Below are 288,358 nucleotides of genomic sequence, written 5' to 3' on the forward strand. Positions count from 1 at the left end.
GGTTGGTCAAACTCCTAGTCAGTCGAACTCCCAGTTGGTCGAACTCCCGGTCGGTTGAACTCCTGAGGGGACAATTTGCATATTAGCCTTTTATTATATAAGATAGATAGCTGACAGCATTCTAATTTATTTCAGGATAATAGAATCTTATCTCAGCCTGGGGTTCTGTGACCTAGATCTAGATAAGGAAGTGAAATGAGTTTGCCAAAGAAGGCTGATATTCCAAATAAAAAGACAAAGTCTCACAGGGATGGTCTTTGCCCCTTCCTCTTTATTCTGCTCTGAATATTGGATGTGATGTCTGGGGCTGTAACAGCCAACTGGTAATAACAAGGATATACGCAATTTGTGATTGATGGCAGAGCAGAAAGAGAAAGAGCCCAAGCCACTGGTGGTATCACTGAGAAGCTGAACAAAAGGCAGCTATCACTAGTTAATAGGCTTTTTGTTATATAAGTTAAATAAATTCCCATTTTCTACTGCAAACAAATGCAGTCCTAACTGTGAGTCCTAAGTGTGAAACAGTATGTAATCATCCTAGTACTTGGCAATAGTGAAAGGCAGTAAATGCCAAGACCTTTTTCCCTTCCCTCCTCTCTTCTGGTTTGGTATAAGTTTTGCTTTTCCAGTGTCATTTCCCAAGGACCCCATTTTTTTCTTTTATACATCTCTTCATTACACTTTTGATTTTATCAAATAACATCTTATTTGACCGAAAGTCACCTATCAAAAAAACCTACCTTTTTCAACGTAGTTGAGAATCTAGGAAAAACAACAATTAATGGCAATTGTGCAGAAAATTAGATGCAGGAACATAATATTCTATAAGTAGTATAAATCTGAAAGTAAATAGAATTTAATCAGAGCACCTCTCAGTTTTTATCATAGACTAGAGGCTCGGTGCACATGCCTGGGTAGGTCCCTAGGCCTGACAGGCAATCAGGGCCGATCAGGTTCCCCACCTCCCTGCCTCCCCTTCCTCCTCCCTCCTCCTTCCCTCACTCCCTCAGCGCTCCGCCACCACTGGGCACCATGTTCTGGGATGCCCCCTGGTGGTCAGCGCACGTCATAGCGAGCAATCAAACTCCCATTCTCCCGGTCGAACACCTGAAGGGACACTTTGCATATTAGCCTTTTATATATATAGACTAGAGGCCCAATGCATGAAATTTGTGCAAGAGTAGGCCTTTCTTCCCCCAGCTGCTGGCACTGGCTTCCCTCTGGTAACCAGGACCTGAGCTTCCCTCGCAGCCTTGGCTTCCCTCACAGCCCCAGCTTCGTCCGGAAGGTTGTTCAGAAGGACGTCTGGTCTAATTAGCATATTATGCTTTTATTACTATAGATTATATACTCTTACTTTGAATACAATTTTTATCAAAACTTGGCTAAATGGTTGGAATCCTGCTCAAAGCAAGAAAGTGATGACAACATAGGAGGAGACAAAACAACACACGATTAAAAGCAAAAAGATGAAGTGAGCATTGTAGTAGCTCTCATTTAGTATAGCTGCAGGCACCCGTACACTTGAAAATCCTAAGGGGATCCCTATATCACAACACAGTGTCAAAGTTGACATTCCTACCTATCTAGAGATATATAGAAAAGGTTAATCTATGCTCCACATATTCTGCCTAAGGCAGGGAAATGTTTCAGCTTCTTTTAAAAAATTTCCATTTTTTTTAAAGCTTTTCCTTGAAAACAGCTTCCCATTTCTGCAGCATTCCTCCTTAAATATTTGGATTAACAGATTATCTTGTTGCCTAGACATTTCATATGTTTAAAGATTATCATCATAAATTCTTCTTACTCTGTATCTCTGCTAAGACCTCCTACAGAGCTAAACCATTACAGAGGTCAAATAAAAGCTTATTGATTTGACTTACCTTTACTTGTAGAAGCTGTTGGATGTTATAACTTCATTCATTTAATCTTTCAGTTTAGAAGGAATTCAAGTGCCAGCAGTTGTTGTGGTTGGCTGGGTGATCTCAGGAGCCTTTGGAATGCCTTGTCGGTGAAGGAAATCAGTACATTTTCAGAGCCCCACATTACAGAGTGTGAATTGGATAGATAATGACCCCCGGGGGCTAATGCTGTGCTAGCCTTGGCAGTTGGAAGGAGGTGATGGGTTTCCAGTTTGGAACTCAACCATCGGTATCCTTCAGGTAGAGGGAGAAACATAGAGCCTCCTTCACTCCCTTTGAGAGAATAAGATGGGGAGAAAACAGAACAGGCAGAATGGATACAGATGTAGGACAAAATTCAGGTGAGAAAGGTAAAACATCACTCAGCCTGGATAAAAAAGTAGAGACTCAGTATGGGCCTCAGTTTGAGGAACCTCAAACTCAGGAAAATCAGACTAGAACAGTGTATAGCATGTTTCTTTATTTCTTTTGGCCATCCTGGTTAAGTTGAATTCACCTATTCCTTTGGGAGGATAGGCAGTCAGATCAAGAAGTCTGTCTATACTTCCTAGTAAGATGTTCCTAACGATGGAGGATAGATGAAGTATTTCTCATGACAGAACTTGGAACCATTCATTGTCAAAACATGCTTGTCATCTTAATAAAACACTAAGTTTAACAACTCCACCTCTTGTTCATTATACACTAGAGGCCCGATGCACAAAATTTGTGCACGGGGCGGGGGTGTGGGTAGGTATCCCTCAGCCAAGCCTGCACCCTCTCCAATCTGGGACATCCCTCTCACAATCCAGACTGCTGGCTCCCCACCACTCACCTGCCTGCCTGCCTTATTGCCCCTAACCACTTCTGCCTGCCAGCCTGATCGACGCCTAACTGCTCCCCTGCCAGCCCGACTGCCCCTAACTGCCCTCCCCTGCTGGCCTGGTCACCCCTAACTGCCCTCCCCTTCCAGCCTGGTTGCCCCCAACTGCCCTCCCCTGCTGGCCCGGTCATCCCCAACTGCCCTCCCCTATCGGCCTGGTCCCCCCTCAACTGCCCTCCCCTGCTGGCCTGGTCACCCCTAACTGCTCTCCCCTGCAGGCCTGGTCACCCTCACTGTACTCCCCTGCAGGCCTGGGTCCCCCACAACTGTCCTCCCCTGCTGGCCTGGGTCCTCCCCAACTGCCCTCCCCTGCAGGCTTGATTGCCCACAACTGCCCTTCCCTGCTGGCCATCTTGTGGCAGCCATCTTGTGTCCACATGGGGGCAGCCATCTTGTGTGTTGGAGTGATGGTCAATTTGCACATTGCTCTTTTATTAGATAGGATACTTGGACTGAATGGTTATGATATCCAGAATAGACAGAAATTGGGTGTACAGTACTTCTATGTCCAGGGTTTTTATCTAGATGTCCATGGGTTTATATTTAAGAGAAATGAGAAGTCACTGAAAATCCATACAAAATTCTGTGTCTAGCTGTAAAAGTGCATTGTCAAGGCCAGCCAATCAATAGCTTTCAATATATCCTCAGAGATTTGTGACCCTAATGGGGCTTAAACAACACAACCTGTTAGGATACTCTTTTAAAATTTTATTCTTTTCTAATACATAAATAATACATGGTTGAAGATTTTGAAACTGCATATGAAAAAACACACACCAAAGACTAATTATTTAGCTATTCCTCAAGTTTTTTTTAAAAATATATTTTGTTGATTTTTTACAGTGAAGAAGGAAGAGGGATAGAGAGTTAGAAACATTGATGGGAGAGAAGCATCGATCAGCTGCCTCCTGCACACCCCCTACTGGGGATGTGCCCGCAACCAAGTTACGTGCCCTTGACCGGAATCGAACCCAGGACCTTTCAGTCCGCAAGCTGACTCTCTATCCACTGAGCCAAACCGGTTTTGGCTATTCCTCAAGTTTTAGATATTAAAAATTATATATGTTAACAAATATGAACACACAATTAAGATATACACATATAAATATTAGTTATAAAATAATTGGAAGTAACCAAATGTTTTTAAATTGTTTCTTCACTTTTTTAAAAAAATTATATTTTTATTAATTTCAGAGAAGAAGGGAGAGGGGGAGAGAGAGATAGAAATATCAACGATGAGAGAGAACCATTGATTGGCTGCCTCCTGCACTCCCCACACTGGGGATCGAGCCTGCAACCTAGGCATGTGCCCTTGACTGCAATTGAACCTGGGACCCTTCAGTCCGCAGTCTGACATTCCATCCACTGAGTCAAACTAGCTAGGGCTGTTTCTTCACTTTTTATGTGCATGTCTTTTCTTATAAATATATATTTACATAATCAGCCTTAATGGTTGTATAGTATTCTATTGTATAGGTGTATCATAATTTACTTAACCACTTAAGATATTTAGAGATATTTTCCTATTAGAAATGGCACTGAGCTGTATATACATTTTTGCCCATTTGTCCAATATTTTTAAAGATAAATTCCAGACAGTAGACTTTTTGAGTCACTTTTAAGTCTGCTAATATTTTGCCCAATTGCTTTCCAAAAAATTTACACTTTAAAGATCAGCACAGAAGAGTGACTCTTTCCCTATTCCTTTCCCAACACTGGGTATGATCATACATTTTATCTCTGCTAATAAGATAGTTAAGAAGGAAATCTCAATATTTTTTAGCACTTATTTGGTAATTCATGAGGTCAAATATATTTTAACAGTTGTTCTTATTTAAATCCTTTCTTTTGAGAATTGACTTTAATTAATACCCTTGGCTCCTTAGAACATGAATCCTTTTTTCACATGTAAGAACTTTATATGTATGAATCCTTTGACAGACACGTTGCACATAAAATTCCCAGTTTTTTTATTGGCTGAGTATTTTGTACAAAAGAAATTTTATTTTTTTATATTTTTTTAATTTAATAAATCTTCATTGTTCAGATTTTTACAATTGTTCCTCTTTTTTCCCACCATAGCTCCCCTCCACCCGGTTCCTACCCCACCCTCTGCCCTTACCTACCCTGCACTGTCCTCATCCATAGGTGTATGATTTCTGTCCAGTCTCTTCCTGCACTCCCCACACCCCTTTCCCCCTGAGAATTGTCAGTCTACTCCCTTTCTATGCCCGATTCTATTATATTCACCAGTTTATTCTGTTCATCAGATTTTTTATTCACTTGATTTTTAGATTCACTTGTTGATAGACATGTATTTGTTGTTCATATTTTTTATCTTTGCCTTTTTCTTCTTCTTCCTCTTCTTAAAGAATACCTTTCAGCATTTCATATAATACTGGTTTGGCGGTGATGAACTCCTTTAGCTTTTTCTTATCTGTGAAGCTCTTTATCTGACCTTCAATTCTGAATGATAGCTTTGCTGGGTAGAGTAATCTTGGTTGTAGGTTCTTGCTATTCATCACTTGGAATATTTCTTGCCACTCCCATTTGGCCTGCATAGTTTCTGTTGAGAAATCAGCTGACAATCGTATGGGTGCTCCCTTGTAGGTAAATAACTGTTTTTCTCTTGCTGCTTTTAATATTCTCTCTTTGTCTTTTGCTCTTGGCATTTTAATTATGATGTGTCTTGGTTGGTCCTCTTTGGATTCCTTTTGTTTGGGGTTCTCGGCGCTTCCTGGACTTGTAAGTCTATTTCTTTCACCAGGTGGGAAAAGTTTTCGGTCATTATTTCTTCAAATAGGTTTTCAGTATCTTGCTCTCTCTCTTCTTCTGGCACCCCCATAATTCTGATGTTGGTACGCTTGAAGTTGTCTCAGAGGCTCCTTACACTATCTTCATATTTTTGGATTCTCTTTTCTTTTTGTTTTTCTGGTTGAGTGTTTTTTGCTTCTTTGTAATTCAGATATTTGACTTGATTCTTGATCCTCCAGTCTGGTGTTGGATCTCTGTAAATTATTCTTTATTTCAGTCAGTGTATGCTTAATTTCTAGTTGGTCCTTTTTCATATCCTCGAGGGTCTCGCTAAATTTATCGGCCTTTTCTAGGAAATTCTTGAAAAACCTTATAACTGTGGTTTTGAACTCTATATCCAGTCATTTGCTTTCCTCCATTTCTTTCATTTGTGATCTTTTTCATTGTTTCCACATTTTGGCTGCTTCCCTGAGTTGATAGAGTAGCTTTGTGTGCTAGGTATCCTATATGGCCCAGTGGCTCAGCCTCTCCAGTTACCTGAGGTGGACACTTTTGGTGCACCCCTTTGTGGACTGTGTGCACAGCCTTGTTGTAGTTAAGTCTTGATTGTTGTTGGTATCACTGGGAGGAATTGACCTCCAGGCCAGTTGGCTGTGAGGATCAGCTGTGTCTATGCTGGGAGAACTTCTGTGCTGGAGACACCCTTATGGGAGAAGACTTGCAAAAGCCTCTGTGCTCAGCTTGGATGGGGCAAAGTCACAGGGCGGAGCAGAGAGCCTTGGCTTCCCATCAGCCCTGCCCTATGAGGCCTCTGGGTCTCAGTGTCCCACGGTAATCGCTGTAAGCACCTCTGAGAGAAAGCCACCCTCGAGTTTCGCCTGCTGCCAGACAGTCCAGTTTCTCCCTGAATGAGTCTGGTTTCCTAGAAACTCACCCGGAACTGGAGTTCAGCGCAATCGGGAGCTTCTGTCTCCCTCCCGCTTTAGAAAGCCAGCCGCGCACTCAGCCGCCCATACAGTCAGCCGCCTGTCCTCTGTGCACTTGTCTCCGTACCTCAGCCATTTGCAGCTCCTCTGAGTCTCAATGTGCTTTCCTCTTTCCTTCTAGTTGTAGAATTTCCACTCAGCCAGCTTTCCTGTGGTTCTGGATGGTGTCCGTTTTGTCTTTTAGTTGTAGTTTTGAAATTGTTGTGCGAGGCAGCAGTTTAGGTGTTTACCTATGCCACCATCTTGGTTTCTCCCTTGTACAAAAGAAATTTTAGCTTTAAATGTAGCAAAAGCTTTAAATTGTTTATTTAAATGTTGTTCCTCCATGTTATATTTACCTAGACATAAGATTATATAAACATTCATCAGTATTTTCCTCTAGAGACATCATGGTTTCTTTTTTACACTTCATCTTTCTATTTCTGTATCATCCAACTTTTCTTTAGGTTGTTCATGGTAACAACTGAACCCAAGATTTCAGTGGCTTAAAATAATGCATATTTATTTCTCACTCACTTTCCATATTGGCTGCAGGCTAGTTTTGGTGCTATTCCAGGTACACCTCATTCTGGGACGCAGCCTCAAGGAGCAGCCTCTATCCCTGTCACCTGCCAGAGGAATAAAGAATGATGATGGAACCATGCAATGGCACATTGAGTTCTAGGATTCACTTCTTTTCACATTCATTGGCCAAATCAAGTCACATGGCTAAGTCAGCATCAGTGGGGCACGGAAGTATAATCTCATAGGAAGAACAGTGGATAATTCAGAACTACTAGTAAGTACCATTTACCATATGTTTGGATAGGGTCTAACTTTATATTTTCCAAGTACTTCACCAATTGTTTCAACACCATTTATTAATAGTCTTATTCTCCATGCTGCTCTGTGATGCCATGTTCTTATACATCCTTCTTATAGTTCCTGGATATTCTACTGGGTTTCCTTGATCTATTTTTCTAGTCCTGTACCAGGACTGGTTGTATTTTTAAATTCAGCTAGGGAAAGACCCACTTTATTTCCCTTCATTTAAAAAATATCTGTGTTTATTATTCCAGCTGAATTTTGGAAAATCTGTATTTATTTCCCAAAAGCAGTCCTATTGAGATATTGGTTGGATTGCATTATATGTTTGGATTAATTTTGGGGGACTGATTTGTTTGTAATAGTAAGTCATCCATGAACACAGTTACTTTAATTGTCCAAACTATTTTTATTTTTCTTAGAGTGTTGTAGATTTTTAAAAAGTGTCTTAAACTTAAATTTATTTCAAAAAATTTCAGAGTGTTTGATAATTCTGTGAAATAATTTCCCCCATAATATTTTGTTAATGATTATAATTAGTATATGGGAAAGCCATTGTTGTTTCATATTTATTTTTAAATAAAATTAGAACTATGATCTCATTTATTTATTTAATAATTTTTAGTAGCTTCTCTTTGCTTTAGGCCAAATAGTTATATATCCTTCTGTAATTTACATATCATTTGTTCTAACTTGTTGCACTGATCAAAAATTCCAAGACAATACTGAATAATAGTGATTTGTGTTTTTTTTTAGGTATTTTCTTACTCCTATTTTTTAGAAGAGGAAGTCTTACTTGATGTTTATGAGCAATTCTTCTAATCCTAGTGTAATAGGATTTTTAACCTGGCATATAGTTGAACCTTATTAAAGTATTTTCTTTTTATTCTTCAAGATCTTCACAAAGTTTCTCTTTTGATCTATTACCATGGTGAATTAGATGGGTGATTTAATCATATTGAACTATCCTTGCATATCTAGAAATAATGCTAACTGAACACACTGTGATATTATTTGAATATATGGTTTTATTTAACATGATATAATTTTTAAAATGACTTCTGAATCCATATCTAATATTTTAATTTGCTTTTAAATTTCCTTTTTTGTGGGGACTTGCTAGATTTTTAATGGTATCAGAGTTATACTAATTTTACAAAATTAGAGAGTCACCTTCTTTTTATACATTTTGGAACAATTTCAAGAGTATAGGAATGAATCCCCCCCATTTTTTTAAGGAATCCCTTTCTTAAAAGTACTCACTGCCTGGTCCTAAAACATGTTGGGTAAAACTTAAATTTTTTTTTCTTTTTACTACTTGCATGGTGCCATGTGTCTTAAATCAGTGTTAGCTTTTTATAATTTTTTAAAAAATATATTTCTTTATTGATTTCAGAGAGGAAGGGAGAAGGAGAGAGAGATAGAAATATCAATGATGAGAGAGAATCACCGATAGGCTGCCTCTTGCACACCCCGCACTGGGGATCAAGTCCGCAACCCAGCCATGTGCCCCTGGCCGGAATGGAACCTGGGACCCTTCAGTCTGCAGGCTGATGCTCCATCCACTGAGCCAAGCTGGCCAGGGCGCTTTTTATAATTTTTAACACATTTTTACATTTAATCAAATTTTTAAATTAACTGACATAACATCTAAAGTATCTTGTATCATTTAAAATACTTTAGAAGTTGTAAGTTTAAAACAATTTTGAAATTTTAATTTCAATTTATAAGATTTAGGAAATATGAACAAAACCAGAGCAGAGATGTCAGTTCTGTCTGCCACCAACAGGTGGCGATAGCAGTCACTTTATTTATTTATTTTTAAATTTATCTTTATTGTTGAAAGTATTACAGATGTCCTCTTTTTTATTTGTTTTTTTTCCCATTGACCCCTTCATCCCACATTAGCCCCTCTCAGGCCTTCACCACTCTATTGTCTGTGTCCATGGGCTATGCATATCTATATATATAAACGCCTAAGCGACTGTGCTACTGTTCTACAGGTAGAATGCACTGACCACCAGGTGGCAGATGCTCAATGCACTGGCATGGAAAAATGGAACAGAATGATGAATTTCAGAGGGAAAGGAAGAGGGCAAAAAGAGATTAACCAAAGATCTTATATGCATACTAGAGGCCTGGTGCACAGATTTGTGCATCAGTGGGGTCCCTCAGCCTCGCCTGCGGGGACCAGGCTGAAATTGGCAGTCTGACATCCCCTGAGGGGTCCTGGATTGTGAGAGGGCACAAGCCAGGCCGAGGGATCCCACCGGTGCACAGGGCCTCTAGTATGTATATAAGTTCCTTGGTTAATCACTCCCCACCCCTACCTTCCCTCTCAAATCCATCAGTCTGTTCCTTGCTTCTATGTCTCTGGATCTATTTTGTTCATCAATTTTTTTGTTGTTCATTAGATTTCACATCTGAGTGAAATAATGTGATACTTATCTTTCCAGGTCCATTCATGCTGTTGCAAATGATAAGAGTTCTTTCTTTTTTACAGCTGCATAGTATTCTAGTGTGTAAATGTACTACAGCTTTTTTATCCACTCATCTCCTGATGGGCACTTGGGCTGTTTCCAAAACTTAGCTATAGTAAATTGTGCTGCTATGAATATAGGGGTGCATATATTCTTTCTGATTGGTGTTTCTTGTTTCTTTTTTTATTTTATTTTATTTATTTTTTTAATATATTTTATTGATTTTTTACAGAGAGGAAGGAAGAGGGATAGAGAGTTAGAAATATCGATGAGAGAGAAACATCGATCAGCTGCCTCCTGCACACCTCCTACTGGGGATGTGCCCGCAACCAAGGTACGTGCCCTTGACCGGAATCGAACCTGGGACCTTTCAGTCTGCAGGCTGACGCTCTATCCACTGAGCCAAACCGGTTTTGGCTCTTTTTTTTATTTTTTTATTTAAAAATTTTTTTATTAAGGTATTATATGTGTACATATCTTACCATTGCCCCCTCCACCCCACTCCCATACATGCCCTCACCCCCCAATATTTTGCATCCATTGGTTACTCTTATATGCATGCATATAAGTCCTTCAGTTGATCTCTTATTTCCCCCACCTCTCCCTAACCTTCCCGCTGTAATTTGACAGTCTGTTTGATGCTTTACTGCCTCTGTGTCTATCTTTTTGTTCATCAGTTTATAATGTTTTTCATTATTCCCAAATGAGTGAGATCATGTGGTATTTTTCTTTCATTGACTGGCTTATTTCACTTAGCATAATGTTCTCTAATTCCATCCAGGTGCCTACCAATGGTAATAATTCCTTCTTTTTTATGGCAGCATAGTATTCCATTGTGTAGATGTATCATAGTTTTCTGATCCAGTCATCTGCTGATGGGCATTTAGGCTGTTTCCAAATCTTAGCTATTGTAAATTGTGCTGCTATGAACATAGGGGTGCATATATCCTTTCTGATTCGTGTTTCTAGTTTCTTAGGATATATTCCTAGGAGTGGGATTACTGGGTCAAATGGGAGTTCCATTTTCAGTTTTTTGAGGAAACTCCATACTGTTCTCCACAGTGGCTGCACCAGTCTGCATTCCCACCAGCAGTGCACGAGGGTTCCTTTTTCTCCGCATCTTTGCCAACACTTGTCGTTTGTTGATTTGTTGATGATAGCCATTCTGACAGGTGTGAGATGGTATCGCATTGTTGTTTTGATTTGCATCTCTCAGATAATTAGTGACTTTGAGCATGTTTTCATGTGTCTCTTGGCCTTCCTTCTGTCTTATTTCAAAAAGATTCTATTTAGGTCCATTGCCCATTTTTTTATTGGATCATTTATCTTCCTTTTATTAGGTGTATAAGCTGCCTGTAGATGTTGGAGATTAAACCTTTATCAGTGATAACATTTGCAAATATGTTCTCCCATACAGTGGGGTTTCTTGTTGTTTTGTTGATGGTTTCTTTTGCTGTGCAAAAGCTTTTTATTTTGATGTAGTCCCATTTGTTTATTTTCTCTTTGCTTCTGTTGCCCTAGGGGCAGTATCAGTGAAAAAGTTCTTTTGGCATATGTCTGAGATTTTGCTGCCTGTGAATTCCTCTAGTATTTTTATGGTTTCCCGTCTTATATTTAAGTCCTGTATCCATTTTGAGTTTATTTTTGTGTATGGTGTAAATTGGTGATCTAGTTTCATTTTTTTGCATGTATCTGTCCAATATTCCCAACACCATTTATTGAAGAGACTGTCTTGACTCCATTGTATGCTCATGCCTCCTTTGTCAAATATTAATTGTGTATAGTGGTTTGGGTCGATATCTGGATTCTCTATTCTATTCCATTGATCTATATGTCTGTTCTTGTGCCAGTACCAGGCTGTTCTGAGGACAGTGGCTTTGTAATACAGCTTGAAATCTGGTATTGAGATCCCTCCTACTTTATTCTTCTTTCTCAGGATTGCTGTGGCTATTCGGGGTCTTTTTTTATTCCAGATGAATTTTTGGAGAGTTCTTTCTAGGTCTGTGAAATATGCCGTTAGTATTTTAATGGGGAGTGCATTGAATCTATAGATTGCTTTGGGTAGTGTGGACATTTTAATGATGTTGATTCTACCAATCCATGAACATGGTATGTTCTTCCATCTGTTTACATCTTCCTCTATCTCTTTTTTCAGTGTCCTGTAGTTTTCCGCATATAGGTCTTTTACCTCCTTGGTTAGGTTTATTCCTAAGTATCTTAATATTTTTGGTGCGATGGTAAATGGGATTGCTTTTTTAGTCTCTCTTTCTGTAAGTTCACTATTGGTGTATAGAAATGCCATAGATTTCTTGGCGTTAATTTTGTATCCTGCTACATTGCCGAATTCATTTATTAAGTCTGTTAGTTTTTTGATGGAGTCTTTCGGGTTTTTTATGTACAATATCATGTCATTTGCAAATAAGGACAGCTTTACTTCTTCTTTTCCAATTTGGATGCCTTTTATTTCTTCTTCTTGTCTAATTGCAATGGCTAATACTTCCAGTACTATGTCAAACAGGAGTGGTGAGAGTGGGCATCCCTGTCTTGTTCCTGTTCTTAGGGGAAATGGTTTTAGTTTTTGCCCATTGGGTATGATGTTAGCTGTGGGTTTATCATATATAGTTTTTATTATGTTGAGGTATGATCCTTCTATTCCCACCTTGTTGAGAGTTTTTATCAAGAAAGGGTGTTGGATTTTGTCAGATGCTTTTTCTGCATCAGTTGATATGACTATGTGATTTTTATCTCTCAATTTGTTTATGTGATGTATCACATTTATTGATTTGTGGATATTGTACCATCCTTGCATTCCTGGGATAAACCCTACTTGGTCATAGTGTATGATCTTTCTGATGTACTGCTGGATCCGATTTGCTAGAATTTTGTTGAGGATTTTGGCATCTACGTTCATGAGGGATATTGGCCTGTAATTTTCCTTCATTGTGTTGTCTTTATCTGGTTTTGGTATTAGGGTGATGCTGGCTTCATAGAAGGAGCTTGGAAGTGTTCCTTCCTCTTGAATTTTTTGGAACAGTCTGAGGAGGATAGTTTTTAGTTCTTCCTTGAATGTTTGGTAAAACTCTCCTGTGAAGCCGTCTGGCCCCGGGCTTTTGTTTGCCAGAAACTTTTTGATGACTGCTTCAATTTCTTCCATAGTTACTGGCATATTGAGCTGTTTAGATTCTTCCTGATTGAGTTTTGGAAGGTTATATTTTTCTAGGAATATATCCATTTCCTCCAGGTTGTCCAGTTTGTTGGAATAGAGTTGTTCGTAGTATTTTTTAACAATCCTTTGTATTTCGGTGGGATCTGTTGTTATTTCACGTCTTTCATTTCTGATTTTGTTTATTTGGGTCCTCTCTCTTTGCTTCTTGGTGAGCCTAGCTAGAGGTTCATCAATCTTGTTTATCCTTTCAAAGAACCAGCTCTTGGTTTTGTTGATCTTTTGTATTATTTCTTTGGTCTCTATGTCGTTTATCTCCTATCTGATCTTTATTTCCTTCCTTCTGCTTACACTGGGCTTTTCTTGTTGCTCTTTTTCTAACTCTTTGAGTTGTAGGGTTAGGTAATTTATTACCATTGTTTCTTGTTTTTTTGCAGTATGTTTGTAGAGCTATGAACTTCCCTCTTAAGACTGCTTTCGCTGTGTCCCATAGATTTTGGATTGTTGTGTTTTCATTGTCATTTGTTGCCATGATGTTTTTTATTTCTTCCTTGATCTCTCTGGTAACCCAATCATTGTTTAATAGCAGGCTGTTTAGTCTCCATGTGTTTGATTTCTTTGGGTTGTTTTTATTGTAGTTGATTTGCAGTTTTATGCCACTGTGGTCTGAGAAGATGCTTGATATGATTTCTATCTTCTTGAATTTGAAGAGACTTCGCCTATGTCCCAACATATGGTCTATCTTTGAAAATGATCCATGTGCACTTGAGAAGAATGTATATTCTGTGGTTTTGGGGTGAAATGTTCTGAAGATGTCAATTAATTCCATCTGGTCTAGTGAGTCATTTAGGATTGATGTTTCTTTGCTGATTTTTTGTTTAGAGGATTTGTCCAGTGGTGATAGTGGGGTATTAAAGTCTCCTACTATGATTGTACTGCTGTCAATCTCTCCCTTGATATCCTCCAGGAGTTTTTTCATGTATTTGGGTGCTCCTGTATTGGGTGCATATATGTTTACCAGAGTTATTTCTTCTTGTTGGATTGCTCCCTTTAGTATTATGAAGTGGCCTTCCTTATCTCTTGTAATGTCCTTCACTTTGAGATCTAATTTGTCAGATATAAGTATTGCTACCCCAGCTTTTTTTCAGTTCCATTTGCCTGGAAAACCTTTTTCCATCCCTTCACCCTCAGTCTGTGTGCGTCTTTTTTTCTGAGGTGGGTTTCTTGTAGACAGCAGATATATGTGTCTTGTTTTCTTATCCAATCTGTTACCCTATGTCTTTTGATTGGGGCATTTAATCCATTTACATTTAAAGTTATTATTGATAAGTACTTATTTGTCGCCATTTTTATTCTTTACCCCTGTGTTCCTTCTTCGCTTCCTATTTCTTTTTCTTCTTTTTTTTTTTTACAGCAGACCCTTTAGCATTTCTTGCATTGCTGGTTTGGTGGTAATAAATTCCCTTAGTCCTTTTTTGTCTGTGAAGCTCCTGATTTCACCTTCAATTTTGATTGCTAGCCTTGCTGGTTACAGTATTCTTGGTTTCAGACCCTTGCTTTGCATGACTTTGTATATTTCATTCCATTCCCTTCTGGCCTGATGAGTTTCTGTTGAGAAATCAGTTGCTAGTCTGATGGGGGTTCCTTTGTATGTAACTTTCTGTCTCTCTCTTGCTGCTTTTAAGATTCTTACTTTGTTGTTGGTGTTTGCCAATTTAATTATGATGTCCCTTGGCGTTGGTCTTTTGGGGTTCATTTTGCTTGGGACTCTGTGAGCTTCTTGGATTTGTGTGGGTTTTTTCTTCCCTATATCAGGAAAGTTTTCTGTCATTATTTCTTCAAACAGGTTTTCTATTCCTTGCTCAGCTTCCTTTCCTTCTGTAACCCCTATTATGCAGATGTTGTTTTGTTTCGTGTTGTCCCAAAGTTCCCTTAGGCTCTCCTCCTGCCTTTTAATTTTTTTCTAGAAGTTGCTCTACTTGGGTATTTTTCCCCATCTTGTCTTCTAGCTCACTGATGCGGTCCTCTGCTTCTTCTAGTCTACACTTGATGCTTTCTATTGAGTTCTTTATAGCAGCAATGTCATTTTTTATTTCTTCTTGGTTCTTCTTTATTTCCTCTTGGTTCTTGCTCATATTGTTAAATTTGTCTTCCATTCTTTTCAGCCACCTTATGACCATTTCTCGGAATTCTTTTTCTGGAAGGTTGCTTGCCTCAATTTCGTTTACTTCCTTTTCTGGTGATGCCTGCTTTTCTTTCATATGCGGGCTGTTTCTTTGTCTCCCCATGGTCTCTCTTCTCTGGATGTCTGGTTATGTAGTTCTCTCCTGCGCTGATTTAAAGGCACAAAATACAGCACTACCAGGTACCACACACACAGCACTGAATAGAAATGTATTCATGATATTAATAACCTCCAATAAAGGTTACCAGAAGAGAAAGGCAAATAAGGGATAGGAGAGAAAGAAGAAGAGGAAAAAGAAAGAAAGGGAAAAAAAAGGAGTGTCAAAATGAAATTTGGAAAAGGAAAAAACAAAAGTAAGAGAGACAAGAAAGAGACTAAGAGAGAAAGGGGAACAAACTATATATATGGGCATAAAACTCCAATAGAACAATCACTAATCCCAGCAAATGCCAGCAACAAGTACCTGGGGATTAATACAAACTACAGCACCAACTAATATTGAGTGAGGCAAGGAAAAACAGAAGCACAAAACGAACAAAAAAATAAACAAACAAAAGAAGAATAAGCAAAACAATCTCACAAAAAAGCATAAAAATCCGATATAATCAACATTCAAGCGAACAACAACCAAAGGACAGAGAGAAAAACAATTTTTTGGATAGTTCAGACAGCGAAGAGAGAGGTGTGTATGGACTTGGAGCAGGGGATTGGAGATTAGATATGTAAGTAGGGTGAAATTTTAACAAGGGGTAAACAGAAAGAATAGGGAAAATCTAAAGCAGGAAAGGGGTAAGATAAACAGGACACCGAAAAGGGGAAGGTTAGGAAGAGAGTGATTGCATAAAGGTAGAGTTGAGATAAAGTAAAACGATGCTAAAGGAAAGATGAAAATAGAATGTAGAACACTAATCCCAAAACAAAATGAAGAGAAAATAAAATGACACTTAAAAAAAAAAAGATAAAATAGCAGAAGTAATAATACTGATTGAAAATAAAAATGTAATAATTAAAAAGATAAAATCAAGTGAGGAAAAAAGAAAAAAATTAGTTTCTTGAGTAAAAGATGCAAAAAATGAAAATAAAAAAATAAAAAATAAAAATAAAATGTGGAGTAGTGAAGGTCATTCACTTCCTCTGTTTTTCTGTTTGGCACGCCTGTTTCTCAGTCCGGACAGTATTGCAGTTCCCTGCGTTCCACTGCTCTTCAGTGTTGTAAGCCAGTCCTGATTTTAAGCAGGCGGTGTGTCTTAATTTCTTGTATTCCTTTATTTTTGATTACACAAGAGTCAATTTGTGATTCAGCCCCTGGGTGGCAGTATTTCTGGATTGACTTCTGGGTCTATCTATGGCCTCTCTAGCCTGTATTTACATCCTTCTTTCCCTGTGGCACTCACTACTGGTTTGTGGGAGTGGGCTGCGTCAGAGCTGGCTCTCCTATGGTCACTCCCTGCTCCGATCCCCAGGTTCCAGAAAAACACTTTCCCCTGTAGTCTCCCAGGGTGTCCCCAACTGGGTGATTCTATGTATTGGGCTTAGTAATCAGAAGCAAGGATTTGAAGATGAAAAAGCCCAAGTGTGCGAACTCCGGGCTGCGCGCAATTCTAGGTAGCTGGCACCCCTTTCAAACTCTTGGGGTGTCCCTGCACGTCAGATCAAAATGGGTTGCTTTTTAGAGAGCCCTTCTGTTAGCAGCTTTGAGGACCCCCTTCCACATTCACAGATCACGCCAGCCCCAACAGCCACGGATTTTTCTCGGCACAGACTTCCCTGGTCCTCCAGCTCCTGCAAAATGTGCGTTCCTCTCTCCTGCCAGGACCAGAGACCTCACCTTATCCCAGGTGAAATCTGACCTTTCCGTGGTGGAGTGCAGAGCTCCTCTGAATCCGTGTGTTTGTGCCAATTGGGGAGCGTTGTTCTGGGGCTCGCAGCTGTTCCATGGGTGCCACAGTTGTGGATTCTCAGGCTTCTGATAAGCTCCACTTTCCCGTTCAAGATGGCGCAAACTCCTCGTAGGAGCCCGTAGCTTCGGGAGAGGACCCAGCCGCAGTGGGGGCTGCCAGGTCAGGGGAACCCCGTCTAGCAGTCCCCCACCTTCTTCTGGAGTTTAGCTGTTCCTCAACTCTCCAACAAACACTCCTCGTGCGACCCTCAGCTGTTCTTTCTTTCCTCTCCGGGACAAGGCTCGGAACACGTCTGTCTATTCCACCGCCACTTTTCCTCCTCCTGTTTCTTGTTTCTTATGATATATTCCTAGAAGTGGGCTTACTGGGTCAAATGGGATAAAGGCAATCTCTTCAATAAATGGTGTCGGGAAAATTGGACAGGTACATGCAAAAAAAAAAAAATGAAACTAGACCATCAACTTACACCATACACAAGAATAAACTAAAAATGAATAAAAGACTTAAATGTAAGTCGTGAAACCACAAATCTTAAAAGAAGATTTTAGGCAGCAAAATCTTAGTCATCTTTTATAGCAATATGTTTACTGATACATCTCTTAGGGCAAAGGAAACTAAGGAGAAAATAGCAACCACTTTATATTGTTACCTTAGTTATAGAAGCATATGGACTTTTATAGATTTTCAGAACTGGATCTGTTCAAAGTAAGACCTTTTACCATTCCTAACATTATATGATTCTTCCCTTTCCTCTCTCCTTCCCTCATTTCCTTCTTTCTCATGTTATTACTCCCATCTCTCTCTCTCTCTCTCTCTCTCTCTCTCTCTCTCTCTCTCTCTCTCTCTCTCTCCCTTCCTCCCTCTTTCCATACTTTCCTTCCTTCTTTGTCTTGACTAGCCTTGGAATGTGTTGGTGTTTTCAAGGAATCAGAGTTCAGATTTATGTTTCGACTGTCATTTATATCTGTGTTAATTCCATATTTTAAAATTTCATACCTTTTTTAAGTTTTTTAAAAGTTAAGTGCTTAGTTTATTTATTTTCAGTATTGTTTAATCATGAAAGCATTTAACTCCATAAATTTCCCGCTGATAAACAACTTGACTGTATTCCATTAATTTTGATATTATCTATTTTTTTGTTGTGTGTAACTTCTAAATAATGTCACTGCAGTTTTAATATTTTCTTATACATAATTTGGTAGGACAGTGTTGTACATTTCATGAAGGGGAGATTTCATTATCTAACTCCCACAGTTGTGAAGTTGTAGACGGTTCCAAGATTCTCATAACGTGAAATGTTTCCTGATGAATTAACCCCCTATGAAATAAATCTCATATGAAAGGTCCCTTTGGTGGTAAAACCAGCTGTTTTTTTTTAATTTTATTGATTTCAGAGAGGAAGGGAGAGGGAGAGAGAGATAGAAATATCAATGATGAGAGAGAATCATTGATCGGCTGCCTCCTACACCCCCCACATGGGATCAAGCCCGTAACCCAGGCACGTGCCCTGACTGAGAATGAACTGTGACCTCCTGGTTCATAGGTTGATGCTCAATCACTGAGCCATGCCGGCCGAGTGTAAAACCAGGGTCTTTTTTTTTTGTAATTATCAATATGATTTATTTGAAGAAAAATTGGTGCTATGTGCTATAGGTGAACTACTGTGGAGAATTCACCCAAAAATGCAATGTATGTACCCTGCCTTTAAGAAACTCACTATCTGGTCCATTTCACAGTTCAACAATCACCTACTATTGGTAAAAATTTAATGCTGACATATTTTTTTTAATTGTTTGAAGTATTACAAATAGTAGTACATATATCTCCTTTTTTTTTTTTCCTTCCCCATTGACCTTCCCCCCGGCTTCCCCTTCCCCCCAGTACATGCCTTTACCTGCCCCCTCCCCCCAGTGTTTTTATCCATTGGTTATGCTTATATGCATGTGTACAAGTCCTTCGGTTGATCTCTTATAGCGCCCCACCCCCTGCCGCAACCTCCTCTGCCTTCCCACTGTAGTTTGACAGTCTGTTCAATGCTTCTTTGCCTCTGTATCTATTTTTCCCCCCATTTCATTCCTTTAAAAAATCTTGCCTCTGCAGACTAGAAATAAACATATAATAACAAAAAATGTTTGAGTCACAATTTCCATGTCCAACAGTTCTGAGTCCCCGTTTCAATGTCAAACAGTTCCTTAAGTGTACATGTCAGCAATGATATCTGGATGGTGGGCACATGGTGGCAATGCAGGTCCGACCCTCTCTGGTTTGGTCCTAGGCAACCTGCTGCGTCGCACAGCTGCTGACTGCTAGCATGGCAAGGCGTCGTCAGCGTCTTCCATTTCTGGACTGTTTCTCCTCTTGTCTTCGTGGTTGGAGCAGACCTGTCAATTCCTCTCTGTTGCAGGAATCCACATGGTCTTGGAGTTGTTTTCGGAAAATATACAAACATATTCTCGACCAAAAGTTAATAAAGGAATCTTTTCTATATAATTGATTTGGGATCCTTTTTATTTTTGCCCAAACGATTTTCCTTTGACACCATGTGTGTTTTTCATGGGTGTCTTGCTGTTAGCATTACAAATGAAAACTAATTTTGTAAAGTAAAAGTTTTCTAGATGTAATTTACTTATAGGATATTTTTCCTTACATGATATTACCCTTCTATCCCCCCTTTTTTGATTAATGGAGGCTTTTGTAACTTTTATAATGCAGTCTTGATGACTTTAAATTTTAATTTTTTGACAAAAATATGACTGCTTTAGTTTCATTGCATGTTCAGGAATTTTACCATGAAGTGAACTACCAATAGAAATTTTAATTACCACATTAGGAACAGCTTTTTGTCCAGTACAATTACATTTCCTTGAATATTCACTTATTTCAATTAGCCTATTTAAATTAATCTGAAAACTTGATTATTATTTTACTGTCAAATTTAATACTCTACCAACAATCTTAGTTTACCCTGTAAATATTAGTGGAAAAGATTATTTGCATTCTTGAGTAGGCCCTGAGCATTCCTGGTGCTAGGCTGGATTTAGATATAGGGCAGCTGCTGTCGGCCAAGTCTCTGTCTGTTACCTGGGTCCCAGTCTGAGCTGGGCCAAGTCACTGTCTGTCACCTGTGTCCCGATCTGAGCTGGGCATGGAAAGCAAAGCAGCCATGGGGGCAGGAGACCTCACTCAGACGGGGTGAGGGTTCAGGCCCCTGCAAGGTTGGGGGTTGAGGGTCTGTGCCCCACTTCTGTTGATCCCCAAGTTCTCTCCTGATGGCCCCTCTGAGACTGTGCCTGTCTTAGGTTGTTCCTTCCCTGAGGAATCTTACCTGTCTCTGGCTAACCAGTCATCCTCCAGGGCCAAGCAGGGTGATGTGAGGTTCAGTTCTGTCTCCTTGGTGGCCTATGCCCCCGTGGCCTCCACGCCCAGTACCTGCCTTGGGAATCCCCTGGCCTGCTGGCGGGGCCCCAGAACTGATCACATATCTCGGGGAACTCAGGTTTCTTCTCCAGGGAGGGCCCAGCTCACACGATTGGGCGAGAGACAGATCCATGGTACCAGCAAGAAAGCTCAGGCAACAGCTGAGGGCAATTGGATTGTGAGAAGAGGGTCCCTCTTGGCACAAAAGGCAAGAGGGGCCAATATAGAATGCTCAAGTGCCTTCCCAGCGCCTTAATTCCTTCTGAAAGGGATTATATCCTTTCATGTCCTTTTTTTTTTTTAAATTGCTGCCAAACATTCCAAGAATTAGTTTGTAAGTTTATTTGGGATAATTGTACAATATGCTGTTGTAAAATATCTAAAATTTTAATAACATTGTAGAATAATATCATGTAAGGATATTCTTTGCTCTAGGCCATGGCTATTAAATTTCAAACTGGCTCTCAATTTCTTTTTGTAACCTTATATAAATTTTGTCAGGGAGGCAAAAACACAAATTATCCCCCCATAACCCCCCACCCCCTACTTATGTCCCACCCCCTTGTTGTCTGTGTTCATTGATTAGGCTCATATGCATGCACACAAGTCCCTTGGTTGATCTCTCCCCCTTACCCCCACCCTCCCCTACCTTCCCTGTGGTATGACGTGCTGTTTGACGTTTCTCAGTCTCTGGATTTGTTCTTGTTCATCAGTTTATGCCGTTCATTATATTCCACAAATGAGTGAGATCATGTGATACTTATCTTCCTCTGCCTGGCTTATTTCACTTAACATAATACTCTCCATCTCCATCCATGTTGTTGCAAATGGTAGGAACTCCTTCTTTTTTACTGCAGTGTAGTATTCCATTGTGTAGATGTACCACAGTGTTTTAATCCACTCATCTGCTGATGGGCATTTAGGCTGTTTCCAAATCTTAGCTATTGTAAATTGTGCTGCTATGAACATAGGGGTGCATATATCCTTTCTGATTCGTGTTTCTAGTTTCTTGGGATATATTCCTAGAAGTGGGATCACTGGGTCAAATGGGAGTTCCATTTTTAGTTTTTTGAGGAAACTCCATACTGTTCTCCACAGTGGCTGCACCAGTCTGCATTCCCACCAGCAGTGCACGAGGGTTCCTTTTTCTCCACATCCTCACCAGCACTTGTCATTTGTTGATTTGTTGATAATAGCTATTCTGACAGGTGTGAGATGGTACTGCATTGTTGTTTTGATTTGCATCTCTCTGATGATTAGCGACTGTGAGCAGGTTTTCATATGTCTCTTGGCCTTCCTTCTGTCTTCTTTCGAAAAGTGTCTATTTAGATCAGTTGCCCATTTTTTGATTGGGTTGTGTATCTTCTTTTTGTTGAAACCAGGGTCTAAAACTAAAGTACATTTTCTGAGTTCTTGTTCATGTGAGAATGTTATTGCATTGCCTTTGCATATAAACTACTGCTTTGTATAAAATTGTTAACATTCTAAATTTTTATAAAGTAGTAAGACTTTAGCTCATCGCTGTTTTCTTCTATATTTTCAGATTTTGTTTTATTTTTTCTCTTCTTCAGTTGTACTTTTTAAAAATCACATCCTTGTTCCTCATCCTTCATCTCCCATGATTGTTATATTTTCTCTCTTTAACTTAATATTGTTGTCCTTTTATTTTAAATTCTGGGAGGTATTCTTACATTAGCTGTTCACATCACATACTGTCATTTATTCTCTTTAATGTTGACTTTAATTCTGCTACTTCATTTTAAGTTTTCTGTCACTCATCTTCCCTTTTACCTCTTTTGCCTATTTAACTCTATCTTTAAAAAAATTATTTTTTTTATTGATTTCAGAGAGGAATGGAGGAGAGATAGAAACATCAATGATGAGAGAGAATTATTGATCAGCTGCCTTCTGCATGTCCACACTGGGGTTGACTCTATAACCTGGCTATGTGCCCTGACGGGGAATCAAACTATGACATCCTGGTTCATAGGTGGATGCTCAACCACTGAGCCTTGCTGGCGGGCTACCTCTATTTTTTCTTATGGCACTTTTATCATTATTTATGTAATCTATTATTTTTTGTCCTTTTTTTGAGAATCCCAACCAGGTTTTGAAAAATTTCTTCTGCATTTTGGAGTAGCTCACCTTCAGAGGCAGGTTTTTCCCTAGATTCTTCCTGTTTCCAGGCTTCTTATTGTTTTGGTCTGCCCTTTTCTCAGATAAATTCAGTTATCACTTTTACTTTGTGAAATTATAGTTGACATCTATACCTTCAGAAAAAAAGTACCATTTTACCCTTCTATTAATGAAGAGAAAAAAAATTCTTCTTCTTTATGTGGATCTTTAGCCATGCTGTTTTGGAATCAATACAATAATTTTCTCTAGGAAAAAACATACACCTTGCCTTTAGGTTATCTCCTACCTATCCTGTAGAGATAATGTCTGAGAATGTCTAAACTGTCAAATTTCCTTCCACAAAAGACAGCATTAACATAGCTCCTGACCAAGATTGTATATGTGCTATTTTCTTTACATCTTTAGCAATACTAGATATTGGGATAATTTTTAAAAATCATCACCCTAGCCACTTTGACTCAGTGGTTAGAGCATTGACTCATGGACTGAAGGGTCTTGGGTTCAATTCCTGGTCACGGGCACATACCTCTGTTGCAGGCTCTATCCCTGGCTCCAGTCGGGGCATGTGCCAGAGGCAACCAATTGATGAATCTCACATGGATGTTTTTCTCTCTCTGTCTCTCCCCCTCCCTTCCACTATCTCTAGAAAAATCAATGGAAAAAATATCCTCTGGTGAGGATTAACTAAAAGAAAATAATAATAAATAAATAAATCATCAATTAATTAATTAAAATGACAGCTTGCTATTGTTTTACATTGGATTTAAAAAATTATTTATTTATTATTTATTTTGCATTGGATTTCTCTTATTACAAGTGTGTTTGAATACTCTTTTTATAAGTTCATTGCTCATTCATATTTTTTCATTTCTATATTGCCTATGAATGTCCTTGCCCATTTTTGTTTATCTTAATATAACATTTTAATTTCACAATAAACACATACTCAATATGGAAAAAATTTTAAAACAATGAGAAAAATTACTCATGACTTCATAACTTGTTCTGATTTCATTGCTATCATTTTCATTTTGATGTGTCTATTTACACACCATAAATAAATATTTTACATTGTATATATGGTTAATTAGAAAAATGAACTCCTTGTTTTGAAGCCTGCTTATTAATCACTTAATTTTATATCAATAATATTCCTCAGCCAACACACAACAGTCCTTTTCTACTTAAACAGAAAGACCTCTTGAGAATAAGTGTCTATGCATCTATGCCTCTTTTCTGTGGCCTTTCTTCATCAGGGAGTCTGACTCCACTCAACAAGTTGATAAGGAACCGAATTTGGACCATCTCTTAGTTCCATGGCACCATTCTCTGTGCCATAAGAATTTCTACAGGCTTAGTGTTCACCCATTCTCTGGAACTGTGAGCCACTACCTTCTCTTGAGCTGCTGCTGCTGCCGCTCTCTGAGCCTTGGGGGCAGGGCATAAGGAAGGACAACTACTCTGTGCTTTATCGCTGCATTCCAATCATATATACAGGCTTGTCTCTGAATTTTCCCATTGGACAACTGAGATGCCGCTGTCATGTTTTACAAAACTTGTCTAAAGAACTTGAGATAAAATAAGAGAAATTGAGCATAGAGAATGTTAAAACAAATTACTGGATTGTTCTCTGAGTCCCCAAGTCCACGTGCCAGGGCCACTTCCTAGACTGGGTAATTCTGGGGAGGTCCACTTCATTCGCCTGTATTCTCCAATGGCTTCATCTACCACCTTTCTCTTTCATGGAGACTCAGGTTCCCTCCTTAAGTAAGTACCCTCTGTTATCTCCATATTGGTTTCCTGCCATGATGATTGACAGTTTCAGCGACCACTCCCCTCAGAAATAAAAGTAACGCTAGTGCTTTACCCACAGGGGTGGGGCTTGCTTTTGAACACCCTGTCTTCTAGCAGATTGTAATGATCAGTACATTTTCTGAAGTCCAATTATTCAGCATAAAATTGAAATCCTCCTATAGGCTAGCATAAATTCAAAGAGACAAAGCTAATCATTGCGGTACTATTTGTAACTGCAAACGGTTGTCCATCAACAGGATGAATAAACTATGATACTGCTATATCATGGAGCATTATGCAGCTATAAGAAGAATAATTCTAAATAATGCTAAATTATTTCCAGGGAATGTTTAGTGACAAAAAAAGTGTACATAATATACTTACATTTACCTAAAAAAGGGAGTATGTATATATTTGTTTATATTAAAAATGCAATTATAAACCATGAATTAAAATGGTTGTCTACAAGGGGAGAGAGGGAACCGAGTGGAAGAAAAATTATAGAAGCTAGACCTACCTATATATACCCCATCTGTAGATTAAACTTTGGAAACATGTAAATATTTACACAATTAAAAAACTAAATAAAAATAAAAATGCAATCCCTAAAAATCAAATTCAAAATGAAAACAAATGAATCTAAATGTGTAGTGAGTTGGTGATTTAACCAGTCAGAGAAAACCTATTTCAAGCGACTTTAAAGCAAAGGAATGTGACTGGACATCCCTTGTGAGATACTCTAAGAACTAAATGCCTACAAAACATTTCTAGCTTTGTCCAGCCTAGAAATAATGACCAACATATAGCCACCAGCTGGTGTTCATTTTATGGTATCTTAATGCCATTTCTCAGTAAAAAAACAAACACAGGGATCTTTGGTGAAATGATGGATAGTAGGTCTGGTACAGGAAGCAGTCAAGATGTCCAAGCATCTTCTCATAACAGAAAGCAAGGATGCATTCAAAGACTCAAGAACCAACTGGAAGAGGCTCTGCTGACCAAAACAGGAGCTATTTGAAGCCGTAAGAAGAGGAACAATGGTAATGGGATGAAACATATTAAATAGATTAACATTCATGAGTTTATAATGCCACTAAAACGAATACCTCATGATCTTTTGGAGATGTTAGAGAACCAACTCATGATTTAAAAAACTTATAAATAAAAGGAAAGAAAGAAACATTTAGCCAGCTTTTTTTTTTTTTTTTTTGTACAAATATATCTTAGGGCAACCAAAGAGTTGCACAGGGAAGATTTCATAGAAGTATCCAGCTGATAAATAAGGAAGGAATGACAGTCACCACTTTACAACCCCAGTGAAATGTATCTAGGCAAAAATCATCATTTGCTACTAAAATCACAAAAAGAAAAACAAGCAGACACGTGCCTTATGGTGGAAGTGTACCTAGTACCAACTATGAAATATTTTTGCCCCCAAATAAGTCCTAATCTAGACCTAGCTACCAACACATAGAAAATACTGGGTACAGAAGCACATGCTAGATGACGTTGATGACAAATGATCTAATTTCTCTAGCTAATAAATTGCAAGAAAAACAAAACAGGAAGAGTGTGGGAGGAGGGAGATACCTAAAGATTTAAGGGAGATTGCAAACAAATGCAAGGTGTGGATGTTTGGATCCTGACTTATACAAACCAAATGTCAAAAAGTATTTATGAGACAACTGGGGAAATTTGGACATCAATTGAGTATTTGATGACATCATGGAATTAATATTAATTTGTGTGATGGTGGTGTTGTGGTTGCATTTAAGAGAGCAGTACTTATATTATAGAGATCCATACTGACATGTTTCAGATGAAATGGTGTGATGTTTGAGACTTGCGCCAAAATAATCTAGTTTGTGGGGTGATGAAAGGAGGTAGTAGAGGTGAAATAAGAATGGCGTTGGACTGGTGAGTTTTGTAACTGGGTAATGGGCACATGCAGGCTCACTGCATTTTTCTCTCTACTTTTGCATAGGTTTGGAATTTTTCAAAAAGGTTAAATGAAAGAAGGAGAAGGAGAAAGAATAGGATGATGAGGTGGAGGAGAATCCCCCCTGTAGGGTTTCACCAGTACATTTAGCTGTGTTCCTTTGAGGTTCCTCCAGAAGTTTGTGGTAAAGAAGGATGTGCTTAGGTCCCGTGTAGGGAACTCTGGGCCTCTATTCCCCGCTCCTTTGGGGGAACCTGCATGAATGAGAACATGCACTCACCTCCCAAGATATAAGAACAATGCAGTCTAAGTCTACTTAGAAAAGAAACATTTTCATGTAACCATCAAAGATGCAATTTTAGGCACAACAAAGACAGCCTTTTACATGATTCTGTGGAGCTGCAATTTTCAGAGTGGTTCAGGCAACCTCATGGCCCCTGAAACCAATTCAGGGATCTACACAGACAATTTTCATAATAATGCTGAGATGTTTTTGCTTTTTTCACTCTCATTCTTTCACCAATGTGCAAAGGACTTTTCCAGAAGTTACATGACTCCAGATAACTTTATCTTTCTGGTAACTAATGGAGTGTGTGTTTGTGTGCTATTTTCATGTGCATAAATTCCATGTTTAAAATTCTTTCAAATACACTGACTATCAATAGATACACCCCACATAAACCAAACTCTTTGTAGTTACTATTTATCATGAGTGTCAGTGGGTCCTGAGATAAAAGGAAAATGAGAACCTCTGGTACACAGGGCAGTGTAGTCATTTGAAACCACACTGATAGGTACATAGGTTTCACAATAATGTCACTGATTTTGTATGTAGAAATAAAAATTGTATTTGATCTTTCTAGACAAAGGAGTGTTGGGCCAAAAAAATTAAGTTCCTTCTTCTTACAACACACACACACACACACACACACACACACACACACACACACACACACCCTTAAAAAAAGATAGTTTGCTTCCCAGAATCCACCCTTCTCCTACCCTGAGATTTCAAAGTCACGGGATCAATTCTTAGTCAAAGTTCAAGGCCAAACACTTGGTTTTTCTTTCTCCCCTGGTGGTCTCTGCAAGAAATCATTTTTTGCCAAGCACATAGGCCAGAGGGAGTCTGGGCCAACTTAACATAACAGAAGCTCTACCTGCCACTTCAAAAGTATATGCTAGGTGCCATGGCCTTTTCTTCTTACATCTGTAAAATGAAGCCAATGGTTCTTACCTTGTTGAAAGGATACAATGATACAACATGCATATAATAATTGAGTTCTGCCTACAATGCCAAAAAGGAATGGCAGGTTCACTCCATTGAAAATCATTGGAGCCCATAAACATCTCAACACATTTCATTAGTTTTCCTTCAGATGAGGTCATTCAAAGAATATTTCTGTTGGGTTTCCAGGAGGTCCTTCCTTTTTGCTCTCCTGTTCTTACTTAGCAGCCCCTCTTCCAGCTCCAATATCTAGTTTTTTTTTTCCATTCCTCAGTCTTCACCTCAAATTCACCCTCCATTCTTAACATCTTCAAGGTTCTGAACATTGATCCTGCCTTTCCTGCTGGGACAATGGCAGGTCCTTGCAGTGCCAGTAGGGTAAGCAACAAGGAGTTGAAGGATACAAAAATAATCACATGTGCAAAGCATGGAGCCCAAGGTAGTTGCTACTGAGTAGGGGCATCTTACTAACTGCATCATTTCAAGAGTCCTTCTTACTCTAATAATCTTTGCTCCAATTCATTGATCAACAATTTTGCTTGTATTACCTCTACCCCAGTCCCCATGTCATCATACTTCGCTTTAGTTTACATTGAGCAACCATCATGCTATCATTATAATCACTTCCTTACATATATTCCTAACTCCCTTTTCCCTCTTCTTCCATTGAACTGATACAGCAAATCCTGCCCTGGGCTAAACCCAGTGCTCAGCTTGTTCTCTGAACAACTGTATGTAATTGGATCAATCACAACCATGCTTACTGGTCTGACTGGTCTGATTAACTTATGACCACACATTTCCAGTGGGCTTTCAGTACCTCCCAGCAAGGCCATTATATTTTTCTAGTCAATCCACTCTTCTCTGAGTTGACTTTTCTTATTTTTAAATCTGTTCTCAAACATCTATAAACTTGAAAAATCATACATTTAATGTCTAAATCTAGATATCCTTGGGAGTGAAAGGGGCTGCTATTAATAGATTTTGGGGACAACAGGCTAAACCAGTATTGCTTCAGGCAAATCATATTCCCCTATCTGATACCTTTCCTTTCTCCTCACTTTCACCTGATGATTTCATGGCTTATTTCACAGAAAATATAGAAATAATAGAAGAGATTTCCAAATCTGCCAACGACTTCATCTGCAGCCTTGTACTTGGCCTTCCTTATTCTTCCAGTGGATGGTTTATTAGTTTTCTGTGCCACAATAGTTTACTATAAACGTGTTGGCTTAAAAATAACGAAAATGTATTCTCTCACGTTCTGGAGGCTAGAAGTCTGAAATCAAGGTGTTGGCAAGGCCACACTCCCTCCGATGGCTGTGGGAAAGATTCTTCCATCCTAGTTCCCGGTGGTTGCTGACAATCCTTGGCATTACTTGGCTTGTAGACACATTGCTCCAATCTCTGTTTCCATCATCACATGAAATTCTCCCTTTGTATGTCCGCCTCTATTTTCTCTCCTTATGAGGACATCAGTTACTATATTAGGGCCAGCCTTAATACTATGATCTCATTTTAACTAATCACATCTGCAAATAAAGTCACATTCCAGTTCTACATGGACATGGATTTTAAGGATACACCATTCAACCCAGTATAGGTAGACTCTGTGCTCCTAACTCCACTTTGGCCTTCTTTGTCCCCTCCCCCTCGGGAGAGAGAACTGTTTCTGCAGTTCTTTCTCCTCTGTACTCCATGGCCATTTCCTCCTCTTTATTGTGTTATTCTTATAATTCTATAGCCATGCTGTCATATCATCTATTTAAAAAACCCTTCCTGCATCCAACGCCCCCTCCACCTACTGACCCATTTCTCTGCTCTTTATAGCAAAAGGCCTGGAATGAGTCACCTGCACTCGCCATCTGCACTTCCTCTCTGCCCAAACTCCCTTTAACTCCCTTCAGTCTAGCTTCCAACTTTACTGCTCCACTGAAACTGGTCCTGTCAAAGATTTCCACCTTGCCAAATCCCGTGGGCAATCCGTCTTTTTCTTACTCAACCCTCCACTGGTATTTTTCAGTCCTCTGTCTCTCACTTGGATTTGGGATACAACACTCTCTTGTTTTCCTCGAATTTCAATCACCTCTTCTCAGACTCCTCTGCTGCCTCCTCACTCTCCTTCTGACCTTTAAATGCTCAACTGCCTTAGGGCTCCATCCTAGGTCCTCTTCTTTTTTAGGTCTGTGCCCACTCCATCGGTAATCATAACTGGTCCCTTTCCTTACTATTAATGTGCTGATCCTTCCCAGTATGTCCAGTTTGAGTTCCTGATTTGCATATTGAATACCCCCTCATCTTTACTTGAATGTCTAACACACATCTCAAAATTAGCATGTCCTAAAACTGTATTATTGATTTGCCCTCACCCAGACCTAATACCACCTGCCGAATATGCTGCTCCCCCCAGCCCCATTTTCCTACCTGAGTAGATGGCAACTCCATTCATCCAGACATTCAGACCAAAATTTTAGGATTCTTCTAGTTTCCTTATATCCTACATACCCTCCCATATACCCCCAATCTAACCACTCCTCTTTTTCTTGACACCTTCTTCCTTAGACCACAACACTAGGGTCTTACACCTGGATTCTGTTATGGCGTTCAGTATTCCTCTTGTCCGTTTTCATTCCATTCTCTACCCAGGAGCCAAGTAATCCAATCATCTTATTCCCCCGTTCAATGTTATTCCAATGACCGCTCATATCACTTAAAGTCCCAATTCTTTGCCCTCTCATATCACTACAAGTTCCTACAAATACCTGGCCTTTGCATAGCTTTTGATTTACCTTTTCCCATGCACTCTCATGCTCAGTTCAACCCCACCTGCTTAATTGCTGGACCTTGAACATACCAAGCTCCTTCAGCCTCAGGGTGTTCCCCTTGCTATTTTCCTGACATTCTCTGCCTTCTGATTTAATTTGTGCTCTCCATCACTTTGTTTAGGTTTCAGCACAAATGTTACCAACTTGGTGACATCTTGCCTAAACACCTTATTTAAATTAGTACCTGGCCCAGGCATAGGTACTGTGTCTTTTTACTTAGTTGATTTTTTGTTCTTATCAATACCTAAAATAATTCTCTCTCTCTCTCTCTCTCTCTCTCTCTCTCTCTCTCTCTCTCTCTCTCCCTTCCTCCCTCCCTCCCTCCCTCCCTCTCTTTCTCTCTTTCCTCTTTCCTTGTTGTATCCTGTCTCCTCCACTGTATTATAAGCCCCATGAAGGCAGGGCATTCTTTGTTTTGTTCAATGAGAATAATATCTAGCATTTTATAGACACTGAATAAGTACAACTTCTATTACTTTTATAAAATAAAGTTAATTAGTAATAAAAGTTTCTATGTGGCTTGAGAGCAATATTCATTTTGAAGGTTTTATTTGATTTAATGCATTTCAATATTAATCTTAACTATTCAAGGTTATTAGTGACACATATCAAGTTTGAAACTGGTAATAGTAGTAGTTGGTATAGTAATTATAGCAGTTGCAATTATTCAGCTGTTATTAGTGGCAGTTGTTGCCTTGCATGGATTATCCTATCTAATTCATAAATGATGCTATGGGCTATCTATCATCTCAATTTACAGATGTGGTGTGATGGTTTTAAAATATGTCCACAATCGCCTGGCTGGTGTGGCTCAGTGGTTGAGTGTCGACCTATGAACCAGGAGGTCATGGTTTGATTCCAGGTCAGGGCACATGCTCAGGTTATGGGCTCGATCCCCAGTGGGAGGTGTGTAGGAAGCAGCTGATCAATGATTCTCTCTCATCATTGATGTTTCCATCTCTCTCTCCCTCTCCCTTCCTCTCTGAAATCAATAAAAATATATTAAAAAAATAAAGTATGTCCACAATTTCTTTGACAGCCCTCCCTTTAAAAGGTGGGAACTAATTTACCTCCCTTTGAGTGTGATGTAGGCTTAGAGGCTCAGTTCTAAAGAATAGAATATAGTAGAAGTGACAGTGGTTGGCTTCCAAGCTTAGATGGTCAAAGGCATTGTGACTTCCTCCTTGCTCTCTCTCTCCTGGTTCACCCAATCTGAGTTTTAGTTTTTTCTTTTTTAAAGTGAGGGATATGGATCAGATGGCATCTCCAGTCATTCAGTCTGACATGCTGCAGTTCACCTCTGTATCAAATAGCCTTCTTAGTATGGACTAAGACATCAGATTAATTAAAGAGCTGAAGCTTTGACAGTTTTGCTTTATTTAGGGGGACCAGATGAGAATGACAAGAGGACACTCAAGTAACCCTGTAAAGAGGCTCACATGGCTAGGAGCTGAAGCCTCCTGCTAACAGCCATGTGTGGGCACTATCTTGGAGGTAGATCCTATAGTCTCAGTTAACTCTTCAAATAACTGCAGTCCTAGCCAACATTTTGCCTGAAATCCCATAAAAAACTGTAATCCAGAACCACTCAGTTAAGCTGCTCCTGATTCCCTAACCCACAGAAACTGTGAGATAAGAAATACCTTTGGAAAAAACCAAGATGGCGGCATAGGTAAACACCTAAACTGCTGCCTCTCACAACAATTTCAAAACTACAACTAAAAGACAGAACGGACACCATCCAGAACCACAGGAAAGCTGGCTGAGTGAAAATTCTACAACTAGAAGGAAAGAGAAAAGCTCACAGAGAATTGGAGGTACGGCAAAGGGTCTTTGTGCGCGCAGAGAGGAAGGGCGGCTGAGAGCCTGGCTGACTTTCTCTGGCGGAAGGGGGAAGGAAGCCCCCGACCGCACTGAACCCCAGTTCTGACTGCACTGAACCCCAGTTCCGGGCGAGCCCCTGTGGACCCACGCTCTTGTGGGGGGAGTCTGGACTCTCGGGCGGAGACTCAGGAGCTGGGAAAGGCAGAAGTCTGAAGGCGCGCGCGTGCCAGTGCGCACAAAGGCTGCGGAGGTTGCCACAGGCTTTCCCTAGTGGAAGGGAGTCAGAGGCTCCTGACTGCACTGAGCCCCAGTTCTGACTGCAGTGAACCCCAGTTCCAGGCGAGCCCCTGGGCACCCACGCTCTTGTGGGGGGAGTCTGGACTCTGGGGCGGAGACTCGGGAGCCAGGGAATGCAGAGGTCTGAAGGCGCGCATATGCGTGCAAGGGCAAGGCTGATGGGAAGCCAAGACTGAGACTCCACCCCATCCAAGCTGAGCACAGAGGCTATTGCAATTTGGCAAGTCTAATCCTATAAGGCTGTCTCCAGCACCGAACTTCTCCCAGCATAGACACAGCTGATCCTTACAGCCAACTGGCCTGGAGGTCAATTCTTCCCAGTGATACCAACAATAATAAAGACTTAATTACAACAGGGCTGTACACACAGTCCACAAAGGGGTGCACCAAGAGTGTCCACCTCAGGTTAACTGGGGAGGCAGACCCACTGGGCCATATTGGAAACCTAGCACACAAATCTACCTTACCCACTCAGGGAAGCAGTGAAAATGCGGCGTCAAAGAATCAGATCACAAACAAAAGAAATGGAGGAAAACAAATGACTGGATATAGAATTCAAAACCACGGTTATAAGGCTTTTTAAGAATATCCTAGAAAAGGCCGATAAATATAACGAGACCCTCGAAGATATGAAAAAGGACCAACTAGAAATTAAACATACACTGACTGAAATAAAAAATATTATACAGAGACCCAAAAACAGACAAGAGGAACACAAAAATCAAGTCAAAGAATTGAAATACAAAGAAGCAAAAAACACTCAACCGAAAAAGCAAAAAGCAAAAAAAAAAATCCAAAAAGTTGAAGATAGTGTAAGAAGACTCTGGGACAACTTCAAGCGTACCAACATCAGAATTATGGGGGTGCCAGAAGAAGAGAGAGAGCAGGATACTGAAAACCTATTTGAAGAAATAATGACTGAAAACTTCCCCCACCTGGTGAAAGAAATAGACTTACAAGTCCAGGAAGCGCATAGAACCCCAAACAAAAGGAATCCAAAGAGGACCAGAACAAGATACATCATAATTAAAATGCCAAGAGCAAAAGACAAAGAGAGAATATTAAAAGCAGCAAGAGACAAACAGTTAGTTACCTACAAGGGAGCACCCATACGACTGTCAGCTGACTTCTCAACAGAAACTATGCAGACCAGATGGGAGTGGCAAGAAATTTTCAATGTGATGAATAACAAGAACCTACAACCAAGATTACTCTACCCAGCAAAGCTATCATTCAGAATTGAAGGGCAGATAAAGAGCTTCACAGATAAGAAAAAGCTGAAGGAGTTCATCACCACCAAACCAGTATTATATGAAATGCTGAAAGGTATTCTTAAAGAAGAGGAAGAAGAAAAAAGTAAAGAGAAAAATTATGAACAACAAATACATATCTATCAACAAGTGAACCTAAAAATCAAGTGAATTAAAAACCTGAGGAACAGAATAATCTGGTGAATATAATAGAATCAGGGGCATAGGAAGGGAGTGGACTGATAATTCTCAGGGGGAAAGGGGTATGGGGGGGTTCAGGAAGAGACTGGACAAAAATCATACACCTATGGATGAGGACAGTGGGGGGGAGGTAAGGGCAGAAGGTGGGGTGGGAACTGGGTGGAGGGGAGCTATGGGGGGAAAAAGGAGAAATAATTGTAATAATCTGAATAAACATTTATTTTTTTAAAAAAGAAATACCTTTTATTTTACATCACAAAGTTTTATAGATAGCTTATTGTGCAGCAAAAAGAAAAAAAAAATTGGAAATGGAAAGATAGGTTAAGCCAAGAACCCCATAGCATATAGCAATGATAATGCAAGAATTGGCTCAGGCAATCTGACTCTAGAGTCCATATATTCAACCACCACATTATACAGGAGGTCAAGATCATGTCTCAAGTAATACTAGAAGGAGAATATTGTCACATTCTAATGCCACCGTCAGGGCAGAGGATACAACCTTTCCTTGGATATTAAGCTAGCACCATTGCAAGGTCTAGGCAGCCACTGCCCTTGCTTCTAAGTTTCCTATCTGCCCCAGGCTTGATCCAGGATATAGTGGATGCTTACCTTACCAGTATCCCTTCACCCATTCCTTTGGGCTTGTGCTCATCCCCACTTGCAATGATGTAATTCTGCTAAAGCTGCCAGTCATTGTGCTCTTCCTGTCCTATAGGTGGGTGTATGACAAGTTAGATAATCATAGAGTACTATCAGTGATTGACTACAGTAATTGGTTCAAAACCAGTGCACATGAGGTACATCAGCCAAGAAGAGCCCTTCTCTGGGATTTAGAAATACTGTATGAGGTCTCTAAACCAGATGATTTGAGATGCATGGAGGAAGCTGGTTTTCAACAGGAAAGATGTCAGCAAGCAGAAAAAGGCAGAGTGAGAGAGGCCACTTTATATCCTTTGAGAACTTGAATACAGCCAACCCTGAGAGCAATTCCATCCTTCCTAGTCTCTGTGAGTCAATAAATTCTCTTTGTTTTAAATTAGTTTGAGTTGAGTTTCTATTGCTTGCCCTTGTATTATGAGTGTATGAAGAGTCTATTCTAGTTTGTGGAACGTTTGTAGGAACCTTTCATTCTCCATGAGCAACAGTGGTCCTATGTCATCAGAAGAACCTGGAGAACAGTCCACTGATTGGGCTGACCTTCCCACAGAGGGTGAAGACCCTTCCCTTCATCCTTCAGGAAGCATCTGGCTTTTCTGGAAGCCAGTAATGGTCTGAGGGTAAGCAAAATAAAACAGTGTAATGATGGATGGGTAGCTCAGTCATTTCGTTTAAAACCTTAGTCATTTCTCTATCCTTTCTTTCCTTAGTTGCTCACCCCAGTTCTTAGCATACACACAGACATCCTGTTAGTCACTGAGTCCTGTTGATTTGGATCAAACGCTTTATGGAAGTGGGTGGAGTAACTATAATGAAAGTTGGTGGCCAGCAGACTCTTCCTCTGGACGTCTTGCCAATCCAGTTTTTCTTCTTCATTTCTACGGCCACCACCGTGGACCATTGCAATTGGTCTCCTTGCCTCTAACCTCACCCTCTGTAGTCCATTTCTCATATTTCTTCTAGAATTTGTTTTCTAATGCACACTTTTGATGGCCACATGCTTTTGATAAAGTAAAAAGTCTTCAGTTTTCCACTGCTGACACACTAAAAATTTCTTAACTTGGTGTTTACAACTCTTCATGAACTGACCCGCATTTGCTATACAGTGATCGGTGACATCCACAAATCAACTTTCCAATCTTCTCACACCCTCCCATTGCAGCACGGCTTACCATCTACCCTTATCTCTTTCCTCAAATTAAAACACTCATTTTCTACGAGTCTTCAAGATCCATTTCAATCCATTATTCCATAAAATACTTCCTTAGTGTGCCAATCCACAGTGAACACCCCTTTCTGTGAACTCTGTAGACAACTATTGTCTAGACTAGAGTTTTACAAACTGTGCTCACATTTCTAGGGAGTATTTGGCCAGCACAAGTCAAGCCCTTGGTGTTTTTGTAAAACTACTGATTATATATTCAAATTTGGCTGAGCATATTATTTCCAAACCCAGTTTCTTTCTTGTCTTCTACTTCCAAATGATATCCTCATGCTATGGTGGTGCATGTATTCCCAAGTACAAATTAAAGATCAAATTAAAATTTGTTTTGCAACGTACAGATAGAGAACTGATTATTAATGTTATTATTTAAAACCATGACCATTGGGAAAATAGTATGAGAAAGAGAACTGCTATAATAATTTCCATAGTTTCTAAAACAAATACACTTTGTTATTTATAGTTTTCCACACCTCACCTTTGTTCCCACTCTCACCATTTTAATATGGGATTTTAAACTAGAAATTGGTATAAACTTTGTTGTGTTGGAATAGTTGGACCAACATTTACTGTGTATCTACTCTCTGGCAGGAATAGTGATAGATGCTTGTGATACAAAGATAAGCCCGTGCCAGAAGATGAAGAGTTTTCCAGATGGATTCAATGTACAAAGACATTCTAGGCAGAGGGAACAGCATATACAAACTCCTGGATCCTAGAATGAGCCAGACATGAAAACTTTGTGGTCCAGATTCTGTGGAATTTTTAAATTGAAAATTTGGTGACTTTTAAGTTTGACATCCTCTGGATTGAATTAAGCCCTTTCCCTTTGTCAGACATACCCCTTTGCCATCTTGCTCTTCACAAGGTCAGTTCAGGGACTAGATCCAGACACAAATAATCTTTATTGAGATCTGCTGGTATAGTTCATTTCATATATACATAGATCCTCTAATTTTCACACCATTTTAGGTGTTTACACTATCCCCAGTTTATACATGAGGGAATCAAGGTTCAGATGGATAAAATGACTTGTTCAAGGTGTTACAAGTGTGAAATAATGGAGGGATGATGGAGAAACTAACCAGCGGGACATTTTTGGGACTGGGATGAGGAGGATCGTTCCTCCCATTTCAGAACACCTTGCCTTCTCGGGTTCTGAGTTAACTATATCTTTTATAGAGAGAAGCCTTTAAATAGAAGGGTGACCAGATATCCATGATATTAGTAGAAAGAGGTGACTTTAGGAGTTTGGATTTTAGGAAGCCTTTCCAGTCCCTCCCGCTCTGGCGCTGGCACATAGTAGGAACTCCTTTTTGTTGAAGGATTGAATCCTCACGTGCTGTGGTTAGTCTCTCCTTTTGGATTCAAAGTCCCTTGTGGGCAGGGTCCCAATTGTGTCTTTCCAGGAACACTGTGCAGTTTGGGTAGACTTTGGAAACCATTTGTTGAATAATGGATGAGTGAATTTTGAGGTGGTGGTGGTGGTGTTGAGGGAAGGCCAAGCCAGGCTCTAAAGAGTTTCTAGGGTTTATGGGACGCTGTCCTAGCTCTCCCTGGCGCCTCTGGATGAGCCATTTCTTCCCTCCTCCCTGTGGCCGCCACACCTTACAAACCAGCCTGGAGGAAGGGGTTATGCAGCCAAGGTCCGGCGGTGCAGCCCCAAGGAGCCAGGTCTTCTAGGGCGGCGCCCACTCCCTTGCTGGGGTGGGGGGAAGAGGTGAGGACCTGGGACTCGCTGAGCCCCCCTGGGGCCCCTGCCCTGCGACCTGTCACCCATAGCCCTCTACCTGTCTCCCGGCCGCCCCTTCGCAGCCTGGGCCCAGGTTCGAAGTGCGAGCACCTGGCCCGTCACTCCCGGGGGGCTCCACCGGCCTCCTCGAGAGGCGGCCCGGGGCGGCGGGGCGGCCCCTAGCGTTCCCCTACACCGGACCGGTCCCCCGGGGCGCGGCCCCGCAATCGCCCCCGCCCCCCTCCCGCCCCGGGGGCCGGGCCGGGTTCCCGGGGGGCGGGGACTCGCCCAGTGGCAGCAGCGTCCGGGCCGGCGGCGGGCGCGGGGCGGCTTCCTGCAGGCGGCGCCGGGGCGAGCCGTTGCCCGCTGCAGCCACCGCCGCCGGGTCGGGGGGCCGCGGCGCTCGGGCCGCGTCGGTGCCACCCGGGCGTGCTGCGCGGCCGTCGCTGCTGCCCGCGCTAGTGCCGCCGCCACCGCCGCCGCCGCCGCCGCTGCCGGTTACGCCAGCTCCGCCGCCGCCCGCTCTGATTCTGCGCATAGGCAGCCCCCAAGCCTGTCATTCTGCAAAAACACAGTTTACTCAACACACCACACACACACTCGCACACACACGCGCGCACACACGCGCACCCTAGCCCCCCGCGCACACGCACGGAGGGCGCGAGCGAGGAGCCGACGCGCACACCCGGCGAGCCAAGTTCCGCAGCCTGGCATGGCTTCTGGGGACCTTTACGAGGTACGGGGACGCGGGGGCTCGGGCGGCCCCAGCCCGTGGGCGGCGGCGGGCGGCGGGGACCGGGCCGGAGCCGGGGCCGGGCGCGAGCCGGAGTTGCCGAGCTCGCGGCAGCGGCGGCCGGAGGGCGGCAGGGGCCGGGCGCGCCTCCCTCCCGCCCGCCCTCCCGCGGCGCCCGCGCCCGCTCCCTCTTTCTCTTTCTCTCGCACACACACTCTTACTCCATCTACTTTGCGGCCTTGGAGGGGAAGGAGGAAGCCGGGCGGAGCCGGGGCGGGGGAGGTAGCGGTCCCGGGGAGGTGTTTCTCGCCCGACGAGCCGCCTCGAGTACAGAAAGTACAGGTAAAAGTCAGAGCCGGACGTGCCGGGAATGCGGGGGGCCGTATCGCGGCCAGAGCGGGTGCAGGGCGGGAGGTGCGTGGCCCGGGGTGGGCCGGGGGCGCGGGAGGGGGGGGGGGCGGGCGGTGGGAGCGGAGCCCAGCCCGGGCGAAGCGCGGTCCTGGTGGGGGAGGTGCGGAGGAGGCGGCAGGGTGGGGGTTCGGGAGACGCCCCGTCAAACCGCTCTCCCGGGCCACCAGGCCAGTGCCCCCTCCCCCCACCTGCTGCCCCAGACAGGGTGAGAAGCCCTCCAGGCCGGGGCGTGGGGGGCGGTCCTTGCAGGTGTGTTGCTCACTGGGGGCGGAAGGGGGCGCTGCAGATGGCCCTCGGTGGAAGGTGAACGTGGAAGGTGGGTGCTAACACGTTGCTAGAAGACATGGGATGTGAGCAGTGCTCCCAACACTCTGTCATCTTGAGTGGATACCTGTCTCCAGGTACACATGGGTAGTGACCCGCATCTGATACTTCGAAAGCGTCTCAAAAGTGGTCAAGATATACATTAATCTGTCATCTTTGAAACAGTAAACAGCCATGGCCTATGGGAAGCTAGGTTCTAGCTAGCTCTGGACACAACTGTTCATGCATTTGGATTCCCCACAAGTGGACAAAATAAGAACAACTTCTACTCCTTGGGGAGAGTGCCCCCGAAGAGGTATTGGTCCCCAAGAGAAGGTTCAGGATGAGGAAGCTAAGAGACCAGCCATCTTCAGCCCAAAGGTCCTCCAAGAAACAAGCGTCATCAGTTAGCTTGGACCTTGACTCCATTAACACTCACCCTGGTTCTCGAGGCTTTTGGTAAAAGTTTTTGGTAAAATTCTGAAAAGGTAGAATTAGCCTCGTGGGTAAGAGACTGCAGGGGTGATTCACCCAGAAGAGAATGCAGGGGTGATTCACCTTCAATGAGCTTTTTTCTCTGGCCCTCTGAACAGCTGAAGTTTTTTCAAAATGGTGGATTTACTGGCTGGCGTGAGAAGAATGGAGAACAAGAAAGTTAGCATCTTGGCTTCCTGTGCCACTAGGCTAGGTCTTTTAATGATTCTGGACTTGGTGAGGCCTAGTCATGGACCACTAGCAGGTGGGCTCTGGTGGGATGGATGGGTGATCTTAGCACTCACTGAGAGAATGATGCAAGTTGACCTCTTCTCTATTGCATTCCTCATCCCTATGCTAATAAGGAAGATGAAGTTGGGTAGAAACTTGGTGAAAAATTCTGTCAGGTTATGGCCAATGGGTCACCCAGGAAGCACTTTGGTCTGGGTTAAGATGGCAGAGCAATTTCTGAAATCAAAAGTTGAAGCACAGTAAAGTGGGAGGTTTGATTGAGCTTTTTGAAGTATAACTAGTCCTATTTGTGCATTGGACAAAAGTAGATATTGTTCAGGGGCAAAACTCATCTCATTGGGAGTGTGGATTTTTCTACCCATTGTTATTGAGTCATTTTAGAGCTGCTGACCATGCCTGACTAAAAAGTTACATCATGAAGGCGTTAAGAGAACATATTAGGAACTGTCAGTACTTACCCATGTAAAGTTTGGAACTTATGAATCTTCAGGGGATAATTTCTTGTTTAATGTTCATCTGAAACTGCCCTCCTTAACATTGGTAATTATAGTTGCCAGATGAGTCTGTTAAAAGGGGAGTTTTCACACTGTCCTTGGAACTACCTTAGCACCTCAAGAGTTTTTATTGAAATTCAATAAACAGGACAATAATAATAATTACTTCTGTGATAGTAGGTAATTATACTAGATGTAAAATAATTTTCCTGTGGCTGTTCTTTTTTGCATAGACATTACTTAAAAGGCTAAATTGAATTATGAGACTATAACCAATGTCAACATTTTTATAGCTTGTGTCTACACCACTTAACATATACTGAAGAATTTAAATTGTTGTCCAAATTGAGCTTTAAAAACAATTAAGAAGTGCTAATTGTACATTAACATATGTAGCTTTAACTGTAAATTTGTTGTGTGTGTAAAAAATAGGATGTTTACTTGAGGATAACACTTGGATTTAGTACTTTGATTGACCTTGAAAGAAAAAAGAGAAGGAAACTGATCTAATGCTCAATATTGGTATTACATTAAATATATATTTGAGTATTTATAAAATGGCTTCTTGTAACCTCTAACCAAGAAACCACATTTTGGATGGGCTAAGAACTATTACATTTGTAATTGATATATTTCACTTGTGTATCTACTGACATTATTCTTGACCCTTTCTGGTGAAGATGTGATTTGAGTTATAGAGATTCTTCATCTTCTCTTTGGTATTTCAGATAACTAAATTGTAAAGCGTAAACCTCCCCCACATAGTAGATTTTAGGTCAGAAAATTAAAACTTTGATTATGTAATAGCACTCTTCAGTCATAATGAAGAAATATGGACTCAAGCTCAGTTTTCAAAATTTTGGATCTTGGTAGATTGTTATACTTTGTTTTTCCTATAGTAGAGTTCTCATCATTTGTTGTATTATAGCCATCACTTACAGAAAAATGATCTTAAATATTGGTTGATTTTAGCATCAGGTATCTGTCTGGATACTAGCTAACACAGGTTATCTCTTATCCAGGTGCTCTGGTCTACATTCTGCTAAACATAAGGGTCATAAAGTGGTAGTCTATGAACCAGGTCTAGGCTACCTATGTATGTTGCTTTACCTCAAAGGCAAATCAGAAAAATGGATTTAAGTAACTTTAGAGGGAGCATGTGATCTCTAGTTTGTCCTTGTCCCACACTCCCTATTACCATGTGCCTATTCTCCTTCACTCTTACATTGTTTATCCGGCTTCAGGAAGCATTAGAGCTTGCAATACCAGGATTCTAGCCAATCATTTGTTAAGATGTTTGGGTATCAGGAACCCAGTTCTCTTGTCTTGTCCATCTCTTTGTCCCTAACTCCTGGCACATTCAGATACTTGTTGACCTAATCAGTGAACAGAAGACTGAATTAAGTATATATAAAGTACATTGGGTGACCTTTGTTATCCTTGTGGTGTTACTCTTTGTTCTCTTTTCTTCCCTGGCTCATGGTCTCTTAGTGGTGTTAACACCATGTGTAGGGGTGGCTGTCAGTTCCTTCTGGAAGGAAGTGAGTGAATTCCTTTCCAGAGAACTACACTGTTATTCATTAGAAGGATTGAATGCATCTAAGCTTCAACCATGTGGCTTTTCATGTGGATTTTGGGCAGTATTTTACACTCCCTCCCTTGTGTTAGCTAGTATTGTGGAGGAGGTCTGCACTTGGCAAAAATGTTCAAAGGGAATGCTGTATTTCTATAGAGTAAGTCAGCAGTGGCCAATTTATAGAGATGGGCTTGACAGTGATAGTTCCTTGTGTATTTGTCAACATTCAGTTTATTTATACTTCCCAAAGTCTATTTTAAAAGGATGAAATGTACCATATGTCTTTTTGGGGAGTGATGCATGCGTTGATATTTATTTAACGTATATGTGCATGTGATTATGTGTGTGTGTGTGTGTGTGTGTGTGTGTGTGTGTATGAAAATACTGCTTTAATTTCATTCCAAAAACACACAAAACAAATAACAATAATAGGATAATTTTAGTTTTGTTGAAAGAAATTTAGTTAAAAATTGACTTTGCTGCTGGGATGAACATAGCGATTTCTGCTATAGTGATATATGTACACCTTGTGTTTTGAAAAATCATGCACTAAAAAATAGCAGGGCTTATTCGCAAAAATGGATTGAGGCAGACTGTTGAAATCTAATGAACTTTATAACTAGAATCAAACCCCAAAACAAATCTAATGAAAATACAGTTTGCTTGAATCTCCTCCTGGCTAGTGTTTGCCCTTAACAGGTCAGTCCATCCCTTACAGCTTTGTGCTTAGGCATTGTTACTATTGAAAATCATATGTATTGGAGACATACATTTAGATTCTAAAGATATGGATTATTCTGCATCTTTTGGATGGTGAGGAGAGGTATAGATGTGGTTGAATTCATAGCACCATCACAATTTATTTCACATTAATAGAACACCAAATATATGCCAAGCACTAGAGGGATGATGACATTATGCTCTCAATGAGCCTATGGTTTGGTGGGAGATAGAGTCAAAGCAGTTTACATCCTGGCCAGTGGGGCTCAGTTGTCTGGGTGTGGTCCCATGGACTGAAAGGCTGTTTCTTTGATTTCCAGAAATGGACAATGGATTAGTTTGAAAGAAGACTAGAAGCAGGGTGACCAGTTAATATGCTGTTTCAGTAATTGAAACAAGCAGTGTTGGTGGATTGAACTAAGGGAGTGGTAGTGGAGATGGAGATACCTGGATGGAATTGAAAGATTTAAAAAGAACACAATTTCTATATCAGTCAGTATATGCTTGAAAGCGTGTAATAGAAAATATACAGTAACTTAAACAAGATTTTTTTTTTCTAATGTGAATTGAAATAAGCATGGAGTTCCAGCTTGGTATTATGCTCTATGAAGTTCTCAGGGTACCAGGCTCCCTCTGTCTCTTTCATCTTCAGCTGTGGCCTCTGTCCTCAAGGTCACTACTTGTTCCAGGATGGTCATGGAGCCCTAGCCATCTTTTTCATAAAGGGAAGGAAGAAGCAAGAAGGAGGGAAGGGAAAAAGTTGAGTCATCCTCTATAAACAGCTGTTTAGAAGTTCCATACAATCCTGCTTTCAGCTCATTGGCTGGAACCTAATTATATGGTCATCTAGCTACAAAGGAGGCTAGAAAGTGTGATTTTCAGCTGCATTCTCCCCTCTCCCTTTCAAATAAAACCTTATTGACAGTATGTAGGGATTGATTTCTATTTTAGTCCATTAGGTGTCTTGTGAGACCAGTCATGGAGATAGAGAACCTAGGAAGACACATTGATTGAAGGCAGCGGAAAGAACAATGAATTCAGAGTGTTTGTGGGACATGCAGATACAGATGTCCATAGTGGCAGATCATGTGAGTCTGAAGCTCAGACGCATTATTTACCATGAAGGTAGAGATTGGGAATCATTTATGTATAGATTATAATAAAAGCCAATGACAGTGTATAAACATGAGGAAGGTCCAATGATGGAGTACTGGAGAAAATGGACATTTAAAGAATGGAAGTAGAGAAAGATCAGATATACAAAGACTAGCAGGAGAGGAAGAGGAAAAACAAGAGGCTTTGTTGTTATGGAAGGCAGTGAAAAATTACATTTCAAGAAAGAAGATATGGTCAACAACCAGTGTCCTTTGGATTTCATAACCAGTAAGTCATTGGTCACCTGGGGGAACATCTGTTCCATACAGTGTATTGGCAGCTGGGGGAGGACTTGATTGCAGTGTGATGATGAGTGGGGGTGTGTGAGAAATGTGCATGTAAAGACTTCTTATTTGGGTGACACTTAAGAATCTTGGGTGTGATAGCGAGGAGTGAGTGAATGTGCTATCCAAGGATGGAGTTGGAGAATGGATCAGCCATCTCCGTTCTCCTACTTCTACACATGCTCTGCTATTTTGTATGACTTGGATAATAAAATGTTGTAGTGTATATAGAGTTTTGGTTATTGGATCCTACATGCTTAGAAGAAGTAATTTTTCATAAACCTTACAAATTCTTCTCTCGCTGACCTATAACAGTCTGGTGCAGGGGTCCTCAAACTTTTCAAACAGGGGGCCAGTTCACTGTCCCTCAGACCGTTGGAGGGCCGGACTATAGTTTAAAAAAAAAACTATGAACAAATTCCTATGCGCACTGCGGGCCCGGGACGAGTCGGCTGCTAAGCAGGACAGGCAGTGGCACCCAGCGGGCCAGATAAATGTCCTCGGCGGGCCGCATGTGGCCCGCAGGCCGTAGTTTGAGGACGCCTGGTCTGGTGTGTTCAGTGGCTTTACATGGAGAAAAATAGTAGGACATGTATAATGTAGTCATAAGGAACCTTGCTAAGTAAAATTTGTTCAAGAAAGAGATCTTGCAAGTTGAGAACAAGAGGATAAAGTTCTTCCTTAAGGTTTTGCCACACTAGCATTCTTGTGAGAGGAGAGGTAGACTGGATGGAACACTACTGATGAATGTGATGGTCAGTTTTATGTGTCACCTTGGTTAGCTCCAGTCCTCAGCTATTCATTCAAACACTAATCCAGGTGTTGTAAAGGTATTGTGTAGATATGATTAAAGTCCATAATCAGTTGACTTTACCAGGGGAGGTTGTCCTAGATTATCTTGGTGGACCTGATTCAAACAGTTGGAAGGTCTTAAGACTAGAACTGAGGCTTCCCTGAAGAAGAAATTCCATCTGTGGACACCAGCTTCAGCCTGGAAGAGTTCCATCTTGTCCTTCCTAATGGCCTGCCCTATGTACTTCAGACTTGCCCAGCCAGCATCACAACCATGTAAGCCAATTCCTTGTAATAAATTAATACATATATTCTAGTGGTACTGCTTCTCTGGATGAATCCTGATTGAAACAGCCAGTGTTCCCATTCACACGACACCATTTGATAACATTGTGTGACCAGATAATTCTTTTTAAAAAAATACATTTTTATTCATTTCAGAGAGGAAGGGAGAGGGAGAGAGAGATAGAAACATCAATGATGAGAATCACTGATCGGCTGCCTCCTGCACGCTCCCTACTGGGGATTGAGGCCGCAACCCAGGCATGTGCCCTTGACTGGAATCGAACCCAGGATCCTTCAGTCCATAGACCGACACTCTATCCATTGAGCCAAACCAGCTATGGCCAGATAATTCTTTTAATCCTTTTGAACCTTGGTGGCCTCTGCTGTAAAATGAGATCTCTTCTGTTTTTGAAAACTCTCCTGTTTGAGTCTGTTACTTCTTCAATAAACACCTTATTTGTTAGTAGCTGTCATCTTATTTGTATACATGTGTGAAGAGGGGTAAGCCTAGAGTTCCAAGAACCCTGCTCAGCCTTGGTATCAACTAGAGTTGTTCCAGTGGAGCCATGTTTGGGATGGCAGGCATAGATAGGTGCTAGACCTCTAGGGTAGCCCTCTCCTGGTTCTGCCTTGAGTCAGCCTTTGGCTCTGGTGGTTGAGTGAATGATGAAGAGTAGCTCCTCTTGTCCCAACCCACCCCTTATTGCCCCTTCTTTTAGTGCATCATCTCCTTCTGACATTGCCCAGTTAGCCTTAGACAGTGGATAGAAGCTGCAGCTTCCAAAGGTCACATCACTCCAGTGAAAGCCCCACCAGTTGACCAGGACTGATAAAGTAACTGGTTCCTGAGAAGACTTGGAGGGCCATTAGTTTGTCATTGTATACCCTGCTTTCTCTTACTATAAAGGATGCTGTTCCCAGTTACTCCCTCTTGACCCCATCTCTCTCAGAATCCCCAGCATTGACCCACCACTACATTGCTTTGTAAATGACTCAGAGGATTGTCAGCCTGGAAACTTTAAGGACACATCTGTGGGACTGGGGCTCTGGGCCACACTCTGCCACGCCAGGAATTCCCCTGCCAAAGATCACCACCATATTCTCAGATTCTCAATGAAGGAATTTTCCTCTTTGATTTTCATTTCTTTGTCTTCTAGTCCAGTGCTTTAAAAATTATGTCTCAGTACTAACAAACCGTGAATTTTATACAAATGCTGGATTTTATTTTATTTAAAAATAGTCTTGTTCAATAATCCATCAACCAAATATTTATTGTTTGTCAACTATGTGCCTAGAACTATGGTAAGTGCTGAGGCTGCAGCCATGAATGTCTTTTAAACTGTTGTTCAGATTGTGATCATTAAAAAACCTAACACCCACATGTAGTTATAGACCATATTTTTAACACATTGGAGTGTCCAGTGTGTTAAAATGACAGCCAGGTCAACTCTTTTTTTTTTCTTTTCTTTTTTTGGTGAGCAGACCTCAGAATACAGCTTTTCACCCTTTTTTTTGATAAAAACTCTCAGCAAAGTGAGAATAAAGGGATCATACTTCAATATAATAAAAGCCTTCGATGACAAACCTCTACAGCCAACATCATACTCAGTGGGCAAAAACTAAAACCATTTCCCCTAAGAACAGGAACAAGACAGGGATGCCCACTTTCACCACTCCTGTTCAACATAGTACTGGAAGTGCTAGACATAGTGATCAGACAAGAAGAAGAAATAAAAGGAATCCAAATTGGAAAAGAAGTAAAACTGTCATTTTTCTCAGATGATGTGATACTGTACATTGAAAACCCTAAAGACTCCATCAATAAACTACTAGATTTAATAAATGAATTCAGCAACGTAGCAGGATAAAAAATTAACACTCAGAAATCGATGGCATTTTTACACACCAATAATCAACTTACAGAAAGAGAAACTAAACAAACATTCCTATTTACCTTTGAAACAAAAAAAATTAAGATACTTAGGAATAAACTTAACCAAGGAGGCAAAAGATCTGTACTCAGAAAACTATAGGACATTGAAAAAAAGAGATAGAGGAAGTTATAAACAAGTGGAAGAATATACCGTGTTCATGGATTGGTAGAATCAACATCATTAAAATGTCCATACTACCCAAAGCAATCTATAGATTCAATGCAATCCCCATTAAAATACCAATGGCATATTTCACAGACGTAGAACAAACTGTCCAAAATTTTATACAGAATAATAAAAACCCCCAAATAGCCACAGCAACCCTGAGAAAGAAGAAAAAAGTTGTAAGGATCACAATACCAGATATCAAACTATATTACAAAGCCACTGTTTTCAAAACTGCCTGGTACTGGCACAAGAACAGACATATAGATCAATGGAACAGAATAGAGAACCCAGAAATCGATCCAAGCAATTATGCTCAATTAATATTTGACAAAGGAGGCAAGGGCATACAATGGAGTCAAGACAGTCTCTTCAATAAATGGTGTTGGGAAAATTGGACAGATACATGCAAAAAGAAAAAAAATGAAACCAGACCAGCAACTTGACACCATACACAAAAATAAACTCAAAATGGATAAAGATAGGAAACTGTAAAAATCTTTAAAAAATCCAAAGGCAACAAAATATCAGACATAACTCATACCAATATCTTTACTGACACATCTCCTAGGATAATGGAAACTAAGGAGAAAATAAACAAATGGGACTACATCAAAGTAAAAAGCTTCTGTACCACAAAAGAAACCAACAAAACAATAAGAAAGCCCACTGTATGGGAGAGCATATTTACCAATGTTACATCTGATAAGGGTTTAATCTCCAAAATTTATAGGGAACTCCTACAACTCAACAAAGGAAGATAATCCAATAAAAAAATGGGCAAAAGACCTAAATAGACACTTTTCGAAAGTGGGCATACAGAAAGCCAAGAGACATATGAAAAAAAATGCTCAAAGTCACTAATCATCTGAGAGATGCAAATCAAAACGACAGTGAGGTACCATCTCACACCTGTCAGAATGGCTACCATCAACATATCAACAAATGACAAGTGCTGGAGAGGATGTGGAGAAAAAGGAACTGCTGGTGGGGATGCAGACTGGTGCAGCCACTGTGGAAAATTATCGAGTTTCCTCAAAAAATTAAAAATTGAACTCCCATTTGACCTAGTCATCCCACTTTTAGGAATATATCCAAAGAAATCGGAAACACCAATCAGAAAGAATATATGCACCCCTATGTGTATAGCAGCACAATTCACCATAGCTAAGATTTGGAAACAGCCTAAGTGCCCATCAGCAGATGAGTGGATTAAAAAACTGTGGTACATCTACACAATAGAATACTATGCTGCTGTGAAAAAGAAAGAACTCTTACCATTTGCAGCAGCATGGATGGACCTGGTGAACGTTATGCTGAGTGAAATAAGTCAGTCAGAGAAAGACAAATATCAGATCTCACTAATTTGTGGAATATAATGAACAACATAAACTGATGGACAAAAATAAAGACATAGAAGCATTGAACCGACTGTTAAACCTCAGAGGGAAGGCAGGAGTGGGTGGGGAGTGGGGGGTAAGAGATTAACCAAAGGACTTGTATGCATACATATAAGCATAACCAGTGGACACAGTAGGGGGTGAGAGCATGTGCTGGGGGTGGGAGTGGGCAGGGAGAAGTCAATGGGGGAAAAAGAAGACATATATAATAATTTCAACAAAAATTTAAAAAAAGAATACAGCTTTTCCTGCCATGTCTGGACATATATTTGAACTTCTGGTATATACATTGTTTTAGCAATGTTGTATGTCTGCAATGGTCTTAAAAAATTCAGGCCTGTTCATATCACCTTACACAAAATGTACAAGCAAACATGTTTTATATGCATTTAATTGGTCGTTTCTAATTAAAAATGACTCGAAGTTCAGGTTGTGGTGGTTGGTGAATGTTCTAGATGTGGTGTAATAGTGTGTGATAATGACTAAATGTCTAACACCTTGTATTCTTATATGCTATAAAAATGTAATGTTGCGCTTACTGAGAGTTCTAGGTCCTTCTGCCCTGACTTTCAAATTTGAGAGAAGGAATGTGAGCAGTTATTCTATGTTAGAGGTTCAACCATGGAACAGACATTTCCTTCATCTCTTCTTTTAGACTTCAGGATCAGTTAGAATGCTAAATGCTCTGAGATTGCAAAACAGGATGATCAAACCAAACCAAACCTGCTGCCTCTTATAACCACGTTTCAGAGAAAATCAAGATCATTTTCTTATTGGAAAACTAACCAAATGCAGATATACATTTCCCAGGCTGTTCTAGGAAGACAGCTAACATCCTCGGACCTCATTTAAAAATGGTGCTAGTAATGAAAATAGTTTTTACTGAGCTCCTGAGTTAACTCAGTGATAAAAAAAGTGTCATAAGTTACATTTACAAACTACATCTGCACTAAGAAATTACCACATGCTTCTGATTTTATGTTAGGTTTCCTAGAAACATTTTGATTGGGGAAAGGCTTGCATTGCTGAGCTCCAGCATTTTCTGCTAGACTCTAAGCTTTGTAAGGGTAGGGACCATGTCTGCAATATATTTTTTTAATTTCTTTATTGATTAAGGTATTACATATGTATCCTTATTCCCCCAATACCCCCCACCTCCCATTCATGACCCCACCCCCCTGTTGTCTGTGTCCATTGATTAGGCTTATATGCATGCATGTAAGTCCTTTGGCTGATCTCTCCCCCTTACCTCCACCCTTCCCTACATTCCCTGAGGTTTGACTTTCTGATTGATGTTTCTCTGTCTCTGCATCTATTTTTGTTCATCAGTCTATGCCGTTCATTATATTCCACAAATGAGTGAGATCATGTGATATTTATCTTTCTCTGCCTGGCTTATTTCACTTACCATAATGCTCTCCATCTCCATTCATGTTGTTGCAAATGGTAAGAACTCCTTTTTTACCACAGCGTAGTATTCCATTGTGTAGATGTACCACAGTTTTTTAATCCACTCATCTGCTGATGGGCACTTAGGCTGTTTCCAAATCTTAGCTATGGTGAATTGTGCTGCTATGAACATAGGGGTGCATATATCCTTTCTGATTCATGTTTCTAGTTTCTTTGGATATATTCCTAGAAGTGGGATCACTGGGTCAAATGGGAGCTCCATTTTTAGTTTTTTGAGGAAACTCCATACTGTTCTCCACAGTGGCTGCACCAGTCTGCATTCCCACCAGCAGTGCACGAGGGTTCCTTTTTCTCCGCATCCTCGCCAGCACTTGTCGTTGGTTGATTTGTTGATGGTAGCCATTCTGACAGGTGTGAGATGGTACCGCATTGTTGTTTTGATTTGCATGTCTCTGATGATTAGTGACTTTGAGCATGTTTTCATATGTCTCTTGGCCTTCCTTCTGTCTTCTTTTGAAAAGTGTCTATTTAGATCAGTTGCCCATTTTTTGATTGGGTTGTTTATCTTCTTTTTGTTAAGCTGCATGAGTTCCCTGTAAATGTTGGAGATTAAACCCTTATCGTTGATATCATTGGCAAATATGTTCTCCCATGCAGTGGGCTTTCTTGTTGTTTTATTGATGGTCTCCTTTACTGTGCAAAAGCTTTTTATTTTGATGTAATCCCATTTGTTTATTTTTTCTTTAATTTCCATTGCCCAAGGAGCAGTATCAGTGAAGAAATTGCTTCGGCATATGTCAGAGATTTTTCTGGCGGTGGATTCCTCTAGTATTTTTAGGGTTTCTTGTCGTATGTTTAAGTCCTTGATCTGTTTTGAGTTTATTTTTGTGTATGGTGTAAGTTGATGGTCTAGTTTCATGTTTTTGCATGTATCTGTCCAATTTTCCCAACACCATTTATTGAAGAGACTGTCTTGACTCCATTGTATGTTCATGCCTCCTTTGTCAAATATTAATTGAGCATAGTGATTTGGGTCGATTTCTGGGTTCTCTATTCTATTCTATTGTTCTATATGTTTGTTCTTATGCCAGTACCAGGCAGTTTTGAGAACAGTGGTTTTGTAATACAGCTTGAAATCTGGTATTGAGATCCCACCTACTTTGTTCTTCTTTCTCAGGATTGCTATGGCTATTCGGGGTCTTTTTTTATTCCAGATGAATTTTTGGAGAGTTCTTTCTAGGTCTGTGAAATATGCCGTTGGTATTTTAATGGGGAGTGCATTGAATCTATAGATTGCTTTGGGTAGTATGGACATTTTAATGTTGATTCTTCCAATCCATGAACATGGTATGTTCTTCCATCTGTTTACGTCTTCCTCTATCTCTTTTTTTCAGTTCCTGTAGTTTTCCGCATATAGGTCTTTTACCTCCTTAGTTAAGTTTATTCCTAGGTATCTCAATTTTTTTGGTGCGATGGTAAATGGGATTGCTTTTTTAGTCTCTCTTTCTATAAGTTCACTATTGGTGTATAGAAATGCCATAGATTTCTTGGCGTTAATTTTGTATCCTGCTACATTGCCGAATTCATTTATTAAGTCTATTAGTTTTTTGATGGAGTCTTTCTGTTTTTTTATGTACAATATCATGTCATCTGCAAAAAAGGACAGCTTTACTTCTTCTTTTCCAATTTGGAAGCCTTTTATTTCTTCTTCTTGTCTAATTGCAATGGCTAATACTTCCAGTACTATGTCGAACATGAGTGGTGAGAGTGGGCATCCCTGTCTTGTTCCTGTTCTTAGGGGAAATGGTTTTTGTTTTTGCCCATTGAGTATGATGTTAGCTGTGGGTTTATCATATATAGTTTTATTATGTTGAGGTATGATCCTTCTATTCCCACCTTGTTGAGAGTTTTTATCAAGAAAGGGTGTTGGATTTTGTCAGATGCTTTTTCTGCATCAATTGATATGACTATGTGATTTTTTTCTCTCAATTTGTTTATGTGATGTATCACGTTTATTGATTGCGGATATTGCACCATCCTTGCATTCCTGGGATAAATCCTACTTGGTCATGGTGTATGATCTTTCTGATGTAGTGCTGGATCCGATTTGCTAGAATTTTGTTGAGGATTTTGGCATCTATGTTCATGAGGGATATTGGCCTGTAATTCTCTTTCATTGTGTTATCTTTATCTGGTTTTGGTATTAGGGTGATGCTGGCTTCATAGAAGGAGCTGGGAGGTGTTCCTTCCTCTTGAATTTTTGGAACAGTCTGAGGAGGATAGTTTTTAGTTCTTCCTTGAATATTTGGTAAAACTCCCCTGTGAAGCCGTCTGGCCCGGGCTTTTGTTTGCCAGAAGCTTTTTGATGACTGCTTCAATTTCTTCCATAGTTATTGGCCTATTGAGCTGTTTAGATTCTTCCTGATTGAGTTTTGGAAGGTTATATTTTTCTAGGAATATGTCCATTTCCTCCAGGTTGTCCAGTTTGTTGGAATAGAGTTGTTCGTAGTATTTTTTTTAACAATCCTTTGTATTTCGGTGGGGTCTATTGTTATTTCACCTCTTTCATTTCTGATTTTGTTTATTTGGGTCCTCTCTCTTTGCTTCTTGGTGAGTCTGGCTAGAGGTTCATCAATCTTGTTTATCCTTTCAAAGAACCAGCTCTTGGTTTTGTTGATCTTTTGTATTGTTTTTTTGGTCTCTATGTCATTTATCTCCACTCTGATCTTTATTATTTCCTTCCTTCTGCTTACACTGGGATTTTCTTGTTGCTGTCTTTCTAACTCTTTGAGTTTTAGGGTTAGGTAATTTATTACCATTGTTTCTTGTTTTTTTTTGCAGTAGGCTTGTAGAGCTATGAACTTCCCTCTCAACACTGCTTTCGCTGTGTCCCATAGATTTTGGATTGTTGTGTTTTCATTGTCATTTGTTGCCATGATGTTTTTTATTTCTTCCTTGATCTCTCTGGTAACCCAGTCATTGTTTGATAGCATGCTGTTTAGTCTCCATGTGTTTGATTTCTTTGGGTTGTTTTTTATTGTAGTTGATTTCCAGTTTTATGCCACTGTGATCTGAGAAGATGCTTGATATGATTTCTATCTTCTTGAATTTGAAGAGACTTTGCCTATGTCCCAACATATGGTCTGTCTTTGAAAATGACCCATGTGCACTTTAGAAGAATGTATATTCTGTGGCTTTGGGGTGAAATGTTCTGAAGATGTCAATTAATTCCATCTGGTCTATTGAGTCATTTAGGATTGATGTTTCTTTGCTGATTTTTTTGTTTAGAGGATTTGTCCAGTGGTGATAGTGGGGTATTAAAGTCTCCTACTATGATTGTATTGCTGTCAATCTCTCCTTTGTTATCCTCAAAGAGTTTTTTGTATGTATTTGGGTGCTCCTGTATTGGGTGTGTATATATTTACCAGAGTTATTTCTTCTTGTTGGATTGCTCCCTTTAGTATTATGAAGTGGCCTTCCTTATCTCTTGTTATGTCCTTCACTTTGAGATCTAATTTGTCAGATATAAGTATTGCTACCCCAGCTTTTTTTTCAGTTCCATTTGCCTGGAAAACCTTTTTCCATCCCTTCACCCTCAGTCTGTGTGCGTCTTTTTTTCTGAGGTGGGTTTCTTGTAGACAGCAGATATATGTGTCTTGTTTTCTTATCCAATCTGTTACCCTATGTATTTTGATTGGGGCATTTAATCCATTTACATTTAAAGTTATTATTGATAAGTACTTATTTGTCGCCATTTTTATTCTTTACCCCTGTGTTCCTTCTTCGCTTCCTATTTCTTTTTCTTCTTTTTTTTTTTTTTTTTACAGCAGACCCTTTAGCATTTCTTGCATTGCTGGTTTGGTGGTAATAAATTCCCTTAGTCCTTTTTTGTCTGTGAAGCTCCTGATTTCACCTTCAATTTTGATTGATAGCCTTGCTGGGTACAGTATTCTTGGATTCAGACCCTTGCTTTGCATGACTTCGTATATTTCATTCCATTCCCTTCTGGCCTGATGAGTTTCTGTTGAGAAATCAGTTGCTGGTCTGATGGGGGTTCCTTTGTATGTAACTTTCTGTCTCTCTCTTGCCGCTTTTAAGATTCTTACTTTGTCGTTGGTGTTTGCCAATTTAATTATGATGTGCCTTGGCGTCGGTCTTTTGGGGTTCATTTTGCTTGGGACTCTGTGAGCTTCTTGGATTTGTGTGGGTTTTTTTCTTCCCTATATCAGGGAAGTTTTCTGTCATTATTTCTTCAAACAGGTTTTCTTTTCCTTGCTCAGATTCCTCTCCTTCTGGAACCCCTATTATGTGGATGTTGTTTTGTTTCGTGTTGTCCCAAAGTTCCCTTAGGCTCTCCTCCTGCTTTTTAATTTTTTTTCTAGAAGCTGCTCTTCTTGAGTATTTTTTCCTACCTTATTGTCTTGCTCACTGATGTGGTCCTCTGCTTCTTCTAGTCTACTCTTGATGCTTTCTATTGAGTTCTTTACAGCAGCAATGTGATTTTTCATTTCTTCTTGGTTCTTCATTTCCTCTTGGTTCTTACTCATATTGTCAAATTTGTCTTCCATTCTTTTCAGCCACCTTATGACCATTTCTCTGAATTCTTTCTCTGACAGGTTGCTTGCCTCCATTTCGTTTACTTCCTTTTCTGGTGATGCCTGCTTTTCTTTCATATGCAGGCTGTTTCTTTGTCTCCCTTTGGTCTCTCTTCTCTGGGTGTCTGGTTATGTAGTTCTCTCTCTCCTGCATTGATTTAAAGGCACAAAATATAACACAACCAGGTACAACACAGAAGGCACTGAACAGAAATGTATTCATGATATTAATAACCCCAAATAAACGTGACCACCAGAGAAAGGCAAATTGGGGGATAGGAGAGAAAGAAAAGGAGGGGGGGAAAAAAAAAGAAAGGAGTGCCAAAATGAAATTGGGAAAAGGAAAAAAAAAAGAAAAATAGAGAAAAGAAAGAGAATAAGAAAGGAAAGGGGAACAAACTCTATATATGGGGAGAAAACTCCAATAGAACAGCCACTAATTCTAGCAAATGCCAGCAACAAGTACCTGGAGATGAATACAAACTACAAACAACAACTAATACCAAGCGAGGTGAGGGAAAACAAGCAAAAAACAAACAAAAACAAACCAAACAAAAAAACAAAACAGAAAAAAAATAAGCAAAACAATCTCACAAACAAGCATAAAAATGGATATAATCAGCATTCAAGCAAACCACAACAAAAGGACAGAGAGAAAAACAATTTTTTGGATAGTGAAGACAGAAGAGAGAGGTGTGTATGAACTTGGAGCAGGGGATTGGAAATCAGATATATAAATAGGGTGAAATTTTAACAGGGGGTAAAAAAAAGAATAGGGAGAATCTAAAGCAGGAGAAGGGTAAGAGAAACGGGACAACAAAAGGGGAAAGGTTTGCAAAAGAGTGATGGCATAAAGGTAGAGTTGAGATAGAGTAGAATGATGCTAAAGGAAAGATGAAAATAGAATGTAGAACACTAATCTCAAAGTCAAAGAGAAAATAAAATGACCCTTTTTTTTGAAAAAAAGGTAAAATAGTAGTAGTAATAATACTGATTGAAAATAAAAATGTAATAATTAAAAAGGTAAAATCAAGTGAGGAAAAAAGAAAAAAATTAGTGTCTTAAGTAAAAGATGAAAAAAAATAAAAAATAAAAACATAAAAACAAAATGTGCAGTAGTGAAGGTCATTCACTTCCTCTATTGTTCTGTTTGGCATGCCTGTTTCTCAGTCAGGACAGTATTGCAGTTCCCTGCATTCCACTGCTCCTCAGTGTTGTAAGCCAGTCCTGATTTTTAAGCAGGCAGTGTGTCTTACTCTCTTGTATTCCTTTATTTGTGATTATACAAGAGTCAATTTGTGATTCATCCTTTGGGTGCCAGTGTTTCTGGATTGAACTCCGGGTCTATAGGTCCTCTCTAGCTGTGCTTAGATCCTGCTTTCCCTGTTTTCCCTGTGGCACTCAGTATCGATTTGTGGGAGTGGGCTGCCCAAGAGCTGGTTCTCTGACGGTCACTCTCCACTCCGATCCCCAGGTTCCAGAAAAACAACTTTCCCCTGCAGTCTCCTAGGGTGTCCCCAACTGGGTGATCCCATGCACTGGGCTCAGCAATCAGAAGGAAGGATTTAAAGAGGAGAAAGTGCAAGTGTGCGCAGTCCTTCCTTCCCCCCGTGTCCAAGCAGCCAGCACATTTTTAAAATTCTTAGGCTGTCCTTCTGCGTCAGATCAAAATGGATTGCTTTTTAGAAATCCCTTCTGTTAGCAGCTCTTAGGACCCCCTTCCACATTCACGGATCACGCCAGTCCCAACAGCCACAGATTTTTCTAGGCGCAGACTTCCCCTGGTCCTCCAGCTCCCGCAGTGAGCGCGTTTCTCTGTCCTGCCGGGACCAGAGACCTCACCTTATCCCAGGCGAAATCTGACCTTTCTGTGGTGGAGTGTAGAGCTCCTCTGAATCCGCGTGTTTGTGCCAATTGGGGACTGGTTTTCTGGGGTTCTCAGCTGTTCGGTGGGTGCCGTAGTTGCAGATTTTCAGGCTTCCAATAACATCCACTTTCCCCTTCAAGATGGCGTGGTCTCCGTGTCCGAGCTGGTGGCTCCGGGAGGGAACCCAGCAGCAGTGGGGGCTGCCCGGTCAGGGGAGCCCCGTCCAGTAGTCCCCCACCTTCTCCTGGAGTATAGCTGTCCCTTAACTCACCAACACACACTCCCTGTGTGACCCTCAGCTCATCTTTCTATCTGCTCTGGGACAAGGCTTGGGACACGTCTGTCTATTCTGCCACCATTTTTTCCCCATGTCCGCATTATTCATGATGGTATTCCCATCTCGTGGCACTTGGCTGGGCACATCGTAGCATTTTAACAAATACTTGTTGAATGACTCATTGAAAATGATCAAGCCTATGCTTCCAGAACACCTTGGCCTTCTCTTGAGTGAACTTCCTTTAAGGCAGTGGTCGGCAAACTGCGGCTCGTGAGCCACATGTGGCTCGTGAGCCGCGGTTTGCCGCTCTGTTGACTAATGAGTTTGCCGACCACTGCTTTTAGGCTTCCTGTTTGGTGTTACTCTCTCCCTTTTCTAAGAGGATTCCTTCAGATTGTCCTTGAACTTCAAGTTTTCATTTTGCCTTCTAGCAGATCTTGTATAGATTTATTAGGTAATAACAGTCCCATAAAATGAATGGAAACATTCAAGCCATTGTCCCTCATCACAGTTGATGACTAGATGGAGAGTAACCCATCTCTGTGAAGTCCTGCATGTGACAGAGTCCCTTTCATGCTGACATACACAAAGACTGCTGCGAGGTTTACAGCTGCCTCTGCATTGGCAACTCTGCCTCTTTTATTTTAGCCTCTGTGGCTTGGCCCAGTTTGATGTACACCATTCATTTTACATTGGGTTGCCTGGAAATGGACTCTGAAATGAAGAATTGTATTTAGAGAATGCTCTCTAGAGATACACCTGTAAGGAAGTGAGGAAAGTAGGATTGGACAGATGGTGAAACTGACCTGCAGTGAGGTTACTGCTAACGTCTCATCTGATCCTATGGGCAGCTCTGAAGCTAGGATGGCCCTTCAGAAATGTCGCAGATCAAGGCAAGGGAACTGGGTCCTCCAATCCCTGCATCAGCCAGTCACTGCTGGGAGGCAGCCTATGGGAGGGAGTATGTTCTTGAGCAGGGATGGTTCCTGGGGTGGAGGACATTTCCCTTTGAGGGACATATCTGTGAACCTTGAGCAGCAGAATATTTCTAGAAGCTGAGGGGATGGGCACATCGACCCTGAAGGGGACCTGGGTGGAATATCACATGATCTTGGGTGGAATATCACCATCAATTGTTGCCATTCACTCATTGGTGAGTCTCTCTGCCCTGGATCCTCCAGAATACACATATGTCACCTTGGTTATATTTTAGGTTATCAGTGCCTACTTTGAAGACACACATTTGTCATTTGACAGCCTCTTTGGTCATCTTGGGTCTTGAGTACTGACAGACAAGCATGTGTTGGGTGATGGTGGTGGTTGTCCAGTGTTTTAAAAATTATGTTTCAACAGATCTAGAACTATGGTAGGTACTCACAAGGATCTTTCTAACTCCCCCATTTTATCATGTCTCTCTTATGATTCTCTTGTTTCTCCATATATCATGTAGCACAAGACCACCTGTAGGAGCATATTTCAGAGGTTGTTGGGTCCCTGACCCTTATTCTTTAAAAAATTTTCTTTCATTAATTTTTCAGTTACACTTGATATTCAATCAATATTAGTTTCAGGTGTATAGCATAGTGGCTAGACATTTATATAACTTACAAAGTGGTCACCAGGTAAGTCTTGCACCCACCTGACCAGCCCCTTATTATCGAGACATTTTCCCCAAATGTTTCTTCTGCTCATCAGTTGCCTTTGTGTATTCATCTTCTGTTGCCTGTTCCTTACATTTTGGAGGTTCTTACAGTTTTGACCCAGGGCTCTTCTGTTCTCTTCTTGTGCTACAGTGACTGTATGGATGATTTCCTAGACTCTGACACTTGTCTGGATTTTTCTCCTGAGCTCCAGAGCTATCTATCCAACTCCACTTGGTCTCTCATAAAACTCAAAATATCCAAAGTTTTACCTAGGATCTTCCTATGTAAAATGTGCTTTTCCTTCTGGGTTCCTAGATCAGCCATCCACCTGTTCCTTAGCTAGAAGTATGGCCTCCTTTTTGACCCAGAAACAGTGTATGTTCTGTTGAATCAGCATCCTGCATATTTAATCATCTTTTTTCTTCATGTTCACTCTCACCACTTTAATTTAAGAGACAACTCCCATTGTTTTGGTCACTCCAGCACCGCTCAGGTGATATCTCTGCATGTAGTCCAGTTTTTCTCCATAACAAGGATCCTGCTAAACCCACCATGTTGTTATGTCTCTCTCTTGATGAAATATCTTTAAGTGATTTAGGTGCTTTGTGATTTGACATCTTCTCACATCCTACTAAGTTCTCCACTTAGCATATAGTTTATCCGGGGAGACCTGTCCTCTGTTCCTTGTGTGCCAGGTGCTCTACTTTAATCCCCTTCTAAGTGAGTGGAGCACTCTCTGTTATCAGCCCTGCCACATTTTTGCTTGATTAATTGCTATTTATCCTTTGAATCTCAGCTTTAATCTCTTGGCAAAAATTCCCTGACTCATCAAGGGTTTTCTTTGGGCTCCAGTGGAACCGTGTTCTTCTCTCATTATAACACTCAGATATGTTGTAATTTATTATCTTATTTTCTAAATCTCCCACCAGATTGTAAGTTTTCTGAGGGCAGTGAATCTTTGTGTCTTGTTCCAACTTTAGCTTAGCATATTGCAAGACTCAAAAAACAGTCTGTTGAATGAAAGAATTCACATAGGTTGAAATTGTCTTCGATATCACTAAAAACTGTTTTGTATGAAACTTGAAGGCATTTTCAACATTTCAGTTTTCTTACAGGCTTATAACTCTTTGAGTCTACTTTCTATGTTTTTATTGGTGAATTAATCAGTGGAATTGATTTCTTATAAGCAAAACTCACTGACAGCATCCAGCTTTGTATTATCAATAAAGCTAATGCAGTCTTGTATTCAGAGGGTTGCTGAAACTTGGAGTTGGATGGGAGTTTTGAAGTCATCTTTTTAGTCTTCACTAACATATCCAGCAAGTGATTAAAAGTGTTGGCCTCGCCCTGGCCTATGTGGCTTAGTTGGTTGAGTGACATCCTGTGTACCTCAAGGTTGCTGGTTCGATTCCTGGTCAGAACATATGCCCAGGTTATGGGCTCGTTTTCTCTCTTTCTCTCTCTCTCTCTCAAATAAAAAAAAACACCCACATGTATTTTTTAAAAAAATGTTGGCCTCTTCTCCACACCAAAAAGCAAACAATCCTGAATAGACACTTCTCCAGAGATGACATACAGATGGCCCATAGATAGATGAAAAGATGCTCAACGTCACTAATAATTAGAGAAATGCAAATTAAAACCACAATAAACTATCACCTCACACCTGTCAGAATGGCTATTATCAATAAATCAACAAACAACAAGTGTTGGTGAGGAAGTGAAGAAAAGGGAACCCTTGTGCCCTGTATGGGAATGCATATTGGTACAACTACTATGGAAAGCAGTATGGAGTTACCTCAAAAAATTAAAAATGTAACTGCTTTATGACCCAGCAATTCCACTTCTTGGAATATATCCAAAGAAACCTGAAACACCATTTCAAGAATATATGTACCCCTATGTTCATTGCAGTGTTACTTACACTAGCCCAAATTTGGAAGCAGCCCAAGTGGGTAAAAAAGCTGTGGTACATTTACACAATGGAATACTATGCAGCTGTAAAAAAGAAAGATCTCTTACCCTTTACAAGAGAATGGATGGAACAGGAGAGCATTATGTTACATGAAATAAACCAGTCAGAGAAAGACAAGTACCATATGATCTCACTTATATGTGGAATCCAATGAACAAATTTAACTAACAAGCAAAATAGTGACTGACAGACTCATGGATAGAGAGCAAGCTGACAGCTGTTGTTGGTTGGGGGATGGGACTGGAGGGAGTGGAGGGATTGAGAAAAAATAGAAAAAATTCATGGGCAGGGACAACAGTGTGGTGACTGCTGTGGGAGTGGATGGGGGAGGCGAGGAGGGTATAGGGGGGATAAATGGTGATGGACAGAGACTTGACTTGGGGTGGTGAACACACAGTACAGTGTATAGATGATGTGGAATTGTGCACATGAAACCTGTATATTTTTGTTAACCAGAGTCACCCCAATACATTCAATAACAAGGAAAAAAATAAAGGTAAAAAAGTGTTGGCATCTTTTTAAAAAATATTTTTATTGACTTTAAAGAGAGAGGGAGAGAGAGGGAGAGAGAGATAGAAGTATTGATTGGAGAGAAACATTGATTGACTGCCTCCTGCATGCCCCCTACTGGGGATTGAGCCTGCAATCTGGGCATGTGCCCTGACCTGGAATCAAACCAGTGACTTTCTTGGTGCATGGAATGATGCTCAGTTAACTGAGGCACACCAACTAGGGCAAGTGTTGGCTTCTTTTACTCTATTAAAGGATATAAATGCTCACTATTTGCCTTTACTAAAATCATTCATGAGACAGAGACAATATTTTCCTGGACTATTCTGTAGAGTCGCCTTGAAAATCTTGACGTCATTATTGCTTTCTTATGCAAGACTTAGTAAAGGAGGCCAGTGAAGCTCAGCACAGCCTTGAATCTTATTTAATTCTCTTGTTGATGGACAGTGGGGTCAGGACCTGCCTCGACTGACTGACATCACAGGCCTTGCCATTATGGGGATCACTCCATATCTTAACTTTTCTTGGAAATCCAAACTCATTTACGAACTGTTGGATGTCAGATCAAGTAATGAAATCCAAAGCACCTGCTGTAGTAAAAAATGAAGGGGTAAAACTTTTTGTGTCTTGATATTTACATTGCTAGATTTGCTTGTCTGTGTGGCCACCTAAAACCACATTCACGTTGAAGAATATGGTACACACGGAGCCCTGTGAAACAACTTAGTTAAGGGTCTTTAACAGAAAGAGGAAGGGAACTACACAATGGCTGCCTTTGGGATGCAAGGACTTTCTTCAACTATAGACCTAATTTTATCTCTGAATTGATATATGGTTTGGTACTATGTAGAAATTCGTGGATTGTTTTCTTACCTTGGTCATCAAGCATGGCAAAGATGGCAAAGTGTTTGATATGTTGAGGCACTTCTGTGTTTTATTATTTGCCCAGTCTTGCGTGGCCATGTCTACAGTATTGACTTTTGGGGGAAGCTGATGCAAATCCCATTAGTTTTTGACTTAATGAATTGGTATGCCTTTTGAAGAAATCCACTCTCTGATTCTGGTTGTTGAATAAAGAGGTTATTGAAGTACAACTTGCTATGATTCTTGTATAACATAATCTTAACAATAATAGGAAAAACAGTAATAATAACATTTAATGAGTGTTTATTGAGTGCCAGACATTGTCTAAATTCTTCATGTACATGATCTCATTTAGTTCTTCCTGCAAGATGGGTACTAGTAGCATCCCCATTTTATGATTTAGAAGCTGTTGGTCGAGCCAAGATTTAAACTGTGACACCACTACTCATCTTTCCCTTCTAACTTTCCTCCTCTTGTTGGTAGGTGGCACTTCTACCTTCACACTCTCTTGCCTCTGTTTTACACTGAATCCCAGGTATAAGTCAGTGAGGGCTGCACTAAGAAGAAAAGGAACAAGGAAATCTTGCTTCTCTATGCTTATAGCATGAACACACAGTTGTGTATGTCATATCATTAATTGAAGAGAGGGATTGCCATAGGCCATTCTGTGTGTTGGTATGTGGAGTGCCTGTGAAATGAATTATTGGAATGGGAAAGCCCCTCTTTGAGTCTGTCTGAGTAGATATTTGTCAACTATGCTTTAACACATATTGTTTTAGTAATTACCAAGAAGTGCTTGTGGAGGAACCAGTTTCAGGGTCTTGGTGTTGGTTGACCTTTTTTATGTTTTTATTGATTTTAAAGAGAGAGGAAGCGAGAGAGAGAGAGAGAGAGAGAGAGAGAGAGAGAGAGAGAGAGAGAGAGAGAGAGAGAAACATTGAGTTAGAAAGACATATTGATTGGTTGCCTCCCGCTTGTGCTGGGGCTGGGGATCAAACCTGTGACCCTTTGGTCCAAGGGCCTATGCTCTAACCAGTTAGCAACACCAGTCAGGTCTGTGTTGTTTCACCTTCACTCAGACTTTAGTATTGAGGAGAACACTGGCTTTGAAGGCAGTAACATTTTTTAGTCTCATTGTTTCAGTATATTTCTGAGCCTGGTACATTTTTCCATGTGCTTCCTACCCTCCCACCCCCCTTTTGGTTAGCATGGTGTTTGTATCCCTTTGTGGTTGGAAATGGCAGGATAGTGTGTTTGAAACTCTTTCTTTACTACCATATACTGTACTTACAGTTTGGTGCCTGGTGGACAACAGTGCCTTATATGGATTTGTGCTCAAAACAACTTGGCTTCCTGTTGGTGAAGCAAATAATCTCAGATTCTATCGAATGGATCTGCTCACTTGGCAGAGCATACACATTATTGATATTTACTAAAATTAAGATAAAATGCACAAATGAGTAGAAACATATATACAAATACATAAAGAAATACAAGGAACCAGCAAGAGCTATACTAATATAATACTATTTGTTCACCATCTGCGTGATAAGCGGTAAAGTACTGATGGTAGTTTATCAGTGTATTTTTCTGTACAAAACTAAGCTTGAATAGAGAGGAAAACAGAAATATAAGATAATTCATATACATACATAAACAGACATGATTTATTTCTTTCCTAGGTGTTTTACATTGAGTTGTCCAGATGGCCTGACATTTATATTGATTTTAGCAAAGAGTCTTAGAGGTTGGAATATCTTAGATGTCATCTAGTTTTAATTCTTCACCCAGCACATACATCCTTCACATATGATCACCTACCTTCCTGGGAAACTTTCCAAGAATATAGGGTGCTCTGTCTTTAAGGGCAGAATCTTTTATTTTGGCATAGGGTGTTAGCTGTTGGAAAATGCTTTGTGAACCAAAGTCTGCCTTCTTGAGCAATTTCTACCTGTTGGTAAGCATGATAAATTCAGTCACCAAAAACTATCAGTTTCGTTTCCTAGGTAGCGCCATTTCCCCTCCTGCCATCCAAGTCCATGCTACCCCTTTCTCCCTCTGGAAGAAACAATAACCTTCTTAACTGGACTCCCCAACATTTCCTCTTTGCCACCCTATGTTCTCCTACCATATCTAAAGTGATTGATTGAAAAGGTAATTCTGAACATGTCACTCTCTTTCCAAAGTCTTCATTGGCCTTCCATCACTCTTGGGCAAATGTCCCAAATACTTAACAAGATATAACACCTGCCTGCCTTTCCAGGCTCAGCTAACACCATGCTCCCTTTGCTTCCCAGTGTACCACACTCTGCCTCTTCTCAGGTCATTCAAACCTCCTTTGCCTCAGGACGTTTCCGCATGCTGTTTCTCCTGTCTGAAGGCCCCTGACTCTGCCTGGTCTGCTCGTCCCTCACTTTTCAGCTCTGAAGTGGATTCATTGAGGGTGCCTTCTCTGACCCCAGATCAGGGTAGACCTCCCTGTTATGTATTCTCTGAGAACCCTGTGCTTATCCTTCACAACATTGGTGCTTGTAATCAGTCCATTATTTTTGTACTTATTTAAGGACTGTCTTCTTGAAGGCAGGGTCACCTCTGCTTCAGTGATTTATCTACAGCACCTAGAGCCTAACAGGTGCTTGTGGAAGTTTTTCAAGTATTCCAGAAAGTTCTGGGCTACTAGAAACTAGGACTCCTTTCTCCTCCGGAGTAAGTATCCCTATCTTTTTTTTCTTCCTGCTTTTATCAGCTATGTTTCCTAGTCCTTCACCCTCCTGGTTGTTCTCTCATGGATATCTCTAATCTGTTTAATGCCCTACTTTAAATGTATTACCTAGAATAGTTCTTGCTTTATCAGCAAAGTTCACTTCTTGTAATTTGGACTTTTTAAAAATTAATTTAATCTCAGGAAAAACCAGAACCTGAATTTCAGAATAAATATTTAAAAAATAACATGAATGAAACAATAGTCTTGGAACTTCTGTGCGATTGGTAAATTGGTGGTTTGAGGAACATTTATAACACATTGGAATAAAAACAAAAAGGAATAAACTAATTGTTCATCTCAAAAAGTTATAAAAAGAATAACAAATGAAAGGAAGGAATAAATATAAATAAAAGCAAAAAAGGTTAATAAAGTATAAAAGATAAAAATAGTAGAATAAGTGTAGTAAAAGTTGTATTAGCTTTTTATGACAAAGTTTTACATACATATGTATACTGTTTTTTTTTTATTGTGGTAAAATATAACATAAAATTTGCCATGTTAAACATTTTTAAGTGTACAGTTCAGTGGCATTTAAATTTTTACAATGTTGTGCAACCATCACCACTATCTTATTCCAAAACATTTTTTTTATCACACCAGGAGGAAACCTCATGCCCATTAAGTACTCATTCTCCATTTCTCCCTCTCATGGCAACCACTACTCTACTCTCTGTCTTTATGGATTTACCTATTTTGGATATTCTATCTAATAAAAGAGTAATATGCAAATTGACCATCACTCCAACATACAAGATGGCTTCCCCCATGTGGTCAAAGATGGCTGCCCCCATGTGGACACAAGATGGCCACCATAAGATGGCCAGCAAGGGAGGGCAGTTGGGAGGGACCAGGCCTGCAAGGGAGAGCAGTTGTGGGTGATCAGGCCTGCAGGGGAGGGCAGTTAGGGGTGACCAGGCTGGCAGAGGAGGGAAGTTGGAAGTGACCGGGCCTGCACGGAAGGGCAGTTGAGGGGGGACCCAGGCCTTCAGATGAGAGCAGTTGGAGGGGACCAGGCCTGCAGGGGAGGGCAGTTGGGGGGGACCAGGCCTGCAGGGGAGGGCAGTTAGGGGTGACCAGGCCTGCAGGGGAAGGCAGTTAGGGGCAATCAGGCTGGCAGGGGAGCAGTTAGGCATCAATCAGGCTGGCAGGGGAGTGGTTAGGGGTGATCAGGCTGGTAGGCAGAAGCGGTTAGGGGCAATCAGGAAGCTAGGCAGGCGAGCAGTTGGGAGCCAGCAGTCCTGGATTGTGAGAGGGATGTCCGACTGCCCATTTAGGCCCGATCCTACCGGTAGGATTGGGCCTAAACGGGCAGTCAGACATCCCTCGAGGGGTCCCAGATTGGAGAGGGTGCAGGCTGGGCTGAGGGACACACCCTCCATGCACGAATTTCGTGCACCGGGCCTCTAGTTTCATATAAATAGGATCATGCAATATATGGCCTTTTGTATCTGGATTTGTTTGACTTACCATAGTGTTTTTAAGGTTTATGCATGTTGTGGCATGCAATCAGAATTTCCTTTTTATGACTGATTAATATACCCTAGTATATATGTATACCACATTTTGTTTATCTGTTCATCTGTTGATGGGCACTTGGGTTTTTTACTTTTTGGCTATTGTGAACAATGCTGCTATGAACTTGGCTTGCAAGTATCTGTTTGAGAACCCATTTTCTATTCTTTTGGATATACAGTATACCCAAAAAGTGGAATTGTTGGGTTATATTGTAATTCTATCTTTAACTTTTTGAAAAAACTGGCTGTTAACCACATCTGCAGCATCTTACATTCTCACCAGCAATGCACTGAGGGTTCCAATTTATGCACATCTTCACTAATACTTGTTACTTTTTATTTACCAATGAAGCCATCTGATCCTGGCCTTTAATATATATATATATATATATATATATATATATATATATATATATATATATATATATATATATATTGATTTCAGAGAGGAAGGGAGAGGGAGAGAGAAAGAGAGAGAAAAAAACATCAAGGATCAGAGAGAATCATTGATTGGCTGCCTCCTGCATAACCCGCACTGAGGGATTGAGTCCACAATCCAGGCATGTACCCTGACAAGGAATCGAATTGTGACCCCTGGTTCATAGGTTGGTGCTCAACCACTGAGTCACGCTGGCTGGGTGTGGCCATTTTTGTTAGGAAGTTTTGATTACTGATTCAATCTCCTTGTTGTCGGTCTGATTATTTATGTATTTATTCTTGAGTCAATTTTGGTAGCTTAATTAAAAAAATATTGTAGCCATATTGATAGTTAAGAAATAGTATCTCATGGTTTTGACTTATATTTCCTTAATTGACTAATGATGTTGAACATGTTTTCATGTGAACAGTTCTTCAAAGAAGATACAAATTATTGACATTTGTATCTTCTTTGAAGAAATGTCTATTCATGTGCTTTGTCCATTTTTAAATTGGGTTGTTTTTCTATTGTTGAGTTGTAGGAGTTCTTTACATATTATGGATATTAAATTCTTATCAGATATATGATTTGAAAATATATCCTCGAATTCTACGGGTTGTCTTTTCACTCTCTTGACAATGTTCTTTGATGTACAAAAGTTGTGATTTTAATTCATTATCTATTTTTTATTTCATTGCCCTTGGTTTTGGTGTTAGATTTGGAGTAGAAATTCAGTTTGAATAGAAGGGGAGAAAGCAGACATTGCAGTCTTGTTCTTGAGGTTAGGAGAAAAACTTTCATCCTTTTACCATTGAGTATGATGTTGGCTGTGGATTTTCCATAAATGCTCTTTATCATGTTGAGAAAGTTTCCTTATGTATCTAGTTTTCTGGATGTTTTTTATTATGAAAGGATGTTGAATATTGTCAAATGCCTTTTCTGTGTCACTTGAAATAGTCATGTGTTTCTTCATTCTATTAATGTAGTGTATTACATCTATTGGTTTTTATATGTTGAACCACCCTTGCATTCCTGGTATAAATTCCACTTGGTCATATTTTATGATCCTTTTAATATGCTGCTGGATTTGATTTGCTAGTATTTTGATGAGAATTTTTACAGCTGTATTCTTAAGAGATATTGGCCTACTTTTTTTGCTATGTCTTGTTTGGCTTTGGTATCAGGGTAATGTTGGCATCATAAAATGAATTAGGAAGTATTTCCTCCTCTTTAAATTTTTGGAAGATTTTGAGAAGGATTGTGTTTATTCTTCTTTAAATATTTGGTAGAATTTACCAGTGAAGTCATCTGGACCTGGCCCTTTTTTTTTTTTTTTTTTTTTTGCAAGTTTTGATTACTGATTCAATCTCCTTGTTATAGGTCTATATAGATTTTCTATTTATTTTTTTTTCAAAGAACAATATTTTAATTTATGTTTCAGATTAGTACAAAAATGCACTCATCAGACAGTTTGGAAGAAAATACATGTAAACAACTTTAGAGAGTAAATGATAACTATGTAAATGTGGTAGTTCAGGATTATATGTACCTTTGAAAGTACACTAATAAAGATTATTGTTAAAAAATTACCTTGTGCCCAGCTGGTGTGGCTTAGGGGTTGAGTGAAAGTGGGCAAAACGGGGTGGGGGGATAGGGATATATGTATTATATCAGCAGGAGGTCATGGTTCGATGCCCAGTCAGGGCACATGCCTGGGTCATGGGCTTGATCCCCAGTGTGGTGGCGTACAGGAGGCAGCCTATTAATGGTTCTCTCTCATCATTGATGTTTCTGTCTCTCTCTCCCTCTCGCAAATCAATAAAATATATATATATTTTAAAAATCACATTGTTATATTCCATTTTTATTATTCATTAATTAAATATATATATTTATTGTTGACTAGAGGCCCGGTGCATGAAATTCATGCATGGGGGGTGTGTCCCTCAGCCCAGCCTGCACCCTCTCCAATTTGGGACCCCTCGAGGGATGTCCGACTGCCTGTTTAGGGATGTCCTACTGGGATCGGGCCTAAACGGGCAGTCGGACATTCCTCTCACAATCCAGGACTGCTGGCTCCCAACTGCTCCCCTGCCTGCCTTCCTGATTGCCCCTAACTGCTTCTGCCTGCCAGCCTGATCACCCCTAACCACTCCCCTGCCAGCCTGATTGATGCCTAACTGCTCCCCTGCCAGTCTGATTGCCCCTAACTGCCCTCCCCTGCAGGCCTGATCACCCCTAACTGCCCTCCCCTGAAGGCCTGGTCACCCCTAACTGCCCTCCCCTGCAGGCCTGGTCTCCCCAACTGCCCTTCCCTACTGTTCGTCCCCAACTTCCCTCCTCTGTCGGCCTGGTCACCCCTAACTGCTCTCCCCTGCAGGCTTGATTGCCCCCAACTGCCCTCCCTTGCAGGCTTGGTCCCTCCTAACTTCCCTTCCCTGCTGGCCATCTTGTGGCGGCCATCTTGTGTCCACGTGGGGGCAGCCATCTTTGACGACATGGGGGCAGCCATCTTGTATGTTGGAGTGATGGTCAATTTGCATATTACTCTTTTATTAGATAGGATAGAGGCCTGGTGTACCGGTGGGGGTCGACTGGTTTGCCCTGAAGGGTGTCCTGGATCAGGGTGGGGTGGCCTGGGCGAGGGTCCTGTGGTGGTTTGCAGGCAGGCCACAACCCCCGGCAACCCAAGCGGGAGGCCCTGGCATCTGGGATTTATTTATCTTCTACAATTGAAACTTTGTAGCCTTGAGCGGAGGCCAGGGCCAGCCAGGAAACTTGGCTTCCTCCATCACCAGGGGCAACCCAGACCTCCTGCTTGCTTCAGCTCCATGGCCACCACCATTTTTGTTGGGATTTATTTATCTTCTATAATTGAAACTTTGTAGCCTTGAGTGGAGGCCAGGGCCGGCCAGGAAGCTTGGCTTCCTCCATCACCGGGGAAACCCAAGCCTCCTGCTCACTCCATGGCTGCAGCCATCTTGGTTGGGTTAGTTCGCATACTCACTCCTGATTGGCTTGTGGGCGTGGCTTGTGGGTGTAGTGGAGGTATGGTCAATTTGCATGTTTCTCTTTTATTAGTGTAGATAGTATTACAGATGTCTCCCATTTCCCCCCAGATACCCCTCTACTCCCAGCCCCTACCCACCCCTCCAGGTCTTCACCACCCTGTTGCCCATGACCATGGGCTATGCATATAACTATATACATTCTTTGGTTTAGCTTCTCTCGTCCCCCCATTGCCACATTAAGGTATGTCAGTCTGTTCTATACCTCCATGCTCTGGGTCTTATTTTGTTGGTTAATTCATTTTGTTCATTAAGTTCCACAAATTAGTGAGATCATGTGATATTTGTCTTTCTCAGATTGGCTTATTTCACTTAGCATAATATTCTCCAGGTCCATCCATGCTGTTCCAAAGGGTAAGAGATCTCTCTCTCTCTCTTTTTTTATACAGTTGCATAGTATTCCATTGTATAAATGTCCCAAGCTTTTTTATCCATTCATCTACTGATGGGCACTTGGGCTGTTTCCAAATCTTAGCTATTGTAAATAACACTGCTATGAACACAGGAGTGCATATATTCTTTCTGATTGGTGTTACGGAGTTTTTAGGATATGTTCCCAGAAGTGGGATTACTGGGTCAAATGGAAGTTCCATTTTTAATTTTTTGAGGAAACTCCATGCTGTTTTCCATAGTGGCTGCACCAGTCTGCATTCCCACCAGCAGTGAACTATTGTTCCCTTTTCTTCACATCCTTGCCAGCACTTGTTTGTTGATTTTTTTGATGATAGCCATTCTGACAGGTATGAGATATCTCATTGTGATTTTAATTTGCATTTCTCTGTTGATTAGAGGCTTTGAGCATTTTTTCATATGTCCCTTGGCCATTTATATGTCCTCTTTGGAGAAATGTCTATTCAGGTCTTCTGCCCACTTAAAAAAATAAATATTTTTATTGATTTCAGAGAGGTAGGGAGAGGGAGAGAGAGAAATATCAATGATGAGAGAGTCATTGATCAGCTGCCTCCTGCACACCCCACACTGGGAATTGAGCCCACAACCCCGGACATGTGCCCCAACCAGGAATCGAACCGTGACCTCCTGGTTCATAGGTAGACGCTCAGCCACTGAGTCACTCTGGCTGGGCTTCTGTCCATTTTTAAATTGGATTGTTGGTCTTTTGTTTAGTTGCATGAGTACTTTATATATTTTGGATATTAACCCTTATCAGATGTATCATTGGCAAATATGTTCTCCCATACAGTGGGTTTCCTTTTAATTTTTATGGTGGTTTCTTTTGCTGTGCAGAAGTTTTTTATTTTGATGTAGTCCCATTTGTCTCCTTAGTTTCTTTTGCCCTAGGAGATGTATTGGCAAAAATTCTGCTACGTGAGATATCAGACAAAATAGACTTCAAAACAAAGGCCATAACAAGAGACAAAGAAGGCCACTATATAGTATTAAAAGGAATGATTCAGTAAGAAAATATAACCCTTGTAAACATATATGCCCCACTATAGGACACCCTAAGAACATAAAAAAAATCTTTATGGACTTTAAGGGAGAGATTGACAGCAATACAGTCAAGTAGGGGATTTTAACACCCCACTAACATCACTGGGTAGATCTTCCAGACAAAAAATCAACAAGGAAACAGAGGCCATAAATGACACACTAGATCAGATGGATCTAACTGATATTTACAGAACATTTCACCCCAAAGCAACAGAATATACATTCTTCTCAAGTGCACATGGAACATTCTCAGAGATAGATTACATGTTAGGACACAAAACAAGTCTATACAAATTTTAAGAATACCAAGTATCTTCTCAGATCACAATGGCATGAAGTTAGAAATAAAAACTATAATAAAAAAATTAAAAAACACTCAAATACATGGTGTCTGTTTATTCTTGAGTCAGTATGGATAGTTTCTAGGAATTTTTCCATTTCATGTAGGTTATTCAATTTTTTCATGTAAGTAGGTATCCAACAAATAGTATAACATACATGAACAATGCTATTTTCTTTATAGCATTCATTCATAATTCTCTCTTTATTTCTGTAAGGTCTGTAGTAATGTCATGTAATTTCTGATTTTAGCAATTTAAATCTCTTTTTTTCTTAGTCTAGGTAAAGGTTTGGCAATTTTTTTGATATTTTCAAAGAACCAACTTTTGGTTTTGTTAATTTTTCCTATTTTTTTTATTCAAATCTTTAGCCTTTCTTTATTTAAATTTGTTTTTTGTACTTTTCTTTTTGTTGTTGTTGACACTATTACATATATCCCTATCCCCCCACCCCGTTTTGCCCACTTGCACCCAGCTCCTGCCCCCCTTCCTACTGGCCATTACCATACTGTTGTCTGTGTTTATGGGTTATGCCTATATGTTCTTTGGCTAATCCCTTCACCTTCTTTCATCTAGTCCCCACCACCCTCCTCCCCTCTGAAAGCTGTCAGTCTGTTCCATGTATCCATGCCTCTGTTTCTATTTTGTTTGTCAATTTATTTTGTTCATTAGATTCCACATATAAGTGAGATCATATGATATTTATCTTTTTTTATTCTCTATTTTGTTTGTTTTCACTCTCATCTTTATTATTTCCTTCCTTCTGCTTTGGACTTCCTTTGCTCTTTTTCCCCCCTACTTCCTTAAGGTAAATAGTTAGGTTATTGATTTGTAATCTTTATTATTTTTCATGTAGGTGTTTATAGCTATAAATTTCCCTCTGAGTCCTATTTTCATTGCATCTCATAAGTTTTGATATGTTTTGTTTTTGCTATAAAATATTTTCTAATTTTCCCTTTAATTTTTTTTCTTCGACTGATTAGTTGTTTGAGTGCTGTTTAATTTTCATGTATTGTGAGTTTTCCAATTTCCCTATTATTGATTCCTAAGTTTATTCCATTGTGGTCAGAAAAGAGACATTGTGTCATTTAAATCTTTTAAAATTTATTAAAACTTGTTTTGTGGCCTAACAATTGGTCTGTTTTGGAGAATGTACCATGTGCACTTGAGAAGAATGTACTGTATATTCAGCTGTTGAGAATTCTGTTATGTGTATGTCTGGTATAACTGGTTTATAGTGTTCTTCAAATCGTCTGTTCCATTATTGATCTCTGTGTTCTATTCCTTATTAAGTGTGGGTTATTGAAGTCTTCAGCTATTGTAGAACTGTGCACTTCTCTCTTCCATTCTGTCGTTTTGCTTCATATACATATTTTGGGGCTGTGTTGTTAGGTGTACATATATATATAATCATTATATCTTCTTGATGGATTGAACAGAATGGGCATTTTTAAAATGCCATTTTGTTACTTGATTGTGTGATATGAATCTTGAGGTCATTGAAAACCTTCTAAATTTCTTTTAACACAAACAGTTCCCAGTAATGGATCTAGAGCAGCCGTGGGCAAACTACGGCCCGCGGGCCGGATCCGGCTGTTCTATCCTGTTCTCTTGCTCTCCCCTCCGCTCCTTTACTTTGAATTTATATTAGTTCACACAAACACTCCATCCATGCTTTTGTTCCGGCCCTCCGGTCCAGTCTAAGAACCCATTGTGGCCCTCGAGTCAAAAAGTTTGCCCACCCCTGATCTAGAGCCTGTTCTTCTCTTTTGGTTCTCTAACCTAAGTATGTATATTACAATTATATCTGTTAAGTGAGCACCTTGCCACTTTACTGCTTTTTGAAATTATTTTGAAAATTGATTGGATGTTATCTCCTGTTTGTATTATTATTATTATTATTTTTTTTAATTTCTGGGCTTTAACACAGATAAAATAGAGAAGTGTTTTGGACAAGTGAGTACCAGGCATGAAATAGGGCAAGTTAAAACATCACAGAGCTTTTCTTACTGAAATTAAGATATGTTTCTTGAATAAATACTCCTAGGATTGCTGCAAGCCTTTGGTTAATTTCCAGGGATCTGAAAAAGTTGGTTCTGATAATTTTTGCAAGTTTTCTTATTGCTTTTATGGAGGAGAGAATTTTTGGAGGTCCTTAGTTTACTATTTTTTTACTGACACTACCTTTGTGTTAGTAACATTTTTCAGTCTTAATCTAAATGATACTGAAAATTTTGTCACATGCTTTGTTGCTTTTAAGATATCACACATCTGCATCATTTTCCTCCTGTCAACTATGTGAATCCTATTAAAGGAGGAAATGAGATTGGTATGAGGGTCTTGCTTGTTATAGTGGCTCAATGTTGTTATCTAATAAGGAGGGAATATGCTAATTGACCCTCACGCCATCGCAAAATGATGGCACCCACAGCCAATAAGGAGGGAATATGCTAATTGACTGCCCCACCCTCAAAAATGGCAGCGCCCACAGCCAATAAGGAGGGAAAATGCTAATTGACTGCCCTGCCCTCAAAGATGGCGGAGCCCACAGCCAATAAGGAGGGAATATGCTAATTGACTGCCCCACCCTCAAAGATGGTGGTGCTCACAGCCAATGAGGAGAGAAAATGCTAATTGACTGCCCTTCCCTCAAAGATGGCAGAGCCCACAGCCAATAAGGAGGAAATATGCTAATTGACTGCCCCGCCCTCAAATATGGCGGTGCCCACAGCCAATAAGGAGGGAATATGCTAATTGACTGTCACACACTCAAAGATGGCGGCGCCCAGTCCCCTCAGCCCTGCTGGCACGCCTGCCTTCAGAGTCCCCCAGTCCCCTCAGCCCCCCAGCCTCCCAGGGCCTGCCTGAGGCACAGGCAAGCCTCGGATGGCAGCTTCCCAGCGGCCCAGGGCTGGCCTGAGGCGCAGCTAACCAGGCTGGCTGAGGCTTGCGCTGTTGGCAGTGGCAGCAGCAGAGGTGTGATGGGGCGTCGCCTTCCCCTGATCGCTGGGTCGCCTCCTGCCCCTGAGGGCTCCTGGACTGTGAGAGGGGGCAGGCCGGGGTGAGGGACCCCCCCCTCCAGTGCATGAATTTTCATGCACCAGGCCTCTAGTTGATAAATAATTCCATACTTTCATATAGACCTATAAACTGACTTTTCAAAAATGCATTTTAGGATTTTTACCAAGAATTTACACAAAGTTACTGAGTTAGCAGTTTGTAGAATAGGAAAAGCAGGGTGTGTAACTCTTCTCCATGCAATTCTTATTTTTCAGGATTAAAAAATATTGCCAGTCATTGTTCTAAAACTTTCTTTACAGATTGTTGTCAGGTCCTCAGATTATAGTAAATTTGGGTCTGTAGGGTTGAAATTGGCTACAGTAATAGGTATTCAGATGTCTTCTTCTCAACTATTTTAACTCAGTTCCTTTTCCCTATTTCATGTTTTCTAAATACATTTGAAAAATCAGATTATAAAGCAAATACTTATTTCCTGTCAAAATTTTTAAAAATAGAAAAAAAAGAAAAGAAAAAAACCCCAGTTCTCTTATTTAATAGTATACATCTGTTAACATAGATGTATATCCATCTAATCTCTTTTTCTACTTACATAAGGGATATCTAAATGCATATGTAATAGCTATATAATACAAAATTATGACTATACTATGCAAAATATCTTTTAACTCTTTTTAGTGATATTTTATGTTTTCCTTACTTTATTTAGTAGTGCCTATGACATAATTTCAATGTGTTATACCAGTGGTCAGCAAACTCATTAGTCAACAGAGCCAAATATCAACAGTACAACGATTGAAATTTCTTTTGAGAGCCACATTTTTTAAACTTAAACTATATAGGTAGGTACATTGTTATTAACTTAATTAGGGTACTCCTAAGCTGGCCTTTGCTAAAAACTCAAGGGGCCAAAGAGCCGCATGTGGCTTGTGAGCCGCAGTTTGCCGACCACTGTGCTATACCATATATTTTATCACCTTGTTGTAGTATATTAAATTATTTACTTAGTTTGTTTTGAAATTTTCATTACATATTTTAAATGGCAGTGTAACAATTTTTTTTTAGAAATCTTGGTACATGTTGCTTTTATTTCCTTAGGATCAGTTTCTAGATGTGAAAGATCAATGAGTATGCCCTTTATAAAGACTTTTGCTAATGCCAAATTGTTCTCCAGAAGGGATTTGCTTGCCATCCAGAACAGATATTGCCAGTGGTGACTGGTATGTTTATTTCACTAGGCTCTCAACACTACTGGTAGTAACTTGAGAGGTATTTTCATTTCTTATTGATATGTAAAGACTCAAAAAACTATTAATGAGTTTAATCCTTGTCTATAGCATACATTAACACAAATATTTTTTTCTGAGTAGTTGTGAATTTTGCCTATTGGGTTTTTTAAATATGGAAAGTAACTTAAATTTTATACCAGATTAAATATATGCGTATTTATGATTACTTCTCATTTGTCCTCCCTCCCTCCCTCCCTCCTCTCCCTTCTTTCCTCCCTCCCTCCATTCCTCTCTTTATTCTTTTCTTCCTAATTTCTTTCCTTGAAGTAGGGAGAAAGTCTTCCTTATGCCAAAGTACCTAACCATTCATCTTTAATCTTTTATTTCTTTTATGGCACAATTTTTATACATTAAAGTGCACATTTAATATAGCTGTAATTTGTTTTGCTTGTATGGTGTGAAGTAGGGATACGGTCACTGCCATTGTTAATCTATTGTTTTAGCCTATTTATTGAATAATTATTTTCTTCTGATTTTAAATATCATATCTAGTATTGATGGGATTATTTCATATATTACTATGATTTTGTTCATGGACATTCCACTGTCTTTCACAGTTTGAATTATTGTTCTTTTAAAAATATTTTATTTGGTAATTCAAGTTTACTTTCATAATTCTTTTCTCAAAGTACTTTTGATTATTTCTGTTGATAAAGTTTCAAAATAAAATTCTAGTGAGATTCTTCTTTTAATTGCACTAGAGTTACAGATCACTTTGGGGAAAGTTGACATCATTGTGATTTGAGTCTTCTCATTCAATAAAACATTTCTCCCTGGTAAAACTCCTTTTAAGTGTGTTAGTAAAGTTTTTGAGATTCAGATCCTAAGGTTATTACTAGGTAGTTTAAAAACGTGTTGCTCGTGTGAGTACGTTTTTATGTATAATTCATTATTGTTTATACCGTAGTCCCCTCTTAGCCACAGGGTCTACATTCCAGAACCCCCCAATGGATGCCTGAAACCACAAGTAATATCGGACCCTATATATAATGTTTTTTTTTTTTCTAAATATGCAGGGTGGGGCAAAAGTAGGTTTACAGTTGTGAGTACGTGAAACACAGAGTTTATCCTTGTATAATTATTTATTAATTATTGTATTATTTTCCATACAAACAACCAAACCTACTTTTGTCTTACCCTGTACATACCTATGATAAAGTTTAATTTACAAATTAGCACAGTAACATATTAACAACAAACCTATCTAATAAAAGAGTAATCTGCAGATTGACCATCACTCCAGCACACAAGATGGCTGCCCCCATGTGGTCAAAGATCCTGCCCCCATGTGGACACAACATGGCCACCACAAGATGGCCAGCAGGGGAGGGCAGTTGGGAGGGACCAGGCCTGCAAGGGAGGGCAGTTGTGGGTGATCAGGCCAGCAGGGGAGGGCAGTTGGGAGGGACCAGGACTGCAGGGAAGGGCAGTTGGGAGGACCCAGGCCTGCGGGGGAGGGCAGTTAGGGGTGACCAGGCTGGCAGGGGAGGGCAGTTGGGAGGGACCAGGACTGCAGGGAAGGGCAGTTGGGAGGACCCAGGCCTGCGGGGGAGGGCAGTTAGGGGGAAAACAGGCTGGCAGGGGAGCAGTTAGGCATCAATCAGGCTGGCAGGGGAGTGGTTAGGGGGTGATCAGGTTGGCAGGCAGAAGTGGTTAGGGGCATCAGGAAGGCATGCAGGCGAGCAGTTGAGAGCCAGCAGTCCTGGATTGTGAGAGGAATGTCTGACTGCCCGTTTAGGCCTGATCCTACTGGGATCGGGCCTAAACAGGCCGTCGGACATCCCTCGAGGGGTCTCAGATTGGAGAGGGTGCAGGCTGGGCTGAGGGACAACCCCCCCCCCCCCCGTGCATGAATTTCGTGCACCGGGCCTCTAGTAACTAATAATAAAATAGAACAACTCTAACAATATACTGTAATAAAACTTATGTGAATGTGGTCTCTCTTAAAATATCTTATTCTCGTGATGATGTGAGATGATATAGTACAGCCGTGTGCAAACTATGGCCCGCGGGCCAGATCCGGCTGTACTATCCGGTTCTCTTGCTCTCCCCTCCGCTCTTTTACTTTGAATTTATATTAGTTCACACAAACACTCCATCCATGCTTTTGTTCCGGCCCTCCGGTCCAGTTTAAGAACCCATTGTGGCCCTCGAGTCAAAAAGTTTGCCCACCCCTGATATATAGTACCCATGTGATGAGATGAAGTGAGGGAGAATTTTCCATTTAATATTTTCAGACCTCAGTTGACTGTGGGTAATTGAAACCACAGAAAGCAAAACCTTGGATACAGAGAGACTACTGTATATTAGAAGAGTACATTTTTTTGGCTATTTTTATTTAACTATTCACCTTCTGAATTCTTATCAATCTAATATATTTCATTCAGTTCTTTTGGAATTTTACGTGGTCACATCATCCTCAGATTATATTACCTCACCCATCTTTATACACTTGTATATTTTTCTACTCTTATTTTATTAGCCATAATTTTCAGAATGCACTATATAGTAGTGTGATAGCCAGCATTTGTGTCTTATACCTTGTTCCTGATTTAATAAAACTGCCTTTTATTTCATCATTAATTAAGGCAGTGGTTACTGATAAAAGGCAGATATATTTTCTGTTAAAGTTCCTATACCTCATTTACTATTTTTCTTTTTAACAAGTGTTACATATTTTTTCATACTGGGGTGATCATATAATCTTCCTCCTTATCCCTTTATATAATTTAGTAACCAACTTTCTAAGGCTAACTTTCCTTATTTTGAAATAAGTACATGTGGTGATAATGCAGTTTTTATTTTAGTACTAGAGGCCCGGTGCACGATATTTGTGCACTGGGGGAGAGGGAGGTCCCTCAGCCTGGCCTGTGCCCTCTCGCAGTCTGGGACCCCTTGGGGGATGTCTACCTTGCGGCTTAGGCCCGATCCCCTAGGGGAGTCAGACATCCCTCTCACAGACCAGGGCTCTCACAGTCTGGGACCCCTCGCTCCTTATCGCCTGCCTGCAGCAGAGGCAGGAAAGGCTCCCGCCACCACCGCTGTGCTTGCCAGCCATGAGCCCAGCTCTGGCTGAGCGGTGCTCCCCCTGTGGGAGCGCACTGACCACCAGGGGGCAGCTCCTGCATTGAGCTTCTGCCCCTTGGTGGTCAGTGTGCATCATAGCGACTGGTCATTGTGCAGTTCAGTCGATTTGCATATTAGGCTTTTATTATATAGGATTGTTAAGTTCAGCTAGCTGCTGTGTGTTTAGAATTTTTGTATTGATACTGAGAAATGTGTGTGTGCTAATTTAGTCAAATTGTTAATGTCAGGATAATGTTGGTTTTAGGAAAGGAATTGATTAACCTTTTGTTTTTATTTGTTTTTAGAAATAATTTATACAACATGTCAATTAAGCTTTCTTTTGAATGTATTTGGAAACAAATAAGTTGGTTATATTTTCTGTCTAGATTATTTTTCTGTGACAATTTTTGAAAGCATTTTCAATGGCTGTTGAGTTTTTCATATTTCTCCTTGAGTAATTTTTGGTAATTTATATTTAGTCAGAGCACCATCTTATTCTTATTTTAACATTTTGTGGAAGAGGTGCAAATAGTTTAAATCCTCACCCAAGGATATGTTTGTTGGTTTATTGGTTTTAACGCTTGTTTATTGGTTTTATGACAGGCTTATTCATTTTAGAAAGAGGGGGATAGGAGGGAGGGGAAGGAGAGAGAGAAAGAGAAAGATCAATTGGTTGCCTTCCCATATGCACCCCGACAGGGGATCAAACCCCAAACCTAGGCATGTCCTGACTGGGAATAAAAGCCACACTCTTTGGTATACTGGCCGATACTCCAACCTGAGCTATACCGGCTAGGGCTGTTTTTTTTTTTTTTTTTTTTTTTTTTAAGTTCTATTTCCGAAGGGAAATAATCATAATAATAATGTGGACAATTCCTTGTTACCAGACTGATGCTTTGCCCTTTTGCTTATCCTCTGGAGTAAGATAAAAACAGGAGAACATTAAGGAATAATTTATGCAACATTTATTTATGGTGTATAATTTGTATGGAATTAATTCAGGCATATTGTACGAGGAGCTAAATTCAACCCATTCCATGTTACTAACCAATTGTCCCAGGTCTATTTATTTACTAAACTCCTTTCCCACAGATGGAGATGACTCCTACAGTATATATCCAAGACCATTTATCTCACTGGTGTCTCACTACAGTGCATGAATGCTCACTAGCAAGCTTTCAATCTCTATTATTTTCCGTAGTTCTGTCTGTTCTTGTCTCAGCAACATACCCTTTTATTCATTATAAATATTTTGGTATTGATAATACTTGTCTCTTTTAATTATTCTTATAGGAAAATATTTTTTCTATTTTCCCATTGGAATGAGGATTGGAATTGCATCATTCTTAAAATGTAATTTGGGGAGATTTTGATCCTTTTTTCTCTTTAGTCTTCCTCTTGGGAATAAGACACCTAACTCCATTGTTCTAAATCTCTTTTTACATCTCTCAGAACAGTTTTGCAGTTGTCTTTATATAGGTCATGGGTATTTCTTAAGGCCAGTCTTAGGTTGTATATAGCTTTTGAAGCTACTGAGTAGAGAATGTTTTAAAATTGTGTTTTATAGAGGCTACTAGAGGCCCAGTGCATGAAATTCGTGCACGGGTAGGGTACATAGCGACTGCTGGCTGCCTGACCAGGGCCTTCCTTCGTTCTGTGCTGCCTCCTGGTGGTCAGCGCATGTCCTAGCGAGCGATCAAACTCCCGGTTGTTCGAACTCCCGAGAGGATGCTTTGCATATTAGGCTTTTATACATATAGAATGTTGGAATATGAGAAAGTAAGTGATTTTTATATGTAGCAGGTCCTCAAATAATGTCGTTTTGTTCAACATCATTTCCTTATAATGTTGATGAGATTACATAGGAACTTAATTCTTGTTTGTATCAACTAGCCTGTGGTGAAATTTGTTTCCTTATGCATTGTTTTGCTTAAAGTTGCAGAACCGACTGACGACATTGAGGACTTACTATATTATATACAATAAATGCTTGTTTTTATAAGATGCTTATATTTCACACACTTTTTAACATATTAAATCATACCACATTAAAGACTACTTTTTGTCTTGTCCTTTTCAATATTTATGAGTCGTTTCTTTTACATCTCTTATTTCTCTCTGCTTTTCCTGGGTACCCTATTTCATTTTCAACACTCCTTTCTCACTTGATACCCCTTCTCTATTTTTCCCCTTCTCCTAGTTTTTAACACTCTTTGAAATACCATATATTTTCTTTAACCTTATTTAAAAAGTAAGTTTTTAAATAGTGTAATGTAAGCTTCCCAAGGATAGTGATTTCTGTTCCTCTTCACCACTTTATCCCTTCATATGGCACCTGCCTTTATGTCTCAGTAAATATTGGTTGAATTGAAGAATCTGCATTATTTTGGAACTCGAGAATGTAATTAATCTGAGCTCAGAGGTCTGAAACTTTTAAAGTGGATTGGTGCTCCCTTACTCTGACTTTGTTTTACTCAGGGTCCTAGTCTTTGTTGGAGATGATGGAAGCAAATCAGGTTTTGAGTGGCTACAGTTGGTTTTCAATATTTGCAGTGCTTCTTAGTCATAGTCAGGTTCTTTATAAAGTCACTGCGAACATGCAATTAGCCGATACTGAATCATTTCCCTGGAGGAAATACATGGTTTTGTTCTTACAAGTCTCTGGGCATATTTTTGTCAACTGATCAATACATAACCTCGTTTTATCTGTGTTTCTGTTCAAGGACACCTTATTTAATACACATATGTGATTCATTACCATTGAATTCGTGCCTGAAGAAAGCTCATCTAACTCATGTATTTTCATAGTCTTGCTCTTGCAGACGCTAGATAGCACTTCAACACTGCACCTGGGGGCTTTTTTAAACAGTGAAATTACCAACAAAAAGCACAAAAATGCAAAGAACATGGCACTAAATAGAAGAAGGACACTTGTTTACAGTATGAGAGCTGAACTGTGAAGGCAGATGTTGCCTAATTCAACCTCCGCTGGAAACACGTGCATGTTGGACGACTCAAAAATTTTCCTGCTCTTTGCACATCCTTGAATGTCCACAAAATCCCTTGGGTATTGATTTGGGGGGTGAGAAATAAATTTTATCTAGTAAACAAATTTACAAATACAGAGTCTGAGAATAATAGTTTCATTTGGTGTGACTAGTGTCTTTTCCAAGTAGTGGAGGGGCCTTCCCTGTATTACCCTGTGGTCTGAAATGACTTGATACTAACAGGCTGACAGTTGTCAGCTCCTTTTGGGTCTTAGCGTTGCCTACTGTTTTTGACCGTAGTTATACTCAGCTTCTTCTGCCTTTGGTTCATGTCCCTTTGGAGCCAAAGCTCACCTCCTTGCGCAGACACATTCTTCCTCAGGTAACTTTTCTTCCCTTTTCTTTCTTGGGATCATCTGCACTTGCATCGTCAGAATTTCACTCTGGGGGCTCTTCTGAAGTTCATTTGAATCATCTTTCTTCTTAGCATCCCTGGACAATGGACATAGCCTTTGAATCTTAAAGTGTTTTGAGTCTGCTTTCCTAAAGTTTGGGTTCTCAAATGGAGGTGCACATCTAAATCACCTGTGGGGTTTTTAAAACACAGTGGCATTAGCCTAGCCTAGCCCCAAACCAACCTAGTCAACAATTGCAAGGGGTGTAGTTTATGTATACATGTGTTTAAAAACTTTCCACAGGTGATTCTGATCTGTGGGTGGGGAGGGGCTTGTTAGCCAGTTGTATTGAGAGCTGTGGTAAGGTTGACAATGATTAAATAATAACCATCAAAACTACCACCATCAACGTTTATGGTACCTTTACCAGGTGTCAGGTTCCTTATTAAGCTGTTTGTGTATTTAATACAACCCCTGGGCATAGATATATGCTTTGATGTACCCAAATTTACAGATGAGGAAACAAGAGCTCACAGTGGCTAAGTAACTTTTCCAAAGTCACATAGCCTTAGGAGATGGATTGGAATTAAGATTTCTACAGTTTCGTATTCAATGATTTCGAGAATACAGCCCTGGATAACTGGTTACCTCTGAGTCTTCTTGCTCTCATTTCATTCTTCCTGCATTAAATACTCACTGTTGTAGTTAGTGATGTATTTACTTTTATAAGTTTTTTATCCTCTCACCAATAATAGAGGCCTAGGTGAGAAGATGCTTGCAAGGAATTCAACTATTTTGACAGTGTTTTTAATATACCAGAGGCAGTGGACTTTTTTGGATATATAGCAGGATGCTTTTTTAGGGGCAGTTGCTATTGACATTAAGTTCTCGCCTACCCCAGGTGCCTGGACAATAGATGAATGCATCACCAATTTGCATAATATTGTAATTGCAGGAGGGCAGCCTGCTATCTTTAAACCACCTTTATATAGTGAATAGTAACATTCAATTTGTAAATGTAGATTTTCACCTTTTCCTTAAAATGAAAGCACTAATCTCTAAATAGAATCTTTGTGCCTCTACAGTTAATTTACCCTAAAACAGTAATTTCTAGTAATTGTAATAACTCTATTAATTTCAAAACAGTCTGAGTCCATTTTCTTAGAATTTAGGACAGGACCTCATAGGAAAGAAATATAGTTCAAGGCTTTCCACATGTTTCAGGGAATCTTAGAATCCCCCGTGAGTTTCCTGGTCTTAGAGGGAAACTTGTGCAAGTGTGGTTAGACTTGAAGTGGTTTGTGCAATCCCTGAATTTGTTATTACTATTAGTTTTTTTTTTTTCAGTGCAGTTTTACCTATGCAACTGTGTCTTTATATTATGCATTTACTTCCAGGTATCGTCTTACACTCTTAAGTGGGGTCTGTTTTGCTACCTTCAAGGCGTGGGGAGGTTGTAACGCCCCCTTCTTATCCACATAAGCAGTAAACACTATCCAAAGCCTAAAAGGCCCTGGCTGGTGTGGCTCAATTGGTTGAGCATCATCCCATGAACTAAAAGGTCGCCAATCTGTTTGCCATTCACGGCACATGCCTGGGTTGTGTGTTGGATCCCTAGTCAGAGTGCCTGCAAGAGGCAACAGATTGATGTTTCTCTCTCTTTCTCTCCCTCTCCCTTCTGTCTCTTAAATCAATAAAAAAGAATGACTTGATTGCTGTGCTCATAGCCATCATCACAAAAGTACTCCAATATTAAAAATGATTATAATTTATTATTTTTGCCTCATTATTCTTTTAGCAAGGTATTTATTCTTTTAGCATGTTATTTTTAAATGAGATAATATTCCGTTGGTATATAGGTCATGACTCTAATCAGTAGTTAGAATCATTCAGTTACCTGAGAGAACACATGAGAGGCCAGCTCATATTGAAGGGCTTGCCAAAAATAAATAAATAAATAAATAAATAAATAAATAAATAAATAAATCATACTACTTAGGACTAAACTTTCTATTTAACATATATAACAATTTTATTCTTGTACTTCAAAATTTTATTGCCAAGTTATATTCCATATGGATTTGTGGAATCAATTTCAAGTAAAATAAAATCTTAGTAGCTGAGATTGGAATGGTGTTTAATTTATTGTTAAACTTGGGAAAAACTGACATATTTATAATAGACCAATTGGCTTTTCTCTCTAATTTGCCCAGGTCTCATTTATATCCTTCAATAATTTTTTTTTATTTCCTCATTGGATTTTACATATTTCTTGTTATATTCCCTCCCCCAGGCATATTGTTCTGTTCAGTTTTGTTTTTATTACTGAGAATACATCTTTCCCTATTATATTTTTGAAAATTAATTTTATAGGGCAAATTGCTGGTTATTGAATACTTATTTTTATAACCTGCAGTGTTTTGACTCTCTTATTAATTATTATAGTCTTCTGCTTAATTCTCCAGTTTTATCTTAAGCAAATAATGGTTTCCCTGCCATTCCTGACAATGGGAGCTCATGTCTTTTACTTGATTTGTTTACCAGTGTTAAATACTTTCAGGTTTATTTATCAGTATTAAATGCTAGTTGTGATAGGATCCTGACCCATGATTTTAATGGAAATGCTTGTATTATATCAGCTTAAGTTTGATGCTGACTATTAGTTTAAGGCTAAGAATGTTCTTCTGGCCCTGGTTTGCTATTTTTAAAAAATGGGGAATGGTATTAGATGCCTTTTAAAAATTATTGAAGTCGTGATTTTTTTAAACTAATGGATATGATGATTATATTAATTTATTATATTTTTCTAGGACAAATTCTTGCTAATAGATGTTTATTTCCTTTTATTAATACTAGTGGATTTCAAAAAAAAATTATTTAGAGTTCTTTTCATGTATATTTATAAGTGATACTGGGCTGTGGTTTTACTGCGTGTGTGAGATTTTTCTGTCAAGGTCACTAAATGTCATAAAATGAATGGGGAAACGTTCCTTTTTTACTCTGCTGGGAACATTTTATGAAGCTTCAGAGAGCATTCTTTAGCAACCTTTTTAAATTCATCTATAGCTTTTGCTTAATTTGATGTTCTTATTTCTTATTAAGTAAATTGTGTTCTTTTGTATTTATCCAGAAAATCTTACATTTTATTGAGCATTTTCAAATTTATTAAATTTTAAATAATTTCCCCTCATTTGTGAGTTGCTGTCATATTTTTTTTTTGTTAAATACTATTTTTTCATTCTTTACTGTGCCTATTTGTGTGTTTTTCATTATGGTTTTCATTAGACGAGATAGAAGTTTGCCTGTTGGTGGTAGTTTTTGTTTATAGTAGTGTTTTTCAGAGAACCAGCTCTTGAATTCTGCTTTTTAGTTTTTAATGAATCCATTCCTGCTTTTAACCTTAATAATACCTTGATTATGTTTTTCTTAGGTTTTATTTTGTTGTTCTCTTTCTAACTCCTTGAATTGGATTATTGCTGCATTAATTTTTTACTTTCTTTTTAAATAATAAAATTACTTAATAATTCTCTTAGGATTATAGTTTTTGCCATATCTCTCTCCTAGATTATTACATGCTATAGTATCACTATTGCTATTTTCTAATTAATTTGTAATTTTGTTTCTTTATCCATTGGCCCAATAATTATTTAAGAGAGTCTTTCCTACATGGTGGAGGCTTTTGTTTATATGTTTGGAATTTCTGTATAGCTCTGTGATGAATATTCTGCATTTTTCTGTGTCTAAAATTATTCTCTTAGGATAGGTTTCCAGAAGCAGGATTAGCAGGTCAGAGGGTAAGAATATTTTCCAGGCTTCTGCTTTCTATGGCCAGATCCTTTATTGGCCCTTTGGGTCATCAAGGACAGCTATGCCTTTTCTTGATCTAGGTATTAAAAGCCATTTCCCACAGATGCCAGTTCTCCGTAGACAAAGGGTGAAGTGCTGAGCATGGGCTCTGGTTCCTCACAGCTTTCCCCTCTTCCTGAGGAGGGCTCTGGGGTGAGGGGGTTGGGAAGCCTTCCTATTTATTCATCCTCACATAGATCTGAGATACCTAGACTCCTTGGTAGATTAAGGGGAAGAATTCACAGTTATCTTTGCTCTCCAATTGCAAGCAGTGTCCACACATTCCTGCTGACACACAGAAGTGTACTGACACTTGCTGAGCAAACAGGATATCTCAGGCATTTAACATATTTTGCCATCTTAAAAAAACACACATTAAGTAGAATGTGGATGAGAAGACAGACTCTAGAATGGAAGTGAGGGAGGCAGCCAGTAAGAGAGCCCCTTACCAACCAACCTCTTTTCTTCCCACTCATGAAGTGCAGGTTGTGTTGGTGGGCCACTGCCCAAGTGCAGGAGTGAAGTTCTGAGGCTGCCTCCCTACCGCCCCCGCCCCCACCACCGCCAATCAGCAGGTCATTAATCTTTGGAAGGACAGAGGCTAAATCCCATCACACTCCCAAATGAACGTTAAAACCCCAACATAGTAATTTATTGAGCTCCTACTGTATGCCAGGGCTCCATGTGGCTTCCCCTGCTGAGTCCTCTCTGATGGAGGGCTGTTATCTTCTCCATTGTACAGATAAGGGAAGTAAGGCTTAGAATGACAAATTGACTTGTCCAGAGTCACACCACAGACAGGCCATGGAGACACCTGGGCTGACATTGGACTGCCCTTCCCACAGTATTACTCTTGGCCACATGAGGCCACCTTTTATGGATCATGAGGGATGTGACAGCTCTCAGATTCTGGCATATTTTCCAAGCCACGTGAAGTTCCTTTGCAGAACATCCTTTTCACTAATGGCAGTGTCTTCTAATATCTGATATTGGGGTGGCCTTAGCTCCTGGCTTAATCTCCATTTGTCCTGAATCCCAGACTCTTGTCTACACAGCCCTCAGAAAGCCATATAGTCTAAATTTAATATAGTCTACCCATATATTGGTTGCAGCCCCTCTGCCCAGGTGGACCTGTGATATAGTCACCTCCTTCCTAGTATATTACAGATTGGCAAGGATTGGTTACAGTTTGTGTCTAGCCAAGCATCTCAGTGGTGGTTGCTCTTGGGTGCATTTTGGAGACTAGGATTGTGCCAGGCCTATAAAACGGATAAAAAAATGCGCTTACCTCAAAGGATTATTGTGAAGATTAAATATGGTGATGTATAAGACATGCCTTTATCATCATTATCTCACTATAACCCCCTCTCCTGTGACTGTTCTTCTCAAAACCCTGGCCTTTGATCAAGTGGATTATATATTTTGGAAACAAATCCTTTGTCAGAAATATGTGTTCTGCATATCTTTGCGTGATCTATGGATTACCTTTTTATTCTCTTAATTGTGCTTTTTGATAAGTACAAGTTCTTGGTTTTAATGAAATTCAGTTGATCAACCTTTTTGTTTATATTGTTCCTTTATGCTTTTTGGGTCCTAATTTAAGATTTTTTCTACCTGAAGGTTATGAAGATGTTCTCCTATGTTATCTTCTAGAATTTTTATTGTTTTACCGATTGCATTTAGGTAGGTGATGGATTTGGATTGATGTTTTTGTATATGGTGTGAGGTAGGGCCAAAAAAAATTTTAAAATTGGGAATCTACTATTTCTTGAAAAGGCCATTCTTTCCCTATTGCAGTGTTCCCTTTATAATAAACTAGTGGCCCGGTGCACAAAAATTCGTGCACATTAAAAGGGAATTAATTAAAGGAAATATTTTAATATTGCTATTTGCCCTTTCTCTATAATAGTAGTGTCAGAGATGAAAGAAAATTAGTAAAATGTATATGAAAATCTTCCTCCTGTCAGAGTCTGGGGCTCACCACAGGACCCAGAGTCAAGTCCCCGCCCACCTGCTCGCACCTCGAAATCATGTGAGACCCAGACCTGGCCAGCCCCACCCTCATTGGGCTCAATCCAGACCCAGTCGGCCCCAACCCTGTCAAGCCCCGCCAGGTGCGGTGCACAGCCTCAGGCCCCCTGGCCTGGCGGTGGGCACAGCCTCAGGTCCCCCGTCAAGCCCCGCCAGGTGGGGGGCACAGCCTCAGCCTCAGGTCCCCCGGCACTAGGGTGGGGGGGCGCAGCCTAAAGTCCCCCAGCCCGGGGCGAAGGGGGCAGCCTGGGGTCCCCCGTCAAGCCCTGCTGTGCGGGGAGCGCGGCCTGAGGTCCCCCGGCCTGGTGCAGAGGGCGTGGCCTGTGGTCCCCTGGACCAGCACCAGGGGTAGGGGGTGCGCCTTGAGGTCCCCCATCAAGCCCCGCTGGGTGGGGGGCACAGCCTGAGGTACCCTGTCAAGCCCCGCTGGGCAGGGGGCATGGCCTGAGGTCGCCCAGTCTGGCGCTGGGGAGGTGGGCATGGCCTGAGGTCCCCCAGCCCAGCACCGGGACAGGGGGCGTGGCCAGAGGCCCACCAGCCCAGCGCTGGGGCTGAGGGCGTGGCCTGAGGTCCTCTGGCCCAGCACCGGGGCAGGGGGCATGCCTTGAGGTCCCCCGTCAAGCCCTACTGGGCAGGGGGTGTGGCCTGAGGTACCCCATCAAGCCCCGTCAGGCAGGGGGCACGGCATGAGGTCCCCCGTCAAGCCCCGCTTGGCGAGGGGCACGGCCTGAGGTCCCTCAGCCCAGTGCTGGAGCTGAGGGCACGGCCTGAGGTCCCCCGGCCTGGTGCCGGGGCAGGGGGTGCAGCCTGAGGTCCGCCAGCCTGGCGCCAGGGTGGGGAGCGCGGCCTGAGGTCCCCTATCAAGCCCTTCTAGGTGAGGGGGGCGCAGCCTGAGGTCCCCCGTCAAGCCCCGCTGGGCGGGGGTCATTGCCTCAGGTCCCCCGCCCTGGCCTGGCGCCACGCAGCCTCAGGTCCCTGCTGATTGCTTGTTATGGGAACCCCACTTTTGCTGTGGGCGCAGCCATCTTGTGTTACGGGAACCCCCACCTCTGCTGTGGGCGCAGCCATCTTGTGATGGTGTGAGGGTTAATTTGCATATTACCCTTTATTATATAGGATTATTATATAGGATTGATTGACCTTTGACTTATTAAATGTAAATGAGAATTTTACCACTACCTAGACCTTAGAAAACATTGATTCTTTTTACCCCATTTCTTCTTCTTTTGTTAATGTTGTCATGCTTTTAATTCCACAGTTATTTTAAAGACCACGTGCCATTCTTGTTTTATATAATGAATATTAATTTATATTTACTCCCAATATTTATTTTTTTCTGTTGATTTTCATTATTTCTTACATTTCCAAATTTCAGAAATTTTCTTCTTTCTTAATAACTTTTTCAAATTCTGTTTGTAACGATGGTGTGCTCCTGAGAGCTGATTGTGCACATCTCTTTCCAACTCTACATTCAGTGATGTCACATTGGCAGCTTAAAATCAGTGATGGTGGGTGTATTTATGTCACAGAAATTGGAAACTGAAAATCAGTGCTTTCTTTTTTGAACCATTTCTACCTGTCTTTGCTCTCTGTTCCCATATGAATATTTTCTTCTAATATATTTACTCATTCAATCTGTGTTTTATATGCTCTTAAACTCATTTATTGAATTATTATTGTTTTTGAATTATTATTTTTTAAATCGTCATCTGAGGACACATTAAAAGTGACGAAGGGGGAGAGAGAAGAAGGGAGGGAGCGAGGAAGGGAGGAAGGGAGAAGGAGAGAGAGAAATGTTGATGTGATAGAGAAACATTGATCAGTTGCCTTCCACGTGCACCCTGAGCAGGGATCGAACTGCAACCCAGGCATGTGTTCTGACCAGGAATCAAACTGGCAACCCTTTGGTGCACAGGATGATGCCCAATAAACTGAGCCACTCCGGCCGGGCTGAATTCTTAATTTCATTTATTGTTTCTTAGTTTTAGATTAATTCTGCTCTGGTTAAATTCTCCACATGCTTATTTTTGGGGGCCGATATTTTAAAGGCTGTGTTTGATAACTCTAGTATTTGTATCCCCTGTGGCTCTACTTTGGGTCCTACTTCTTTTTTTTTTTCTTTTATATATATTTTTATTAAGGTATTATATGTGTACATATCTTACCATTGCCCCCCCGGCCCCACTCCCATACATGCCCTCACCCCCCAATGTTTTGCATCTGTTGGTTACTCTTATATGCATGCATATAAGTCCTTTGGTTGATCTCTTATTTCCCCCACCTCTCCCTAACCTTCCCGCTGTAATTTGACAGTCTGTTTGATGCTTCACTGCCTCTGTATCTATCTTTTTGTTCATCAGTTTACAATGTTTTTTATTATCCCCAAATGAGTGAGATCATGTGGTATTTTTCTTTCATTGATTGGCTTATTTCACTTAGCATAATGTTCTCTAATTCCATCCAGGTGCCTACAAAAGGTAATAATTCATTCTTTTTTATGGCAGCATAGTATTCCATTGTGTAGATGTACCATAGTTTTCTGATCCAGTCATCTGCTGACGGGCACCTAGGCTGTTTCCAAATCTTAGCTATTGTAAATTGTGCTGCTATGAACATAGGGGTGCATATATCCTTTCTGATAGGTGTTTCTAGTTTCTTAGAATATATTCCTAGGAGTGGGATTACTGGGTCAAATGGGAGTTCCATTTTCAGTTTTTTGAGGAAACTTCATACTGTTCTCCACAGTGGCTGCACCAGTCTGCATTCCCACCAGCAGTGCACGAGGGTTCCTTTTTCTCCGCATCCTCGCCAACACTTGTCGTTTGTTGATTTGTTGATGATAGCCATTATGACAGGTGTGAGATGGTATCGCATTGTTGTTTTGATTTGCATCTCTCGGATAATTAGTGACTTTGAGCATGTTTTCATGTGTCTCTTGGCCTTCCTTCTGTCTTCTTTCGAAAAGATTCTATTTAGGTCCGTTGCCCATTTTTTTATTGGATCATTTATCTTCTTTTTATTAAGTTGTATAAGCTACCTGTAGATGTTGGAGATTAAACCTTTATCAGTGATAACATTTGCAAATATGTTCTCCCATACAGTGGGGTTTCTTGTTGTTTTGTTGATAGTTTCTTTTGCTGTGCAAAAGCTTTTTATTTTGATGTAGTCCCATTTGTTTATTTTCTATTTGGCTTCCATTGCCCTAGGGGCAGTATCAGTGAAGAAGTTCTTTCGGCATATGTCTGAGATTTTGCTGCCTGTGGATTCCTCTAGTATTTTTATGGTTTCCCGTCTTATGTTTAAGTCTGTATCCATTTTAAGTTTATTTTTGTGTATGGTGTAAGTTGGTGATCTAGTTTCATTTTTTTGCATGTATCTGTCCAATTTTCCCAACACCATTTATTGAAGAGACTGTTTTGACTCCATTGTATGTTCATGCCTCCTTTGTCAAATATTAATTGTGTATAGTGGTTTGGGTCAATATCTGGATTCTCTATTCTATTCCATTGGTCTATATACCTGTTTTTGTGCCAGTACCAGGCTGTTTTAAGAACAGTGGCTTTGTAATACAGCTTGAAATTTGGCATTGAGATCCCACCTACTTTGTTCTTCTTTCTCAGAATTGCTGTGGCTATTCGGGGTCTTTTTTTATTCCAGATGAATTTTTGGAGAGTTCTTTCTAGGTCTGTGAAATATGCCGTTGGTATTTTAATGGGAAGTGCATTGAATCTATAGATTGCTTTGGGTGGTATGGACATTTTAATGATGTTGATTCTACCAATTCATGAACATGGTATATTCTTTCATCTGTTTATGTCTTCCTCTATCTCTTTTTTCAGTGTCCTGTAGTTTTCCACGTATAGGGTCTTTTACCTCAGTTAAGTTTATTCCTAGGTATCTTAATTTTTTTGGTGCGATGGTAAATGGGATTGCTTTTTTAGTCTCTCTTTCTGTAAGTTCACTATTGGTGTATAGAAATGCCATAGATTTCTTGGCATTAATTTTGTATCCTGCTACATTGCCGAATTCATTTATTAAGTCTGTTAGTTTTTTGATGGAGTCTTTTGGGTTTTTTTATGTACAATATCATGTCATCTGCAAATAAGGACAGCTTTACTTCTTCTTTTCCAATTTGGATGCCTTTTATTTCTTCTTCTTGTCTAATTGCAATGGCTAATACTTCCAGTACTGTGTCAAACAGGAGTGGTGAGAGTGGGCATCCCTGTCTTGTCCTGTTCTTAGGGGAAATGGTTTTAGTTTTTGCCCATTGAGTATGATGTTAGCTGTGGGTTTATCATATATAGCTTTTATTATGTTGGGGTATGATCCTTCTATTCCCACCTTGTTGAGAGTTTTTATCAAGAAAGGGTGTTGGATTTTGTCAAATGCTTTTTCTGCATCAATTGATATGACTATGTGATTTTTATCTCTCAATTTGTTTATGTGATGTATCATGTTAATTGATTTGCGGATATTGTACAATCCTTGCATTCCTGGGATAAATCCTACGTGGTCATGGTGTACGATCTTTGTGATGTAGTGCTGGATCCGATTTGCTAAAATTTTGTTGAGGATTTTGGCATCTATGTTCATGAGGGATATTGGCCTGTAATTCTCTCTCAGTGTGTTGTCTTTATCTGGTTTTGGTATTAGGGCAGCCGTGGGCAAACCACGGCCTGCGGGCCGGATCCGGCCCGTTTGGCTGTTCTATCCGGCCCGCGGAGCCGAAAGAGCGGACGGTTCTCTTGCTCTCCCCTCCGCTCCTTTACTTTGAATTTATATTAGTTCACACAAACACTCCATCCATGCTTTTGTTCTGGCCCTCTGGTCCAGTTTAAGTACCCATTGTGGCCCTCGAGTCAAAAAGTTTGCCCACCCCTGTATTAGGGTGATGCTGGCTTCATAGAAGGAGCTTGGAAGTGTTCCTTCCTCTTGAATTTTTTGGAAAAGTCTGAGGAGGATAGGTTTTAGTTCTTCCTTGAATGTTTGGTAAAACTCTCCTGTGAAGCTGTCTGGCCCCGGGCTTTTGTTTGCCGGAAGCTTTTTGATGACTGCTTCAATTTCTTCCATAGTTACTGGCATATTGAGCTGTTTAGATTCTTCCTGATTGAGTTTTGGAAGGTTATATTTTTCTAGGAATATGTCCATTTCCTCCAGGTTGTCCAGTTTGTTGGAATAGAGTTGTTCGTAGTATTTATGAACAATCCTTTGTATTTCGGCGGGATCTGTTGTTATTTCACCTCTTTCATTTCTGATTTTGTTTATTTGGGTCCTCTCTCTTTGCTTCTTGGTGAGCCTGGCTAGAGGTTCATCAATCTTGTTTATTCTTTCAAAGAACCAGCTCTTGGTTTTGTTGATCTTTTGTATTGTTTTTTTGGTCTCTATGTCGTTTATCTCTGCTCTGATCTTTATTATTTCCTTCCTTCTGCTTACACTGGACTTTTCTTGTTGCTCTTTTTCTAACTCTTTGAGTTGTTGGGTTAGGTAATTTATTACCATTGTTTCTTGTTTTTTTGCAGTATGCTTGTAGAGCTATGAACTTCCCTTTCAAGACTGCTTTCGCGGTGTCCCATAGATTTTGGATTGTTGTGTTTTCATTGTCATTTGTTGCCATGATGTTTTTTATTTCTTCCTTGATCTCTCTGGTAACCCAGTCATTGTTTAATAACATGCTGTTTAGTCTCCATGTGTTTAATTTCTTTGGGTTGTTTTTATTGTAGTTGATTTGCAGTTTTATGCCGCTGTGGTCTGAGAAGATGCTTGATATGATTTCTATCTTCTTGAATTTGAAGAGATTTTGCCTATGTCCCAGCATATGGTCTATCTTTGAAAATGACCCATGTGCACTTGAGAAGAATGTATATTCTGTGGCTTTGGGGTGAAATGTTCTGAAGATGTCAATTAATTCCATCTGGTCTAGTGAGTCATTTAGGATTGATGTTTCTTTGCTGATTTTTTGTTTAGAGGATTTGTCCAGTGGTGATAGTGGGTTATTAAAGTCTCCTACTATGATTTTATTGCTGTCAATCTCTACCTTGATATCCTCCAGGAGTTTTTTTTATGTATTTGGGTGCTCCTGTATTGGGTGTGTATATGTTTACCAGAGTTATTTCTTCTTGTTGGATTGCTCCTTTTTGTATTATGAAGTGGCCTTCCTTATATCTTGTTATTTCTTTCACTTTGAGATCTAATTTGTCAGATACAAGTATTGCTACCCCAGCTTTTTTTTCAGTTCCATTTGCCTGGAAAACCTTTTTCCATCCCTTCACCCTCAGTCTGTGTGCGTCTTTTTTTCTGAGGTGGGTTTCTTGTAGACAGCAGATATATGGGTCTTGTTTTCTTATCCAATCCGTTACCCTATGTATTTTGATTGGGGCATTTAATCTGTTTACATTTAAAGTTATTGATAGGTACTTATTTGTCGCCATTTTTATTCTTTACCCCTGTGTTCCTTCTTCGCTTCCTATTTTTACAGCAAACCCTTTGGGTCCTACTTCTTGGTGTGCCGGAATGATGGACTGCTATTCAGGGCCCGGATGATGTGCCCTTCTTGCAAAGAGGATTCACCCAGCCTGTCTTCTGAGAGGATTTACCCTGTCCTCCATCAAGCAGAGAAGCATCAGATAACCTCACTTTGATCAGAAACTGAGGCTGGTTTGCAGTCTTTGTGAGGCTTGGCTACTTCTGATTACCCCCCTCTCCCTGAGAGCCTTGGTGTTTATGTCTGCCTTAGTATATCCTGAACTCCAAAGAGAATTTCCCCAGCACCACAAGCCTTCTGAAAGTTAAGCTCAGCTATTCAGCTTCTTTTTGCTCAGCACTTTAGCCTCTCATTTTTTAAAAATTTTTATTAGGAATCATCAACTGCTTTGAAAGGAAAGCAGGTACAGAGTATAGGCATGCTTCTTTCTGCCTCCCTTCTATCCCATCTTTTGGACCTGCAAGTCTTGATTGCCCTCTCAAGCCCTTGCTAGGTGCTAATAACCATATTTTTTGGTCTTCCTAGCCCTGTTAGACTGTGGGAAGCTCCCTTTAGCTTCCATGTGTTTTTCTGTATTTTGTGTGTGTGTTTCCGCCAAGCTTTGCAGCATCTAACCCCACCTGTTAAAGACTGGCAAATAACCCAAGGGGGCGGCAGGAATGCAGAATGTCAGGCACACCTCCATGAATTTTTTCTCTGAGGTTGTGGTGCTTCAAATCCTGGCTGCCTTGGCAGCACTTGAATGTCTCAGGTGATGTATCTTAGCAGCTTTCCTAGTTGTTCTTGGCAGAGACGTTGGTTTCCAAAAAGTTGCTCTGTGTTGGCTGGAATTGGAGTTTAAAGTCTTTTTGTGTTTTGTTTTGTTTTTCTTGCATTGTCTATGTTATTTTGGAACCAGAATTATGATTCCAAAATACATTGGGGGTTCCCATATTTTTCTGTAATCTAGATTCTATCGACCAGCTTTTACGTTATCCTTGGGAAGTCTGAGTTTATTAACACGGTCACTTGGTCATGGCTCAACCAACCCAGCCCCACTTGTTCATTGGCACCTTTTCCTGATGTCTTTCTTGGTTATTAGTTTAGTCAGGTCTTTTGAAAATTGATCTTTTAAAAAATATATAATCATTACTTTCTTCTGTTTTTCCCATTTTATTGGTTGCAGAGGAAATATAATAGTTTAGAATCTCTCTGTGTTTATAACCTATTTCTCATAAGTAGTGTTTTGGGTTTTGAGTTTCTCTTGTTTGGTTTGCTAGAGGTTTATATTTTTTACCAGCCCCTTTAAAAGGCACTAATAGTTAAATTTTTTGACCCAGTTTATCCTTTTTACTGTTTATTTCTCTTAATTATTTTGTACTTAAAAATTAATCCCTTTCTCTTGCTTTGATTAGGATCTTTTTTTGTTGTTGTTTTCAGCTTTTTGTACTAAGTACATCCCAAATTTTCATTCATTCTTGTTTTATTAAACAAATTCATGTAAAGCTAATTTTTTCCCCTCTGAGATCAGCTTTGGCGAAATCCTGTACATTTTGGTGTATGTTGGAGCTGTTACCATCATTTGTTTGGATTACCTTCCTTAGCCAAAGCTTAATTATCGGGGTGTTCTAAGGTTTGCTTATTTTTTAGCTATTGATTTTGCTTTTTTATTGCTTTGTGGACAGAATTTAATTTCTGGGTTTTGGTATTTATTGAGTATTTCTGGTGGACTAATACTTGGTCAATATTTTTTGTAAATGTTCCATGGACATTTATTTGAAAAGACTATGTTTTGCATTTATTATTGTGAATGGTCTAAGACTACTAGAGACAGATCACCAATTGCTTTATATATTTTTAATAATTTACTTTTTCAACAATTGATTAATCAATTACTTGCTCTACTTAAAACACTGCTAGGAATTTGATAGTTTTAACTTTTTAATCATAAAATAAAATGTGATTACTAGAGAAAATTTGGAAAACAAAAGTATAAATAATAAATACTAGGGACCCATAATCATTCTCCACTTTCAACATTTGGGCAAGTTTCTTTGGATCTGTTTTGCTTTACATATTTTACACAATTGGGACCACATTGTGCATACAGCTTTGCATGCACTTTATATCTGAAGCCCATATCTTAAATGTTCTTTATGTACAGAGAGAACATACAATTAGCTCCCTTCTGTGACATTCCCCTCTTTGATGGATATCTTTACGTCAGGGTGGGCTTATATGGAACCCATGGCCACATTATGTTCCTCAGAGCTCTCAGTGCAGAGGTGGAGGTTAGGAGAGTGAGAGACGGAACAGTTCAAGTTCAGGGATCACAAGTTAAGTTGGGGATGGGGAAGGGAGGGATTTGTTCTTGGTGGTTGTGGTGCTGGATCTGATAGTGGTTGGTGGTTGCTGATAATAATGCGCTGTGTTGTTTTGCTAATGTTATCTGTTCTTCACAAAGATCCTTCATGTTAACCCAGCCTTCCATTTGTGCAAACCAGGACTCTGAGGATTAAGTGGACTGGCTCAGGGTTACCCTGAGTTTAAATGGCAGAGCCAGGAGACAGCTCTCGCTCCCGAACCCGCATCTTTCCTTTATACTCGGCTGTCTTTCCAGAATCACCTAGTGGTGTGAACAGCTCTGTAGCTGAGCTTGGGTGCTGTGTACACTCTGTGCTGGGCACTGGCCTGGGGATGGGGTCACAGAGCTGACTCTGCCCTGCTTTTAAAGGTCTCATGGTCTAGGTGGGGAGATGAACAGATATAAAATAGGATTTGGGATTCAGGAATCTTGACTGAGAATTCAAGAAAGGCTTTTAGGTGCTGATGTCTGACCAGAGTCTAAATGTGAGTAAGGGCCTGCAGAGTTGGGAAGGGTGTTCCTTTCAGACGGAGCAGGAGAGGCCAGATAAAAGGTGTACATGCAGGAAACACAGATGAAGCTGCAAGGCAAAGAACCTGGGGATATGCTCAGTGGTCAAGAGCAGTGGTCGGCAAACTGCGATTCATGAGCCACATACGGCTCGCGAGCCGCGGTTTGCCGCTCTGTTGATTAATGAGTTTGCTGACCACTGGTCTAGAGGAGTCTGTGTGGGCAGCCCGGGGGTGTGGCCATGATTCTTTTGAGTGGCACATGCTTCTCCAGCCTTAAAAGTTAGGAGGGGGCAAGCCCATGCCTGATGGAAGAAGGGACTCCACGGGAAAACTTCCACCTGCTCCCACCAGCTCCCACGCCACCTCATTGCTGCTTCTGACAACATCAATAACAAGGACTGCCAGCGTTTACTGAGCACTTACTGGGTCCCAGGCCCCGTGTCTAGCACTTCGTATGCATTATCTTTTTAAATCCTTTCCCAAGCCCTGTGGAGCCTAGGTACTTTAATACGGAGGAACCCAAGGTTTGGAGAGAGAAGCACATACCCACGGTCCCACCACTGAGAAGTTGCCTAGGCAGGATTTGGTCCCAGGCCCCTCTGACAGGAGATGCTATGCTCTTCCCCAGGGGGTCCAGGCTGGCAGTACAAATGAGGAAAATGCCCTGTGGTGGACCGTTCCCCAGTCTTCTTAAAATGTGGCCTTTTTGTCTGCCTTTTGTTTCATTAGTATTTTTTTGGTGCCATAAATATTTCGATGCCATAAATATATTGCCAAGTCCACATTTGATAATAGACAGTGACTGACCCTCAGCTTTGGGACACAATGCTTTCCCAGAACTTGTTTCCGTCACCTGCACAAGTATCTCAAGAGCCAGGTGTTGCTAGCAATCCTGCCCATTCAACAAAACAGCCGAGGTAAGAAGTTCAAGGAGTCAGCAGTAGGGATTGTGGCACACCCAGGAAGGGTAATGGTTGTTAAAATCCAGCCAGTTGTCGGAATGTAGACATGGGCTGCCAGTTCTTTCTTTCTCCTATTATTATTTTTATTTTAAAAGAGAAGCTGGGAATCTGGACTTTAAGAGAAGTCAACCAGTTTTTAAATGTTCAGTGTTAAGATGACCCCAAGTCGACAGTGATACGGTTGTGAAGAAAAGCCTGTCTCCCAGCTGTGCCCTTCTGCAGAGACCCTCCTGCAACCGCACAGGCCTCCTCCCCACCCTGGGGAGGGGACCTGCTCACCGCGAGGTGTGGTTCTTCCCTGGCAGGTCTGGTGCCATGTGAAGATCCTGTCTGGACCGAGCCAGGCATAGTTCTCAGTCTGTCTTGGGCACTTCATTTCCTGTGCCCTACATTCTTGGGGTTACTTTTCCTGTCTTCAGCACCAATTCTGAACAGTCAGAAGATTCCAGAACACTTGAGAGGATGCAAGGAAAATTGCTTAGAATCCGCACTTTAAAAATCTGGCTTTGAGAAGAAAACAAGTGGCCACTATTGGAGTCAGTGCCAAATGGAACGTTTTGAGCACGTTTCAAGAAGCCCTTTTCTTCCTGGAGCACAATTCACTGCTGAGTTCAGAGAACTCGGGATCAAGTCAGATCTGCCTGGTCAGCGGAGTAGCATAATTTTGTGTCAATTTGTTACACTCTCAGCCCATGCCTCCACGCAGACAGGCAGGGTGCAATTTCAGTCTCCCGCCATTTGCAGTCTTCATGATGGTGGGAGTGATAATTGCCCTTCATTTTCACCCAGGTGCAGCCTAACACCCTGCGTGGTACCTGCTGGAGAGGTGCCGCATCCCCAGAGCCAAAGGTAGAAGGGAGGCCTTGGGAACAGGCTTAGTCTTGTGTATTTCATCCCCTTTCCCCTCTACTCTTCAGATTCCAAGGAATGGGGTGGGGGTAGAGCTGACTCAGCTCAGTGGCAGGCATGCTGCTCAACAGTAGGAAGGGTATCCTCACACCCAAAGGGCTATATAACCAGGTGGAGGCAACATGTGAGTTGTTCTGGGGAAGCCAGTGGTGTCATTGGTCCTCCCTGCCCTCCCCTGTCCTCTGAGGCAAGAGGGCAGCATGAATGAAAGGTCAGTGCAGAAATCTTTCCAAGCAAATAAGGACACCTCAGTGTTTGGTATGGGGTTGATTTTTATTTTTTTTTTAATCCTCACCCGAGGATATTTTTCCTTTTTTTTTTTTAGACAGAGAATGGAGGACAGGGAAGGAAAAAGAGAGAAATGTCGACATGAGAGATACACATCAATTGGTTGCCTTCTGCCCAGGCAGGCCAGGGATTGAGCCTGCAACCCAGGTATATGCCCTTGACTGGGAATTGAACCCATGACCCTTCAGTCCTTGGGCTGATGCTCTAACCACTGAGCAAAACCAGTCAGGGCTGGGGTTGATTTCAAATTCCCCACAGGCGCCCTAGCTGGTGTGGCTCAGTGGATGGTGTCGGCCTGTGTACTAAAGAGTCCCAGGTTCAATTCTGGTCAAGGGTGTGTACTTTGGTTGCAGGCTCCATCCCAGGCCCTGGTTGTGGTGTGTGTGTGTGGGGGGGGATGGAGGGGGGAAGCGGGGAGGAGCAACCAATTGATGTGTCTTTCTTACATCCATGTTTCGCTCTCTATCTCTCCCACTCCCTTCTACTGTCTTTAAAAATCAGTGGAAGAATATCCTCCGGTGAAGATTAATAACAAAAAATCCCCCACAGACATCACTGAGTAATGTTACAGTTGTGTTGTTTTGCTCCCGAAAGTCAAATCTACAGCAATATTACCTCCTGTTATAAGCTGGTAACTTGCGCACTGTCATCGGTTTGTAACAATAGTAATAATTATAGTTGCTAACATATATTGATTTACTGAGTGTTTATAGTAACAGACATTATTTGAAGTGTATTGTAGGTGTTAGCTCATTTAATCTTCAGACCAACTTAATAGGTGGTTGCTGTTATTATTCTCCTTTTATGGGTGAGAAACTCAAAGCCCGGAGAGGCAAAGTGGTGTTTCCAAGGTCACACAGCTAGTTAGTGATTGGCTGGGATTATGCACCCCAGGCACTCCTGATTCCACTGCCAACTGCCTTTCACTTTGGGGGTTTTGAGTATTTGAGACAGGGTTTCCTCTGACTCCTGGCTGCAGAGTCCCTAATGTCATAAGGAGTGGACATCTGGCTTTCAGATGCTCAGTTCATATGAAAGAGGTTCCCTGGTGTCATGCACAAACCATGGGACTTGGAATTAGAGGGTCTTGGGTAAAAATCCCAGACCCCTACATTGAAGCCGCGGGCCCTGGGCCAGGTTGCTTGAACTTCTTACCTTGGTTGTTTTGTTGAATGGGCAGGATTGCTAGCAACACCTGGCTCTTGAGATTCTTGTGCAGGTGAAGGAAACAAGTTCTGGGAAAGCATGTCATCAGCTGGAGGGCTTCTAGCAGTGGTGTTTTTAGTATTCCATGTCCATCGCCCACCCTGTAGGGCTTTGCATGTGCATGGCACCAGAGGGCCTCTGGGTGCCTGCCTGCAGAGCTTTCCTGAGGGGAGAGGGGCAGGTGGCTCAGTGCCACTGCTTCCTTCTGTTGGGATTTTATAACTTACTAGAGGCCCGGTGCACGAAATTCGTGCATGGGGGGCGGGTTGACCCACAGCCCAGCCTGCACCCTCTCCAATCTGGGACCCCTTGAGGGATGTCCGACTGCCCGTTTAGGCTTAGGCCCGATCCCACTGGGATCAGGCCTAAATGGGCAGTCGGACATCCCTCTCACAATCTAGGACTGCTGGCTCCTAACTGCTCGCCTGCCTGCCCTCCTGATTGCCCCTAACCGCTTCTGCCTGCTAGCCTGATCACCTCCTAACCACTCCCCTGCCAGCCTGATTGATGCCTAACTGCTCCCCTGCCAGCCTGTTTTCCCCTAACTGCCCTCCCCTGCAGGCCTGGTCACCCCTAACTGCCCTCCCTTGCAGGCCTGGGTCCCTCCCAACTGCCCTCCCCTGCTGGCCTGATTGCCCACAACTACCCTCCCTTGCAGGCCTCGTCCCTCCCAACTGCCCTCCCCTGCTGGCCATCTTGTGGTGGCCATCTTGTGTCCACATGGGGGCAGGATCTTTGACCACATGGGGGCAGCCATCTTGTGTGTTGGAGTGATTGTCAATCTGCATATTACTCTTTTATTAGATAGGATAGCAGGAGGGTGAGTAGTGGTCCAAGGTTGTCACCTTTCTGATTATGAGTGAGTGTGCTGCTGGTGGTCACAGGACAAGGTCACTGCTTCTTCACCCTGTCAACTGGGAGAGAGCCTGTGGAGCTCACTTAACTAGAAAGTCCCTTGCTGTGTTGACACATGCTGTCAAAACCTTAGTTCGGTTGAGACCCCCATGTGGCCTTTCACTGCAGGTCTTGGTAAGCTGCTGTGATACCTATCACTTGGGCAAGTGGCTCAGCCTCCCAGAGGCTCAGTTTCTTCACCTGTCAGTTGGGGACTGTGACATTTTCTTGAAAGGCTGTTGGGAGGATTAAATAAAATGATGGATGTGAAGTACTTAGTGTAGGGTGCTCCTACATGGTAATTTCTTTCTCCTTTTTGGTCATTACCTTGTTGCCTTCTAAGATCAGGACTACAGAATTGGGGCTCCTGTGGGAAAGATATTTTCATGGTGTCCTCTGTGAAGTGGGCGTTAAAGGATTCAGCATGTAGAGGGGAGGAAGAGTCCTGGACAACTGTCTGCAGCTCTGTTGTGGTTTACTAGAGTTGCTCAGGGAATGGTGATGTGGAGACATCAGGCAGGAAAGGGAAGCATGGAGACAGGGTAACATCTGCCCACATGTGCTAACCACTTCCTGGAGCGAGTTTCCCAGGACACTGGCCTTTTCTGCATCTCTGGACTTAGAAGCATGCTGGTTTGATTTGAATCTCTTGTTGCCTTAAGGTGTGACTTTGATAAGTTGCTTTAATTTCCCTATGCCTCAGTTTCTTTATTTTTCAAATGGGAATAATAATACCTAACTTCCGGGTTTGAAGTATTAAATGAGTTATTAAGTGAGTCAGTGGGTGTGAAGTATTTACATGACTCACTCAAGTAGAATATTCCCTGTTCCCTTAGAACCATGGTCGGCAAACTGCGGCTCGTGAGCCACATGCGGCTCTTTGATCCCTTGAGTGTGGCTCTTCCACAAAATACCACAGCCTGGGCAAGTATATTTTGAAGAAGTGGCGTTAGAAGAAGTTTAAGTTTAAAAAATTTGGCTCTCAAAGAAATTTCAATCGTTGTACTGTTGATATTTGACTCTGTTGACTAAGGAGTTTGCCGACCACTGCCTTAGAGGTATCAGGGAAGCCAGTATGAAAAGCATAGTCCCACCACCGCTCCAACCACTAACTGATTTATTGAGCACTTAGTAGGTTGAGGCACTTTATATTTCTTTTGGTTTCTTCTGGGCACCAGGATGTTGCCTTCAGTTGCCTGTGTTCATACTTAATTGTATTTGAAGGGATTAAATGTTTTAAAAAATAAATATTAAAAAGTTTCAACCTAATACAATTTTTTGTTATAGAAAATCATCTTCCCTGTATTTAGATAACAACAAATAATGTGCATAGAGCTCACAATGCCATACGGTTTTGGGGGTTAATGCTGCTCCTCCTCACTGGGGCGTAGGTGAGACCTGGGGGAGAGCAGGATGTAGGGCACATCTCTCTTGGTTTGATCCGAATCCTCTTATCTTGTCCTCACTTTTACAGCGTCCTTGGAACTCTTCTGTATCCCACACACTCCGTCCTCACCAGGGTGCTGCCTCCTTCTATCAGCCCTATTGTATCAATGTAGACAATTGTTGGGATCTCAGTCTGGTTTTTTTTTTGAGACCCGGACTTTAAATAAAGACTTTCACAGTTTGTGACTTTCTTTGAACTCTCCCTATTTTATGAAACAGAGTTTTTAAGAACTTTGGAAAGAACACCTTCTGGTCCCAGGTCTTCCTCACAATGTCTGTACCCTCCCTTTACTCCTAGGAGCAGAAGCCTTGGGTTTTACTGTTTGTCTCTTGCCTGTTTTGGTTAGGGTTAAAATGATACCTGAAACTTGCCTGCCATGAAGTTAATGTTCAATATATAGAAATGGCAATAAAAATAAGGACAGATTTCTAAACAAATGTTTTGTGATTTGGGCCATCCATTCATCGATCCATCCATCCTATTATGTGCACATGCCAGAATATATTTAATCACTCCCCTATTGTTTGACATTAGGTAATGTAAAATTTTGCTATTGATATTGATGCGTTCCCAATGATGTCTTAGTGTTTAAGAGTCTGGGGTTAGGCAGTCACACTGCCTGGGTTTGAATATCGGCTTTACTAGTACCAGATAGTAGTTTTGTGACCTTGGATATTTTTCTTCATCTCTCTATCCTTCAGCTTCCTCATCTGTAAAAATGAAGATGACATCAGGATCTAGATATTATTTTCTTAAGATTAAATTACTCAATCCATTTAGAGCATAGAACTGTGCCTAATAAGTAAGTGCACATGGTGCCCATAACATGTGATGATGATGTTGAAACTTTGCACATAGTTCTGCTATTTCCTTAGGCTATTTTCTAAAAGTGGAATTACTGATCAGAAGATGTGACTATTTCAAAGGGATATTTTTATGGGTATTGCAAAAAAAAAAAAAAAAAAAAAATTGCCCTTCGGGAATGTTGTAAATTAACCTTCCCAATAAATGTAAGGGTGCCCATTGAGGCAAATAACTGCCAGTGCTGGTCAGTTATTTTAACTTTTGCCAATTTTGCAGGGAAAAAAAGCCAATTCATTGTTTTGTTTTTCAAACTTTTATTACTGGTGAATTTAAATATCTTTTGTTTGTTTCCTGGTCATTTCACATTTCTTTACCTTCCCACATTCCTTTTTTCTTTTCCATAAATGTGTTCATCTGTGTTTTACTGAATCATAAGATTCATTTCAATATTAGAAATAAATGTTTATTTACAATTTATGTTATACATCTTTGCTTTAGAATGTTTTTCAAATTTAGATTATGACACTGATATATAAAAATTTAAAATCTTTATGTAATAAATGCTTTTAAGCTTAGAAAGACCTTTCTCTATCTCATATATGTGTATATATTTTTTACATTTAATTCTTTAATTAAACTGTACTTATGTTGATTGATAATATGACTTAGGCATCTCACAGTTTTTCTTTAAATAGTTAACCAGTTATCCAGACCACTTTTTTTTTTGCTGAATCTAGAATCTAAAATGCCATTTTTATTATATTCAAAATTCGAATCATGTAAATGCATATACATCAGTCCATTTCTGGGCTTTTTGTGCAATTTCATTTTTTTGTGCTTATACTAGTTACTACTTTATTGTAGCTTTATGTCTTAATAAATAGTGATGCAAGTTCTGAATTCATTTTTCTATTTGTTTAAAAAATTTCTGGGCTATTACTGTTTCTTATTTACTTAAAATAAATTTGTCAGGTTTAAAATATCCAGATGGGATTCTGATGGAAATTGCTTTAAATGTAAAGTTAATTTTAAGAAAATTAACATGTTTATAGTAATGAAACTTCCCATCCACAAATATAGAAGTGTCTCTACTTGGTGAAGTCATTTCTTTATGTATCACAGTTGTTTTATGGATTTCTTCATTTAATCTTGCACATTTTTTGTTAAATTTATTTCTAGGCATTTTATTTTTTTGTTGCCTCCATAAATAGAATTTTTTGCCTACTATATTTTCTAACTAGTTATTGCTGAATGTTGATTTTATCTTTATTTTGTAACTAGATGTCTTTTGAATTTTCTTATACATTTAAAATTTTTTCAATTAGTTTCTCTTGAGCTATTTAGATTTATGATGATGTATGAAAATAATATTTTTAGATTATTTCCTATAGATTACCTCTATATTTTTGTTTTCTGCCTTATTGCATTGGCTAGAGTTTCTAAAATAATACTTAAAATAATGGTTTTGGACATCAGTGCTGCATTTTTAATGGTGGAGTTTCATGCATTATAGAACTTGAAATGGTGGGTGTCATAGTGTACCTCTGGATTAGGCCTTCCAAGTACTTCCCAGATACATATGTCCATGCTTATGTCTGGCTGTTTTTGTACTCCCTTCTTCCCTCCCCCAACCTCTACCACTTTAGAAGATAAAGGTAAAAAATGAGGATATATATATATATATATATATATATATATATATATATATATAATCTTGGGCCTTTAAGTGATGGAGGTTGCAGTAGGGAACATAGAGCCAAATTTCAGGCACCTGTTGTTTTTTTTTTCCTGCATCTTCCTGGACATGCTTATTCTTCAGGCTATGCCAGAGTGACAAGGCACACTAAAGGGACAAACTGGGACTGTGGTTGCCATTTCTGCCTAATTTAGTCAGTCTCTTTTTTTCTGAGTTAGAATCCTATAAACAACTCTCTTGTCTTCTGTAATTTCTCCCCAGCACCCTCCTGTACCCACACCTGGCACAGCCACATGGGGGCAAATCTAACAAAGGAAAACCATGAATAATGCCAAAGCCTTATCTTCCTGAACATTCTGTGACTCGACTTCACTCTCAGCAGATTTGAGCTGTTCTGTTGGGATTATCCAGATCAACATTTCTGGATCATTGGACTTGTAGGGCCTGTGTGTGGCTAGGATGCCCCAGGTGTGGGGCTTCTGTTTCTGGGGAGTGTCCTTGACTGGCAGGGAGTCAGTCTATCTGACAACAGAGCTCTAGTGACTCACTCCTGCTCCCATGCCCCCAAGCTCTCAGCTGGTACTTCGTGCTCTGTGGCCTGGTGCTAGGTGGCAGAGTGGGAGGAAGGCAGAGCACTTGGAAGGCAGCACCCGGGTCCGTCTGGTGTGCTGGCTCTGTCCTGGGACTGCTGGCACTGAGGAGCTCCGTCAGTCTGCTTTGCTTTGTGTCCTATGAAGCCTTCTCCACGGTCCTCCCTCCACACCACAATGATCCCTTTCTGCAGCTCTTATATCACCCCACTTTCTACATTTTAAAAAATTGTGGTAAAATACATATAACATAAAATTTACCATCTTAGCCTTTTTTAAGTGTACAGTTCGGTGGTATTGCATTCATTCACATGGTTGCATGACCATCAACACTCTCCATCTCCAGAGGTCTTACCATTTTGCAAAACTAAATTGTGTTCTCATTTAAACTCTAACTTCCCATTTCCCCTCCCTCAGCCCTTGGTAACCACCTTCAACTTTCTGTCCCTATGAATTTGACTGCTCTAAGCACCTCATGTAAGTGGAATCATACAGTATTTGTCTTTTTGTGACTGGCTTATTTCAGTGAGCACAATGTCCTCAAGTTTCATCCATGATGTAGCATATTGTAAGATTTCCTTCCTTTTTAAGGCAGAATAATTTTTGATTATATGTAGATACCTTACTTTATCCATTTATCCCTTGATGGACATTGGGTAGCTTCCACCTTTTGCGTATTATGAATAATCCCCTGATCTTTCAAAGCTGATAATAATAGTGGTTAAAGCAGGGAGTAATTTTAATGAAGTTATCCAACTCTGACTTTTCAAAATAATTAAAAACTTGCCACTATCATTATCTCCATTTTACAGATGAAGAAACTGAGGCTTGGAGAAGTTAATATATTTTCCCAAAGTCACTTTATTTAAAAAATACCTTTATTGAGATATAATTCACCCACCACAAAGTATATACAGACTTGCACAACCATAATCAGAGTAAATTTTAGAACATTTTTATCACCTCCAAAAGGAACTCATACCCATTAGTAGTCACCCCCCTTTTCCCTTTTACCCCCAGCCCCTGGCAACTACAAATCTACTTTCTGTCTCTAGGGATTTTGCTTATTCTGGACTTTTCATATAGATGGAATCATATAAAACATGGTCTTTTGTTTCTTACTTCTTTCACTTGCCAGAATGTAGCAAGTATCAGTACTTTTTCCTTTTTAGGGCCCCAGGTTACTTTTTGAGTGCATGAAATCTGAACCCTGTCCCAGCTTTCAGCCCACTGCTACTCTGCCTCCCCTCAACACACAAGTTCATGCTGGCTATGTTGTCCAGCTGTATCTTCCCAGCTCCTCCTCAGAGCACTAGATGGGGATTCAGTTTGTACTTCTGTTTTCCACTGATGTTGTGGCACATAGTAAGCATTTAGTAAAGTAACAGTGTGTGCTTAATTTGTTGAATGCTGTGTTTTGGAGAGTTTTGCAAACTAAACTCACTCAAGGGGTTATTTGTATTTGTATTCTGTGCGTGACCGTTAAGTGTCATATTTTGCCATTAGAAACAAGAACAGACAAATGAGAAAATGTTCATTAAGAGCCTGGAAACAATGTGAGTTATAAGCATATTGATGATGGGGATGTGTCACCATTTGCAATCAGATTTAGGAGCCACCAAATGGCCCAAAAGTTTACACACATTGCCCCGGGCCTGTGGCCAGCAGTCACAGCTGGGTGTTCCACAGTCTCAAGGTCACTGTTCTGTGCCATAAAGGGCTGGCGACTGAGAGCAGGCTGGGAAGGAGACCTTTAGTCCAGAGGCCAGAGCTGGCTGAGGTTGGGAGTGGTTATTGACCTGCCAAGGCTCCTGAGCTGGTATATACAGACCCAGGCTTGGTGATTCCAAAGTTCCCGCTTTTTCACTACTTTCTCTAGACTCTGTTGTGGACAGGCAGTGTTGGAGGCAGTGAGAGACAAATATCTTGTCCAAAAGTAGGAGCTGATCAAAGCTCCCTGACTGGCTTAGGTTTTTTTTGGAGACTGTTCAGATGGAAGGAGCCGACGGAAAGCAGTGCACTTGCAGAGAGCACTCTGTAGAGTCCCATGATCATTTCTGTGAGGCCCCTGAGGAAAATTATTTCTGTGATGTCTATGAGCAAAAATTATGGGTTGCTCCTTCAGACCAAGTCCCCAGAGCTGTGGTTGGAATCTGCGGCAATGGGGTCTGTGCTGCCTTTGAGAATTCCTGTCAGCCCTTCCCACCCCCCTCGGGCCTCTGGAACCTTATGATATTAGCCATGGTGATAATGGTAATCACCCCCATTCACTGAGGGTGTATACTGTGCCAGGCACAGAGCTAAGTGGTTATATGAATTAGGCCAGTTAGTTCTGACAGTGAAGAGGTCATTCTTAACCCCATTGTACAGATGAGGAAACTGATGCTTAGAGTCGGGGGAAACTTGCTGAAGTCTGTAAGGACTACATTTTGTTTAGAATTGCCCTATGCAACACCATTTCATCTCAGATATTTTAATGATTTATGTACACACCTGTTACAATGCAGAAGAGTACAATCAATGTAATTTTCTTCATGGCTTATTGGCAAGTTCAGTAGCTTGGGCACCATTATCTCTTTGGCTGCTGGGATCTAGCATATTCCTCACTTTTTTTCCTGATATCATTTCATGCTCTTTTGAAGAGTTCTTGCCCTTGATGGCAGAGAGAGGGCAAACAAGTGGTATGACTAGAGGAACCAACCAAGTACCAAGAAAGAGGCTCTAGCTTGGAGAGAAATGCAAGTTTTGTGGTGCTGGCAGCAGGTGCACTTAGGCAAGATGGGTGGAGGAGACAGGATGAGCTCAGCACCTGGGGATTGCTGGAAAGCCTCTGAATGGAAGGACATGCGCAGTATCACAGCCTTAGATGTCCAATGATTATCAGTAGCTGGAACATACTATGGTGGAAGATCTATCATGACTTCCTGCACCTTAAATTGAAGAAACTAGTGCTGGGTTACAAAACTGGGGACCAGCTCTGGAGGGCATGTGCATGTGGCAATGAGTCATGCAGTACCTGTTTCCTGGAATTTATGTCCATATCCTCAAGGCCCAGCACAGCGTCTTTCATATAGTAGGTACTAATGAAATAAACCTTGTTGAAGGAATGAGTCCAAACCCCATACCTCTAATTGACAAACAGATTGACTTCCTCTTATCCCATTTCCCTTATCCCATTTCCCAAGCCGACTTCCCTTTCCGAGTTTCTGTCCAGTTGCTTTCTTCCTAGTTGTCCTGTCTGTTCACACTATGTCTGGTTTCCAACTGTGACTTCACCCCCAGTACCTCTGGCATTCTCTTGTCTTCTTGGCCTACATTCCAACCATTATAACCTCGTGCCCAGGTAAAATGTTCCCCCAAAACTACGTGGTACAAACATGTAAGTGGTTTTGACCCAAAGTTCTACTCTGTGTAGCCTGGCTACCGTGGTTCTACCTTGAAAGTTCCCCCAGCCCCACCATTAGATTCAACAAGACATACACATTGGCTAAATAAAGTCTCAAAGCAATACTCTTGAAATACCACATCTTGCATGATGGCATTTCCTAATATAGTCTATGAGAAGATAACTTATGAAACGTCCACCCAGGTAGCTAAATAAATTATGATGGTTTGGTATTAAGTTCACTGAATATACCTTTTTTTATATGCTAATTTATCTGTTGTCTTTATTTCTGGCCATAATTACTTAGCAAAGCCAGTCTCCCATTCAGAATAATGGGAGACCTTGTCTGTCTTGCCATCAGGAATGGACTCAATCCTACTGGGGAGCCATTGCAGAGTTTTATATTTTAGAAAGCCCAGCCTGGTGTCTGAGTGGCAATGAGATTGGAGGAAGGGGACTGTAGGTAGAAGATCAGTTAGTAGTTCTGGTCACAGGTAATCATTATGTTTGTGATCTGTTATGGGAGCATCTAAAATCCCAGTATCACTACTGCATACTTTATCCTCAGGGTAGTGGGGTTATCTTCTTTCTCATTTTTTTGTGGTGACAACTGCTTTACTTGCGTTTTTTGACAAAGCACTGGGGAAGAGGCACATCCAAGACACTCCATTTCCTCTTGTTCAGACAGGCATTTCTCCATCTTGGCATAGTGGTGATGTCCCCAGAGGGAGTTTAGAAACTGCCACATCCTACTGATTATGAAGAGAGGTCACTAATGCCTTCCAGGAAGCTGCCATAAACCTGTCCAGGGAGCCTTGGAGAATGTCCAGAATTTTCAGAATGTTGGAATAGGGTGAGGCCACTGCTTAGCCAAAATGGCATTATGAAACTATTCGGAGTGCTTCCAGCACATAAAGAAATTGGCTTCCTACTCATTCCATCCCACTCGCCAACCAAGCTGCAGCTATGGCCCCTTTGATATTCTCAGGGTAACTTAAAATATATGCAGCAGAGATTCTGGAATAATATCAAAAGCTTTATATATTTTTGACAACTGATTTTATGAATTCAGCTTTCTCAGTGTCCTCCTAACTCCATACCCTCCCAGTAAATGACCTTAACCCTTCCTACAAGAGATGCCAGTGCTGTGGGGGTGGGTGGAAGTGGTTGTGGGAAGAACGTTATCGGGAGACATGGGATACATTGGCTTGTTGCTGCAGTCTTCACCCTTTTCTAAAGATGTCTTTGAGTCTGTTTTGTTCAATGGCCTTTTCATGTCTTTTGATAGACTGAATGGATCATCACACCTTGAGACAGGCGACAGAATTAAAATGTGTGTGGTTTATCGTTCCTCAGCATTCTCAACTTGACTCTTATTTAGGGTGGGCTGATCGTTTTGTGGTTATGTCGCCATCTCCCATTTACAGTATTTATAAAAAAAAAAAAGTTCCATCATTTCGACGTATGTACATATGTGCTTTATGTTTTTTTATTATTTATTTACCACAAGTAAAGGTCAGGAATTGTTATCTCTTTTAAATTTTTTTGACTCTTTCACTTCATTACTGCTGTGTCTGTGCTCCATGTGACCATGTGAGTGACGTAGGTGCTTATGTAGGTGGGTTCCGACTTACGGCGAAAATCACGTTACATTGCGCCGTAGGAACGGATCTCTGACATAACCCAAGGACCTACGGTATTTATTGTACACCTGAAACTAATATAACCAATATAGGATTGTATACCAACTATACTTAAATAAAAAATAAGTAAAAGAGAGGTTAGTTTAGTTAGTTTTTTTATAACAAATGGAACAAAAGGAAGTCCTTGTATCACTATTTGGCTGTTCAGTGGCATCTTCATCACAGCTAATGCCCAGAATCTTAGACTTCCTTCTAAATATTTCTTATACATTCATTTACTAAATTATTTTGAACTTTTATTTTTTATAGGTAAAGCATACTCATGGTACAAAATTCAAAAGGGTCAAAAGGGTACATAGGGAAAGTCATACTGCTTAAACATCTCTCAGACATGACCACATGAGTTACTAGCTTTGTGTAAGAAATTCTGTGCATGTTCAAGCTTGTATGTTTATGGAGGAGACTTTTTCTTGATGAAACAGATTTGTGTTTTTTCTCGGTATTGCAGCCTATAGGGAGCAAGAAGGTTCTTGCCATGATTTTGATTGGAAGGGGCCTACAGATGAGTGTAGCCAGTCTTGTAGGGAACATCCTGTATTTCATTGACTCTAAAATGCTGTCAATGATAATGATTGACCACTAAGACAGAAAATATGCAGCCAGTTAAACCATGACACTCCCTCAATTGTAAGATATATCTTGACTTCAGAGATGTTAAAGTGTGAAAAAAGTGGTGTCAGCATCAGTGAAATATGGTACTTTATTTTCTCATCATTCAGTGCCATTCGTACACTTGTTATCATTATGGATCTGATCAATAATAAATGATGGCTATGTATGGTGTCAGGTGGGTACTGGGAATATTGGGGGGAATACTTTATAAAGTATATGATTATCTGACCACTATGCTGTACACCTGAAACTAATACAAAATAAAATCGAGTGTAAACTATAGCTGAAAAATAAAATTTTAAAAGTGATGGCGCAAGTGACTTTCATTATGCCTGTTTATTCTGGAGAGAAAGGGGCCCTAGAGCCTTGTGCTGTTGTTGGCCAAAAATAATGCCACACCTGCTCCAGTCTGAATTGATTTCCCTCAAGGTCTAGTGCACAGCTGTCATCCTGAGTCTCTTCACTATCAGTTTGGAGAGTCTCTGCCTTTTTAACTGTGATGCATCTTGTATGTGTTCTCTTTCTTAATTTACACCCTTGTTATGGTGGAGCATATTCTCAAAAGGATTCTTGAAAAAGATGGATGGGAAGTTAATTTTTTGAGATTGTCCACTTATAAAAATGCCTTTATTCTGTTCTATCACTTGATTGTTGCTTTGGCTTAGTATAGAATTCTAGGTTGGAAATCTTTTTCCTTAATATTTTAAAAGTATTGCTCTCTTGCTTCTGGTGTTCAGGGTTGCTCTTGAGAAATCTGAAGCTATTCTGGTTCCTGGTCCTTTGGATGCAAAACTTTATTTTCATTTTTGAAAGATTCCAGAATTTATCTGTGAAATTCAGTTCTTGGGTTAGCCTGCTTTTGGTCATTGTGTGGGATACCTAGTGGGCTTTGTGAGTCTGGAAACTTTATATTATTTGTTGTGGAATTTTTCAGAATTATCTTATTGATTTCTTCCCTTTTAATTTTTCTGTTTTTTTTTTCTTTCATTTTTTTTTTAATCCTCACCCAAAGATATTTTTTCCCATTGAGTTTTAGAGCAGAAGGGAGGGAGAAAGGAAGGGGCGGGGGTGAGAGAAAGACAGAGACAGAGAGAGAGAAACAGACACATCAATTAGTTGCCTTCTGCACGTACCCCAACCAGAGCTACAGAGCTGGGGATTGAACCTGCAACCCAGGTACATGCCCTTGACCAGGAATTGGACCTGTGACCCTTTAGTGCGCAGCTGATGCTCTAACCCCTGAGCAACGCCAGCCAGGGCTGTTTTTACTTTCTTGAACTCCTGTTTGTTTGTTTATTTATTTACTTACTTATTAACATATTTTTATTAATTTCAGAGAGGCAGGGAAAGGGAGAGATAGAAACATCAATGATGAGAGAGAATCATTGATCAGCTGCCTCCTGCACGCCCCCATCTGGGGATTGAGCCCACAACCCAGGCATGTGCCCTGAACGGAATTGAACCCGGACCCTTCAGTGTGCAGGCCGACACTCTAGCCACTGTGCCAAATCAGCCAGGGCATGAACTCCTGTTTTTCAGATGCTGGATTTCCTGGTTCTCTAATTTTTCTCAACAGTATTTTGTAGTTTTCAGTGTATAAGTTTTGACATTTTTTATCTGATTTATCTTTAAGTATTTCACATATTTTGATGCTATTGTGAATGGTATTTAAAAACATTTTTCAACTTCTGGTTGTTCATAACTAGCATGTAGAAATATGTTTGATATTTATATATTCATCTTGTATCATGCAGAGTGATGAAACTTATTAGTTCTAGTAGATTTTTTTAAAGATTCACTTTGATTATCTACCTAGACAATGTTTTCTGGGAATAAAACCAGTTCTGCTTCTTTGTTTCAACCTGGGTGCTATTTATTTCTTTTTCTTGCTTGATTGCTCTGGATAGAACCTCTACTAAATATTGACTAGAAGTGGTGAGAGACATCCTTGACTTGTTCATGGTGTAAGGGGGAAAGCATTCAGTCTTTCAGCATTAGGTGTGGTGATAGCTAACTGTAGGTGTTTTTTGTTTTGTTTTTGTAGATGCATTTCATCAAGCAGAGGAAATCTCCTTCTGTTCCTAATTTACTGAAATTTTAAAATCAAGAATGGATATTAGATTTTGTCAAGTGTTTTTTTTTTCTGTATCTTAGTTATTTGTATGACTTTTATTGTTTTGTTTGTCAGTATGCTGAATTCCATTGATTTTCTTTTTGAATGTTAAATCAACTTTACATTCTGGGGGGGGGGGAAATTCCACTTGGTTATGATATATAATCCTTTTATATATTTTTGGATTTTGTTTGCTAAAATTGTAGAAATTTTGCATTTATGTGCATGGTAGATATTGGTTTGTAGTTTGATATCTTTTCTTGTAATATATTTATATGATATTGGTGGCAGGATAATGTTGCCCTGATCAAATGAGTTCCTTCAGTTTTCTAGAAGAGTTTGTGTTGAATTGGAGCTATTGTTGTTGTTGTTATTATTAGTGGTAGTATATGTTTGGTAAATATGGAGTTTCTACTGTGAAAATATTTTAAACTACAAAATAAATTCATCCCTGTTATCTATTTCCTCTCGAATTCAAGTGTCTTATCTTTGTGTGTCTCCAAGAATTTTTTCTTTTCATAAAGTTGCCAAATTTATTGGAAAAAAAGTTAAAAGGATAACATTCTCTGATTATCCTTTTAATATTTATAGAATCTGTGGTGATGTTACCTCTCTCATAATTAATGTTATTAATTTGTAGTTTCTCTCTTTTTCTGATCCATCTGGAAGAGGTTTATCAGTGTTATTGATTTTTCTCATTGAACCAGCTTTAGGTTTCATTGATTTTTTGCTATCATTTTTCTGTTTTCTGTTTCATTGTTTTCTCCTCTTTATTATTTCCTTTATTTTGCTTTGGGTTAATTGTTTTAAATTTATTTTTATTTTTTAGTTCTGAAGGTAGAATCTTAAGTAATTGACTTGAAACCTTACTTTTTTGCTAATGTAGGTTTAACAGCATACCACAAATTTGATATGCTTTATTTTTATTTTTATTCTGTTTAAAATACTTTCTAATTTACTTTGATTTCTTATTTGACCTATAGATTATTTAGAAGTACATTGTTTAATTTCCACATATTTAGGGATTTTTCTGATATCCTTCTGTTATTAATTTCTAATTTAATTCCACATTCCACTTTGGTCAGAGAACATACTTTGTATGACTTCAGTCCTCTTAACCTTATTGAGACTTGTTTTATAACTCTGTCTGTGAGCTATATTGGTAAATATGCTAAATGCATTTGGAAATAATGTTCATTCTACTGTTACTAGTTAGTGTGTACATGTCACCTAGGAATTGCTAGTAATGATGGAATGCCAACTAAGTCAAATTGGTTGATAGTAGTGTTCAGTGTTTTTTTTTTATATATGTACTGATTTTCTGTGTTCTTATTTCACTATTTTTTGAGAGGTATATTTAAGCTTTTGACAATAATTGTGGGCTTGTCTCCTTTCACTTCTATTAGTTTTTATATTTGGAGGCTTTATTATTAGATGCATAAATGTTAAATTTATGTCCTTTTGATGAATTGACCCTTTTCTCATTATGGAATGTCTTTCCTTTTCTTTGGTGATATACTTTCCTGTGAAATCAACTTTGACATTAATATGGCCTCTGGCTCTGAGTGTTAGCATTGACATATCTTTTTACACCCTTTTACATTTAACCAATTTATGTATCTGTATTTAAATTGTGTTCTATGTAGCCAAAATATAGTTGGTTCTTGCTTTTTTTCCAATTTGATTAGGGTCTTTAGACCATTTATATGTAATGTTATTGTTGATTTGGTTAGGCTTAGTTCTTTCATCATAATGTTTGTTTTCTATTTGTCCTATATGTACATTGTTTCTTTTACTCTCTTTTCTACCTTCTTTTGTATTAATTGAATAATTAAAAAAATGTAAATCTCCATTGTTGGAGTATTAGCTATACATTGTTGTTATTTTATTTAGCTCTACAACAAATGCTTTGTTTTTGTTTATCTTGGGATGTCTTTACTTTGCCTTAATTTTTGAAAGTTATCTCTGCTAGATATTGGATTCATGGTTGACAACATTTATTTTTTGGTACTTTGAATATGTTGCCCCACTGCTCTCTGGTCTCCATTGTTTCTGATGATAAGTCATCTGTTATTCTTGTAGTTCCCATGTATGTGATGAGTCATTTTTCTCTTACTGCTTTAAAGATTTTCTCCTTATCTTTGGGTTTCAGTATTTGACTATGATATGTCTGGGTGTGATATCTTTTTGTGTTTATTCTGAGTTCATTGAGCTCCTTGGAAGTGTAGGTTAGCTTTTCTCATCAAATTTGAGACACATTGGCTATTATTTCTTTTAATATATTTTCTCTTTATCTCCTGGTACTTCCATTATGTATATGTTGGTATGCTTAATGGTGTCTCACATTTTTCTAAGGCTTTGTTCATTTTTTTAATTTTTTTTTCTGTTCTTCAGATTATGTAATCTCTACTTATTTACCTTCAAGTTCACTGATTTTTTTTTTATCAACTCAAATGAGTCTTGTTAATGATATATTTAATTTGGTTATTGTATTTTTCAACTTCAGGATTTCCATTTTTTTAAAATAAATCTTTATTGTTCAGATTATTACAGGTGTTCCTCTTTTTTCCCCCCTCCATTTTGTTTTTTGTTAAAAAAAATTCCATCTTATTGATATTTTCTATTTGATGTGTCATAGTCATAATACTTCCCTTTAATTCTTCAAATATGGTTTCATTTAGTTCTTGGGACATCTTTAGAACAGCTGTTTTAAAGTCTCAGTCTACTATGTCTAACATTTGTGCCCCCTCAAAGACAGTTTCTGTTGTCTGCTTTCACCTCCTCCCCCAGTGCACTCATGTTTCTTTGCATGTCTCATAATTTTTGGTTGAAAACTGATCATTTTAGATAATGCATGTAGCAAATATGGATACTGATTCTCCCTCTCCACCCCCAACCGGGGCCTGTTTTGTTTATATATAGTCATTTATATGTGTTTAATGACTAGGCTGAACTAATTCTGTGAAGTTTCTTTTCTTTGCAGTATGCAGTTTATGTCTCTTCTGCACTTTTCCCTCTTGTTTTTATCTATGAGCTTGGCTTCCTAGGTCAACATAAGCCACTTATTGGTCAAAAGTTGTGCTTATGCTCTTTCAGCCAGTTAGATTTTCACTCTTTACTGTTGGAATTTGCCTGTGGCTTGGAGACTATTTTCATAGTTCAGAGGGTTTATAATTTTGTCCTATGCTGGTGACTGGTATCTGGGATATTTCCTCTCTGGTCACTCCTGAGAGGATACAGCCCTGGGCATGTGCACAGTTTTCCAGACCAGCAGAGAGGAATGTGATTTTAAGCCTAGCTTCCTAGGATCATTGTAGTTTATTATTCAGTCAATGTTTGGTCTGAGGTTATGCTTAAACTCCTACAACCAATAAGGCCCTTTGCTGATGGGTTCATGTGGGGGAATGCATTTAAGAATGCTCCACATCTAGCTTTGATTCTTCCCAGTGGGTGTTGCCTAACACATGCGCCAGGCTTCTGGATTCCCAGGGATGAGTGTGATTCCAGGAGGGCCCTTCTTCATTGCCCCTTTCCCTGACTCTCTCTATTCAACTTAAGACTCGTGTGCCATTTTGCGTGTTGCTACTAGTTTCATGGAATTACCAGTCCTCTCTTAATTGCTTGCCACCAAGTCCTTCATTGTTTTCAACAATGTCCTTAGTCATGATTTTCTCCATGCTCTGTTCTAGACAACATTAGTTCTCTGATGGCTTCTCTCCCCTTGGGCAGAACCTTTCCACCACTGCACAAAGGTTGGAGGTGGGGACAGAAGCTCACATTTCCCAGAGCTACACCTCCACTCTGTGCATGGGCACTGGGGAAAGAATGGTAGCCCCTGGTCTTCTCAGTTTTCCTCTCCATGCATGTAGCCTCTATTGTGCAAGCAATGTGAGTTGGAGGGAGGTGATTGAAGCCCCATTTTTCTTGACCCCTGTCAAGCATTTGTAGAGCCCTCATCCTATTAGTAGGATCTGTGTTAGGGAAAGAATTCCTAGTCCCTCACTTGTACCTGAGTTTCTTCAACACGGAGCTGGTGGAGAGGTGGGGCAGGAAGGGAAGATGAAGACTCCGGGGGCTTGCCCCACCTAGGGAGAAATTGTAGCTCTAGACTGGGAGCTGGGGAGACCTCCTTCTTGCAGTAGAGCTTCTGTAACTTAGAACTGGGCAGGTCATGGATCAAGTGCCACAGACTCTCGCTATTGTTATTGAGATTTAGTAGATATTATTTTATAAATGTTTCTATTTTTTCTGTATGTACTTAGGACAATTTCCAGAGATGTTAAATGTTATTTTTTTCTTCTATAATTTTTACCAGTTAAGTGGTTGTTTTTTGGGATGAGAGAATTTGCTGTGCTCACACAGCTATTACAGAAATTCTGCCTCTTCTTATCATTCTTTAACTTTAAATATACCTTTTTACTCTTTGCTTAAGCTTTAACTTTTAAATATACTTTTAGAATAGTTTTAGATTCATGGAAAATCTACAGAAATACTACAGAGAGTGTCTCTATACTCCTCACCCAGTTTTCTCTATTGCTAATATCTTAGATTACTATGGTATGTTGGTCACAGTCATCCAGTGGCTATGGTAAGGGGCCACTACTCAAAAGGGGGGAGGACAAAAAAAATCCTGGGGCGGACGGAGGACTGGACAGCGGCCTTATGTGTCTAGGTCAGTGGTCGGCAAACTCAGTCAATGGAGTGGCAAACCGCGGCTTGCGAGCCGCATGTGGCTCGCGAGCCGCAGTTTGCCGAACACTGGTCTAGGTGATGTTGCTCAGCAGCCAGTGGAAGGTCTGGTTCTGAGAGCTGTGAAAGGCAGCAGGGGCTTGGAGTCTTTGTAGTTACAGAGTTAATCTAATCTATGAGTGGCAGATGTTAGGTGCAGTTTTGGGAGTATGCAAAGCAAGCAGGTTCTAAGTGGCTAAAAATCTGCTCATTTGGGCTATGTTTAAAACAATAGTGTATGTGAAATTTTGAGTTTTGTGTCGGCAAGCTTCACAACCTGTTATGAAGAAATAAACAACTTAGGGGCCAATCTATAGGGGGCATCCGTGGCTCATTTCTAGAACACAGGATTTCATTCAGAATGACACATCACCCTTAGTCATGTCTTCTTGGCCGTCTATCATCTATGAAATTTTCTCAGACTCTCAAGCCACTGCTCTTGACAGTTTTGAAAAGTAACAGGCAGGTATTTTGTAGAATGTCTCTCAATTTAGGGTTGTCCAATGTTTTTCTCTTGATGGGATTGGGTTATAGGCTTTTACAAGAATACCCCAGAGGTAAAGTGCCATTCTCATCATATTAAAAGGGTACATGACTTATCACTGTTGATGTTGACCTTGACCACCTGACTGAAGTCATGTCCAATTTCTCCACTGTAAAGGTACTCACCTTCCTCTTTTCATACTCTGTTCTTTGAAAGCAAGTGACAAACTCAGCCCATACTCCAGAGTGAAGAGTTAAGCTCCAACTTCTTATGGGGAAATCTACATTTGAAATTTTATTTGGAATTCTGTATGGGAGCTATGTCTCGTCTCCCTAATTTATTTAGTTATTTAATCACAAATTTACATAATCAGACTAATAGATATTTATTTTATAAATTGGTTGCTACATGATTTATTTTGTTTGCTCAAATTGTTCCAGCTTTTAGCTGTTGGAAGCTTTTTCATGTTGGCTCCTGTGTGCCTTTGACATGCCTGCATTTACAAAAATATTATTTTAATGTCACTTTCTTACATTGCCATTATAAGATGCTCCAGGCTCATTTTGTATATCCTTGCCCCAACACCCTAGAATCAGTTATTTCTCCAAGGAGCCCTTTTTGCTTTTATTAGAGAATGATATCAGAACCAAGATATGAACCCTAGACATTATTAATCTCCTTTTTCTCTTTGCTTAGGCTAAAAATAGTTGTAGTTTAATTGGGAAAGCTGCCTCAGCTGGTCTTTCATTCAGTAAATACATATTGAATGCTAAGCTCTGTACTTAGGTTCATGTTTTCAGTTATTTAAAACTTCATCTAAGTGGAATTTAACTTTTTATGCATAGTAATTAGAAATTCATTCACAATTTAATGTTATTTTAGTAAAGAGTTATAATTAAATTGGAGATAGGGTCATACAATTATTGTTTGCTGGGCTAAAATCATTCTCTTTATTTTATGTACTCCTTCATTTACCGATTATAATAACAAATGGTTATTATTTGGAGCAAAAATAGGGATGAATATTGATTTGAGTCACTAAATGCTCATCAAATAATTTTTCAGTGTTCACATGGAAAAATGTCAAACATACACAAGAATAGAATATTATAAGAACCCATTAGCCAGCTTCAACAGTTTGAACTCATGTCCAATCTTAATTCATCTGAACCTGACATTTTTTTTCCTGATTAGCAAATCATTTTTGAACTTGAAGTCAATTTCATTGTTTTTTGTGTGACTCAGATACACATAATGGAGGAAGCTTAAATAAATGCTAAGGAACATTTCACAAGTGGCCCTTTTAAAGGCCAATGAGTGACTAATTGTCATTCTACTTCAGAAGATGAGAGATACATGCCCCAGAATATTAGAAGCCTGTGGGTAGAATGACACCAAGAATGTTTGTGACAAGTGAGAATTTGAAAAAAAATGGGGGTTCACTAATCCAGGCTATAGAACTCAGTTCCCACTTTTGAATAGCAGGCACATGCTCGTCTTAAAAGCATGCCCACTCACACTGGGGCTGGCAGGCTTTCAGGAGCCAAATATGTCAAGTATTTTTGAATTCTGTCTGGGTTCTGGTTTTTCAGATAAGTCAAAAATACCCATTGCCAGAATTTCTTGTGAATGTCTCAAAATTCTGCATCTGGTTTAGGCCATAGTGAATGACGTGATGATGGAACTTTGAAATTTGTAGACTGAGATTTGCAGATTGTAGGATGAGATGTGTGGACTCAGTCATTCAATGAACGTTTCTTAAGCACCTACTGTGGGCCAGGGGGTTGCTATGGACACAGTGTTGCATGGGATACACATAGATCCTGCTACATGGGGCTTGCAATCCAAGGGCAAAAGGGAATAGTCACTATGAATCACACAAATTGCTAATTACAATTGAGATGATGTTTTAAGGGATAGAAAAGGGTGCTAAAAATTTAGGCATTCCTGATTTTGTCTAGGGTGTCAGGGAAGATGCACAGAGGAAGTGATATTAAAGTAGGACCTATAGGATAAATTGGAGTTGGTGAAGCAAGGCGTGTGTGTGTGTGTGTGTGTGTGTGTGTGTGTGTGTGTGTGTGTTGGGGGTGGGTGTATGGGCACTGGGACTATCCAAGTCCAGTATATCCTCAATATATTTGGTTAATATATTAATTTAGCTTAAGATCAATTCAACCCCAGTATTTAAGGGGATGCTACTCACAAATGTTCTATGATGGGAACAAGCCGAACATGTCTGAGGCAGCATGGCTGGAATGTGGTACAGGAGCGAGGCAGGCAGGCAGGCTTCAGACCATGGTGAAGCTCTAGGCTGTAGTAAGAAGCCTGGATTTTATTCTTAACATGGAGGGAAACCCCACAAGGCTTCAGAACAGGGTTTTTCAGAGTTGGTCACCATGTGTAAGCCCATTGGTAGAGGTCAAGACTGAAGCAGGAAGACCAGGTGGGGCTTACAGGGAAGGCTCAGATGAGAGGTTTTGTGACTTGGTGATGCAGAGAAGTGGGTAGATTTGAGATTAAATCCATAGAATTTTAGTCCAGTGGCTTTCGAAATTTTTTTGACTGTTACCTACTGAAAGAAATATAATTTGCATCGTGGGCTCAGTGCACAAATATGTGTGTGTGTGTGTATGTGTAGGAAGTAAAAATTTTACACAGCGCTGATTTACTGCCGGCAAGGCACACTGATCCATCTCATGCCATGTCATGCCATGCTGTGTGTGCTTGTCATGTGGCTGTGGTTGGCACAGACTGTTTTGCGATTTTATGAACCATGCTAAGGAATCAGGATCTTCGTCCTGTAAAAAATGGGGCATCTCCAAAGTTTTGAAGCAGATTTATTCTTTGAGAGAAAAAAAAAAAAAGCATAGAAAAAAAGCTCCGTGTCCTGGCTAGGTAGCTCAGTTGGTTAGAGTGTTGTCTGGATATGCCAAGGTGCAGGGTTGATCCTTGGTCAAGGCACATACAAGCAACCCTGCATCAATAAGTGGAACTACAAATCAATGTTTCTCTCTCTCTCCCATCAATTAAAAAAGAAAAGAGCTCTTTGACAGGGACATAAGACAAATAATTTCTCCAGGTTTCTCCTTTTTCCTCCTTATTTGTTTTTGGCAGGGGTTGGCAACCTTCTTTAAAAAATGTAATCCTTTGTTTGTTTTCATCTTTATTTTTCCTTGCATATCGTAAAGCAGACACTTCTTATGAAAATAAGTGAATTTCAAAAATACGAAACGAAGAATGTGAAAGTGCCCAATATTTCAACTCTCACTCCATTCTTTTAACAACTAGATCAATGCTAAATTTATTAGTGTGCTGAAAACTTTAATGATCCTTACCTCAGCACATATGTGTTTAGTAAGATGGGCAATAAAAGTACTCATAAAATTCTCTTGTAAAATTTTCAAAGTAGATTAAAGTGACTTACTGAATTTGAATCCCAGATTTTTTTGTGTTTATTAAAAAGGTTATTTACATATTTATTTTTACTTTCCTGGTAAAACAGATTGGCAACCAATTATATTCAGCATTAAAAGTGTCATTTTTGTTGTCCTAGTTAAACTCAGTATGTCTTCTCTTACCTTTTAACCTATATTTACACCTTACGTGTGTGTGTGTGTTTTTTACTATCCCTGGAGTGTAACAGTTATTATGGGCTAATTTATGCTGTGGTTAACAACTTCAACTCTCAGTGGACTGAATTAAAAAAGGTCAATTTCTCATTCACTCTACATGTCCAGCACCGGTTTCAGGGGCATTGTTTCTTGTGAGGCGAAAGTAACCTCATATAGATAATATGTAAATAAATGTGCATGACTGTGTTATCGATAAAACTTTATTTAAAAAAACAGATGGTGGGCCAGATTTGCAGGCTGTGGTTTGCCAACCCCTGTTCTGAGGAACAGATGAGAATAACCCATTGTGGGATCAGTAAGAAAGGAAAAGGGCTTGTTGAGATAAAGTCAGTGTGCTGGCGGATGGTGTTTGTCCCACCAGGCTTCCCAATGAGGTCACAGCACTGGAGTGTGGTGGACCTTCACAAGGGAGACCCATTGGGACCAAGATGCACTTGGCACTTGGAAGTTTTGCATCTGGGAGTCTGGGGTGCAGAGACATTTGGAGTTAAGGTCCTTACTTAGAGATGCCCCATCTTCCAGCCTCAGATTTATCCACAGGCAGAATGCAAATTGTAAGATGTTCAGTTCAGTTCCTCAGGGCTGTGAGGCGGAAGCTGGACTTGATACCAGGCCAGCGATTAATTACTACAACTCTTCTGGGCAAAGCTCCCTGTTCTTAGGTTCACACTTTGGGGAATGCAGCCTTTGTGCCCAGAGAAACAGCTCCTAAAAGGAGATGGTGTGAGATGGCTCCTTGGGGTTACTTTTTCTCTTTCCAGGAATTCCTGGACCCATACCACACACCTAAATGCACTTGGAGGCAAATGATAGGCCTGAGCATGTGTCTGAAATGCGTACTGTGACACACAGGGGCGTGGAGGATGGATATAGAGCGCTCCTGCTGTCCTTGGCAGGGAAAAGGCCTTTTTCCTGCAGCAGGATGGGTCATGACACTTGGTCCCTCTATGCCTGAGCCCTCTCCTCTGCTCTGCTAGTGGAAATCATCCTGATCCTCCAAGGACCAAGCCCAGTGTTCTTCTCTATTGAGACTGACTCTTCCAGTCAAGAATATTTTCCCCTCTTGTGGACCTCCTCAGCCCTTTGTACTTGGAGAGCTCAAGGCAGCTTGTATGACAATGACTAGGGTACCAGTCTGCCTCCTGGAGTGCATTCTAGCTCCTGGAGGGAACACAATATATTGGCCAGCCAGCTTGATGTTTTGCAAAGGACATATGTTTTGGAGGTCTGCCAATGACTTCCTCTGTAACCTTGGGTAAGTTATTGGACTGATTTGAGCCTCAATAACCTCATCTGTAACATGGGCCTAGTAAAACTAGTCGTAGGTATCTCCTGATAATTACAGATAAGATAGACATGAAGCTTGCGTACCTATGCTATTGTTGGCAGCTTGGCCATTGCTGACTTGATAAAGTATCTCATTAAAAGGAGCTGGGGCATATTTGGGGGATGTGGTTGAGTTTATTGGACAAATTCTGAAAGTTCAGCATTGATTTGTTTTTTGTAACCTGAAACACCACTAATGCTAAGGTTCTCTCTTCTTTTATATACCTCTAAACCTTAGAATCTCCAGGAGAGCTTTCACACATCTCGATTTCCAGGCCATACCCCATACCAATTACACCAATAAGTTGGGATTTAAGCATGGGCTTTATTCATACATTCATTTTCCCATTCATTCATTTCCCACCTTATTTTTTATCAGTATTAAAAAACCCCAAACTTCTCAGATGAAGCCAGTGTGTAGTCAAAATTGAGAACCACTGCACTAAAAGAAATACTGCTCTGTTCATTATATGATGATTCAATGCATCCTTATCACGGGCATTTTTTTTTTTTGTTTTATTTTGTTTATAGAGCCCTTTTAGAAGTTATCTTAACTCCTGAGGCGTTCCCCACCCACCTCTTCATCAGAAGGGTCTCTATAGGGCCCCTGGTACAGCTGGGAGATGTCAGATTTCTGCCTTGCCCTGCCCGGTGCACAGTCCCCAAGCATGCAGTCGGGGGCTCCTGGACTCAGGTTCAATGGTAGGGAGGGGACATGACAGCTGAGTCTGGCCTGCGGGTGCTTCTCAGCTCAGTCCTGGAGAGGCAGAAGGTCGGCCTTGATTTCAGTCCTGATTGCAGAGATGATCTAATGGAGAATGGTGTGCTTTTTAGAATCACTGAAATATGGCAGATTATATGCTAGATGATAAATCTGCTTCGAAGGAGGTGGTCACCGGTGTCGCAGCTGGGCAGCAGGCGCCAGGGCTGTGTTTGACTTCAGCAGACAAGGAAGAACTCGCAGCTCTAGGAGCAGCCTGGACAGTCATCACCGCTATCCAATATTCCTGATGGAAGGACTTCCTGAGGGGCAGTGTTTTCTCTGCTCAGACTTGCTTATGCCTTGGGAAAGAGCCCAGGCTTCTGAGTCAGTTATGGCTTTGAATCCTGACTCCAGCACATGTTAGCTATGAGTTGAAGCAGACCCCTTAGTGTTTCAGAGCCTCAGTTTGCTCGCCTGTCGAATGGGAATGATAGCAGTAGGTACCCCCGAGGATTGTTGTGCGGAGTCAGCAAGTTACCGCAGGTGAAGTGGTTCACAGGAGTCAGGCACATGGGGACAGCCAGCCAATGGCCGTGATGGCTTTTCTTAGTGCTCTTGTACTATGGGGGTTGTTCTCATTGTGATTTGTTGTGCTCCTTGTTTGGAACGGGTATTGGGGACACTGAAGAGGAAGCCCATACCGCCTGGGAGGAGGTGACATTTCCCCCTGGGGTCTTAGAGAAACTGTGTTCCCTGTGTTTAGAGTATCTTCAGAATGAGCACATCTCTGTAGCCACTTCCTTCTAATGATATAATGTGGGTTCTCGTTGGTTATTTTAGTCTGTTCTCTTAAGAAAAGATACCGCCCTGGCTGGTTTGGCTCAGTGAATAGAACGTCGGCCTGTGGACCAAAGGGTCCCAGGTTTGATTCTGGTCAAGGGCACATGCCCGGGTTGCAGGCTTGATCTACAGTGGGGGCATGCAGGAGGCAGCCCATCAATGATTCTCACTCATCATTGATGTTTCTATCTTTCCCTCTCCATTCCTCTCTGAAATCAATAACAATAAAAAGTTACCCCACTGATGATTCTAAAGAAAGCCTTTCGGGAACCACACATGCTCAATTTCTGAAGTGGTTGGGCTCTCAAGATTTAAACTTATACTAGAAATAGTATTCCAAGTTGTATTCCCAGGCCAACTGAGGTCTTCACTCACTGATGCTGCAGAATAATAGTGCTAATAGTATGGGCTGCAGCCTACCGTTGTTTGTATGTTGGCCCAAGAGGAAGATGCATCTCAGATCCCAGGTAGAAATGCCAGGGATATGCGTTCCCAGCAGCAACAACTCCCTCAGAGGTCACGTTGAGGGGATGGGTAGATAGTCCCGAGCAAAGTGCCCTTAACATTTGAAGACATCAGCAGAGCACCGAGTTCCTTTCTCTGGTAGAAGAGCGCGTACTCATTGCCAGAGTATTTTCTGTTGGAGCAAATGAAAGCACCCACCAAGTCCCTTGGAGGCATTGATATACATGGGTTGTTTTTGCACTGCCTGGTCCTAAATAGTGATTGTCCACAGAGGCGGCACGAATTAGCATCAAATCTGCATGGGCAAACCTGGTCCCTAGTTTTTGTTTCCTTGCTTCATTGGTTTCCTGGCACTTAGAGGTCAGGTGACCTTCAGTGAATACCAGGTTCCAGCATGGAATCTGGGCGTCCACAGGGAGGGGAGTGGTTAAGGGAAGTGGAAGGAGCTCCCTGAACTAGCTGAGAGCCTTCACCCCCTTAGTTTGCACAGTTTCAGGGCCCTGGAGAAACCCATATTTTCTCTCCTCCCACCTTCATTTGTGACCTGCCCATTTCTACCTACATGTCCTTTTGCTGTATAATTAGAGGCCAGTAGCTTTACAGTGTGAGGCATGGGAGACAGGGACATTTTTGCGAAAGGATTCAGCTCAGGTAATATGGACGATGCTTTTGAAACTCCTCCCTCAATTAACAGGGCTGAGAGGCAGAGATGCCAGGGGAGGGCTGGGGTGGGAAAGAAGGTGATGAAGGCAGACCTTGGCCACTTCTTGGTTTCCCCTTGGGCTGATTCTGCTGTTATAATCTCTGCACAGACAGAAACAAGCTGTGAGCAAGGTGCTTCCTGTCCTCCATGACTGCACAGCATGAAGCTCATCTGGATGGCCTCCTTGTTTCCTGTTGTTATGTCTAGGTGGGGGTGGTGGTGGTGGTTCAGAATTGGGGTCCCAGATAACCATGTGTTAGTCCAGGCAGCCTGGATACAGATGCTTGTTTGTCTTAATTCTGAGTTGTTGGCTGGTTCCTATGTTGGAAAAGCAGGAACTGCCTGTAGAGCTAAAAACAATGCGGGGTTCTCAAAATTTAGTGCGTGCCGATGATTCCTGGTCTTGTTGAAATGAAGACTCATAGAGACCCTATTCCTAGATGATGATGCAGAAAATTAAAATGAAGATCATGATGATCTTGGCTTGTGTCAAATCCCTATCACGTGCTGGGTATAATCATTTAATATAGCTACCCTGAACCAGTCTTATTCCTAGTCCTATTTACAAATGGGGAAATTGAGGCTCTGACAAGTCCAGGCTCCTGTTCCTAACTTCCTTCTCAGCTCTGGTGCAGGGCCCAGGAATCTGCATTTTATACCCCGCCCCTGCTCCAGAGGGCCCTCAGCTGCTGGCTTCAGAGACATTGCCCTGGACCTGAAACTCAAGGTTGAGGGGACAGGGCAGGAGTGTGTCTGTCATGTTCAAAGCTGTATCTCTGGGGTCCCACCTTGGCCAGGAACATAACAGGTGCTCAGTCAATACTCACTTAAGGAATGAAAGATTGTTGTTCTCTTCAAAGAGTCCCTTGGGAGTTCCTTATGTCATCAAGCCCAGAACTTGTGCTCTGACAACTTTGGTCTCATTGCCAAGAATAATTCTGTCTGGTTTCCTGGTTTTGCTCCTGGAACTTGCATTGTTTCCTGGCCCCAATCCTTGCCTCCTTTGTACCCTCCCCATATCTCTAGATACCAGGCCCTCCCTTGCTCTGTCAGTACCTTTCTTAGGTACTGGGCTTCTGTCTCCAACACAGGCCTGGCTACTGGGACTCTCTTACTTGGGCAGCTTTACTGATGACGCCTGCAGGCCCACTATTCTGGGTTCCCCATCCTGCCAGGCAGCGCCACCTACCATCTGCTGCTGGGGCCTTGGGTGTTAGGCTATACTAGCTAGACTGGATGCCCGGTTCCTTCAGATGTATCCTTTCTCCAGAGTGGCTGATTCTACACCTGAGCCTGGCCACCTTTCCAGCCTGCCTTGCCTCAGAGCAGTAAGTCACCTCTGTTCAAGGTGGTTAGGTGATCTTAAGTGCTGGAGTGGTTCAACTCTTAGCCCTTAAATAAGCACTTTAACTCTTAAATCTTCCGTTTCCACATCTGTAAATTAGGTATGATGGTCCTAACCTCGCCTTCAGTGGGGAGATGTGAAGAGTAGGTGGAATTGTGCATATAAGGTGCTTTTATTTCCCTCCTCTCTTCCCCTAATTAACATCTACCCATTCCTTGGATGCAAGAAGTGGTTTCTGAGCCACCTTAGTGTCAAGGTGGCCATGAGTTTATCACTGTTTGTCACTTACGTGACAGTTTGCCCTCTATCTTTAAACAAGTGTGAGTTTTACTTACAGATTATCTTGACAGTGACTATTGTGCATTAACATTTCATTTTAAATGAGGCCCCTCATTTTGTGCAAAGATAAAACAAAACCCACTTCTCACTCCTCGTGGCGCCCAGTACAGCAGTGAGAGCATGGGCTTAGGAGGTAAGTGTTGGGTTTCATTCTGGTTCAGCCATGTGACTGACTCATTGAGCCTCAATTGCTACATCTGGTAAGGGGGATAATTGCCTTTCCTGGGTTTGTCAGGGTGCCAGTGCCTGGGAAGGCACCCCACATGAGCCAGACAGCTGAGGCACATTGCACATGCAGGGAGAGCTGGGCACCTCTGCACCTCTCTATGAGGGCCTTACAGCACTGTTTGGCATTTCAAGTGAGAAGCTTATTAGCAGCAGACCTGCTCAATGCACTCCTGGTTTGCCTCCACAAAACTTCATGGGATAACTCTTTTAAGAACCATGTCACATTCTACATGTCGGGGATTTCTAGTATATGACAGAGACTTCCCTGCCCCCCATATTTACTTGCCTGCTTTGTACCTCGCAAACTTGCAATGAACTAATCCTTTATTTTAATTATTTATTTTCTGTGTTCCATGTATCCCAGTAACCCCCAAGGGGCCTCGTCTCTTTTCTTCACTGCTCCACATCCCCAGCAGTTCTCATGAATACTTCCTGTACCCCTTAGAGTGGAGGAGACCCGAGAAGGGATCTGGCTCAATCTCCAGTTTGCCACAGGGTTTTCTTTTCTTCGTTCCAAAGGAGGTGAATCAGCCTCCTTTGAAGCTGCCCTGGTGGAATCTTGGACCAGGGCTGGGGGCTCTTGATCACCCCGTCTCAGGATACCACTATCTTCACTGACCTTCCTTTGCTGCAGTGGCCGTGTTCAGTGCATCATCATTGGAGTGTCTTACTCTGTTGCTATGAGGAAATTCATCTCCCTCTGGCCCTATTGCTGTCTTTCTATAATAGGGAGCCCATCAAAAACAGTGAGGTGGGAAAGATAATTGATGATACTCAAGGTCATCAAGGTCATCATAGAAGATACACAGACAGTCCAGGGCTGTGGTAGCTCATGAAGGTGAAGCTGCTGGGAATAATGTTGGATAGTGAGAGTGGCTAGCCTCTGCATTCTGTGTCATCTGGGCTGTCTTTATATTCATCCATCCCTGCATCTATCTATCCCTTTGTCCATCCACCCATGCATTCGTCCATCCATCCATCCATCTATCCATCTGTCCATTCAACCTTCCATTCATTCACCCATCCATCCACCCACCCACCCACCCACTGATCACTCCATTCATGTGGTTTTAATTTGAATACCTACTGTATGCCAGGAGCCATACTAAGAACTGGCATATAATGTGAGCAAAATCAGACACATACCCTGCTCTTGTGACCAGTGGGTGAGACATACACTAATCAAATAGTTCCACTAAAGTTATGAGGCACTAAATGCTTTGAAGGAAAGCATTTAATGGATAAATCTTATTGTGTGGGGCCACAGAGGAAGCTTCTCTCTGTGGAAGTGACATTTCAGCTGGAATAAAAATAAGGGGCTTATAGTTAACTAGTGATTTTGATGTGTTAGGCCCACTTATGATCATTTTAACTTAATTTATATATGTTAATTCTTTATCGTCAGAGGGACCCCACGAAGTAGGAATGATTATTTATCCCACCCGAGATGCCTAGAGTTTTAGCTCTCTGTGCAAATCAGTGACAGGGCTGGAATTTGAACCCAGGAAGTCTGTTTCAGAACCCCTCCACCCCCTTTCTTTTTGTGAATCTAAGAAGTGGGTAGCAGTTAATTAGGAGAAGGATGGAAAATCAAAGAACCTTTCAGGGCATCAGGCAGGCCCTGAGGTGAGGATTGGGGGCATAGATGGTTCCAGAAAGTGGTTGGAGGGTAGAGAGTGTGTGGAGGCTGAGTGTGTGTGTTTATGGAGGGGAGAGGTATGACTGAGCAGGAGATGTAGGCAGATGCCAAACTGTGCAATGCCTTAAAGACCATATTAAGGATTTTGCACTTTTTCCTTTGAGCTGTGGGACTCCATTGAAGAGTTTTAAGAAGGGCTGGGTGTGTGTGTGTGTGTGTGTGTGTGTGTGTGTGTGTGTGTGTGTGTGTGACATGATTATATTTCACTATGAAAAAATCTGGAGGTAGTGTGGAGAACCGAGGGTTTTCCACTTGGAGGCTGCTGTGAGCTGCGGGTGGATTGCCCTAGGGCAGTACCAGTGGAGAACTGTAAGTGTCTTGGGAGGAAATTGAGGAAGTAAAATAGTAGGTCTTGGATATGGGAGGCAAGGAGGAAAACCCTCTGGTTGTCAAAATAACTTCTCTTGGATAGCTGGCTTAGTTAGGGTGTTGGTGGTACTTATGGTCTTCCAAAGCCATCGGTCACTGTTGATTTTGGAAGGGTCATAACTTGAGGTTCCACAAGGTTTCCTGTATCCTCAGGCCATTGCCAAGATACGGAGTGCAATATGTCCTCCCCAGCTTCTTCTTTGGGGCTTGAGCCATACATTTCTTCTTCTCTTTACTGCTCTGGTTCTTGCAGCCACAGTCAAGTTCATGGCTAAGACCGAGGCCCTAGTTGTGTTTGTGTGTCATACTTCAGTTATACTTACTTGGCTCTCCTCTCATTTGCTCCTCTGGGTGAGTAAGTTGTGTCACTGATTTGCATAATCTTAACCACCCCCTCTGTGTCTACTGATGTTTCTGCCTGGGGATTATGTCTCTGATCCTGAGTGACGTCAGGGGCTCTGAGTATGCTTGAGGCTCTGGTTATGTCCTACTTGGCAGGATGGATTGAAACATCATATTGATGCGGTTCTGTGGAATCTGCCTGTCCACTAAGGAGCTTTATAAATGCTTACCTTTCCATTTATATCTAAAAATGGAGCTTTTGATAAGATATGACAATAACCTATTTTTGCAGTAATTTACCTTTCACTGCCAGCCTCAGGTGAGCCTCCGAGTTAGATTGAGAGTGGAATGCGGAGGTGATATTTCCTTTTGAGGGTTCCCAGGTTGGCATCTATGTGAAGTATGCTGGGTTTTATGGACCAGAACAATTGGAGAAGCAAAGAGAGCTGGGGTCAGGGATAGAGTAACTGATTTTACTGAATTGGCCAGAACTTATGGCAAATACAAGGAAGTCCGACCTAATGCATGAGACACAGGAACAGATGTATAAAAAATGGGCAGTAAACCAGGTGAGCAGTAGCATCTTGATTTATTTATTTTATTGGTGTTAATAAGACCTTAACAGATATCTAAAGGTATAGGAGGAAAGGGCCAACTCTGCCATTTTGGGGCCAACAGGATGGAGGCTCAGTGTCAAGGCTCCAGCTAAGTGGCATGGATTTGGGGACAGTGTTTCAGTTTTAGTGTTCCAATTAACGTTGCTGCCAAATAAGCCACCTCATAAATTACTGGTGGAAAACATGAATGCTCGTGGGTCAGGAATTCAGGCAGGGAACATGGGAATGGTTTGTCTCTGCTCCGCAGTGTCTAGGGCCTCCACCATGAAGGCCTGAAGGCTGGGGTGACTTGATGGCTGGGGCTGGAATCATCTGGAAGCATCTTTACTTGCATGTCTGGTGGTTGGTCCTGGCTGTTGGCTGGGACCTGAGCTGTGCTGTCAGCTGGAACACCTACATGTGTTCTTTCCATCTGGGCTCTCTTGGGCTTCCTCACAGCATGGCTGCTGGGTTCCAAGAATGAGTGTCCCAAGAGAGCATGGTGTAAATGAATGACTGTGATCTAGCCATACGGGGTCACTTTCATAAATCTGTTGCTAGAGGCAGGATGGTGGAATAAATGTCAAGGTCTTGGTCATCCTTAGATGTCTATTGAATCTCTGATTGAAGCTAATCAAAGGTTTAGAGGGATCTTTTGAGCTCTGGGCTAAGCATCAATATTCCAATAGAACTTCTTGAACAGTAGCCCAGGCTGTTGTTACAGTGCATCTCAATGGCCATTTGATTTAATTAAAATGCTGCCAATATTCTGAATGTTTGTCTACAAATAGCAGATGGCAATCTGATTGTCACCTGAATGATTTTAGAATTTCCCTTTCAATGCACTGAACTCACAGCTTCTCGTAGCTTGTTTAAAAACTTCATCCAGCTACCCCTTCATGTATTCATCCATGCTTCTGCCTACACATGCACCTAACCACCCATCCACCTAGCCCTTATTAAGTGCCTATAGCATGCCAGGCATTACATGAGGCGGTATGAGAAGGAGGAGAATACGGAGCTCAGTAGATCAGGGACCATGTGCTCAAGGAATGTAATGTCTTAAAGAATTACTCTTGTACAATTAAGTAGCATTGCTGGGGGCCATGGAAAGGCTCTTGTTTGCATCTAAACACTTTATTAATGAAGCCACACACCCCTGGACAATGGTGCCCTTGGCTTGCAATATCCGGTGGCCTCCTCCTCTTGTCCTTTTCTGTTAGGTATCAGCAGAAAGCACTCATTTGTTACTAAGGAGGGCAGTGCCCCTTTGGGCTGGGTGTTACTTATCTAGTGACAGCCAGTGGGTATACCAAAGTGACAGAGCCAGCTATGCATACTACATAAATCAGATGAAAGGAAATGTGTTTCTTAGCAATTGCATTTTCTTTTAGCCACTATATTTCCCTTTCATCTCAGAGCTCTTGCTTTGCAGCTCCATATACACCTGGGAGGTGGGGGGTGTGGCATTATGATTTTTTTCCTAAGCACTCTGCTCAGACCTACTGAGTCCTCCTAGCAGTAGCCCACCTGTTCCCACACAGTGGAGGGAGGAGATATGGCTGCCCTTGGGCTGATGTTTGGGAGGGGATCCTATCTGTGAGTATTCAATTTCTTGCTGCTGCAGAGAGACGTGAGGGGCTAGCTGCCATGTAGCAGAGCCAGCAACCAACATCATTATAATGCTGAGAAATGAATCAGAGAGAATTTCAAGGGCAGACAAAGGACACCAGGCAGTGATAATTTACACCAATGGTTACAGGAACAGATTCCAGATGATAAAGTGATTTAAAAAATTTTAAAAATTAAATTCATTGGGGTGACATTGCTTAATAAAATTACATAGGTTTCAAGTATACAATTCTATAATATATCATCTATATATTGCATTGTGTGTCCACCACCCAAAGTAAAATATCTTTCTGTCACCATATATATATTTGACTCCCTTTACCCTTTACCACCTCCCCTTTCCCTCTGGTAGCCACCATACTGTTACTGTATCTATGAGTTTCTGTTCATCTTGTTTGATCATTTGTTGCTTTCAGTTTTATATCCCACATATGATTGAAATCATACAGTTCTTGACTTTTTTCATCTTATTTTACTTAGCATGGTATTATCAAGATCCATCCATGTTGTTGCAAATGGCAATATTTCATATTTTCTTATAGCTGAAAAATATTTCATTGTATATATGTATCTCATGTTCTTTATCCAATAATTTAACAAAAGACACTTTGATCATTTTCATGTCTTGGCCATTCTGAATAATGTTACAATGAACATAGGAGTGCATATATCTTGTTTAAAAATTTTGGGGGTAGATACTCAGAATAGGAGTTACTGGATCATATGTTCTTAATTTTTTGAGGAATCTTTATATTGTTTTCCATAGTGGCTGCACCAATTTACAATACCACCAGCAATGAATGAGGGTTCCTTTTTCTCTCCAACCTCTCTAACATCAAGTGATTATTTTTGAGGGGCTTTTGAATATTACTTTAAAACAGGCACAAACATAACTGCATTCATTTGAATCACAATGAGCAGTGGTATGGTTTCTTTCTTTTTTTTAAGTGTGACAAACAATTCTTAATATTCACTGTTCCTCTTGCCTTCCACCCTCACCATCCTCACACATGCAGCTTGGAATGTTGGTGTGGGTGAAGCTAGTTGTCCTAATCCAGTGTTGGTTGGATAATGGGTAATTTTGGATCCTGTTGGAGTTTCTATCCCTGGTGCCACATTGAGCGGGGTCAGCCAGACCATTATGTTCTTTCTGGAGACATCAAGCATAGATAAAGTCGAGGTTGGGAGGAGAGGCAGTAGGAATGTTTTAAAATATTAAACTTGAGATTTAATGAGGATTTATTAAGCCCCTCTCAGGACCAGGTATGTTGCTTTTTAAAAGACTCCTCAGAACAAACATTTGAGAGATACTTTTATTCCTGCATTTTTTTTAAGAGGAAAGGGAGGCCTAGAGAGGTAAAGTAATTTGTTGAGGGTCACACAAAAAATAGTTCAAATTAAATCCCAGGGCTGTTAAGATCCAAAGTTGGAACACTCTTTCCTACTTTGCATCCCAGGTGTTCAGAGGAGGAGATAACTTTTTGGTATGGGAAAGCCAACAAAAACAGGATTTTCTGTTAAACATTCAAAGTAATCCATCTTGAGAGGATTAAAATGGCAGCAGAGTAAGTGGATGCAACACTGATGCTCTCCCAAGACCAAACTGGAAATACAACTAAAATACAGAAAAAACACCCTGAAAAATCAACTGAAGACTAGCTGGAAAGAACCTTGATAATGAAGGACAGAAAGTGGAGACCGCATGGCGCCTGGTGAGAAATATGGAGGTGTGAAAGGGCTGGCCGGGCTCCCACAGACAGCAGCTGAGGTTATGGAGAGCTACCTCAGCTGTGAGGGGTTCCCACTGAGAACTCTGGGGTCTAAAACCCAAGCTTGGCTCCCCAACCTAGATCACCAGAACTGAGAAAGGTGCCCACATAATTTCTGGCTGTGAAAAGCAGCACGATTACTGTCTTCCAGTGAGAAATGGCTAGAAATGCAGGCACCCTCTTAAAGGGCCAACACACAAAATTTTGTGTGTAGCCACTCACTTTGGGCTCCAGCAGAGGGAGGGCAGAGTGGACTGGAGCTATATGAGCAAAAGCCAGGTTTGGGACTTTGGGGTTGGAGCTCCAAGGGCAGCCACTCCGGTTTCCTATGAACAGTCATTTCCTCACACTGCAGAGGACATCTTTTTCTGGCAGACCTTTGCTAGCCAGGTAGTTTTTGCCTGGGGTGGGAGGCGTGGTGGAGGCAGTTGCCCCACCCTATTGGAAGACCTCTCGCCCCACTCTGTGGTTGATAGTCTGAAGCTAATCAAAACTGAAGGTCAGTGGGATTGCAGGCAGAGGCAGGCCTCTGGATGCTTTGAGTCTTGCCTGATCTAATCCTGGGCCTGGGGGGTAGCATAAGAAGACCTTGGTGCACATCTTGTTCCTATCCAAAGGCACTAAGCCAACCAGAGGGAGCCACAAGCTGTGGATTGCTGGTAGCTCTAAATAGGGTACTCAGGACCAGTCACAAACAGCATCCTACACTGTTCTGCACTAGAGATTGGGAGTCACAGTAGATCTACCTAACACACAGACAAAACCCAAATAGGCAGCCAAAATGGGGAGATAAAAAAAGTCCCAAATGAAAGAACAAGAGAATTCTTCAGAAGAAGAGCTAAATGAAATGGAGAGAAGAAATTTATCGGACATAGAGTTCAGAATAATGATGGCAAAGATACTCAACAGCATGAGAAAAGATATAATAACTATGAGGAATGACATAGCACTAATAAAGAACATAGTGGAAGGAAAACACAGCAGATTAGGAGAAGCCAAGGATCAGATCGGGGAATTAGAAGACAGGGTAGAAAAAAAAATCACTCAATCAGAGAACCAAAAAGAAAAGACAAAAATCAGGAGGACAGCTTAAGGGAGTTGCAGGACAACATAAAATGCAACAATATTCACATAATAGGAGTGCCAGAAGGGGCAGAAAGCGAGCAAGGGATAGAGAACATGTTTGAAGAAATAATGGCAGAAAACTTCCCTAACCTGGTAAAGGAAAAAGTCACACAAATTCAGGAGGTACAGAGAGTCCCAAGCAAGAAGAACCCAAACAGGCCCATGCCCAGAGATACTTTTATTCCTGCATTTAAAATGCCAAAAATTAAAGACAAGCAAGAGAAAAGTAATTGTTACCTACAAAGGAGCTCCAGTAAGGCTGTTAGCTGATTTGTCATCAGAAACTCTACAGGCCAGAAGGGAATGGCATGAAGTATCAAGGTAATGAAAAGCAAGGATCTGAAACCAAGATTACTATATCCAGCAAGTCTATCATTCAAAATAGATGGTGAAATAAAGCACTTCCCAGACCAAAAAAAAAAAAAAAAAAAAAAAAAAAGGCTAAAGGAGTTTATCACTACCAAACCAGCACTGCAAGAAATGTTAAAGGGACTGTTGTAATGAGAAGAAGAAATAGAGAGAGAAACATAGGCATAAAGAATTAAAATGGCAGTAAATAAGTACCTATCAATAATAACATTAAATGTAAATGGATTAAATGCTCCAATCAAAAGACATAGTGTAGCTGAATGGATATGAAAACATGACACAATTATATGCTGTCTACAAGAGATCCACCTCAGAACAAAAGACTCACACAGGATCAGAATGAAGGGTTGGAAAATTTTTTTCCATGCAAATGGAAACGAAGAAAAAGCTGGGGTGGCAATACTCATATTTGACAAAATGGACTTCAAAATGAAAGCCATCACAAGAGACAACAAAGGTCAGTACATAATACCGTGTTTCCCCGAAAATAAGACAGTGCCTTATATTAATTTTTGCCCCCAAAGACACGCTAGGTCTTATTTTCAGGGGATGTCTTATTTTTCCATGAAGAAGAATACGGTACACATTTATTGTTAAATGAAAATAAAGGAAATTTATTACCTGTATACGGTACGGTAGTACGGTAGTTGTCAACACAAACCAGACAAACTGTGAATCCTACAGTATCAAGAATTTACTCATTTATTCAATGACAATCATGTCATCATCTTCTGGAACATCATCATAACAATCCAATTCCTGAATTTCTTGGTGAATTTCTTGTGACTCCATTTCTTTCAGAATCAGTGGACCAAATCTCTCATGTTTAGCAATAGCACTGTCTTTAAATGAGTACTTCTTGTCAAGGTAGCCTGCTCGCAGTGCATTTGCAATGCAACTGTCAGTGATTTTCTCCCATGAATTCTTCACCCAAGTCACAACTTCTTGCAGTTTAGGTTTCACAAAGTTTCCACGCTGATTTCTCTCCATTCTATTTTCAATGTAGTCATTAATTTCCATGCGCAAATTGTCTTTGAATGGCTTGTTTATTGCAATATCAAGAGTCTGGAGATAGGCCGTCATTCCTGCGGGAATCATTATCTGATCTATTTTTCTTTCATGAAGAAATGTCTTCATGTCTTTAGCGTGGTGAGTGCTGGCTGCATCCCAGACTAGCAGACCTCTTTGGCTCCCTCGCATAACAAGCGGCAGCATTAAATCGACCCACTTCCTTATAACTGCTTGTGTGGCCCAGGCTTTTTCAGTTTCAAGAATAAAAACATCCAAAACACGTTCAATCTTTTCCTTCTTGCCCTTAGAAATGATTAAAGGTGGGATTTTAGTGCCATCCAGACGAATTGCCAAAATACAGGAAACACGTGCACTTTCGTAAGCAGTGGAGGGAATGTATGCCAAGGAGGCAACCTGCTGTTCAATTGTTGTTTGAGATGATTGGCCCATAAACACTGCAGTTTCATCCATAGCAATCATGTTGGAAAGATTGTATTTAGAGAAGTCAGCATCATCAATAAAGGACTTGAATGCAAGTGCTCGCTTAATAACTTGAGTATCTTCCAACCTAAACAATGTTGTAGATCTTCTTAAAGACAGCTCACTTCGCTGAAGGAAATTATCCAGCCAGTGTTGAAATGCTTTGAAGTCTTCGGGGGCTATGTCAAACTGTGGTGCCATTGCAAGGGCAAATTCTTGAATTTGAGCCCTATTCACAACCAAAGCCTTTGCTATTCTGTCAACAACCCATTCACAGATCAGGTCTTCCAGCTCGGAAAATAATGGTTGCCGACCTGATCCACACTTGCGCTTTTTAGCATTTCCCTTGTCCACTTGTTCAATGAGGTTACCATACTCTGCTTGCCATTTTCGGACCAATCGGATACTCAACATCTTCTCTTTGCAGAAAGCAGTAAGATTTTGGCCCCAAGGGTCTTCCACGATTCCTTTCTTGTACTCCACGGAGTAGCTTTTTTTTTCATTTCTAGGGGTAAAAAAAAAGGAATTGGGGTATCAAGGTGGGGGGAGGGGGATCACTCAAAATGACACAGGGGGATCAGAGGGGGGAATCAAAATGGCACAGGAGAATCAGAGGGGGGATTACCATTTTAGTAACCCCTTTTGATCCTCCTGTGTCATTTTGATTGCCCCCTCTGATCCTCCTGTGTCATTTTAAGTGATCCCCCTCCCCCCACCCCTGTGCCACTGAACACCTTCACTAGACATCCCCCCTACCCCTGTATCAGACATTTACCCCCTGGGGCCTGCCTGGGGACTGTCACTGGGCTTGCTGGGGCCTGGATCTGGGCTGGAGCAGGGTCTGCCACTGACTGAGAACCTTCAGTCATCATGAAGGTGGCCGCGAGCATCAGATAGTGTCACCAGAGACAGACCAGCACTCACCACCTTCGCTGCGTCCCGTCCGCGCTAATCCTCCTGTTCTTCTACACGCATCTGTGAAAGTCTCCTCCTCTCTCCCGCCCCGCGCTCACTGCTCACTCCAACCTCCGCTCCGCCTCCACACAGCAGTGACGTCAGGACTCCGCGTAACGTCACTGGTTGCTAGGCGCCAGTCGGGGCGGCCCTAGCGACCAGTTTACGGTAAATCAATTTTCATTCTGAGACAGAGCCTGGGGGCCTTATTTTTGGGGGATGCCTTATATTTCACCCAGAAGGAAACCTGTAAGTAGGTCTTATTTTTGGAGGATGTCTTATTTTCGAGGAAACACGGTACTAATGGGATCGCTCCAACAAGAGGATATAACCCTGGTAGATACATATGTCAATACCTAAATATATACATAAAACTTCTAGAGGACTTTAAGGGAGTGATTGACAACAATACAGTCATAGTAGGAGACTTTAACACCCTGCTGATTTCACTGGCTAAATCCTTCAGACAAAAAATTAACAAGGAAACACTTGACTCTAAATGACACACTGGATCAGATGGTTTTAATTGACATTTATAGAACATTTCACCCCAAAGCTGCAGAGTATATATTCTTCTCAAATGCACATGGGTCATTTTCAAAGATACACCACATGTTAGGACACAAAACAAATTTCTACAAGATCAAGAAGATTGAAATCATATCTAGTATCTTCTCAGATCACAATGGAATGAAATTAGAAATCAACTAAAACACAGTAAAAACACTCAAAAATTCGAAGTAATCCCATCTTTATCCCCTTGGGCGTGTCTGCCCTACCCAAGACCCCACATGCACTGTCAACGTCTGGTTCCCTGCTTAAGAGTTTGGGCAGATTTGGAGACTCTGATGTGGACTCTATATTTTTCACAGAGTCCATTGGTCGGTTCCTTCTGTGCTAAACATGAAAATGCCCCACTTCTGTTGACCATCTGGTTTGTCCAGAAAGTAGCCTTCCTGGCAATGGCCTTGCTTGCATCAAACTCTACCACCTCTTTTTCTCTGATCAACACAATCAGTGTGCAAGCAACAGCTTACCTGTTGTTCAATAAAACCTTTACTTTCTGTTGGTATGCTTTGCCTTGTGTGTTTGCATGTTGCAAAGGGACAATTGTTTCCATATTTACAGCAAGCGGCAGGGCTGCAAATTAGTTTTAGTGACAAATGAAGATAACCAGCTGTAGTTCAGAATTCAGATTTGTACTGTTACAAAAATATGTATTCACAAAACTAAAATTTCAAATTACTTCCTTCACATCTAGAAATAGTGTGCTGGGTATGTGATCTGCAGTGAAGAACTATTTCTGATTTTTTAAAAAGATGGAAAATTAGCATATTTAAAACCCTTCTGGGTGACTTAACTTTAAAATATTTTTAAAACACAACTCTCTATATATGTGTGTATAAACAAATATTTTTCTCTTTGTTTTCATACTATTAATCGGTTTACATACCCCCCCTCCTTTTTCACCTAATGTATATATATCATTTCATTTACTATTTGGTTACATAGTATTTATAAATTTTAAAGTTTGGTGGCTTTACACACACACACACACACACACACACACACACACACACACATCAATGTCACAATGAACATCTTAATGCATTCATCTCATTTCTTTTTTCCTGTTGAATTATGTCTGTAATCCCTGTTGAATTATGTCTTGTGTTTCCTAGAATGGGGTTACTATGGACATAGCTTGGTCAATATAGACTGGGGCAAAAGTAGGGTTACAATTGTTCATATGAAAATAATGCAATAATTAGTAAATGATAATACAGGAATAAACTGTTTCACATACTTACAACTGTAAACCTGCTTTCGCACCACCTTGTATTGTCACCTGACTGCTAGAAGGATGTACCAATTAATAATGCTATATACTTCCTTTTTCAAAATTTAATCAACTGTGGGAGAACAGTAAGTTCTGCTATCCTGGGGCTTGGGTATTCCTAAAATTCACTGTGCTATCCAGAATCATGCAATTAAAAAACCCACAGGGCTTATGGGGAAAGTGGGGTTAGGGCACAAAATTAGAAAACGTTACCAGTGACACAGTAATAAAAAAGTAGGTAGCACTGTTCTGCACAGGCTAAGTGGTTAAGGAACAAACACATACATGCTACAATTAATGTGACTGGAAGTCGGCCTGTGCAACTGAGTGTGAGAAGGATTGCAGCTTCTGAGTGATTGTGTTGTGAGGAAGGATGGTTGTCTGAGTTGAGGAAAGATGTGGATAGGTATGGCTCAGAACACGTGGTGAACATGTGAGGTGTGTACCCTACGTGGCTCATTTCGTCTGGGTGTTTGTCTCTGCATTCACCTAGTGTTTCTGATGGACGAAAATCATGCACAAGCCAATGCAGAATCTGTGCTAGGCTCAGATTGTTCTCTTATATCAATTGCGTTGGAATAGATTTGTGTTTTCAAAACAAGTTACAGGAGAGCTCACCATGCTTTCTATTTATATTGCCTTTTGTTTGACTGGCATCTTACGCTCCTGTTCAATTTGCAAACAGGAGCTGTGTTGCTAAGAGCATTTTTTCTTCGTATTTAAAAATACAAAGATAGATAATTGCTTCACTTTGCTTTATAATAAATAAAGATTGCATCAGTTTTTATGTATGATAAAGATTCCATCATTATCAAATTCCCATCTGTTCTGTTTTCTTAGTTGGGGACTGAGAACAATTTGAACTACACAATGGGCTTCTAGTACTTTCCATTCCTAAATAACAACCCATTCATTTATTCATTTATTTAAAAATGGAAGTCTGACTACCGGCTAATATTTATTGATTACCTCTTGGGTAAAGTGAGGCTCTTTACAGTCTCATGGGACAAGTTGAGTTTTTTCCTTGATGGGAATCCTCTCTGAACTGCATCTTCAAAATGGGACACCCCTGCCTAGGCCCCAAGCCTCTGGCTGGGGCTTGGGGCCTGGGCAGGGGACCCCCAGCTCCCTCCGATCACCCAGCTCTGCCCCTGCCCAGGCCCCAAACCTCTGGCAGGGGCTTGGGGCCTGGGCAGGGGACCCCCAGCTTCCTCTGATCACCAGCTACAGCCCTGTGAGGCCTGTAGCCTTGGTGCCTAGGCAGGGGCCCCCCAGCTCCCTCTGATCGCCTAGCTCTGCCCCTGCCCAGGCCCCAAGCCTCTGGCCGGGGCTTGGGGCCTGGGCAGGGGACCCCCAGCTCCCTCTGATCACCCAGCTCTGCCCCTGCCCAGGCCCCAAGCCTCTGGCTGGGGCTTGGGGCCTGGACAAGGGACCCCCAGCTCTCTCCAATCGCCCAATCACCCGGCTCCGCCCCTGCCCAGGCGCCAAGCCTCTGGCTGGAGCTTGGGGCCTGGGCAGGGGACCCCCAGCTCCCTCGGATCGGTCACCCGGCTCCGCCCCTGCCCTGGAGCCCCCTGGCTTAGGCCCTTCCCAGGTTGGTCAGGACCCATGGAAGCCTACCTTGGAGTGACCTGGGTGCTGAGAAAGTGCCCGGGACCCAGGCTGCTGGGCGCCTACGTATGCAAATTAACCCCCATCTTTATTGGGTTAATTTGCATACTCACTCTGATTGGCTGTTAGCGTAGCAGAGGTACGGTCAATTTACATGGTTGTCTATTATTAGGTACTAGAGACCTGGTGCACGAAATTCGTGTATGGGGGGGGGGTGTCCCTCAGCCCAGCCTGCACCCTCTCCAATATGGGACCCCTCAAGAAATGTCTGACTGCCTGTTTAGGATCGGGCCTAAACGGGCAGTCGGACATCCCTCTCACAATCCAGGACTGATGGCTCCCAACTGCTTGCCTGCCTGCCTTCCTGATTGCCCCTAACCGCTTCTGCCTGCCAGCCTGATCACCCCCTAACCACTCCCCTGCCAGCCTGATTGCCCCTAACTGCCCTCCCCTGCAGGCCTGGTCACCCCTAACTGCCCTCCCCGTTCGCCCCCAACTTCCCTCCTCTGCCGGCCTGGTCACCCCTAATTGCCCTCCCCTGCAGGCTTGATCGCCCCCAACTGCCCTCCCTGGCAGACCTGGTCCCTCCCAACTGCCCTCCCCTGCTGGCCATCTTGTGGTGGCCTTCTTGTGTCCACATGGGGGCAGCCATCTTTGACCACATGGGGGCAGCCATCTTGTGTGTTGGAGTGACGGTCAATCTGCATATTACTCTTTTATTAGATAGGATGATAGACTAGAGGCCCGGTGCACGAAATTCGTGCACGGTGTGTGTGTGTATGTATGTGTGTGTGTCCCTCAGCCCAGCCTGCACCCTCTCCAATCTGGGACATCCCTTTCACAATCCAGGACTGCTGGCTCCCAGCCGCTCACATGCCTGCCTGACTGATTGCCCCTAACTACTTCTGCCTGTCAGCCTGATCACCCCTAACCATTCCCCTGCTAGCCTGATTGACACCTAACTGCTCCCCTGCCGGCCTGGTCACCCCTAACTACCCTCCCCTGCCAGCCCAATTGCCCCTAACTGCCTTCCCCTGTAGGCCTGGTCACGCTTAACTGACCTCCCTTGCAGGCCTGGTCCCTCCCAACTGCCCTCCCCTGCTGGCCTGATGGCCCACAACTGCCCTCCCCTGCTGGCCATCTTATGGTGGCCATCTTGTATCCACATGGGGGCGGCCATCTTTGACCACATGGGGGCGGCTATCTTGTGTGTTGGAGTGATGGTCAGTTTGCATATTACCTCTTTATTATATAGGATTCCATTCTGGTTTTTCTGTTGACTAACATCCTCCACAACCTTCTCAAGAGACATGAGGGAGGGAAGGGTACCATCTTTGCTCCGGCAGTGAGAGTGCTGTCCTCTCAGCCCTGCTGCTGAGAGAAGAATGATTTATAAGGCCATCTAGCCCTCCTCAGAACCCCAACACCCTACTGGAGAGAAAATACTTGTGGTCTAAGACTGCGCTCGCCAAACGGTGGTCCATGGACTGCTGGTGATCTGTGAGTTCCGAAAAGTTGGCGACCGCTGGTCTAAGAGGTATTAATGGTCTCTTACTGGAATGTTTCCAGTGAATGGCAGTGAAACAGTTGTGCCTTGTGTAATAGCACCCTTGAAGTACCAACCTTTGATCTGTGCCAAGGTTCAGATAAACTGCATTCTCCTAACTTTAGGGGTGCCAGTCTGGAGTGCTGGATTTGACCATTCTGTTACAAACAGGGATCTTTTTTTTGTACAAACATTAAAACCTAGGAAAGGGTTATGACTTCAGCTTTGGGTCTGGTCATCAGAATGATACCACTAAAGTGTCTGGAGTTTAGAGACACCAACCTGAAGAGTCTTTGTGTTCTGGTCTCTTTGAGGTTGTTTCCCCTAACAAGGCATTTAAAATTATGGAACTGGAAGGAAACTTGTGGAAGGCTCCTTGAACAAGGAATCATTTTGTTCAAGGTGTTTCACATTTATTTTTATTGTCTAAAAATGTTCTTTTTAGCACCAAATGCCAGGCAGTTTCCCGATATCTATACCCAAGCAGAGAGGCTGGCTCTGAGTGAAGGGAGTTGAAAGTGGGGAGTTTAGTAGCCCTCTCTGCTCCGAGTTGACTTTGTGGGACACCTTCATTGATTTGTAGGGCTTTCTGGAACACAGGTGGAGAACCTGTGACTGCTGCAGTTCAGACCATCACTCTGTCAGCCAGAAGATGAATCTGAAGGTGTGATTCATCTAAGTCCCCCACAGAGCCAGGTCTTCCAACATTCACCTCTGCTCCCATGAATAGAGCCCGGATCCAGGCTTAGGTTGATCTTGTTTTGAGCTTGAGCCCTGCACCACCAGCTTTGAGAGGATGGGTCCCGCTTTGCTGTCTGATTTGTGAGCTCATGCTCTGGTGAGAGGGTGGAGGGCCATTGGCTTTTCATAAACCCTTTGAAAGTTCTTGGGAGGTTGCTAGGCCTGTGGCTCAGGGGCAACTAGTATGAGTAAAACAAGTTTTTATTAGCTTTTGATTTGGGTATTTGATCTTTGGTAGCTGAGTGTGTGTGTGATCCTAAGGGAAAGATACAGAGTAGACAAGAATGAGCACTTTTCCATGAAGCTGGAGGCAAGAAAGCGCCTACCTAGAGTATAAGCATATCTGACCTGGGCCAGGGGAAATGGCCCTGCGCCTTTTCCAGCTCCCTTATTTTGTCACACCCTGGAGTGGCTTCTCTTGTTCTTAGGATAACTACGAGGTCAGAGTTCTTAACATGCCCTTGAAGACCTGGCAGTGTTTGGCTCCTGCCAACCTCTCAGTCTCATTTATCAACCTACTCCTCTCCCTCTCCTCACTTTAGGCAACCACCTCTCTATTCCTCAAATTGACCACACTCCTACTTGGCTCAGAGCCTTTGCACATTCTGTTCCCTCTGAATGAAACTCTCTTCCCTCTGCACCCCTCCCCCACACTCCCTTTTAGTTAAAGACATTTTATTGCCCCTCTTTCCATTCTCAGCTAGAGCGTTGCTTTTTCAGAGGAGCCTTTCCTGACCTCCAAGAACAGGTCTGCTACCATTGAACATCATCCTTTTGTGTAGGGCAGTTATCTCATTTTGCATTATGTATTGATTGGTGACATTATTGATTAGGATCTGCCTCCCACCGGCTCCCACCCAGATTTTACGTTCCATGAGAGTAAGGACCACACTTGCTTTTACTCACCATTGCACCTTTGGTGTCTACTACAGTGCGTGGTGTGTGATACACATTCAGTATCTATTTGTTGAATGAATGAATGAATGAATGAATGAGTTCTTTCTTTTATATTTCCTGAGAGAGTAGCTGTGGCTGTCTAGAGTATTATATTAAAAAATAAGAATTTACCAAGTGCTTCTGTGTACTGGGTCCTGTGCTGAGCATCTTGGGTTGGTCTGGACTGATTGAGGCAAGTGCTGTGATTGACTAGCAGTGTCTGGCTTGGATGAGGGAAGTGTAAGAAAGGAAAGGAAAGAAGGGAGTTGGTGAATATTCAGAGAGTGTCCCTGATGTATCTCACTGATCCCTAGCACAAACATTTTGCTAATTTTTCTACCTTATTTTGACTTAAAATATTTTTAAATTTTTTTTAAAAATATATTCCATTGATTCTCTACAGAGAGGAAGGGAGAGGGACAGAGAGCCAGAAACATCGATGAGAGAGAAACATCGATCAGCTGCCTCCTGCACACACCCCACTGGGGATGTGCCCGCAACCAAGGCACATGCCCCTGACTGGAATCGAACCCGGGACCCTTCAGTCCGCAGGCCGACACTCCATCCACTGAGCCAAACCGGTTTCGGCTTGACTTAAAATATTTTTAAAAATTCAGCATTTCTCATGATTTTAAAAATCTGTATAATTATTTATCTCTTGTTCATTTTTAAAACTAATTGTCCTAAAGCTTACTTTACATATCTTTACTCAGTGTACCTTCTTATAATTTATACTGCTTCACATATAATTTAACATCCTTGCAACAGTATATTCTCATTTCCCTCCTGCCTTCGTCCTATTGTTGTCATTCATGTTACCTTTGCATATGCCACGAACACACAATACATTGCTGCTCTTTTTGTTGAAGATAGGCGTTGAACTTTAGAGCATTTAAAAGTAAGAAAAAAATAGTTTATTTTTACCTTCATTTATCCCAATTTCAGTGCTCTTTATTTCTTTGTGTAGACCCAAGTTTCTGTCTGGTATTATATTCCTTCTGTCTGAAGAATTTCCTTTAACGTTTTGTATAGAGTATGTCTGCTGGAGATTAATTCCCCTAGTTTTTGCCTGAGGAATTTTTTTTCTTTTTCATAAAAAGAGTTTTTGTTGGCTATCAAGTTATTGATTGAGAATATTTTCTTTCATCACTTTCAATTAATTTCTGATGCAAATATGTGTCATATTTACCAGATTGACCGTCATCTTTGTATAATTCAGATTCTTTATATCCATATTTTCTATCTTCTTGATCTGTCTCAGTCTGAAAGTATTGAGTTTAAATCTTCAGATTGTTTCCATTTTCTGTTGAATTTTTTAAAGTTAATTTTTTATCTATTCAGTGCAGAAAAGTTCATGACTATTATGTATTTAGGTTTGTATTTTTAATTAAAAAATCCTCCCTTTCTAATTGAATGCATTTTGCTCTTCAATTTTACTTTGATGTTCTTTACAAAATTTGATCCTGCCTAATACATTTTTGCTCTTTCTTTTAACTCTTATCACTAAGTGAATAAGTATGTAATGAATTCTTACAATTGTTAGGTTTTATGATTGTTGTTACTATTTATTATTCAGATGCTTTTACAGTAAAAAAGTTGTAGTACAACCCATAGTTGTACTTTTTAAAACATTTGAACTAATTATGTATTTTTCAGAAGAGTTGCATAGTACTCAAGAGTTCCCATATACCCCCTTAACCAGGTTTCATGATTGTTTTCGTCTGATACCATGTATATTTATCAAAACGAAGAAATTAACATCGGTGCTGCACTGTGAACTGAACTACAGACTTAATTAGGTGTCACCAGTATTTCCATGAATATCCTCTTCTGTTTCAGGATCCAATCCATATTGCATTTAGTTATTACTTTTCCTCAGTAACCTCCAATCTAAGGCAGTATTTTGGTCTTTCATTGCATTGCATGACCTTGACACTTTTTCAACAGTACTGGTCAAGTATTTTGTAGACTGTCCTCAATTTGGGTTTGTCTGATGTTTTTTTTTTCCCCATGAGGTAATGGGTTTGGGGATCATATCACCAAGGGGAAGTGGCCTTCTCAGTGAATCATATCAGAGTATATATGACATCAGCGTGGTTGATCACTAGTGCTATTACCTTGATCACTGGGGTTTGCCAGATTTCTCAGCTGTATAGTAACTATTTTTCCTTTGCTCACTCTGTTTGTTAGAAAGTAATTAAGTGCAGTCACTCAGGTGAGAGGAATTAAGCTCTGCCTCCTAAAGGGAGGGGTATCAATTGGTGGGCATCTGTTAAAACTATCATGGTGGTTAATTAATATGTCAGGGGAGATACTGTGAGGCTATGCAAATACCCATTTCTCTCTGAAGTTTTACCCACTTATTTTAGCATTTTTTGTGTGAATCTTGCCTGTACCATTTATTACTGTATATTCTAAAGCTGGTTTCTCTGTGTCCCTTATTCTTTTAAATTTATTATTGGAATACTTCTATAAGGACCGTTTAACCCTTTTCCCTGTTTGTTTAATTATTCCAGAATAAGCAGACTTTAGATAGCAAATATTTTAGACTTTGTGGGCGATAGGTCTCTGTCACATGATTAACTCTACTCTTTAGTGTGAAACAGCCATAGATACATAAATGGCTGGGCATGGTTATGTTCCAAAAAATCTTAGTTGTTGTTGTTAATCCTCACCAGAGTGGAAGAGAGGGGGAGAGACAGAGAGAGAGAGAGGAATCATTGATGTGAGAGAGAGACATCTATTGGTTGCCTCCTGCACATGCCCTGACCGGGGCTGGGGATTGAGCCTGCAACCAAGGTACATGCCCTTGGCTGGAATTGAACCTAAAACCCTTCAGTCCACAGGCCGACACTCTATCTACCGAGCCAAGGGCAGGGCAATAAATCTTCATTTTTTAAAGACAGGCATCAGGCCAGATTTGGCTTGCAGGCCAGCTTCTGATAATTCATTCATTTTTATTTATTTTTTTTATAACAGAGGAACTCACGGATATTTATTTTATTCTTGGGGTTATAAATGTAGTACTGCAGCTGTTTATTTTGTTATTCAAATTGTTTCAGCTTTTGCCATTGGGAACTTTTTCAGTGGGCTCCTTAGGCATTCCCCCATCATTGTCTTTATTTACTTATTTTTGCACACTTTCTTATTTTCTGGCACTATGAGATCCTCCAAGCTCATTTTTCAAATGTGTAGTTTATATTTTGTCCCTTTACACATGCGTTGTCTTCCTCCTCATCGGAAGGTTCATTGAACTGGTTTTAAAATACTTAAATTTACAATACTTATTTTTTTCAACTTGTGATCTGGCATTTAATGCTCTCTGAAGTCTGCCTGATTTTGTCCTACCATTTTGGTTGGGGTAGGGTTGTTGTGTGTGTGTGGGGAGTTTAATTTTTTGAAATTAAGAAGTTTTGCAAGAGTAGAGATAAAGTTGATTGACTTTCAACCTCTACTTTTTACACCACAGAGATCTTTTTTTGACAGACAGACTCAAGATACAGAGATTTCTTCTATACATCTTCTTAGTGTTCTTGTTCCATTTTGATTTTTCCCTCTGCTAGACTAATATTGGCAGAGTGTCTATTTCTCATTTTCCTTAATGTTTTCTTTAAAAACCTGTGTTCTTCTGCATTCTTGGAGAGCTTTTCAAGTATGTTGTCCATCTCACTGATTTGATTCTCAGCATTTGAATTCTGTCCTTTCCTGGTTCCAATGGGCATTTTATTTCTTTGCTTGCATTTTTCCCTGTGGTTTCCTTTCATCCTTTCTTATGTAAATGAGTCTTCTTTTATTTCCGTTTCTTTATCTACCTGTTGGTTTTATTTCATCACTTATCCTTTTTGCCTCTCTCAAAAACAGAGCTCATATTTTCTGCAGTATTTGAAAAGATGACACAAATATTATCATTAAATGTATAGTAATACTTTTCTTAGATTTTATTGAGAATTTTTAGTTAGGATCATATTCTTATATGCTTTAGGAGTTTTTATAAATATGAGATTACTATTACCAGTATTTAATCTGTGTGTTTTTGATCAAAGAAAGGTCTCTCTGGTTTTGCATTTTCCAGTAGAGTGTGTGTGTGGATTCTTCTTGGCCCCTCATTATTTGGATGCCACTGAGTTCCCCATTCAGACTTTCACCCAGAGGTGCTTAAACTACATGGCATGGAGCTGAGTGTCTTGGTCTGTTTTCCTGGTGTAGTTTTGCTGGATGGAAAAGGAAGTGCCACCTCTTTGTACTGCCTTATCTGACTAGAGGATCTGAAGCAATCAGTCTTCTAGACCTGGCACAGCCCATACCTGTTGCTCCACAAAATTCTCTTGTCTTTATTTTTCCCAAGGACTTCAAACATCAAGTTGTAATGATGTGGTCCCTGTACCTTTCTACCCCCAAGGGAGCCATCCCAGGATGTTGAAAGGATACACAAAGAGAGGTCCGGTGGATGTGTGGCCTGAGATCTAGAATCAGGGATTGTCTAGGGATGGCTGCTCTGGTATATGTCTGAGCAGACAGTAGGCATGGTCATCTTCCTTTATTCTTTCTCCCCTCCCTCCCTCTCACCCTCTCTCCCTCCCTTTCTTATTTATTTTTTATTAATTCTCACCCAAGGATATTTTTCCCATTGCTTTTTAGAGAAAGTGGAAAGAAAGGAAGAAGGGGAAGAGAGAAACATTGATGTGAAAGAAAGAGACATCAGTTGGTTGCTTCCCACACATGCCCTGACCAGGGCCAGGGATCAAACCTGCAATCCAAGTACATGCCCTTGACCGGGAATCGAACCCATGACCCTTTGGTGCCTGGGCCGGTGCTCTAACCACTGAGCTACGCCAGCCAGGGCCATTTTCCTTTATTCTTTATTGGCCTTGCTCTTTGCATTCAGAGGTTCAGACATGTACTTGTAACCCAAAGTTTCTCAACCCAACCTCATTTGGTGTGGGGGCATTCCTTCAAGTCTGGAAAATCTTTGGTATCTTGGGCTCCCGAGTTATTATAATTTTATATGCTGTTTCACTTTGTGGGGAGCTGGGATAGGAAATATGATTGACGATTTGTCTGTTTCCATTTGGGCCAATGGAGAGTTGGAGCAGAAGGTGAAGGAGACACATGGCATGCTCCTCAGGAGAGTCAAGCTCAGGAGGCCACTCCTAGGCCATGTAAAGGTGCAATAGGTTTTCTGTGACCTTGGCAGGGGTTGAAGGTGAGCGTCTGAAGCTGCAGATATGCTGCCAGCCTCTATCAGGTTGGGCCCACTGGACAGGATTACATATAGTGAAGTCATTGAAAGCATGGGTCTGGAGCCAAGATGCCTTGGATCAAGTCTTACTTAGGTCTCTGCTGATTGTTAGAGACAGGGCCTTGGCCAAGACTCTTCACCTCTGGTGCCTCAATTTTATCATTTATAAAAAAAGAGAATACAATTACTTGCCTTGTTGGGTTATTCTGAAGATCAAACGAGTTCATGTGTGTAACAAATAGTTGATATGCAGGGATCACATACAAGTGGCTGGCACTTTGTATATGTGGAATACATGTTAGGTGGTGGAGGTGGTGTTTGGTTAATCTACCAGTGGGAAACTGAGGAGGAAGGTGGGGAGTGACCCTCTCTGCTTGATCAGGCCTCTCATTGGTCCAAATTTGCTCCATCTCTGAAGGCCCAGTTTGGTCTCAGCTTAAATTGTTTTTTTCTCAGAGGAACCTTCCTGCCCATCCTATCTGAGGTAACTCTGTCCCAATGCCATTCTTTCTCACAGCACCTTTCTCTTCACCATCAGAGCACTTTCCATCCTTTGTTAGTATATGGTATTTTGTGATCATTCATTTAAGGGCTGTGTCCCCTACCAGCCTGATGGTTTCCCACTGATGCAGTGTGGCCAGGTGGCTAAGAGCTTGGGCTGAGGAATCAGACGAACTAGGGTTCCAATCTTGGCTAACCACCTACTGACTGTGATCCAGGGAAAGTTACCTACCTTCTTGGAGCCTCAATTTCCTCACCTGTCAAATGATGTTAGAATAATAATGTCTAGCTTAAAGCCTGGGTGTGGAGGCAAAATCTAACACCTTGTAGGTAAGTGCTTAGCACAGTTCCTGGAACTTTGTATGTATGTATGTATCTATCTATCATCTATCTATATAAAGAGGTAATAAGCAAATTGTCCAGGACGCCGTAACATCACGACCGCTCAGGAGGAGGCTGCACACGCAGGTGGGCGGGAGGGAACTGTGTGCGAGGTAAGGCAAGCCACGGATGGCGCAGACCTGGAATGGAGACAGGGGAGCCTGCCCGCCGTGGTGCACCAGCAGTCCTGCCTCTGTGCATGAGCTGCAGAGGAAACACCTCTCTGACCACTCATTGGCTAAGCTCCCGGTACGCCACTCACAGAGTTCTTGGTAACTTGAGTAATAAGAATCCAAGACAGTGATCTAGGGTTTTTCCACCTCACTCCTGGAGGAAAAAATGAAGGTCTGCTGCTGGAGGATAAGAAATGTCATATCCTGCCCTAGCTGGTTTTGCTCAGTGGATAGAGCCTTAGCCTGCCAACTGCAGGGTCCGGGTTTGATTCTGATCAAGGGCATGTGCCTAGGTTGCAGGCTTTTCCCTGGCCGGGGCCCAGGTCAGGGCTCATGCAGGAGGCAACCAATCAAAATGTTCCTCTCACTTTGATGTTTCTCTCTGTCTTTCTCTCTCTCTTCCACGCTCTCTAAAAATCAATGGAAAAATATCCTCAGATGAGGATAAAAAAAAGGAAAGAAAGAAATGTCATATCCTATGAAAGAGACATCTTGAAAATGCTAAAGAAAGTTGTCATTTTTTTGTGGTGAAGAAACTGGAGTCCGTGTTGATGAAAACAACTTGGCGGCTGCAGTGGCTGGCAATGGCAGCAGCGGGGTGATGGGGCTGGCGCCTTCCCCTGATCAGTCCGGTCGCCTCCCGCAGAGGGAGGCCAGACTGTGGCTTAGGCCTGCTCCACACGGGGAGTGGGACTAAGCTGTCAGTAGGACATCCCCTGAGGGCTCCTGGACTGTGAGAGGGGGCAGGTTGGGCTGAGGGAACTCCCCCCCCCAGTGCATGAATTTTGTGCACCGGGCCTCTAGAACTATCTAATAAAAGAGTAATATGCAAATTGACCACACCTCCACTACATTCACAAGCCACGCCCACCAGCCAATCAAGAGCGAGTATTCAAATTAACCCAACCAAGATGGCTGCAGCCACGGAGCGAGCAGGAAGCTTGGGTTTCCCTGGCAATGGAGGAAGCCAAGCTTCCTGCACACCCTGGCCGGCCCTGGACTCCACTCAAGGCTACAAAGTTTCAATTATAGAAGATAAATAAATCCCAACAAAAATGGCAGCAGCCACAGAGCTGGAAAGAGCAGGAAGCTTGGGTTGCCCCCGGTGATGGAGGAAGCCAAGCTTCCTGGCCTGCCTTGGCCTCCACTCAAGGCTACAAAGTTTCAATTATAGAAGATAAATAAATCCCAACAAAAATGGCTGCAGCCACAGAGCAAGCAGGAGGCTTGGGTTTCCCTGGTGATGGAGGAAGCCAAGCTTCCTGGCCTGCCCTGGCCTCTGCTCAAGGCTACAAAGTTTCAATTATAGAAGATAAATAAATCCCAGATACCAGGGTCTCCGCTTGGGTCGCCGGGGGGTGTGGCTGGCCTGTAAACTACCACAGGCCCCTCGCCCAGGCCACCCCATGCCCCAAGAGAACCCCCACCCTGATCCTGGACACCCTTCAGGGCAAACCAGCCGGCCCCCACCCGTGCACCAGGCCTCTATCCTATCTAATAAAAGAGTAATATGCAAATTGACCATCACTCCAACACACAAGATGGCTGCCCCCATGTGGACACAAGATGGCTGCCATAAGATGGCCAGCAGGGTAGGGCAGTTGGGAGAGACCAGGCCTGCAAGGAGGGCAGTTGTGGGTGATCAGGCCAGCAGGGGAGGGCAGTTGGGAGGGACCAGGCCTGCAGGGGAGGGCAGTTAGGGGTGACCAGGCCTGCAGGGGAGGGCAGTTAGGGGCAATCAGGCTGGCAAGGGAGCAGTTAGGCATCAATCAGGCTGGCAGGGGAGTGGTTAGGGGGTGATCAGGCTGGCAGGCAGAAGCGGTTAGGGACAATCAGGAAGGCAGGTGAGCAATTGGGAGCCAGCAGTCCTGGATTGTGAGAGGGATGTCTGACTGCCCTGTTAGGATTGGGCCTAAAGGGACATCCCCAGATTGGAGAGGGTGCAGGCTGGGCTGAGAGACACACACCCCCGTGCACGAATTTCATGCACCGGGCCTCTAGTTTATATATAAGAGGCTAATATGCCAAGTGTTTCTCTAACCATCTGACCGGTCACTATGATGTGTACTGACTACCAGGGGGCAGACGCTCAACACAGGAGCTGCCATGACGCACACTGGCCCTTTACAAAGAAACGGCACTGTGGACCTAGCACCGACAAAGTAATACTTGGTTTCTCCCAAATGGTACACAGGCCCCACCACCACCCTGGAGCGACACCCCACCAAATCGCACCCGACGCTGCCGAGACCCAATGGCGCAAAATGCGGCCCACAGCCCAGCCCAGCCCAAAATGGTCACTGTTGGTGCCAGGTAATGACTTCATGTAGCAACGCCTGGCTTCCTCTCCCTAGTGACTAGCCTCCTTGGAGTTTCTTCAGCCTGGGAACATGACTTGCTTTATAGCCAGGTGCAAACATTTTATACTTTAACCAAATATTTGTGAAGTGTTTTCCTGTGCCTCATCTCATTTGATCCTCACAGAAGTCCTGGAGTAGGTAGATAGGAGACTCTGTAGAATCCTATTTTCTTTTCATTAGCCGGAAAATGGAGATTTAGAAAGTTTAGAAACTTGACCCGACTGAAAAGAAGTAAGAAATGATGGACCTTGAAAATGACTTCAGGTTTTCTCACTGTGCAGAATATAGTCAAACACTGCTGCAGTTAAATATTTTACCCTTTGTTCTCCCTGTGTGATCTACAATAATAATCTGTTTCATGTTGATATTTACTGCTGAGTTGTTGACAATTACCTGAAAGAGAAGTTGGGGTGCTTCACTGGGCTGGAAAAAGTTCAGTTAAATCAGAAAGCAGGTCTAATTAAGCAAGTTTATTCTGTATATATAAAAGGCTAAGTTGACTCACACATGCATGATACATATAAAGCTCTTGCTGGCATCAGTCACATGCATGTGTTTTGATCTGTCATTGTCGATCGTGAATTTGGTTGACACTTCTATTATAGAGATAGGGTGAATAGCGATATTAAAATATTTCTTCTAATTAACTTCCTTTCAATGTGATGAATCCGTGCACCAGGCCACTAGTGTTCTAATAATGGTGATTGCCATAATTATTTTTCCTAATGAGATAGCTATCCATTCGTCATTGTGGCACCACTAATAATGCATCAGAATTCTCCTGCTCCCACCTGCAGTAGAATGGCATGCCATATTAGCTGCAATTACAGAGAGTAAATGTTATTAATGATTTGATTGAACTCTAAGGAATAGTCCATAGTCTCAGATTGCTTGTCTTTGAAAAGAGAAGCTGGCGGGTGTGTGTGAGCACAAAGTTTTAAAATATCACCCACGCGGTGGTTATCAAGTGCATGGAAAAGGGAAGGGGATTGATGGGGTTGTCACCATGTGAAGGGTGGAGGGGGTCCTGTGCAGGTAGGGGGTGGAGGCATCAGGAGCCAGCCCCTAGCACTTGGAGGCCCAGGTCTCTGTTGTCAGCAGGTGTGTGGAGTTAGGGGATAGTGGTGGAGATTGGGGGAGCTTAAGAGGAAGAAAGAATTTCTTGGACAGAGAAGGTTGCAATCCTTCGCAAGATCACATCATGAATAACATGGGCCTTTGTTAGCAACAGAACAAATTAGAATTCTGATTCTATTTGTGATGCTCCTGAGAAAACGAGGAGAAGAGGGTCAGGAAACTTACACGATATCTGAGGGAGGAGATTAAGTCCCAGCAGATGGGGTATGATGGGGTATAAACTCCTTGTGGGCATTTTGGTCTTTCAGAAAAAATCAATTGTTTTCTAAACCTAAAAAAAAACTTTAAAAAATGTTTAGAGTGTGCAGGAAATAATGTATATACCAGCACTTTTGTCCTCTGAAGTTTCATACGTATTAGAGCAATTCCACTCACCTCCTTGTGCTCTGTAGTGTTCAAGGCACTTTACTGTCCCCATTGTATTTCTTTCTTTCTTCCAATAATCTTTCAGGTAGCGGCTGCCATTGCTATTATTATTGTTGTTATTATTATTGCTATTACTGTTTTACAGATGGGGACACTGAGGGCCAGAGTGGTTGGGCAATTTGCCCAGGGTCATGTGGGTAGAAAGAGGTGGAACCCACAGTTTTTCCTCCCCACACATCAGACTATTAGGGACAATCCTGTTAATAGGGTTCATTGTTGTCATTGGGTTAATTTGAGTAGAAATGGTGGTCAAGCCATGCAGTGGATTTGTGGATGGGACCAGAGGTGAAAGCAGTGACCTTTCTGTCACCTATAAAGCACTTGTGACTCTGTGACTCAATCCTCCAGTAATGTGGAGGGGGAAAAACCAAGCTGCCCCTCCCCCCACCTTTGTTGTGGTTCCAATTAGGGGTGTTGACACTGCACCCTTGCTGACTCCCCAGATTTCTCCAGCAACCCTGCTTTGAGAGCCATCTAAGTGGTGGACTTTGTCATCTTCCCAGGGAGGCATTGCATATTCTAAGAGGGTCATATTCTGCAGGATAGGGAAACAATCTGTCTTTAGATTACCATCAAGGTTTGTATTCACAGGAGGATTTGCAAGATTAAATGACCTTTACTTTGGAATGCAAAACTACTTATTTGTATACTCTCCACAACTACCCTATGACGTACTGTTATTTCCCCCTTGCTAGATGAGTCATCTGAGGCCCAAAGAGGTTTAGTAAGTTGCTCAAGAACACATGATAGAAGGCTTTGCAGGAGATTGAAGCCAGATAGTCTTGCTCCATGGCCCATGCTCTTAAATACTATACCACACTCATTTGGATGAATGAGTGCTATCCAGCCACCATTTATTCTAGAATTCACTTCTCTACTCACCCTTTTACCCGTCACCCATCCATCCAGCCATCAGTCCATTTACCCATCCTTTTATTCATCCCTGATTCTACTATCCTCCCACCTGTTTATTCTTCCACCAGCCATCCATTTTTCCATTCACCTGTCCACGTACCTATCCACCTACAAACCTATTCATTGTGTTGGCTCTTTGTCTAGCGTGGTTTTCTGCTTCATCTGGGGAAGAAGTTTCTCCATCCTGGGGGCCAAGCATATGCTTTCTAAAGCTGGAGACCCTCTTGTCAACACAAATTCCTTAGCTCCCAAGCCATATCTGGGCTTGCTCCTGACTCTTGTAGGTTGGTGTTCTCAGGAATGCTGTTGTTTGCTTGTTCACTTTCCTCCCTCTGTCAACCTGTGGAGGTTTTCCCCCTTCAACATCCTTCAAATGTGCAAACTGCAGGCTCTTCCAGAAACACTCTTGACTTCCTGAACATTATCATAAATGAATGCTTAGCTAGTCCCATTCCCTGACCCAAAGATTGGAAGTTATATTAGTTTTGTATGATTTTACTTTTTAAAACTGTTAGAGTTTGTATTATACTGCTAAAAATTATTTACTAAATTTAAAACAGATGTTCACAGGGCATTTTATAAGGAAATAAATTTTAATAGAAGTAAGCCTATTTGATTGAAGATTAATCAATTAAGGAGACAATTAAAATTGTCTACAAAGAAGCAGTATTATGAAGATGCAGTATGTCTTAGCTATTTGCTTATTTATTTAGTGCAAAGCAATGGAAGTCATTTAATTATTTTTCATAGCCTCTGTTGTGGTACAAAAATTTCAGTGTTCAAAATTTTCTTATTTTTTATTATGGAAAAAATTAAACATAAAAATTTAAACATGTTAACAGTCATATAATGAACCTCCACATACCCATTCCCCACCTTCAACAATTATCAACTATATACCCACTTTCCCCCTCTCATATTATTTTTTCTTTTTATAAACTTCTAGGTTGTTACTTAATGTCAAATTTCTATTCTAGAAAAGTATATTATGTTGACATTGAAATATAATAAATGTTTGAATATAATTTTTTAATCTTTCCTTGAAATTTTGCTTGTTGGGGGTAGAACATTAAAATTTTCTGTCACTTTTTTAAATTAAAAAATTCAAATCTATAGCAAAGTTGAAAGGTTAATAAATGACCCTCACATACCCTTCACCTAGATACACTGGTTGTTAGCGTTAGGACTGGCATTTTCCTAAGTGTGTTTTTCCATGGGATTACTTGAAGACAGAGGAGATTATCTTACATTTGAAGGTATGAAGACAGTAGCACATGGCTTTACAGCCAGATGGATTTAGGTTCAGATCTCACCCCTCTTAGCCCTGCATTGTAGGGGAGTTGCCCCATCCTCAATCCCTTCTTCTATCAAATGGGAGTAATAATAGCATGAATACACTCATGGGTTATACAACGCACATAATAGGGTCTTTGCAAATATTACCTATCACCTTGCCTCAGTTTCACCCCCTGTGTTGCAGCATGGGACTCTGAATGGGGGGAATTGGGCTTTGGCAAATCAATTCATTTTTATCAATATGGAAGATTTTTGTTATTGAGAGTTGGTATGGCGTAATGATTAAGAAAATACATCTCGGGGGAGTGTGGTTCCAATCCCAGCCCTGCCTTTACCAGATTGGAATTTGGTGAGTGATTTCATCTCTCTGAGCCCAAGTTTCCTCACTGTAAAATGGGGTTAAAAAGAATACCTACCGCACTGGGTTGTTGTCAGGACAAAAGGAAATAGGGACATCCATGCCCAGCATTTAGTGTAATGTCTGCCTCATCTGTGCCCAATCAATATTACTAATCATTAGTATTATAAGTAAGGATACATCAGCATAGTAGTGCCTACCATATAAATGCTTAATAAATATTATGTATTATTTATTATTATTATTATTAGTAGTAGTAGTAGTAGTAGTAGTAGCAGCAGCAGCAGCAGCAGCAGTAGTAGGGGTGAAAAACTAACAGCAAATTGGCCTTTAAAAGTCTAATTCTACTTTGGTGCAATGAAAAGAATAAAGATCTTTAATGAAAACTTGCAGTGTGATTTCAAGCAAGAATAAACCTTGGATGGATGGACAGACAGATGCCACCAGCCAGGCATAGCATCAGTAAATCACGGGAAATGACCAGGTACCTTGGGTTCCATTCAGTGATGTCCTAAAATAAACCAGCCACCTTGAATGCTCCTGAAAGTGTCACGGTTGTTGCCCCCAGAACGTAGCCTAAGTCCTGAGGGCTTTGTGCTGTTCTTGTTGTCTGGGACTGATTTTTTCCTTTCTCTCTTTCCTGGCTCTCATCTTGTATACCAGGTCGAAAGGATTGTAGACAAGAGGAAGAACAAGAAAGGAAAATGGGAGTACCTCATCCGATGGAAAGGCTATGGGAGCACAGAGGACACATGGGAGCCAGAGCACCATCTGCTGCACTGTGAGGAGTTTATCGATGAATTCAATGGGCTGCATGTGTCCAAGGACAAGAGGATCAAGTCAGGGAAGCAGGCCAGCGCCTCCAAGCTCCTGCGCGACAGCCGAGGCCCATCGGTGGAGAAACTCTCCAATAGACCTTCAGAATCTGGGAAGAGCAAGGGGACTTCTCATAAACGGAAGCGAATCAACCCTTCCCTGTCCAAGCCGAAGAAAGGGTATCCAGCCAAGCCCCCTGCGGCAGGCGACAGGGCCGCCAAGACGGTGTCTTACAGGACTACCCCCAGTGGATTGCAAATAATGCCCCTGAAAAAGGCTCAAAATGGAATGGAAAATGGGGACACTGGATCCGAGAAGGACGAGAGGCACTTTGGAAACGGGTCCCACCAGCCTGGCTTGGATTTGAATGACATTGGCGAGCAAGACCTGGGCGAGTGTGATATCACCCATGCGGCACTAGCAGAGAACGGGCTCGGTATGTGGCTTGTCTTTCTCCTGCATTTGGCTTCAGCCATGGCGGGTGGGGGCTTTGCATGCACACACAAGACCCCCATCTTCCCCTGACTTTTAGCTAGGCAGTAATTCTCCCTTGGTCTCTCTCACCCAGGGCCATGTGGGCTTGGCCATGGGCTCACATTGGTTACAGATACCCATGAATGTAGGGTAGGGCAGGCCAGTGGTACTCCAGCCAAGGGCTGGAATGGGTCCAAAATTCCTGACTGCACTTGAAGACACCCGAGGCCATGGTAACCATCCTAGACGTTCTCCTGTGAGGGTATCTCAAAGTCCTGACCTACCAGGATCTGAGGCTCATGTCCCCTGAGGGCCAGTGCCTTTTCGGGGTGGCACACATCTCTCAGAGCCCTTGCTTTCAATCTCCTAGGGTGCCTGGCAGTGTAGCCCACAGAAGTGAGGTCTGGGTTGGAGTCTGGTCCTCCTCAGACCCAGTTTGGACTTGGATTTTACGAACTCATATGTAAGCTGAAGCTTCTTGCCCCTCATCTATAGCTAACATGCATGACCTTTCCCCATTTCTGAGTTACATCCTACATGCTGCCCTGTCCCATCCTGTGCACATTCTTTTGGTTGGCCCCTAACTTCTTACTCCATCCTGGAAGTAACAGCAAAGATGATAGAATTCCTCCCCCTTACCCAGTTCCCAAAGGCAAACTTAAAGACAGAGGAGGCAATAACCCAGGTAATTCAAACTCCCAAGCCGGACATTTCTCTAATAGTCAAATTGCTCCCAGACTGAGTCCTTATGGCCGAGTCTTCCAGGTTAGCTGTGTGTACCTCCTACGTGCACTCCCCCAGTTCTTAGATATCTGTGTGTCTATTTGGTGACATTTTTTCCCTTTGCTGCCAGAACCCTGAGCCTTGGGATGTCAGGAAATCCTGCACGAGTGTGGAGTGCCTGTGCTCAACAGAGTAGGGCCCTCAATGGCCTGGGTGGAACCAGGGTGTGGGTGGGAACGGGTGCATGGACACCGGTGGGACAGGCTAGAAGAGCTCCCGGAGGGATGGGTGATGGTGCTTTCAGAGTTCCGAGTGCTCAGTGTGTCCCGCTGGGGAGAGTGTGATATCTTTAGGGACTTTTGCCGGGGAATCTGAGCAATCCCTTGCAGGTTCCTCCTTCTCCAGAGAGGAGTTTCACCCAGTCAGGATTTATTTAGCAGTCTCTGCCCCAGATTGATTCCTGTTTCCGTCTAGGGATTCTTGATGCTGACATGATTCTGCCTGCTACCATATGTAAACGCTGTTTGCTTAAAAAATTCATCTTTCCAGGAGGAGTGGGCTCGTGTAAATGAGGCCTGGCACAAACATCCGTGTTTGATGCTCCTATGACAACTGCTGGCAGTAAAGGAATTCCCTGTCTTGGGGGCGGGGGGGGGGCTGGCGAGGGGAGTTTCTGAGGTTCCTGGGATGCAGACAGAAGAAACCTGGGCATGATTCCTTATACCCTGGCTGGTAGAAGTGCCCTGTCCTGGCTCAAAATGTGCCTGCAGAGAGATGGGAGAAGTATGAGGGAGGATAGTTTGCTCACTTAAGCTGCCAAACTGCAGCATGAAGGAGAGAAGGCAGTGGAGAAGTCTAGATGAAGGTATACTTCTTGTTCCCTGCAACTTTCCCAAGTGGGGCAGAGTGCTCGCCATTTGCTCTCCATCCTTTGACCTAGTCGTTGCCCCCTGATTCTTGATCTGATGATGGGCATGCTATCCCACATTGGGGGAAATAGGCAAGGACAAGCCTGCTTGGATCAGAGGTGGCCTTGTTCATGTCCAACCTGAGCTCCAGAATGCTTCTCCAGACCTTTCTCAACTCGGGTGTCTTGTTGGCCCCATTTTTTCCTGTGTTCTGTACTCCACTGGGGCCCATCCTTGGTAGAGAGGAGGAAGCTACCTGCCTCTATTGTGTTCTGCTTTGAGTGTTCCCAAAGGGCCCTGTTGTTTAATTACATCCCATAGCATTAGTGTCCTGGAGATTCCCCATAAGGTGAAGGCAGTGTTCTCAGATTGCACATGTGTAAGGTTGGCTGGCACCTTGTTAAGAATGCAGGTCCCAGAGAGTCTGATTTACTATGTCTGGGGTGGAGCCCAGAAGATGGGCTTTTATTTGTATTTGTTTATTTAAATATATTTTTATTGTGTTTTTTTTTTTTTTTTTAGAGAGATAGAGGGAAGTGGGGAGAGAGAGAATCATAGATCAGCTGCCTCCTGCACGCTCCCCACTGGTGGTCGAGCCCACATCCCAAGCATGTGCCCTGACTGGGAATCAAACTGGAAACCTCATGGTGCACAGGATGACACCCAACCAACGGAGCCACAGTGGCCAGGGAGAAGATGTTTTTTTCACAAGTACCCTGGGTAACTCTAATGCACTGTGGCAATATGAGGGTGGCAATTAAATTTTATATCAGATGTCAATGTAAGTCAACTCAAAACTTATTTTTTTGAAAACTTTCTAAGGGTTAGTCACTATTTAACTGCTTGGAGTAGCATAATAAAAAGATAGATAAGGACTAATCCCTCTGAAACTTACAATATATGCTGCAATAAGTTCAAAGTGGATGTCTCTAGCTCGGTCTAGAACTAGTTGAGAACTCCTGAGGTTGGCTCATTAGGAGTAATACATATGTTATACACATGGTATGACTTTGCCATTCCCACCGTGACATCTTCTGTGGTTGCTGGGGTGATAAATGCTCCAACCACTGTCAGCCTTTAACACTCTGGTGAGAACTAGCTTATTGTTCAGGTCTTGGGGTAACTGGGGAGAGGAAAAGACTGGGAATCCTTTCTAGAGAGAGAGGATGGTTTGGGGTTCTTGGACAAGATCCAAGGCAGAAGGTGTGCTGTGGTTCCAGAACTTTCCAACAACGGGTCAGAGGCATACTCAAGTACATGTTTCCACTTATGTTTTCAAGAAGAGGGAAGCCTTGATGATGCCATGTCAGTGCTCATGTGGAACGTATGTCCTCTTCCTCCTCCTCTTTTACCCCCCCACCCCCGCCGTTCCTGGGCACCTTTACCAAAGGGTCCAGTTCCCAGTGGCACAAGGGCGAGCTTATGGGGTTTTCAGCACCTAGGAGGACTCATCTTTGTCTAGCAGAAGGTGGCTGGGGAGATCCTGGCTACGCTTCCCCAGCATTTGTTTTGGGGGTGGGCTGTTGCTTTTTATATGATTTTAACTTCTCTTTGGTGGATTAAGGTTCTGCATACAGAAAAGCAAATTATGTAACACGTTACTCATTTACTGCTGACTTCCCTGATCTGTGCTGTGGGAACAAGTGCTAAATCGGGGCTTTGGAGGGTGGTGTTTTGGTTTCAGGCTGCATTCTCCCCAGCAGTGTTTGTGAAGCAACTCAGTACGGCTCTTGATTCTAATTTTTCTTCCATAATGGCAATCGGCCCTGTGGTCTGGGGACCATCTGCCTCAGTATCCCTTAGGGGACTTGTTAAAAATGGGCTCCACCCCAGTTGAATGAATCAGGATCTCAGGAGATAGGGTGGGGGGTTCTGCATTTTAAATGCTGAATTTTAATGGCCCTGGGTATGTATGTCCATTAGTTCCTGTGGATGCGTTTGGTTGTAAGTGATGGTTTATCGATCCATAGGGGTAGATCCAAAGATAATGGCTGGATTTTCACTTTGTAAATGGGAATGTGATTTGGTCCTTCAAAGTTTAAAACCTGACATAATTTCTCCTTTCTGATGCACTTCCTACCAGGCATCTCTTTTTACTCTAAAACAGAGAAGTTTCATCTGTGTGGAAAAACTTTCGGTTGCTAACTCCCGTGGTCTGGTCCAGGAAGACTGGTTTGTGCTCTCTGGCCTACTAGTAAATAGGCTAGAGCAGTGGTTGGCAAACTGCGGCTCGTGACCCGCGGTTTGCCGCTCTGTTGACTAATGAGTTTGCCGACCACTGACCTAGACTCTCGATTCCAATAATTACAGGCTGTTGTTCCTTGTGATTAAGCCCCTATCCCAGTGGTCGGCAAACCGTGGCTTGCGAGCCACATGCAGCTCTTTGGCCCCTTGTGTGTGGCTCTTCCACAAAATACCACGTGCGGGCGCGCACGTACAGTGCGATTGAAGGAGTACCCTAATTAAGTTAATAACAATGTACCTACCTATATAGTTTAAGTTTAAAAAATTTGGCTCTCAAAAGAAATTTCAATCGTTGTACTGTTGATATTTGGCTCTGTTGACCACTGCCCTATCCCAGTGGTCGGCAAACTCATTAGTCAACAGAGCGGCAAACCGCGGCTCGTGAGTTGCATGTGGCTCGCGAGCTGCAGTTTGCCGACCATGCTAGAGCATCGGCACTTTACGGATTCAGGTGAGCCTTTCACCTGTGGAAATATCCCTAACTAGGAGCCAACCTGTCACTCTAAACCCCAGCACAACACACAGATGCCCAGCGTTCTCCAGACTCCCATGAAGCCAGTGAGTGTCCACTCTTGATGCTGAGCCTGTGGCCCTGTGTTCACATTTCTACGAATTTGAGATCATTTTCCCTGTGTCCTGAGACTGTTGTCTGTTGCGCAGGCACTGCTTCCCAGACACTCTGCTTGATTCGTGTCTTCAGCATTGTTCCTATCATCGAGTGAGTCATCCCACACCAACGTGCAGCATTTGTCATGTTCTCTCCATTGATCTTTAAAATTATCTCAGCTTTCACTTGTATAATGTTTATTTATCTCTTCCTACTCACTCTTTCAACATGATTATAGTTTTTTCCTTTGTTGAACATAATGGAGTTTAACAGCACTTCAGAACTGAGCATGAGCATGGGACATGTCCTGGGACTTTCAAGAATATAGGGCTCTGGAACATCAAACCAGTATCAGATCCTGGTGGAGGGGGACGTTAAAACACAGATTACTAAAAACAAATAAGGAAACAAACAAAAACCCCCACTCAGACTGCTGTGCCAACCCCAGAGTTTCTGATTTAGTAGGTTTGGGGGAGGGGGGCTGAGAATCTGCATTTCTAGCAAGTTCCCAGATACTGCTGCAGGGCCAGGGACCCAGTTTCAGAACCACTGCTCCAGACAAATAAGCACCAAGATGGTTGAGATGAAAATGACAGACAGTGATTGAGAATACCGGTTGGTGGTAACAGACTCACAGATACAGAGAACAGACTGACAGCTGTCAGAGGGGAGGGGGTTTGGGAGCTGGGTGAAAAGGTAAAGGGATTAAGAAAAAAAAAACACCCACAAAAAACAACCTCATAGAAACAGACAACAGTATGGTGATTATCAGAGGGAGAGGGTGGAGAGGGGTGGTCGAAGAGGGTAAAGGGGCGGGGGGATAAATGGTGGTGGAAGGAGACTTGACTTGGGGTGGTGAACACACAATACAATATACAGATGATGTATTACAGAATTGTACACCTGAAACCTGTATAATTTTACTAACCAAGGTCACCCCAATAAATTCAAGAAAAACAAGGAGAATACCAGTTGGTGGCACTGGGGAGATTTGAAGCGCCTTTGGCCTGGACCTTAAGTTTGCATTTTTGAGAATTTATAAATTGAAAGTTTGAGAGTATGGGAATGATGAGGCCTTGGAGTTTACAAAGTACTTTTCATGATCCTTATAGCAGCCCTAAGTGGTAGCTGTTGATGTACCCACTCCATCGAGGAGACTGAGGTTACAAATGTTCAGGTTAGGATTAGAAGCAAAGCCCAGGCAGAGCTGGCCCCCAGACCACTGCCCAGCCAGTTCTGCACACGTGCCTAGAATAGGGCTGGGCGTGCTGTTGGGGCAGGAGCCACTTCTTGGGCTCACCCTTTTGCTTTTTCCCTGGGTGCATGTAATCCTTCCAAGCCTGAGATACTATGACTAACTCTGTGTCACTCAGTTTGAAAACCTGGATAAAATGGTCAGTAGAAAAATACAACTAACAAAACAGACACAAGGAGGACTAGGAAACCTGAATAAAGCAGTAACTATTGAAGAAGTCACTAACTCAGCCATTATAGACCTCTCATAAACAGAATGCCCAATGGTTTTATAGGCAAGCCTACCAAATATTCTAGAACAGATAATCCCTCTCTTATCCAAATGGTTGCAGAGAACAGAAAAAGAGAAAGCACTCCAACTCCGTTGATGGGGCCAGTATAACCTGGATTTCCAGACCAGACAGGAGGAGGAGCAAGGAAAATTATAGGCCAGTTTCCCTTGAAGATATAGTTGTCAAAGTCCTGAATAACCCTCCTGGGCCTACTACCATCTCCTCAGTACTGCCTCAAAATCATGATTGTGCCAGAAACTTCTCACTCTGTGCCCTGAACTGGACCCCAGCTCCTGACCTTTAGAATCACCACTGCTTCTGAAGGTGCCCAGCTTATCCCTGGAAGAGGCCTAGGGGAAGCTGGCTCAGGGAAGCCCATGTGTCATGGGCAGCGGCCCCAAGACATCTAATAAATCACAGAAAGTCCACAGAGGGTGTCCATGCTGCGGCCTCTGTTAACACAGGTATTTATTTCCCTGGCCACAGCTGTTCTTTTAACACAGTTCAAACACCCACTCCCAAGCCAACAGACTTTGACCAACCTTTTTCTTTTTCAAAAGTGGGTCATTTTCCAAACCAATAACAACAACAAAAACCTAAGGGGTTCTTATGTTTTGTCTTTCAACGTGTGGCAAGTAAGTGACTTGTGCTAATGAAACCCTTTTATGTGGTAATGTGAAGACTGGTCCAACTTGGCCACTGCCTCTGTGTGAAAAGTGCCAGGCTGTGATGGAAAATCTGACTGCGAACTTGACCCATGGCAGGTCCAAGGGGGGAAATCCATGCTCCCAATTGGTTCCCCGATCCTGGATTTGATTTTGGCATCCAAAAGAGGCAGATGGAATCTTGACCACTGTCAAGATTCGGAAATGGACTAATTACTTTCCCTGCCAGCTCAGATACTGTTTTCCTCTCACAACCACATAAAAAAAAGGCACACCAAAAAACAAAACACCTTAGGAGCTGTTTCCAAGTTGCCATTCATCATCAGTGGTAAACCAAAGTAAGTGGGGTGGGGAGTAGAAGTCCACCCCCAAGTGCTAGCAGTAACAGTCTGCAGAGGGTTGCAAAACAATACTAAAACTCAGGTTGCCACCATTAGTGAAAAGCTTCTCCTTTCCATTGGGGTTAAACCCCAGACTCACAACTTGTACCCCACCCCCACCCTCACACCGATGATTATGGTGATGCTGAACTCCTTCCAAAGTCTAAGCCTCGTTTTTTGTGTCTGCTGTCCAGATACTACGTCATCTCCTCCGTGGTTTTCGGATTTAGCAACTTAACTACATAGCATCATAACAGGGTTAACTACAAATGGTCTTGCTTCTAGGTGGGGAAACTGAGGCTCAGAGTTGACACAGAACACCGAGGGGAGGAGTTGGGATATGGTGTCAGGTCTGGCGATGCTGAAGCTGTCAGAGGTCTGTGAACCATTTTATACAGGAAAAAAGGCACTTCCGGGATTTAGGTTCAAATCAGCACACCTTTCCCTGGGTCCTGAGGAAGTTCTGGCAGCCTTCCTTTGAAACATCTTCCATGGTTCCAAAGATGCTGACTTGGCGTTCCAGGGAGGTGGACCCTCCGGTCCTGAGTGATTTTTCTCTGGGCCTTAGATGAAAAGACACACATACACATGCGCACAGGTAAGAAACCAAGGCCTCCACTGAAAAGATGACATCTGAGTAAAGGTCAGAGATGGTGAGAACATCTTGCTTTAAACTCAGAAACCTGTCTGTGTCAGGCATGTGGATCTGCTTCCCCCCTTTAGCGGCCCAGGGTTTTATAGTGTGCAGGTAAATGGTTCTCTCTATGATGGGCATTTAGGCTGCCTCTAAAGACGCACACTCTTGCCAGCCCTGGCATTGCCAGTCATTGTCATGCTTCCCCAGCCTCTGCTGTTTTGATTTTAGTTTGCAGACAAGGGTGGCATCTTCTCATGTTCCTGCCTCTGTGTTTCTTTCCCTGGGCCAAGTGTAGAGAAGGTGACACTCAGTATTATGTGCAGACAAGGGCATTTGGCCATATTGCTTCAGGCAAATTGCTTAGCTTCTCTGGGCCAAATTGTTCATTCATAAGATGCAGATATATTCATACCTCATGGAGTTGGGGTAAAGTATTAGTGATTTCATTCATAAAAAGCCCCTAGCATATTACCTGGCATACGGTAGACATTTGATAAATATTAGCTATTGTTATTTCAGTCCTTTGCCCATTTTTCTACCTGGGTCTTCGTAGTTTCCTATTTGATTTTTAGAGCACGTTACATATTGTGCATATTATCCCTTGTTATATATGTTAACTCAACCAGTACTCACCGGGCAACTGCTGTATACCAGACACTGTTCAGACAAATCATTGAAATTCCTTATGCCATCATGGAGATATGCGGAAGACACTGAGGGAGCTGTAGGCAGAGTCCTAAGCCACCTTGGGAGGGGAGTTAGGAATGGGCTCCTTGGAGGAGGTGATATGCAAGCTGAGTCTGATAGAATGAGCCAGAATGAATGAGGAAAGAGGCAGGGGTGGTGGGATGACAGATGACAGCATGCACAGGGCCACAGAGCCTGCGTCAGCATGTGGGTGTGTGACACCAGATCACAAAGACTATGGGAGCCCAGCCAGTTCCTGACCACCCCCAGGGGAGGCTGAAGGCCCCCAGAGAATTCCCTGTGCATCAGGGTCGGCTGAAGAACCAGACAGATGGAGCCAGGATGGTGTTTTAGATTCTTTCTGGAAGGGGTAAGGAAGCCCTCATGCAGCCCGCACTCTCCAGGTCTGCCTCCCACCCTTCCCCACACCATTTGCCTGTGTTCCCCTCCCCTCCAGCTCACTTGTGAATACTTCCCCTTTTCATCCTTCATGGCTCGCTCAAGCAGTGAAAACCTTCCCTGACGCCCCCTTGTAGGTCAGCCTCCAGTTTCATTTGCACACGTAGAACCGTGTTACTTCACTGACAGCTCTCACCCCCATTTGAAATGGTCACAACCCGATTACCTGGATAATCTCTGCCTCCCTCACTAGGCCATGAGCTCCACTGGGGCAGGCATGGTCTCTATTTTCCCTCACAGTTGTATCTCCTGCACCCAACAGTGCCAGGCATAGAGTAGGTGCTTAAGAAATACCGGCCAAATGATGGAGTGAATGAATGAATGGACAAAATAGGAAGCAAGAAGCCTTTCCTGCTTCAGATGTGGGTCCTGAGGCCCCACCCTGAATTCTCCTCATACCTGCTAAATGCTCCCCTCACTGTCTCGGTATCACCCCTCCCACCTGGGCTTGTCTTGCCATCTCACATTGCGCGCGCTCCTGCTCCTGTAGCGTGTCATGGAGAGCTAGTGTTTTGTCAGGGCTCTGTGCAGCAGCTGAAGGATTCCCTTTCCCCTGTCTCATCTGAGAGTTGTTTTCACCATCTGCCATGAAGGCCCGACTTGCTACGCTTCTCCACCCTTAATATCCACACAGTCTCGCCAGCTCTTAATTAATCTCCTGGGTTCATTCCACCCCCCCGCCGCCCCCCCCCCCCCACACACACACACTGCACTCCATCAAGGGTTGTGCGGGATCATGTGCAGCAAGCAGAGTGCATTTCATTTGGGTGGTTTTTCTGTTCTTAGTGTAGTCCCTCATGATGGAAGAGGAAATGCAGTGGATTTCTTAGTAGAAGTCCCAGCTACAGAAAGGATTTTGAGATTTCTCTTTAAACTTGCTGTGAAAACAAAAACAAAAACAAACTTGCTGTGAACTTTGGAGGCAGCATGGTGAGGAAGAAACTGGAAGACGTGAATGTGGGCTTTGAATTCAAGTGCAAACTGTCTCTGGCTGAGTCACTGACTGGGCAGGTCTCACCAGCTCTGGAGCCTCAGCTTTCCCCTCTGTACTATGGGAATAACAGTACTTACCACAAGGGATTAAATGATGGGTCCCGGCTCATGTCAGTGCTGAGAGAATGTTAATTTCTCCCCCCCCACACCCTTCTTAGACCGCGCTGCTTATGGAGCCCCTTGCTTTCCTCAGAGGCATGCTTTCTTACCCTACCACCATATGCCCTGTTGCTTTGTCATCAGTACTAGGATATTAATTCTTGTTCTGCTTAAGTAAACCAGCAAAGTGAATTCAAGAGGCCCCACTTCAGGGCAGCGGGACGACTAACCCTGTCACTTCTATCCTCGATGGAAGTCAGTCTTGAGTCTTCCACCTGCCCTCTTGGTGGCAGTGACCCTGGGTTGGAGGTTCCTGTCTCCAAGTTAATTCTTAATTCTTCTGTAAAAAAGAAGTCAGGTGGTTTTCCCACCTTTGGCCTCTTTCTCAGTTCTCTCGCACTTCTTCACACTGGTGAGGAGTGGATCTGTGCTGATCTCCTGGAGTTTAAACGCGACGTCCCATTGCTGGTCTGGCTTCCCACCAGTGACTCCTCCTGGCACTTGGTGGTGAAAGAGAAACAATTGGCCACAGGTTTACTGAGTACCCGTGTGTGCCAGGCATGGTGTTGCGTGCCGAGGCCATGGATGTGTGTAAGAGATGGTTGCTGTCCTTGCCCAGCTCACACTCTATTGGGAAAACCTGAGAAGTGGCTGACCTTTACAGCACACTGTGATGGGCATGTGAGTGCCCTGCATGAGTGCAGAATTCACTGGAATTAGGAGGTTAGAGAAAGGACTTCCAGGTGGTAGGCCCACATCTAACCTGAGGCCTGAAAAATGAGAAGAGTTTGGTCAGGCAAAGAGAAGGGGAAATGTTCTGGATGGTAAGAACTGTATTTTATTAAGAATATTTGAATAAAATATGTGACATCACCAATAAACTCCATTTATGCTTTCTTCATCAAACATTTAGTGACTGCCAGAAGTCAGCACTGTGCATCTAGAAGTGAGTCACTGTGTGCCTTGCTCTGGGAATATAACCATGAATGAGAAGATGCTCACAATTTAGGGAAGAAAGCAAATAAGGAAAAGACAAATAAATAAACAATTTCCATACCATGTCAGAAAAAGCCAACATTTATTTATTGAGCCTGTGCCAGGAGCCATGCCCTGTTCTAAGAACAGTAACTCAGTTTGTCCTGGGAGGTAGGGTCTCTTTCTTTCTTTATTTTACAGATAAGGAAACTGAGGCATATGGAGGCAAGTAACCCACCTGTGCTGTGGTCTGTCAGTTGGTAGGTGACTATTCCAGGATTCAGATCTAGTGGTCTAGCTCCAGGCCCATATTCTTACCTGTTGCTGTTACCTGCATGCACAGAGGAGAGCCGCCTCATGGTTGGAGGCTCTCTTAGCCTTTTGAGATCATTTCTGTCACCACCACCACCACCACCACCACCACCACCACCACCACCACCACCACCCCCCTTACAATACAGTCAAAGAGGCATTGACTTTGCTCCCACTGGGTGTTGGCAACTGGGGATAGAGAGAGGACTAGCCTCTCTTCCAAAGAACTTGAAGCTCATTAAGCTAATTAAGGTATCAGATGGTCCCAATGACCAGCTGCAGAGCTGAGTGTGCTGAGAACTCCGGAAGGGCCTGGACAGAACTCCGGAAGGGCCTGTTCCTGGGCACTTGGGGAGAAAGAGACAGCTGTCTGGAAGAGAAGCAATGCAGGTGGCCCTGAGGATCTGATGTGTGAAGGTAGATGGCAATAGCATTCTAGGCCCGGGGACAGCTGAAGCAAAAGGTCCAGAAGCAGGAAAGTGCAGAGTGTTTTAGAGAACCTGGAACAGCCCTGGAAATTAGGGTATTTCAGGGGCAGGAGAGGGAGTTCAGTTTGGAGGACAGGATAAGGCAGAGGTAGAGTTTGTCAGTAGAGGAGTGACAAGAAGAGATGAGAAAATAAATTTTCAATAGGGTCGCTTTATACTTTGAAGACCCTAGGGCAGTGGTCGGCAAACTGTGGCTCGCGAGCCACATGCGGCTCTTTGGCCCCTTGAGTGTGGCTCTTCCACAAAATACCACGGCCTGGGCGAGTCTATTTTGAAGAAGTGGCGTTAGAAGAAGTTTAAGTTTAAAAAATTTAGCTCTCAAAAGAAATTTCAATCGTTGTACTGTTGATATTTGGCTCTGTTGACTAATGAGTTTGCCGACCAACTGCGCTAGGGGATCTTTCTCTGTGAGCCAAGGATTCTGGCCTAGGAGTGCTTTGAGGGTTGGCACGGCCTTGGACAGTTTTAACACAGGAGACATTTAAACCATGGCAAACGGTCCTTTTAATCAGTCTCTTTTGCATTTTAAATTCATGCTTTGCTCTGCTGTTTAGATGCCTGACAATAAACATCATAAGATGTATGATCGTCACTCTTAGCAATTCTAAATAATCCTTGAACCTAAACTTCCTTGAAATTTGTAGTTAGTGAATTATCGCAGGAGGCATAATTATAACATGCTAGATGATGGCTAACATGGCTAAGTAAGATTTTAAAAATCTACCTGCAAATTTGAGCTTTGCTGTTGAATTCATCCCCGAGATCAGGGATTCATATTTGGTGACAGTTAAGGTCTGGACAATGAGCAGCCATGAAACACAGAGTTCAGGTGCAGGTTAGGCACTTTGAACTCTCATGACATAAGTAGGTGGAGTGACTGTTGTTTTTTTTCCCAACTTCTATTCCCTTCTCCCACCTCTAAAGATCCTGACCACCCAGCTGGCTCCTGTTGAAAGAAGCTGTTGTCCCAGCTGCTGAATCTGATATGCTGAGACAGAAAAAGGGCCTTGTTTTTTAAAATATATGTTTTTTCAAATTGATTTCAGAGAGAGGAAGGGAGAGGGAGAGAGAGCTAGAAAGAAATATCAAAGGTGAGAGAGAATCATTGATCGGCTGCCTCCTGCTTTCCCCCCACCCATCACGGGATTGAGCCCGCAACCCAGGCATGTGCCCTGATGGAATCAAACCGTAACCTCCTGGTTCATGAGTCATCACTCAATCACTGAGCCACACCAGCCAGGCCAGAAAAATGGTCTTGACATGTAAACGTTGCAACCTCTCACTTCCCCTCTTGGTACACCCCCAGAACGGTTGGCCATGCTTTAGGGATCTTTGGTGAGTCAACCACAGACTAGGGAACGGTTCTCAGGCACAAGAGCTATCACTCTCTCTTCTAAGAACTGCAGCTGGAAAACCCTAACCCCAATGGGTCTTCTCTTCCTTTTTTAAGCTCACCCTTAACCCAACCCTCAGGGTGGTCTCAGTCCCCACTTCTGTCTGCGAATTCTATCTGCTTCCTAAGAGAGTGATCAGGACTGGAAAGCTGAGGAGAATGGACAGGAAGGGAAACACCTGGCTTGTGGTCTTTTTATGGGACTGGGAGCCAATTCACTGAACTTTCCTTACCCTGCTTTCCAGCTTCTCTCTCAGGTGGCCTTTTCTGGCCAGGAGGTAGGAACCTCTGGAGGCCCTCCATTATACATGTAGCACTTACTTGTTTATCTGCTCACTTATTTATTCAGCAGTGATGGAGCCCCTTCTGTGTGCTGGGCTGCACTGTTTCTGAAGATAGAGGAATGACCAACATAGCCCCTGCTTTTAAGAATCTGTCTGAGGGTGAGGAGGGAGTCAGACATGTGAGAAAAGGTATGTCAGGATTTGCAAGATAATTATCCTGCAGAATGATTACTTGTAGTGTAAAGGCTGTAGGCTGTTAAAAGGGAAGGATGTACAAACAGCCACGAGAAGAGGGGTGAGCTGCTCTGGAAGAATTCCTAAGCAGTTAACAGCGAGCTGCAGTGAGGAGGATGAGGGCAAGAGAGGAAGAGCGTTCCAGGAGAGAGAATGTTTCTGGGATCTTGACTTCTCCCTTTTGTGTGCTAATAGCTCAAACCACCAAAGTTGTTACTATTTTCTTCTCAAGGGAAGGAAACTTCATAGCACTCACACTGTGTTCTCTCCCGGGGCATCTTTGAGAGGTGAGATCTCACTCAGCTGTTGTGAGGCAGGAGGGCCAGGTGTGATATGAGTACAGCGTCATCTAGGTGTGAGATCAACCTGATTTAGAAAACCAGTGTTTTCATACATATAACCAATACAAAGGTTTGGAAATGTGATCAACACATTGAGAAATGAATACAGAATGGCCAACCTCAGGAGAGTTAATTATGAGGTTGGTACAAAGTACAATAAGGTTGTATATAGTATGTGTTGCATAAGTTAGTTTCCTCCATTAAAAATAAAATATTGTTATTGATTTGAGAGAGAGAGGAAGGGAGAGGGAGAGAAACATCTATCAGTTGCCTTCCACACACACCCTGACCAGGGACAGAACCCAAAACCTGGGCATGTGCTCTGACTGGGAATTGAACTGGTGACCTTTTGGTGCACAGGACAATGCTCAACCAACCAGTCATGGCAGTTTCCTCCATTTGTTATTCACCTATTCATTCACTTGATGAACGGTGTGTTGAGTAGTTTCTATCTTCTGGGCACTGAGCTCAGTGCTTCAGATACAAAAATGAATAACTCTCAGTCTTGTCCCCAAAGAGCCCACCATCTAGTGGGGGCATCAGGCAGGTGTATAGATGATGATAATGCCAGGAAATGAGTGTGGCTTGGTAATAGTGTCATGTGACACCAAGCCAGGTGTAATGACTAAATTTTCTTTCATTCTTTTTTTTTTTTTTTTTTTTTTAGCAAAGATTGGGATCTTTGGAAGAAAAGCGAAAGATCCCTCAGAGCCAACTCCAGGGGGATGGCCTGAGACCAGGTTAGGTTTCAGAGTCTTGATGCTTGAGTCAAGTTAACATCAAGTTTAGAGATGCTGTGTGGACCCTTCCCTGGCACTTTCTAGTGGCATGACTTTGAGTTTTGCTTTTCTCTTTTGTAAAATTGGGATAAAATAGTGCCTTACAAGGTTTTTATTAGGGTTGAATGAGGTAAGCAATGTGAATCACACAGTAAGCACTCAACAAAATAGAATTGTTGCATTATGGTGAGCAATTGAGAGTAAAGACTTTGAGATTGATGTTGTACTGGCCCTGGAAGTCACCATTTTGGATTATTCTGGGCATGTGTAGATGGCTCCTAGCCCAGTTGCCCATGATAATAAAAGAAATACTTTGTACATGTGGAACCAGCAGGATAACACATCTCTCAACTGGGGATAGCATCCTCTGTCTAAGCTTTTTCTCCCTTCTTCCCTGTCCAGAGGAAGCTTGATGCTCTTCTATGCCTGGGGGTGTGACATGTTCTTGGTGGTACATGAGCAGGGACTCTGAGCCCTGTGTAGAATGGCCGTGTCTCCTGAAACTGATGTTGCATGGCAGAAGTGTCCTGTGATCTGTCCCTTGTCTGTCTAGTCCTCTGTGGCCTCCTTCAGCCCTTTACCTTCTGCCCTCCTAGTCTCAGGGCAGCTTCCCCTTGTCTTTTAGATAACAGGTTTGTTTTTGTGCTTGTGTATCCTACCAACTGCAGTGTATTTCCTCACACAGATTTTCTTGCTGCACATTGACAGCCATATACCATTTCTTAACAATTTTGGAGTCATTCTGCCGTTTCTTGGTGCATTGGGCAGGTGTCTTTCCCCCACTGCCTGAGTTAAGATGCCTTTTTCTGTCTTTAAGAGTCTCTCCTTAGGGAATCTTCAACACACCTGGATCCTTTATTATTTTGTTCAATCTTATCTCTATCTTTTAATAAATGAGTTTAATCTATTCAGATTAATGATTTATTAATATACTATTTTGATTTTTCTCTCCTATTTTGCATTTTATTTTTATCATTCTATTTCCCTGCTCCCTCTCCTGTCCCTATCCCCTGACCTTTTTATGCTTTTTTATTGTGTTGATATGTTTTATATATTCCCTCTCGCTGGGCTGTTTTGAAAGCTGGGTATAGATTGTATTTTGATTCTTAACTTTTAGCATACATACTTAACTGTAATTTTTTCTAATAAATATAATGTCTTCCTATTGAATATAGCAAGGAGGATTTTTTTTTTACTTTAACTTCTCTCTGTACATCTTGATTTTGTTTTGTCTTCTCAATGTTGTTTAAACACCAAACATTATTTTTATTATCTTTTGCAGCCAGTAATTATATTTACTACATTTGTAAAAATTATTTTTTTCTTTTATCTTGTCTTTCTGTAAATTAATTTTTTGATTTGCTGAAGTTTTTCTTTATAATTCTTTTAGAGGCTGCAGTAGATAAATTCTCATAGTGGTGGGATATCTGAAAATGCCCATTTACTTAGACCTTTAAATGCTGTTTTAGTTGGGTATGACATTTTTGGTTGAAGAATTTTATAGTTATTTTCTCTCAGCATTTTGATGATACTTCATTTTTTAGCACTCTGTTATTGCTTTTGCTATTAGTTTATCATTCCTTTTAGATAATTTTTTCTCTCCATGCTATATTTTAAGATCTTTTCTTTTCCCCATGACATTGTGCAGTTTTATTATCATTTATCTTTTATCCTGCTTCATGCTCAAAGTGCTCTTTCATGCTAAGAAACTGTCTTTTTTTCTAAGTCCTGGAAAATATTCAGCTGTTACCTCTTCAAATATTCCTTTCCTAGAATTATCCCTTGTATTGAATTTTAATTTGATTCTTATTTGCAGAATATTTGTTTTTAAATCTATGTAACCTTTTGCTTTGAAATAATTTCAAATTTACAGAAAACATTGTAAAGAAATCCTTTTCAGATCTACCAGTTTTTAACATTATGCCATGTTTGCTCCCTTTCTGTGTGTGCATATGTACGTGTGTGTATAAATATACTCATATTTTATATACAAATTGTACAAATGATTATTCTCTTTCTGAACCATTTGATTATACAAGTTATTGTTTTCTTAACCATTTGAGTGTAGATTGTGTATGTCATGCATCTTTATCCCTTAATACTTAGTAAGGGTATTTTCTAAGAAAAAGAATATTCTCATAACTCAACATAGTACAGTTATGAACTTCAAGAAATTAGCACTGACGAATACTTTTATTTAATCTGTGGTCCATATTTCAATTTTTTCTATTATCTCAATAATGTCCTTTAGATAATTTTCGCCTCCAATATAGAGTTCAGTCCAGAATCCTGTGATCACTTTAGTTGTCATGTCTCAAGTCTCCTTTAATCTGGAACAGTTTTTCAGTCTTCCATTGTCTTTAATGATTCTGACATTTTTGAAGACTACAAGTCAGTTATTTTACATAGTGTTCCTCACTTTGGGTTTGTCTGATGTTGTCTGAAGATTAAAGTTATTCATCTTCACTGAAATACTTAATATGATATTGCTCTCACTTATCCATTCATCATTTGTCAGTCTGTCTGTCTGTCATTGCAGACTTGAGGATTCTTATTTTATGCAACAGTTTATGATCCATTTACTGCCCTTACTTATTTTTATGTTCAAATTATCCCAGAGTTTGCTAGTGGGAGCCCCTTGGAGCTGCCTCTTATGTCCTTTTGACTGGTTATTCTTTTGATCACTTCCTTCTCCCCCTCCCATATTTTGCAGTGTAAATTATGCACATATATATTTTATACTGCTAGAAGCATATTATCATGTTAAAATTCTAGAAGTGGGATTGCTGGGTTGAGAATAAGTGCATGGGAGTTTTGTTAAATATTGCCAAATTTCCTTCCTTAGCAGTTGTACCATTTTGCATTCTACCCACAATTAAGAGAATGCCTGACTCCCCAGATCCTCTCTAGATGAGTATTGTGTCAAGATTTTGAACTTTTGCCAAGTTGGTGGGTAAAATGGTATCTCAGTATAGTTTTAATCTTTATTTCTTTTCCTATGATTTTTAATTTGCATTATTGAGTGAAATTGAAGTCTTTTCTTTTTTAAAAAATATATTTTATTGATTTTTTACAGAGAGAAAGGGAGAGGGAGAGAGAGTTAGAAACATCAGTGAGAGAGAAGCATCAATCAGCTGCCTCCTGCACACCCCCTATTGGGGATGTGCCTGCAACCAAGGTACATGCCCTTGACCGGAATCGAACCTGGGACCCTTGAGTCCGCAGGCTGACGCTCTATCCACTGAGCCAAACCGGCTAGGGCTGAAATCTTTCCTTATGTTTAATAAGAATGTCTGTTCATTTTTTCTTGGAGGACATTTTGGTCCTTTTGTCTTCAGTGTTTATACTTTTACAATTTGGTGATCTTTGTCTTTTATCTGTGATATGCAAATATTTTTTTTTGCCCCATTTGTTTGGTTTTTAATTAATTCTTTACCTTACCCTGTTCTTTCTGTCTGTATTTGTTTGAGAATTTCTTATTTATCTTAAATGAATGTTTTCCTTGCATCTATCATTTTGAGCATTCTAAAGATTCCTGTTTAAAGTCCTTGTCAGATTGTTTTATGATATTCATTTTATTTTATTTGGAATAATTCATGTCATAAGTGTTGATTTTGTGGGCTAGATTTCTAAGCATTAGATAGCTTCGTGTTTTGGAATTTTGGAGTACAGGCTTATTTCAAGAAGGAAGTGTTTTGTTTTTCTTTCTTTCTCTTCTTTTCCCTCTCTTTCTCTCTAATAGTTGTGTTTGCCTCCACCTGGCCCAGATAAAGCCTTAGCCTTGGGCAGCACATGGTTTGGTCTTGTGGTTGTGCTTTCATGGCCGGGCCTCATGCCACCCCCTCGTGTCAGGCCGTGGGCCTGGGTCCCCTCTGCCATCTTTCATGGGAAATTTGCTCTCTGCTGCCCCTGAATCTACCCCCTGCCCACCACTCCAGCTCTCAGCCTCACTTCCTACTTTGTGTTGATGTGCTCCCTCTCATACACACAGACTATGATCTTGTTGGTGAGCCTAGTATTTACCTGTGTATTTGGAGCAGAGGGTCTGTGTCAGAGCCTGATGTTATGGAGCCTTCTTCTTCTTCTTCTTTTTTTTTTTTTTTAGCCTTCTTAATGGCAGATAGTCCTTTGTATTTTGAAGGAAGGCATGTGAGAAGATTCAAAGGAAATAGAAGGAAGGAAGGAGCATGATGGAGGGTTTCCTATGTCCCAGAAGTGCAGCGCACATCATTCCTTTTACTTTACCACAATTCTGTGAGGCAGGAATGGTTTCTGCCATTCCCACGTGGGAAGTGGGGGCACAGAGTGGATATTGAGCCACCAGCCTTACAGCTTACGAGAGGGAATGGGGAGGCCTGAATGCTGGCCTGTCACTGGGTTCACCCTCACTTCCAGCTCAGCAGGGCAGTCAGTTCCCTGTGCCTGGAATGCCCATCGCATGGCCTGGGTCAGTGCCTCGGGCTTAGAGGGAGGGTGTGGTCTGGGAACAGGCATGTCAGGCTTTGAGGACTCAGCAGTTAATTCCTCTTTTGTGAAATGATTTAGTGTCCTTCAGCTAACACTTACAGAGTGCCTGGGATGAGCTGGGCACTTGTTAAATCCCTTATCAGTTCTTTAATTGAAATATCTCAACAACCCTGAAAAGCAGGTACTATTGACCCCATCTAATAATCAAGGACACGAATGCTCAAGAAGCTCATGTGACTTCTTCATAGCTTTTCCCAATTAGCAAATGTAGGGCTGGGCTTCTTACACTGTCTGGCTGCAAAGCCCTAGACTTCCATGCTTCTGGAATGTTCTACTTCCCATGGCATCTTCCCTGCCAGCTTGCTGCAGTCTTTTCGAAGGTTCAATGCCCCAGAAGGGGAGAGGCTTGAGGGCAGCTCTGTGTGAAGTTAGTTTGTTGGGCTCTGGGGTGACTTTCCTCTGGGTCTCCTAAAACACAGGGCCCGTTGTAGCCACTTACAATCAGAAACAGGATCTGATGCAGTATTAATTTACTTTTTTACTTTACACTGCCCCCACCAAGCAAGCTCCGTGAGGGTAGGGATCTTATTTTTTCAGTTATTTTTTGGATATCCATCATCTAGTATGATAGCCCATAGGGAGGTGATAATAGATTTTGAGTGAATGAATGAATCCAATGGGAGACAGCTATCTCCTATCCTGGCTTTACCTCTGTGGCTTCCAGCACATTATTCACTTTTCCTTATCTGCAAAATGGACTCGCCGTGGTGCTTTCATCAGACTGCTGAGAAATTTAGAGACAACATATAAAGCTCAACACAGGTAACCCTCCCATCCTCCTCCTTGATATAACTGTTAATTAGCACCTCAGTTTGGTTGGGGCGCGGGAGGATTTTATTCAGACCCTTCCCAGCCCTGGAAAGCATTGATGTACCAGCGCCCTGAGGTTCTGACTTCTCCGCAGGCTGTAATGCGCTCACCTCTGCCCCCAGGACCGCCCCGTGGATCCGGATCCGCCTGGACTGCTGCAGAAACTGTGGCCAGCCCCAATTAGGAAGCCCCTCCTAGGAGCTGAAGGTTTTGAGGTTACCCTGAAGACACAGCTCCCTTTACACAAGCCTTTTAATTAAATGCTCAAGTTTACTTTCCAGAGTTCATTGAATCACTTTACTGGCATTGTGGTGTTTGACAAAGCCCAGTTGCTTCGAGTGATGGAAAAGTACAAGACTAGGCAGCTTCGGGGCAGCGGGGAGGACACAGGCACCGCTGCCTCTGTGCCCCTTCCAGGCTGGGCGCTCACCTGGGGGGGGCCCAGCATTCCCGAGGAGGGGTCGGGTGAAGCACTTCCTGGTCTCTGCCTTTGGCTTGGTTCTTGAGCTACCAGGACCCCCAATGCTAGTTAAGGATCTGAGTCCACCCAGAGGTGGACCCAGGGCTCCAGAGGCCAAGGAACAATTCCCATGGACTTCCGGTGCACAGGTGATATGCTGGCCTGTGTTGTATGTGACAGTGGCCCTGCGCTCAAAATGCTTACAGTGTTGCTGGAGAGAGAGGATTATTGAAATACTTTTATGTTGAGCTGGGCTATGATGATTAGAAAACAAAAGCTACCATTTATTCCTTGTTTACTTATATCATGGGTCCTTTAAATATGTATGTCATTCGATCCCGCTCTCTGAGGATAAGCAGCCAGGACGAGTCCACTGTAGATTTTCCTAAGAGGGCCAGGTTTGGCCTCAGGGGACTAGCTCCTGGTTGGGATGCAGCATTGCTATCTCCATCGTGACTTCGTTCCCTTCCTTGCCAAAAACGAAATGAAAGGTCCAGTAATGCTTAGCACAGAGTAAATCCTTCTCTTTGTTTCCTTGTAGTCTTCCTCCCACATCACTGCAGCCTAGTGAGCTTGTTTTTTGAGATGGGGCTCCATTCCGTGCCCCCAGCAGAAATGCTGAACTCAAGATTTTCAGGCCTTCATCACTGTTCAAGTCTAGGGTTTGAGGGAGACTTCTCATGCCTGGGGGTGGGGAACTGCCTGGTGATGGAGGATACCTGGGTTGTCTGGACCCTGCTTCTCAAAGCCTGGTCTTGGGAGTGATGGCAGCACCGTGGGGTGGGCCCGGCAGGCTGGGTTTTCTCCAGGGGGTTCTGATGCCTGCTCAAGTGTAAGAACTACTGGGCCACGACAAACTTGCCTGCATGTAAGAATCACCCGAGAAGTGTGTTGTGGTTTTAAAAAATGTATTATTAACTTACTGTTGGAATGTGTTCATTATAATATACTTCCCCTTTTGTTGTTAATCCTCACCCAAGGATATTTTTTTTACCATTGCTTTATAGAGAGTGGGAGGGGAGGAGAGAGAGAGAGAGAGAGAGAGAGAGAGAGAGAGAGAGAGAGAGAGAAACATAGATGTGTGAGAGAGACACATCACTTGGTTGCCTCCCACATGTGCCCCAACCGGGCTGGGGATTGAACCTGTAACCCAGGTACATGCCCTTGACCAGGAATCGAACCCTTGACTCTTCAGTGCGTGGGCCAACACTCTAGCCACTGGGCAGCACTGGCCAGGGCAAATAAACTTCACTTTTTAAACTGGTTCAGGTTTACAGAGAAATTTGGAAGCTAATACAAAGAGTTTCTATATACCCACACTCAGCCTCTCCTATTATTAATATCTTGCATTTGTGTGGTACATTTGTTACAGTTGATGAACCAGTATTGATGCATTATTATTAACTAAAGTCCATACATCAGTCAGGTTTTCTTAGATCCCACATTACTTTCCATCCTCACATCTCCTTTGGTCCCTCCTGGCTGTGACAGTTTCTCAGACTTTCCTGGTTTTCTAGTCATCATGGCCCGGTTCGGACTTTCCTTCACAGCTTTGAAGTGTACTGATTAGGTACTTTGCCAAACGCCCCTCAATCTGCATTTGTTTGAAAATGTCCTCATGATGTGGGTTACTGAGAGGAAGACCACAGAGGTGAAGTGCCACTCTCTTCCCATCATAATCAAGGGTACATGCTGTCACCTTGACTTATCACTGTGGATGTTGACCTTGATCATCTGGCTGAGGTGGCCTTGGCTTCTCCAACTGTCCATCAGGGATCTCCACTGTCGGTTACTCACCTCCCCCACCCCCCAACTTTCCATATTGTACTGTTTGGAAGGAGTCACTGTGTGCAGCCCACACTTAGGAAGTGTGATGTTATGCTCCTCCCCCTTGAAGGCAGAGTGTTTGCACAAACTATTGAGTTCTGGTGCATGGGAGAATTGTCTCTTCTCTCCCATTTATCCACTTACTCCATCATTTATTTATATCAGTGTGGACACGTGGATCTTGGTTTTACCCTTTCAGTTATAATGCAATACTACTTGATTTTGTTGCTCAAATTGCTCCATCCTTGGCCATCATGAGCTCTTTAATTGCTCTGTGTCCTTTTAGAAAACCCCATCATTGTAAGGTAATTAAAAAAAATTTTAGTGCTTCCTTTCTTTCAGCCATGACAAGCCTATCTGATGGGTTTCCTAGAATCAGCCATTTCTCCAGGGAGCCCTGGTTCCTTTTCTTGAGAACGGTATTAGAAATCGAGATCTGGGCCCTGGGTGTGCTTGCTGCTGTTGGCATGTCATTGATTCTCTCAGCTGACAGAATAAGGAAATACATGCGTATCTATTAACCTGTATACATACACTTACCTATAAATATTTTTGTACGTAGTCATCTGTAACTGTATTAAGCTAATAAATCTGAGCTCACGTTGATGTCTTTAATTCTAATCTGTCATCACGTGGATCATTTTAACCTCCTTCCCTTGCTTATCTGTAAATCTCACTCTGACAGTGAGAAAACTTGTTCCTGTCATCTGCTTCACTGTCTACTTAGCTGTTCATTTCCAGCACACATGTATCATGGTATCAAAAATTTTAACTCCTACCTACTTCCGTGGGAATCAACTTTGTCAATTAGAGTACACGCTTCTGTACAGGTTATTTCGCCTGTAGTTTTACAGACTCCTCTCATTCCTAGGCTTCTTTAGGTCAGCACCTTTTCCCCACCCCCTTCAGCGAGGTTGTTTCCTACATTTGTAGAACAGTTACATTCTTTGATCACATGCTGCATTCCATCCTGGGAATCTCCTGGTTTCTTCATTTTTTTAAAATTTGCGTACTGTAAGGTACACTGTGCTATGAAGTTCTTTGGGATTCAACAAATGTGTAATGTCTCATATTCACCATTATGGTGTCATACAGAACAGTTTCCCTGCCCTAAAAAAAAAAAAAATTCCCCGATCTTCACCTATCCACCGCTTCTCATTCCACCCAAACTCCTGGCAACTACTGACCTTTTCACAGTTTCTACACTGTGCCTTTTCTGGAATGTTATATAATTGGATTCAGGCAATGTGTAGCCTTTTCAGACTGGCTTCTTTAACTTAGTCTTCATTTAAGATTCGTTCCTGTATTTTTGTGATTTGCTAGCTAACTTAGTTTTATTGTAGAATAATATCCCCTTGTATGAATGGACCATTGTTTGTTTATCCATGCACCTGGTAAAGGACATATTGGTTGCTCCCAATCTTTGATGGTTACAAATAGAGCTGCAAGTCTTTTGTTTTGTCTTGTGGCTATACGCTTTCAAAGCAGTGGTTCCTTTCTGCTAAAAGGCATCCAAGCAGAAGCAAGCCTATGTGTGGGAGAGGGGAATCAAGGATCACATGGGGTCCTTCTCAGAGAGCCCTCTCTATCCTCTTCTGAATTTGGAGATATAGCAAGTGTGGCCCAGGCCCTACACCACCCAGAACAGAGGCTGCTTGGGGGTCCCAGCCACATCCGATCCATCCAATGACAATCTGAATGCTCTCTGAGCTTGCTCTTGCACGATGGTCCCTGTCTGAGTGTCTCACTTGGTTTATCTGATTTTGGAAGGCTCTGCTCTGACCAACGGGGGATTAAACATGCACAGCTCGGTGAAGAGGAAGCTGGACACGGAGAAGGACTACGTCTTTGACAAGAGGCTCAGGTACAGCGTCCGCCAGAATGAAAGCAACTGTCGGTTTCGGGACATTGTCGTGCGGAAGGAAGAGGGGTTCACACACATCCTGCTGTCCAGTCAGACCTCAGACAACAACGCGCTAACCCCCGAGGTGAGGGGGCAGGACCAGAGGGGAGGGGCAGGCTGGGGAGGGCCTCTCATCTATCAGATTGGGGTGCTGGCTTCTCTTTGTTCCTTCAGGGAGCCTCCGATGGAAGTAGCCAGCGTGTACACAGACACTTGATGGCAGGACACAATTTGCTAATCACTTTCGTGCATTTTCCATTTGATCTTTCTGACTAGGTAACGTTATTGTCCCATTTTACAGATGAAGGTGCTGGTAAATGGAGAGATTCAGTCAGCTGGTCAGAACTTGGTCAGATGAGGCCTCAGGCTGCATTATAATAAGCAAGTCCAATTTCATTGTTGCAGATGGAATGATATTTACTCAGCTCACTTAAATTTTTTGACATATAATTCATATACCATAAATTTCACCCTTTTAAAATGAACAATTCAGTGATATTTTTAATATATTTACAAAGTTGCACAACCATCACCACTAATTCCAGAATATTTCCATCACCCCAAATGGAAACCCTGTAATCATTAGCAGTCACTCCCATTCTCTCTCCCTCCAGCCCCTGGCAACCACTGGTCTACCTCCTGTCTCTGTAGATTTGTCTGTTCTGGGCATTTCATAGAAATGGATCATATAGTAGGTGGCCTTCCATGACAGGCTTTCACTCAGCATCATGTTTTCACGGTTTACCCGTGCTGCAGCGTGTGCCAGGGCTTAGCATGAAAATATTCATGGCATGGATATTTTCCATTTAGTGAATTAGTGCTTTAGCTGAAGGAGATTTGGGTTGGTTCCACTTTGACAATTATGAATAATATCGCTATGAGCATTTGTGTACAAGTTTTTGTATGAACATACGTTTTTTTTTTAATTTTTAAAATATATTTTATTGATTTTTTACAGAGAGGAAGGGAGAGGGATAGAGAGTTAGAAACATCGATGAGAGAGAAACATTGATCAGCTGCCTGCACACCCCCTATTGGGGATGTGCCCGCAACCAAGGTACATGCCCTTGACCCCAATCGAACCTGGGACCTTTCAGTCCGCAGGCTGACACTCTATCCACTGAGCCAAACCAGTTAGGGCTGAACATACATTTTTAGTTTTCTTGGGTATATTGCTAATTGTGGAATTGCTGAGTGATAAGGTAACTAAGTTTACCTTTCAGAGGAACTGCCAAACTATTTTCCACAGGTACTCACCGTTTTACATTTGTACCAGCAGTGTGTGAGGATTCTAATTTCCCCACATCCTCCCTAACACTTGTTATTGTATCTTTTTATTGTTGTGAATCCTCACCTGAGTATATTTTTTTTCCATTGATTTTAGAGGGAGGGAGAGAAAAAGAGAGAGAGAAACATTGATGTGAGAGACATTGATTGGTTGCCTCTGACACTCGCCCCAACCAGAGCCAGGGATCGAGCCTGCAACCCAGATACATGCCCTTGACCGGGAATTGAACCCATGACCCTTCAGTGCGCAGGCCGATGCTCAAACCACTGAGTCACATTGGCCAGGGCTATTGTATCTTTTTAATTAGTCATGCTAGGTAATTAGGTTTTATTAGTTGTGAGGTGGTAACTAGTGATTTTAATTTGCATTTTCCTGATGGGAATCTTTCCATGTGTTATTGGCCATTTGTCTGTCTTCTTTGGAGAAATTTCTATTCCAATCCTTTGCCTATTTTTATTTTTTTATTTTTAATTTTTTTTATCTTGACACTATTACAGATATCCCCCAATCTCTCCTTTACCCCCTCCATGTAGCCCCCACCTCCTCTCAAGCCTTCACCCCAATACTTTTTTTAAAAAAAATTAGTGTTTTTTATTATTGTGTCTTTATTGTCTTTTATACTATATTACCCTTATCTGGTATATGATTTGAAAGTACTCCCGCCCATTCTGTGGGTTGTCATTTTACTCTCTATATAGTGTCCTTGGACATACAAGTTCTGAAATTGTGATGAAGTCTAATTTATTTTTTCTAGGTAACTTTTTTAATGCTATTTATTCTGACATCCTAGGTGAATAGAACAGGGAAACAATGACGACTTAATGCAGTTAGGGAGACAACATCATTCAAAATAAGGGGTACTTAGGAGGAACAAAGAAGATATATACATTTTTGAGAGACTCTTAGTGGTGCAGATGTGGGAAGCACTCATCCAAGCAGTCCTCTCTAGCTCCACCGTCCTCTCTAGCTCTGGGGCAGCAGAGTGGTAAAGGACAAAAACCAGGGCCGTTCCAGCTAGCTGCGACTCTTCAGGCCTTGTATTTGCTCTTTATCCCATTCCATCCCACCAGTACCCTTCTGATGTAGGGTAACTGTGACCACATCTTCACAGATGAGAAAACAGGCTTAGAGAAATTCACAGGCCCAGGCTCACACAGCTTAGCTTCAGAAGGTCAGGACTGTTGTCAGGTTGCCCCCATTTCATTTCTCGCACTCAGCATGGTATCTTCCTTCCCTGCAGTATCCTGCACTCTTATCTCCATAGTAGCAATGAAGACATGGAGGGTTAACATAGGGGTGTGTTTGAGGGGACACAGTCAAGGGTCAAGGAGGGGCTGACCACCCAGACTGGGATTGGTAGGATGGTCTGGCATTGCCCAGTGTATCTAGTACACTTAGGGAGGCCCAGGTGGGGTGGGTGGGGGATTGCTGAGTCCTTGACCTTGCAATCACATGTCTTATTGTAGACTAGGGCTGTTTTATGGGATTGTGGGTGTGACCCTCAGGAATGATGCCAAGTGTAAGAGAAGGGATGTGGCTAAAGTCTGTGCAGTTTGTGGGGTTCATGGCTGCTTGTTGCCCCTCCTTTAAGCATGGTGTTCTGGGCTCTCTCCCTCCTCCACCTTCAGGAACCATCTGGGGGTTTTGTGCTGGGCAGACCTCTGTGTCAGCTTCAGAGAAGTCCAGAGCGTGGCTTACCTCGAAGGCTGCTCTGTACAAGTTTATACACCTGCAAACCTTGTTATTTTTAAGCTCATCATAAAGCATCCAAATGAGACCAATTCTTGGATTTTTTTTCTACTTCACTGCTTTTTAAAAGCATGCTTTAAAAGACACAGCATTTTCCTTCGATTAATCGAGTAAGTGTGAAGTCTCCCAGTTCATCCTGTCCCTTTGGAGTAGCCTTGTGTGTTAACTGTTACTCATCATGGAAAATGTGTTGCCTCTGACTGATGTAAGGTGCATCGGTTCTTACCTCCTGTGGGCTTGGTTAATTAGAGGTCCATTTCTAATTGGTGTCTGTTGGTAAAAGAATGATAGAAAAATGGAAAAACAACAACACATTGATCTGTTGTTTTTAGCTGTCTCTACAACCAGTGTGGATTGACTATGGATAAACCGGCAACTGGGTAAAGTCCTGTTGAAATGAAGAGGTGGTGTTAGTGGAGGAATGCAGACTTTGGAGTCTAGCCATCCTGGGTGTTGAGTCCTGCCTGCACCAACTCACCACTTCTGTTACCTCAGGAAGTTATTTTGCCTCCCTGAGCTCCCTCATTTATAGAAGTTATACAGTGTCTTGCTTGTCTGCAAAGAGGCTCACAGAGTACCTGGCACATAGGAGGTATTCAATGTTCCTATCATTGTTAAGAGGAAACAGAGGCAATTTAATGGCCACCAACGACTCGGTCTTGCTCACTCTTGGAGGAACTGGGAGGGCCACCTTCACGGTCTTAATTGAATTTCTTTTTCTAATTGACAGTGGCCTCATGGGCAAAAATTCATACATTACTAGGTTTTTTAACTAGATTCTGAGGCTAGTGGGTATGTTGTAATAATTCTCCTCTCTGGAATAAAGCAAAGAACCAGGAACATAATGGAATGCTCCTTAAGGAAAGAGCCAGCAACATAGATTGCCCAACGTCTTAGTGATTCAAAGCTTATCTGCTTCCCCATTAGGAGAGGATCCCAAGCCCTCACTCAACTCCTGGTTTTCGCCAGTGCTCAGAGACACATGCCAGCATCCATGGGCACACCCAACATGGGAGTCAACCCTCGGCCCTCTTGATCATACCCCATATCCACACCATTCCCAAGGCCTGTTAACTTGAATATCTTGAATAGCTCTTAAATGTGTTTCCTCTCAATTTCCTTCATAACCCTTATAGTCCAGACCACTAGGCTATCTTTTCTATTGTAATAAACTGCTAACAAGTCTGCCCCCTTTCATGTGTCCTTCCTTTTAATCCATTCACCACAGGGTAGGCAGAGTGATCAGCTGGAAGAGCTAATCTGATCAAGTTACACTTTCTATACACACACACACACACACACACACACACACACACACACACACGTACACACATCAGTGGCTTATGATCGCTCTTATTAAGAATCAAAAACCGTAATGTGGCCTGGGGGGCTGATGCATTCTGACCCTGCCCATCTCTCCAGTTCCATCTCTTATCACACATCACTCTTCTCTCCTCTTGCATTCCAGTTACTCTGGCCTTTTTCCATGCTCACATCTGCCCCAGCACCTTTGTATATACTTGTCTTTCTGACCGAAAATTTTTTCTTTTCCTTCTAACTTAGCAGACCTTTGCTCTTCATTCAGATCTCAGCTTAGCCATCACTTCCACCAGAGTCTTCCCTCACCTCCCTGACCAGATCAGGTCTTTCGTATGCCTTCCTAGCACTATGCACCCCTGCCTACCAGAACTTATTGCAGCTGTTAGTGTACATGTATTTGTGTGATAATTTGTTAAATGTTTCATTCCCCCCATTAGCCTATAAACTTTTTGAAGGTTGGATACTGTGCCATTCACTCAATTTAATAAATGTTTATTAAATTCTAGTATGTGCAAATTTCTGGACTAGGTGTTACAAGGGTTATTCAGATGAACAGAATACTATTTCAGCTCTTAAGGGATTGTATTAATCTGTTACTGCATAACAAAGTGCCCTAAACTTAGCATCTTAAGACAACAAACATTTATTATCTCACAGTTTCTGTGGGTCAGGAATCCAGTTGTGGCTTAGCTGATGCTTCTGGCTCAGGGTCTCTCATAAGCCTGCTGTCAAGGTGTTGGTTGGGGCTGCAGCCTCAACCAATGGCTCAACAGAGGAGGATCCACTTTCAAGCTTCCCCAGTGTTGGCAGGTCTCAGGTCCTCACTGGCCAGAGACATTAGTGTCTTGCTATGTGGCTACTCCATGTGGACTATGAGTAACTGCTCCATGAGCTACTCACTAGCTGGCTACTTGCTTCCTCCAGACTGAGAGCTCGAAGAAAGAGAGTCAGCAGGAGAAGAGAGCCAGGACAAGCTATCGTCTTTTTGCATCCAAATTTTCTTGTGAAAGGGACATCCCATCACTTTGCTGTATTCTCGTGGCTAGAAGTGAGTCACTGGGTCCAGTCTACACTCCAGGGTTGAGGATTACACAGGGGCGTGAATACCAGAGGAAGGGATCATTGAGGGCCATCACTGAGGCTGCCCAAACAGGAATTTAAATTAGGTAGAAGGCAGGATTAGCTAAGGATGCACACATTGGACAAGGGAGAGTGTCAGAGCGGGGAGTTTAAACACTTGGGCTGTCAGGAGAAGGAAGAGTGTGCGTTTACTTGGGTATATGTGGGAAGGCCTTCAGGAAGGTGGTTGCAGTGGAGGTAGCCCTGGGTGACTGAGCTCAGCAAGTAAAGATGAAGTGGAGAGGGGGACCCTGATTTCCTCTCATTTCACACCCCTCCGAATGCATTTGATTATCTGGTTCCAACCCACGGCAGGTCAGAAGCTACAAGTAGCAGGAGGAGGGTGCTTTCTCTAGTGGACCCTAACAGCAGGAGCGAGTGGCAAGGGGAATAATTCTCACAAACAGATTTAGGGCTTTAATATGTAGAGAGATCTGGGAGCGTTTGTTCTAGAGGCAAACCCAGGAGCCCCTGAGGGGACCGGTCTGTTTCAGGCCAGCAAGTGGCCACCGAGTAGTGACAGTGGGCAATGTATTCTGTGTAAGAAGGTAAAGGAGGGTGATGCTTTTAACACATTCTACTTTAAACAAACCAGTTACATTATAAAAGTCAGGTCCTTCAAGAAGGTCCAGCCATCAGTCCAAATTGGATTATCAACATGAGATAGGCAAAGGCATAGATAGTATACTCACTAGACACAATTTTTTTAAAATTAAGAAATGTAGTTAGTACATTTGTTGCATCAACAAAACACAAATTTGCTTTCCATTTAATTCACAAAGGAGGTGGCTGCTTCGTTTGATTTTGTGTTTTTACTAATTGACAAGCAAGTGTGACCTCAGAGAGAGACTACTCTCTGAGTCATGAGTAGAATCACGCCTTACAGCAGATTCACATGTAGGTCAGACTGTCTGCTTTTGGAGGCAGATACATGAAAAGACCCACAAGATAGTGGCCTGTTACCTTTTTTGATGTTCAAAATGGGCACCTGTGGCTTACACCCTGTGAGAGTGGAAAGTGCTTGTCCCATCCCTCTCACAGAGCACGCATAGGCCGGCAGATGCTGATTCAGATGGACATCTAGCTCTGTTTATTCACTCAAATCCATCCATTTATTTAAGTCATTCTACAGTGTGGAGCAGTAGAAAGAGAAGGTAGTAGAAAGAGAAGGGGTGTTGGGGTGAGATTTGCATCGTGGTTCTGCCTGTTACTGGTGACCTTGGACAACTTCACTTCTCTGAGTTTTCCTTGGTCTACCTACAAAAGCGGGATGCAATTCCCTTTCTTCCAGGATTTCTGTTTGGAATAAAGTATTGTGTGGAAATGACACTGGTACCTCTAAGTGCTTAACAAATGGGGGTTCCCTAAAAAGTATATTTAAAAAAACAATACTTTCAGAACATTTCAACACTGTGTCCTATGATTATGCCTATTGAAAGATCAATAATGATTCTTTAAAAGCCTATTCACGCCCTGGTTGCTGTGGCTCAGTTGATTGGGTGTCATCCCATGTTCTGAAAGGTTGCTGGTTCAATTCCCGGCACATACCTGGGTTGTGGACTCGAACCCTGATAGGAGGCAATGTTCCTCTCTCACACAGATGTTTCTCTCTCTCTCCCTCTCTCTTTCTCTCTCGCTAAAAATCAATAAAAATCTTTAAAATAAAATAAAAGCCTATTCACTTATTGTCTCCCCCAAGGCACTCTCAGCTTTACCCAGGCAAGTGCATGCCTTGTTTTCTCTTACCATACTCTTTCTGAGCTTATTTTTTCTTTCCCCATAACTCCTGTTGGATTGAGTGATTGAACTTTCTTTATGTACTTTTAAGAAGTTATCCATAAGTTATGTTCACATAGTAAAACCTAAATGTAATCGTTACCTGTCCATCTCTCCCAGATACATAACCTAGGTATGCTCTAACTCTGGTCACCCCTTCTCTCATCTGACACAATATTAGTGCCCAGGACCAAAGATGTATCTTGTGCACCCCCATTAGTCAATATCAGTATGGTGATTTTTATCATCAGTTCTTACATTGATTTAGCAACACTTTCACCAGTTTCTTTGGTGGCTTTGTTCCTTGAATGTCAGGTTTTGTGTGTTTTTTTTTCTCTTCTGAATATAGTTTTCTTCTTGAAGTGCATCATTTTTTAGTTCTTTCAGTGAGAGTCTAAGCGTGGTAAACATTCTCTTACTGAAAATGCCTACTTTTTACCCTTGATTTTGAATGATAGTTTAGCTAGATACAGAATTTATGTTGGATGGTTATTTTCCTGGTACCTTGAATATTTTATGGGTCTGATGCAAAGCCCACTTCTCACCCATAAGCTGTGTAAGGGTCTTTTTTGAATTAAGGATGAGTAAGAGTATAGAATTAATTTGGCTTTTTAGAGATGGCTTACATAGCTCACCTGCTGTGCGCAGGAATTTCCCCCCTCGCCTTGAAAAGGGCTAACCAAGCAAACGCTGGAAGATTTTCAGAGTTACCAGGGATTAAAGGACTCCAAGCCAGGCTTCCAAGTCTGCAGCCAGTGACCCCTCTACCACCTCGTTAGCCTTCTGTGCCTGCTTCAAGGAGGGTGTAGGGGAGCTCTGGTTTTGCTGTTTCTTTGCGAGGTCTGGACATGGCTCGTAATCAGGGGAGGCTCCCTGCTCAGACAGAGCAGATTTACTCACCTCTGCCCCGGCTTCCAGACAAACATTTAACATCTCCGCAAATCCATATCTGCCCGCAGATCATGAAGGAGGTCCGGCGAGCTCTCTGCAACGCGGCCACAGATGACAGCAAACTGCTACTCCTCAGTGCTGTGGGCAGTGTGTTCTGCAGCGGCCTGGATTACTCCTACCTAATTGGCCGGTTGTCCAGTGACCGGCGAAAGGAGAGCACCCGCATTGCAGAGTCCATCAGGTGAGCTCTGCTCCTGTTCGGACACTAGGGGACCCACCTAGGATTGCCAAATTGAGCACATAAAAATATAGGCTGCTCAGTTAAACTCTTCAAACAACAAATATATAGGCTGTTCAGTTAAACTCTTCAAACAACAAATAATGTTGTTGATTTTTTTTTTAGCATAAGTATGTCCCGTACAACATTTGGGATATACTTATAGTAAAAAATATTTGTTGTTTGTATGAAATTTGGAGTTTGATTGGACGTCCCATATTTTCCTGCCCAAATTAGGGACGCCTTTACTCCATAAGATTGCATTTTATTCTTTTGATCCCCCAAATATTTTATTTTCTTATATTCAGCCCAGCATCTGGTAATGCCCATCATTATCCACACTTCTCCTGCCCTCTTTCTGATGGTGAAATCTTTGACTTTCTGGGCATTTCTGTACCTGGAGCTGACATGGCTCAGCACCGGGGAGGAGGATGGATTGGTTCCCTCGGCGGTGTGGGGAGTATTTTCCCCTCTCTTGTTGCCTTTGGGGCAAAAGTTGGGATCCTGGGGTGATATCTGATCCCAACAATCAGTATCTCTTTTGGGATACTAACCGGTAATTATGTCCCCCCTTCTTTAGAGATTTATCAAAAGCAAGTGAGCTCGTGTGATTTCCAGCAAGGGCTGCCAGAGTGCACCCACACTCACTGCTCACCTCAGACAGGAGTCACAGTTCAGTAATGCTGCCTGGTCTCTTGAGAAGGAACACTTATTCCACAGGCTGTCAGGAAACCTTGGGCCACAGGTTAGGGATTTTCTGGACCCTCCAGCCTCACTGTGTTGTGACATCATCACATGGAGGCTGATTCCCATGAGGCTGTGGGAGGCTTTCAGGGTATGCAGAGTCTCCAAGAGATAGCACAGAGATGGCCTCACACACACATGGGGTTCTGAGTCCCAATCAGGGTGATGCATTCACTGGAGTCTATGGTGCAAACCCCTGTGTGCTTCCTGCTGCAGAACTCATGTCTCCCCCAAAAGAGACATGAAAATCCCAAATGATGTTATTAGAAAAAGCATGTGGTTTCATGCAGCTCTCAGGCTCTCCGGGTGCAGACAGCCCTGGCCATGCCACAGTGGTTTGTTCTCTGCTCCTGTCAGGTGGCAGGGGAGCAGCAGGGTCCCCAGTAAGCCTCCTTCCTCATTTATGGGACCATTGGAGATGGGGTGCCCATCTCTGTAGCTGAGGAGCACCTTGGCCGTAGCCTTCGTCTGGTTCAGTGGTCAGCAAACTGCGGCTCGCGAGCCACATGCGGCTCTTTGGCCCCTTGAGTGTGGCTCTTCCACAAAATACCACGTGTGGGCGCGCACGTACAGTGTGATTGAAACTTCGTGGCCCATGCGCAGAAGTCGGTTTTCGGCTCTCAAAAGAAATTTCAGTCATTGTACTGTTGATATTTGGCTCTGTTGACTAATGAGTTTGCTGACCACTGGTCTGGTTTATGAATTTCTGCGGAGGCATTAGCTGATTTCTAGAGGTCCCAATTTTGAGGAGATGCTGAGCACATTAGCTCACCACTGGAGAAAGGCAGCCAGTGGTATTCAAACATTTGCCTTCTCATCGGGAAGGTGAGTTTCTCTTAGGCAGAGTGGAGGGAGAGAGGGCCGCGGGAATTCTTCCCAGTGTGTCAAAGGGAGCAGAAGCTCGAAATGCATGCACCGCCAGGGACGCGGGAGGGATGAGGAATGGGGTGTCCTCTAGGCCACGGGTTCTCAGCCCCAGCAGCACAGAGACTCCCCAGGGAGCTTTTCAAACCCCAGCTGCTTGGCAGCACCCCCAGGAGATTCTGAGTTAATGAGCATGGGGTGGGACCAGCATATCTTTGGTTTTAAAGTTCCCTCTGTGGTTCGAATGTGCAGCCAGGGTTGAGAACCCCTGCTCCATCCTAACCAAGAGGGTAATCTGAGAGCACCAGTGACTGAGAGCACTAAAAGTTGTAGAAACAAAAAGGTCCCTATTTTTATGCAAGAGAAGAAAGTTGGCTGTAAGAGAAGAAGGTGAGGAGGAAGGTGATGGAAGGGACAGGGAGGGTGCGTAGTCTCAAGAAGGGACAGGTGGGGTGCAGACTATATGCCTAGTAGAGAAGGGTGTCCCTGGGTCAGAAAGTGACCGTGGCTTGCTATTCACCACCACACACCCCCAGGGAGGCCCAGCTCCACTGACTTTGCAGTGCTCCCTCCAGCAGCCACACTCCAGAGTTGGGGACACGATGTGGCAGAGATACATTTCTCAGATGTATCTCTGAAGATACATCTTCAGATTTCCAGAGGAGCATCGTGAGCAAAGGGCACTGTCTTAACTGAGTTTGGGCCACGCTAGAAGTTCTGTCCCTGCTCACACAGACTTCCCAGGCATGTCAACATATTTACAGTCAGAAGTTTCTTGGGAAAGAACGTTGTTCACATTCGAGCATGGCTGAGACATATTTTAGCCATAGAACCTATAATCTATTCTGATGCCTCGCAATTCTCTTGGGACGTGCATGCGCTGGGCTGTGCTGGGCTGCGCTGACCTGCAGGATCTTGAGCATGCCACACGGCCACAGCCATCGCTCCCCCAGTGGCGCTCCTACACACGACCCGGTGCACTGCGCTCACTCTGCAGATGTTTGCTGAATGAACTAGCAGATGTGGGGAGAGCTAGGATGATTCATTCTGCAGAAGCCTCTCCCCGAGCCCCAAACAAAGCCGTCTGCCCCATCTTGAAAGAGGCTGCCCGCACCTGAACTCCTCACAGGTGATGCGGTGGCCTGCTGGCGGGGTGCTAGGACGAAGAGCAGTCAGATGACCCACATGAAATACTTGGCCTGTTCCTGCACATAATAAGTACTTGGAAGAAGTTTAAAGAATTATTTTCATGTTATTCCCAGTTTTAGCTGAGCCTGAGTCTGACGATGGAGTGCGCTCCTAAAGTGCACGTATATCAGGAGCTCACAGGCCCTGAACCAGCAGACTTGGCAGTGGGAGGGCTCCACCCCGTGGCTCTGGTTAAAAGGAATGAATAACTGGCTCACAAAAGAAATGCCAGTTGCTCCTGGTAAAATCCAGACATCCCTGTGAGCAGAATTTTGCTTCTGAGTCTCCTTTAGGCCAGAGGGTAGTTCACAGACCACTGAATGTGGAAGGAAAGCTGCGTCCATGCTCCGCAGCAGCGATCAAGGGTGCCCCCCGCTATGTCAGGCGCTGTGCCGGTGCCCTGGGTGGATGCCTCATGCAATTCTCATATGGCCTGTGGGGATGCACCAGTGGCTTTCCCATCTTCCCAGTAGGAAAATGAGGCTGCAGAGACCGTGTAACTCATCCAAGATCTCACCCCTACTTAGAGGCTCAGTTGAGACTTGACCGCAAGTCTTTCAGATCCCAAAGTTTTTGCTCCTTCACCTGCCTCTGAACAGCCCAGCAGCTCAGGCAAGCAAAAGCCACATGACTCAGGTTGAGTGGAGGAAGCTTCAAGGGCCAGGGTAAGCGTGGCAGACATGGCTGCTGGGGAAGATGGGGAGTCATCTCCCTAGCGCAGCCCCACCATCAAGAATCAGATATCTGAGTAGCGTCTGTAATGCAATATCCTGTTTGCTATATGGCTTCTACACCCTCTGGGCCCTTGTGATAGAGATCTGCTTGAGGTGAAAGGAGAAGGATGGGGAGATGGTCTGTGCATCATCTTTTTATGTCAAGGAAATGAACTGCTTGGACTGCAGGAGGGGTCAGGGGGAGCCATGCACATTTAGTCCCCTTAGCCTTTCTCTGGGGCCCTTGATGCCCCGGCATGGAGCTCATGTTGGAAACCAAAGAGTAAAAGGCTCTGGGGTCTGGAAGGGAAAGCTTCTGGAAGGTCGTGAGAGTGGAGCTGAATTCCTGAAGGACTGTCATGTGGATGATGGAGCAGAGTGAATCCAAGTATCAGAGAGACCACATGAAGTCACAATAGGAAGGCGTCTTGTTAGGGAAGGACCCTCTTGTTTGAAAATGTCCAACAGAGGTCAGAGGATGCACCCTCAGGACGCTGTGGGGAGAATTATGTACCAAGTGGAAGATTTGTCTCGATGACTCTTGAAGTCCTTCCCACTCTGAGATCCAGGATCCTGTAATTGAGCGAGTATCTTTAGGAATGGAATGTCTGTCAAAAATCACCCAAACCCTGTGGGTCCAAGGATCCTGCAAACAAGCCCTATATCACTGCAGACTGCAAGTTGTATTTGGTAAAAAGCACTTGTTAAAACCAGTGACTGAGATCATCAGGTTGAGAAATCAAGCCAGGAAGTGGGCCTGGAAAACCAGAAATCAGAAGGCCATGGTGACAACACTCTTCTTTGTGGCAGTGTCCTTTTGGGGTCAGCTGCAGTGGGGCCAGAAGTGGCTGGTATAACTCCATCATCTACTCCAGAATCATACGAGTCAGGAAATGTGATGCCTCAAGCCTGGGTCAAGGGTGCATTCTTTCATGAAGATATATGGGTCATAAGGTACCCCCAACCCCAGCAGAATATTAAGAAGTCTTTTCACAATTGAATTAAGTCCCAGCATATCACCATGGTAACCACATATTTTGATAAGAATTGGGGAGAATGGTAACCATTGAGCAGGGATGAATCAGGTTTACATTTGTATTAGTTAAGTATTAGCTGCTGTAACAAATAAACCCAAATATATATGATGGCTCAGTTGTGATAGAAATTTACTTCTAGCATATGTGAACCTAAAATAGATGTTACTGATGAGCCCATGGCTTGCCTCAAAGTGATGACTCAGGAACCCGGACTCCTTCTATCTTGTGGCTCAATAAGATTGCCATACCCGTCAAGATGAAAAGGTGAGAAGTTTCCACAAACCAGGCTTAGAAGTGTGTATATGGTTTCCACTCACATTCCTTTGGCTAGCACTAGGTTACTTGGCCACAGCCAATTTCAAGGGAGACTGGGAAATGTGTTCTAGCAGTAGACTCAGGAAGAAGAGGGAAGGGGAAGCGGGGGCGGGGGGGGGGGGATAAAGTCTGGTGAAGAAATAGTATGTTACTGCCACACATCTGCAGTCTTTGCTCTCATTCTGGGAGAATCCTGTATCTATTCAACAGCTATTTACTGAGTGTTAATTTCAATATGTATCAAACCAAGCAGTGCACAAGGCAGACTTATGGATTTTCTTATGGAGCTGGAGGGGAGGAGAATTTAAAAACAACTAAGCAAGCAAGTGATTAGGATAATTGCAAATTGCGATAATGCTGTTTTCCAAGAACTCTCAGAAGGGCTGTGTAGCTCATGCACAGAGAGCAGGGGTGCATAGACATGAGATAAGCCTGGAGACCTAAGCAAAGGTAGCCCAAGGTCATGGTTGGGAGTTTGAATTTTATTCTTGTGAGTTCTTGGTAGTTTCCAATGTATCACCAGAGAATAATGAAGGATGCAGATTTTCTAGACACCTTGGATCTTTCCTCCATGTCAGATTGAATATTAAAATTTTATAGGTCTTATATAGCAAGTAGCAGGGAGGCAAAAAGTGTCTAAGGTAAAGGAAATACAGGTTATTTTGGGTGGCTCTGCATAATGGATAAAGATGCAGGCTGTAACCTTGCTCAATGCAGAAGGTCATGGAGATAAAATATTTCCTAATCCTGTAGCCATTATTCCAGATGCCTCATGCCTCCAGGGGAGTCCAGCATCTTTCCTCAATTTTGGTCACCCTAACATATAGACCCTCGTCAGCATTCTAGAACTACCCTTGAGAATCTGGCATCCCTTTAGGTAATTCAGAATCTTTCCTGGAATTGAACGACATTTTAGATGTCACCAATCCCTACCCATGCCCACCATCTGAAGCTTGAATTCTCTATAATTTCACCTAAAGTTATCATCGAGCCAAGGTTATCTCTGATAACGAGGAGTTCACACCTCCTGGAGCCATCACCCCACCTTCAGCCAGTGCTGTTGGAACATTCCTTCTCTCCTTGAGTTCAAATATGCCTCTTTGTAACACCCTCTTTTTGGTTCGAGTTCTGGTTCTGAATCTTAACATTCAGGTTGTCTTTCTAGGGGTATGTACAGTTTTTGTCAGTGTGTAGGGAGTAGAAGGGCAGTGTTGGCTCAATGGGCATAACCTGGGGCCATCTGGGCAGACCCGGACATGTGGTCACCCATTAGGTCCCTTCTGGGAATCTGGCACCAACCTCAGAGGGTGGCAGGCCTGTGACTGTAGCTCAGTGGCCCAGCGTCTGGGAAAATGAGACCCTGGCCTGGCACCCGCTCTTCTCTGAGGACCTACAGGTGCTTCACTGCACCTGGGGAAGCTTATTTCAGCCTCACTGCAATCAAGGGCGTCACATGGTCTCAGCAAGCCTGGCCACCTGTTAAAGAGGGTCTTCTCTTTTCCCCAGGGACTTTGTGAAGGCCTTTATCCAGTTTAAGAAGCCCATCGTGGTGGCAATCAACGGGCCCGCCCTGGGCCTGGGTGCCTCCATCCTGCCCCTCTGCGACATCGTGTGGGCCAGCGAGAAGGCCTGGTTTCAGACCCCCTATGCCACCATCCGCCTCACGCCCGCCGGCTGCTCCTCGTACACCTTCCCCCAGATCCTGGGTGTCGCGCTGGTAAGCCTCCTCATAAGCAGGCAGAGTGGTGTTCAAGCAAGGTCCTAGAACCCACTGTAGGCTGTGATCAGACTCTACACTAGCAGCCAGAAGCAAGTCTGGGCAGGGGTGAGTCATAACAGCTCAGAGAGCACTCACTGGGGCTAGTGCTTGACAGCCATTAACTCAGTTTGTCCTCAAGACACACCTGTAAGGTAGGACTACTGTTATCCCCTCTTGACAGATGTGGAGACTGAGAATCAGAGAGGTTAAGTGAGTTGTCTCAGGTCACACAGTAACAATGGAAGTTGTGGAATATGAACACAGAGCCTGTGCTCTTAACCAGTATGCTTTAAAATGGAACCCGTCTCTGATGAGTGAGTCTACGACTAGCACCACTAGGATATAGGAAGGGTTCAGAAAGTGGTTGGTCTACTTGGTCTGAGAGGTAGCATTTTGAGATGGATTCAATGTGGTGCAGGCTTCACCACGGTCTGCTTTGGCCCCCCAGGACTGCTTGGGAGCATTCTGCCTGCAGATGCTGGTGGTCCTGGGAGACCCCAGAAAACTACCAAAGAATCATGATCCAGATGACAGGGCCAAACCCCACAGGGGCAGGTGAGGAGGCTCCCAGCAGGGGCACTGCTTGAATGAGTCTAGAAGGATGCGAGGCCCCCTCCCACCGCTTCTGTGAGGGCTGTCTCTCTTTGATGGTAGCATGAAGCAGGAATAGCAACCAAGAGACCAGCAGAGGTTACCCTTAGCCCTCAAACCCACCAGCACCACGTCTATGCAGCAGGGCCTACAGTGGGGACAGATAAGGCCATTCGGATTCAGCAGTGCCCTGAGGGCTGCTCTAGGCCGCTCAGTCTCATGGGTGGCAGGAAAATGAGGCAGGCAGGGAGCCCGGGAAGCAACACTTTCCCTTTTGATCTCAGCCACTGTGTTCTGCCCCAGCTCACTGCCACTCCAGTTCCTCCCCATCCTCTGTGGCCACAGAAATGTTAACTTTGTACAGTCTTCTCTCTTTTTCTCCTTCATTGCAATCATTTTTGAAACTCCAAGAATGTGGCTGTTTGAGATATGTTCTTCTTGTGGACTGTCTCCTGTTTGGCTCCTTCTACTGAGTTCCTTTCATTTCTCCTGAGACTGAGGTGTTCCTAAATAAGTATAATGACATATATATTTGTCTTCCAACCTCTAACCAAATGCATCCTATGGACTTGTGACCTGATCAAGTTTTCCACTCTGGCGTGAAAAATTGTCCTTTGGGTCATCATGACCCATCAGTGACAACCAGAACAAAGGGGGAAGCCGGACATGGAAGCAGAGGTTCAGGGAGCTTGACATTTCCATGTCTGTCATGGAGCAGCTAAGCATATGGGACAGGAAGGAAGAAGGGGAGGCAGGTGGAAGGCCGATTAGGGAGGGGTTGTCTGCCCTGTGAAGGAGGTAGGGACTCATCCTGAAAGAGATAAGGACCCTGTCACATGGCCATGACCATAACGCCCTAATTATCAGTGCGAGAGTCACCTGTTGGTAAATTTCAGTGGTGACAGCATTATGCTCTGTTTGTGCCCAGGACCTTATCCACGGAGGTCTTCCCAGAAGTCTGTTGACAGCTGTGAACTTCAAAACAAAAGGAAATTCTTTGGGGAGTGGGGTGCAGAGGAGTGTTCAGAAGGCAAGGGTTACTTTCCACCTTTCAAGACTGGGCAGTGTCTGTGCACAGCCCTGGGCCACCAGGAGAGACACTGTTCTGTGTTGGTGTTAGTTACATAAGACCTTTTTGGCTGCCTGTGATGAAAACACTTTGCCTTAAGGGGATCAGGGGGAAGAAGAATGATTTCCATAACTGACAGGTCCAGAAGTGGAATGCCCCTGGTGGGTGATGGGTCCAGGAATTCAAGTACGGTCAGTTCTCTTATTTTCCATTCCTTCCTTCGTTGTGGACCTGCCTCTCCACAGAGTGGGGACACAGCAGTCGGTGGCCTGGGCTCAATGATTTTTGCTGGCAACCAGAGAAGGAGAAAGATTCTTCCCCAGGGCCTTCAGCTTGGAAACCCCATAGAGAGCTTGATTATCTAGGGTGTTCAACCCCAGGCCAGTCACCACGCAGCACAGAAATGCACCCAGTTGGAGGTGTGTGCCTACTTCTGTGGGTCTGCTGCCAGACATATAGGTGGGGGGTAATTGGGCAAACAGAGCTACAGTAGGTACATGGCTTCTTTGGGAATTTAATGAAATCCGTGGACCCTTTGCTCAGAAAGATGCACATAGACACAGTGTTTGATTATAGTTTCCAAAGCTTATTGCACCTGGTTGAGTCTCCGGCCTTCCAGACCTGGAACACTGACAGCAAGCGCAGGCATCACTAGCAGACACGAGAGGCGCTCCGGGCTCTCAGCCTTCCCCTGCCTTTGCTTTTTCAGGCCAATGAGATGCTCTTCTGTGGGCGGAAGCTCACTGCCCAGGAGGCTTGCAGCAGAGGACTGGTGTCCCAGGTCTTCTGGCCGACCACGTTCAGCCAGGAGGTCATGCTGCGGGTCAAGGAGATGGCATCCTGCAGTGCACTGGTGAGTCCTGTGTCTCTTGTGTTCTTATCAGTGCAAGAGCCCAGCCGGTGTAGGTCAGTGGTTGAGCATCGACCTGTGAACCAGGAGGTCATGGTTTGATTCCTGGTCAAGGCACATGCCCGGGTTGTGGGCTTGATCCCCAAAAGGGGGCATGCAGGAGGCAGCCAATCAATGATTCTCTCTCATCATTGATGTTTCTCTCTCTCCCTTCCTCTATGATGTCATTAAAAAAACAAAGAGAGAGATCCATTTTGCAGATGAAAGCAATGAGCTGACAGGGACTAATGGACTTGCTTACAGGCCATGCAGGGAGTACTTGAGAGGCCCTGTGTAATTTATCAGATGCCTTGTCTCAGTGTTGAGAGCTTAAATCTGGAGGGAGACGGCCAACATTATTAGTATTCCCCATCATCTCCAATTTGAAAAACCTCACAGAAGAGATTTATACTCTGGGGAAGAAGGCGTTGCCTTAAAAGAAAGTCCTCAACACTCCCCAGACACAAAACATCTATAGTTTTCAAAGAAACAATAAGCAAAGGCAAATAAGGGCAAAGTGTATGAAACCAGCCGAGGGACGAGAGGAAGCAGCCCACACGGTCCTTGTATTTCCCTGCCCACTGAGCACTTGGCACATTCAAGCATTGCCGCTGGACTCTGAAGACACACTGAGAAAAACAGACAAATAAATGACACCTCCTCAGAGGCGCCGATTTTTAATTAAGTGTTGATTTTATCTCATAAAAGTCACTCTGAGCACCGTATGGAAATATCCTGTTGAGAGGTGGAGGAAAGGCCACCCCTGCAACCACAGGGCCTGCTCAGGAAATGAGAAAGAAGCTTTGAAGAATAAGGCCAGGGGACACTTTCTATGCTGGGTTTATGGGGCCAGACCTGTGACCTTCCCGCCCTTCTCCCTGCCTATCCTGAACCCCCACCGAGCTGCTGTGCGCTCCTGATTGGACTCACCAGCCTTTATTAGGCCCCTACTGTATGTAAACTCTGCTCCCTGGAAGCCTGACTATGCCAGTGGTGATGATGGGTGGTGATAGTCCTGAATTGCTCATGAACACTTATCATGGATTCTCTTTATATGGATTCTCTTTAAATCTTCCCGAGGATTATGGTGACCAACCGTGCCCATTTGTCTAGGACACTCCTGGTTTTAACACTGAAAACCCCTGGTTTCCAGGAAAGCCCCTGGTCCTGGGCAAATGGGGATGGTTGATGACCCTAGAGTCAGCTGCATAGGCCGGTAGACATTTTAAAGAATATTTTTGGTAAAGTATAGTTGACATAGAATATTATAGTAGTTTCGAGTGTACAACATAGTGATTCTACATTTATATACCTTACAAAGTGATCACCCTGATAAGTCTAGTACCCCATCTGTCAGCATACAAAGTTATTACAATATTATTAATTCTTCCCTGCACTGTACATTAATTACATCCCCCTGGCTTATTTATTTTATAATTGGAAGTTTGTACCTCATATCTCCTTCACTTTTTTCACCGATCTCCCTACCCCGTTCCCTCTGGGCAACCATCAGTTTGTTCTCTGTATCTGAGTCTGTTGTTATTGTGTTTTGTTTATTCTTTGGTTTTGTTTATTTTTTATTTGTGTTTTTAATTAGTTTTGACATTCAGCATTATTTTATACTAGAGGCTCATTGCATGAAGATTCGTGCAAGAATAGGCCTTCCTTCCCCTGGCTTCGCTCCCGGCTGCCCAGGAGCCTGCAAGTCCTCGCTCCCGGCCGCAGCGCCACTCCTGTAGCTCCCTCCGCCCCCCGCCCTCCCCCTCATAGCAGGCACCTGTGTATGCAAATTAACCCATCATCTTTGTTGGGTTAATTTGCATACTCACTACTGATTGGCTGATGGGCGTTACAGAGGTATGGTCAATTTGCATATTTCTCTTTTATTAGTGTAGATTAGTTTTAGGTGTACCACATAGTGGTTAGACATTTATGTAATTTGTGTAGAGATTCCCCTGATGATTACTTGGCACCATACATAGTTATTATACTACTAGAGGCCTGATGCACAAAATTCATGTAAAGGGGCTCAGCCCTTGCAGCTGCAGTGGCTGCCTCAGCCCTCGCAGCCCCGGCTTTGTCCAGAAGGACGTCCGGAAGGACCGCTGTCTGGTCTCATTAGCATATTTCGCTTTCATTATCATAGATTATTGACTGTATTCCCTATGCTATACTTTATATCCCTGTGACTATTTTGTGAGTACCAATTTGTACTTCTTAATCCTTTTACCTTTTTCACCCAGTCCCTCAACCCTCCTCCCATCTGCCAACCATCAATTTGTTTCCTGTATCTATGAGTCTGTTTCTGTTTTATTTTGTTCTTTAGATTCCACATATAAGTGAAATCATATGGTATTTACTTTCTCTGATTTATTTCACTTAGCATAGATACCCTCTAAGTCCATCTATGTGGTTGCAAATGGCAATATTTCATCCTATTTATTGCTGAATAATATTTCATTATGTGTGTATGTGTGTGTATGTGTATAATCTTCATTATCCATTCATCTACTGATGGAATCCTGGGTTGTATAATATCTTGGCTATTTAAATAATGCTTCAGTGAACATAGGGTGGCATATATCTTTTAGAATTAGTGTTTTCTTTTCTTTGAATAGATACCCAGAAGTGGAATTGCTGGGTTGTATGGCAGTTCTATATTTAAATTTTTTGAGGAATCTCCATACCACTTTCTACAGTGGCTACACAAATTTATAACCTCACCAACAATGCATGAGGGTTCCCATTTCATCATATCCTCACTATCACTTATTTGTTAGCTTTTTAAAAATAGCAATTCTAACAGGTGTGAAGTGATATCTCATTGTAGTTTTGATTTGTATTTCCCTGATGATTAGTGATGTTGAGCATTTTTCCATTTGTCTTTTTCCCATCTGTATGTCCTCTATGGAGAAATATCTATTTAGGTCCTCTGTCAATTTTTTAATTGGATTGTTTGTAGGGTCTTTTCTGTGTGTGTGTGTGTTAAACTGTGAGTTCCTTATATATTTTGAATATTTACCTCTTGTCAGATGTAGCATTTGTGAATATCTTCTTCCATTTAGTGGGTGATCTTTTTATTGATGGTTTCCTTCTCTGTGCAAAAGCTTTTTAGTTTGATGTAATTTCGTTTTTTTACTTTTGCTTTTGTTGCCTTTGCTCAGGGAGACATATCCAAAAAATATCTCTAAGACTGATGTCAGAAAGTTTACTGCCCAAGTTTTTTCCTAGGAGTTTTATGGTATTGAGTTTATTTTTGTATATGGAGGAAGAAGGTGGTTCATATTCATTTTATGCATGTATCTATCCAGTTTCCCCAACACCATTTATTGAAGAAACTGTCATTTCTTCATTATATATTCTTGCCTCCCTTGTTGTAGATTAATTGACCATAGAATTGTGGGTCTATTTCTGACTCTCTGTTCTGTTCCATTGAACTATTTGTTTTTGTGCCATTGCTATACTATTTTGATTACTATAACTTTATAGTATAGTTTGAAACCAGGGAACATGATACCTCCAACTTTGTTCTTATTCCTCCAGATTGTCTTGGCAATTTGGGGTCTTTTGTGGTTTTATATAAAGTTTAGGATTATTGCCCTGGCTGGTGTGGCTTGATTGGTTGGGCATCGTCCTGTGCACCGTAGGGTTGTTGTTTGATTCCTGGTCTGGACACATGCCCAGATTGCAGGCTGAAGACACGGTAGGGGAGGCAGTCGATGTTTTACTCTTACATTGATGTTTCTCCCTCCCTCTCTCTGTCTTTCTCTCTCTTCACGCTCTGAAAATCAATAAAAATATTTTAAAAAGTTCTTTTAGGATTATTGTTCTAATTCTATGAAAAATGTCATTGGCATTTTTATAGGGATTGCATTAAATCTGTAGATTGCCTTGGCTTGTATGGGCATTTTAAAAATGTCAATCTTCCAAACCATGAGCATGGTCTATCCTTCCATTTATTTGTGTCATCTTCAGTTTCTTTCATCAATGTCTTAAGAGTTTTCTGAGTAAAGGTGTTTAATCTCCTTGGTTAAATTTATTCCTGTGTATTTTATTCATTTTGATGCAATTGTAAATGGGATTGTTTTTAAATATATAGAAATGCAACATATTTCTGAATATTAATTTTGTATCCTGCAACCTAACTGAATTCATTTATTAGATCTAACAGTTTTATGGTGGAGTCTTCATGGTTTTTCATATATAATATCAGGCCATCCACATATAATGACAATTTTACTTCTTCTGTTCCAATTTGGAGAGGCAGGTAGAAATTCTAAGAAGCAGCAGCAGCGTGAGTTAGAGCACACGGGTTCCAAACCTATGGGGAGGTTAGGTAGCAACTCATGGTGGTGTGAGCAGGTGCCCAGGGCAATCCAGGGACAAAGTAGGAAAAGGAAGGTGGGAGAAAGGCCTCCAAGCCCCACTGAGGAGTTGGGTCTTTGGGCAGTTGAGGTTTTCAGGTGAAACCAGCTGTTAAATACAGCAAGGAAATCTCTCCTATTAATGTTTATGAATTCAGGAGCTTTGGGTTGATTTCCCCAAGAAAGGAATCGACCCACAGCCTCTGGGAGATGGTGTTCTTCAGAGGAATTCTTGGGAGGAAAGAGGCAGTCTTGGTTTGCCAGTTCATCCTCACTGCCTGTTAGCCTCTAGCCCAGGCTGAAGAATAAGATCACAGCCCCTTCCCAGCCTGCTTGAGCAAGGGAGCTCTTGTCTTGCCTTTTTCTATGTGAACACGCTTTTGGAGAATGGGAACTGGAGTTCTGACATCAGCAGAGGATGGTGGAGGCCAAAGGAGGGATGCTTGGATGCTGCACTTCCCAGCAGAGCCTCTGCCAGAACGAGGCAGCGGTGCAACCTGTTAGAATCAGCCAGATGTTTGTAGCCATGTCCATCAGGCAACTCTGGCAACTTCACTTATTGAGTGTAGGTCCTTCATCTATCCTGTGGAGACTACTTAGTCATGGAGCTATCATGAGCAAGAAATGACAGAACGAAGGAATAGTACTGCTCATAGACCTTATTGGTTATTGTTTAAAAAACTTCTGTGGCATTTTTTTTTAAACATAGACCTTAATGGTGATTGTAGTGGCATTGGTATTATTAATACTATGACAAATATAATTGTTACTATTCATTACTATGATTATTGTTACTATTATTACCACTGCATTACTAATATCATTACTGTAATTACTGCTATCATGCTATAGTATTGTTAATATCGTCACTATTATCACTACTATATTACTGACATTACTACTATTGCTCCTTTAACAACATTACTACTATTATTACTTCTATAATACTACAGTTTTACTACTATTTTTATTCTCACTATTCTCACTCATTACTACAATTATTGTAATTATACTCATTATTACAGTGATTGCTACCATTATTACCACTGCTCTTACTACTAAGCTTGAAGGAGAGGCATTGCTGTTGAGGTGGCTCAGATGGATGCTTGGACAACCTTACTTCATGTCATTACCTTACTCTGTGATCCCAGCCATCCTTGAGTGAGGTATCATTACTGTCCTCTCACAGATAATGAGAATGAAGCAGAAGGAGGTGAAAGTAGTGTTTTCTAAACTTTTTCATGACACCATAGAAAGTGATACTGAGTTTATGTTGCCCTTGGGTAAAAGCCAAAGCTCTTGGGGTTGGGGGTGATGTGGGCTCCACTCAGTCATCCCAGGGACTGTGGGCTCAGCATCATAGCACACCTGGAACCCATTCCTGGCATTGCTGGGGACACGGGCCTGGGAAACCCAGACTGCAGTGGGCAGCCTCCTCTGCCTTTGGGCATCAGAAGGTTGACTGGTGCCTCACAGGCCAAATGTGTTCTTCTGGAGCAGAGTCCCTGGTGCCTGGATAACAAGGCCTGTGCCTTTCCCTTCAGGTGCTGGAGGAGTCGAAATGCCTTGTCCGCAGCTTCCTGAAATCGGTGCTTGAAGATGTGAATGAAAAAGAATGCCTCATGCTGAAGCAGCTCTGGAGTTCCTCCAAAGGCCTGGATTCCCTGTTCAGCTACCTGCAGGACAAAATTTATGAAGTCTGAAGGGCCGCAGCTCACTTGCCGCAATGATCAAGGGCACTTGACTTCCAGCTTTGCCCTGTGTTTCAGAAATTGGAGCTCAGTGTAAGCCCACCAAGGAGTTTGTCAAGGTGTCTCTATACCTAGGGTTGTGCTAATTTCTTTGTTTGCGTTGGTTGTTCTTCATTGGTTTGACTTTGTGTAACAGATGGGAAACGCAGTGTACTTGGCCTCCCCAATGTCCCTCCCCCCCTGGCTAGAGAGCTATGAGGGCTATATCTTCCCAGGCCTCTGCCAGGTACTGTTCTGTCCCCACTTGTTGAAATGCACCATCCAAGTCCAGGAAGGGGAAGACCAGTTTCCCCATTTTTCTGACTCAGACTGCGTCTGCACAGTGCCTCTTCTGGAGACTGGGCCAGCATGCTCGTTCTGGTAAAGTGCAGATCAGGGGAAGGGAGACGGTCCATCTTTGGGAATTTCCAGATTGAAGAGCAAAACAATTGTGTAGAGCCAGCCTCAGTCTCCTCTCTGATGCAAATCTGTATAACTTTTAGGGCTTGGTCTTAAAATCCACCCGAGTGATTTACAAAACCAGATATTGTACATTTAGGAATGTTTTGTTAAATATATATATTTTTAAAACAATGTAAGTGGAAATTCTGATAATTTATGTGTATTATATGTAAAGCTAGTTTTGCAAAAACATAAACTCCTAGGAAAATGTTTTTTTTTCTTTAATCAGACTTATTTAATTTATTTATTTTTGTTTATATATTATGATATCTGTCTTCACACAGATACTATTTTCATACTGCCCTGGACCAAATCCCATGTGAGGTTTATGCTGTTTGGTGCACTGTAGCAAGGAACCATGTAGAAATAAAATTCAGAGAGATAAAAGTGGGAGGATGTCTGTGGCTGAAAGGAATCGCTCTGTGCCAGGTCCTCGGCTTGTAAAATGGTTCTTGGTGTAATGAGGGAATCCTTGTTCTTAGGAGAAACCAGGGATGAGCTTTATCTTCACTCTGCAGCCCCTGAGTGTCCTCAGAGGCTCTTTACTCACTTGTCTTCTCTCTTCCTATGTTAGTCACCCATCTCTCATGACCCTTTCTTGGAGAGTTGAGTGAAGCAGCGAGAGTTGGGCATAGCTGGGAGAAGGGAGGTGGGCTGAGCAAAGGAGGGTCATTGCTACGGTTGGTTATGTACCTCTGTCTGGTCCTTTTTCTTTCTGGAAGGTGACCAGATGCAATGGGCCAGGCAGATAGAGAGGCTCATGGCTCTGAGCTTTGTGTTTCAGAGACACGTTGAGTGTCTACTCTATGACTAGAGACATGGTCATTTAGACAGTGAATCTGAGGTTTATCTGGACTCTTGATCCTTAAGATGGCCTTGGTTCCCTCTGTAGAAAGCCTCTCTGCTTTTGAGTTTCTCCATGACTTCATGAAGCTTCTTATCTTCTACCTTTCTCCATCTAGGCTGTCTTGGCCATGGGGAGCCGACAGGGGACAGTCACCTTGGATGAGTCTAACCAGAGGAAGATCAAATTGAAATCCTATGTGCCCTTCCCTTTATCCACATGGGATCCTGTAGGAACTGCAGACCTAGAATATAGGGCATTATTCTAGAGAAACACCTGCTTTTGCCTAAATGCCTATTATCACATTTCCACTTGGTTTTATCTCTTCCTTTGAGAAAGCAAATGTATGCTTCTCCGAAGCCCCTAGACAAACCTCATTCTTGTGTGTTGTGGCAGATAATCTGTGTAGCATTGCTAAATCCTCTAAAGAAAGAGACCCTTACTTTCTGTTCACCTTAGGGGCAGACGTGTTTACCATAGAAGCAGTGTCAGTATTCTTACTGGAGATGGAAGAGAATGTTTGGAAATTTCTTTCAATCAGTGTCCATCTTTGTTCCTTGCTGAAAACACCAGAAATATTTTAGCTTCAGACATATCACAAATCCAAACTTATAAACATTTCAAGGATCTCTGGTGATAAGGTAGGAATGTGAAACCATTACTAAGGTGGAATTCCCGTTAATTTCTAGGTTCTGGTTATAACAGGAAGTGTTTCAAATGATGGTCTGTGTTTGGTTGTTTCCATGTTGTCAATTCAAGAAGGATGTTCCACAAATTGGGCAAAAGTTGGTTAAATTTGTTTAGACTGAAGCTCTGGATTTTTTCACTTTCTGGGTAGTTGTTTTGATCAAGTGTAGGTGAAATCAAGGTAACATATAGCAAATTGACTTGGGATGGAAAATACCAGACCTGTGGGTATGTCGGGGTTTGTCCTAATAGCTTTCTTGAAATAGGGCTTAGGTTTCCACTTGTTATCTTTTATCCAAGAACCCTCTCTTTACCTATAGGGTCCTTTTCTTCACTCTCTACCCTGCTTTGCCTGTACCCCACCATGCCCCAACTTACCCCACCCCACCCCACCCTGTGTCTGCAAATCTTGGGCAAGTCTTTGAGGAATTGTGCCTTGATTTGGTAGCCGCATTCCAGAATTACCTGTGGGGTTGGAAAAACAGCTGTGGGTGGGAAGTTAAGGGTACCCCTTTAGTCAAGGAACCTTCTAGGCAACCTACTGCTTGCCATCTTGTTAGCCATGCATTAGAACTCTTCTTCTCTGCTCCAGTCCCTGGAGATTGGTATCAGCGTCTTGTAATGGAAACACTTGAGTTAACGGCCACATTCCAAGAGGCCTTTTGTAGAAGGTGGTCAGAGCTCCTCACCATTTGGAAACCACCGACTAATGCTGATGTACCCACGTGTCTCTTCTGGCTTTGGAATAATGTCCGTGGGCAAAAAACATCAAAAATTACCCTTTAAGGATGAAATTGGATAACTATGAGAAGGTAGTAGAGAAATGATTTAAAATGTTATTCTTGTTCAGTTTAGATTAAATTAGGATATGTTCTTTCTGAATCATGGAAATATGTTTTTTTTCCATATAAAGTTTAGTATGAGGATGGAAAAGTAATAATCACAATAGACTTTGATCAATGCAACTGTATCTCTGAATTTCCACATTTAAAAATAGCCTTGACTGAAGGCTGAATTGCATTTCCCATTATTAACTGTTGGCTTAAAAATTTGTAAACTTTTTAAAATTTGAAATTTAGTTACATTCATGCAGTTTTACAATCTAGTTTCTGTGGAAGTTTTTTTAAACAAAGAGAAACACATACAAACATCTTCAAATGTTCCTAAGTGAATATTTAAAACGCAGACTTGCTTCTCCTTTGTGTTTCTATATTCAGATACTTAGGTCTGTTGTATATATTAGTTTAGACACTCTCACTAATATACACAGTATTTAAGACTCTAAATGAGATTTCTTAAGTATTTTATTTTATTCTCTGTAAATGGTTTTGTATAATCTTTAAAAATCTACACTTTGCCTTTGTAGATATTTAAGGGAAACCATTTGGGGGTTGTCTTGCATGTATATTTTTGTTATAGATAAGTGTCTCTTAGTTATTTCTGCAAATTTTGGTTGAAATGCTTACAGACTTTAATACAGTATATATTTTCAGAATATAAACTTTTATATTTCTGTGGTAAGTTAGAATATGCGTTTTAGGCAATCTTTTTCATTAATATCACTTGTTCTTTCAAAAAATAGCATACTGGTTTGGTGCCAATGGTTTTGTGTTTTTTTCCCCATTAGACTCTAATGCTCTTATATTGTTAGAGAGCAGGTTAATTATTTTTTCTTGAAGTGTAATTTGAAAATGTATTGCATTTGTGAATAAGCCTTACCATTAGGATAAGTAAATTTTCCAACCTTTACAACTACATATGTAGTTTAAGATCTCCCCATAAATTCTCACTGTGTGGCAGTTGGTGGAGTTTGTGAACAGAGCCTTAAGCTTGTTGCAAAAAAAAAAAAAAAGGGTAATACGGGTTGTTTCTTCCAAGCAATGTAAGTCATGTTGATGGACGCCATGCAGTCTGTAAGTTATGGCTTATCTGAAGAGTTTGGTTGAGTTGATGGCTGCAGGGGCCAGATAGGCACCTTGGTGATTGTCTTTGGCCATATACATGAACCAAGGACAGGTTTTCTGGAGCCACCTTTGTACTATACACATGATTTAGACAGGGTCACAGGAAGGGCTGCTGGTCCATCATTTGTTCTGAACAAATGGCATTTCCTGCTCCTGACCTTGGTGGTTGACCCCAGGTTCCTTGTGGGTGACTTGGAAACGTCCAACCTGGCTGAGATCAGCATTCCTTGAGAGATGTTAATAAAGTTTACATGTGAGTCTTGTGTAGACAATCTGAAGTTCATTTCAGTTATACAATCAGCATTCCCATGTGTCCTGAGCGTCTTATCAATGAACTGTGTGTGTTAAGCCATACGAAATCCATGTTTAGCAGGGCAAAGGCAAACTAGATGCAGAACATACACATTGGCTGAGTCCATCCAACCCAGGCTGTTTTAATGGAGCGCAAGTCATGGAGCTCATTGGTGGTGTGTGTCCACTGTGCTTGGGACCTAGTAAAACCAACTAAAAATTGGACTTAAATTCCCTTAAAATTATGATTCCTTTCAGTTGGTCACAGTACCAACTGATTCTCCTTACCTAGGCTTTAAAGATGTTTTTGAGACCAAGACTACAGCATGGCTAAAGTCAAGTTACTATTTGGTTCATCTTGAATAGTATTCATAAAGTCAACTTATCTACCACTGGGATGGAGATATACTTCAAATGTTTGCAGTATGAAAAGTTGACATCTAGTTTTAAGCTTCAGCTCTGGCATCTGTTGGCTTGACCATGCCTCATTAGCCCCACACCTGACCTGATGATGGAGCTCAGGGGATTCTGGGAAGTTTGGAGGGTGTAGAGTTTTCCATCTAGTATTTAATTTGTCCCTACGCAGTTAGTTCCAGCTTGAAGTCATTTGCTGATGCCCATGTTGACAGGATTGTGAAAATATTGCCTTTCATAAAACCAAGGACCAAAGAATTTCATTATTTCAACAAAGCATGAGTTTCATAGATCATAGGCACATCTAGACAGAGGTGTGCATGCTTCAAGGCACAAAGAAACTGCTTGCTTCCACCAACTGCATGCTCCCCCTGGCTGGCCATACAGAGGGGTGTGTTGTCACCTGGAGAAGGCTCTGAAAGATGAGTTTCTCAGATGGAAACTCGCTATCTCAGGTGGGTGTTTTTGCTGTGCAGTCCCAGCCTTTATCCATTACGATCAAAAGTGGAGGTCTGGCATTCTTCCAGGTTCTCTGGCCAGTGTGGACGGCTCCATCTGAATAACAGCCCCTACGGCGAGTTTTTCAGATGTGACTACACTGAACAGCCATCCTGCAGTTGCCAAATTTCCATTTCCTTGTGTTCTACATTGACCCATTCCAGTCCCTGATGACGTGAGAAGAATTTTCTTTCTATTCTCACACCAGGCGATGCTCTCCATTCTCATTCATGATGAAATCATCGATCCTTTAACTGGTTGAGAAATGCTTGATGCTGAAGAAGTGGTATTCTAGTGGTAAGGCTTATTACCAAACTTCTGATAATGAAGCAGGCTACCAAAAACTTATCCAGCCCACCCTAGGAGTGTTTGGGTTTGATCCTGGATGTAGCACACACACCAAAATCCAAGGAGACCTTTGCAAATTAGGCTACTCGTTTTCTTTTGTCATGGGAGAGTCTTGAACTAGTTCTGAATATTGTAAGTATGAGTACTTCATAGAATTATCAAGCAGGTACAGCTGACCCTTTCTCACCATGTTGTAAATATTTCCTGAGACTGGGTGCAGTAGTGGGGGATAATAATCTGATTTATCAAATGCTGACTGTCTAGAGCAAATTGTACACTCTCTTTGTGAATGGTCCTGTAACGTGTATGAACACATTTCTGGGTGCCTTAGAAGTTGTATTTTCATGTGTGCTAATATGCAGTATTTATACATTGTGAAAAGCTGCTTTGAATAAAAAGGTTGAAAATTCGTCTGCGTTTGCCTGTTTACCCCCCTCCCCCCGCCCCCTTTTGCAGCCTGTGCATGAAATTCCCAAACAGGTTCTGTGGTTTCTGAACAGAGAAGTTTCTGGGGCCTCCAGGGGGTTGAGGCCTCTCATGCTTCTAGTTGTGTCTGGGTTCCTGGGTAGCACAGGCCTGCCCACCCATATCTGGCTTGAGGCTTTACTTACTCAGGCAACTAGTCACTGGGCAGCACCAGCTTGATTCCAGAAGACCTTAGAAGGGGAGCACAGGATTATTTTTTAGGGGGTTGAAATGAGCATTCACCTCTTCCCTGGTATGCCCAGAAAGTTTCCTTGCACAGGAGTAAACCTTCATGGATTTCCATCTCGTACAACCCAAACTGCCATACATGGCTAACAGTGATATTTGTCACTGTGGACTTACGCAAAGTCCTTCCACCAGCACTATCTCGTTGCCTGGACCATCACAGCACGGCTCTTATGAGAGGCACACTGCTGAGGGCCCCTGGCTTCCCAAGACTTTGCAGGGGCTGCAGGAAAGAGGAAGAGGGGTCTTTCAGGGGTTCATGGCAATGAATAATCCTGGGAGAGGGATTTGCATAAGGTCATTGTCTGCTCTACCATCCATCCAGCAGCCATAGTCAGCCCACTGCTCTGTCTTGGGTGCTGCACAGCTGCAGAAAGGCACGGATTACTCAGATAGTCCCTGTTGTGAAGAATCATGGGGTCCGGGAATGTGAGAAGGCAGGTAATCCTGTCCTGATTCTTGAACTGCCCTCGGGGCAGTCCTGGAGAGAACACCTTATACTCAGGCACAAACACCCTCAGGGTCTAGAATATGATGCACCATTCATTGTTCATTTCCCTTTCAGTCTGTGGGCTGGCCTTGGCTGGCCCAGGACCTTCCCTCTGCTGGCCTCCCTTTCCTTTTATTTCTGTTATTCTTGGTGTCATTGTGGTTGCCATAGTTGTCATTTAGTGTGCCTCTTTGCTCTTTCTCCAGGGTCCTGGTTCCATCCTGAGTAGTCAAGGTCACACCTGGAAAGTCCTTTGCTCCTGACTGCTTCTGGTCCTTCCAGTAGACTGGATGAGGCCTTGGGGATGTTTCAGAGTGGGACATCTGTAAGACAAAAACCACATTCCTTTGTCTCTCGAGGCTAACTGGTGTGATATCATGCTAGAAGGACCCTTGCCCAACAGCAAGAAGAAAATAGAGTGAAGTGGGTTGAAATCTAGCCCATCTAGTCAGATACAACAACAACTAAGTGATTTACCACTATGCTGAACAATGGTGAATGTAATTCCAAAAGCAACTTTATTTTTCTCTCACTACCCGGTGAAGTCTGCTTAATGGAATAGCCCTCTCCTAACCCTAGACGACAAGACATGTAGGCGGCAGGACCTTTTTGGTAAATAATAGGTCCTTAAAGTCGCAAACACAGCTTCAATTCAAAAAATGATTCCAACTGCATTCAGGTGAAGGCTCCACCCATTCTTGCTGACCCTAGATGCCTTTTCTGGTTTAAATGAGGGAAGCAAGAAAGCTTGATTTTACAAGGACCAAATGTTGTTGTTGGCAGATGGGCATTTTCATTCTCTGGGCCTCATAGATGTCTCTATCTCCTCTGTCTTTCAACTTGTATGGGTTTCTTGGTGATTTCCCTCAGTCGATGGTGGCCAGTCTCAGAATTGCCAAATGAACTCTGTAAGCCCATTACTCCCTCTTCAGCCCCTAGGAGTCTAGTGGTCCACTGCTAATTTCTCCAATTGAGGTCTATTGGTCCCTTTAGGGCAAGACAATCAATCCCCAAGCCAGCTCTTTGCCATGCCTTGGACCACATGTGGCTCATAGGAAACACTCACATCCTCAGCCCAAACAGATGACTTCTGAACAGCAGCAAATGCCTCACTGGTGGAGTACAGTCTGCCTCCCTGTCTTGTCCAGTGCATTTCTCAGGCATGAGTCAGATGCCAACCCACAATGTCCCCTACTTTTTAGGGGGTACACACAAATCTACTGAAGTCCCCTTCTCCTTTGACTTCAGATGAAAGGGAGGCCTCCTCACATACTTTCCAGTTTGTGTGTGTGTGTGTGTGTGTGTAATGTGGGTAGCATAGTTCTCTTCAAAGAAATTCTTACCGACTCTTCTTAATAAACTTAGATACGTAAATTACACCTAAAAAACTATTCAGGCTCTTGAAGGCAGTGATGTAAACATGTTGGCGAGTCTTCACAGGGAGACACGTGCTGTAGGGCCTGTGGGTGAGGTGGGCGTCCCTGGAGGATGTGCAAAGGCGTGGCCTCATTGACTTGCGCTTTAACAGGTTTGCTCTATGACAAAAGGTGAGAGCAGGGTGAGGGTGAAGAGACTAATAGGAGGTTCTCCCACTTGTCCATCTGCCCTCTACAGAGGCTTGAATCAGGGAGGGGATGGCGAGGTGGTGAGGAGTGAAGTCCTGAGTGTGCTTTGAAGGCAGACCAAGATCTGCTGGTGGGTTGGTTGTGGAGTCAGAGGAAGTCAAAGGTGGTGATGGGACTTGGGGCCCAGGCAGCTGGAAAGCTGGAATTGTCCCCAACTGAGGCAGGGACAGCTCTGGACTCTGGGGGAGCAGGTCTGAGTCGGGGTGACAGGAGCTCAGCTGAGACCTCGTATCACATCCATGGTATCACCTCCCTCAGCCTTTGGGGTTACAACTGTGTCTGCCTCATAGGGAATTTTTAGATAATTAAACAAGATTTACACACACACACACACACACACACACACACACACACACACACAGAGAGAGAAACATCGTTTCTCGAATGTCTCCCATCTCGAACAATTCTATTCTCAACCTGACAACCCTTTCATGCTGATCCCTGTATGATGAGTCACACATCTCTCAGGTGACAAACAAAGGAGAGAATATGAGTCAGTTAACCACTGTTAAAATCTCAGGATACTGTGCTCTGAATATTTTCATGTGTTTTTGCTTTTGTTGCTGCTTATAATTTTTGTTAAATTTTCATTGTTACTGTACATTTCCTTTCCTTTTTGTTAAATTTTCATTTACATTTCATATCCTTTTTGTTTTTAAAGTGTCTATTTATAAACACTACAATAGACATGTACTATATATAAGAAAGGGTAAAAAGGAATCCTTTGGAGGTTTAGAACAGATTAATTCAATTTACATTATTTCTAATGGGAAAAATTAAGTTTGAGAAATGAGGTTTCACTGTATATACAGGGTATCCAAAAAACGTATATACACTTTGAATAATTATTAATGTCATTGGGTTAAATCTGAAAAGAAAGAAACATTAATTGAGCTACCAGCTGTTAAAGTGTGTATACATTTTTTGGGGGGGACTCCCTGTATATAACTATGTATGTATATATGAGATTTCTTTAATTATATAAATAACTTTAATATATTAAATTAAATTCTATGTATAATATTTCAAACAGTTTTTGGCATATAGCCTTTTAATGGTTAAATGGGATTTGCAGCAAGATATATATATATATATATATATATATATATATATATTCATATATATATATATGAAATGTTATATATAGTTTTTAGAACAGTTGATAACATATAGTCACTATTAATGATTAAATGAAATTTTTTATGTATATGCATAAATTTATATATATAAGATTTATATAAATGAGATTATATATACATATTATATGTAATCTTTTTCTTGGATATTTTTTGATAAAAACTTTTCTTTTTTTTTGCTGTTTTATTTATTTTTTAAAATATATTTTATTGATTTTTTTACAGAGAGGAAGGGAGAGGGACAGAGAGTTAGAAACATCGATGAGAGAGAAACATCTATCAGCTGCCTCCTGCACAACCCCCACTCCCCAGTACATGCCCTTGACCGGAATCGAACCTGGGACCCTTGAGTCCGCAGGCCGACGCTCTATCCACTGAGCCAAACCGGTTAGGGCTGTTTTATTTTTTTAAAGTTATCTTTATTGTTGAAAGTATTACAGATGTCCCCTTTTTTTCCCATTAACCCATTCTGGCCTGCACCCACTCCCTGCCCCAGGCCTTCACCACACTATTGTCTGTGTCCATGGGTTAGGCATATATGCATGCAAGTTGTTTGGTTTTCTTCCCACCCACCCACCCCACCTTCCCTCTGAGATTTGACAGTCTGTTCTATGCTTCTGTGTCTCTGGATCTATTTTTGTTCATCAGTTTATTTTGTTAACTAGATTCCACATATGAGTGAGATCATGTGATACTTGTCTTTCTCTGGCTGACTTATTTCACTTAGTATAATGCTCTCCAGGTCCCTCCATGCTGTCTCAAAGGGTAAGAGATTCTTCTTTTTTACTGCTGCATAGTATTCCCTGGTGTAAATGTACCACAGCTTTTTTATCCACTCGTCTACTGATGGGCACTTGGACTGTCTCCAGATCTTAGCTATTGTAAATTGTGCTACTATGAACATAGGGGTGCATACATTCTTTCTGATTGGTGTTTCAGTTTTCTATATGTAATCTTGGAGCAGATAGTAACTGTTTAATGATTTAATGTGATTTCTACATATGTGTATATGTATGTGAGATTTTAAATGATTTATACAAATCTATGAAAGATACATAAATGTTATTTTATCTACATATGAAATGTATAGAACACTTGTGAGCACATCATCACTCTTTAGTGATTAAATGAACTTTACATATATGTATGAGATTATATGTGTAGACTTATTGAAAATATGGAATTAGATGGTTACCTACATACACACACGTGTGTGTGCACTCGTACACACACACACACACACACACACACACACACTCACACACATCTTTAGGACCAGTATTGGCACAGCATTGCTGTTGCATCAATAGTAACCATATTAGTACTTTAATGCTGGCAAATGTCATGGACAGAGGCTGGGACATGCCAGTCAAGGGACTCTATACAGGTGTGTTTTGGTGCGAGCACACGCAAGCCTGTGTTCAGGAGAAAGTTGGGCAGGATACGGTCAAGTCCCTCTGGTCTCAGATGAGAACTCGTCTCTGCTGGTAGCCAACTGGAACATCATCCCCGGAGAAGCTCCCTGGCCGGGCCGCCTTGCCACGTCCTCCTCTCCTCCTCACTGGCCTCCATGCCCTGCCTGCATGTGGGTTCACACTGCCTCTCTCAGGGTGACCGTGAGGGTAAACTGTGCGTGTCTGAGACCTGGAGCACTTCCCCTTGGGGATTCCATAAAGCAGTCCCATCAGACGCTCTGAGTTCTGAGGTCTCCACTGAAGTCTACACTTCTCCATCCTCCAGAGCCCTTCCTGGAGATGTAGATGTGGTGGCACTGGACCAGGATGGAGTGGGACCCTCCCTCAGCTGGGCTGAGAATGAGAGCCCTTTGGGCACTGAGCCAAGTCGAGGTCAGCATCCAGGAGCAGAGGAGCCTGGGGTACTAGCCAAGAGCCAGCACCCCATAACAGAGTGGACAGCAGGGACTAGAGCCACTGTCGGAGGTTCAGGATGGAGATGGCAGGCCTACTCTGTGCACTTTCAGAGGGCAGCTGCATCTTGTCTGAGGATGGGGAGGGGACCGTCCAGGGCACCAGGTTGGTGGGATGGGCCAAGGTGTGTATGAATCAATGCTATTTCCTCCTCCAAGACTGTCACTTTGTAAGAAATGTGGGGAGATTTTGCTGAGAGAAGCAACTGGAGAGATCATCATGTGAAGTTAGACAACTTTGCATTTAAATCTCTGCTTTGGCTTCAATAAATGACATAATCTTGATTTCCTAATCTGTACAATGGGCACGCTAACTCCTACAACAGTTTATTATGAAGCTTTTGTGAGCTACATTCAGAAAGTACCCAGAAGAGGGGCTGGCACGTGGCAGGTGTCCCATAAATGCTGACTCCTGATATCCATCTCCTCGCCTTTCCCTTAAAAACAATGGAAACCTGGGGGAAGAGGGAGGGAACTGGGAGGAAGGAAGGGTCTCTTACACTGTCTTCAGGGACTGACATGCAAGCTGGTGTAATTCAAGTAGTGCCAGGAGACCCAACCCACGTGGGAACCCCCCCAAGCCAGATGGTGACTTCTGGTGTGTAACTTAATAACCTTATGGATTAAGTGCCTTAAAAATGATCTGTGGCTGTAGGGTGGTTGAAGTCCCTGGGTTTAGCCACTGTGGGCAGAGGAACACGCTCTCAGGCACACATAAAGGACACTCAGGGACATGCCTGTTGGGCAAAGGTGGGGAAGGGTAGTCCATGAGACTTTCCAGCTATTGTTGAACATGGAGCCCTTGGCTCTGCCAGGACAGATGGCAAATGGGCTGTCTTGAGGTGACCAGGGGACCCGATGGGTTTTAGCTTCATGGCACACTCACTGTCCCAGGATGCCACCTGTGCAGACACACTTGTTTACACTTTCACTTTCAAAGAGAGGCCTTGAGCTGCTCTCACAGCCATTTTGGATGGTGACAAGCAGTTCCTGACAAAGAGGAAAAAATTCAGACCTGGTGGACCAATTCCTGGTGAAATAGATCTGTGGTTGACAATTTTTTTTAGAAGTCTTCTGGTTGTGTCTTTAAGATGGTATCTACTCTTGGCCACATTTCCTGTTTGGTTGCGAGTCTTCTCTCCCAGAGTCTTGTGTTGTTCATCGTATTATCATCATAGCTACAGCCCTGGGGTAGCAGGAAGAGCGTGGCATTTGGAATCAAATAGAGCTAGGTTCAAATCCTGCCTCCCTCACCTGTGATGTTTCGTGACGACACAGCTCCTCCTGGCTTCACAGACCTCTTCTAGGGTTTTGTTTTGTTTTTTAGGATTAAGACATAACATGCAGCATTGAATATTGATTTCAGGCTAGTTTACTTATAAGGTATTTTTATGCCCAATTTCTTTTAATGCCTTCATGTAATAGGAGAGAAAATGGGCTCAGAGAGGTGAAGTGACTTAACCCCAAGACACACAGTGGTAAGCAGTGAGCAGGAATTCCAGCTTAGTGTCTCTGTGTTTGTCTTTTCATTCTGAAATAGTTGCAGATTTACAAAAAAGTTGCCAAAATCCTACATACCCTTCACCAAGATCCCCCAAATGATGGCACAATTATAAAAATCAGGAAATTAGCATTAACAACAATATTATGATCTAATTATTTAGATTTTACTGGTCATCTCACAAATGTCCTTTTTCTTTCTGGTCCAGAATCCAACCCAGGATCATGCCTCACATTTCCTTCTCCATATTCTCCTTTAATCTGGAAGAGCGTCTTCACCTTTAGGAGATGTTCTTGACCTTGACAATTTGAAGAAATTATAACGGGCTAGTTATAGTGTGTAAAATGCCCCCAATTTGGGTTTGAGTCATTTTTGCCCATTATTAAATTCAAGCTACATGTTTTGGCAAGAAAATCACAGAAGCCATGTTATGTCTCTCCCAGCCTATCATATCAGGAGGCACATCAAGTCCATTCATTCCCTGCTGGTGACATTCACTTAGTCATTTGGGCTTAGATTCTTTCAAGTACACCATGCTACCCACATTCTGATTTCTGTATACTGTACTCACACTGCCAGAATGGATACTATCATTAAAGCAGTTGGAAATAATATTAAATGATATTGCAATTCAAAATGTTGCTTTTACACTGTGAGGTTACACGAGGGCAAAAACCGATTTTGAATCTTCAGCACTTTCGTGCCTCCCACAGAGAAAAAGCTAAGGTGATGTTTGTTGAATGAATAAATATATAAAATAATGAACGCATGAATGAATGAGATTCTCAGGAAAATATACCTTATTTGTCCCTTTATTTTCCATGGTGCCTGCAAATAGAGGTACTCAATGAAGTTGAAGTGAATGAAATGAAATCCTTCCTGTAGGAGGAAGGGAGAAATGGCTGTTTTATCTAAAAAAAAAAGTTTTTTTAAAGTAACTATTTCTCTTTTCTAAATAAAAGTTAGGTTTGCTTTGATCCTGGATGTGTAAAAATCAAGTGTGTGTGTGTGTGTGTGTGTGTGTGTGTGTGTGAATTATTAAGGCATTGTTGGTAATGTTTTCATGGGATGATGACACTGTGGTTATGCTTTTTAAAAGTCTTTATATTTTAGGTGCCCTGGCCGGTGTGCTAAGTGGTTAGAGCATCAGCCCATGCACAGAGAGGATGTGGATTTGATTCCTGGTCAAGGGCAAGTACCTGGGTTTCGGGTTAGATCCCCACCCCCCATTGGGCATAAACAGGAGGCAGCCAATCTCCTTCTCTCTCTCTCTCTCTCTCTCTCTCTCTCTCTCTCTCTCTCTCTCTCTTTCTCTCCCTCTCTCTCTCTCTCTCTTTCTCTCTCTTTTTCTCCCCTCCCATCCACTCTCTCTAAAAAAAAAAAATCAATGGAGAGAATATCCTCAGGTAAGGATTAACAAAGACAAACAAACAAATAAAAAGTTCTTACATTTTAGAAATATCTAAGTATTTCATTAATTTGTAAGTGCTTTATCTATCCTATCTAATAAAAGAGTAATATGCAAATTGACCATCACTCCAACACACAAGATGGCTGCCCCCATGTGGTCAAAGATGGCCACCACAAGATGGCCAGCAGGGAAGGGCAGTTTGGGAGGGACCAGGCCTGCAAGGGAGGGCAGTTGGGGGCAATCAAGCCTGTAGGGGAGGGCAGTTGGGAGGGACCAGGCCGGCAGAGGAGGGAAGTTGGGGGCAACTGGACCTGCAGGGAAGGGCAGTTGGGGAAGACCCAGGCCTGCAGGGGAGAGCAGTTGCGGGGGACCAGGCCTGCAGAGGAGTGCAGTTAGAGGTGACCAGGCCTGCAGGGGAGGGCAGTTAGGGGAAAACAGGCTGGCAGTGGAGCAGTTAGGCATCAATCAGGCTGTCAGGGGATTGGTTAGGGGGTGACCAGGCTGGCAGGCAGAAGCGGTTAGGGGCAATTGGGAAGGCAGGCAGGAGAGCAGTTGGGAGCCAGCAGTCCTGGATTGTGAGAGGGATGTCCGACTGCCTGTTTAGACCTGATCCTACCGGGATTGGGCCTAAACGGGCAGTCGGACATCCCTCAAGGGGTCCCAGATTGGAGAGGGTGCAGGCTGAGCTGGGGGACCCGCCCCCCCCCCCCCATGCACAAATTTCATGCACTGGGCCTCTAGTATATATATAAAAGGCTAAGTGACCATCTAACCATCTGACCGATAGCTATGATGTGCAATGACCACCAGGGGGCAGATGCTCAATGCAGGAGCTGCCGAACTGTGGTGACTGGGCAGTGGCAGTTCTCTGGTGATGTACCCCAGAACCAGAGAGGAGGGAGACCAATTCTGGAGTGCATTACCTGAGAACCACCCTCTTGCAATCCAGGAACCCTCAGGGAATGTTGGAGAGCTGGTTTCAACCCTATCCCCACAGGCCAGGCCGAGGGACACCACCTGCCGGAGGGACCCCACCCTTTGAGCCACAGTGCTGCCCCAGGTGTGGCCTGCTGGGAAGGGACTGTGGGAGGTTGGCTCCAGGGTGTGTCCAGCCCATCTCGCCCAGTCCTACCTTGCCGGCCACCTTCCAATTAATTTCCTTTCAATGTGCACAAATCTGTGCACCGGGGCACTAGTTTTCATATAATTTCCTACATTTTGAAGGTTATTTTATTTTATTTTTTTTGTTTAAGTTTAGTTGGCATACAATCTTATATTGGTTATATTAGTTTCAGGTGTACAAAATAGTGATTTGACAATTTTATACTTTACAATGTGATTACCCCACTCATTCTAGTAATCATCTGTCGCCATGTAAACTTATCATAGTATTACTGACTATATTTCTCTTCCCCTTCTTACTCATCCCCCAACCTTCCCCTCTGGTAACCATCCCTTTGGTCTCTGTTTCTATAAGTCTGTTTCTGTTTTGTTTTTAGATTCCACATATAAGTTAAACCATATAGTAGTTGTCTTTCTCTGCCTGACTTATTTCACTTAGCATAATATCCTATAGATCCATCCATGTCACAAATGGCAAGATTTTATTCCTTTTTATTGCTGTGTAATATTACATTGTGTATATATACACCACATATTCTTTATCCACTCATCTATCCATGGACACCTAGGTTTCTCTCATATCTTAGTTATTGTAATAATGCTGTAATGGACACAAGGGTGCATATATCTTTTCAAATTAGTATTTTTATTTTATTTGGATAAATACCCTGAAGTAGAATTTCTGGGTTGTATGGTATATCCATTTTTAGTTTTTTGAGGACACTTCATACTGTTTTCCATCATGGCTGCACCAGTTTGCACTCCCACCAACAGTGCATAAGGGTTACCGTTTCTCCACATCCTCACCAACACATGTTATTTGTTGACTTTTTGATAATATATTACAAAGCTATAATAATCAAACAGTATGGTACTGGCACAAAAACAGACACATAGATCAAAGGAACATAATAGAGACCACAGAAATAAACCCTGGCTTATATGGTCAACTGATATACAACAAAGGCGGTAAGAATATACAATGAAGTAATGACCGTCTCTTCAACAAGTGGTGCTGGGAAAAATGGACTGATACATGCTAAAAAAAAAAATGAAATGAGGCCACTCACTTGCACATATACTAGTACAAAAATAAACTCAAAATGGATTAAAAACTTAAATGTAAGACCTGAAGCCATAAAACTCCTAGAAGAAAACATAAGAAGTCAACTATTTGACATACGTCTGAGTAATATATTTTTGGATACATCCCCTCAAGTAAGGGAAAGCTTCTGCACAGCAAAGGAAACCATCAACAAAACAAACAGACAACCTACTGAATGGGAGAGATCATATCCAATAAGGGGTTAATATCCAAAATATATCAGAAACTCATATAACTCAATAATGAAAAAATAAACAATCCAATCAAAAAATGGGCAAAGCACATGAAAATACATTTCTCCAAAGAAGACATACAGTGGCCAACAGACATGAAAAGATGCTCAACATCACTAATCATCAGGGAACTGAAAATCAAAACTACAATGAGATACCATTTCACACTAGTCAGAATGGTTATTATCAGAAAATCAGCATTTCCCCCATTTTTTAAAATTTAAATTCTTTATTGTTAAAAGTAGTACATGAGTCTCCTTTTCACCCCATTGACTTCTCATGGCCACTCTCACCCCCCAGCACATGCCCTCACCCCCCTACCGTCTGTGTCCATTGGTTATGCTCATATGCATGCATACAAGTCCTTTGGTTGATCTCCTACCCACTTCTCTCTCCCCCCATTTTTAAAGATGAAATAAGAAAAACCTAGAGAAGTAATTTGCCAAGTTCACACCTGGTGCATTGCAGAGCTAGGTCTTGAAGGCAGCAGGTGGAGGGAGATTGTTCTATTTAGTTACAGCTTAGTGTCATACCTCCACGGTCTCTGGTCAGTGTTTCCCGGGGTGGATACCCTTCAAACTGTGAGACAAGTGTGCAACTCATGGAATTTCAAGCTGTGGCTTTGGTAGGACTCAGCGTAGGGGTTTTTCTATGGAATTCCCTATATACAAGTTTGAAAAATACCCAGAAACAGTTCCATGCCAGGAAGGGAAATGCCAAAAGCAGTCTTATTAAGATTGAAACTCCAGATGTCACCAAATTTTCAAACATGTACAATTTTGTGGTGAGTACGAAGCAGTAGCCAGGACTGCTGACTCATAAGCTGGGAGCCCAGTGGCCTGGGTTGCTTCCTGCAAGGACACTTCATCAGCCAGATGTCATCTTGGCAATGCTGTGTTTGTCAGTCTCAGAAGCCAGGCTGTTTTCACAGTTTATGATGGTCGGTCCACGCTGGGGGACACTTCATTTCAAATATGTGCAGAGCTCAAGTACATCTTTAGAGTTCCTGGCTCAGAACCTCACCTTCCTTCCAAGTATTCCAGGCTGTTGAGACATGGAATTGGAAGAGATGAAGTGGTGAGCCTGACCTCACATGAATCCTTTGCCTACCTGGTGAGCGCATGGCACATGAAGGAAAGTTAGTCTAGTTAGACTCTAAGTCATCAGGTACTTACAGAACAATCATCCTGAGCAGAGAAGCACTCCTAGTGCCAACCAGTTGTCTCAACAATACCTGGGGTTTCTCACAATAGCAGAGAGGGCCTCTGGATGAGGCATCATAAAGCCAAGCTAATGCTGAGAAGCTAACCCAAAGACTTGAGCCTCGACATGGTTGGTCTGCAGCTGCATCTTCTGAGTGGAAGTCCCAGCTGGGCAGTGCAAACTGTTATGTTCATGCCGAAGTAAAAAATGCCCGGACAAGTCTAGAAGATGGTAGGGGACTCATGGACTTATTTGCTCAAGGTCTGTGGGAAAGAAACATTGAGGGAAGATTGAGCCCAGTTCAAGAAGCTTGGTCCATGCACAAGGGTCAGTATGTGAGGTGCACATGCCCGCTGAACTCCTCAGGCAAGGCAACTACAAGAAAACCTGCACACAGAATCAAGGACTGCTACACAATTAACTTGGGAAGGCCTGAGTGCCCACAGTTACAGTGGTTTGTACCCAGGGAAACAGGATGTAGCACAAATGGGGACAGGTACTTTCCCAGTTGGGGTGGCTGTTGGAGCACAGAGTGATGTCACGCTAGAGTGCAGGGCAACTAGTGACCCTCCCATAGAGAGATTAAACTGGAGCTGGCCAGGAGAGGTACATGGCAGGCTCCATGCAGTATCCAACAGGGGCGTGTTCTTTAGTCCCCCTGTGGGTCCAACTAGGAAGGTGAGGATTAAATGAGAGAATAAAATCATTGGTATTGATATTGCTGCTTTATATTTTTTTGTTGTGTCAAATGAACCTTGGTTCTAATATATATATACTGTTAAGAATTGAATTAAATTATATAATTCATGTAAAACCTTTAACCCAATGTCTGTACATAGTAAGTATTATTATTATAATTATTAATGGAGGTAGTGGTGCTAGAATAGCAGGAAGTGTTTAAAGATGGGCTAGATTCTATTCAATGGCAGATGGGGTCAAGGATAGAGAAATACCTTTTGATTACAATTACCATGACCCCTGGTTTTATTCCTAGACTAAAAATAGAGCCTGAAACACATAAGTAATATTTAAATAAATGGGTTTAAATTAGTAAAATAAAAACATGAAGAAAGAGACTCATAATAGAGACTCATTAAAGGAACTTGCTGGTTCCATTTCGCATATTGGTTCAGCCACACGGTTTGGGGGCTCACCATATGCTCCTGTGTTGGGCATTCTCTCCTTGCCATTGAATTTAGTCCTCACAGAATTTTTCTGAGGTGCAATCTCTCCCTCTGAAAGGTAGAGAAACTGAGGCTTATGGACTGGGAGATTCCCTTGCAAATCTTGTTCTTCCCTTGAAAGAGATAGTGAAATGAAGTTGCTGATCAAAGGTTCTATCACACTGCAAATGAGGTCACTGAGACGCAGGAAGCTTGAGACACTGGTCTAAGATGTTGGGCTGGTTCGAGTCAGCAGCCAGCTCTAACATTTGAACTCCCATCTCCGACTTCAGATCCCTTCCTATGGCCAGGTGCTGTCTCAGGTGTGAGTGATAAAGCCATGGAGGTCCTGGCACTCAGTTTGATGGAACAGAAATGGAGACAGCGTGGGTTGGGATCTGGCTCCCATCTGTGTCCCTGGCTCTCAGAAGAACATCCTGGTCCAGCCATGGGGAGAGATGTCAGGTGAGCTGGAGGACTGGTTTGGCCGAATGTTCTAAATTTAGAAGGGGACTTGGATGCGCCCTCTGTGGCTTCTGCTGGGTGTCTAAGCTTGGAATGTGTTGGTGTTTTTCCTCTTCGATTTCCCCGCGGGGGCGGCGGGGAAGCTGCTCCCCTCTCAGGTTCCTGAGGGCTCAGTCACCGGTGCCAGGTTTATAAATACCCTCTCTCTTCCCTGGCGCTTCTGACCCCAGCTGGTTGTCAGTAGTTTCAGAGTCTCTGGGGGAGTCTCTGCACCCCCAGTCCCAGGGAGGGTTTGTGTCAGAGGCATGGCATGACCCTGCAGAGCACAGCTCTCAGGAGCTGCTTTTCTCCTCACCACGGCCTTGCCAGGCAGTCAGAAGTTGTAGTGGGAAAAATCACACTTGCCTTAGTCCCACTCAGATAAAGGGGTTTGGAGGTTAGTGCTGTGTGTCATTAAAGGGGTGGGGCATGGAGAAAAAGGTGGTGGGGGGAGCATTTGTAGGGTACTGTGTGCCAGGCTTGTGCTAATGATTTGATGTTGGTAATCTGAGCTTATATTGAGTGTTCCATGTATGCCAGCACCACGTGACACTTTTTACATGGACTGTCTTATATGCTCACCCATGTAATTCTACGTAATCTGCACAATGACCCAGGAGCTGGAATTGTCCTGAGGATCCAAGAAATGAAGTGACTTCTCCAACCCGCACAGTTGGTGCATGGTAAACACCAAAATGTTCTCTTCCCACAGTGCCATGTTGAGAGCCTCTATCATCTCTAATTTGTAGCTTACTGGGCAGTTAAACAATTTCACATGTTTTTAAGTCATGTAGATTGGGGCTCAAATCACAGCACTACTGTAAGAACCTGAGCAAATTCTCTAAACTTATCTAAGCCTCAGTCTTCTTATCTGTCAAATGGGAATGGGAGCCGAGTCAGTTTGAAGACTGAGATTGTTTAAGACATGAACTTGGGAAATAGTGTGTCCAGAATAAATGATAGTGAGTAATAATAAGAGCTAACATTTATTCACTCCTTCCTACGTGCCAGGCTATGCTATGCACACTACATATTTTATTTAATGCTCTCAGCTACCTTAAGGAGTCATGCTTTTATTAACTTTATTTTTCAAAGAGATATCTAAGGATTAAAGAGGCCAAAAGACTTGCCCATAATCTCATAGCTAATAGTAAATGGTGGAATATGGATTTGAATCCAGAGTGACTCCAAGTTCATATTCTTATCTCATCTATACTGCCTTTGTCATCAATAGCATCATCATTCATTATCACCTTCACCATCACCATTGCCATGATCACTACTATTAGATCCTCATTATTGTTATTCTTTAGCTGCTCCCATTAGCCCTTGAGCTCCTCCAGTATAGGTATGGTACCCACACCCAGTTCAGGCCTGGGATACAGTAGGATTTCAACACGTGTGTGTGTGTGTACGTGTGTGTGTGTGTGTGTGTGTGTGTGTGTGTGTGTGTGTGTGTGTGGATTGTTTGAATGACCTATGTCTGACTGGAAACATGAATGGTGGGATCCTCTATGAACTCAGCTCATCCAAGAGGCTTTCTCACCCCTGTGCTCAGAAAAATCAAGGGCTGGTGGATCTTAAACCTGATATTTCTATGGAAGGGAGCTCTGGGAAGCACATGGTTGGCAAAAAGCCCAGAGGTGAAGAGTCCTAAATTTTCCCTGCACTGTCCAATATGGATGCCATTAGCCACTTGTAAATATTTAAATTAAAAATGCAATTATTTAAAATGAAATAAAAGAAAAAATTCGGTTTGACAGGTACACTAGACATATTTCAAATAGACCATCCCCTGTGGCTAGTGACTACCATATTGGATAGCATCGATATAGAATATTTGTATCCCTGCAGAAAGTTCTATTGGTGCCATTCTAGAAGGTTCTGACTTTCAGTCATCTTGTGCCTTCTGAGTACACTAATCTTTTCAGACCAAGGGACTGGTCTGGAGCTTTGGAAATACGCTCACTGTGGCCAACACACACTAGTGGGATGGAGAGAGGATCCAGAGAGAAGCTTCTTGTGGGCCCATCAGTCTTATAACCATCTTGTGAAGTAGAGGCTCACTGGGCTTGAGGTGACGGGGCTAAAAGCATCAGCACTGGCATCTGGGCTCAGACCTCCATTTCCCAGCTGAGCAACTGTGGGCTGGTTAACAAACCTCTCTGCGCCTCAGTTTCCTCAATTGTGCAGTGGGGATGCTTCAACTTCACAGGGCCTTCTGGGAAAATTAGAGAAGCTAGATTAAAAGCACTTGCACTGAACAGGTTGTGAAGAAGGGTTCATTTTCTTTCCCTCCACCGGAGAGAAGACCAGCCCAAAGAAGCTCTTCCACCCTCTCCTTAGCATACTCTTCTAGACCAAGTTGGTCCTGTTTAGAACCTTATTTTATTTTTTTTAGGTTTTGGCATTTTGTGAGACAGAGAATCATACCTTCGCCAGTAAACAAAATGTAACACTTTTCCCCAAGGAAGGAGTGCAGAGGGGAGTTAGAGGCAAGACTCTGGCCTTCATAGGAATGGACTCCCTCTACTCCCTCACCCCTCCTTTCCTTCTCACCCTTCACCCCTAGTTCCCCCTATCTGTCCCACACTGTTCCACTTTCCCAATAAAAAGCAGCATCTCTGTGATTCTGAATTTCAAACTTAACAGTACCGATCACAATCAGCTATTTTTTGTTAAGGTCCCTGATGCACTAGGCAGTGTTTGATGGTATTTATATGCAATGTTGGAAAAACCCTCTGGTGGGTCACACAATCAGCCCACTTTACAGATGAGGAAACTGAGGCCCATAGAGTTTCACTAACATGCCCAGTGCCCAAGGTTTCATGGCAGGTGAAAATGGCAGAGCAGGAAATTGAACTCCTGTCTATAGGAAGCCAAAGACCCTGCTTCTCCCAGCATTCCATACTTCCCTTGGGTCCAGAAGATGATTATGTGAGACTAACAGGCACAGTGTAGGGGATTACTAACTGTGGGCGATGGTCCATTGTGGTGGTGGAAGCTCAGGCTCTGTGGCATCAGTTTAGCACTGAAATTTGGCTCTGTGTTGACTAGCAGGGGGATCTTGAACAAGTTACTTAAGAACTTTTACAAACCGCTTTAAGTTTCGGTTTCCATATCTGTAAAAAGAGGATGATAATTAAACCTCATAAAAGATGTTTTGATGATTCAATGACTGAGGTCTATGTTTGACAAAGGGGCCCATAGTGGGTGTTCAGAGCACTTTAGAAACTTCTGCCTTGCAGCTGTCTCCTCACCCTGGAAAGGTGCTTCTCAGCCTCAGCGCGATTGACATCTGAGCTAACAGTTCTTTGTGGTGGGGCTGTCCTGTGTGCTGCAAGATGTTTAGCAGAATCCTGTCCTCTACCCACTACCAGTTGGAACAACCAAAAATAATTGTCCCCGGGGGGTAAAACTTCCCCTCCACACCTCTCGGTGAGAAACCCTGCTCTCGCCACACTCATCCCCAGACTCACTGGAAATGGCACAGGTGCAGTTCACGCCTGAGCACTGTCTGTGTCCCTTCACCATGCAACAGACAAGACAGGGGTGTCCAGCGCATGGCTGGGTGGGGGGCTGCCATCAGCCTGGGGTGGCAGCGCCGGCGCCTTTTGAGGATTGGCACCCAGCTCATGGTTTCAGCAGGCAATTATCTGAACAGAAGTGTTCTAATTGCCTCAGGATCAGGTTTCCTCTGGGGGGTCATTTTCTTTCAAAGATCCTGTTGCTGTTTATTTATACTCATCCCAATAAAAAGCATGGGCTCAGCTGCGTGGGGTATTAGAGATGGGAGAGTCGCTGCAGTCTCCCGGGGGAGACAGAAGAGGGAGGCGCCTGCAAATACACCCTCCAGGGGTTCCTTATTTGCTGGATCCACCTGGCAAGGCCTTGGAGGGGTGGAAGTGTGTGTGTGTGTGTGTGTGTGTGTGTGTGTGTGTGTGTGTGTGTGAGAATCCATGCACTGAGAGTGGCCATTTGTTGCTTCTCTGAGTTAGCACTTGTAATTACACTTGGCCTCCCCCAAGGAAGTTTCTGCCCTCACATCTGGCCACCAGATTGGGTCTCAGCCAGCCCAGACTTCCTGCACCCCATCACAGGCTCCTGTGGCTCAACTTGACTCTTGGGGGTTGCAGAGACCCAAAGCTATCCCAGCTAGCTGACCCCCCTAGAGGGGAACTAATACACACACATATGCAGGCTCTGCTGTAAACAAGCTTTCTCACGGTGATCCTCATGATGAAGTTAGTATTAAATAAACAGCCTTTGTTGAGCACTGACTCTGCCCACTGCTGCACTGTTCATTCACTCACTCATTCACACATTCACACAGACACACAGACAAATATTGAGCACTGCTGTACCCCAGTCATCATTATAGTGCCGGAGCAGTGAGAAACCACTGGACAAGCAATTAGATAGCTCCCACGGAGCTGACAGTTTTGGGGATAAAAAGGGGAGTAAAAAAAAAAAATAAAAGCAACCCTTCCCCCACAACCACACAATGGCAAGCAAAAAATAAATAAATGAACAAAAGCATTTCAGCTACTGATAAAGGCTAGGAAGAAAATAAAGTGGAGGAATATGGCAGATATTTGCTATAGTGAGAGGGGTTTCAACGTGAGAAGCCCTCACCCTGAACCCTAATGACAAGTGACGGAAGAATTCTTGGAAGAGAAATAGCAGAGCAAATGCTTTGAGGTGGCAATGAACTTGAATAACTCAAGGACCAGAAAGGCATCCAGGGAGACTAGAGCCAAGAGAAGAAGGGGATCCCGGGCGGTCCCCATGAGGGGCAGGTGGTCAGAGAGACTGGCAAAGGCCATGAAATTCTATTCTAAGTACAATGGAAGCCATTAAAGGGCATTATGTACAAATGAGGTGATCTGAGAGATGCTTTTTAAAGCCCATGTTGTCTGCTGTGTAGAGTAGACTGAAGGGAACAGAGGGAACCCAGGCAGACCAGTTAGGTGAGGGTGGTGAGGAGGCAGATTGGGTTCCTCTTGCTTCTGTAACAACTTACCACAAACTTCGTGGCTTAAAACAGCTCAAATTTATTATCCTACAGACTGCAGGTCAGAAACGTGAAATGAGTCTCCCTGGGCTGAAATCAAGGTGTGGACAGTGCTGGCTCTTCTAGAGGTTATAGCGGAGAATCCAGGCCTTGCCTTTCTTTCCAAATTCTAGAAGCCGCCAGCATTTGTTGGCTTGTGGCCCCTTCTGCATCCTGAAAGCTGGCTCTGTAGCATCTTCCAATCTCTCTCTGACCTCTGCTGCTATCGTCATGACTCTGACCCTCCAGTCACAGGACTCTCCTGGTGACATTGGACCCACCCAAATAACCCAGGATAATCCCCCCCATCCCATGATCCTTAAGCACATCTGCAAAGTGCCTTTTGTCATGTCAGGTCACATGTGCACAGATTCCAGGGATTAGGACATGGGCACCTTTGGAGGCTATTATTCTGCTGACCGCAGGAAATGAGCATGATGGCAGCTTGGGTGATGCCAGTGGGAATGCAGAGAAGTGAATGGGTTTGGGATTTATTTTTAGAGCCAGAACCAGTAGGACTTGCTGATGGGTGGTCTGTGGGCTATGAGGGAAACCGAGGACTTGATGAGGGCCCTTTTCTAGGTTGGAAGAGAGCAGGCTTGGGGGTGGGGGTGCCAGTCAAGAGGTTTTCTTGGCCATGTTTATTTTGAGAAGCCCACTAGACAGTCGAGTGGAACTATCAAGCAGGCAGCTGGGTGGATGAGTGTAAGGTTAGAGCAGAGGCCAGGGCGGGTGATATAAATGTGGGAGTCATCAGCCTGTGGATGAAATTTTAACTGTGGGACTCAATGAGACCACCTAGGAAAAGTGTCAGGAGGAGCAGAGATGATGCACTTTTAAAATCTATAATAATAAAAGGATAATATGCTAATTAGACCGGACGTCTTCTGGAGATCATTCCGGATGTCCTTCCTGACGAAGCTGGGGCTGGAGGGAAGCCAGCCTGGGTCCCGGGTGCCTGTGGGTGGCCAAAGGAGGGAAGCAGCCTGGGTCCCAGGTGCCGGAGGGAAGCAGGTGAGGCAGCCCGGGTTCTGGGTCCCAGAGGGAAGCCGGTGCCAGCAGCCGGGGGAAGGAAGGCCTACTCTTGAACAAATTTTTGTGCATCAGGCCTCTAAAAGCCCAACGACCGAATGGCAGAACAACCAGAATGACCAGTTAACCAGTCGCTATGACATGCACTGACCACCAGGGGGCAGATGCTCAAAGCAAGAGGGTGGGTTCACAGCCACTGGGCTGACCGGGATGAGCGGCTGCTCCTGCTGCAGCTGCTCTGCTGACCAGGATGAGAGAAACATCAAGGTTGAGAGAGAATCATTGATCAGCTGCCTCCTGCATGCCCCACACTAAGGTTCAGGCCCCCAACCCGGCCATGTGCCCTGACCAGGAATCCAACCGTGACCTCCTGGTTCATAGGTCAACACTCAACCACTGAGCCACATCGGCTGCGTGGTGATGCGCTTTTAAAGATGAAGGTGAGGAGAAGGAGCCATTGAAAGAATAATGCTCCTAGAACAGAGCTGTCCATGTGCCCCACACACCCTGGTTCTCTGAGACTTAGTTTCGGCGTTTACACTTGGGAACAGAGAGAATACTAACCCTGACAGGGTGCTTGCTCCAGGCAAGGTGGAGTGCTAAGGGCTTTAGACACATTATTCCATTTCTCCCCACAAACAGTCTGCTGAGGACATATTATTATTTCCATTCACAGTTAGGAAAAGTGAGGCTGAGAAGGGGGCGCTACCTGTTCAAGGCTTCGCAGCTGGAAGGCATGTCCCAGCTGCAGGTCTGAGTGGCTCCAAAGCCTGTGCTCCTCATTCCTCCCTGGGCAGCATTTTGTGCAGCTTTGGTCTATTTACATATACTTACATTTTATTTATAATGTTTTAATTGATTGGTTATCATAGAATATTTGACATATTTCTGCTCTGCCATTCTGCAAGGCTCAGGAGGACAGTCATTTTCTTGCGTGCTCTGTTCCCAGTACCCTAGCTGAGGGACTGGCTCTGTTCCTAACCGGTGGTGCCCTGCCCTGCCAGGACCCCAGGCTCCGGGCACACCCTGACTCAGACAGGAGTCAGTGCTGTGGCGCCCCCATTGTGTGAGGTGGAAGGAGGATGGAGGTGAAATCCTGTCCTCTCCTATAGCTGTTTAGAACTATGTCCCCACCTCACCTGCACCCCCACACCAGCTGTGGGGACACATTCTCTGCTTTGGGGGAGGCTTCAAGGCCAGCTGATGCTCCCCAGTAAACTGGGGCCCCCGAGAGCTCAGGTCCTCACTGTGTCAGCTGCCCGGCTCCTCGGCAGGCCCTCAGAACCTCCCAGCGGGAGGGTACTGAGGAAAGCAAAGCCACTGCCTCTTCTTTTCTTTTTAATATATTTTTATTGATTTTAGAGAGGAAGGGAGAGAAAGAGATAGGAACATCAATGATGAGAAAGAATCATTGATCGGCTGCCTCCTGCACGCCTCCTGCACGCCCCACACTGGTGATCAAGCTCACAACCCAGGCATATGCCCTGACTGGGAATTGAACCGTGACCTCCTGGTTCATAGGTCAATGCTCAACCACTTAGCCACACCGGCCAGGCAAAGCTACTGCTTCTTGATGTTGGAAATTGTGTCCTCCATAAGGAGGCTGCTTGTTGTTCTTCCTCCCTTCTTTCCCTGCCTCCCTCCCTGCCTCTATCCCTCCCTCCCTCCTTCTCATTTTTCATCTCTCCTCCCTCCCTTTCTTCCAGACAGCATAAGCAGAGCTAGACACAGGCACAGTGGGGTGGGAAGCTGACCTGACCCTGCCATCATGAAGCTGAGAGTCAAGTCCTGTGGTTCTTGTTCTTGGTGGAAAATACAGATGTCCACACCCCAGAGCAAGTGAATTGGATTTGGGGTGGTGGAGATGGGGAGTCAGGCTTCTGCACTTTTTGAAATGTCTCTGGTTGATTCTAATGCCCATTGGGACTGAGAAGTCCTGGTCTAGGAGGTTAACCCAGCAACTCTAAATAATATAACACGGCAACCCTGACAAGTGCCATGGCGGTGGGGAGTGGAGTCCAGAGGGGATAGTTGAGGGGTGGACTTGGCTTGGGAAGTCAGGGAAGGCTTCTCAGAGGAAGTGACTTTGAGTTGAGATTTGAAGGATAGGCGGGTGCGAGTGAACCTGGTAAAGAGGTGTGGGAAAGCATGTGCAAAGGCCCTGTGGCAAGAGGGAGCCTAAGGACACTGGCAAGGCACCCAGGAGGAGAGGGCATGGCTGGAGCCAGGAGAATGGGCTGGAGGGGAGGTGGGGAGGGGAAGATAGGAGGGAATGTGGGGAGGAGACTGAAGGGAGAGGAGGGCGTGGAACAGGTGGGCAGGAGCCAAACCACCCAGGCTTTGTTGGTTTGTCAGCCAAGGTGGGAGCTTTGTCTTTATCCGGAGATCAAAGGGGCAGCAGGAAGGCACTGAGCAGGGGCTGGCCTGCCCACACTTACAAATGTGCCTCAGGCTGCATGCGGAATGTGTAAGGAGGGGCTTCCAGGGTGCACTTTAGGGAGAACTGTCAGGAGACCATGACACGGTCCAGAAGGGGATCAGGACATGGGACCATGGTGTCAGTTAAGAAAAGTTGGCCGGATGCCAGAGGCTAAGCCACTTGGCTGGGTTCACACACCAGCAAGTTCAAACCCAATTCAATTGTCTTGCAAAGCCCATGCACTAAGTCACTGAATTCTAACTGCAGGTTCCCCTTCATGGATTCTTGACATCATTTTTTGTGGGTCACAGCCAGCATTTGTAAAAAACAACAAAAAACGGGGGCGGGGGGCAGGATAGATAGAAGAAAATATAGCACTGGGTATTGTATGTGGAAAAGGTAAGGGTAGCTGCGTGTAGATGTGTCCATTTCAGAGGCATATCTATAGATGGGAGTCCCAGGTTGTAATTTAAAACCTGTTTCTTGTGGCTGGTCTTGGCCAAAGCAAGGTTGGAAACCGCTGCTCGGAGAGGCTGTGATCACCCTGTGCCCCCTCCATCCCTCTGACTCTGGGTCCAGGAGTGAGTCCCGGGAGGCAGTCCCCCAGCCTCTGATGGTTTTTCATGGTGAAGTGGGGTGGGGGGGAGGGTGGCAGAGCAGCAGGTCCACAGCCTGGCTGCCATGGCAGAGGCGCCCCCAGTGAGGGGAAGGCCATAAGAGTCCTCCACAGCTCAGGGGCCAGCCCAGTCCTGACCCCTGCTCCCTGACAGAGCCGCTGCCCCATCCAATGTGCTGTAATATTCAATACTGCCCGCCCCCTGGGATAAGACAGAGTCCCGGTAGCCCTGGAATCGTCACTCCATCCCTGGCATCCTGGGGCTGCAGATCTGAGAGGCCTTTAATTTGTTTGATGTAAGACTTGCCGCCAGATGGTGTGCACTGCCAGCGAAGCCTGGCCTTTACACACACACACACACACACACACACACACACACACACACACTCGACAGAGCCTGAGGACAAGAGAATGAGGGGCTCCGCAAGTCTCCCTCCCATGCCATCCTCTCCCGGGCCCTGAGCATCCCAGAGGCCTGGCCCAGGGAGGAAATGGAAAGACATTGCGCTTCTAAGTCCCCAAGAGTTGATGCTGAGCCTGAGCCACATAACTTCGGGCAGCTGAATCTCTCCAAACCTTTGTTTCCTCCTTTGCAGGCTACTACCATCCTCTTATCTCATCGCTATTTTCACTCTTGGAAGGACATGAACATGAACATGAACAGTGCTTGAGTTCCAAGCAGAATCCCAGTTTGGTGGGAAAGAATCACACGGGAGACCCTTCCTCCCTCAGATACTTCTAATCATCTGTTTATCTAGTCTCTTCTCCTCTGCCTAAATTCCCAGCACCTTTAGTAGCCTGTTCTAGCAAGTGAGATGTAGAGGTTCCTGGGAAAGGCTTCCCCCTCAACTAAAATCTGGCTCGGAGGAATCTATTGGCCTCTTCCTCCTGACATGGGCATGGTGTCCAGTTTTGAGACCATAAAGATGGGATAAAGGTGAAAGAACAGAACAGCAGAAGCACATTTGGGACATTGTGACACACACCTCAACTGCTCACCTTCAGACCTCTCGTCCATTTTAACACTGAAATTAGTTTATATTTTTTACTTGTAGGCAAGTACAATTTCTGATGTGTATAGTGATCTATTCATGTGGGGCCTCACCCTTGAATTTATTCATTCAACAAATATTTATTGAGTCTATACCAGGCGTCCTCAAACTACGGTCTGCGGGCTACATGCGGCCCGCCGAGGACATTTATCCAGCCCGCCGGGTGCCGCTGCCTGTCCTGCTTAGCAGCCGACTCGTCCCGGGCCCGCAGTGCGCATAGGAATTTGTTCATAGTTTTTTTTTAAAAAAACTATAGTCCGGCTCTCCAACAGTCTGAGGGACAGTGAACTGGCCCCCTGTTTAAAAAGTTTGAGGACCCCTGGACTCTATACCATGTCCTGGGCAGAGACACCAGAAAAATGAATCAGATTTTGACTCTGTCCTGAAAGAGCCTGAAGTTTAACGTGGGAGGTAAGAAATGTGGAATCCTCATAATGAAGGGGGTGTCCCTGCCCCTAAGGTCTAGTTTTGATCAGCTGAACACCTGTGAATTCCAAGGCAGTTTTATAACCTCGAGTTCAAATTTAGATCAGACTTCTGGCTTCTGTTAGGAAGTTCCTATCTCTAAATCTTATCTCTGTTGCTTTATATCTGCCAGTGTTGGTCCAAATGGGAGACACCCTTTTAATTCACCGGTCAACCAGACTTTGCCAAAACTTTGCTCCCCAAGCTCCCACCTACCCAAGAACTTGGTCTGTATAGCAGACGTGGTTGGAGATTTGGGGAGGCATACCCCAGAAAGTTAGAAATTGAAAATTAAACACTCCTTAAAGTCATTTGTTATCTCCTACAGCTATTCCTCCCTCCTTCCTCCTATCGCCTCCCCTGCACTTCAGTTACTCTCATGGGATGTACATCCTTGTCTAAATATATGCGAGGAAGCTGAGGAGCTGAAAGGAGTAGGGCTTTGAAATTGGAGGACCCAGATAACAATTACGTAGTTTCTCTGGGCTCACTCTTCTTATCTACAAAAGGGAGATAATTATCCACTTCCCCCTCAAAGAATCGGGGAGAGGACTCAGTGAGGCAATGGTTAGCACGGGATCTAGGACATTTGGGATATAATCAATATTTAGTTCTATATTGCCTGCCCCACTACGGCCCCCATAGGAGTTCATTAAAAAAAGTTTCCATGTCAAGTAGAAAACCATCATCACTGGGCTTCTGTTTCTATGATTCTGAGCAGAAATAATGGGAATGTGTATTTCATTGTGACCCAATGAGTAGAGGTGCAGAGAATTTTCAAAGAAAATGGGGTGTTTGGAACCACTGAAATATTTGGCCAACTGTGGTCCATTTCCCCAGGCCAACACATGCCCACCAAATTGTGTTACCATCATGGAAAAATTGAGGGACTGTGCCTCTCCCATATACACCTGCCCCAGTGTCCATCCCATTGCTTTTCTAAAGTTCTCTTTTTCCTGCAGATTTGAGGGTTCTGGATCCCTTTCTGAGACTTTTTTTTAAATTGAGATATAATTCACACAACATAAAATTCACCCCCTTAAAGTGTACAATTTGGCTGTACAACTACCATCATTATCTAATTCCAGAATATTTTCTTGACTCACAAAGAAATCCTGCTCTTATTAGGAGGCACCCCCATTCCCACATCTGCAGCCCACTCAGTCCCTAATCTAATTTCTGTCTCTACAGTCCCTCAGAAACTTCTGACTCCAGTATCTCAAGTCTGTGAGTCATGATCTCCATTTTTAACAGCTTTGGCCTTGACACCCCTAACTTACCTTTGCTCCTGGATAAAGTAGGTTTAATACTTCCTAAGAGCAATTTTTCATTATTTTCCCAACATTTGAACCTCCTTCCTGTATTTGTGGAATTCCTTAGTGTGTGGCTCACTAAGGAGTCTGTCTCTCTCTATTAAAGCTAAAAAAGCTACATACATGTTTTCCCAGACTCCCTTGCAGCTATACCTCAGATATTTTAGCTAGGCTCAACCAAGGACTTAAAATCTGGAGTTAGGCCCCCAAAATCAGGTACAGTGGGGTAGCTGTGATGATCTCAGGATGTCCAGGGTCTATGGGCTTCCATGATGATGAGTCCATGGCAGTGGGAATTATGCCCAGTGGTGCCAGTGTTCTCACTGGGCTGGTTCTGATTCTGACTGTAGTCCTGACTATCTCTCAGATTCCTTTGTTTCTGCCAATTGTTTCAGCTGGGTCCTTCAGCCTTCCCAGCTGTTGGGTGAGCTAGATCTTATTTTTAAAATGGATTCCTTTTAGTTAAAATCATCCAAGTTGAGTTCCATGCTTGCAGCTGAGAATGCCATCTCAGTTTAATAAGAAGGGCTTTTTCAAAGTAGAGTTTTAACCAGAATAGGTTCACAGAGGTTTTTGTCCTAGTATACTGCAATATATAAGGTACTGCATCTTAAAGATTGAAACCAGTGGTGAGTTGGCCTCTTCCTCTGGGGCCATCTGCTTAGTAGCAGGTGGACAAAGATGGAGATGGAGATTCAAGATCAAAGGCACTGAGTGCCCATCCCAGGGTTCCTCTGTCAGAAAGAAGGCCAACCCCCTCCTCACTCTCTTTGAATCTCCTTGTTTAAAAACTGAGTTTCTGGCTGCTTGTCCTCCATTATAGATTGAATTGTGTTTCCAAAAAAACCCAAATATTCCAAAAAAAAAAAAAAGAAAAGAAAACAAACAAACAAACAAAAACCCCAACACATAGAAGTCCTAACTCCCAACACCTAAGAATGTGACCTTATTTGGAAATAGGGTAATTGAAGATGTAATTAATTAGGATGAAGTCACACTGGAGTAGGGTGGGCCCTTCAGGTAGTGTGACTGGTGTTTTTATACTAGTAAGAAAGTGAGAAGACAGGCAGAGGGAGGGGCACAGAGGGAAGACGGCCACGTGATGACATAGGCAGAGATTGGAGTGATACAGCTGCAAACCAAGGAATGCCAAAGATTGCTGGCCACCAACTGAAGGTAGGGAGAGGCAAGGATGGATCTGAGCCTTCAGAACTGGAGGAGAAAATTTATGTCATCATAAGTCACCCAGTTTGTGGTCTGTTGTTACAACAGCCCTAGAAACTAAAACAGCTTTTGTACCCAACTCCCTGGCAATAGTTCTGCTTAAGAACCCATCCAGCCTTGGAGGCAGGTGGCCTGGGTGATTCTCAGCTCCATTACTGCCAGTGGCATGGGCAGAAGTGATTTACCTTCTTGGAGTCTCCATTCCCTCATCTGTCAATCAAAGATGAACATACCTCCTTCAAAGACTGTTAGACATTTCAAGCAGTGCCTGGTGCACAAATGGCAACAATTAATATTCAACAACTGCTCCTTGTCAGTATCTGGCCCCCATGCTCCCTTCCTGTTTGGGGGAATCAGTCTCAAGCCTGCTCTTAGAATACGGATCAATGCCATGGATTATTAAAAAACAAAGAATTTTCTTTTCAAAAGAGAGGATAATTTCACATGTGCTATGTCTCCCCACCTCTTTTTAATGTAGCTTTTTGCTCTTCGATGCAGGAAGATTTCCTTCCCAGGAAGAGTGGGCGCCAACACACAGAGCTGCCACCACAGCCCAAGGACTAAGCCCCTTCCCCATCGGCAGGGTAGGGTCCCGGGGGTTCAAATGCTGCTCGGAGCAGCCAGTAGAAAATCTGGCCTCTGATCTGGGAAGCTCAGCGCAGCCGGTGGCTTTAATATCCGCTTCCCACAGCTTCATCTCCACTCGAGATGGCTGTGCTGATTGCAGCGCAATAAAGCTGGGGTAATGGGGGTGTCTCTACTGTCCCTGGTTATTTCATTTAGAAGCTACTGTAATACTCTTCAGGGAGAGATGGGAGTGATTCAAGATAATTCAGGACTCCAGGTGTCCAAGACATTTACGGTCCCTTTGAACCCTGGGGATTTTATGATTCGGGGCCTCTGGCCACACAGCAAGGCCAGCCTGTGACTAACAGCGGGGAAGAGATTTAACAGGTGTGAGTTCCAACTGGGTGGTGGGAGGCTTCTGCACAATTATCCATGTATCCCTCACAACAACCCCGAGGGCGTCTTTCGGCAGGTTCCCTAGAAGTGGGCCCTGCTTGAGGATTCCTGTGCATGCAACTATTTCAGGAAGATCTCCTGGGGGAACCCACAGGAGGCAGCAGGAGAGGAAGGAGTCCCGCAAGGTGTCATTTCAGGCCAAGACCCGTGGAGGAGAGCTGCAGTCAGCTCCTGCAGGGGCTTCTGGAAGGCACACTGCACCTGCCCTGGGTGCAAGGGAGCTGGAATTACACACCCGGCACCCTGCACTTGCCAGACAAGGGCTTCCAGGGTGAGCGGGAGCAAACTCCCGGGCACCTGTGGGCTCTCGGCATGCTTACAAAGTGGCTGTCACAACCCAAGGACAGGTGGAAGCAAAAAACCCCGAAGTCAGCAGCAGAGCACACAGAAACAATAAAAAGGATTTAAGGGGACTCGGGTGGAAGCCAACAGGGTTTGCTATAGGGAGCAATCAAGACCCCCATTTTGCAGATAAAGAAACTGAGGCTCAAAGAGGGAAACAGCAGGCCTGGCCGGTGTGCTCAGTGGTTGAGCATCAACCTATGAACTAGGAGGTCAGGGTTCCATTGCTGGTCGGGGCACATGCCCAGCTTGTGGGGGCTCGGTCCCCAGTAGGGGGCGTGCAGGAGGCAGCCACTCAATGATTTTCTCATCATTGATGTTTTAATCTCTCCTTCTCCCTTCCTCTCTGAAATCAATAAAAATATTTTAACAAATAAACAAAGGAGGGAAACAGCGCTCCAGGAAGAGTTGATGGCTAAGCCAGGATTTGAACCTAAGCTTTCAAAGCGTATGTCCTTCCACTGTACAGTGATGGTGGGTGGGCTTGTTGGCATTAAGAAACCAGTGGCTGAAAGCATGGCCTTTCCCTTTTCTTTTACCATCTCTCTGAGCTACCCCAGCATTTCTGCAGTGGGGACAGATCTGGCTCCACACTCCTTCCATATAGACTTCCTCCTGCCACCAAAGAAAAAAAGTTTAAGTAAAATTTCTATGCTTAAACAAACAAACAAACAAAAATGGCGATGTGAATGAGTGAGCTCCTACCCACACAATACGGATGAATCTCACCAGTGTACTGATGGTCAAAAGACGCTGGATACCAAAGAGTAGGATCCCACTTATACAAAGTACACAAAAAGGAAAAAAAACTAACCTCTGGTGACAAAAGCCAGGCTCTTGGTGACCCTAGGGTGGGCATTAGAGACCAGAGGAAGCCCAGGGGTCCTTCTTGGGGGCAGCTGTGTTTAGTCTCTTGATTTGGGTGCTGGTCACATGGTATGTTCAGTTTGTGAAAAATCACCAAGATGTGTACTTAAGATATGTGTGCTTTTAATATGCATCTCATAGTTCAATAAAAATTCAAATTGCCAAAAAAAGTGAAAGAAACAGACCAGAAAGAAAGGCAAAAGGGAGAAAATAAAATTGAGCATAATCCTACTCACTCAGAAATCTTTATTGTTAGTATCTTGGTGTGGATTTAACTTTTTTTTTTTCTCTGGCTGAGTGGCTCAGTTTGTTGGAGTGTCATCCTATACACTGAAAGGTCACGGGTTTGATTTCTTGTCAGGGCACATGCCCAGGTTTTGGATTCTAACCCAGGTTGGAGTGCCTGCATGAGGCAACTGATTGATGGTTCTCTCTCACATCAATGTTTTTTTTCTCCCTCCCTCTCCTTTCCTCTCTTTCTAAAATCAATGAAAACATTTCCTTGGGTGAGGAATAAATAAATAAATAAATAAATAAATAAATAAATAAATAAATAAATAATCTTTCCACATGTGTGTGCACACATGCACACACATATACAAACACATGTGACAGATTTTCTGACTGTGTCGGAGCCAATCACCCTACTCTTGAGAATGCATCAGCTTGTGCTCCGGTGATAAATTTGCCTTTATTTATTTAAAGTGTGTGCTTGTCTTTCTCCAACCCCCAAACTGGTGCTATGGATTATACGCACACATTTCATTTATTCTTCATCCAAGCTTTCTATGCTGAGTGTGGACTTGATACAGACTCTGAACAATGCATGGGAGGGGTGCAATGATAAAGAAGAATTGGTTTCTGTCCTTGAGGGTCTTTGAGGTGAGCAAGCAGCGTGACTCTGGGCAAGATAACCTCCTGTGAACTTCATTTTCCTTATTAGGAAAGAGGAGACAATAAAGTCTACCTGAGGAGGTTATTTTGCGACCAGTGGGGTAAGATCATACAGAACCTGGAACACAGCCTGGGCTCCAGGACTGTATGTGACATTGAACAAGTCTGTAGGAGCCTGGTTTCAGCTTTCACGGGGGTCCAGGTGTGTCGAGCCGACAGGTAGGCTGGTGTGTCAGAAACCTGCTTGCATGGGTGTTTCGGAGCCTCCTAAATGAGCACTCACCCTCAGTGAAGGGGAAGTCAAGAGAAAACCTAGGATTAACCCAGTGAGACCTCACTTCTCTAAGTGGAAGACCCACCTGGTTAGAGAAGCGGGTCTGCACCCACAAAGGGCATGGTATGTACAAACCGAGAGGTCGGCCTTCACAAGGAGCCCGAGCTGACAGACTCCGGAAGGAGAGGAAGAGCCCAAGCTGACAGACTGCCTTCTGCAGATCTCACTGGTGGCAGGTATGCCTGACATGGGAGGAAATGGTGCTGGCAGCTAAGGGGGCAGTGCCTCTACTATAGTGGTTCCCAGGGTGTCCGTGATCTTCTGAACCCAGTAGTTCTGGTAGGAGCAGCAGCATCCTAGGGATGTGGCAGTGCCAAGGGGAGAGAGTTGGAGCAGGCAAAGGTGAAGGTCATGGAAATGCCATGTGGAAATTGCCTGGACTGGTTCACTGGCAGCCAGAGGGGACCTCAATCCTGGTGGGGGCATCAGCTTTGGTTTGATTTCACAGTGAGTCTCCTTTTTCTTTTAGTTTGGATTAAGATGCAGTTGCCTTCTATACAACACTCGTTTACATCGCTCCCTGCCTGTTGTTAACTGTGGCTTTGGGTGGCCTGGGCTTGGCAATGGAGGATGGTTTGCAGAAGAGAGAAATGATAGAGTGGCAGTGTTTCTTAACTCAACTGATCATAACCCCTCTCTCTCCAGTGGGCACTTAGGAAAAATAGATTTCCTCATCCTGGTGTAGCACTTCTCAATTTAATGGGAACAAGAGTCCCCTGGGGCTCCTCCCAAATGCAGATTCTGATTCCACAGGTCTGGGGTGGGGAAGGGCAGGAGAGGGTGGAAGGGAAGAGGAGACACCCTGCTTCATGGAGAGCAAGCCGCTCTGCTCACCTCTCCTCAGGGTTCTGTGTGAAGGAGGTCGCTATTCCTAAAGCAAGGTTTGAAGACACTGCCTAGAATATGCCTCCCTTTGCCATCTTCTGCCCAGATCCCTGTTTCCCTCTTCTTAACATTGTAAATTAGTTCACCTTTAACATCCAGCTCGGGTATGCCTGCTTGAATGCAGCCTCCTGAACACATGCCTTTATCAGTCCTTTATCTGCATTGCAGTTGCTCCGTCCCTCACACATACGCCTTTGGTTGCTATTGTCTCACTGTTTGAGAATGTATTCTTTGCACACCTATCTCCATTATTCACCAGGAGCTCTTTGGTGCAGGGATGACATCACCCATGTCTGCCCCTGGGCACAGAGTGTGCCTGGCCTGAATTAATTGTTGGTTAGATGCTTGCAGAATGGGATACCACCTGGTTAATGGTTCCCTGGTTAAGAAGCATACCTCCTTTCCTGTAAACTCTCAGAAGAAGCCAGTATTATTATTAATTTGAGATTTCATAAATGGTTATTCATCTCTGCTTGCATCTCCCAGAAATTGCTAGGCTTGGCGAGAGCAGGTAAACTCATTAAGATGATATCCTCTGTCCTGTTCTGACATCACTGATGTTGGTGTGCTTTTTTTTTTTCCCTCCTGGAGACAGTAGACATTTACTTTCCCCCAGCTTCCCTTAGATATGATCAAATACCCAACTGAAAAGTTCAGAGTTTGTGAACAACCTTAAGTTCATGTTAGATAAAGAATCTGGCTGACAGCACCATTTGGGGCATTGTAATCTGATGGAGCTGGTGTCAGCCCATTCCCCAGAGGTCTAGGACTAGCCAGGATAGGTGTACCATCCCTGCTCTACAAAGGGTGCAGCTGTGAATGCTGGGACCTATTCTGAGAGCTGGGCCTTCTGCTCTCCTGGCATTGATGGGGAGGCCCCAGATACTTCCTTGGGGCTATTCGGGAAGCAGAAAGTGTGCAGGAGCAGATGTGGAAGGAAGCCCATGGGAGTCAATGACCTGCCTTAATTCATTTTTGCAACCTGAATTGAGAACTTAATTTTGCAATCTGAATTGAGAAGTGTTAAAGCTTCTAATTGGTCAGAATCCTGTCTTGAATATTCTCGGGGTTGTAGCTAATTATGTCTACTTGAAAGGTGCACATTAACTCGGTGGACACCTCTGCAACCAATCCCATAACAAAGGGAACTGTTTCCAAAAGAGGGCCTGGGTGGGAATAGAGATGTTGACCATTTACCACACAGACACTGTGCCAGATTTTCTGCCAGGTACTAGGGGGTAAGAATAAGACAGATTTTTGTCTGTAAGCCTAACAGACTGTCTAATGCACAACTTTGATTGGATTTTTGAGTTAGAACAGACCAAAAATCAGTCTGATATGTTGAATTGACCCATCCAAATAGAAAGGCTGGTTCTATGTGTAGGCAGAGTGGGGAATGGGAAAGAAGGAATGGTTCAAACTGGTTACAAGCTCGGCGCGCGTATTGGCCCCGTGGACTGCGGACCGGCTCGGCTGCGTGCTCTCCTGGAGCGGTTCACTGCATGGTAGTGTGGTGCCCCCGCCACCGTCTGCACTGCTGCCGCCACCCCACCGTGACCACTGCCTCCCCCTGCCCTGCAGCCCTCTCCACCGCCGCCGCCTCGGGACCGGCTGTATGATTAGGCCACAATCTTCAATGAGTAAACATATTCCTCAGTTCTGTGGTGTTCTTGGTCACACATTTATGGAGTTTCTGAAGGGCAATGGAGATTATTGCCAGGCACAGCACGACCTCTATGCAGACAAGTGAACTGTAGAAATTCATTACTACTCCACCAAGAAGCCCCCATATGAGTGGTTAACCTGGACACAGAAGTGTTGAACTGAAAACTGCAGAGCATTTTACAAGTTCTGACCTGGATGGGGTAAACCTCACTGCACTTCCTTTCTATTGCCTCAGTATTACTGGATTGAAGAATTGCTGCTTCTTGTTAGGAGGTTCATTTCATTTCCCATCACTCCCAACTTCACTCAAAGCACTGAGAATTTCAAGTGGAGTATATTGAAGTAGACTCAGTTTCTTTGCATCGTTTCTGTATTCAATTTTTAAATTCTTTCATAACCCTATTGAGTGTTTTTTAACTAAATTATCATGGCTCGAATGAACCGCCCAGCTCCTGTGGAAGTCACATACAAGAACATGAGATTTCTTATTACACACAATCCAACCAATGCAACCTTAAACAAATTCATAGAGGAACTTAAGAAGTATGGTGTTACCACAATAGTAAGAGTATGTGAAGCAACTTATGACACTACTCTTGTGGAGAAAGAAGGCATCCATGTTCTTGATTGGCCTTTCGATGATGGTGCACCACCGTCCAACCAGATTGTTGATGATTGGTTAAATCTTGTAAAAATTAAGTTTCGTGAAGAACCTGGTTGTTGTATTGCTGTACATTGTGTTGCAGGCCTTGGAAGAGCTCCAGTGCTTGTTGCCCTAGCATTAATCGAAGGTGGAATGAAATATGAAGATGCAGTACAGTTCATAAGACAAAAGCAGCGTGGAGCTTTTAACAGCAAGCAACTTCTGTATTTGGAGAAGTATCGTCCTAAAATGCGGCTGCGCTTCAAAGACTCCAGTGGTCATAGAAACAACTGTTGCATTCAATAAAACGGGTGCCTGATGCCATTGCCTTGAAAGTGGAACTTGAGATAGGACCTAATTTGTCATATATATTAGCCAACATGTTGGCTTGGTGAATAAGTCTAATGAAGCTTCCAAAAGAGGGTTGAAAAGCAGTTTTATCAGGCCACAAGCTTGACAGAATTGCAACCTCTATGTTTCAGTTATGATCAACCTATTTTGACACTTGGCAAGATTCTTACTGTTCAGCATTTAAAATCTGCTTATCATTTGTACCAATTTACTTTTCCTGAAATCATGCAATATTGAGTTATGTCTTTAAATCTATTCCCATGTCAGAATCTTACCGATATATAAAAGATTTAGAAAGATTAGGTGCCAAAATACCCAGCACAATACTTGTATATTTTAGTTTCATACAGAACTAAAATCCCAGAACTATGAACACTCTGGATCTTATGTGGTTTATCCCTTCAGTCATTTCAAACATAGAAAGTAGGGCCTATATGATTATTTGCCTGCTCACTTTATGTTTACATCTCCCACATTCATACAAGTATACATCAGGTTTGTTCAACTTTTTTTGATTTTTATAGAAAGTCTTGGTTATTATTTAATGTCTTTCTATAAATCTCATTTTGTGCTGTTATGGAAAGCCTCCGTTTTGAAAATCTGCATTGTATAGAAGCACATGTCTTTAATGTCTCCAGACTAAAAGCCTTACAGTTAATTTTAATGTTTGCACTTGCTGTGCAACTTATAGGGAGGGCCTGAGAGAAGAATGAGAGGGGGCTATTAAGTATTTTTAGTAAGATGTTGCCTTTGTCTTGTGTGGAACATGTAGAATATGCTCTTTGGTAAATATTTTTTTAAAGGTAGACATGCTTTGTTGTAACTAAAACGATTCTTAATCATAAAAATTCTGAATTCTTGTATTTTTTTCATACATTCTAAAGTTTACCAACTTATTTTTGTTTGAAGTGTGATTTTTTTTCCTTCCCACCCTCTTGCAAAAAAAGAAGTGGGTTTCTGCTAATGAATTGAGGGGGATGGTGATAGTAGCAACTACCCTTTGTTAAACATCTACTAAGTGTCAGGTTCTTTATATAATTTCTTCTTGTTTCCCAACAACCCATAATGTAGGAGTTATGGTCTGTATTTTACAGGTAAGGATTCTAAGGCTCATAGGTGTTAATTTCCTTGTCACATGTCTGGTGAGTCAACAATCTAAGGGAATGGTTGAGTGTGTGCCCCAGTCACCTATGGGGGTTTTGGTTCCTCCTCTGGCACTTAAAAGCTCGATTGACCTTGGGCAAGCCATGAGACTACTCTAAGCCTTGGTGCTCTTGTCTATAAAATGGGACTGTTGTGAAAATCCAAAGTGCCTGTCACATAGTAAGTGATCAGCAAATGTTAGCTGCTGTTGTTCTTCATCCCTCCTTCCTCTTCCTATTTACTTCTGAAAATAATATAAATTATCATCATCATCATTATCATCATCATCATCATCATCATCATCATCATCATCATCATCGGCAGGGCAAGGAATCAAAGCAGACCTGTCTAACCACAAAGCAATATCCTTGTTTTGGCACCACATTGCCTTTGGGGACAAGGGAGTAGTATGTTATCTGGTGAGTCTGTTCTGTATTTCTTTATCCCTTTTATCTCTCAAGCGACTTTTTGCCTATTCAGTCACCCTGGGCCACGTGGAGTGGTGCTTAGGGAATGTGTCTGCCCAGTGTCCAGATGGTCACTTCTCTTTCCAGCCAATGACAGAGGCAGAGGCAACTCACCAGGTGGAAATGAACTAGAGATACTACTCCCAGTGTGAGGGATGTCTCAGCACCTCTCTCCAGCCCAGAGGTCTGCCTCCTGAAGGTCCAGGGCCTACATTAACCAGGGCCTCTGATTAATATACACGTCCTGGGGAGCCACTGGGCTCCTTGACTGTGTCTGATTAAAGCAGCCTGGATGAAACAAATATAGCCCAAGTGTGTTAGGTAAGGCCTTTTTGGTTTCAGGCAACAGATGAAACCCACCCTGTCAGTGTACACAAAAGAGGAAAACCTACTGGAAGGCTTTACAGGTGTCTTATGAACTTCCCTCATATTTGTCAGTGGTGACCTGGTCCAGATAAGGCCAATGAGAGATGCTTCCTTGGTATTTAGAGTTGGAAGAGAGTCAGAGAGCACATCCCCATGTGGCTGGATCTCTGGACAAACACACAGGTGCTGGGTGTGGCCATATTTTGCACAGGGGAGAAGCAGAGAGAGGCAGTTCTTAGAAGGAAAGAGTACAGAGCCAGGGTAGGATGATGTCCCATGGGCTCTCAGTAGGTCCTTGGCTACATTTTACATCATCCTACCCTTTTGTGTGCCCCAGTCACCTATGGGGGTTTTGGTTCCTCCTCTGGCACTTAAAAGCTCGATTGACCTTGGGCAAGCCATGAGACTACTCTAAGCCTTGGTGCTCTTGTCTATAAAATGGGACTGTTGTGAAAATCCAAAGTGCCTGTCACATAGTAAGTGATCAGCAAATGTTAGCTGCTGTTGTTCTTCATCCCTCCTTCCTCTTCCTATTTACTTCTGAAAATAATATAAATTATCATCATCATCATTATCATCATCATCATCATCATCATCATCATCATCATCATCATCGGCAGGGCAAGGAATCAAAGCAGACCTGTCTAACCACAAAGCAATATCCTTGTTTCGGCACCACATTGCCTTTGGGGACAAGGGAGTAGTATGTTATCTGGTGAGTCTGTTCTGTATTTCTTTATCCCTTTTATCTCTCTACGCTTCCTGGACTTGTAAGTCTATTTCTTTCACCAGGTGGGGGAAGTTTTCGGTCATTATTTCTTCAAATAGGTTTTCAGTATCTTGCTCTCTCTCTTCTTCTGGCACCCCCATGATTCTGATGTTGGTACGCTTGAAGTTGTCCCAGAGGCTCCTTACACTATCTTCATATTTTTTGACTCTCAAAGGTCATATCATCCTTCGATGTAATTGGCTTTGGCAAGTTCTACTTTTTTTTTCTTTTTTTAAAAATTTAATAAATCTTTATTGTTCAGATTATTACAATTGTTCCTCTTTTTTCCCCCATAGCTCCCCTCCACCAGTATCCACCCCACCCTCTGCCCTTACCCCCACACACACACTGTCCTCATCCATAGGTGTATGATTTTTGTCCAGTCTCTTCCCGCACCCCCCACACACCTTTCCCCCCCGAGAATTGTCAGTCCACTCCCCTTCTATCCCCCTGATTCTATTATATTCACCAGTTTATTCTGTTTATCAGATTTTTTTATTCACTTGATTTTTAGATTCACTTGTTGATAGATATGTATTTGTTGTTCATAATTTTTATCTTTACCTTTTTCTTCTTCTTTCTCTTCTTAAAGAATACCTTTCAGCATTTCATATAATACTGGTTTGGTGGTGATGAACTCCTTTAGCTCTTTCTTATCTGTGAAGCTCTTTATCTGCCCTTCAATTCTGAATGATAAATTTCCTGGGTAGAGTAACCTTGGTTGTAGGTTCTTGCTATTCATCACATTGAATATTTCTTGCCACTCCCGTCTGGCCTGCATAGTTTCTGTTGAGAAATCAGCTGAGAGTCGTATGGGTGCTCCCTTGTAGGTAACTTTCTCTTGCTGCTTTTAATATTCTCTCTTTGTCTTTTGCTCTTGGTATTTTAATTATGATGTGTCTTGGTGTGGTCCTCTTTGGATTCCTTTTGTTTGGGGTTCTCTACGCTTCCTGGACTTGTAAGTCTATTTCTTTCACCAGGTGGGGGAAGTTTTCGGTCATTATTTCTTCAAATAGGTTTTCAGTATCTTGCTCTCTCTCTTCTTCTGGCACCCCCATGATTCTGATGTTGGTACGCTTGAAGTTGTCCCAGAGGCTCCTTACACTATCTTCATATTTTTTGATTCTTTTTTTCTTTTTGCTTTTCTGGTTGAGTGTTTTTTGCTTCTTTGTATTTCAAATCTTCGATTTGATTCTTGCGATCCTTTAGTCTGCTGTTAGGTCTCTGTATAATATTTTTTTATTTCAGTCAGTATATGCTTAATTTCTAGTTGGTCCTTTTTCATATCCTCAAGGGTCTCACTAAATTTATTGGGCTTTTCTAGAAAATTCTTGAAAAACCTTATAACTGTGGTTTTGAACTCTATATCCAGTCGTTAGCTTTCCTCCATTTCTTTCATTTGTGATCTGTTTCTTTGTCTCCACATTTTGGCTGCTTCCCTGAGTTGATAGAGTGGCTTCGTGTGCTAGGTGTCCTATAGGGCCCAGTGGCTCAGCCTCCCCAGTTACCTGAGGTGGACACTCTTGGTGCACCCCTTTGTGGGCTGTGTGCACAGTCTTGTTGTAGTTAAGCCTTGATTGTTGTTGGTATCACTGGGAGGAATTGACCTCCAGGCCAGTTGGCTGTGAGGATCAGCTGTGTCTACGCTTGGAGAACTTCTGTGCTGGAGACACCCTTATGAGACTAGACTTGCAAAAGCCTCTGTGCTCAGCTTGGATGGGGCGGAGTCTCAGGGTGGAGCAGACAGCATTGGTTTCCTGTCAGCCCTGCCCTAATAGGCCCCTGGGTCTCAGTGTCCTGTGGTAATCACTGCAAGCACCTCTGAGAGAAAGCCACCCTCAAGTTCTGCCTGCTGCCAGACAGTCCAGTTTCTCCCCAAATGAGTCTGGGTCCCCACAGTCTCACCCGGAACTGGAGTTCAGTGTGCTCAGGAGCTTTGGTCTCCCTCCCGCTTGAGAAAGCCAGCCTCATACTCAGTTGCCCGCTCTCTCCACATGCGCATGCGTGCCTTGCTACCTCTGCCTTCCGCAGTTCCTTTTCTCTTTCCTGACAGTCCAGCTTCACCCCGTATGAGTCTGGGTCCCCAGAGTCTTGCCCGGAACTGGAGTTCAGCGCAGTTGGGAGCTTTTGTCTCCCTCCCACTTGAGAAAGTCAGCCGCGCACTCAGTTGCCAGTCCTCTGCGTGCATGCGCGCGTCTCAGTACCTCTGCCTCCTGCAGCTCCTCTGAGTCTCAGTGTGCTTTTTTCTTTCCTTCTAGTTGTAGAATTTCCACTCTGCCAGCCTTCCTGTGGTTCTGGATGATGTCTGTTTTGTCTTTTAGTTGTAGTTTTGAAATTGTTGTGCGAGGCAGCAGTTTAGGTGTTTACCTATGCCGCCATCTTGGTTTCTCTGGCAAGTTCTACTTTTTGCTGCCACCTTCACTGTCTCCAACAAAGGGTTATAGTTTCCTCTGGATGCAAAAGTGCAGGCAGGACCACAGCAGAATTCACTGCCCAGTGGGATGGAAGGGTTGTCTTCCCCAGCAGAACCCACCCAGAGCCCTAGCATAAGCATTGTCCTTTGCATCTGCCAGAGATTTCCCACGGCTGCATTGCAGATGGGGCTTGAAATTCTGGCTGGGCCAGGAGGAAGGAAGTGGCTTTCCCACTCAGCCATGCATCTGCCGATGAGCTCTGGGTGGGCTGGGGAACTGTGAGGAGATGACATTTAGGTATTGGAATCAAATGTTACCTCTGGTACATTTTATAACAATGAGCTAATATATACTTCCTAAAATTTTTTTGGAGGGTATGGAGGGGGGTCTCAAAAGAGCAGGAGCCCTCTGATAAGATCCAAAGCACCGGCTCATACACATGACCAGTCCAATATAAACCCACATACCTGATTCCTGTAAAACCTAGCCCTTGGCTCAGGTGAAATCTTCACATGTAAAACCAAGGGGTTGGATAGGTGATCTCTGTGGGCCTTTCCCTCAATAATGCATTTCCTTGCTGTTTGTATTCCAACAAGATCTTGTTTATGTTGGAAACTGTCAGCAGATGCTAAAGCTGTCCCTAGGGGAGTGGGTACTATGGTAGCCAGACCTCCCTGGGCTGAAGCATGAGGTTGGGTCCATGGTGATATCTGTCTCTCAGTCAGATGCAGAAGGAAGGTTAACACCTATGACTAAGACCTGCTCTTCAGCTGAATTTCCTCTCCTTGAGGCTGCATTTGGGTCTAATCAGCAGGGGCTCAAGGGGGATGGGGAGCAGTGGCTCTGGGGACTCTGGGGAGAGCAAATACTAATTCAATACCACCTGGAGGTAAGAAAAGAGAAAAACAGGGTCCTGAAAACAGCTAAAAATGAGAGATATAACAACCAAATTCAACATGTAACCCTTGATAGGATCCTGGATTAAAAACACACATAAAAGACATATTGGGGGGAATCTGAGTGACTCTATTAGAGGATATCAGTATTACATTTTTAAGTATAAAATTGGGGTTATTGTTATAGATATATATACACACAGAGAGAAAGGAAGCAAATGTAAAATATAAAAAGTTGGTGAATGTGGGCAAAGCTTATATGGGTGTTAATTGTGCTATTTATTCTACTCTTCTGCAAGTCTGAAGTTTTAAAAAATAAAGTGTTAGAAAATTGCTTGGAAGTAAGATATGTGCTATAGAATAGGTTCTCCATTCCTGTAATGTTTCCTTTGTGTTTATCCATCCCATACATTAAGAAGAACATACTCCGATTGTAATTTAAGCTCATTTCCTCATTTGTTCTGTTCTCTCTGGAGATAGTCAGCATCTTCCTTGTAAATCTCGGCTCAGCTGGCTGGGATGATATGGGAACCTCAAGGCTGTTCCTGGAACTCATATTTCTATATGTCATGGGCCACTCTCCTCACCACCCCATTGAGAGCCACTGTTGAGTTATACTGAAGGCAGCTTCTGCTAACACTTGTTGGCACTCGAGTGAGTGCTCTTTAGCTGCACCAGCTCAGCTGATTCTCAACAACAAAATTTGCTTACAAATGGCAGAGCCAGAATGAGAAGAACCCAGGACTCATGACTCCCAAACCTTTGTCCTTGACCACCATTCAGCTGATCTCAGCCTGGAGGTCATTGCAATTAACTGGAGAGGATATTCCAAGTATATTCGTGTGGGGCCCCACCCCCAGCAGTACTGGATCAGACACCTGTTGCATGGACAGGCTTGGGTTCATTCTCTCTGAGCCTTGAGTTACATCTGCGATCCATCTCCTCTCCCATTCCCACTTGCAGAGTAAACCCCTTTAATCTGAGGGATTGGCTCCAGCCCTTCCTTTCTGCCCCAAACACTGTTTGCTTGGGTTGGCCATGGTGCCTCACAGGATGCAAGCTGGGGCCATGGGTTTACTTGAACCAGTAAAACTACTTGGCACTGTTCCTCATGCTTGGCTTGCTGTGGAGGCATTTCGGGAACTCAGGTGTGGGCTCTTGTGGGTCCTGGTGGAGAGTGACTTGTGCCTCTGATAAGAACCCTCTGGGGGAGGAGAGGACAGAGGAACCAGAGGAGGAGCAGGCTTCGGCTGTATCTGCAATGTTTTATTTCTTATATTTTTGAATCAATCTCAAGGGAATTATGCTGAGCAAAAAAAAAGTCAATTCCAAAAGGCTATGCATTGTATTATTCCATTTCTATAATCTCCTTGATATGACAGAATTACAGAAATAGGGCAGGTTAGTGGTTGCCAGGGGTCAGGGGCTGGTGAATTGCTGGTGAAGGGCACCATGAGAGGCACTGGTGGTGATGGGAATAATCTGTATTCAGCCTGAATCAGCATCAATTCCCTGCTTGCGCCATTGTACTGGAATTTAGAAAGATGTTGCTGTGGAGGAAAATGGTAAGGGTACACAGGATCTCTCTCTATGTTATCTGTTACAATGTGATTTGAATCCTCAGTTATCTCAAAATAAAAAAGCTTAATTTTTAAAAAAGAGGACATAAGGCAAAATATTAATATCTGTTCTATATGGGTCTTGAAAATTTGTTATATCTGTGGTTTGATTTTCATTATTTTCTGAATGCTTGAAATATTTAGTAAAAACAAAATCCTCTGGGTTACCTAGTGAGCCTTTGAAGTGTGCATCCTTGCCCACACCTGCTCCTGGTCCCCAGGCTGGTGTGGCCAAAGTACAATCTTCAGGGGTTTTGCAAGGGATGAGAGGTGGTGCTTGGCGGTGCTGCTGGCCCAGCTGAGGACAACCCTTCTGATCTCTTACTGTCCTCCCTGAACCTGGGAAAGCACCCAACACTCCAGGAGGGCTGGGACTGCCTTGTAGCTCCCGCAGGGCCCCACTGTGTCGCCCTGATATGTAAACAAAATGGGCAAAATTCTACTTTTCTACTGATTCTTGGTGACAGTTAACTTCTTGACTAAAAGCGCTATTATACTAGTAAGGAAGGCTGTCTTCTCACTAGACTCTTTTAGTTTGTGTATTATAAGAAAAGAGACATACATACCAGAATTTATTTATTATATAGCTAAATCATAACTTTACAATACATTCAAAAGGAACTAAATGAGACATGTACAATAGTTTAAATGTAAAAATAGAAAAGAATTTCCAAAAAAAGATCAGTTCTATTGGAATAGAATCTTAGTAATCATTAAAGAGTAAAGTGTTTTCAACCCAGTGTCACAGGATGGGCTTGGCCATACGTAGCAGGGCTATTCACATGGGTTCTGAATAACAATCAGAAGATATTCCTTATCTGTGGAAAGATATGGGCAGAATTAACCAACTCTAAAAATTAAATGTAATAAATGAATACATCTGCTAATCTGCTTTTTCTCTTTGAAACATCCCTTGGACCTTGTGTAGACCAATGGTTTGCCACCGTGGTTGCATCAGAATCATCTGTCGAACTTTCACAAAATACCATTACCTGGGGCCCAGCCCTGAGATTCTGGTTTCATTGGTCTGGGGTGAAGTTCAGGCATCAATCTTTATTTCTGTAAAGCTTTCCAAGTGATTCCAATGTGCAGCCAGGGTGAGAAAAAGCTTTATTTAGTTTATGAGTAATTCTGATCATATGGGTGTACTACTATGGAGAATTTTTTTCTAGACTAGATCTAGGAGCATGAGTCCTGTTTTACACTGGCATCTACCAACACTGGCAATGTAATTCCTTCAGGGAAAGAAGTATTTTGGTGGCTGCTGTCTTTAGGTAGGCCAGGTGAGTGTGAGCTCTCCACAGGGGGAGCTTAAGACTACAGGCCTGTGATCCACTCCTACTTTATCCCCTGGACAGGAGACATTTGTCCTGCTCTCCAGAAAATCGGCGTGCTAAGTTCACCTTAGCATGAGGCCTACAGCTCCTAAATTTTTTGATTACTAATAATAAATGCAAGTTGGCAAAATTCAACTTCTTCAGAGGTCAGATTCCTCACCAATGTCACAAAATTATCAAGTTGAAAATTTCAGATTCAAACATGTCTTCATTTTGTAATTGAAGAACATTATGTGTCATATTGCATATTAGAATCTATACTCTTTGTTCTTTGAAACAAAGCTTTTTTTATATGGTAAAGTAGGAAGATGCTTTAAATGTGAAATAAAATGCCAAATTACCTGGCGCCACCATGATTTCATGTTTCTTTGATCTGATCCTAAGAAAGGTGAGGTCGTTCTGAGGATCAATGTCACGAACTGTGCTCCTGGCTTTCATGGTCAGCTGATGAAGAAGACCTGCATACTGAACTGTTGTCGAGTTGTCCAAGGTTGTTCGAATCGGAATACCTGGTACAAGATTTAATTTGGGGTTAAATTTTTTTCTGTTTATAAAAGTATATGAACATTTTAGAAATATGGAAACTACTTATAATTGTTAGGAGGAAGAAAAAGTGATGGCTGGTATTACCCACTGGTAACAATTTTAGTTTATTTTCTTCCAATCTTCTTGTTTCTACATAGATTTAAAAAAATACTTGGGTCAGCCTGGCTGGGTGGCTCTGTTGGTTGGAGCGTTATCTGCTACACCAAAAGGTTGCAGGTTGGATCCCTGGTCAGGGTGCATATGGGAGGCAACTGATCTATGTTTCTCACATCAATGTCTCCTCTCTCTCTCTCTCTCTCTCTCTCTCTCTCTCTCTCTCTGTCTCTCCTTCTCTCTCACTTCCCCCCCTCCTCCCCCTCTCTCTCTCCCTCTCACCCCCCCCTCTCTAAATATAACCTTGAGTGAAGATAAAAAAATACTTGGGTCAAACTATAATTACAAATTTGATAATTGTTTTTGTCTTCATTTAAATGACAGCATACAGGTTGTCCTTGCTGGTGACCATGCCATCAATATTTTTTTGAATGGCTGTACCCTTTACTATTATATGAATATATCATAACCAATCCCTACTGTTGGATTATTAGGTATTGTGTCTTTGTATTTGTAGCTAATGGTGTGATGAATGTTTTTGTGCACAGATCTTTTGGAAGCTGTTAACTGAGTGTTTCAGTACTAGGTGAGCATATTACTAGACAAAATGAATTCCCCCAAGTGTCCTGTCTACAGAGCCTGCTTTGAAATGCTTGGTCTGTGATATGATGCTCATTTTCTCACGAGGCCAGAGTTAGAAAGGGATATCACTGCACATGCTAGACAGCATATCAAAAGGGATTTTCAAAAATTCTTTGTAACATTCAGTATTTAGAAGAACTAATTTTATATTAGAGAACACAGCAACAAAGACACTGTAGTTTTGCAGGGCATTTCATGGTTTGAACTCATTCTTGGGTTAAGCATGATTAAATTTGGCAACTTGTGTGCTCTGCTGCTCCATGATACGTGTTTAAAACAGAACCTATTAATTTAACTGAAAATGTCTGGACAGACAAATATGCAAGTATAATTCAATTCAGTTCAGATCAATCTAGCTTAATTCGGGTCACTCAGCGCTCAGTGCTTATTAAGTAACAGGTGCTGTGCTAGGTATTTGCATATATTGTATCTAATCAGAAATGGCCTTCTTATAATTTTGAGTACTACCACATGGCCAGGGAATCCCAGGAATTTGAATTGCAAATGTGCCTTTAATTTAGGGGGACATACAAAGGTGAATTAGAGATTATTGTCAGACTCCTCAGGTACCTGAATTGAGGACAATCAATAAAAGACACTAGCGTGACTCTCGGTTTTCCCTCTGAGAATGTAACTTCAGAAACTCTCAAGATGAGCACTTCAAGAGTGGACCAGAATTACAAACTTGGGATTTTACTAGTTTTTCATGAAAGCCTTTGAGAGCCTCAATTCTGAATTTGAAATAGATTAATTGCTTTCTCTTTTAAGAAAATGTTTCTCTCTAGAATAGGTCTAGCTAAATAATACCAGGACAATATTTACAGGAAAACCTACTTAATGAATCAGGTTTTATATACACTTGTTAATTGTTACATTATTATTTGTTGGCCACTTTCCCCCAGAAGTCAGTGTTGTCTTTCACACCTGATGAAACATTCCCAAGGCACAAGCAGAAGAGTGGAATGTAGCAAGCACTCAACCTTGTAAGAGCACCTTTGAGAAACAGTTTTATTTTGCATCCTAAATAGTGACTACCTAAAGTCTGCACTGCTCAGTGTCAAAACAAGAAATACAACCAGAATAAATTATTTAAAATGCAGATGACAAGATATGAATCAGATGCTCAGGTCTCTTTAGTTAGTCTATTCATGATCCAAGGCGATAAATAAAACAGCTAGCCTTTCTGAATAGTAAGTGCACACTGTGGAAAGTCTTGGAGTTTTCATATCCCCTATAGACACTTGAGAAAAATCAATCAACAAATATTTATGAAGCTCCTGCTTGGTACCATGCAAGGTAATTAAAAGATAATTTATTAAGAAGTAATTTTAGCACATGGTATAAAATTCTCCCACTTCCCCTTCTGAGAGGTAGCCACTACTCCCTGTTTCTTTGGGATCTTTCCAGAGGTCCTCTAATCCTATTCAAGTAGGTTTGTGGTTATATTCTTTAACCAGAGGCCCGGTGCACAAAAATTTGTGCACTGGACGGGGGCGTCCCTCAGCCCGGCCTGCACCCTCTCGCAGTCTGGGACCACTCAGGGATGTCCACCTGCCAGCTTAGGCCCGCTCCCTGGGGGATCGGGCCTAAGCTGGCAGTCAGTCAGACATCCCTTTGGCAGCCTGGGAGCCCTCAGGGGATGTCCGATTAATGGCTTAGCCCTGCTCCCCCAGGGGAGCAGCGCGGGGAGTGGCGCGGGAAGTGGGCCTAAGCCATTAGTCAGACATCCTTAGGGCTGCAGCAGAGGTGGGAGAGGGTCCTGCCACCGCCACCACCACTGCCGCTGAACTGGCCAGCAATGAGCCGGCTTCTGGCTGAGCGGCACTCCCCCTGTGGAAGCACACTGACCACCAGGGGGCAGCTCCTGAATTGAGCATCTGCCCCCTGATGGTCAGTGCGCGTCATAGAGACCACTTATTCTGCCATTTGGCCGATTTTCATATTAGCCTTTTATTATATACGATTATATCATTCTCTATTCTGCACTTAAATTTTTTTCATCTAATGCACTTGGGAAACGGTTAGGTGAATTGACCTAGATGTCACAGGTGAATGCACCTGTATTGAGCTGAATAGTGCCACCCAGCCAATTCAGGTACACCCTAAACCTCCAAATGTGACCTTATTTGGAAATAGGGTATTTTTAGATGTGATTAGTTAAGATAAGGTCACACTGGATTAAGGTGGAGCCTAATCCAATACTAGTGTCCTTCTAAGAAGAGAAAAAGAGACATGGAGAGGATGATGGAGGCAAAGAATGGAAGGATGAGTCTACAAGCCAAGGAATGCCAAGGATTGCTGGGAATCACCAGAAGCTGGGAGACAGGCAAGGAAGGATGCTCTTATAGAGCCTTCAAAGACAGCTTGGCCCTGCTGACACCTTGATTTAAACTTCTAGCCTTCAAAACTGAGAGAATAACTGTCTGGTTTTTAAGCCACTAGGTGTGTGGTACTTTGTTATGGCAGCCAAAGGAAAGGAATACAGTACCTCTGTGGAGTGATGAAGATTAACCCATCTGAGGTGGCAGAGTTTGTGTAAATGCATGGACCTAAAATCAGTTTAACCAGAACCATGCACTAGGGTTAGATTGCTTCCTGGAAATATTAGGCATGGATCTGGACTTACCTGTAGGGCTGATCTTAAATCCACTCCCTCCTGATCACTCTAGTTGAGTGTATTTATTATATTCATTTGATGTTATGTTTAATTTAACTTTATTTTGTGAAACACATCATGTGTTTTATCTGTACAAATCAATTAAAAATCCCTGCATTCTCAGAACTATTTATTTATAACTAGAGGCCCAGTGCATGGATTCGTGCACCAGTGGGGTCCCTCGGCCTGGCCTGTGGGGATTGGACTGAAACTGGCTCTCTGACATCCCCTGAGAAGTTTCGGATTGTGAGAGGGTGCAGGCCAGGCTGAGGGAATCCACCGGTGCATGACTGGGGTTGGGGAGGGACCGCAGGAGGGCTCCAGGGCATGTTTGGCCTGTCTCGCCCAGTCCCCATCAGCTGGACCCCAGCAGCATGCAAACCTACCAGTTGGAGTGTCTGCCCCCCTGATGGTCAGTGCATGCCATAGCAACTGAACAGTTGAACAGCCGGATACTTAGCCTATTAGGCTTTTTTTATATAAGATTCTATTAAGTGTTGGGTATTGTGGCAGGCACTTGACAGTTATTACTTCACTTATCACAACCATCAGTAAAGTGGGTCATTTTCCATTTTTAATAATAAGGGATTGAAGGTCAGAGTTTAAACAGACTTTTAGTTGTTTAAGTTTTAAAGCCATCAATAAATATTGATGGATTTGCTCCAAAACAATGATTAGTTTTGAGATTCTGTTGCCAAGCACTGAGTTAGCAATGTGCCAATCCCATGGTTGCACCATGAATTATATAAAGTAACTACTCTTATTTCAACTAATACGCTGGGATTTGTAGCACCTCTTGCCCTTACAAATGCCTGAATTAGCAATGAATTGAGCAAGAGCCTTTAAGAGGTAACACCATAGCTGAGCCTGAGGCAGGCAGTGTGCTAGAGAAATGCTTTGTGGATTAATATGGACTGTGGGGTGAGAGCCAGTTTCTGGGATAAGTCTACAGATTTCATATGTGGAAATGAAGTAGCCCTTCTTATACTATAACCATAAAGACTATACTAGAAATTACAACTAATTCTCAAAGATTTTATTAAATGTGGCAAATGAGCAATTTCATTTAAAATGAAGACTGAAAACCTGTACCCTCTATGATGTTAAAACAAAAACAAACCGCCAATAATGATACTCTCCCTATCTTCAATATAAAAGTTTTATTGGTACGCCTGAAATGTTAAAAGACACTTAACAAAGCTTTCACAATTAGACAAGGCAATAGTGTCTCTTAGCAATATGCAGACATTTTTAGACATGTCTTCTTCATATTTATATCCCTAGTTCTTAGCAGAGTGCCGGGCATGTAATACTCAATAGCTGTTTTATAAGTAAATGTTATAGCTAAAATATACAAAATGTGCTTTTGATTTCCAAATTCTAAGATGCTTGTCTTAGGCGTGGCACAACCAACAGGGGCTTGGCTGGCTTCTGCAAGTCAAGAAGGAAGCTCATCATATGTCTTTACCTTCTGCATTTACAACCATCGTTCCAATCACCCCTTTATGGCTCTGTATCCTCTTTAGGGTTTCCTCCACCTCTGCCTGGAAGAGATCAGGATAGAAATTAACCAAAAGATTCTTTGTGGTGACCCCAATCCTAAAGAGAATTAATATTTGGAAAGATCGCTCCCCACCTCTCTCTTTAACTTAAGGTACTATATGCTAATCTCAGACTTTTAGAAGAGAGCTTTGAAATTGTCAAGTCCCATATACAGGCCTATATAGGACCCCGGCAGACAACCTTGACAAATCTCTTGGCTTGAACTCTTCTAGAGTCAGAAAGCTTATTGCCTCACAAGAGCTCACTCCATGTTTATCTATTTACCAGCAAAGCATTATTTACATTGGACAGAAATCTGCTCCTGACCATCTTTCACTCATTGGTCTTTCCATATTTGTATAAAAAATTCCCTTTCTACATTAAAGTACTTTAATATTTATAGAGCTATATCATTGCCATCCTCTGTCTAAAAGTATCCCTTAATAAGAAATCATATTTTCAGTCCTAAATGTTACCTATTTGGAAGTTCAGATGATTAAATTGAGGATATTCTGTAAAAACATATTCCAAGATTTCAAGAATCTCTTGGTAACTATGGCCTGGTTCTCAGTGCAAGCTAAATGTTCAACCATGAATGATTACATTGGAACCACATTATTGGGTTTAAACTCAGGTTTCTGAATGAATTTTATGCATAAACTATATTGTAGTGGTTTTCTTTCCTTCTACAAATGCTAAAACCAAGAATGATCTTTTCCAAACCTGCATATTGTTCATAACTGAGTAATCACTGGATATTCTGAATTTAAACATCATTCTGCAGAGTCTCTTGATGAGGTTTTGTGATATTTTTTCCCTCCCAACATCATACAAGTGAACATTATGTTACTTAGGCAAGACAGTTTTCTTTTGCACCTAATGTGGGTGGGAAAACTTATTTCCTCTTTTGTTACCACTATATAGGTGTTTTCTGAATTTCATTCATTTATGGACTAGATTCTCAATTTTTGACATTAGGGATACCATCTATGTTACTTACCTAGCACTTCTTTAAAATTACTGCTAAAAGCTTAAATGAATGTATTTTCAAAGGAAACTATACATCACTACCAAATGGAAATCTGGTCATAAACAGAAATAACCAAGAAAAAAGGGGGCAAATATTATTATATTCTACCCTAATGAAACCTATGAGCCTGAGGTCTATTCTTTAGTGAAAATTTGAAATTGTGAAATGATAGGGGCCTAACGACCTAATATATTGTCAGAAACTTTCTCCTGGATATGGTCTAAAGGTTGAAAAGAAAATCAAATGAAAAAGGAATAGCTTTCTTAGGTGTGATTTACTCTGTTATTTGGCGTTTCTGAGCCATCTCACATAGCAACAATGTTTGCATCTCACTTTGGGAAACACTGCATTTAAAGCTAACAGTTGTAGAGGGGATCAATAATTTATTACATTTTTGCCATCTCTAAGACAATGTTCACAGCCCCTTAAATCACTGCCCTCATTTTCCTTTTCTCTTTCATTTCTCTTTGCTTTCCCCAGACTTCCAGATTTTCCTTCTTTTCTCAGTTTTCTACTTCCGTGATTTCTGAGCCCTCTCCTTACAATCTTTTGATCCTCACCCCCTTTTCATTCCTCTCAAAACTCTGCTGTCACCTTGCTCTTCCTTCAAACTTTCCAGTTCCCTCCTTTCCCCCCTCTTCCCCCTCTCTCCCTCTTTTCCTATTTATTCTTTCTCCTCCCTTTTCACCTTCCTTCTTTCTTTTTATTTAATTTTCTTCTCTCTCAATATCTCCTTCTTCCCTCTATCCATTGCCTTGCGCTCCCTGTCCCCTCTCTTTCTTCCCTTTCAGGACGATTTTTCTCTCCATCTCGCTCCTTTTCACACTTTCCTCGCAGTCGAGATCTCTCATCCCACACAGGATCTTTCATCCCCTCAGTATCTTCTCTTTCTCGATATCTCCCCTCACCAAGTATCACCTCCAGAAATCACCCCTCTAGATACCTATGCCCCCAGATATCCTTCCCGCCTCCATGGTCACCCTCTAGTCTAGGGTCTCCCAGTCGCCCTTCCAAGAAGCTTCTGGACACCCGGCCTTCGCAGCGGCCCCGGCCCGGCCTGGACGGACCTCGGGAGCCGGGAGGCGAAGGCCCACTCGGATCGGCGCCCTTTGAGCGCCTGGTCGCAGGCGGAGACCCCAGATTTACCATCGCACTGGCGGCGAAACTCTGGGCTCGGTTCGGTGCTCCCTCTGCCTCGGCTGTCAACAACGCTTCCAGACGTTGCTAGGAGACGGGGGAGGAAGTGACCTCCGGGAAGCGCCGGTGCCCACGCCTGCGTGCGCAAGGGTGGGGCAGCAGCCAGAGGTGGCTTTTCCGCCCGGAACTGGCTGGCTCCTCCCGGCCGCCGTAGGCGGAGTTTGGAGCTCGTGGCCTGGAGCGCTCACCCGCGTTTCACCGACGCCCGCGGTGCGACGAGGGCGAGGAGCCGCTTGCAGCCTTGGAGAGGGGCATAGGCCGGCTCTGGATCATTCATTCGTCCATTCATTCATTTATTCATTCGCTCCTTGAGGTATGCATAATGTCACAGCCACTTCCTCAGTCAAGACCACCGACCATGTGCCAGGCTGTCCTCAGGGCCCTGGGTACATTCTGTCGGGAGACAGACAAAATGCAACAACAGAAACTATGCTCTTCAATGTGATACCTGCTCCGGAGCAAGCACGGGGAGGGGTCCTCTGGCGCTGGGGTTGGGCCGCTTTAGACCCTTGGGAGTGTAGACTCAGCTGCATCGTGACATTCTGCGTACTTCCTTGTGCAGCGCTGGTAACGTTTGTTCCCTTGCCCTTCAGGGTTAGGTTTTAAAACAGTGTTTTTATTAAAGAAGAAATATATCTCAGCATCGACTAGTACAATCATATATACATTTGGTAAGCACCATCTTACATCTTTAGTTCTCATGTAGTTGTAGCACTGCTTTTCACTCAGTTGAGTTGCTGCTTATCAGTATTTTTGTTTAATCCATTAGGATCTTTCTTTTGTGGTCATTATTTGTCAACAGTTCTGAGTCGCTGAAAAATTGCAGGTGGCAGTGGTGGAAGTTCTACAAATTTCCATAGAGCAGAGCATTGTACTGGGTATTTAAGGAACTGATGGGGGAAACAAGTTAAAGATAAATCAAGGATAGTCAGAAGTCACTTGACCTTTGAAAGGCATTGATAATACCTTTGTAGCCTGGGAGGCAGGAACCAACTATTGTGTGAGGTACAGCAGGAAAATTTTGTGTCTGGAGTCAAAATCCTGGGGTTTGAGAAGGCAAACATTGATTATAGATACAAGTTGTAGGTTGGGAATGCATCCCCAGAGGGACCAGGCTAATTATCTATAACACTGATTCAGTCTGGGTTCTCATTTTCTGAAAGCAGTCTCAAACCAAACAAGGTGTCCTTATTGCTAGGAATGTCATCTAGAATATGAATGGGCCCTTGTCAGAGATGTTCTGAAAGAGTTCTGAGTTTTTTGGTAATTTTGGATTAGAAGGTCCATTTGAAGCCGGAGTCTTTCATTTTATGGCATTAAGTTATATACAGAAACACCCTGAGAAGCTCTAGTTCTGTTTCATTTTTCCCCCCACAGAGGAGGAGATTCTGATCACTGTCATCCTCTTTTTTTTCCTCCAAGAAACTCATGATGCTCAAAAATCCAGGTCACAATAGCTAACTAGGGTCCTTTTCACTCCTCACTTAGAAGTCCAACCAAGATGGGCAGCGAAGATTGTGGGGGAGGAGTCTGGTGTGTGTGTGTGTGATCTGGTTCTTGACTGATTGCCTATATCTACCTTTTTTGCTTTTTTTTGGTTAATCCTCACCTGAGGATATTTTTTCCATTGATTTTTAGAGAGAGTGGAAGGGAGGGAGGGGGATAGAGAGAGAGAGAAACATTGATGTGAGAGAAACTCATCAATTAATTGCCTCCTGCATATGCCCCAACCAGGCCAGGATCAAACCTGCAACCCAGATACTTACTTTTTAATGGGAATCAGACCAGAGACCCTTCGGTGTGCAGGCTGACTCTAACCATTTAGCAACACCAGCCAGGGCTATATCTACAACTTTAAGTACTAAAAGTATAGATATTTACAGTGTTGACTGTATAATGACTGACTTTTGCGCTCTCTGGGTATTCCTGATCAAGGAGAGTCCTACTTGATTGTGTAGCCATTTGTTTTGCTTATAAAAATCAGTGGTAGTGCACCATTTCTGTTATGTTAATCAGCTTTAATGAAGGAACCTGACTTCATATGCATGAAGTGTGAATCCCCTCATTTCTGGAGTCAGGGTGTCAAACTCGTTCGATAGCTGACAGCTGTGATTAGAACAGAGAAAGATTCCAGCATGAAAGGCCCTGACAGGAGTGCCCAACTGCTGAAAAGGTAATAAGAAGTAGCCACACTGACTTCTAACCAACAGTCAAGTTTGACTCACTGTGCACAGGAAATCAATGAGGAGAATATGAGCCATTTTCTCCTTATTGATTTTCACTTCTAATTATTCCTGGGAGGTAGCTTGGTTTAATTTTTATGCCTTTTTGGGACTATAATGAATATCCAGAGCTGTGCTATATAAAGTATCCTGGCAGTGTCTGACCTATTCCCTACCCCATTCTTAATACATGTGAATTATCCCTTTCCCATCTCCTTTTCCCACCCCTTTTTTTTGGGGGCCCATGGTAATTGTTCAGTACCTTTGACTTTAAGTGAAATAACTAATGAGTAATACTTTTTGAAAGTACTTTGAAATGACCCCCAAATTTGTGGTACATACAGAGACAAAGTCCACAATTCTTCACATAATTGTGTCAAAATAAGATTATTTTCTTCTGAGGTCTCTTTCTGATAATTTGCTACTGCTCTCTACTTAGCCTAAAGAAATTTAGGTAACTTGATAATCTTCAGTTTTCTCTTGGAATTTTCTATACCACCCCATATGTCTTTGGCATTCTTTCCTAGTTGGCAAATACTATAAACTGGGCAATGGAATATATTTTGTGCCCATTCTCTCATAAGGTAAGGCATTGTTCTCAACTTAAACAGAACATCTCAATACTCTACTGGTTTCACTCCAGAAAGTACTAGATTCTTTGAAAATGTCCATTTATAATAGTAAGGCAGAATTAGATGATGTCAGTGATATCAGTAAGTATTTCACATAATTGACCCGATGCCATAGAATTACAGAGTATAGATTTAGGGATTCAGAAGATCAAAGATTTTCTACTTCTTATAAGGACAAAGACACCTTCTAGGGTAATTCTTTCTAGAACTCAAGTATAACATAAGCATAAGGCATCCTCTCCTAGATCACAGAATTTGGAATTACATGCAGCTAGGGTTGATGTTTCTAGGTGTGTTTCTTTGAGCTAAATAAATTATCAGGGTTTTTGCTTACTCATTTATAAAATAGGAAAGATAATGTCTACTTTAAAGGGTTTATGTGAGGTTTAACTGATATTATATGGGTAAAATGCCTGGTTTGTACCAGGTGCCCAGTATGGATCATTTAAGCACATTTTTTTCTTATGTCTTCCTTTCTTTAGTTCATCCTTTATTCTCCCCTTCCTCCCTCATCATCTTTCTATCTCTCTAGCCTTTTCCTTTCTATTTCTCTCCCATTTCTTTCCTCTCTCCCTTGTGACGACCTTCTCTTCAACCTCCTTTTCCTTCATGCCCTCCCTAGGAAAAATACCCAGAATTTGTATTGTTGATTTTCTCACTAAAGAACGTCTTTCCCTTTCTTCTCTCATTCCTTTTGTCCTTTTATTCACTTAGAATTTTCACTTAATGTAACTTATTTCCCTCTAATCTCTTTTTTTCAAAAGTCCCTTTTTTTAAACTTCTAGCTCCACAAGCAATTCCCATCTCAGTGCCTTGCATTAAATAGATATTTTCAGTATCTGAGCATTGGGGGCAAACTGTAAATATTTCTTCATCTATCAATTTTGTTTAAAGAAGGAAGGGCTGATGGGTGCAATAAATCCCATGCACTTGATGTACCCTTTCTTTTTTTCTGATAATCTAGTCCCAAGGTCCTTGATATATTTTTTTTCAAGCTTTTTGATCTATTTAGTTTTACTGGTATGTATAATACACACAAAATTTAGGTCCACAAAACAAGTGTAGGTCAGTGAATTACTAACAAAAGTTAGGTGTATGAAACAAAATGCACAGTTGGGTGAGTTACAACAAAGTGAACTCCTGTGTAACCCCCAGCCAGTTCAAGAAATAGAACACGCCCATTCTAGAAGATTCCACATGGCAGTTGCCAATCATTGCTCTCACACTGTTTGGCTTGAAAAGCCAAAAATTTTATCATCTGTCTATCTATCTATCTATCTATCTATCTATCTATCTATCTATCTATCTATCTATTTCTTTTTATTGAATTTGTTGGGGTGATACTAGTTAACAAAATTATACAGGTTTCAGGTGCACAATTCTACAACACGTCATCTGTACACTGTATTGTATGTTCACCACCCCAAGTTAAGTCTCCGTCCATCACCCTTTACCCCCACTCTTCCCTCTTTCATTGCTCCCTCCCCCCATCCTCCAGCAACCAACACACTGTTGTAAAAATATTTATTATCTGGCCCTTTACTGGAAAAAATTGCTGATGCCCATAATAGACTGTTCTTCTTCCCTTTCATCTTCAAAATATGTTTAATGGTTGAAAGCAAGAAATATAACATTGTTCTGGGTTTTCAAAATATGGAAATGTCACATGTAATATAACTACAATGTAGAGGAGAGAGGGTAAAGAGACCTATATGAGGGTAAGCATCTTACATTCCACTTGAAATTCAAGTACTGATTCTAATACACTGTGAAGAATGAGGTATGTAATCCCTAGAGTAACCAATAAGAAATTATACAGATAGAGTAAAACAGGAAATAGAAAAATTAAAATGGCATACTAAAAATTGTTCAAATAATACAAAAGGGAAAACAGTGAAATGGAAAGCAAATGGAAAAATCTGAAAACAAGTAATATAAATTAAATCTTGGTATATCATTTATTACATTAAATGCAAGTAGTCTAAGCACACTTATAAAAGACAGAGATTGTCAGCATTAATTTAAAAAATGATCAGTGGTTTCTGTTTCTGGAAAGATGAAGTAGATACACTTTTACCTAATTCTCTCACTATATATAACTGAAAATCTGGAAATTATATGAACACAAGACTCTGAAAGATGGAGAGAATCAGTCTGATTGCCTAGGGAGCTTTGGACCCAAAGAATGACATGATTGTAAGTTACCTGGGTTTTCTTTTTTGCTTCATATATTCAAGCTGAAGAATCTGGTAACCCAGAAATGTTGGCAGGCACAGAAATTTCAAAAAGCCCCAACAAAAGCCTATTCTCTAGCTAAAAGACCAGGAAAGGGATAGCCAACAAGATAGAAACTTAGAAAATAACCACTCTTCTCCAGCCAAAAGCCACAGAGGCCAAGTGGGGAGTATAGACTTCCACTCTCACCCTGCTAACTCATCCCATCCCCCACCAGGGTATTGTCAGAGAAGGCTGAGTAGGGAGTCAGTACTTTCATCCCACTGCATGTTATAGTTACCTTCCCCACTCCCTTCAGCAGTTTTAGTGAAGTCCAGGTGGGAAGCCTGGATTGCCACCCCCATACTAGCATATAAATAGTTATATTAAATATCAACAGCCCAAATACACCAATGAAAAGACAGAGATCATCATAGTGGATGAAAAAACATGACCTAAGTATATGCAGTGTATAAGTTACTGACTCCAAATACAATAAACACATGCATGTAGAAAATAAGAGGATAGAAAGAGGTATATCATGTAAAAAATCTAAAGAAAGAAAGAGTGGTTATATTAGTATCAGATAAATAGACTCCAGATAAAAGAAAATTACGAGATTCTGAGAAGAACATTATATAATTATAAAATGGTCACTCTAACAAGAAGACATAGCAAACCTAAAAATGTATGCATTAAACAACAAAGCTACAAATCATGTAAGGCAAAAAGTGATAGAATTGAAAGAAGTGAACATAGTCTCAATGATAGTTGAAAATGTCAATGGCACTTTCTCACCAATTGATAGAAGAATCAGACAGAAAATCATCAGAGATAGAGAATTCAGCATCATCAACTAACATAATCTAGTTGACATAGAACACTCCAGCCAACATCAGCAGAATTCATATTCTTTTCAATTGCCCATAGAGCATATACTAAGATAGACCACATCCTGGGCCATAAGACAAACCTCAATAAACTTAAAAGAGTTGAAATCATGCAGAGTATGTTCTCCAGTTATAGTGGAGTCAGGCTAGAAATCAGTAACAAAAACATGACAGGAAAATCTCCAAACACTTGGAAAATTAACAAGACATTTCTAATGAGTCACAGAGGAAACCTTAAGGGAAATAAAAACAATTACATTGAACTGAATGAAAATAAAAATATAGCATATCAAAATTGTGAGCTACAATTAAAAGAATGATGAGGGAAATTATAACACTAAGTGCTTACATTAGAAAAGATGAAACATCTTAATGTGAGCTTTCATATCAAGAACTTAGAAAAAGAAGAGCAAAATAAACCCAAAGTAATTTTATAAAGCAATACAATTTAATAAAGATAAGAGCAGAGGTAAAAAATTAAAACAGAAAAATAACATATAAAAATCAATGAAACAAAGAGTTGGTTCTTTGGAAAGATCGTTAAAATGGACAAACCTCTGGCAAGATGGACAAATACACAAATGGGGGAAAACAAATTAGTATCAGGTATGAAAGATGGAATGCCATAGTACTCTACAGATATAAAAAAGATAGGGAGCACTATGAACAACTCCACGTATAATCGCTAAAACAATTTTGAAAAAGAAGAATAAAGTTGGAGAAATCTCAGAACCCAATTTTAAGACATATTGTCTTCATGGTATTAGTGGAGGGTAAACACACAGATCAATGCAACAGAATAGAGGACCTTGAAATCATCCCACACTTAGCTGACATGGACCAATTCCTTAAAAGTACTCACCACAAAAATTCATCCAATATCAAATACATGATTGGAATAGCCCTATTCTATTAAAGACATTGAATTAATAGCTTGAAAATTTCCCCCAAAGAAATCTCCATTGGAGACTCAATAGAGAATTCTATGAAATGTTTAAAGAATAAGACAATAGGAGGAAAGCTTTTCAATACATTTTATGAAGTTAGCATTATTCTGACACAAAACCAGACAAAGACAGTATCTCCCACCACATACATACAAAAATGAAAAATGAAAGCTGCAGATTAATATCCTTCATGAGTACATGTAGAATTCTTAAAATATTTGATAATAGAATTACTAATATATAAAAAGAATATTACACAATTGTGAACTTGAGTTTATCCCAGGGATGCAAGGCTGTTTTACCATTCAAATATCACGGAATGTAATTCACTATATTAACAGGCTATAGAAGAAAAATAATCACATGATGCAGAAAAATAATGACAATTTTAATATTCATGATTTAACATTTGGCAAACTAGTAATAAAGGAAACATCTATAACTTTATAAGGAACATCTATAAAAAAAGCTACAGATAGCATACTTAATGTTGAAAGACTACTTGCATTCCTCCTAAAATCTAGAACAAGGAAAGGATGCCTGTACTCTCTCACTACTCTTGTTCAGCCTAGTGCTGGAAATTTTATCCAGTGCAATTAGGCAAGAAAAGGAAATAAAAGATGGGAGTAAGGAAATAAAAGTCATATTTGGAGATGACATGGAGATGGTTGAATATGGAGAAGATGCCAAGGAATCTACAAAAACAACTCCTAGAAACAAAATACTCAGGTATAAATCTAACAAAACATGCATATGCTGAAAACTACAAACTGCTGATCAAAGAAAATGAAGAAGATAAAAATAAATGGGGGTATGTCATTTCTCTCCAAATTGATGTATAGGCTTAACACAATTTCAGCCAAAATCCCAGCAAGATTTTTCATAGAGAAGGTTATTCTAATAATGATATCAAAAGCAAAAGAAATATAATAGCTAAAACAATTTTGAAAAAGAAGAATAAAGTTGGAGAAAGCTCAGAACCCAATTTCAAGACATATTGTCTTCATGGTATTAGTGGAGCGTAAACACACAGATCAATGCAACAGAACAGAGGACCTTGAAATCATCCCACACAATTATATCTAACTGATTTTTGACAAAGGTGCAAAAGCTTGCAGTGGAGGAAGTACAGCTTTTTCAATAAATGGGTGTTCGAGAAGTTCAACATCTGTAAACAAAACAAAAACAAAAAAATCCTTGACTTAAGGCACACCCCTTACAGATGAACTCAAAAGGGTTACAGACTTACTAGTAAATGTAAAATGTAAAACTATAAAACCTTAAAAAAAACACATAAGAAAAATATATTCAAGCATTAGGCAAAGTATTCTTAGACTTAGCAACAAAGCACAACACACAAAAAAATGATAAATTAGACTTCATCTAAGTTAAAAACTTTGCTCTGTGAAGACGATGTTAAGAAAATGAAAGGCAAACTATAGACTGGGAGCAAATATTCGCACACCATGTATGATAAATGATATTTAAGTACATTATTTAAATATCTAAATAATAAAATAATTCTCAAACTCAACAGTAAAAAGACAAATGATGGTTAGAAAGTGGGCAAAAGACTTTCCACTGAAGCAGATACACAGATGGCTCTACACACCTATCAGAATGGCTAAAATAAAAAACAGTGATACCACCAAATGCTGGTAAGGATGTGGAGAAACTGGATCACCCATACATTGCAGTCCCATTTTGTGTGGTTTTCTTTGTATTTATCCTGCCAAGGATTCGTTGTACCTCCTGAAATTGGGACTTGGTATCTTTTGTCAGTTTTGTAACATGCTCGTCTTTTACTTTGCCAGTTTCCAGTATTTAAAAAAATTTTTTATGCATGAATAAAGACTTTATTTACAGGAATTGGCTGAAAAATGTTTACTTGTTGTACTCTGAATGTAGATTCCCATCTCCACAATTAAAAGTGTGAAAATAAGCAAAACAATACAGCTATATGTATTGCTTCCCCTTTATTGCACCTTAATGATTTCTAACTGGTTCTTAGTCTCAGGATCTACTTACTGGTTGTCACTTAATATATGTTAGAATGATTTTGCTATAAGTTTTATTCCCTAATTAAACTTCTACCAGGATCTAAACAGTGAAATATCATCTAAATAATAAAACGATTAATAATAAATACAGACCTTTAACAACTAAAGACAACAGCTATTAGATGAGGAACAGTTTGTGGCCCTTCTATTAACACTTAATAATCCCTCAGTGTTTATTAGCTGGGCATAGTTTGAACGCCTTTGATGTGTCCTGTCTCATTTGCTTTCACAATGGCTCCTTGAGCTTGGCAGACATAGTTCCATTTTGCAGATGTAGTCTTTGAGGCAAAGAAGTCAAATGACAGAATAAGGACCCAGAGTGGTAAATCTCATTTCATACCAGTCTGGAACTTCTAGGATGGCTCTGACTCTGTATTTGAGTGCCTATTGTATACTCTTCAAGTTATGTCGATGGCCCTGTACTCTTCTAATTCCAAAAGATTACAGTTCTTCCATGGACGAAATAGACACAAAGTTGAACTCCTTTGTCTTCCTTCTGTACTGGTATGCCAACTGCATACCAGAGAAAAGAGCACTTTGTTACCTGCGTGGAAAGAGGAAGCGGTCTCATCTCCCTGCCAGTTGACTGCTGCTTCCTAATAGCACACAGCCGTCCCAGAAAGATTCCTTCTCTAAAAATTTTGGGTGACTACTTCTCTTGCAGCTGACTCAGGAATTGAGGAGTTGTCTGTGGATCCTAGAATGAGTCTGGAGATGCTGAAGAGGTTGCCAAACAGAATTTGCCATAAACTTTGACTAACAAGAAGCAGCTTTCCTTGTAGAATCATGGGCCTTTCTTCTGACCAGTTCAGGGATTAAGAGAACACGGTAAGTGGGGAAGCAAAATGGGAGTAATGAGGCACATGTTTGGAAGGCAAAGAAGTGGAGACTATGTATGGAACTTCAGAGTCCTTCCCAATGTAAGTTGTACTTAGGGCAAACGTGCCTTCAGTAATACTGATAGAGTGTTTGAGCCAGAACCATGGAGATGTAGAGACTGTGAATAAGAGAGAAATATGCCCTGCTTTCATGGCACTTGGTGGTGGTGGGGGGGTATGGTTAATAAGTAATTACAAAACTGTACATCGGGGTTTCTTATGTTAGAAATATAGGTTGCAATTAGGGCACATAGGAGGTCACCTTGACCCAGTGTCAGGGGTCCTGGAAAGGTTTCTGGAGTTAGTGATATCTTAGCTGAGCCATAAAGGAGAATCTGACACTCATTAGGTGAATAAGTGTGGAGGTGGAATAGAGAGAAAGCATGGACACACAAAAAAAATGAAGACACTCAAAGAACTAATATTATTACAGTTTGGTATGACTTTACCTATGGCTTTAGCATACAAAATGGGGAAGAGATTTCTCTAGGCAAAATCTAGTATTCCTTTGGTAAACTGGGTCCAAATACATTACCTAAAATTTAGAGAATTGCCATGAATGAGCTACTGTTCTCTCTCTCCTTCCCCTCCCGCCCCCCAACTTTAACAGTGTGCTCAGGTAGGAACCATGACTTCAAAGTGCAGGTTAACTCAGATTTCTATATTTAATGCCTTGCCAGGCAAAAGGCCAGTGAGTCCCACGTCACTGAGGCAGACAGCTCCCTCCCGTGGAAATAAAGATGAGTGCTCCTCGTGGGCCTTCCTGGCCGCAGCCGTATTAAATGCATTGTTGCCATTCCCCTGGAAAGTGGCAGTCACCCGGCGTCAGCAAAGTCTGCTAAAATTCTGAGACCAAATAACGCAAGGAGTGCTAGTTCTTATGCCTCCAAAGCAGTTTCCTTCTTGAGAAAAAAATAATGGGAGATAGAATGAGAACTATTAAAAAAAAATAAAAGGGAAATGTTTTGCTATTGCTCTTTCAACATTGGTTCAGCTTTGGCCAGTGGAGGGGAATTCGTAAGTGGATGTGGTGTAAGCCATTTTAACAAAAGAAAGTTGATTTCTTCTCCACTCCTCTAAATAAATGTTGGACAGTAGCTTTGGAATATGACTTCGAAGTGTTACCTGATGTCCAGTCAGCTTAGGCACTCATGTGCTTAGTTTGGATCAAGACAGAACAAGGAGGTGTGTGTCGGGGTTGCGGGCGACAGCCATGGCTCAGGTCAGCATGCCCCAGGGCCTGGGATACTCCTGCACACACACCAGTACCACCTGCCCTTCCAGGAGGAGAATTGGAATCCTCTGCCCAATTGCACTGTGAGTTTGAGAATATTCAATTTCATTTAGCTATTTAAACATTTCAGGATTTAAGAAGATGCCAAGTGATGTGGATAGAGTTAAAATGCTTTGAATGACATAAGATGTTGAAACTCAGGAGTTACCTTTCTCTTCCTCTAAAGGAAGAATGGCATGTTGGGGGGAAATGAACCTGTGTTACTTTTTAGAGTCCTCTAGGTGGTGCTGCTGCGATAGCTATGGGCTAGAAATTGTTAGCACTTAACCATCAAACTAAATATTTAACTTATTAAACGTCTATACTTATGGTTAATTGCTAGTGTGATGCTATTGATAATTTATGCTACCACATTTACAGATATTCTCCAATACCGAGCCTATACACATAAATTACACAACAGTAATTTTGAGGGTTGGAATACATGTACTTCTCTGGTTATTATTTAATAAAATGAAAGTTTTCAAGTGTGGCCTAATTCTTCCACACACTAAAACTGGCTGTAGGATCAGCTCATCTTTACCTTATTAGTGTTGGTTAGTGCAGGACAGTGACTTGTCCATAGTAGATACTAAATTAATGTTTATCGAAAGAATTGATTCTATTGTTTTTCCTCTTTCACGACTGGAGACGAGGTGACTAACTGGGTTAAGCTTTTTAAAACCCAAGTCAGACATTGCCGCTTATCTTTGCTAATAAAAGGATTAGGAGGCCATTTTTCCTTTACTTCTGAAAATGGCCTGAGGTTTATATATATAAAAAAATCACTTATTTTAAAAGTAAATTGGTTTTCAGGTTGGTTCCATTTGAAATGCAGGAATGATATGAAAAATTGTGTTTGATAATTGCTCAAATCTTAATCAAGGTTTCATTAAAATCAATATTTGATCTGCTGCTCAATTTAATTAAATTAAACCATAGAAAAATGAGTAATAAATGAATTTGAAAATCAATCACGGGATAAGGTATGTTTCTTTTAATTAGTTTAACACATGAAATGTTGGGTTAAGGAATTACTGACCCCAAAAGGAACAACAATAAAAAAAAATCACCACTCCCATTTATGTGATATGAACAACTAATATCAACGAGCACATACTCTGTGCTAGACGCTGTCTCTTAAGTCCTTTCATTTATTTTAACAGAATCCTACAAGGTCTGCCTGTGTCCTGGGTGGATGATTCAGGCCTAGATTTGAGCCAGCATGGATGTCCCAGGTCAATCAGCCAGTAAATGGCCAAGGTAGATTTTTAACACAATGGTCAAGCTTTTCCCACTACTGTAAAGTGTTCACAAATAGGAAAAAAAGAATGCTTTGATTATGATTAATTCAAGAGAAGGGCATTGGAGGTAATTTTTTTTAGAAAAGACTTGTTGCTTTTATTGAGGCGTGATAGACGCGGGCAAACCCTAAATGAAAAGGCGTGACTGTTGATGTAGCAGCTCAGTCCCATGGACTGAAAAAAAACAGGTTTTTATTTTTCTGGACACACACAGAACACAGTTATTTACTGTATAATTTATGCTATCGAGAATGGCAGAGATTTATGGTTTTAGTAAAAAAAAAAAATTCTAATTGCGATTAGCTAATGAAAAAGCAGTGGAACGCGAGGGAGCGAGTAGGAAGCAGTGATTTCAGTTGAGGTGTTCCTTGTCTCCTGGGATGCTAACAAAAGGGCCAGTGTTGTGCACGGGGGCAGGGCTCATACTTTTAATTAGGCCTTTTGAGTGAGTTTGTGCTGCATTTTTAGTTCTAAGTGTTCTCAGTCACCCAAAGAATTGGCTCTAGGAAACTAATGCTATTCTGGTTAAATACTATTGGCAATGAGAATGAAACTGCAGTTTCCTTAAAAATAATCCCCTTTGTTTTTTTTTCAGTGCTTGTTCAGTGGGATGCAAATAAAAAACCAAAAGAAATCACAGCCACACAAGTACAACTTCTCTATCCAAGGCTGAGAATCCTTTTTCTTTCAAGTCACTGTTTCCTAAACTACTGTCATTCATGTATCCCATGCACAATTTTTAACATCCTCCCATACCTCTAGTGTTACTTAATATTTTCACTTAAAGTGGTGCATTAAAAAAATTAAAATGAAATACCTTCATTTTAGAAGGAAGCTTTGTTTCATGATCATGAATGGGAAACCAGAGTCACTTGCTCTAAGGATATGAGTGAAAAGAAATACAATTAAATCAAAACATTGTTATCAAATTTTAACTCCAGGAAAAAGTCTAGAGGTCATGAGGACATGTACCAATGGAGACTTCCTCTTTTATTATATTTGAGGAGTAAAAAAAATATTTGAAAAGGAATAATTTTTTTACTATGTGAAACAGTTTTCTCCAAAAAAGTGTCCATATACCACCTAAAATCATGTTTCTCACCAGAAATGCATCCTCCAACCTTGGTGATCAACAGCCCATGTGTCTTTGTGTGCTGCTCATATGAACCTTTGGCCCCCTTTTACTTCCCCTCAATAGTATCTGAACCTTACTCTCCACCCATCTGATTCCGCTTACCTTATTTCTAAACTTTCAGAGAGTCCTGTTAAGCAAGCACACTTGGGATGAAGGGCAGCTTAAAAATAAATGGTTTTGATTGTTGGTTAACACTGCTTTTCTCTGTATTTGCTGTTGGAGATAGTTTTTCACTAATCAGATGTGGCAAATTTCCAATAATAGTGAAGTAAGTATAGCGAATAATATGTCTCTTTACCACCCCTGACCTTCATGCACTCAGTTTTCTCCAGAGGCAACCACTGTCACCATGTTTTACCTGCTCTTCTGGAGATATTCTGTGTCTGCACAAGCTTACTCGAACCTGTAATTTTCACACCAATGGAAGCACACTCTATGTGTCATTCTACAATTCATCAATGAGAGAGAAACATTGATCAGCTGCCTCTTGCACTGTTCTCACCGGGGATCGAGCCCATAACCTGGACATGTGCCCTGACTGGGAACTGAACCAGCAACCTCTTGGTGCATGGGTCGACACTCAATCACTGTGCCACACTGGCCAGGCCCAATAACATTTTGGTGTTGTAGTTTTATATTAGTACTAGAGGCCCAGTGCACAAATTTGTGCATGGGTGGGGTTCCTCGGCCTGGCTAGCAATCGGGGCTGATTGGGGCTGTCTCACCCAGTCCTAATTTGGGCCGATCGGGGCCGGCCAGCCAGGGAGAGGGACCGTGGGAGGTTGGCTGGCTATGGGAGGTTGGCTGTGGGAGCACCCTGACCACCAGGGGGCAGTTCCTGCATTGAGTGTCTGTCCCTGGTGGTCAGTGCACATCATAGTGACCGGTCAACTGATTGTTTGGTCGACTGGTGGTAATGGTTGCTTAGGCTTTTATATATATATATATAGACTAGAGGCCCGGTGCATGAAATTCGTGCACGGGGTGGGGGGGGGTGTCCCTCAGCCCAGTCTGCACCCTCTCCAATCTGGGACCCCTCGAGGGATGTCCGACTGCCCATTTAGGCTGATACCAGTGGGATCAGACCTAGACGGGCAGTTGGACATTCCTCTCACAATCTAGGACTGCTGGCTCCCAACCGCTCATCTGCCTGCCTGCCTGATTGCCCCTAACTACTTCTGCCTGCCAGCCCGATCACCCCCTAACCACTCCCCTGCCAGCCTGATCGACACCTAACTGCTCCCCTGCCGGCCCGATTGCCCCCAACTGCCCTCCGCTGATGGCCCAGTCACCCCTAACTTTCCTCCCTTGCCAGCCTGGTCGCCCCTAACTGCTCTCCCCTGCAGGCCTGATTGTCTCTAATTGCCCTCCCCTGCTTGCCTGGTAACCCCTTACTGCCCTCCCTAGCCAGCCTGGTTCCCCCTAACTGCCCTCCCCTGCTGGCCTGGTTGCCCCCAACTGCCCTCCCCTGCTGGCCCAGTCACCCCTAACTTCCCTCCCTTGCCAGCCTGGTCGCCCCTAACTGCCCTCCCCTGCAGGCCCGATTGTCCCAACTGCCCTCCCCTGCTTGCCTGGTCACCCCTTACTGCCCTCCCTAGCCAGCCTAGTTGCCCCTAACTGCCCTCACCTGCAGGCCTGGTCGCCCCCAACTGCCCTCCCATGCAGGCCTGGTCGCCCCCCCCCCCCCAATTGCCCTCCCCTGCAGGCCTGGGTCCCCCCCACTGTCCTCTCCTGAAGGCCTGGTCGCCCCTAACTGCCCTCCTCTGCTGGCCCGGTCACCCCTAATTGCCCTCCCCTGCAGGCCTGGTTCCCCCCAACTGCCCTCCCCTGCAGGCCTGGTCCCCCCCAACTGCCCTCCCCTGCAGGCCTGGTTCCTCCCAACTGCCCTCCTCTTGGCTATCTTGTGGCGGCCATCTTGTGTCCATATGGGGGCGGCCATCTTGTGTGTTGGAGTGACGGTCAATTTGCATATTACCTCTTTATTATATAGGATATATAGCCTTAGTCTGTTCTTTGGAATAGTGCATAGAAGTACTCTATGCATGTGACTAATCCCCTTTGGAAATCACTTGGATTAGTACTTTTTCTATAAACAATGCTGTAATATCTTTGCCTAATTCTCTTTGGTCCATGATGATAATTAAGAAATAAATCTGTTGCTGGATAGTATTTATTCCAATGAATGGAGTTCTAGTTATAATAATGAGAGGGTGCAAACATGGTTATATTTTTTATGAGGATTGTCTTCCTCACCCATGATATAAATTCATATTCGTTGTGATGTCCTGCACAGGATGAAACATCCTGATTTGTACACAAAGTTGTAGGTTCTAAGTTATGTTTGTTGCATTTGTCTAATAGTATTTAATTCTTCCTTGTCGTGATCACAGCTGAAATTAGTCATGTAGTTTTGTGCTCAAGGCCTGTCTCTCTTGGTGGAAGACAAGCTCCATGGGGCCAGGGAGGGACCTGAGGTTGTTGAAAAATCCTAAATGTCTCTGATCTTAGGAAAAATAACTGCCACATTGTTTTAATAGCAAATAGATACACATTCTTGAATGGGTAATATGGAGGGGGAAAAAAGGAAAGGAAAATCCCCCATGAGAGTTGGGGTTGCTATTTCTGACCAAGTTAGGATTGGGAAATACCAGGAGTCTCATAGGAAATCTTATCTCACCGGAAGACCATTTTGTTCTCTTGGCCAAAGAATGGGTATGTGTTTCTGTGTATGTGAAACTCACAGACCCAGACAGAGGGCAGTCTACCTCTGGCTCAGCCTGCCATTTATTATCATTCACAAGGTGGTGTTAGATGTTCAGCTTTTAAAAGAACTGGCTTTTCAGCAGTATTTTTACCCTTGAGAGTATATAGAGAGAGCTCTGTGTTGTATATTAATCAGAGCTTTCACAACTCACTTTGAATGGTATTCGAAATGTGTCTGGGAGTGTGGTGAATGAACTATGCCCAAAGAGTGTTCTATTATTTATTACTCAGGAGTCTTTCTATCTGAGACATAGACTGAAATTAAAGGAACCAAATGCCTACCTTTAATAACTCAACGCTCTTTCCAGTTCTGCTCCCTGTGCCCCCCACCCCTAAAAGGGTTCTGGGATTTGATGCCTTATAAGAGTCAGTTTGTATATAAAATTGCACTAACATTTATATTTTTACATTCTCTGCTCCTTCTGTAGATGTGTAGATCTCAGGGCACACATGCTACGAAACATTTAGTAAACATGCCTGGAAGATGTGCCTTCTAGAACCACTTTCCTCCCTTTTCCCAGATGGGGAATCTTATTCATCCGACCAAGCCAGGCTCAAATGTCACTTCCTGCTTGGCCCTCCCTGTCCTAGGCAGTGGGCCACCCCTTTTCTGCTGCCACCATCTTTTCTCTGTACCTCGGTCATATGCATTCTCAATGTGGGCAATATTGTCCTCAAGAGGCAAAAGTTAGAACAAAAAAATTATTCTTTTAATGTGTAAACACAGATATACATATAATACATAGTCAGATATACAGTATATAAAATTTAATAGTGTGTGTGTGTGGGGGGGGGGAAGATTAGGAAAAAGATATCTTAAAAAATGCTTGATTTTAGGGTGGTGATAATGAAAAATGGTTGAGAAACACTATTTTTTCATAACACTTGTCCTTTGACAATCATTACTTTGTATTATACTGTGTATGTCTTACAAGTTGGAAGGAAAACCAGGTTTTGAAACCGCAGCCTCTGCATAGCACTTGACACATTTTGCCATTCACAAGTTATTTACTTGAAGGAATAGATCAGTGGTTGGCGAACTGCAGCTCGCGAGCCACATGTGGCTCTTTGGCCCCTTGAGTGTGGCTCTTCCACAAAATACCACGGCCTGGGCGAGTCTATTTTGAAGAAGTGGCGTTAGAAGAAGTTTAAGTTTTAAAAATTTGGCTCTCAAAAGAAATTTCAATCGTTGTACTGTTGATATTTGGCTCTGTTGACTAATGAGTTTGCCGACCACTGGAATAGATGATTGAGATTCTTGCTTCTAAGCATGACTGCTCCACACCAGAAACTCCTGCAAAAATTATTTTTCATACTAACTTGTAGGATCCACCTCCAGAAATTTTACCTTGGTGGATCTGGAGTAGGGTCTGGGAGTATTTTAAAATGCTACTCAGGTGATTGGATTTGAGAACTATTGCTTCAGCCCAAGAATCACTTTCCCTTTCTTCTAAAAATAACTATTTATAAAAACAAAAACAAAATCCGAAGTCAGTGCCATATACATCTGTTGATATTTCCTGTGCCCATCAGACCGGAGAGCACTGGTTTCCACTCAGGGTGTCATTTTCTAACAGGAATGTCGTCAGGCACTGGCACTTTAAGAAAATTTCAGTGAAGCACGCTTCTCTCTGTGGTGAGGACTGTGGACTTCAGGCTGATGTGAACGTGGCAGGCAGTGTGGCCTGGCTAGACACCAGGATGGCTCTGGGCAGGGTTTCTTTTGCTAGGCTCTAAACAAGATGGACGGATACGAAAGGTTAGGTGATTTGTGGACTGAATGAACGTCTAGGGTGCTGGTTAATGGGAGTGTTGGAGAGTGATTTTTAGTGGCATGACCTGAATTCCTTCTTTAGTCGTATCCTGGAAAAAATTGTTTTGATAGTTTGAATGTCACAATAATCTGAATGGTAAAAATCTATGGATAACACCCACTAAAGAGGAATAACAAATGTATAGATAAATAATTATTTAACAACCACCCAGTAGGTTAGAACAGAGGTTCTCAACCCTCTCAGGCCAAATGCCCTCTTTATATGAAATATTTTGTAATCTCACTTTTATTATTGTGAAGTGAAGATCATAGGTAACATAACCTATGGAGTTCCTAACTCCATATGTAATGCCCTCAGTGTAATATAAAGGAGAAATAAAAGGAAAGTGATTTTGGAATAAAACTACACTAGGGACATAATGAAGTACAGTCAGTTCTGTTATCAGTCATACTTGTTTTTGAAAATGTGAATTTGTTCCAACGTGACTGATATATTAGGGAGCAACTTGAGCATTAGTATTTGCTTATGCATGATTTTTAAAATATATTTTTATTGATTTCAGGGAGGAAGGGAGAGGGAGAGGGAGAGAGAAACATCAATGATGAGAGAGAATCATTGATCGGCTGTCTCCTGCACACCCCCTACTGGGGATTGAGCCCGCAACCCAGGTGTGTGCCCTTGACCAGAATCAAACCTGGGTCCCTTCAGTCCACTGGCTGAGGCTCTATCCACTAAGCAAAACCAGCTAGGGCTGCTTATGCATGATTTTATCCACAAGAAGCGCAAGGTAAACACAGAAAACTACACTCAGGTGAGTTCAGCTTGTAGAATATACAAAACTGGAGTATGCACATGACTCAACTATCATCCAGACCCCTCTAATGGGAAGTCCCCCGCAATCTGCTGTTCCAACTTTCCTTCCCAATTAGACATCCCTCTGCCTCCACTTCACAGTAATTCACAAGCTGCAGCCCTTCCATTTCCCCCACATCTACAGCAAACCTCAGGTCTTTCCCTTTCATTGTAGTACTTACGTAAAACTGAGTAACCATTTTTACTAGGTTCTTTTTTTTTTTTAATGTGTCACTAGGGAAGTTTTTGGGTGTTGTGCCACTCATTCCACTTTCCCCACAGGTCCAGTGTGCAATTTTGTGTAGTGCAGTGACTTTTTAGGAACACATATATTGTGTTAGATCAGAAATGATTTTACTGTTGTTTGCCTCTGGTATCAATTAATTAGTTTGGATTTAAGAGAAGTAAGACTATCTTCAGCTGAAAAGTGTTGACACTTTTTATATTGGACTCAAAACACCAGCAGCAGTGGCATTGTGATAAATGATGTGATTTTCTAGAATGGTGAACAGCTTTTCAAGTTTTGAATAAGACAAAGCACACCTCTTTTTTGATTTACACAGTAGTTACTTTCTAAGATAATTCATTTACATTAACCTCATGCAAAAAACTCCCCTGTATTTTTAACTAAAATAGAATTCAATCCTGGCTAGTTATGTCTAAACATATCTTTTCACGTATAGGAATGGCACGGGGATGAGGGGAGTTCTATCTACTATTAGACGTGCAAACCCTGGCACACTAAATAACATGCCCCTCCCAATCACATGACAACCCAAACTACCCCCACAGATGTCCATCATGCCCTCTGATGAACCTTTGGCCTATGCCAGTGGTCGGCAAACTCATTAGTCAAACCGCGGCTCGCGAGCCGCAGTTTGCCGACCACTGGCCTATGCCACGGATTTAGGATAAGCTATAATTAGGATCAATGTAGTTCTTCACTTAGGTTAAGAACATACCTGCAGAAAACAGAATGGGTATGTATTTTTTATTCTTTCTTTTGGTTTAGCACAAGAAAGAATAAAAAAAGTTCAGAAATCTTTGTTGACAGAAAGTGAAATATGAGTACATAGTTTCATGTGACCTAATATCCTTAGGCCAATTGGAAGGAATGCACTAACTAGATCTGTGGTCTTCAATAGAAATACAACGTGAGTACATATGTAATTTCAAATTTTCTAGGGCCCATATTCCAAAAAATGGTAACAAGAAACAGATGAAATTAACTTAATGAATTTATTTTATTTAACCCAGCATGCCCCAAAATAATGTTTTTTTCAAGATGTAATCAAGATGAAGATATATTAATCAGGTACTTTATATGTTTTTATACTGTCTTTCTTATTTTGTGTTTTAGATGCAGAGCACATCTCACATTTCAAGTGTTCGAGAATTCTATATAGCTCCCAGCCAAGTCTTATTTGGTTATCACAGTGCTTAAAAATTAAAACTTGAATTCTGTATTTTTTCTTTTTTAAAATGTTATTATGAGCATCTTCATTCAGAGAGAGAGAGAGAAAAAGAAACATCAGTTTTTTGTTCCACTTATTTAAGCATTCATTGGTTGATTCTTGTATGTACTCTGACCTGGGATTGAACCCACAACCTTGGTGTATTGGGATGACGCTCTAACCAACTGAGCTACCTGGCCAGTTTATTATTTCCTAGGATGCTGTTGAGCAGTCCCCACTCAAACTGTCTTAAGTAGTGAGAGCATTTATTTTCTTACTTAAGAGTTAGGGTGTGCTCCAGGATTGGTTGGTGTAGTAGGCCATGATGCCATTGAGGGTGCAGGTTCTTGCTGTTCTTTCATCCTGACTTTATTGACTTGGGGCTCCCTCCACCCACAGTTGTAAGATAGCATCCAGTAGCAGATGGTGGCCCAGGCTTCCTTCCTTGTTTGTGTCCAAATGGAGGATGAAGACACCTTTTCCCTCAAACTTGAAATATCCATTCTTTCCTTTAGTCTTATTGGGCCCAAAAGCCATATCCCAATTGGCTTACACAAATTGTCTGGGTCAGACTACTGGATATTCTTTTGATGGATGCAAGAATGCCTTTGGGCATTTCCTTTTTATTTACTCACCACAAGAGACACCATTTCTTATTGCCTTATACTTGATTTCTTCCCTCATTTACTAAACCCCACTGACTCTGGAAGTGTTTTAGTTTGTGACCTCTTCATAAAACCTGCATTCCAATAATTTTTGGCCAAGCCACACATACAACATTGCATTTAATTCTGATTTAAGGAAGATATAAAAAAGAAGGAGTAGGTTTAAAGGAGAAAGGTAAGGTGGCAAAGGGAATTGAAATCATATTATATGAGGAATGTTGAAGGGAATGGTGATATGAACCCATGAGAGGTGGAGGGCTGGGGGGCAGGGATAGGGCATCTTACAGAAAGTGCTATGTCTACTTGCAGCCATTCTCTGCTCCTGTCAGTTTATCTGCCTCTAATTTGTTCTGGAACTGAAAGCCAGATAATTAAGCCTGCTAGAATAACATGCACTATAAGAACAAATAGTCTGTGAATGAGAGGCAGAGATGCTATTTAAGCATCAGTCCATGAACTTGGCTACCCATCGTTCACCTCTCTCATCTCATTCCTTTCTGATATGTTTGTGGCCTTGAGCTTAGTTCTGGGTAGGTAATAGGATTTTGTCATTTTCTAAGTATACTAACACATTTATGAAAGATCACTATTAAATGATGATAATATTAGTTAATCTTTATTGATGCTCTGAGCTAACTTCAGAGCAGTTATAACAGCTACCACTGCCCATGTGCTTACTGTGAGCTGTGCATTGTGCAGAGCAAATCACACAAATTATTATTTTACTTAATTCCCACCACAAACATCAAAAGGAGAATTCTTACTTCCATTCGACAGATGAGTACATTGAGGCCTGGAGGGGTCGAGTGACATTCTCAAGGTCATATGATAGTAAATGGCAGAGTGCTATTCAAACCCAAGCTGTGTGACTCCAGAGCCAAAACTTGACACGGTAATGAGTCTGGATTCTCTGAGGTTTAATTCAAGAAACCTGAGATTTTCCCCCTCCCACAAAACAATTGATGCCAGACTATGAAGCACACAGCAAGGTTGAGACCCTATAGAGCAGGGGTGGGCAAACTTTTTGACTCGAGGGCCACAATGGGTTCTTAAACTGGACCGGAGGGCCGGAACAAAAGCAAGGATGGAGTGTTTGTGTGAACTAATATAAATTCAAAGTAAAGGAGCGGAGGGGAGAGCAAGAGAACCAGATAGAACAGCCGGATCCGGCCCGCGGGCCGTAGTTTGCCCACGGCTGCTATAGAGCGTAATCTCTCTGTAGCACAGGCCAGGTGTCACATACACCACAGACATCATGTTAATATATCATCTCAATATTCCAGTGTGAGGTGTGCAATAGGGCAGCAAAAATCAGTTGTCAAGCAAATGGCTCTAGCAATTGTGCTAAGCCATCTCTATAAGGTAAAAATAAAAAAGAATGTGGAAAGACAGAAGTTTGCTAGCTGCAAGAGGCCAGCTGTAATTTCAAGAAAATGTTGATTGCGTGCTTTAGGATCTCTTTCACAAAGCCTTGCTTCAGTACAGCTTTTACTCATAAGGTAGCATGAAAAAAGATTTTTTATTTTTACTTGGTGTTTATTGTCTCTTCGTCAGCAGCTGTTCTGACGTGGTGTTGATTATGCAGAGAAGAATTATTTTGATTATTGACAGTTGGCATTCTTCTCATAATTTGGAGTTCTTCATCTCAGAATTGTTTCCTCACCTCCTCTCCTGTCTGCACATGAATAAAAATCTAAAAGCACTTGCCAGGATCCTTACCCAAGGCAGCTGTGAGGAGGAACGTAGAAAGTTCACGTGCTATTTGATGTTAAACTCTCCCTGCTGTGTGTTCCTTTCTCTGAGCATCAGTTCAGAGCAGTGGAGCTAGTGGGGTTCATCGAGAGTGTCCGAAAGGCCTCTCTGCAAGGAAGCCACACTTTCCTTTGTGGAGTGCCTTCCCCCTGAGTCTTTGTCTGCTGGCTGGGGGCCCCATCTCTCCTTGCCATGGCCATTCAAAACGAAATCAACCGATTAGCAGTCAGGGTTGGCTATAAAATGAGTAGTCTGTTACTTTGTGTGTGTTTTTCTTTCTTCTTAGAAAAAAAAAACACACTGCTTAAAAAGAAAAACTGATCTAAAGATCTCCCTTTTATATAATTTTTGCACGGTGCATGTAACATATTCTTTTGGTATCCTGTGTCACACCCCTTTGCCTGCCTCTATTTCAGGCTCAGGTAAGACACACCTCAAATGGCAGAATCCCATCTCAAGCTTCCTCTCCCTGAGGCAGGGGTTCAATACTCTGGGGTAACCCTCCATCAGGAGCCACTGGAAGGTGACGCTGCTTATCCTCCTTCAGGTGGGAGTTCTGGGAGGCACTCTATCTGCTTCTCAGAACCCAATCCTGTTATCTGCAGCAGTGACCCCAGTGCACTTCCTTATCTTGGCTTTTCTTGTTTCCCTGGATCACCTTCCCTGTATCATGTGCCCAAGTCCTCATCTCAAGCTCTGCTTTTAGGGAAACAAAAAATAAAACAGTAAAAATAATTTTTTCCCACTGAATGTTTCTTTTTTTCTCCTTTCCTAGATCTTATCCATTTCTATTGTTTTTGAATATTAAAATCCATTCTTAAAAAATGTAGGAGTAATGTAGGTTCATTGAAAAAATTTATTTCTCTTTGCATATACACATATATATGCACTAGAGGCCTGGTGCACGAAATTCATACATGGGAAGGGGGTCCCCTCAGCTTGGCCTGCACTCTCTCCAATATGGGACCCTTCAGGACCTCTGGCTCCTAACTGCTCTCCCCTGCCGGCCTGATCCCCCTAAGTGCTCTCCCCTGTTGGCCTGATCCCCCTAACTGCTCTCCCCTGCCAGCCTGATCCCCCTAACTGCTCTCCCCTGTTGGCCTGATCCCCCTAACTGCTCTCCTCTGCCTGCCTGATTGCCTCTAACCTCCTCTGCCTTGGCCCCACCAACATGGCTTTGTCCGTAAGGTCGTCTGGAAGATGTTCAGTCTAATTAGCATATTACCCTTTTATTAGTATAGATGCCACCTTGTCCTAAAAATGCAGATTGTTCCCAGGTTTTCCTGTCATGGAAGGGGAGCCTGCAGTAGCATCCTGGGTTCTGACCAGGGCTTATGCGCTC

At 42.3% G+C, this 288,358-nt stretch overlaps 4 protein-coding genes across 4 annotated transcripts; 3 read left to right on the plus strand and 1 right to left on the minus strand.

The window, feature by feature from the left end:
- Positions 1-38,122: 38,122 nt before the first annotated feature.
- On the plus strand, positions 38,123-211,496 carry CDYL2 (chromodomain Y like 2). The gene is made up of 7 exons (XM_080643608.1): positions 38,123-38,318; positions 159,096-159,684; positions 183,851-184,068; positions 192,195-192,367; positions 198,771-198,981; positions 201,393-201,536; positions 207,481-211,496. The coding sequence occupies exons 1-7, from the start codon at positions 38,295-38,297 to the stop codon at positions 207,637-207,639; spliced, it is 1,518 nt and encodes a 505-aa protein (XP_080499734.1). The 5' UTR covers positions 38,123-38,294; the 3' UTR covers positions 207,640-211,496.
- A 34,943-nt stretch (positions 211,497-246,439) lies between these two features.
- On the plus strand, positions 246,440-246,585 carry LOC308235100 (uncharacterized protein; the record flags this gene model as incomplete). Its single annotated transcript, XM_080643759.1, has 1 exon — positions 246,440-246,585. One exon carries the CDS (start codon positions 246,440-246,442, stop codon positions 246,572-246,574), a length of 135 nt encoding a protein of 44 aa, XP_080499885.1. The 3' UTR covers positions 246,575-246,585.
- A 96-nt stretch (positions 246,586-246,681) lies between these two features.
- On the plus strand, positions 246,682-247,833 carry LOC308235099 (protein tyrosine phosphatase type IVA 1-like). Its single transcript, XM_080643758.1, has one exon. It carries the CDS (start codon positions 246,917-246,919, stop codon positions 247,436-247,438), a length of 522 nt encoding a protein of 173 aa, XP_080499884.1. The 5' UTR covers positions 246,682-246,916; the 3' UTR covers positions 247,439-247,833.
- A 7,888-nt stretch (positions 247,834-255,721) lies between these two features.
- Positions 255,722-264,352, minus strand: DYNLRB2 (dynein light chain roadblock-type 2). Its single transcript, XM_080646093.1, has 4 exons — positions 264,150-264,352; positions 261,900-261,975; positions 256,836-257,003; positions 255,722-255,975 (listed from the first exon to the last, which is right to left on the minus strand). Exons 1-4 carry the CDS (start codon positions 264,150-264,152, stop codon positions 255,932-255,934), a joined length of 291 nt encoding a protein of 96 aa, XP_080502219.1. The 5' UTR covers positions 264,153-264,352; the 3' UTR covers positions 255,722-255,931.
- Between the last annotated feature and the right edge of the window lie 24,006 nt (positions 264,353-288,358).

Source organism: Plecotus auritus (assembly GCF_963455305.1).
Source record: "Plecotus auritus genome assembly, chromosome: 10".
Classification (NCBI taxonomy): domain Eukaryota; kingdom Metazoa; phylum Chordata; class Mammalia; order Chiroptera; family Vespertilionidae; genus Plecotus; species Plecotus auritus.

Excerpts from the sequence above, each read along its gene's own strand:
- CDYL2 (XM_080643608.1), top strand. The coding sequence starts at position 38,295 with ATGGCTTCTGGGGACCTTTACGAG. Across the intron at positions 159,685-183,850 it reads ACTAGCAGAGAACGGGCTCG|GCTCTGCTCTGACCAACGGG; the intron begins GTATGTGGCTTG and ends TGATTTTGGAAG. Across the intron at positions 184,069-192,194 it reads ACAACGCGCTAACCCCCGAG|ATCATGAAGGAGGTCCGGCG; the intron begins GTGAGGGGGCAG and ends ATCTGCCCGCAG.
- LOC308235099 (XM_080643758.1), top strand. The coding sequence starts at position 246,917 with ATGGCTCGAATGAACCGCCCAGCTCCTGTGGAAGTCACATACAAGAAC.
- DYNLRB2 (XM_080646093.1), bottom strand. Across the intron at positions 257,004-261,899 it reads GATGGTTGTAAATGCAGAAG|GTATTCCGATTCGAACAACC; the intron begins GTAAAGACATAT and ends ATCTTGTACCAG. Across the intron at positions 255,976-256,835 it reads TGAAATCATGGTGGCGCCAG|ATAAGGAATATCTTCTGATT; the intron begins GTAATTTGGCAT and ends ATCTTTCCACAG.